At 60.6% G+C, this 237,553-nt stretch overlaps 15 protein-coding genes, 3 long non-coding RNA genes and 3 other non-coding genes across 25 annotated transcripts; 10 read left to right on the forward strand and 11 right to left on the reverse strand.

The window, feature by feature from the left end:
• The first annotated feature begins 211 nt into the window (after positions 1-211).
• LOC115504391 lies at positions 212-5,392 on the forward strand. The gene is made up of 4 exons (XR_003965678.1): positions 212-273; positions 1,449-1,557; positions 4,102-4,195; positions 5,195-5,392. It is a non-coding gene; the product is annotated as an uncharacterized LOC115504391 (long non-coding RNA).
• A 14,519-nt stretch (positions 5,393-19,911) lies between these two features.
• Positions 19,912-35,955, reverse strand: LOC115504209. Its single transcript, XR_003965619.2, has 6 exons — positions 35,667-35,955; positions 30,761-32,120; positions 27,946-28,042; positions 20,395-20,601; positions 20,152-20,239; positions 19,912-20,006 (listed from the first exon to the last, which is right to left on the reverse strand). It is a non-coding gene; the product is annotated as an uncharacterized LOC115504209 (long non-coding RNA).
• An 11,623-nt stretch (positions 35,956-47,578) lies between these two features.
• On the reverse strand, positions 47,579-54,319 carry HS3ST6 (heparan sulfate-glucosamine 3-sulfotransferase 6). Its single transcript, XM_030300715.1, has 2 exons — positions 53,907-54,319; positions 47,579-49,170 (listed from the first exon to the last, which is right to left on the reverse strand). The coding sequence occupies exons 1-2, from the start codon at positions 54,317-54,319 to the stop codon at positions 48,555-48,557; spliced, it is 1,029 nt and encodes a 342-aa protein (XP_030156575.1). The 3' UTR covers positions 47,579-48,554.
• Positions 54,320-63,008: 8,689 nt separating this feature from the next.
• MSRB1 (methionine sulfoxide reductase B1) lies at positions 63,009-67,916 on the reverse strand. Of its 3 annotated transcripts, XR_003965572.2 has the most exons (5): positions 67,789-67,907; positions 65,829-65,977; positions 65,401-65,515; positions 64,397-64,500; positions 63,765-63,852 (listed from the first exon to the last, which is right to left on the reverse strand). XR_003965572.2 is itself a non-coding variant. In XM_030300717.2 (4 exons), exons 1-4 carry the CDS (start codon positions 67,841-67,843, stop codon positions 63,821-63,823), a joined length of 351 nt encoding a protein of 116 aa, XP_030156577.1. In that variant the 5' UTR covers positions 67,844-67,916; the 3' UTR covers positions 63,009-63,820. The 3 variants fall into 3 exon arrangements, 2 of the variants coding, with proteins under 2 accessions (XP_030156577.1, XP_030156576.1); XM_030300717.2 differs by lacking the exon at positions 64,397-64,500 and having other exon boundaries at positions 63,009-63,852; positions 67,789-67,916; XM_030300716.1 differs by lacking the exons at positions 63,765-63,852; positions 64,397-64,500 and adding an exon at positions 64,864-65,051.
• Positions 67,917-68,290: 374 nt separating this feature from the next.
• Positions 68,291-75,315, reverse strand: RPL3L (ribosomal protein L3 like). 2 transcript variants are annotated; one of them, XM_030301506.1, is made up of 10 exons: positions 75,162-75,315; positions 74,562-74,754; positions 72,806-72,974; positions 71,503-71,638; positions 70,104-70,290; positions 69,852-70,012; positions 69,544-69,645; positions 68,991-69,086; positions 68,680-68,799; positions 68,291-68,429 (listed from the first exon to the last, which is right to left on the reverse strand). In XM_030301506.1, the coding sequence occupies exons 1-10, from the start codon at positions 75,210-75,212 to the stop codon at positions 68,373-68,375; spliced, it is 1,272 nt and encodes a 423-aa protein (XP_030157366.1). In that variant the 5' UTR covers positions 75,213-75,315; the 3' UTR covers positions 68,291-68,372. The 2 variants fall into 2 exon arrangements, with proteins under 2 accessions (XP_030157366.1, XP_030157367.1); XM_030301507.1 differs by having other exon boundaries at positions 75,210-75,314.
• Positions 75,316-77,509: 2,194 nt separating this feature from the next.
• On the forward strand, positions 77,510-80,313 carry NDUFB10 (NADH:ubiquinone oxidoreductase subunit B10). Its single transcript, XM_030300576.1, has 4 exons — positions 77,510-77,760; positions 79,438-79,576; positions 79,788-79,927; positions 80,150-80,313. The coding sequence occupies exons 1-4, from the start codon at positions 77,613-77,615 to the stop codon at positions 80,251-80,253; spliced, it is 531 nt and encodes a 176-aa protein (XP_030156436.1). The 5' UTR covers positions 77,510-77,612; the 3' UTR covers positions 80,254-80,313.
• A 110-nt stretch (positions 80,314-80,423) lies between these two features.
• RPS2 (ribosomal protein S2) lies at positions 80,424-82,274 on the reverse strand. Its single transcript, XM_032591553.1, has 7 exons — positions 82,092-82,274; positions 81,918-82,007; positions 81,613-81,720; positions 81,185-81,358; positions 80,942-81,101; positions 80,632-80,723; positions 80,424-80,543 (listed from the first exon to the last, which is right to left on the reverse strand). The coding sequence occupies exons 1-7, from the start codon at positions 82,266-82,268 to the stop codon at positions 80,463-80,465; spliced, it is 882 nt and encodes a 293-aa protein (XP_032447444.1). The 5' UTR covers positions 82,269-82,274; the 3' UTR covers positions 80,424-80,462.
• Positions 80,785-80,915, reverse strand: LOC115504638. Its single transcript, XR_003965742.1, has one exon. It is a non-coding gene; the product is annotated as a small nucleolar RNA SNORA64/SNORA10 family (small nucleolar RNA).
• Positions 81,444-81,577, reverse strand: LOC115504637. The gene has a single exon (XR_003965741.1). It is a non-coding gene; the product is annotated as a small nucleolar RNA SNORA64/SNORA10 family (small nucleolar RNA).
• A 307-nt stretch (positions 82,275-82,581) lies between the features above and the next one.
• Positions 82,582-83,573, forward strand: LOC115503986. The gene is made up of 2 exons (XR_003965543.2): positions 82,582-82,679; positions 82,919-83,573. It is a non-coding gene; the product is annotated as an uncharacterized LOC115503986 (long non-coding RNA).
• LOC115504646 lies at positions 82,726-82,852 on the forward strand. The gene has a single exon (XR_003965750.1). It is a non-coding gene; the product is annotated as a small nucleolar RNA ACA64 (small nucleolar RNA).
• Positions 83,574-84,256: 683 nt separating the features above from the next.
• Positions 84,257-86,373, forward strand: RNF151 (ring finger protein 151). Its single transcript, XM_032591665.1, has 4 exons — positions 84,257-84,325; positions 84,730-84,875; positions 85,179-85,275; positions 85,815-86,373. Exons 1-4 carry the CDS (start codon positions 84,257-84,259, stop codon positions 86,298-86,300), a joined length of 798 nt encoding a protein of 265 aa, XP_032447556.1. The 3' UTR covers positions 86,301-86,373.
• Positions 86,374-87,385: 1,012 nt separating this feature from the next.
• Positions 87,386-93,871, forward strand: TBL3 (transducin beta like 3). The gene is made up of 22 exons (XM_030300571.2): positions 87,386-87,504; positions 88,880-88,931; positions 89,016-89,111; positions 89,195-89,242; positions 89,348-89,489; positions 89,585-89,669; positions 89,754-89,924; positions 90,022-90,097; positions 90,181-90,274; positions 90,358-90,539; positions 90,644-90,785; positions 90,888-90,946; positions 91,032-91,135; positions 91,869-92,016; positions 92,104-92,334; positions 92,419-92,489; positions 92,570-92,726; positions 92,816-92,874; positions 93,134-93,237; positions 93,333-93,404; positions 93,488-93,646; positions 93,731-93,871. The coding sequence occupies exons 1-22, from the start codon at positions 87,464-87,466 to the stop codon at positions 93,838-93,840; spliced, it is 2,403 nt and encodes an 800-aa protein (XP_030156431.1). The 5' UTR covers positions 87,386-87,463; the 3' UTR covers positions 93,841-93,871.
• A 230-nt stretch (positions 93,872-94,101) lies between these two features.
• Positions 94,102-96,205, reverse strand: NOXO1 (NADPH oxidase organizer 1). The gene is made up of 8 exons (XM_030301533.1): positions 96,140-96,205; positions 95,980-96,060; positions 95,727-95,802; positions 95,449-95,626; positions 95,108-95,289; positions 94,908-95,012; positions 94,497-94,614; positions 94,102-94,414 (listed from the first exon to the last, which is right to left on the reverse strand). The coding sequence occupies exons 1-8, from the start codon at positions 96,203-96,205 to the stop codon at positions 94,102-94,104; spliced, it is 1,119 nt and encodes a 372-aa protein (XP_030157393.1).
• Positions 96,206-99,736: 3,531 nt separating this feature from the next.
• GFER (growth factor, augmenter of liver regeneration) lies at positions 99,737-102,321 on the forward strand. Of its 2 annotated transcripts, none has more exons than XM_030300575.1 (3): positions 99,737-100,029; positions 100,416-100,612; positions 100,792-101,609. In XM_030300575.1, the coding sequence occupies exons 1-3, from the start codon at positions 99,766-99,768 to the stop codon at positions 100,943-100,945; spliced, it is 615 nt and encodes a 204-aa protein (XP_030156435.1). In that variant the 5' UTR covers positions 99,737-99,765; the 3' UTR covers positions 100,946-101,609. The 2 variants fall into 2 exon arrangements, with proteins under 2 accessions (XP_030156435.1, XP_030156434.1); XM_030300574.1 differs by having other exon boundaries at positions 99,743-100,029; positions 101,516-102,321.
• Positions 102,322-105,203: 2,882 nt separating this feature from the next.
• SYNGR3 (synaptogyrin 3) lies at positions 105,204-109,867 on the forward strand. The gene is given in 5 exon segments (XM_030300736.1): positions 105,204-105,398; positions 107,848-108,000; positions 108,002-108,089; positions 108,197-108,339; positions 108,418-109,867. Coding segments are annotated over 5 exon segments (693 nt in total). The 5' UTR covers positions 105,204-105,299; the 3' UTR covers positions 108,628-109,867.
• Positions 109,868-112,146: 2,279 nt separating this feature from the next.
• Positions 112,147-122,991, reverse strand: ZNF598 (zinc finger protein 598, E3 ubiquitin ligase). The gene is given in 23 exon segments (XM_030301534.1): positions 112,147-112,816; positions 112,819-112,875; positions 112,878-112,948; positions 112,950-113,031; positions 113,034-113,082; positions 113,175-113,325; positions 113,439-113,598; positions 113,999-114,130; positions 114,133-114,254; positions 114,256-114,770; positions 114,893-114,966; positions 115,136-115,230; positions 115,232-115,366; positions 115,927-116,043; positions 116,175-116,238; positions 116,417-116,605; positions 116,608-116,633; positions 116,730-116,913; positions 116,916-116,940; positions 117,150-117,201; positions 117,203-117,277; positions 117,793-117,905; positions 122,767-122,991. Coding segments are annotated over 23 exon segments (2,793 nt in total). The 3' UTR covers positions 112,147-112,736.
• A 14,594-nt stretch (positions 122,992-137,585) lies between these two features.
• Positions 137,586-148,458, forward strand: SLC9A3R2 (SLC9A3 regulator 2). The gene is given in 8 exon segments (XM_030301278.1): positions 137,586-137,651; positions 137,653-137,799; positions 140,535-140,735; positions 145,877-146,056; positions 146,385-146,538; positions 146,608-146,651; positions 147,203-147,265; positions 147,512-148,458. Coding segments are annotated over 8 exon segments (1,014 nt in total). The 3' UTR covers positions 147,671-148,458.
• Positions 148,459-149,565: 1,107 nt separating this feature from the next.
• NTHL1 (nth like DNA glycosylase 1) lies at positions 149,566-154,997 on the reverse strand. Its single transcript, XM_030301067.1, has 6 exons — positions 154,868-154,997; positions 153,676-153,902; positions 152,779-152,949; positions 151,785-151,944; positions 149,861-149,966; positions 149,566-149,786 (listed from the first exon to the last, which is right to left on the reverse strand). Exons 1-6 carry the CDS (start codon positions 154,980-154,982, stop codon positions 149,663-149,665), a joined length of 903 nt encoding a protein of 300 aa, XP_030156927.1. The 5' UTR covers positions 154,983-154,997; the 3' UTR covers positions 149,566-149,662.
• Positions 154,998-155,161: 164 nt separating this feature from the next.
• TSC2 (TSC complex subunit 2) lies at positions 155,162-190,399 on the forward strand. The gene is given in 43 exon segments (XM_030301140.1): positions 155,162-155,240; positions 155,683-155,849; positions 156,865-156,951; positions 158,380-158,490; positions 159,265-159,409; positions 160,401-160,518; positions 160,978-161,026; positions 161,397-161,522; positions 161,843-161,916; positions 163,200-163,326; positions 164,080-164,223; positions 164,855-164,992; positions 165,647-165,750; positions 166,614-166,695; positions 167,674-167,829; positions 168,240-168,356; positions 171,359-171,481; positions 172,502-172,608; positions 172,802-172,952; positions 174,100-174,222; positions 174,725-174,859; positions 176,180-176,369; positions 177,237-177,330; positions 177,727-177,829; positions 178,020-178,114; positions 179,282-179,410; positions 180,747-180,911; positions 181,104-181,256; positions 181,397-181,509; positions 181,986-182,180; positions 183,388-183,572; positions 183,574-183,592; positions 184,204-184,272; positions 185,598-185,728; positions 186,148-186,647; positions 186,889-186,964; positions 187,198-187,284; positions 187,995-188,181; positions 188,472-188,611; positions 189,625-189,703; positions 189,773-189,864; positions 189,954-190,052; positions 190,173-190,399. Coding segments are annotated over 42 exon segments (5,421 nt in total). The 5' UTR covers positions 155,162-155,240; positions 155,683-155,711; the 3' UTR covers positions 190,338-190,399.
• Positions 190,400-190,432: 33 nt separating this feature from the next.
• Positions 190,433-234,355, reverse strand: PKD1 (polycystin 1, transient receptor potential channel interacting). Its single transcript, XM_030301147.1, is given in 51 exon segments — positions 190,433-191,787; positions 191,789-191,938; positions 192,034-192,339; positions 192,421-192,555; positions 192,665-192,955; positions 193,092-193,266; positions 193,544-193,669; positions 193,824-194,007; positions 194,178-194,214; positions 194,216-194,291; positions 194,928-194,997; positions 195,000-195,063; positions 195,433-195,602; positions 195,605-195,626; positions 195,702-195,724; positions 195,727-195,959; positions 195,961-196,095; positions 198,655-198,748; positions 198,855-199,027; positions 199,215-199,264; positions 199,372-199,488; positions 200,250-200,376; positions 200,477-200,687; positions 200,776-200,919; positions 200,999-201,169; positions 202,191-202,386; positions 202,496-202,748; positions 202,996-203,152; positions 203,453-204,073; positions 204,177-204,321; positions 205,013-205,165; positions 205,490-205,673; positions 205,746-205,959; positions 206,035-206,314; positions 206,438-206,581; positions 207,637-207,786; positions 207,943-211,559; positions 212,107-212,240; positions 212,438-212,613; positions 212,814-212,945; positions 213,750-214,505; positions 214,936-215,183; positions 215,498-215,624; positions 216,042-216,157; positions 216,581-216,801; positions 217,897-218,080; positions 218,175-218,846; positions 219,208-219,377; positions 219,675-219,746; positions 219,853-219,924; positions 234,141-234,355. Coding segments are annotated over 51 exon segments (12,996 nt in total). The 3' UTR covers positions 190,433-191,484.
• Between the last annotated feature and the right edge of the window lie 3,198 nt (positions 234,356-237,553).

The raw sequence follows: 237,553 nt of genomic DNA on the forward strand, positions 1-237,553 counted from the left end.
ACCCTGGCGCGTGCTCCGCCCAGCCCTTCGCTCTGGCCCCGCCCCGCTCCCTCCGCCGCCCGGAGGGCCCCGAGGTCCCGCTCCGACCGCGTCTGGTGAGGGGCGGGGCTCCGGGAGACTAGAGCGTGCGTGGCCCCCGGCTCTGCCGTCCCCGCCGGCCCGGACAGCGGGCAGGGGCGGCTGGGCTGCGGAAGGTCGGGCGCCTGCGCACGCGCGTCGGGCGCCCAGCAGAAGTCCCAGGGTCCCAGGACGCGGCTGGACGAGGCTCTGCAGGTGCGCGTGCCTGTGCCTGAGGGTGCGGCCGCGGGAGGAACCCCCCCTCCCCCGGGGAGGAGGGCGCGGGCGGCCCCGGGGCGCTGTCTCCAGCGTGTCGGGTGGGGGAGGGGCACAGGTGCCAACCGGGTGGGCCACTACGGGTGCCGGCTGTTGGGCTCAGGTGAGCCGGACAAAAATTGCCGGCTCTTCGTGATTTTCATTACCCCCATTTGGAAATCCCTTTAGTGTAATGACTCATAAACGAATTATTGTTACTAGAGTACTAACCAGGGGCAAACGAGTCAAGATCCAGCAGCTAGAGCTATTAAATTTGTCCACGTGTACCATTATTGAAGTTGTTGAGTTTCTCCCTTTAAAAGGAGAAACAACTTTGGTGCTTACTGTACAACCGTGGCTCAGTCTGTCGGGCGTCGGACTTTGGCTCAGGTCATGATCTCACAGTTTGTGGGTTTGAGCCCCGTGTCGGGGCTCTGTGCTGACAGCTCAGAGCCTGGAGCCTGCTTCAGATTGTCTCTCCCCGTCTCCCTCTCTTTGCCCCTCCCCTGCTCATCCTCTCTCTCTCTCAGAAATAAATAAACATTAAAAAAAATAAAAGAAAAAGAAAAATACAACATCAGAGGCAAGTTTATGTTACCATCCCAACATAGCTTTCACTTTTCCTCATTTGTTAGTTTTCAATTTCCCAAATAACAATCAAAAGCCAAATAAAGTACCTACATGCCCAACATATCAAATTGAATAGAGAAAGCTTTTTAAAATTGTCCGTTTTCCTCTCCAGTCTTTGTCTTTAAAAGAACATATCGTGATCTTTCCAAAAGAATGAACTGGCATTTTAAGTCAATTTTAAAGGGAAAAAAAGAAAGTATAAAAACAGTTTGCAAGCATTTTTCACTTGAGCCTCAGTAGGGGAGTCACATTTTTTTTTAACTTTTGTTTGCATATTTCATATCTTAGTAAATTAATTTTCGCTGAAAGCTATCTGAGATTAAGCGAGCATAGTCAGCCTAGGACACAAAAGGCTTTTCATAAGACACGCTGCTTGGAAACACGAGCCTAAAACAGTGGGGTTGTTTGATGTTAATAATCAGATTGGGACCCTCTTGTTGCGAAAAGAATTCGTTTCATCCGTTTTTTATAGCAATTCTGTCAACTTGGTTTGTTCTTAACAATAGAATTGACTTGTCAATGCGTTTTGGATGGATGTGAACAGAAGCAAGGACAAGGAATGCCTAGGCTTGCCACTTGATGGAGAAGTCAAGGGTGAGCGAACAAAGGTCAGAGGTAAGATAGCTTGCGTGTCTGCCTAAAGAAATGGTATGAGGCTGTGCCCGTCGCCTCCCCAGAGCATGCCAGCTGTCAAACCATCTTAGGGGTATGTCACAAAGGAGTGACAGGAAAAATATATAGTAATCAACTTTACACTTACTAATCGGGAGGAAAACCTTGGCAATTATTTTAATGAATTGCAACACCACCTTTAATATACTTAACAAAATAACTTTTCTGAAGTTGATCCTGTAATTACAGCATCCATCCCGGGTGCAGAAATACTGAGTGATCAATCATTAGTGTCACTCCCCACTCCTCTCTCCATCCAGGGACCAGCCAACATTTAAGTAGATTCTAGATGTGCTAACGCTTACAGATATTTGTGTACGTTTTTGCACACGTTTGTCTGGAGAAGAGGAGCAAGGTAGCCCATGAATGGGACAGTAAGAACTATATAGGGTTCAAGGGCAATACAAAGTGATTAGGGGCTACTGGGGCAAACGAGAGGAGAGTGAAAGCACATTTGGGGGAGCAGGACTCGGGAAGGTTTGAAGAAGCATCAGAAGGCAGAGAATTCATGAAAAAAACAAAGCACTAGCAACTCCAGAGTAGTAGCCCAAGCACCAAGAGCCCAAGAACGTTCTGGAAAGTTCTGGGGAAGATCCATACAAACTGCTGAGTCAGAATCCAGGGGGCTATGGGAAGAACAGGTCCCTTCTCAAGTCTGGGTGGCCCAAGCCGGAAAGAACTTGACTTGTTCCACCAGCAGAGAGGAGAAACAGAACAGTAACATCTGACCGGAAGCAGCCGGAATCCAGGTGGAACTCGGAAGGGACTGGAGAACCTATGAGGGCCCCAGGTGCACAATACTCCGTGGTAAAGTGAGCAGTGAGTGGGCTGGGCACCCCGTAGTGCCTGTCGTCCACGCACAGGGACTGCTGCGCCTGGCAGTGTGTCCCTTCTGTGCTCCCCGTGCCTGATGTCCACAGGCGCTGAGGGAGGGGACACCAGGGGAGACCTGACACATTTGGTCCTTGGAGCCCACTCTGGCTGCCCCTCAGTCGATCCCACCAGGAAGTTACTGCCGTGACATCACGAAGGGCGCACCTCTCTGGAGGGCTGTCATGGGCCACTTTATATCACAGTGCACATCAGACACACACAACTTGTTAAAACCGTCCTAGTTCATGGCAACATACCTTTACCAGTGGCATTGCCGTGAACTGTATCACAGACCTCTCACGTTCCAGCCGCACAACAGCAACGTCCCAGGCGCTTGCCCCACCCGAGGGACCAGGGATGTAGAGCTAAAACCAAAGTCAGACGCTCACCCCGGGCCAGCCGCTGGTCTTCCAGTTCTGCGGAGCTCAGAGCCTCAAAGGTAGCCTTGAATCCCGTCTTCTGGGCCGCTTTTCTCTAACCAGGTGGCAGGTTCCGTTTTTCCTGGAATGGCTCTTGAACCTGTCCTTGTCGCCCCATGTTTATGGCAACCACTCTCACTTGGGCTCCAGTGGCATCCTGTCTCATGACTCGGACCTCTCTCTGTTCCAGCCCGTCCTACACCCCCATGCCAGACTGACCACAACACTTCTCTGTTCTGGAACCTTCAATACTGTCCATCATCGAGTGAATCCATATTTTTCTGGAAGGGATCATATGGTCTCTGTTGAAATGACTCCGCTCCACCCTTATAGTGAAAAAAACAAAACAAAACAAAACAAAACTACCCACAGACAATACCTGAACAAATGGGCATGTCTGTGTCCTGGTAAAACTCCATTTACCAAACAGGCAGTGGGCTACGTCTGGCCTGTGAGCCATCATTTGCAGACCCCTGGATTCGAGTCACAATTCCCTAGTTTGGCATTCATCGCTTTCTAGAATTTGGACTCAGTTTAAAACGCTACCCCTCTTTCCCACCATTTCTCTAAAACATGCCCATTTCCCCAAGACTTGCACGTAGGTAATGTATTTATGTTTAGAAATGAATTTCATGGGGCACCTGGGTGGCCCAGTCGGTTGAATATCTGATGCTTGATTTCAGCTCAGATCATGATCTCACGGTTCATGGGATCGAGCCCTGCGTCAGGTTCTGCACTGACAACGTAGAGCCTGCTTGGGATTCTCTCTCTCTCCTTTGCTTTTTCTACCCTTCCCCCACTTGTGCTCATGCTCTCTCTCTCTCTCTCAAAATAAACAAATAAAACAAAAAAAAGATTTAAAGATAATATGACACCTGGTGACCCCGTGAGCACAATGTCTTTACTTCCATTGCCTTCGCTTCATTGTCCATCACGTTCGTCATCGCATTATTACTTCTAGAAAACATTTTCATAAGAGCTCCCTCGAGGGGCACCTGGGTGGCTCAGTCAGTTAAACGTCCGACTTCAGCTCAGGTCATGATCTCATGGTCCGTGAGTTCGAGCCCCGCATCGGGCTCTGTGCTGACAGCTCAGAGCCTGGACCCTGCTTCAGATTCTGCGTCTCCCCCTCTCTCTGCCCCTGCCCCACTCACACCCTGTCCCTCTCTCTCTCAAAAAAAAAAAAAAAAAAAAGATTGTTCAGAGCTCCCTGGAATGAAGGCACCCCACCGCTTTGGATGATAACTCCTGCTCAGTCTACCAATCCCAGAGTCCAAAAGTCCTCCAAGGTAAGAATACAGGTGCTTGGGAAAAGCTGTGCGCAGCACCACCCTTTTCTCATTCTGGGTCCAAATCCCAGGCTTCGCCTTTGTTAGGTTTGTTTACACGTTCAGTAATTTGCTCAGAGCACGATCGTTTATCTCTGTTGTTTGATATTTTGGCACGGGCCAAAGGAAGCACGAGAAAACCCCAATTATGAAAGACGTTTCAAAATTTAAAATCATCACTGAGAAAAGGACGACAGATAGGTCTCGTTGTGCTTAATTTCCATATACACTCATCAGAGCTCTCTTATCGTAGCGGATTCTTTGCGCACACACGTATCTAAAACGAGGAAATACCTGGGGTTTAGGAGTGGCTAGCAGGAATCACAGGAACTAAAAGTCAAGCTGTCTGGTCACATTTCAGCTTTGCCACTCACTAATGAGCGGTGTCGGTCAAGACTCTGCGAGTTTCGTTTTCCTTATCTGTCAAATAAAAGGTTTGGACAGGTCCGGCGAGACACAGATGAACACAAAAGTACAAACCCTGCGGGGAAACACGGTGTGTTTATTTGTGTATGTGTCACGATCTCCTGGACCGAAGCTTTTTGTTTTTGTTTTTATTTTTTTTAATGTTTATTTATTTTTGAGAGAGAGGCAGAGAGAGACACACAGAATCTGAAGCAGGCTCCAGGCTCCCAACTGTCAGCACAGAGCCCAACATGGGGCTCGAACTCACAAACTGTGAGATCATGACCTGAGCCGCATCAGCCTTTACGTTCTGGTGGTTCTGGTGACGACAGGGAGACCAGCAGATTCACATTGTAGGGCTGCTTCTAGCTCTAGCCTGCAGCTGAATTGGGGGCATGATCTACTTTGTGTCAAACGTAAATAAACATGACCCCCCCGGCTTCTTTTTTACACACTTCAGGGCCGTAGTTGGGGTAGTCATCCCTGGGAAATGATGGATGGGAAAATGTGGAAGGAAATCCCGTAACTGGTATTCTTATTGTGTTTATCCCTAAGTGAAAGGTTATTCGAGTTGTACAAGATAAGATGATGTTCTCCATGTCAACTCCATGTTACAAGATCTTTTGATCTGTTTTGAAGAAAATCACCAATGTTTTTTCTCTCACACCGGTTGACGTTAGCTTCAAAAGGCTAATTAATGGTCAAATTCCAAGACCCCTTGGGAATGCAAGCTGGTGCAGCCACTCTGGAAAACAGTATGGAGGTTCCTCAAAAAACTAAAAATAGAACTACCCTATGACCCAGCAATGGCACTGCTAGGCATTTATCCAAGGGATACAGGTGTGCTGTTTCGAAGGGACACATGCACCCCCATGTTTATGGCAGCACTATTGACAAGAGCCGAAGTATGGAAAAAGCCCAAATGTCCACCGATGGATGAATGGATAAAGAAGATGTGGTATAATGTATAATGGAGTATTAGTCGGCAATCAAAAAGAATGAAATCTGGCCATTTGCAGCTACATGGATGGAAGTGGAGGGTATTATGCTAAGTGAAATTAGTCAGAGAAAGACAAATATCCTGGACTTCACTCCTATGAGGACTTTAAGACACAAAACAGATGAACACAAGGGAAGGGAAACAAAAATAATATAAAAACGGGGACAAAACACAAGAGACTCATCAATATGGAGAACTAACTGAGGGTTACGGGAGGGGTGGTGGGAGGGGGGATGGGCTAAATGGGGGAGGGACACTAAGAAATCTACTCCTGAAATCATTGTTGCACTAGATGCTCACTAATCTGGATGTAAATTTTAAAAACAAAATTTTGGGGCGCCTGGGTGGCGCAGTCGGTTAAGCGTCCGACTTCAGCCAGGTCACGATCTTGCGGTCTGTGAGTTCGTGCCCCGCGTCAGGCTCTGGGCTGATGGCTCAGAGCCTGGAGCCTGTTTCCGATTCCGTGTCTCCCTCTCTCTCTGCCCCTCCCCCGTTCATGCTCTGTCTCTCTCCGTCCCAAAAATAAATAAACGTTAAAAACAAAATTTTTTTTTAAAAATTCCAGGACCCCTCACTCTCTCGGGGTCAGTATTCTTAAAAATAAAAGTTGCCTGTGTTTTATTACTTAACGGTAGCTCATGACTTCAGACAGTATTTGTATTGATTTTCCCACTCGGGTTTAGAAAAGCAGCAGTGGGAAGCGGTTCCCTCCATTTTGGCATTCCAGCGAAGAGTGAAATAAGTCAATGGAATCGCTCCTAGATCATAAAAATTTTTTCCTCCTGATCAGTCTTTTTATGACCCCAAGGTCAGAGCTATTGCAAAATTTTATTGTGGCTTGACAAATTCTCCATGTCAAGTCTATATTACAAGATCTTTATTTCTTCAATTAGACAACTGGAAACAGATACCACCTGTGCTCCCATATTTATTGTGTCAATAAAGTCCATTATAATTACGCCATGCTGTTGAAAAATGGCACACAGGGAACTGACAGACTGCCCTGGGGTCACCATTTCACGTGATACCAACCACTGATCGAATTATTTCAAAGGCTTAAAGCTATGGATTAACAGGGGAAAAAAAGACTTTGTATATCACATCCTTTCATTTATATTTTGCTAGGCTCTCTTTTTTTTTAATTTTTTTAAATTTAATGTTTATTTATTTTTGAGAGAGAGACAGAGCCTGAGTGGAGGAGGGGCAGAGAGAGGGGGAGACACAGTATCCGAAGCAGACCCTGGGCTCTGAGCTGTCAGCACAGAGCCTGGCACGGGGCTCGAACCCACGAACCGTGAGATCATGACCGGAGCTGAAGTCGGACGCTTAACCGACTGAGCCACCCAGACGCCCCTGGATAAAGACTTTTTATGTTGTTCACCGCCTTTCCCTTTCCCCCTGTGCATCTGAGTGTACTTCTTCAAGACCTAAATGCGTACTATAGCTAAACAGATAGATTCTTTCTGACCCTGTGATACAGAAGTTGCCCAGCCCCTATGAGATATCTTGGTCACTTTGCCAGATATGATCTGCTGTGTCACAGGAGCCCCCAAAACCACAGCAACAACAACACATCAGAATCCTGTGAGTAGGATAGTCCTTAATAGTTTCATTAAGATAGCACTGTGAAGGTTAGCGCTTTGTTTGAGAAAATTTTATGGGTTCATTTTATGGGTTAATTAGGGCCTTTGTCATTGCAAGTGACAAAATACAATCCAACTGGCTTTCAAGGAAACGGATCGTGGTGCTGTTGGTGGATTTTACTGGTTCTAGTAAAAGTCGGGATAGTTGAGGGGCGCCTGGGTGGCGCAGTCGGTTAAGCGTCCGACTTCAGCCAGGTCACGATCTCGCGGTCCGTGGGTTCGGGCCCCGCATCGGGCTCTGGGCTGATGGCTCAGAGCCTGGAGCCTGTTTCCGATTCTGTGTCTCCCTCTCTCTCTGCCCCTCCCCCGTTCATGCTCTGTCTCTCTCTGTCCCAAAAATAAATAAAAACGTTGAAAGAAAAAGAAGAAGAAAAAAAAAAAAAGTCGGGATAGTTGAGACAAAACTCTTGGGGTGTCTGGGTGGCTTGGTCAGTTGAGTGGCCGACTTGGCTCAGGTCATGATCTCACAGTTTCTGGGTTTGAGCCCCGTGTCAGCTGGCTGCTGTCCGCACAGAGCCCACTTCAGATACTCTGTCTCCCTCTTTCTCTGTCCCTCCTCCTCTCCCACTCGTGCTCTGTCTCTCTCTCTCACTCTTTTTCTCTCAAAAACAAACAAACAAACAAACAACCCAATCCGGAGGCTTAAACCCAAGTCTCAGCTTCTCTGCATCCCCTATGGAGCTCATTGTCCCTACAGATGAAATACAGATTCTGGTCTGACTGTCACTGTCTGGAAATGGGTCACTGTCCCCACCCTGAATCAATCCCTATGACCAGGGAATGGAAAGCATTGATGAGCCTACTTCAAATGCCCAACCCTGGAGCTAGGGTGGGCCCCCTCTCCCCCCCTCCCCCCCCCCCCCACCGTCCCAAACTTTTGAATTTAAAGGAAATTTGCTGTCCTTCTAACAGGCGAATGGACACCAAGGAGCAAAAACAACCCACGTCCCTGACGCTCCGGGCACAAACGATTGATGTTGGAACTTGATCACTAAAAGAATGGCTGTCCAGGAAGTAGAAAGAGAGCAGGCTTCAGAGTCAGGCTGTATTATTGGGGATCAGATCCAGTGGCAAACAGAATCACCTCCACGACTTTCAGGGCCCAGTGCACGATGAAAACACAGAGCCCTTTGTTCCAATATTAATCAGAATTTCAAGATGGCGACAGAGATGGTAAACCAGGTACAGGGCCCTTCCAGGTGGGGAACCCTGGGCCACCACGCAAGAAGCACACCCATGAAGTTGATTCTGACTGCAGATAACAGTAAACAAATACCAGAGACTCAAGCAAGATAGACGTTTCTGTCTCACGTGTAAGTCCAAAGGCAAACGCTCCAGGGTTACTTGGCAAAACTGTCAGGGACCCAGGCTTTTTCCAGCTCACCCATGTGGCCCCATCCTTATGGTCCAAGCTGTCCTATCTGTGTTCAAGGAACTGAGGAATGGCCAGGGTGTCGGCGTGCAGGAAGGAGATGGGGCAAGGAGCCCTGTGCAGGCTCCAGGGAAGGATCCACCTCGCTCCTTCCAACTTTTTGTGTTTTTCCACCATCTTGGGTACTTCTGGGCTTGTAGACTTCTTGTATCTTATCCCTGTATCTTAACATCAACTTCCCTTTGTGCCCAAATTTCCCTTCCTGTAAGGACACCAATCATATTGGATTGGGGGTCACCCCAATGGCCTCATCTTAAGCTGGTTAAATCTGCAAAGATCCTATTTCTAAATAAGGTCACATTCTGAGGTCCTCGGGGTTAGGACTGAAACATAGTTTGGAGACACAATATAACCCATAAGAAGAAGAGTTGGTAAAGATCTGATGTGAGGGGGTGTTTAATGATTGTAGAGTTGAGGACGGTTTCCTCCATTGACATGGAAAAGCCCAGAATGGGCAAATCCCTAGAGACAGAAATCAGAGCAGAGGTTGTCCGAGACTCGGGGTGGGAGTAAACAGGGAGTGGATGCTAATGAACACGGGCGTTCTTTTTTGCACGATAAAAATGCTCTCCAGTTACAGTGTGGTGATGGTTGCACAACTTTGTGAATATACTAGAAACTGCCAAACTGTACGCTTTAAAAGAATTAATGTTACAATATATGAATTATACCTCAATAGTAATAATTTTAAAGGACGCCTGGGGGCTCAGTCAATTAAGCAGCCAACTCTTGACCTCGGCCCAAGTCATGATCTCACTGGTCGTGGGATAGAGCCCCGCATTGGGCTCCGAGCTGACAGCACAGAGCCTGCTTGGGAAAATAAACATTAAAAAAAAATAAAAAATAAAAAAATAAAAATCCCAAAGAATGACACACGGCATTTTTTCAAGTGGACTGTGGACTGAATCTGGCTGCCACCTGTTTTTTGTACGACTTGGTGAGCCATACGATGTTTTCTACGTTTGTTTTTTTTTAATGGTTGAAGAAATCCAAAGAAGACTATTTCACGACATGTGGAAATGATACGAAATTCGAATTTAAGTGTCCATAAAGTGTTAATGGGTCACAACCACGCCCACTGGCACTCGTATAATCTAGAGCTGCTTAGACGTGGTAATGGCAGCCTTGAACAGTTTCTTTTTTTCTTTTTTTAACGTTTATTCATTTTTGAGACAGAGAGAGACAGAGCATGAACAGGGGAGGGTCAGAGAGAGAGGGAGACACAGAATCCGAAATGAGCTCCAGGCTCTGAGCTGTCAGCCCAGAGCCCCACGCGGGGCTCGAACTCACGGACCGCGAGATCGTGACCTGAGCCGAAGTCGGACGCTCAACCGTCTGAGCCACCCAGGCGCCCCAGCCTTGAACAGTTTCAACAGAGACTACATGCCCCACTAAACCGCAAATATTTACTATCTGGCCTTTTATTTGATTTATTTGTTTTTTTTAATGTTTATTTAGTTTTGAATAAATAAATAGTGAGAGAGAGCACGCGAGCAGGGAGGGACAGAGAGAGAAGGAGACACAGAAATCCGAAACAGGCTTCAGGCTCTGAGATGTCAGCACAGAGCCCGACACAGGGCTTGAACTCATGGACTGTGAGATCATGACCTGAGCCCAAGTTGGACGCTTCACTGACTGAGCCACCCAGGAGGCCCAGCCTTTTTGCACATTTTCTTCGATGTTACATATGGCTTGACACCGACCTCACTTGTCACACCGTTAGGGCAGCAAGTTACTGTTTGGTGAAAAAACCCAGGGAGACAAGGGCACCGCTCTGTGCCCGACGGAGGCACCGTCAGTCTGTACCCCTTGGCCCTCGTTCCGGCAGCTCTTGTGTGTAGTTTCTTAGAGCGCTCACAACAGCGGCCAGCGTGCGATCTCGTTTGTGCAAAGGGAAGGCACGAGGAATCTATTGCTCTGTTACAAGCTGCCCCAAAACGGAGCTTGGGACGAGCCCATTTGTCATCACCGTCTCTGTGGCTCAGGCGGTGGGCATGGCTTTGCTGGGTCCTCTGCACGGGGTCTCCCGGGGCCGTCTCAGGGTGTCACCCAGGGCTGGGGTCTCATCTGAAGGGGCTCAGCTGGAAAGAATCTTCTAGGCTCGGGCGGCTGCTGGCAGAACTCAGTAATCTGAGGTCTGTTGGACTGACGGCCTGAGCTGCCGGCCATCACTGGCTCCATCAAAGCCGGAAAGCTGACGAGGAACCGAGTCTGCTAACAAGACACATTCGCGAGGCGCCTGGGTGGCTCCGTCGGTTGAGTAGCCGACTCTTGATTTTGGCTCAGGTCACGATCTCACAGTTCATGGGTTCGAGCCCCACAGCGGGTTCTGCACTGACAGCGTGGAGCCTGCTTGGGATTCTTTCTCTCTCCTCTCTCTGGCCCTCCCCCACTGGTGCTTTCTCCCTCTCTCTCTCAAAATAAACGAATCAACTTAAAAAAAAAAAAAATACAAGGGACCCAGTACGGCCCATGCAATATTTGAGACATATAACACAAAATAAAAAAAAAAGTATTCATTGTGTAGCAGAGATTCAACTTTAACCCAGCGTCCTGTAGTTTCATTTGCTAAATCTGGCCCCCACCCTCAAATATGGCCTGCTCAGTTCCTCCAGCCAACTAAGCTCAGTGACTGTCCCCCAGGGGACACGTGGTGATGTGACAGCCGGTGGGGGGGCGCCTGGTGCATAGAGGACAGGGTGCTCCCACCATCCTACTGTGCATGCGCATCAGACAGCCCCCGCAATAAAGAATCCGACCCCAAGCATCAATGGGGCTGAGGAAGGACACGCTGACATAGGGGTCTCAGCCCTCGTTCCCACAGATTCCTCTTGTTCACTGTCAGCCTCAGCGCCCGGCTGCTGTGCTAAGGTCCAGAAACCAATCTCCAGGTGCAGGAGTGAGGAAGGTCGTTGGAAGGGGGGAGTGAGGGAGGGGGCTGGAGGGGGAGTGAGGGAGGTGGTTGGAAGGGGGGAGTGAGGGAGGGTGGTTGGAGGGGGGAGTGAGGGAGGTGCCTGGAGGGTGGGTGCGGGTTCGTCGGATTCTCTCCACAAACTTCTTAGTTCCTCCAACCCCGCTTGACCCAACCCGGGCAGCCGCCACACTCTTAAATGTTTATTACAAGCTCATGCTTGTCTGTCTTTAACCAGCTCAAGTAAAGATCTGAGTAAATCTCAAGCAGCTTCAAGAATTCATAAGCAGAAAATGATTTAAGGGCCCTGACAGAGAATGTAATTACCTTTTTTCTTTTTTAATTAATTAGGAGATGTTACTAATACCCCTGTCCAGAACATTTCACTGTGGTTAATGTTCCTGGAAAGAATCAATTCAAAATTCACCGATAACACAAATAGGCGGGTCCCAGTAGCATCCAACAACTCACAAAGTCATTTGCTCAAGATTAACACCATTTTCCAATGGGAACTCATATTGCTTTTATCCATACTACATGCAGCGTAGACAAGAATTTCATCCACTTGTTTTCTGCTTCTTAAAAAATCTATCGCACTTGTTTAAGTTCACCCAGGGGGCACCTGGGTGGCTCAGTGGGCGAGGTGTCTGACTTCGGCTCAGGTCACAATCTCACGGTTCACTGGCTTGAGCCCCACATTGGGCTCTCTGCTGACAGCTCGGAGCCTGGAGCCTGCTTCTGATTCTGTGTCTCCCTCTCCCTCTGCCCGTCCTCTGTACATGCTCTCTCTCTCTCTCTCTCTCAAAAATAAATAAACATGAAAAATGTTTTTAAAAAGTTCACCCAGGAAAATGTTACCCTTAAAGGTGTATCGAAATCCCACCTCGAGGCACAAAATATGAAGTTGTATTTATAGCATGTGACGACAGCACCTATGAACTCGTCCTCCGCCGTCAGACCAGGGGCTATAAAAGTCAGAAGCCGTAAAGGTCTTAGTTATTCTTTCCTCCCGCCAGCGGCTGCATGGCTGGGAACACGATGTTAGCAACAGTGATGTTTAAACCACAGAACAATGCCAGTGGTAACGCGAATGTTCGATACACGAGCCATATCCATCTAAATTCTCATTCTGACCCTGTAGTGAGCGACTGTTACTGACTCTGCTGGCTTCTGGTTTAGGATTCATGACTGTAGGCATTATTGAGGTGTCAGAAAGCCTTTTTAAAACTCCAAGCACACATTTCACAAAGAAAATGGTAAGTTAACTTCTCTGTGCCTCAGTGGACTCCACTCTAAAAAGGGGATAATGATAGAAACTAGTCACAGAGCTCTTCGGGCAAATAAACAAGCAAGTTCCCAGCATCTAAGGCAGCGGTCAGTTCCCATTAGTTGCTCACGATTATTTTTATTATTGTTACCTGTGGGTTTGAAAGCAAACAGATCAGCCCAGGGAGAGAAATGGGGTCAGCGTGAGGGAGGGCTCGGGCAGAGGGGTGGGCTTCAGGGGACAAATGGACGATCTGCAGAGGACCTGCTGGGGACCCGTGGAGTTGGCGTAGGGGGGAATGATCTCTGCGTCTTCTCTAACACTGAAGGTCACGGCATTGTTCACGTGAAAACGGTTACTTTTACATTATATGAATTCCACCTCGATACAAAGAAATCTTTGCTGGAAAAAAAAATTACCCAGAACATGTACCTTCCTTGGCTAACCTCCTCCAGAGACTTCCCCAAGCAAACCCAAACCCCCCGGCGCCCACCACCCACAAATGGGGAGACTGTACGTCCCTTACACCTGCTGGTCGGGAGCCCCAGAGAAGGGAAGGAAGAAAGCAGCATGAACGAATTTCAGAGTAAAAGTCTTCTGAGTAGGGGGTGCCTGTGTGGCTCGGCCAGTTGGGCGTCTGACCCTTGGTTTCGTCTCAGGTCATGATCCCAGGGTTTATGGGATCGAGCCCCGCTTTGGGCTCCGCACTGAGCGTAGAGCCTGTGTGGGATTCTCTCTCTCCCTCTCCGCCCTTCCCCTGCTCACACATACTCTCTCTCAAAATAAATAAATAAACATTAAGACAAGAGAAATTCTATTTAAAAAAAAACCACTTAGCATTTTTTCAGTCTTGAGTCATTTGACACAGTTCTTTCAGTTCTCAGAACTAGAGTTGCCAGAGTTAGCCGATAAAAATACCGGACGTCTGTTAAATTTCAGACAAACAATGAATCATTTTTTGATGTGTCCCAAATATCGCACGAGACATGACTATACTACAAACTTTTGTGTCCTGTATTTTATCTGACTCTCCCCCCCAGCTCACCCTGTCAAGGCTTGGGGTGATCGGGCCCTGAAGCCCTTCCTGACCTCCCCTCTTATCCCTTCATCTACAACTCGGCCAAGCCATCAAGCCATGTCCTGAGGGGTTTTCCAGTACTGGGAACAATTTCAGCTCTTTTCTGCCCCAGGGCCTTTGCACTCACCTGCTGTGTTCCTGGAATCCTTCTCCCCAAGCTTGGCTCTTTCTCATCCTTACTAATGAGTCTCACCTTAAATGTCCTGCTTTTTTTTTTTTTTTTTCTTTCTTTCTTTCTTTTAAATGTGCTGCCTTAAAGAGGCCTCTCCCGGCCAATGTGATTCCGTCCTGGGTCGCCCGGTTATTTTGTATCTCAGCACTCTACTCACTTCCTTCTAACACTCATGATATTCGTGACCATTTTGTGTGTTGCCTTTTCATTTCATTTATTTATTTATTATTCATTTAGCCTGTTGCCTCCATTTGGAAAGCAGCAACACTGATTTATCCTGTTCTCCATACTCCGTCCTTCATGCGTTCATTCAAGAAATACACAGTTCTTGGGCACCTGGGTGGCTCCGTCAGTTAAGCGCCCAACTTTGGCTCAGGTCATGAGCCCACAGTTCGTGGGTTCGAGCCCCGCGTCGGGCTCTGTGCTGACAGCTCGGAGCCTGGAGCCTGCTTCGGATTCTGTGTCTCCCTCTGTCTCTGCCCCTCCCCTGCTTGTGCTCAGTCTCTCTCTCTCTCTCAAAAATAAATAAAACATTAAAAAAAAAAGCTTAAAAATTAAAAAAAAAATACACTGTGTCAGGCACTGCTGGAGATGCTGTCAATCAACAAAGCCCCTGCTTGTTCTGAAAATGGTTCTGAAGTCTTGTGCTTGGCCTGGCCTCACTTCCCTCTGCTGTCACTTGTAGCTTTGGCTTGTGCAGAAGGCAGGAAGGGCAAAGGTGTGTCCCCAGGGACACGTCTGGTTGGTGGAGCGGCCCCTGCGGGCACCCTCGTCAGTGTCCTGGGGCTACGGTCACAAACAACCACAAACTCGAAGGCCTCCAACAACAGAAGTTCTGCAGGCCGAAAGTCCTAAATCAAGGTGTGTGCAGGGCCACACTCCCCGCAGAGGCTCTCGGGCAGAGTCCTTGACCTCTTCCAGCTCCGGGGTGCTGCTGGCCGTCCCTGACCTTCCTCGGGTGGTGGCCGCATCCTTCCAGTCTGTTCCTGCTGGCAGGCGGCGCTGTCCCTCAGTGTGCGTCTGCGTCTTGCCTTTTGGTAAGGACACCAGCTGTTAGACTCCAAGCACACCCTAATCCAGTGTGACCTCTCCTAGTTGCACCTGCAAAGTCCCAATTCCCACGTTAGGTCGCATTCTGAGCTTCCCACGGGACGTGAATTTTGTGGCGGGACGGCACTCGACCCAGTACCTTGGTGTGTCCGCTGAGCGAGGACACAGAGGTCCGGGATGCCGTCATTTGTTTCCAGGCCTGTAGCAAATGATAAGGAAGGCATAGGTTCGGGTGCCAAACCTTTGGTCTCGCCGCCCCAGCTCCCCTGCTCTCGAGGGGTGACATGGGGGTCGTGCGCCCGTCCACATTCTGGCTCAGTCAGGCTGTCCTGAGTTCTTGGCTGTGATGCCACTGTCATAACACCGAATGTCACAGCATTGCTGTACTGCCAGGACAGACCTGCTGCCCAAGGTCGAGGGACGGGCCCCAGGACCCTGACACGCCATGTGGCGGCCTTCCCTCGACTTCCTATTTCTGAAAGCATCCCTGCCTTGAGAGGTACGGGACTTATTCCTTCTCATTCTGGTGCCATTAAACAGAGGCCACACTTTGGATACTGGACCCTGGGTTACGTTAACCATTTCTGAGATTACGTTCCATGGCATTCTTAAAAATACATCATGTTCTGGGGCGCCTGGGTGGCTCAGTCGGTTAAGCGTCCGACTTCAGCTCAGGTCATGATCTCGTGGTTTGTGAGTTCGAGCCCCGCGTCAGGCTCTGTGCTGACAGCTCAGAGCCTGGAGCCTGCTTCAGATTCTGTGTCTCTCTCTCTGTCTACCCCTCCCCTGCTCATGCTTTGTCTCTCTCTGTCTCAAAAATTTAAAAAAAAAATGTTTTTTAAGTACATTATGTTCTAATCCTATTTTCTGTTTTTATGTTTATTTATTTCGAGAGAATGAGTGCAGGATTGGGGGAGGGGCAGAGAGAGAGAGAGAGAGAGAGAGAAACCCAAGCAGGCCCTGTGCTGTCAGCTCAGAGCCCCACGCTGGGATCAAACTCACAAACCGTGAGATCATGACCTGAGCCGGAGGCTTAACCCAGTGAGCCCCCCGGGCGCCCCAAACCTATTTTCTGAGACATCCAGAACCTTCCAGCAGGAATCCATTGTGAACACCTGCACAGGTCGTTTCTGGGAGCCCCCTGTTTGCTACAGGCTGTCCCGTAGCAAAGGACATTCTTGGCTTAAAAAGAAAAAGTTTCTTCCCTAATGTGCCCTGAAGCCTTTGTAGAATGACATACATTCCGAGACGGCTTCATTGTGAGAGAAGTTACCTTTATTGTGTGACGGTCAAAGCGCTGCGTGTGAGCACATTGGTGGGCCGGGCTGCCGGGCCACAGGAGAGGAACGGTGGGGTCATCCGTCGAGATCAGGGCTGCTCTGTGGGTCTCGAATCCGAAACTCCCAAGGGCACTCTAGAGACGTATACAGCTGGAGATGCCAACGTGTGTGTGTAATTATACAACTTACATGTAATTTGCATAAACCGCACAGACTGAATTTGGTCTCAGACTTTTATAAATACTGCTTGTTGTTTCCTTTAAATAGCTCCACTTTTTTCCTCGTGCACCCTCATCCCTGCCCCATCCCAAGATCTACAGAAGAGGTATAAAGACACGACAAAGAGGAGAGAGGGAATGGCGCTGACCCCAGAAAAAGTGTCCCACGCCGGCAGCCACACGCATGCACGCACTATAAACGTCGGAAGGGCACCCCATCACCCTTCGATAACACCGGTGTCTCGGCTGGATCACAAAACAATCCCAGTGTGTCGTGAAAGCACCTGGCTTGTGTCTCCCGTTGAGGCTGTGCACAGAACTGGGCCGTTCTGAATATGAGACTCTTATCAGATTTTAGGGTAGTCGACCTTCCGCTCCCCGAGACGTTGGGTTCCAGAGAAATGGCTCGGGAAACTCAATGCACCCCATTCTACTCTAGGGATAAAGACAAGGTGAGTGGCTTGTAGGTTTTTCCTTTCCCCCTTTCCCCTCCGTCTTTTAAAAACGTCTTTTGTCGGAGTGTTTTCCACGAGCAGGGAAACCGACACCCGTGTGGCCAGATCACCTGCGCACATTCATAAGTTCTCTCACGCGTCACATGCTTGCTTTGGGGGCCTTCCACCTGCGGCCGCTGTCCTGATCTTCAAGGGACTCTTGCAGGGAGGGAGGGGGGCATCACCGTGCTGAATTCCTCCCTTCCGGTTCAGAAGCCACAATGGCAGTAGAGCGAAAATGGGGCTTGCCCTGGCGCTGTTTCCCTGATCATCCAGTTTTTCAAAAAAGAACCAACCTTCTAAAATTATTCAGCATTCAGGGGCACCTGGGCGGTTCAGTCGGTGAAGCATCCGACTTCGGCTCAGGTCATGATCTCGCAATTCATGGTTTCGAACCCCGCATCGGGCTCCGTGCTGACAGCTCGGAGCCAGGATCCCGCTTCGGTTTCTGTGTCTCCCTCCCTCTCTGCCCCTCCCCGGCTCGCACTCTGTCTGTCTGTGTCTCTCTCAAAAATAAACACACAAAAAAAGATAATACATACAAGGAAATAATCCAGCATTCACCTTCCAGACTCACTCTCGATGAAAACGTTTCTTTCCCCAGGTAGACAGTCGGTTCTCATTATTCACAGATTCCGTATTTGGGAAACCGCCCACGTGATAAAATGTGCCTGTAACTCCAAACGCCGTGCCTGACACTTTGGCGGTCATTCACGGACACGTTCAGAAGGGCAGACGCCTGGAGTCTCCTGACCCAGCTGAGGTCTGCCACCGCCGTCTCGCCCCAGCTCCCCCGCTGCAGAGAAGTGTGCTTTTCGAATCTGTTCACACCCGCTTTGCTCTCACTTGTGTCTATCTGCTGATGATCTTGCCGCTGGAAAAGACGTTCCCTCTCCCCAGTGCAGGGTGCCGAGATGGGCTCGTGGGCAAAGTACCTTGTCTGTAGGCTTTGTTCAGGCTGGAGTTAGACCACCGGGGGCCGTGAGTTCACCGTGCGTGAACTGACCGTGTATGTTAAATAAGGTGTCTGTGAACACAGCCCGTCATAAAACAGGTTACGTACTGATCTGTCGATGAAAACGGGATCAGAGGCCCATAGGCATTTGGGCCCGCATTTCCCCGGGGAGAGAGTCTTCAGCGTTTGCTCATTCGGGTCCAGCGTGACTTTCTAGACTTTGCAACTGCGAATCACAAGAAACGGCTGCGTCTGCACCGTACCCGGGATGGACAGTTCATCACACTTCTTACCTTGTAGGAAATGAGCCCAGAGGGCAACACCAGAGCCAGGCATGGAAAGAAGCAATTCCTAATGATCAATTAAAAGCTTGATTTCCTTTTTATGCTGATTACCCAGCTCCTCCCAGGAGTCCAAAGCCCACGCGGCACCACATGCCGAGACACAAAGATGAGGAAGAGGTTATTCCTATGAAGGATGAAAGCTGGGGAGATCCAGGGTGCCAGCTCAGTCCTCCTGGACCCCCAAGGCCCCGCCACGCGCATGCCCCTTGCTTGGGCCAGTAAAGTAACGCTCCTGGGACTTGCACACACAGACTTGAAAACCGAGGAGACAAGATCTGCAGATACAATTACTGTGCTGGCTTGCAGAAAACCCCTGGCTAGCCAGAATAGTCCATCCTGTTAAATTTCGGTTCCCGTTTCAGGGCCCCTGGGTGGCTCAGTCGGTCAAGTGTCCGACTTCAGCCGAGGTCATGATCATGTGGTCCATGGGTTCAAGCCCCTGCATCAGGCTCTGTGCTGACAGCTAAGAGACTGGAGTCTGCTTCAGATTCTGTAACTCCCTGTCTCTCTCTGCCCCTCCCCTGCTGGCACTCTCTCTCTGAAAAATGTTACAAAACTAAAAAATAGGGGCGCCTGGGTGGCTCAGTCGGTTAAGTGTCCGACTTCGGCTCAGGTCACGACCTTAATGTTCGTGAATTCGAGCCCCGCGCCAGGCTCTGTGCTGACAGCTCAGAGCCTGGAGCCTGCTTCGGATTCTGTGTCTCCCCCTCTCTCTGCCCCTCCCCTGCTCACACTCTGTGTCTCTCTGTCTCTCAATAATAAATAAATGTTAAAAAATGTTTTTAAAAAGATAAATAAAATAAATCAAAACCAGCATGAAATGATTAGCTTGGAGAGAATTCAACTTTGGCTGAAGAGTCTTTCCGTGGAAGGAGGCGGATCTTAATTTGGTCCAATCAGCACCTCCTCAATGTCCCACCTCACCCACCACCTCCTCCAATCACCTGAAGAGCAATAAATCATCCTCCTCCCTGGACCTATCAAGTCCCACCGTCCAAATCCTTAAATGACCCACCAATGGTGCCACCAAATTACTCAGTTGGGGAGAACCTCTTACACTAGCCTGAAACAATGTTACTTCTCAAATGTACTTTGGATAATTCAGAGGTAACTTCACCTAAGAATATGACTTAGACACTTACATTCAGAGGAAGTCATCACGAAGGTAACATACCTAGATGATTACCATATGCAAAGAAGGTCAGGAGCTGAAGGATGGGGACGTCTTGGCTGACATCAGCACGGGGAAGGAACTGTCACCAATTTGTTGTTGGTTTGTTTTTTTTTTTTTTAATGTTTATTTATTTTTGAGAGAGAGAAACAGAGTGTGAGTTGGGAAGGTGCAGAGAGAGGGAGACACAGAATCCGAAGCAGGCTCCAGGCTCCGAGCCGTCAGCACAGAGCCCGATGAGGGGCTCAAACCCACAAACTTGGAGATCATGACCTGAGCCGAAGTTGGACGCTTAACCGACTGAGCCACCCAGAAGCCCAATTTGTCACCACTTTGACATTTAGCTTCCTCTCTGAAAAGATACAGAAGCTTTTGTCAGAAACGTGATCAGTATACAGAGGACCTCGCCGGTGTCTAAAAACCCCATGCAGAATGACTTTTTCAAGATACTGTTTCCTGCAAAAAACATTTCTGATCAAAATGTCCCTGCGATTCACCGTTATTTAACTGGTGTTTGCATTTTCAATATGCTGAGAGCCCGCGTGCCAGCTTTTTGATCCTTAACAGTTTTCCAAAATAAGCTTTCTATTTTGGAACAATTTTATATTTACAGAGACGTTGCAAAGATAGTACAGCGAGCCCCAAATACCCTTCCCCCACCCCCACCCCCCATAGCGTCTTACATAACCATAGCGTATTTGTCACCACTGGGAGGCTGGGAGTGGCGAGTTACTACTAACCAAATTCCAGGCTTGACCTGGATTTCACCAGTTTTCCCATTAAGGTCTTCTTTCTGTCACTGGAGCCCATCCAGGGGCCACACTGCGTTTGGCCATCAGGCGCCCCGGTCTCCTTCAGTCGTCAGCCGCTCCTTGTGGTCCTGCCAGTCTCGGGGTGGTCGTGCGTCGTGCTCAGTGTCCCCCAACCTGGGTTTGTCTGATGTCTTCCTGAGATTACAGCGGGGTTGTGGGTTTGGGGGAACAACCTCAGAGGTCAGGTGCCCTTCTCACCACATCACGGCTGGGATGCCTCACGTCCACGCAAACCGCTCACCTTGATCACCTGGTCCAAGTGCACCTGCCAGGTTTCTTAGCTGCAGAGTTACTTTTTTTCCCCCTCTCCAGGCCCTTCACTGTGAAATGAGTCAGTAAGTCTAGCCCACCCTGGAGAGGGAAGGGGGTGGAAAGTGTTCCCATCTCCTGGAGCCCCGGGCTGGACACAGCAGACCACAGAGCTCCTGCAGTGGTCACCTGGCTGCCTTTCCTCCTGTTCAACCCAATCTGAATGCATGAAAAGTTCATTTTATTTTGTTATTTTTTTTAATTTTTAACATTTATTCATTTTCGTGAGACAGAGACAGAGCATGAGTGGGGAAGGGGCAGAGAGACAGGGACACACAGAATCTGAAGCAGGCTCCACTCTCTGAGCTGTCAGCACAGAGCCCCATGTGGGGCTTGAACTCATGAGCTGTGAGATCATGACCTGAGCTGAAGGCAGACACTTAACTGACAGAGGCACCCAGGTGCCCCAAAAAGTTCATTTTAAAAAGGGACAGGCGGTGCCTGGGTGGCCCAGTAGGTTAAATGTCTGCTGATTACGGCTCAGATCATGATGTCATAGTCATGAGATCGAGCCCCACATCAGGCTCTATGCTGACAGCTCAGAGCCTGGAGCCTGCTTCCCCTTCTGTGTCTCCCTCTTTCTCTGCCCCTCTCCTGCTCACGCTCTGTCTCTCTCTGTCTCTCAAAAAACAAAACATTAAAAAATTTAAAAAAAAAAAAAGGAAGGAAATTCTGACACCTGCTCCAGCATGGATGGGCACGGAGGCCATGACACTCAGTGGAATAAGCCAGTCACAAAAGGACAGATATCACATGATTCCATTTATATGAGGTCCCTAGAGTCACCAAATTCACAGAGACAGTAAGTAGATGGTGGGCGCCAGGGATGGGGGAGGGGAGGTCCGTGTGTCATAGGGACGGCATTTCAGTTGGGGAAGACAAAGAATTCTGGGATGGAGGGTGGTCGCTGAACGACGGTGCGACGGTGCTTAAAGCCACTGGACTGTGCACTGAAAACGGTTAGAAGAGTAATTTCGATGTTATGTGTAACCTGTTTGCATAGGTTCAAGTGTTTCAAATGCCTTCTGCATGCTTGAAAAGTAAAAGCAAATGAACAAGGATGGGAAGACCAAAGCCCTAAAACTAAAGAAAACCAAAACACGTGAATTCAACTGCATTTTGAATGGCTGTCACTGCCCCCCCGCCCCGGGGAGGCCCTGAGAAGAATCCCACGCATTCACAAATACAGGATTAAAAAATTAAAAAAAAAAAAAAAATACAGGATTTCACTTTGCATACAAGCCACACTCCGTCTCCAAGGGCAGGGGCAGTCAGCACACTAGGAAAACTGCTAGCAATTCCTGGACCCTTTCCCAGATTTGTTGTTTGTGGTAGAAATTGTGAAGCAGTCCTGAAGCTCCTTTAGGTCTATTGTAGGACTGAGCAAATAAAGGTATCGATGGTGGTGGGATGTGGCCTGGAGGATGGGTGGGAAGAAGAGAAATCGGCACAGACACACGACCTCCGAGTAGGCACATGCGTGAATGCGAGCATTTGTGTGCGTGGATATCTGTGTGTGTGCGTGCACACGTGTGTTTACTTTCTAGCTTTGTCTGAGTCTCTAAACAAAGACACCCCAACTCCACCGAGCACACCCAGCACCCAGAACTTGGCCCCTAACACCCTTCCTCACTAACAGGAACCAAGGCTCCCCAGAAAAATGGCTGATTTTTCCAGGACTTGGGGAGAAAAGGCCAAAATGAGCCGGAACTACCTCATTATACCAGAAAGAAAGGAAAAGTTCCCAAAAGTATGACGGGGGTGGGTCTACAGGACCCAGGAGCCCGCTTGACAGGACTCCCACGGATCACGCTTGGGATAATTTGGACACTGAGACAATTAAGAAATTGTCACAGATTTATCTTTAAGAAACATGAGTCCACACCAAAAATAAATACATAAATTAACAAACGGGGCAGAAGTGGGGGCTCTCGCTTCAGGAGAATGCCGACTGGTGTGGGTGGAAGGTTGCTGAATCGGAAAATCACCCTTCTGCACCCATCACAGAGACACTGGTAAAGGCAAGAGTCATTAACAGATGTCACATCTAATGGGGCAAATGGACGAGGAGCAGGGTGTTTGCACGGCATCTGCCCACATACTGCTTAGTGGTCACCAGGGAAAACCAGCAACTCTTACTGAGGCTCTGTCTCAGAACTTCTTGACATGAGTGATTGGAAATCACGTCCCCCATCAGGGGTAGCTGGAGCCGTGACACCCTGCAAAGGCCACTTCCGTGGACTTCTGACTGGGGGCGAATAACTGAATCCAAACGTGAGGAAATATCAGAAACCCCCAAATGAGAAACATTCTATTTCTTCTGGTGGGGCTGGGCTGTCGTCTACGAAAACGTCAACATCACAAAAGACAAGCCAAGCAGAGGAGCTGTTCCAGATTAGAAGGAATTACAGACACGACGACTGAATGCAATATGAGATCACGGACTGGGGGAAAAATGCTATAAAGGACACTGTTGGGTCAAATGACATTTCTGAAATATGTACTGATCGGTCTTCAGAGAGCATTGATGAATGTGCCATGTGTTAACACAAATAATGTCTTCGTGAGATCATGAAATCTGTTTTGATCTCTCAGACCCCCTGACACAGAAACGTGGTCCTAAAAGGACAGCTGGTTTGCTCCAGAATATGAAAGGACAAAACTCGAGAAGTGATTTTTGTTTGCCTTGGTTCATAATACTTGGGTCTGGAAAGAAGCTGTGAAGCGTGATAAAATTTGAGAGAGGTCTGCTCAACTTTCTGGGCTTCCTTCTTAGTTTACTGATTGATGCGCCCTCCGGACACGTGAAAGCGATTCATTCCATTGCCTGAATAGCAGAGATTCTGGGTCTTATCAGAATACGTGTCAGGGGCGCCTGGGTGGCGCAGTCGGTTAAGCGTCCGACTTCAGCTCAGGTCACGATCTCGCGGTCCGGGAGTTCGAGCCCCGCGTCAGGCTCTGGGCTGATGGCTCAGAGCCTGAAGCCTGTTTCCGATTCTGTCTCCCTCTCTCTCTGCCCCTCCCCCGTTCATGCTCTGTCTCTCTCTGTCCCAAAAATAAACGTAAAAAAAAAAAAAAAAAAAAAGAATACGTGTCTGTGCTCAATGTCAACTTTGTCGATTTTTCAAGAGGAGAACCAACCCCCAGAGGTACTGCACCTATAAAAGAGCTAATGTTCTTTATCAGCAGATTGCCTTCTGTGTGTATCATTCAAAATTTTATTTCCACTTTGATTAAATAGGTAACCTAGGACTGGTTCCCAGGCACTCATGACCCTATCTTTTTTTTAAGTTTTTTTTTTTAATGTTTATTGATTTTCAAGAGAGAGAGAGACAGAATGCAAGCGGGTGAGGGACAGAGAGAGAGGGAGACACAGAATCTGAAGCAGGCTCCAGGCTCTGAGCTGTCAGCACAGAGCCCGACGCGGGGCTCGAGCCCACGAACCACGAGATCATGACCTGAGCCAAAGTGGGACGGTTAACCCACTGAGCCACCCAGGCGCCTCACTCGTGACCCTATCTCAGCCAAGTGTCCGAATCTCCGCAGACAACGTTTTCCTTTTTGCATTCCTAGAATGGGGTCCCAAATGCAGAAAAAAATAAATAAATAAAACCCTCTGAATATCTTTTTCACTTAACACCATCTCTACGATTTGCCAGCAGATCCTTCCCAGGGCCACAAAGGTTTGTTCCCTCGCCTTATAAAAGTGGGTGCTAGAAATAGTTGGGTTTGTGCCTGTGTGGGTAGCATGAGGACAACACAGGAAGAGCGGCCAAGTCAGAAGAGGCCCTCAGCCCACCGCCCAGGCATGTTGGTGGACGAAACTGTTATTTACAGAAGTGTCTCCGAAATGCTGGGCTACCTGGGAGTCTCCCCTGGATCCTCTTTAATGGCCTGGCTTCTAAAATAGTTGCTAACATAGGTGAAAATACGGATCAAATCCCTTTATGAAATAATCCCGTCCTAGTTCCTGTACTTATCAGTATCCTGGGGGCACTATGCCTCTGTTTGCCCACAAGGGAATCAAATTACGTCACCCGTTCAGTTACTATTAGAATGGGGTCCTCAACCTTACTTCTTTAATTTAAATGGAACGTTTTCTAGCCCAGAGATTCTCAGTGAGAGATGCACATCAGAGCTACGGGGCGCCTGGGGGGCTTAGCCGGTTGAGCATCGGACTTTGGCTCAGGTCACCATCTCGACAGTTTGTGAGTTCGAGCCCCGCATCGACCTCTGTCCTGACAGCTCAGAGCCTGGAGCCTGCTTCGGATTCTGTGTCTCCCTCTCTTTCTGCCCCTCCCCCACTCTCTCCCCCCATCTCTAAAATAAAGAAACGTTAAAAAAAAAAAAAAGATGTCTACTCCAAAGACTTATTGAATCTCTCTACTTGATATTGTTGGCTTAAAAAAAAGAAAAAAAAAAAGAGGATTATGTCTCAGAATAATTACATGTTCTGTCATGAGATTTTTTTCCTTTATAAAAATTATGTCCGTTCACTGTTATAAATCAGATGTAATATTCAGTGACTGCTTTGAAAACAGGCTTAATCATTAGCCTTAGAGACACTTTGTCTAAAAAAAACTCAGAACGGTTTTATTACCTTGTTTTGTGTGCCCTGGAGAAAACCAGATTCCCTGCGAAGTTACTGCATTCTTATTATGAGCTCTCATCAGACCGTTCGGATCTGAAAACTCGCAGTAATAAAGTAACCAGAGCCACTAAGTCTCGGCAGGCACAGACAGTCACGCTCCCCTATGGGCCCTGCCCTAAGCCCCCTGCCGGCACGTCTCCAACAGCCCCAGCCCCCTGGGAAGGGACTCTTCTGATCAGATTGTTGACACTTGACAGAAGAAACTGCGGAGAACAGACCTCTGAGCCCAGACGGGCTTTTGGACGGCAATGGTTTTCCAAGTCTGGATTTCCAAAACTCTCCTAATTGAGAAGCAGGAGCCTTTCCGAGAGCCGAGCCCCCGGGGAACACAGCTTTGCACGTAGGACTAAAAGATGTGGAGGGAAGGGTCATTGCAGGTACTTGTTTGGGGTATGGTTGATGTCTTTCTAATGTTCTACTTTCTGGGGACACAAGGAAGCCCCGTCCCTTGGTAAGCCATCTGTAGTCCACAGCAATTCAGTAAAACTGCTTTCAGAAGCTGAACCATTTAAAAATGATCTGATTATCACTGAGCCCTGAGAATTCGGAAACTCTTTTCATGGCAAGATATCTATTTGCACGGGTTCAATGAGAATGTTTAATTTTTCACCAGGATGTGTTTGGGTGCATTGATCGTGCGTCCAAGGCTGTACTGGAGGGTCATATTGGAGACCATGGTCACCAAGTCATGTAGGACTAGTCACTTTAAAGGAAAAAAATTGGGAGTTCCCCGGGGTGGCTCAGTCGGTTAAGCATCTGACTCTTGATTTCCGCTCAGGTCATGATCTCATGGTTTGTGATTTCGAGCCCCACATCGGGCTCTGTGCTGTCAGCATGGAGCCTGTTTCAGATCCTCTGCCCCTCCTTGTCTCTCTCTCTCTCTCTCTCTCTCTCTCTCTCAAAAGTGAATAAACATATGGGGCACCTGCGTGGCTCAATCAGTTAAGCATCCGACTTCATATCAGTTCATGATCTCATGGTTCTCGAGTTCGAGCCCCGCGTCGGGCTCTGTGCTGACAGCTCGGAGCCTGGAGCCTGCTTTGGATTCTGTGTCTCCCTCTCTCTCTCTCGAAAATAAATACAAAATTAAAAAAATAAACATAAAGAAAATTGTTTTAAATGACAAGGAAGGGGGACCCTTCTCTTGGTAATTCGAGAAAAGCCACACAGCCCTCCCAGGATTGTTAATCACCCCGCACTGCGAAGCTTCTTTGCCACCAGAAAAGCATGGGAGCACTGAGGGCCGTCTGCCTGGTCCCTCGGGCTTCTAGGGTACCTGTCACCGTGCCGCTGAGGCATGTCAAGTCGTCCACAAAAGGGGCAGGGACCTCACAGCCACATGCCAGGATGCCTCTGTTTACCCTTGCAGGCTGCTGACCCGTTTGAGAGGTCTTTTCCCTAACCCCGATTGCTCCTGGAGAGGAAGCCAGGCCCCGGGACACACAGTGACTCAACCACCAAGGAATCAAGAGAATTTACTCCATGTGACACCTGAGTAGGACCGGCCACACCCCCTGGTGCTGGAACAGACGAACGGAGCAGGGATTTTGTCCTGCTCTTTGACACAGAGTCCCAGGAGGCCCCGCGCAGCGCAGGGCTCGTGTCTCCTCCGGGTCACAGGGTTGTTTTCTGACCTTAGAGCACCGGGGGTTTAGCACTGGACTTACATCATTTCCTAGTTTTTAGAAAACCTTTAACCACCCTGCCTCTGGGGCAGGGAGCTCCCGGTGGCAGCCGGCCTATAGCCGGGCCCACAGCGGGTCTGATCGCCATGACGGTGAGGACAGGGACCCCCATCCGTCCAGTACCAGTGCCAGGAGCGTGCTGTTCAGGCCTTTTGACAATGCAGGGAAGAAAGAACCACCTTCTCCACGTTACAGGCGGATAAACAGAAGCTTTAAAAGGGTAAGTGACTCACGCAAGCTCCCCCCCCGGGGTGAGGAGAACAGCCCCGGTCCCCAAAAGACGGAAGGAGAGAAGGAGAGAGGGAGGCAGGACAATGACGGTAACTTGCCACATGGTTATGTCTCCACCTGAAACAGGGAATGTTTCTTCTGAACTAGAAACCGTTTTCTCTGTGAATTCCTAGGGATTTGGAAACGCACTGGCTGATACAGGGGCCACCAGCCACGTGTGGCCTTTGAAATGTGACTGGTCTGAGGGCACCAGGGTGACTCAGTCAGTCAAGCATCCAACTCTTGATTGCACCTCAGGTCATGAGCTCACGGTTCACGAATTCAAGCCCCACATCGGGCTCTGTGCTGACAGCACAGAGCCTGCTTGGGATTCTCTGTCTCCCTCTGCCCCTCCCGCACCCCTAAATAATTAAAAATAAAAACATTTTGAAACGTGGCTGGTCTGAAATGAGATGTGCCGTAAATGTAAAAGACCCGTCGGACCTCAAAGGCTAAGAACAAAAAACAAGAATGTAAGATAACTTCGTGATAATGTATATTAACCACACGTTAAAGTGCTACTATAGCGAGTTAAATCAAATCTGTCATTAAATTTCCTCTTACCAGTTTCTGTTTTCCTCCTGTGGCTCCGGAACATTCTCGTTCTGTCTTAAATGAGACGTGAACGAAGCCTGTGGTCATCTCGATGTCCTGTTAATGTCTGCAGGAGCGGAGGCACCAGGTACTGAGATTCTGCCTCCTGGCACTGGCCACCGAGCCACCCAGCCACCCAGCAGCGGCTATGCCAAGAGCCTTCTCTGCATGGCATGTCTGGGATGCACCCTCGGGGGCTCGAAACCTCCTGGTGGTGGGTCTTGTCCGCAGAACAATGGCCCCCCAAAGACGGCCACATCCTAACCCCCAAGATGTGACGACGTTAGGTTCCCTGGTAAGAGGGAATTGAGGGTTCTAATCAGCTGCCCTCACAAAATGGTGATGCTGAATTAGCCAGGTGGGCCCAGTGTTGTGCCGGGGGCCCTGATCCATGGAAAAGTCTGGATGCGAGAAGAGGTGACCATGACAGCAGTCCCTTACCAGCACGACCCCCCCCCTTGGTCGACGAGCCCCAGCCAAGCCCGTATTTTGGGGTGCCCTCCCCCGGGACAAGTAGGGTTCTGGATGCTGTAAGTGAACCGACCGGCAGCCCTCAGCCCCTCAATCCCCACTCACCTGACTCACCGGGGAGAATCACAAAGCCACTTCCTTGGACTCTTCCCGGCCCACAGGCAAGGGGCACAGCCGCCCCCCCTCCACCCCAGCAATGACAACTAATTCAAAACAATTCCATCCAGCCCCTCACCTGACAGCCCCTCGAAGCGGGTCTGCGATTCTCTCTTATGACACGCAAGTGTCCTCGGCCCCGAAATAACTCTGAGACTTTCCTCTGAAGTTTGCAGGGGGGGATCCGCACACGCATGTCCAGCCCCGGGGCTTGCGTTTGGGCCACCCGACCACAGGGGAACAGCATCGCCTCCTGTCCCCTCGCTCCCAGCCCGAGCCGAACACTTCATCGACGCAGGACACCGTCAACCGACATCGAGCGCCACACACTCAACATCAAGCGCTGAGCAAACAGGGTGTTCTGTTGGAGGACATTCCGGATGTTCCGGAGGCCCGCGAGGCTTTGGGGGCTTGAGCGCCTCCCCTGATTCACCCGCAGGAAGCTTCGCTGAGCACAGAGCTGGGCTGGGGGTGGGCAGGCCTTGGGCTGGGCTCTGGGGCTGAAAGCTGAACTCAAGATCCCTGCCCCTTGCGGGAGCCTTGTCCTCGGCCCGCGCCGCTGGAGGGAGGAATGCTGGAGCGGCCCATCCGTCCAGCAGTAGGTGGGCCACCTCGGAAAGTTCTGGAGTGAGGGGCCCCTGTCTGTGGCTTGTGCCAGCGACTGGCAGGCCACGCCCACCAGGCCAGGGAGGACGAAGCGTTCCGCCCAGAAGGCCAGTGGCTGAGACCGTGGGAGCCTGGTCTCCGGCAGGTGCACACCAGCCTCCCAGCCTTGGCTGCCCCCGTGACCCCCATCAGTTAATCTCCCCGCTCGGCCTTTCGGGTCTTACTTCTTTATTCTTTTCTCGTACGCTTTCCGTCGCGTACCAGAGAAGAGTCGGAACAAAGCAGCGAGACTATTGGCAGCGAGAAACACCCTCGTGATTCTGTGCACACATACCCCAGGTGCATCGCCAAGCAGAGACCGCGGTGAGCACACTCGCAAAGTGACAGACCGACACAAAGTAGAACAGTCCCGAAGGTGTAAAACCAGGGCTGAGGGCGTGTGTGTCCAAGATGATTGGCATCAGTCAATGGGAGGCCGGATTTGTGCTGTGCTGCTGATACCTGATGTGTTTCTTATAATTGGTTTCCCGTGTATTAATTGCACACACGCCTCTTGACAGAAGTGACACGCTGGTGGCAGCAATGTGGGCTTGAAGACACGGGTGACTTGTGATCGAACTCTAAAAGTCACATGTGCAACCAGAACCTAAGACACGAGCAGAGCCCCTGGGTCATTTCTGTCACAGGAATATCTGGACAGAACGGCTTCTTGGAGCCGCTCACGTAATTGTGTCACCTTGATGTGTGACATGCCTAGTGACAGTTTCCCTGGGTCCGCTAACTCGCAGCGGACTTTACAAGGACTTTGCCTCAAGGCTATTGGCAGCCTGAGTTTGATTCTGCAGAGGAGGGGAGGGAAGGCTGCTCATAGAGCTTCTGGAACTCAAACCAAACGCTCCATGCACCAACAAATGCCAAGAGTAGGGGCGAAAGTTATAATTTTTTTTAATATTTATTTTTGAGAAAGAGAGAGACAGAACGTGAGCAGGGGAGGGGCAGAGCGAGAGGGGGAGACACGGAATCCGAAGCAGGCTCCAGGCTGCGAGCTGTCAGCACAGAGCCCGCCGCGGGGCTCGAACTCATGGACCGCGAGATCATGACCTGAGCCGAAGTCGGCCGCTTAACTGACTGAGCCACCCAGGCGCCCCATCTCCGGGACACTTCTTAAGTCTACAATTTTTTCATAATAAAAAGTTTTCAAATGTCAAAAAAAAAAAAAAAAAAAAAAAAACAAAACAAGAAAAAACTCTGCTCTCCCGCATCTAGCCACCGCACTCCTGGGGTAGGGGGGCGGGGGGCACCCCCAGCGGTCGCTCGAAGCTTCACCTCCGCCGTGAATCATGTATCTGTGGTATTTAATGGTCTCCTGCCTTTGAGCTGTCAGGGGTGTCTTTGTCAGCAGAGCAAAACATTGATTTTCTGCCCGTCCATCTACGGCGAAAACAGACGCGCTGCCTGCAGCCTGCGATCCGAGCCGGAGGGACAGACCCTGGAACCCGCACGGTCCTCCCAGCGCTGACTCCTACCAGGAGCAGACAACGTGCACACTCACTCTTTTCCGGTGAATCACCTTTCGCTGCAGGTTCACTTCCAGGGCAGAAAGGCAAAGCGTTCTTAATCGCCCCTCAGACAGGACCTGTGCGTGTGTGCAGGAGAAAATAGACGCTGAGTGTCCCTGGGAGAGGAAAAGAATTAAACGAGCAGTGAGAGCGAGAGCCTCTCTCCTCCGAAACGCAGCTCCACCCCGGGAGCTGGGCACGCAAACATTTGCACAGGTGAATACAACGTAGAAAAGGAAGTCGACCGAAGCACGTAGGAGTGGGGAGTGGGGAGGAACGGTCCCACCGAGCTCCAGGCCACGGGCATCTCAAGGGAAGCAGTCACGGCCCGTGTTCACACACTGACCCTGCTGGTGACGCCGGGCCTTCCCCAGTGACCCGGCCATGGGACGGCTTCGGCCCCTGCCATGCAGGAGCCCAGGGGCCTTCAGTGGAAGGCCTAGAAGATGTGACATCCTGCCTTGACACCTGAAACCAGGGGGCCTCGAGCGACCGAGCCGGAGGCCTCCCTCCAGCTCCCACGGAGAGGCTCGTCCTTGTCAGACGGAGCACAGCACCTGCTCGGCCCTGAACAGCGGGCTTCAGGTCCCTTGTCAGCCCACGAGATTGTTCACACGGGCCCGTCAGGTGCTCCCACAGGAAGGGGGCACCTCGCCGTCTTGCTACCACAAAGCCTGCTACCCACATCCCCGGCGGGCTCACTCTGTTCCCAAGTGCAACTGCCGTGGCCCTGCGTGGCTGGGCCGTTAGTCCACGTCACTGGTAAGCCGCGACTGGTGTCTTCTGTCCAGTATCGGGTGTTGAGCGTCCACCGTGAACAGGAGGTGGCTAAGACAGGCCTCCCTGTCCCTAAACGCACCCGACGCGGGGGTTCTCAGCTGGGGTGATTTGTCCCGCTGTGGGATGCTCCACGATGTCCGGACATCTTTGGTTGTCACAAGCGGAAAGGGGTGTTAGCAGCAGCACGCAGGACGACCCCCACCACAGACCAGGTCGCCGTGCGAGGTGACGCGAGTGGATGAGCGCACTCGGCACCGCGGATGACCCCCGCCTGCAAAGACGTCCTTCACTTGGGCTCCAGAACAGCATCCTCTCCTGGCTGCCTTCCTGTGTCAGCGGCCACAGCTTCCCCGTCCCAAGGCTGGCTCCCCCTCCGGCCCCTGACTCTAAATGTTGGGGGACCCCAAGGCTTCTCTGTCCCGTCCTCAGCCATCACCCCCGGGCGAGGGAGAACGGTCTCGGGGTTTAGACTCCCCCCTGCACGCTGGCGCTCCCAGATGAACATTCCAGCTGGAGCTTCTCTCCTCCACCTCTTGACATTTGAGTACCCGACTTGTGAGGCAGCCCCCCAGCCTGGAGAACATATTTACACATCATACGTCCAGTAAGAGGCTCATATCTAGACTTTATAAAAAGCTATTACAATTTAAAAAAAAAGCCAGACAATGCATTTTAAAAATGAGCAAATGGGGGCACCTGCGTGGCTCAGCCGGTTGAGCGTCGGACTTCGGCTCAGGTCATGATCTCACGGTTTGTGGGTTCAAGCCCCGCGTCGGGCTCTGTGCTGACAGCTCAGATCCTAGAGCCTGCTTCGGTTTCTGGGTCTCCCCTCCCCTGTTCATGCTCTGTCTCTCTCTGTCTCAAAAGTAAATAAACATTAAAAAAATAATAGTAATAAAATCAAATCAAATCAAAAGGAAGGGGGCACAGACACACCCCGCAGCGTGGATGAACCTTGAGAACATCACCTTCAGTGACAGAAGCCAGTCACAAAAGGCCACCTATTGTATGATTCCACTCATATCAAATGTCTGGAATAAGCAAATCCAGAAAGACAGGAAGTAGACCAGTGGTCGCCAGGGGCCGGGGGGCAGGGAGTGGGGTGTGATCGCTACTGGGTATGAGACTTCTTTTGGGGGCGATGAAAACGTTCTAAAATTCGTTCTAAAATTGAATGTGGCAGTGGCCACTTTAAATGGGTGCATGCAAAGGCAGATATGTGAATCCAGCTGTCTTCCGGAGTCTTCTGTGAGGCCAAATAGTAAAAAGACTTGCAAAAATGTAAAAGCAGATCTTGCTAATTCCTGTGGGGTTTTTTTTAATAAAATTCTTTTTTTGAAATAAAATTATTTTTCATAAAAACATGTTACTTGTAGTTAACCGCTGAGGGATTTATTATTGTTATTTTTATTTGTTTTTTAATTTATTATTATTAGTTTTAAATCAGTTAATAAATATTTTAAATTTTCTCAAGTTTAATTTCTTTTTTTATGTTTTTTTTTAATTTTTTTAAACGTTTATTTTTGAGAGAGACAGACAGAGCACAAGCAAGGGAGGGGGAGAGAGAGAGGGAGACACAGAATGTGAAGCAGGCTCCAGGCTCTGAGCTGTCAGCACAGAGCCTGACGCGGGGCTCGAACCCATGAACCGTGAAATCATGACCTGAGCTAAAGTCGGACACTTAACGGACTGAGCCACCCAGGCGCCCCTGTTCTATTTATATTTTTGAGAGAGACAGAAAGAGAGAGAACAGCAGGGAAGGGGCAGAGAGAGAGGGGGACCGAGGGTCTGAAGCAGGCTCTGTGCCGATAGCAAGGAGCCCGATGCAGGGGTCGAACCCATGAACTGTGAGATCATGACCTGAGCTGAATTCAGATGTTCAACCAACGGAGCCACCCAGGCGCCCCTCTCAAGTTTAACTTCTAATACATACCCAAGGCTAGCTTCATGGGTGTGGCCCTTTGCAATGGCACCACACAGCGCCTCCTCTCAGAAGGACCCCACACTTGGCCTGACGCTCTTCTGTCACTGTCTTAAAACTCTTGCTATCCTTGAGCACGTGTTTTGTAAGTGAAGTCCAACGAGACAAGAAAGCATCCTCAGGCCCTGGACTCCCAGCGTGCAGGGTACCTCCCACCACCTCACCGCCCACCTCGGGCACCCACTCCTCAGCCTTCTCGGGCTTTGGACCTGCCCACAGGGTCGCCAGATATAACACAGGATGCACAGTTAAATTCAGATTTCAGATAAACAAAGAATACATCTTAAATATAAGCATAGGACATGCTCAGGCGAAAGAATTATTGATTTATCCAACATTCAAATTTAACTGGGCATCCTGTATCTTCACTTACTAAATAAAAAAACTCTCCGCACTCTCCCTCCTCTTCCCCACCCTGCAACTATGGCTGCGCTGAGACTAGGTGGCGAGGGAGGGGAGACCAGGGTCCCGGGTCCTCTGCACCCCCAGAGACACCCTGGTCCTGGCAGGTGTGAGCCTCTCACCTACTCCCATCCAGCCAGGTACCCACGTGCCCAGGTGTGGTGGTTTAAAGATCCTTGGGGTGGTCCAGGGATGCCTGGGTGGGCTCAGTCGGTTAAGCGTCCCACTTCAGCTCAGGTCATGATCTCAAGGTTCATGAGTTTGAGCCCCGCATCGGGCTCTATAGTGACAGCTCAGAGCCTGGAGCCTGCTTCGGATTCTGTGTCCCCCTCTCTCTCTGCCCCTCCCCTGCTCATGCTCTCTCTCAAAAATAAACTTTAAAAAAAGACACCTGGGGTGGCCCTGTCACCATGGCTTGGCGCCTGGGCCCACGGGAATGGGGTGCTGGCCTCGGGGTACCCCGGCCAGGGCGTACTCATCGGTCCTGGGCAGACAGGAGGGCCTCTGTCAGGCTGGAGCGTGTGTGCCTTCATGAGTCACCAGGCCCCTGGGTGCCTGTGACGATCCTCAGTCACCCGCAAGTGTCCTTGGCTGGCTCCCTGCCTCTCTTCCTCCTCCCAACCTTCTGACTCTGACCTGCCCGCGTGTGCTCTCTGCGTACAGCTGAATCTCCTCTGCGTCTGCACCCTCGACACAGAGCACGGGGCCCGTCAGACAGGGGACGTGACCCCGTCCCCGACCCGGCCCTGGCCCCCCGGACTGAAGGTGGCCTCTTGCAGCCTGGGGAGCGTGACTACCCTGCTTAGAGGAAGACTGACAAATCTGCTCATTCTTTTTTATTCCAAGTCACCAGAACCTGGAGCTGAAAGAGACCATTAAAACCAAAAAGCAGAGGGAAGGGGGAGGGAGCAAGAGGGAGCCAGGAACGGAGGTGACCCAGAGGGTCTTGGGTTATGATTTTTGGTTTTTTGGTTTTTTTTGAGAGAGAGAGAAAAATAGCCGGGTGGGGGAGGGGCAGAGAGAGAGAGAGAGAGAGAGAGAGAGAGAGAGAGAGAGTCCCAAGCAGGCTCCACACCCAGCACAGAGCCCCACGCGGGACTCAAACTCACAAACCATGAGATCATGACCTGAGCAGAAATCAAGAGCCGGGCACTTAACGGCCTGAGCACCCCCAGGAGCCCGTGGGTTACAACTTACATGCCACCCCTGGTTCTGGCCACGCTTGCCACTTCTTGCCCCTCTCAGGAGCGCGACGTGGCTCTGATTTTTTCCCTAGTCTGGGCGGAAGGGGTTCTGGAGCCTCGAGCCTTCTCTAGTGGTGTATCCTCAGCTGGGGCAGGGACAGACGCACAAACCACCCCAGGACATGATTGCAAGAGGGGGCACAGGCGAATTCCCACCTAGGGCCGGTCGGCCCCGCGGGCCAGCGGCCCCGGGACCCTCTCTGGAGACCAGCCTTCCCCGTCCGACTTCTGCAAAAGCCCCGGCTCCCACCTCCTCCTGGAAACCTTTGCTGCAGCGACCCCGCCTCCACCCTCTGCCTCCTGGATCCCGAGGTGCCCCGTTGGGCCCGAGACACCCCATCAGGATCCTGAGACAGGAAGGGTCTGGGCTCCGGACCAGGCAGATCTGGGCTGAAGGCCCGGCGGGGGCTTTTCTCAGCAGCAAGGGCTTCAGTGAGGTCCTCACAGCCTCCGTCCTCTCCTCTGTAAAATGGGAATAGTGGTTACACTCACCTCTTGAAGTCCATTAAGACCGCCAAGAAACACGGCTTGCACCGCACGGGGATGACGGGCACGCGGCCTCGGTGACGCCGTCCTGGTCAGCACCCCACCGCCAGCTCCAGGTGCTGTTGGCCACGCCAGCTTCCCCCACCCCCGTGTCTCAGGCCGGAAGGGGGCAACCCGCCCAGCCCTGGGAGCTGCAGCCAGGCTTCCCCTGGAGGAGACAGAGACAGAGAGACAGAGACAGAGAGACAGAGAGAGGGAGAGAGGGAGGGAGGGAGAAAAAGGGGGGGAGGGAGGGAGAGAGGGAGAGAGGGGGGAGACACAGAGAGAGAGGGGGGCGGGGGGGAGAGAGAGAGAGAGACAGACAGACAGACAGACAGACAGACAGACAGACAGGCGGGCCAGCAGAGCGAGCTGGAGAAGAGCCAGCGAGGGGTGGGCCGGCACGAGGCCCGTTTCCTGCAGTCCCGGGAGCGTCCCCTCCCCTTCCGGGTTTGCTCACCTCGGAGGAAGCCCCGCCCGGGGGCGGCTCGCAGGGTCTCTGCGCCCGGGGCCCACGGGAAGGGGGCTTCACAGGGCGGCTGCCTGGCTCGCCCGCCGCCGCCCCCCTGCGATCTTGTTCTCCAGGGGCCTCCTGCCAGGCCGCCTGCTTTCCCCTCTTTGGAGGGAGGACGCACAGCCCTGTGCTAGCGTCGGCGGAGCCCTGTCCGGGGCGGGGCCGCCCCACGTCCAGACGGAATGAGCGGGTGCTCGGCCCTCGGGAAGGAGACTCACACACCCCAGGGCTGCGGGTGAAGGGGCTCGAATGAGGAGCGTGACCTGGTATTGAGAGGAGGGCCAAGCCTGCTTCTCTGTGCTGGCTGGGGGAGCACTGGAGGCGGCCAGGGAGCATTGATGGCAGCCGGGGAGCATCGCGGGTGGCTGGGGGAGCATCAGGGGTGGCCAGGGAGTACTGAGGGCGGCCAGAAAGCACTGAGGGGTGGCCAGGGAAGCACTGGGGGCAGCTGGGAAGCATTGAGAGGTGGCCAGGGAGTACTAGGGGCAACCGGGGAGCACTCAGTGGTGGTCGGGGAGCATCACAGGTGGCTGGTGGTGCACTAGGGGTGGCCGGGGAGGACTCAGGGCGGCCAGGGAGCCCTGACGGAAGCCGGGGACCGTTTACGGGTGGTCAGGGAGCACTGCGGGTGGTTGGGGGAGCACCAGAGGGTGGCCGAGGAGCATTGGGGGCAGCTGGGGAGCATTATGCTGTCCGGGGGAGCATTGAGGGCGGCCAGAAAGCACTGAGGGGTGGCAGGGGAAGCACTGGGGGCAGCCGGGAGCACTGCTAGGTGGCCGGGGAGCATTAAGGACAGCAGGGGAACACGGTGGGTGGTCAGGGGAGCACTGGGGCCATCTGGGGAGCACTAGGGGGTGGCCAAGGAACATTGGGGGCAGCTGAGAGCACTATGCTGGCTGGGGGAGCACTACGCTGGCTGGGGGAGCACTACGGGCGGCCGGAAAGCACTGAGGGGTAGCCCGGGAAGCACTGGGGGCAGCCAGGGAGCACTGGGAGGTGGCCGGGGAGTACTAGGGGCAGCTGGGGGGCACTAGGGGCAGCTGGGGAGCACTAGGGGCAGCTGGGGAGCACTGAGAGGTGGCCGGGGAGCATTGAGGGTGGCCGGGGAGCACCACAGGTGGTCAGGAGAGTACTGGGGGCAGCCGGGGAGCACTGGGAGGTGGCTAGGGAGCACTAGGGGCAGTCAGGGAGCATCGAGGGTGGCTGGGGAGCACTGGGGGTGGTGAGGGGAGCATTGAGTGTGGCTGGGGGAGCCCTGAGGGTGGACAAGGCTGCAGCCCCCAGCCTGGCAGCGGAATTATCCGAGAGCTTGTTACGCAGAAACCCATAGCCCCATGGACCTGTGGAGATTCCCCCAGGTGTGTGGTGCAGCCAAGCCTGCAGAGTCTGGGCCATCTTGCTAGACAGCAGCAGGTGACTCAGCCCCAAATGGAGAAAAGCCCAACAAGTGGAAACAGCCAGCCACAGGCTGTGCCACAGGCACAGGCAATGAAGTCACTGTCACCCCCAGACTCTGACGCCTTGGGGCCCCCAAACAAAGGCAGATCCTGGGGTCATTGCTTTGGGGTCTGCGATTGGTAGAATGATGGCCCCCCGAGGTGTCCGCATCCTAATCCCTAGAGCCTGTGAATATGTGCCTTATGTGGCAAAGGAGACTCTGCATCTGGGATTAAGTCAAGGAGCAGATCGTCCTGGGTTATCTGGACAAGCCCAGTGTGTCCTTCCAAGTGTCCTTAAAAGCGTTGACCTTTCCTTGGCAGGTCATGGAGATCAGGAGCACGAGAAAGACTCCTACCCACTGTTTGTGGCTTTGGAGAAGGTGGAGGGGCCGGGAGCCAAGGAGTGGCTGGGCTCCAGAAGCTGGGAGTGGCCCTAAGCTGATAGCCAGCATGCAAAACGGCCTCAGTCCTACAACCGCCAGGAACAGAATTTCACCAACAGCCTGAGCAGCAAACAGAGTCTCCCCAAGGCTTCCAAGGAGGAATGCTGTCCTGCCCACACCTTGATTTTAGCCTAGGGAGACCCTTGCTACGCTTCGACCTCTGGAACTGTGGGAGAGAACATTTGGCAGCCTCAAGAGGCTGAGCTCGAGGTGATTTTTTTCTTTTTAAAGTGTATTTCTGAGAAAGAGACAGCGCGAGCACGGGAGGGGCAGAGAGGGAGAGAGAAAGAATCCCAGGCAGTCTCCTCGATGTCAGCACAGAGCCCAACCCAGGGCTGGAACTCAGAAAACCATGAGATCATGACCTGAGCCGAAACCAAGAGTCAGACACTTAACAGACTGAACCAGCCAAGCACCCCTTGTGGTGCTTTGTTAAGGCAGTGGTGGGAAATGAACCCCAGGCTCCCTCCCTCAACGCAGCCGGCGGGCGACTTCAGGTGGATGGCAGGCCCTCAGACAGAAGTCATGTGTCTGTCCCACAGGCGGGACACACGTGTTACTGAGGTCCTGCTATGTCCCCCGCACACATGGGCCAACCACACCCGGCGCCGACCCGAGTCCAGGACCTTCACAGGGTGGGGGAAGCCCAGACTCTTTTTCCCCAACCCTGGTGAGTGTCCTGGGGCCACCACAACAAAGCACCACAAGCCGCGCAGCTTTAAAAACAGAGATGTAGGGGCGCCTGGGTGGCGCAGTCGGTTAAGCGTCCGACTTCAGCCAGGTCACGATCTCGCGGTCCGTGAGTTCGAGCCCCGCGTCGGGCTCTGGGCTGATGGCTCGGAGCCTGGAGCCTGTTTCCGATTCTGTGTCTCCCTCTCTCTCTGCCCCTCCCCCGTTCATGCTCTGTCTCTCTCTGTCCCAAAAATAAATAAACGTTGAAAAAAAAAAAAAATTTAAAAACAGAGATGTAATGTCTCACAGCCCCAGAGGCCAAAGGATGAAATCAAAGGGTCGCAGGGCTGAGCTCCCCTAAAACACGGAGGCCCCTTCCTGCCTCTTCCAGCTCCTGGAGCTGCCGTCCAGCCTCAGTGTTTCTGCCCCTTCTCTATGCGTCTCTGTGTGGCCACCCCTTCCTAGAAGGACAGCAGTCACTGGAGATAGGGCCCACCCTGATCCAGGATGCTCTCACCTTGAAATCCTTAACTAATTGTATCTGCAAAGACCCTGTTTCAAACAAGGTCGCGGTCACAGGCTCTGGGTAGACACGAATTTGGGGGGGACACGATGCAATTCACCACGGACCCCTGCAGCAGATATGCTTCCGTGGCCTCGCATCCTGTCTGCTGGGGCAGGACCCTCTCCCCCCCACACCGAAGGCCTGAATTCCAGCCTCAGCTTCCAACTCCGCTGGCGGACAAGGCTGGGAGGGGGTCCCTCACAGAGCACAGGACCTCGGGCCCTGAAGAGTCGATCCCGCCTGAATCTCACATCAAGCAGGTCACGGGACTAGAAACGGCCCCGAAAAGCTTCTGGGACAGGGCATGCCCTCTCACAACCCCTACGCGCCGCCTGGACGAGGATGGAGGCTGCGCCTGCCGCTGTCCGCCAGCTCGGGCCTGGAGCGGCCGCACAGCCACCGTCAGGTCTGGTGTGTGCACCCCGGCCCTCCTGTCTTCCAGACCCAAGCTCTGCTGTGCAGACAGGAGCTTCTGGAGGACCACGCGCATCTCCCCAATGGCCTGAGGACCCATGTCTCAAAGCACTCGTGTTTACAGCGAGGCGGGGAGTAAATGTTTGCTTCTGGCGCGGATTAACGCTGAGCTTCTGATACTTAATGAAAACCAGACTGCACCCCCACTGGGTCTCACCCAGAGCGGCGCCAGCCTTCCCAGCCCGCCTGGGGAGAAGTGGCAGCCTAGGTGACCTGGGACAGCCGCCCGCCCACGTGGGCCCACGGGCAGGAACCACTGGTGCAGACAGAGTCACCATGCCTTAGCTTCCGGATCCTTCGCACCTCACGATCCAGAAAGTGAGGGAGGCATGAACCTTTCAGCCTGGCTTCCCAGTTCCGGAACATTCTTCCTAGCTGGCTCACCGTGTTGTATTAGTTTCCGATGCTGTGTAACAAATGAGCACAAATCCAGCTCCCACTGGGGCCTCGCCATCTCCACGAGTCAGGCGTCCCAAGCTTCCCATCAAGGTTGGGCCAGGGTAGGGGGTGTCATCTGGGGTCTGGGGGCTCCTCCCAGCCTCACGCAGCTGTCGGCCGAATCCATTCCCTAGCGCGACTGAGTCCCTGCCTTTCTAGCCCCCATTATGGACCACAGGTGCCCCCAAAACAACATATGTTGAAACCCAAGCCCCCAGGTGATGGCATTAGGGGCAGGACCTTTAGGAGTGATGAGGCCATGAGGGTGGGGCCTCGGGAAGGGGACCAATGCCATCAGAAGAGGCTTGGGAACCGCTTCCTCTCTCTGCTCTCCACCCCTCGAGGCCCGAGCCACAGCCTTCCGCCAGCCAGCAAGCCGGCCCCACCGGACACCGGACCTGTTAGCGCCCTGATCCTGAACTTCCAGCCTCACAACTATGAGCAGTACACGTGTGTTGTTTGAATCCCCCCCGCATCCCCCCCCCATGTGTGCTATTTGCTGCAGTTCATGCTAAGACTCTCCCTTTCTGTTTCTGATTTTTAAGAGGTGAAATTCATAGAACATAAAATTAGCCATTTCAAAGGGAACGATTCAGGGACATTTAGTGCACTCCCAAAGCTGTGCGCCCACCCCTCTGACCTGTTGCACAACATTCATCACCCCCAACCCATTAAACTAGACCCCTTTCCAGGAGCCCCACGGATTAGGTCAGCCTCGCTCCAGCCTCTCTCCCTTATGAAACCCAAAGTCTGCCGATTAGCAACATGCATTGAATTCACAGGTCCCCCACCAAGCTGGGGGGGGGGGCAGTTTATAGACATTCATAGCAAGGGCTGGAAGTCTTGGGAGCCATCTCGGGGTTCCGCCGGCCACCCCTGTCCACCCAGGGTATGGCTGTGAGGGGGCATGCACACGGCCCCCTCCCACTGCAGCTCGGGCACGGAGGCTCAGCCGTGAGCGGATGAAGCAGGCTATGTGTGCCCTGCCAGCTCCTGTAACCCGTGGCCCTCCTCGGCCTCAGTTTACTCATCTGCAAAACAGGGTAATGACACAGCTACCTGATGCGGAACTAAAATAACACTGATTGGGACGCCTGGCTGGCTCTGTCGATTGCGCGACCGGCTTCAGCTCAGGTCATGATCTTGAGGTTCATGAGTCTGAGCCCCGTGTCAGGCTCTGAGCTAACAGCATGGAGCCTGGAGCCTGCTTTGGATTCTGTGTCTCCCTTTCCCTCTGCCCCTCCTCCGCTCGCACTCTGTTTCTCTCAAAAATAAACATAAATAAAATAAAATAAAATAAAATAAAATAAAATAAAATAATAAATAAAATAAAACAAAAATAAATAAATAATAAATAAATAAAATAATAAAAATAAAATAATAAATCAAATAAATAATAAACAAATAATAAAAATAAAATAAATCAAATAACAAATAAAATAAATGAAATAAATAATAAATAAAATGAATAAATAAATAAATAAAATAATAAAAATAAAATAACAAAATAAAAAATAAATAAAATAAATAAAATAAAATAAATGAAATAAAATAATAAATCAAATAACAAATAAAATAAAATAAATAATAAATAAAATGAATAAATAAATAATAAAAAAATAAAAAATAAGTCAAATAACATAAAATAAATAAAATAATAAATAAATAAAATGAATAAATAAATAAAATAACAAAATAAAAATAAATAAAATAAAATAACACTGGTCGAACACCTGCCTCGTCCTGGCACCGTATTGAGAACTTTCATAGGTTCTTCTGCGCCCAGGAAACTCCAGTAGGCTTTATCATCATTGGCGTCTGTCTCCTTTCCTTCTTTCCCGATCTTTCTGACTCCCCAGACTTCTGGGCTCTTTCGGAGCGCATCATGAGGTGCTGAACTCCTTAGGGGCAAAGGAATCCCGGATTTGTTTTTTCTTGCTCTTCTGGGCCTGCCTGTGAGTCTGTACCCCAGCAATGCTCTCTCGTCAGCCTGCGTGTCTCCCCGCTTTGCAGCTGGCAGGACCAGCCAGTGACAGGAGCACTAGTTCCCCTGCACACGTCCTGTATGGGGGGCTCCCCCCCCCCGCCTCCCAACCCAAGTCTAGACAGCGAGACTGGAGGTCAGGCAGTTTCCAGATGCTTCTCCCAAACAAACTGGCGCGGTTGGCACAGGAGTAGCCCGCTGTGCCATCCTCCCCTGGAAGACGGGCTTCCCCTTCCGTGCATGGTCCAAGCGTCCATCTCCAGACAGGCTTTCTCTCACACACCCCGTCCTCGCTCCGGGAAGCTGGAACAGAGGCAGGAGGGTCTGACCGGTGCGTGGCTGTCAGATGCCACGGCGGGGCTGGGAGCAGAGAGGCAGCGAGAACAAGACCCCGTTTTCCTCTTAATCGGAATACTCGAACATGACATCCTCTTGGCAACAGTTTTGCCTTAACTGTCTGGGTTGACTGACCGTTTTCGTACGGCTCTTCCAACAAAAAGCGTAGGCGATGTGGCTCAGATTAAGCAGTATTATTAAAAGAAAAAAAAAAAATTCCCCGGCCTCTTGTCTCAAGGCCCTGGCAACCTGGGAACTGCCTGTGCTGGGGGCCGAGGAACAGGAGTCTCATCATTACCAAAGGCGGGGCTCAAGGAGGGGCCGTCACCTGATGCGGGCTGGCCCACAGGTGCACAGGCATCTGGAGGGTCTCCTTGGCATTGATGGCCTGCCATCTGTGGGGTCTTCCTGGTGGCTGCTATAGGCAGAGTCCCCGTGGCACGGAGCCTCCCGGGCATTCCTGGCCAGGCTGTGCCCACAGTCTGTGTGGAGACGCGGCCCCGGCAGCTTTTGTCCAGAGGGCAGGTCGTGCTCCTGAACCCCAGAAGACGGGCTCCGGGAATCGACACTGGCCTTGCCCGGCACGCCCACCCTCAACCCCGCCTGGGGTTTCAAACAAACCTCTTCTACCCAGGCCAGCCTGCCCAGCATCGACTGTGCCCCAGATGATTCCACAGCTTTGCGCTGGGAGCAGTCCAGGGTCTCTGAGGGGCACGGAGGGAGGGGGGCCAGGGCAAGCCCCTGCCAGCTGGTCTCCCCAAGCTGGTCTCCCTGATGGCCTGCAGGGCTGCCAACACAGCCATCCCCCCGCTGCAGAGCCCAGCCCCTCACCCTTCACCGGAGGAAATCTCTGGCTGTTATGCCCCTGAACCATCGCTCCCTGTAACTTCATCCCGTTACACCTGTGGTAGGCACTTCTCAATGGATCCTTCGTGCCCTTGGGGAATTAATAACCCATCCCCATATGTCAGAGTTTTCTATGGAAGTCTTTTTTTTTTTTTTAATTTTTAACATTTGTATACTTTTGAGAGAGACAGCATGAGTAGGGGAGGGGCGGGGGGGGAGAGAGAGAGAGTGAGAGTGAGTCTCAAGCAGGCTCCACTCCACCAGCACAGAGCCCGACACGGGGCTCGAACTGACGAAACCATGAGATCATGACCTGAGCCCGAACCAAGAGTCAGACGCTTAACTGACTGAACCACCCAGATGCCCCTACGGAAGTCCTTTTTTAAAAAAAATTGAGACGAGGGGCACCTGGGTGGCTCAGTCGGTCAAGCGTCTGACTTCGTCTCAGGTCATGAGCTCATGGCTCATGGGTTCAAGTCCCGGTCTGGCTCCCTGCTGTCAGCACAGAGCCTGTTTCAGATCCTCTGTCCCCCTCTCTCTGACGTCCCCTGCTTTCGCTCTCCCAAAAAATAAGTATTAAAAAAAACCCAAAAAACGGAGAAGTCCCACAATAAAGAGATGTGTAACTTTAAAAACAAAAGGGAGATGAAATTCACGTTGAAGGAAATTCCGTGTTAAAGTGAACGAGTCTGTGGCATTTAGTGCACTCACAGTGTTGTGTGACCGCCCCCTCGACCTAGTTCCCAAACATGTTTATCCCCCGCCAAAAGGACACTCCGTGCCCATTAAACACGCGCCGCCCCCCCCCCAGGCCCCTCCCCCAGCCCCCGGCAACCACCACACTCGGCTTTGGGTCTGTATGGACTTCCCCGTTCTGGACATTTCACATCAATGCAACCGTACGATCGGTGACCTTTTGTGTCCGGCTGCTCTCCTTACCCGGATGTTTCCCAGATTCGTTCACGCTACGGTGTGTATCAGGACTTCTACCCGTCTCGTGGCGGAAGGATAGTCCGTTGCAGGCACAGAGCACGTTTTGTTTATCGATTTGTCTGTTGATGGTCACCCGAGTCGCTTCCATCCTTTGGCTCCTGCGGGCCTGGAGGGCTACGCAGCCCCCAGCCCTGGCGTGTGGCCTCCTGCAGGGTGCAGATCATTTCCCACGGCTGTCCTTGTCACTCCCTGCCCTATCCCCTCATCCACGCATCCTGGTGCCTGCGTGGTTAGTGCTGTGCTTCTCTGGCCCTGTGGAGGGTGGCCACCCTCCTCCGAGAGCACAAGTAAGACAGACGCGAAGGAAATAGAGAAAGCCTGAGTTCAGAACCAGAGAGCCCCGGGGAGGAGCCTGAGGGCTGCGGGCCGCAGGAGGTGGCGGCTTCCCGCAGGAGGGAGGGCGAGGCCCCTGCCACGGCCGCAGCCATGCGAGTGATCCACTGGTCCTGCGGTTCAAAGGGCCGAGGCGGGCCCACGGAGGCACCGGACCCTGAGGCCACAGCCGACTCCTTCCCGGTCCCTCCATCGCAGACTCCCACAGCCCCCAGCGCACCCCCTGGCCTGGGCCTTTGCCCCCAAGGAGTCTTCAGGAGTCAGCCCTTGCCAATTTAAGAGAAAACTTCTAGAAAGGGAGAGTCCCACAGAAATGAACCACTGGGTTCATGATGTCAGCAAATTGCCAGCCCCTTGCTGCGCAGCATCCGAAGGCCCAGAGGGGGTCCGGGGTCCCAGAGGCCGCTGCCACGGCCACCAGAGGAGAGCACCGAGGGTCTGCCCGGTCTTCCTGGCCCCTCCCGGTGCAGATGCAGGAGGAGCTGTTTGGACACCGCAGCCCGGCGGCTTCTTAAGAGGAACGGGGAGCTTCCCAGGAGCGGGGCCGTCTAAACTTCAGGAAGGGCCTCTGGATCTGGCCGAGGGGACAGGTGCCAGAGGTGTCTACCCTGGGACACGGAGACCAGCCATGAGCCCCAGGTGGACCAGGCCCTTCCCCAAAGCACCGCTCCTCGTGGGGTGAAGGGGGCTCACAGGTGCTGCCGAGGACAGTACCTCTCTTTCCAGACTTTTCCCCAGGGCCCAGCCTCCCCTTCCACACCTGGTCCTGCAGCCACTCTTAGGAGCCTGGGAGGGGAGCCAGCAAGGTCAGCCCACCAGACCCCCCAGCCCTGGAGAGAGGTACCCCCTCACAGGAGGACCAGAGTCCGCAGGTGGCTGCAGATGGGGTCCGGGGGTCGCCAGGCTGCGGAGCCTCCTCCAGGGGCTCCGGGGGCTCCAGGGGAGGGAGGCGGCCAGGTCCCATGGACGGCGACTGGCTCCCGACAGGGAGGGCAGATCCGAGTCCCGACCCTCCTGTCTCCAGCCTGGCACAGAGGCCACTCAGGGCAGGGTCTGCTCAGGATCTCCAGGGCCCACATGTGTAAGGCTCAGGGTAAAGAACCCTGTCCTCACCCAGATGCACCTGCCTGTCCTGGGGGTCAGGGAGCCAGGACCCCGTGGGCCCCCAGCCTGTACCAACCATGGCCTGAAGGTCTGAGGCAGGTGCGGTAGAAGCCGCCCCCTCCCCAAGTGTCTCCAGGCCCCTTCCTGGACACCCAAGGCTGTGAGCACCCCCACCCCCCCATCTCATCCCAGTCTGGCTGGCTTGCGAGGAACGGAGAAGGGGTCCCCGGCCTTTTCTCCCCCACTGAGCAGAACAGGAAGAAGGTAATTGGATCAGCACTTTGTGCTCCATCTGGAACATTCCAACATGGAAAACCCACTGAGCAGCTGGGGAAACAATTTGGGGACTTTAATTAAAGGCCGATGACTCTCCCACGGAGACCCACCCCCACGCACAGCCGGGAAGACCCACCGCATCTGCCCTCAGTGTGTTCTGAGGCCCAGCTGGGCACCCGGCTCTGGGCGCTGGCGGGCGGTCGGGCCCAGTTTCCACTGGGAGGGGGATGGGGGAGGACTGGGACCAGCCAGCTCACCCTTTCTCCACACTGTTTCCAGCCTGCCTTCTGGGCACCAGAGCCAGACAAACTGGTGGCTGCCACAGCTCTGCCTCCAAGAAGCTTCCGGAAGGGAAAAGTGGGTCATGTCAGTGGGCTCGGGAAAGGGGCTCTAACTGCAGGGAGGAAAGGAGACCGGTGTGAGGGAACAGCCTCCGCACTCCTAGGCTGTCCCCTCTCAGCCCGCACCTTCTGTGCCTGAAAGGCATTTCAGGCGGAGGGAACAGCGCGCACAAAGGCTACGCAGATCGAGACAGGTGGAAGGAGCTGTGGGGGCAAAAGCGTAGGGGTGAGGGTGGCATGCCGGCTAGGGGTGGGGGCAAGCCGCAGAGGGCCGGAGCTGCTAAAAGTTTGGACAAGGGTGTGTCCAGGAAGAGGGAAGCAGCGGGCATGGCCCGGGCTGGGAACTGCCTTCCCTCCCGCCCTGACACCCGGGGCGGGCTGCCACACGGTCGCTAAGTGGGGCCCCAGCACCGGGAATGGGGACAGAGACGCCAAGCCCAGGCCGTGCCATCCGGCGGGGCCCGGAGGCCCCTGCCTCGTCACCGCTATTGCACGTTGGGCCAGCCCTCCCCTCCTCCCACGGCAGACATCGAGGCGGGGGAGGGGCCTGCAGTTGTGTCTCAGCCGCATCTCCGCCAGGGTGTCTCAGGACCGGCCCCCCGTCCTGCCTCTGGCCTGGCCCCGATGGCAGAGCTTCCTGACAGTGCTGGCCCCTCAGGACAATCCAGACAGGAGTGTCCTCTGGGCCCAGAACCAGCAGGAGCGAGGGGCAGGCTCCGGGCCGCTGAGGAGAGATGCCCCCAACTCCCTCCCCACTTCCTGTCCAGCCTCTTCTCACAGACAATCAGGTGACCCCAGGTGTCTACCACTGGTAACGTCATGTGACAAAGACCGTAGCCACCGTGACTGCTGGGCCCGCTGGCTCACGGTTAGCCAGAAAAGGTGCCTGGAAGGTAAGCGGTCACTCCCCTGGAAATCCTCCCTCATTTCCACCCCGGGGCCCAGGACGGGCAGCTACTCCAAGTAGCCCAGAGCTGGAAAGGCCACAGCAGGGCCGAAGATTTGACATGGACCCAAGGCCTGGGGGTGCAGAGGACGCAGCCAGGTCCTGTGAGGACCCAGCACAGCCGGGGCATGCCAGGCTTGGTTCCAAGGGTCCCCGGAGGTCATTGTCAGGGCGGTTTGTGGGCACCCGGCAAGCAACACTGTGGCCAGGAGCAGGAGACAGTCATTAGGAAGGGGCCCCCACCTTCCCAGGGGCAGAGGGGTGGATAGGGCAGCCTAGCCCACCCGAGCCTGGCCTAAGTCAGGACCTGAGCAGGCAGCTGGGCCCCAGATGGGCATTCACCTCTGCCCATCCCCCAAGGGCGGGAGCCCTTCCTGGAACACAGCAGAACTGGGGCATCCAGGGCCTGGGGGAGTGGGTGGAACCCACTGAGAGGGCAAGTCCCCCCCAGCGGGCAGGGTCTGGAGGGCGGGAGTTGTGGTGGGTGGTGCCACACTGTCCCCAGGGGCTTGGGGACGCTTCAAACCAATACCCCGCTGCTGGTCCTCACGTCACACTCACTCCCTGTAACGCAACCTCACCAGATTCCCAGGAGGGAGCATCCAATGCGCACTAAGACACGAAATCAGCCGCAGTCATGGGTGCAGCCCTGAGTTGGCCAGATCCAACTCTCATCCCCCCCCAGCCCTCACGTGGGCAACCTGGAGCCTCAGTTTCCTCATCTGCCGCACGGGGACAACATTCCAGCATAGCTCAGCATCCCGGGGCGCACAGGAGGGCCTCCAGAGTCTGAGCTGTGCGTCACTGGGCAGGCCCTAAACCTCTCTGAGCCTCAGTTGCTCATGTGTGACATGTGGCCAAGCTCACTGCACACCCCAAGGGATGTCTACGGATTGGGTTTTGGACCACTCCGGGCATACGAACGGTGCCCTGTAGAGACAGGTGGTATGGTTAGCGTTTCCCTGGGCGGTGGCACCTCCAGCCCCCCGTCTGGCCACCTTCCAGATTATGTGGAAGAACACAGACCCAGGCTTTATTCCTTAAATACTTTTCCCTACCCATCATCTGTCTGCAGGCTCCACGGCCCGGCGGCCGGCATAAATCAAGGTGAGCGAGGGTCCCCGGGCCGGGCACGGGCTGGCCCGTCCTCCTCAGTCCCAGCCAAAGTCCTGGCCGGTCATCTGGTAAAACCTGCGGTTGAAGGGCCGGTAGAAGTCCCGAAGGCGCCGGACCACAGCCTCGGGCACGCGGGGGTGGGGCCGGCCCTTGGATTTGCCCAGGCAGCGGGGGCGGCTGCCCCCCTGGGCCTTCTTGAGGCAGGGGAAGCCCTTGGTGGCGTTGAAGTAGAAGTGCTTGTCCGTGACCACGCGTTTGAGGCCCAGGAAGTCCTGCACGCGGCCCACCTCCCCGGCCGGGTCGCTGACCAGGCGCTCCCCGCTGACGAACAGGAAGCGGGACAGGGGAAAGAGCCGCAGCCAGTTGGTCAGGTGCTGGGCGTACAGGCCGATGCGTACGGCGCTCCAGGCCGTGTCCACGGGGCCCAGGCCGTGGCGGAAGGCCAGGGCACGGAAACTGGGCAGGCCCGGGGTCTTGGAGAGCGTCTGGGCGTAGTCGGAGATGGCCCGCGTCACAGGGTTCCGCACCACCACGATCAGCTTCGTGTCCGGGGACATGCCGTGGATGCGGCCGGGGGCCTCCCGAGTCACGAAGTAGCTAGGGGTCTTCTCCAGGGTGATCTGCCCGTCCAGGGTGCGTGGCATGAGGCTCCTGTGGGGCGGGTGGGAGCAGAGGGAGGTGAGGGCGGGGACCGGCCCCCAGGGAGCCAGGGCTGACCTCCCCTTCCTCCGGGGAGCCTCCAGGGCAGGCAAGCCTTCCCCACCAGACCCACCCACCCTAGGTGCTTGGGTGGCCAGATATAGGCTGCTACCCACCCCCCTCCCAGAGCCGGACCGTGCCCACGCCAGACCCCGTCCTCGTGAGGCCAGCGGCCTGGACCTGCTGCCCACACGGCTGAACCAGCCCCCCCCGCCCCCCCCGCAGGCCCCTGCCCCGTAATTACCTCCCGTCACACACACAGCCAGGGGCTGATGGCATCCCTTAAATTAGGCCGTTAATTGTTGACAAGTGTCCCCTCTCGCTCCCTCCCCTGCACAGCCTTCTCCCACCTCTGATGACAGCCCTGCTGACCTGGGCCACACACATCAGAATGGACCAGAATACCAAAAGCCACTAGCGGTGGCTTGAGGACCCGTCCCAAGACCCCAGCCGCCTGGGCCTCCCAGACCTGGCTTGGACCCCAACGTGCAAGGCTGCAGCTGACCAGGGGAGGGGAGCACGGACCCCATCCCGAGGTTCTGGGGAGTCGGCCCCCTGACCACGCCAAGCCCGTCCCGAACCAGAGTCCCACAGCCACACCTGCCAGCCAGGTAGTACAGGGTGCGGTGGGCAGGGCGCGGCCTGGCCAGCTGAGCAAACAGCTCCGAGGGAGGGCTGGGAACTAGGTCAACAGAGGCAGAGGCTCCCGGGATCGGTGGGAGGCAGAGGGAGGGGAGGCCTCCGCCCAGCTAGCCCTGCCTCCCGTCCTCCTGCCCCTCTGACAGCCCCCCCCCCCACGACTGGCCCCAGCCAGGAAGGTGGGGTTCAGGTTGTAGGTTCCAGGGTCTCAAGCCCCTGGGAGTCTCTTCTTCCTGCTCAAACCCCCAAAACACCCAGGTCAGGTGGGCACACAGGTGCACAGACCCACGAGTCGGGGCGCTTAGCTTGGAGGGTGCTGGTGGTGGGACGGGGGGTGCGCACGTGTGAGTCTGGGACATGCCGCCGGCTCCCTGACTCCACCTCGGGGGCCCAGGGGCGTCCGGTGCGCTGAATGGGCTGCTAGCCACGGGAGCCTCCCCACTCGCTCAGAACAAGGCCCTGGGCAGAGCCGGTCTGGGAGGTCATGGGGACAAGTCTGCTTCTCCCATCTCTGTGAGCTGCTCACTGCCCCATTTCATAGGCAGGCACACCGAGGCTCCGAGAGGAAGCAGGAAGTACCAGGGTGGACGTTAGTCCGCAGCCCTGCCCTGCACCTGCCGCTGCCAGAGCCCCTGCACCTCGTGGCCTGCCTCCTGCAGCTGGGAACCCAGGGAGGAGCAGACCCCAGTCCTCCCCGTTCAAAGGGACAAGTTCAAGGAGACCTCGGGTGGTGACAACGCCAAGGGCTGAGGCCCACGGCAACAGGGGTCCCTTTCCATGAGAGGAAACTCATAATAAGGGGTGGGTGTCCCTGCACTGGGCCTCACTGCTGACACCCACAAAGAGACGCAGTGCCACACAGCATCAGAAGTCACCACCCCTCCTTTCATTGTCCTTCTCAGGGAAGGAACCCGCCCCGATTGCTCAGGGAACGCCCCCCACCCAGCTTTGACATCAGCACCTTTCTCCCCAAGGAAGTTAGAGGAGCAGAAGCAGAGCCGCGCCTCCAGACCGCCACGGGGAGGGGTGGAGGTGGGGGGGGGGTGGCGGTGCAGACTTTCCTGGCCCACTCCTGCCGCAAACTGGCTTTGAGCTCCAAGAGCTTTGGGATCACTTACTCTCCCCAGGCCTAGCCAGAGCTCGGAGTAGGGTAGGGATGGGGGCTTTTGTGGGGTGGCAGAGACCGAGGAGGATACGAGGAGCAAGACACTGACCCCCACACGGCAAACATCAGACAAGCTGTTCTATGGACACCCCCTCACACACACACACATACACACACGCACCACCCCCACAGCTCATCTGGTCTGCATTTCCCTGCGGCTTCAATCCAGCCCTGGGCGACTCTCCCTCCTCTGTCTGGGCCTCGCTCTGTGTCCCACACCTCTCCTGGGCCCCATCCAGCCTGCCTGGGACCCAGCAGAAACAAGTTCCAGTTCCAGGTGGAACCCTGCAGTGTTGGGGGCATGGGGGCATTGAGTGCCCTGCCACAGGGGTCTCTGACTCCGGGTGAGCAGGGACAGATAAGTCCCACAGAAGCTGGGGTCCCTCCCCCCACATACTCACACCCCTCCTTCACTGCTCCTGCTTGGGCCCCAGGAGCAAGGGGGGTGTCCCCCACCCCTGCACCCCTCCCCCTCTCCTCCCGCTTTTCCAAAACACTGTGGTCAAAGTATAGCCCCCACTTGCCCCTAGATAGGGCACTCCTCCCTGAACTGAGACTTGGAGGGGTTTGTGTGACTTCAGCACCTGCCAAACAGAGTGAGTGAATAAAGGAACAAATGCTGAGTTGGGGAGCCCTAGAAGGTCGCAGTCCCCAAGATAGAGGACCCTCAGGAGCCTGAGAGATGAACTTCCTAGAGCCCAAGGAGAGGGGACGGTTGGGCCAAAATCAACTTTGAGCAGGTCCTACCTGCCCAGTCCATGGGAAGGACCAAAGTCACTGCCTGGAATGAGATTGGTCACAGCCCCGTGAGCAAGGGGGGGGGGGGTCCCAAAAATTCAACTGGGGGCACTAGCTGCTCCTCCTCTACACACTGCCCCGACTCCCCACCCAGAACAGGGCTCTGCACTGGAGGTCCAAATCAGGGTCCCGAGAGCAGATAACACGGCCAGACCACGCCCAGGGGCTGGCCGACCTCTTTGCACTGGGGGAAACTGAGGCGGGTGGGCATTTTCAGAGGCTCAGTGCATCCTCACAGCCGGTTGAAAGGACAGACAGGTCCAGAGGCACAGGGCCACCGGGGGGAATACCAAGCCCACCTCCACATGTCACTACGCAGCCACAGCCCTTTTGAGGGCACTTGGACACACGTACCTCAGAAGCTCAGCCAGCCTGCATTGGCCAGAGAGGGGTCAGTGCTCGCCAGCCCTGACAGCTCTGGGTTCCTGGAGGCCACTGGAACCTGACCCTCTGCCTCCTCTGCATCCGCCCCTCCCCCCAATGGAGGTGGCTCTAAAAAGGAGGAAGGGCAAAGTCTCTTCTCCACCAGACATGCTCCGGAATCCCCCGGGCCCCACGCCAGGCACCCCAGTGTCCCAGGAGCTCCCTACCCAGAGCTGAGAATCTGCCCCCCTGCCTCTCGGATGCCTCGTCCTCTCCAGAGCGGGAGCACGCACCCAGGGAGGGCCTGCACAGCCCCCCCGGACCCCAGGCTCTTCGAGACCAGCCTCTGCAGCAGCCCCTCCTTAGTCCAGCCCGGTGCCTCCCCACAGCTCCTTGTAGTTACAGCTCATGGGGTCAGTGAGGGGCTCTGAAGTCTGCTATAGCTAACAGTGTGTCCTCCACCCTCCTTCCTGTCCCCTCCCCTCCTTCCCTCCTCCTCCCCCTCCTTCTCTCCTCCTCCTCTTCCTCTCCCTCTGCAGGGCAACAGCATCAACAGCATCCCGGGATTAGGGATGCTTTTGGATGCTGCAGCACCGTCAGAGTGGGGTAGCGTCTCTCCCTGAGCACCAGGCATGCTGGGGGATTCAGCCAACTGGGTCCAAGGATAGCCTCACTTTCCCCTCACCATCTGGCTTCCCTAAGACCCTCGACAGCAGTAATCCTTCAGAGCTCAGGAACCAGGACCCCCGTTCTCAATGGGGCCCCTCCAAACCCGTGAGTGGTTTCAGTGCAAAATGCAAAGATAACAAAGGGGAAGGGGTGGTGGGGGGTTGGTATCTGGGAAGAGGAAACTGGTACATCTGAGAGTCAAAAGCCCGGGTCCTGCCACCCCCCACTCCCCGTTAATTCACCAGGTGACCTTGCGCTGGGTCCTCTCTGCCCCATAGTTCGGGGATGAGGTGAAAGCTGCGGGGAGTGGGGTGACTCACTCTCCATCTGTAAGCCCTCGCTTCCCCGCAGGAAGGGACAGGCAGGCTTGTGCACAGTCGAAGGAGGCAGAGGGCAGGGCCTCACGCTCACTGCCTCAGCGGGGGCCGGAGTGGGGGTGCTCCCCCACATTCTACCACAGCACCCCAAGGCCAGCCAGACAGGCAGCGGGACAGCTACAGAGCCCCTTGAGTGAGGCTGGGGCCCCAATCCCCACCCCTTCCTCCTTTCTAAGTAAAGCCGTGACTCTCTCCGGACCCCCAGGACCACAGAGAAGGACTCCTCTTCTCAGGATTGGGGTTCTGGGGGAGGAAACAGACGCTCTCTAGGAGGCTACAGGGAAAACTCTTGGGGTGATTGGCCGGAGGTCAGACATGCTCTCGCGGATAAGCATAAAGCATTTCTAATGCCCCTCAAACCCCACTGGCTTCAAACTACTGGTGTAGGATGGAAACTCCTCCCCGCCACTCTTGCGGGGACCCCTCAGCAGACCTGAACCAGGGTTTCCCCTGGAGTTTCAAAGTTTCTGGGAGCCCCCGGCCAGTGACCGCTCCTCCTTTCCGTAAAACCCAATGCTGGGGGGCCCGCGTCCGCGGGGTCAAGCTTCGCCCCCCCACACACACACCCGGGCTGGTCTCAGCCCGGATTCCGGACACCTGCCCCCCCCCCGCGCTCCCAGTGAGACCCCCAGGGGCGCGTCCCCCTGTTGTTGGAAGGCACCCGCCAGGGCGCTCACCGGTACCAGGCGAGGCCGCGCTCGTAGCACCTGTCGAAGAAGTGGGGCTCAGAGCCGAGCGCGCGGACGTCGGGGTGCAGCCGCAGGAACTCCAGCAGGGCGCGCGTGCCGCCCTTCTTCACGCCCACGATGAGCGCCTGCGGGAAGCGCCGGCGTCCCGGGCCGCTGGCCACAGGCAGGCCCGGCGCCCCCCGGGGACCGACGGCGCGGAGCGGCTCAGCGGGCGCGGGCGCCGGCACCGGAGCGCGGGCGGCCGGCGGGCAGCGGCCGGGGAGGGCGCAGAGGCAGTAGGCGCCGAGCACCAGCGCGGCGAGAAGCAGCGGCGCACGCGGCACCCGCAGCGCGGCCCCCTGCCCGGCCCCCGCGCCCTGGCCGCCCCCGGCCCCGCCGCCCAGGCCGCCGCTACCTGCCATAGGGTGGTGCTGCGCCCGGACGGTGGAACGCGGGCTACAGGAGCGGGCGCATCCCGGCCCGTGCCGCGCTCAGCCAGCCCGCGCCGGGCTTCTGCTCTGCGCCCCGCCACTCGGCAGGCTCCAAGCCGACGCGGGGCGGGACCCGGAGGCCCCGCCCAGTCCGGAGGCCCCGCCCCCTGGACCACTCCCGGGCCCGGGACTCGCAGGCGCCCGCCGAGGCTGAGGCGTGATTTGGAGCCCCAGAGGTTACCTGTCGCGCCCTCTTGGAGACCTGGGCTCCAGCCTGCGAGGCTTCGGGGTCATCACCATTGCGCGCCTGGATGCTGCGGCGACGGGTCGGGTCTCAGGGCAGTGACAGGACTGAGATGAAGGACCGGCTCTTAGAAGGCGGATCCCAGTCCCTCCCGGACAAGGGCGTAGCAGCAGGTGCGCGGGTGAGTGTGGACCCGGGCCCTACTGCGCCGAGGCGTTCCCGGGAATGCTGAGGGAAGTCTGAGGGGGAGAATGGGGCGCGCTTTCCTGACAGTTGGCTTGCCATTCATCAGGGTCCCAACCCTGGCGGCCGGAGACGGTTGTCCAATACGATTACCATTTTAGGGTCCTGGGAAGCAGGCTCAGGGACGACAGGCGTCTGTCCCAAGGCCCCATTCAGATCTGTCTCCTGACCCTTTCCACCATGTCACACCGTCTGTCTCTGCAACCCAGTCCACCTGGCGTTGCCCTGGGATGTCAGGGACCCATCTCTAATGCTGGCAAAGTGACTCCTGTAGATGAGAAGATTCTGGAGAGGTGGGATGGGAGACCGGAAGGAGGAGCCCGGGTTCTATCTTAGGAGCTCCTGCTGAGTGAGGTGCAGTGACATTCAGGGGCCAGGGGCCACTCACAGTTACGGGACCTGCTGGGCGCTGGACACTCTGTGGGGAGTTTATGCAGCCCCAGGTTCACTGAACCCCCCACACAGCACAAGGAAAGCAGAGAAGGAAAGGGCTCCGGGAGCAACAGTCCCAGGGAGAGACGGAAAAGGAACGGTGTCCTCTCTATGTCTCTGCCCAGGGCTTCCTCACTGAAGCTTGGTGCCCCATGGGCATGGGCTCCTAGGAGAGGCCGACCTCTCACTAGCTGCTCAGAGGCCACTGCCCTGGGTTCTGCTTGTTCCTGGGACCAATGGCATCTGGGCAAGTCCCAGAAACCTGGGGCCTCTCCAAAGGCCAGGGGCCTCTGTGACCCACAGGCATTTCCAGGTCTCCCACCTAGAGGCAGCCCTGAACTCAGGGGGCTCTGCAGAGCCAGTGGCATGAAGGCCGCTGATCAGGGCCCCAGCCCGGATCCCAGACACAGGCCTGCACCTGCTTGTCAGGGCAAGACTCAGCCAGGAGCCCTGTAGGCGGGTCGTTGGCACAGTACTGTGTGGGGTGCATGTTGATACACACAGGGTCACAGGAAGTTCTTCTTCTGGTCTAGCTTAAAAGGGGATCTGTTCCAGATAGACTGGTTCTCCTTAGACCTGTCCTGGGTGGGGCCCTGCTCCACCTGGAGCACCCACTCACAGTCTCAGCAGGCCCCTCTCAGGGCTCCAGATTCCAGCATTCGACCCTGGCGGCCCCTCTGTCTCCCGGCCCTGGCACGGGGAGAGTGGCTTCCTTCTCCCAGCCTTGGCTCATGCTGTTCCTCCTACTGAGAATGGCTTTTCCTCAGCCCCCCAACCCCTGACACACACACCTGCTTGAGGATTTTCCAGAAGCCACTTATCAACGACAGCAGGACATGCTGGGGGCTGGGGAATGGAGTCTGGGGACAAGGATGATTTCCTAGCTGAGCCCCTCCCTCCAGCCACCATCCCTCAAGTGACAGGTGGGGGCAAATCTGGGGACACCCAGGAAGGCAGCCTTGGGACATTTGCTCACTGGGGGGTCCCTAGCACCTAACAGAGACTGGCACCAAATAGGCACTTGACAATGGCCGGCTAGTGGAAGGATGTGAATGGAGGAAGAGGTCAGGGAAGGCTTTCTGGAGGAAGTGATGGTCAGGCAAGCCTCCTCACACATGGGGGTTGCCGCCTTCCCTCCTGCCCAGGATGTCGGAGTGGCCCCTCCGATCTGCCTCCGCCCTACCTTGCCATCAGGGTCCAGCCCCAGCTCTCCACGGGCACCTCTCTGTGTGGTCTAGACACAGTGGATCCCCCGCTCTGAGCCACATGGCAGGAAGTGAGTTGAAAGAAACCAGGCCATGGGAGCACCGGTCCTGTAGCTGTCCCTGCACCCTGAGAGGCTCGCTCACCTCCCGCCCTGTCCGGTCTCACCTCCACTGTGAAGAAGAAATGCATCGGCCGGCTTCTCTGCCAGCTGGATCTCCCGGGAGGGCCCCTTGGCCTTCAGGGTCCAACATGGCTCAATCCCCCCTTGCCCAGACCGGACCCCCTGCCCAGGCAGGATGGCCAGGCAGAGGTCCGTCTGTCCATCCTCCTTAGGCCAGCCATCAGACATTGAGGTAGTCAGGTCTGCTGTGCTAGCTGGCTGGGAGGAGGCAGCACTGGGGAAGAGTGGCCCGAGCTACGGCCCGCTAGTAAACAGCGTCCCTGGAGGAGACGACAGGGAAGGTCAGAGCAGAGGGGGACACAGGGGCGAGTCCAGGGAAGAGGCCTGGGGAGCGAGGTCACGGCAAGAGGAAGTCCCAGCCTGGCCTCACAGACCCATGACCCAGCTGCCCAGCTATATCTGAGTCCCCTCCACTGACTGTAATTACTCCCTTGGGGGGGTGATTTTGGTCCCCATCTGTCTCCACCTCCCCGTGAGCGCGGCAAGGGCGGGGACGGGGTCAGTCTTGACCACGGTGAGCCCTCATGAATGTTTGTCGAGTGACTGAGTGGCCTGGCTGTGTGAGTGAGAGAGTGTGTGAGTGACGGAGTCTATGTGCGCGCCCCGCCCCCGGGCTCCTCTCTTCCTCTTTCGCAGACTGTCCCCTCCCCAGGGCGGGCACCCCCAGCGTGGGCCCCCACAAGCAGGGTGCGTCAGCAGCTGCCCCACTCTGGAAAGTGATCCCTAACACCGTGCGGTCCCTCTCTCCACGGGGGACAGCTGGGGGAGATTTCACACATGCGGGGCTTCCAGAACTCCCTTCGCTAGAACCACACCCTTACCCCCTCGCCCGACTCCCGCAGTCTGCGGGGGTCCTGGAGCCTGCAAGGGGGGCTGAGGGGAGGGGGCTGCGGCCGAGGGCAGGCTCAGCTGTCCTTGATTTGTGTGGGGTTGTTCTGCTTCAGATGCCGGATTTGCCTGCGCACAGAGAGGATGCGGTTTTCTCCTGGAGAGGGACCCCTCAGAGATGTCTACCCACCGAGCCCACCCACCCCCGGACTCCACTGTTCCCAGTTCACCCTGGTAGGCAACGAGGTGGGGCAGGAGCACCTGCCCCCTCCTAGCAGGTGACCTTGGCAGGTAAGGCGTCAAGTCTCTCTGAACCTCACTTTCCTACTTTATCAAACAACGCGGACACTGGCCCCATCCCTCTGGGTGTCTAGTTCCTAGACTCTTTGTGGTGAGGTGGCAGTGGGCATGGGACAGCGTACTCACTATTCATCCTTCTTGGATGAGACTGGAGAGGAAAGACTTTCGGGGGCCTGGCTGGCCAGAACCCAGGGCCTTGTTCCTGGCGACCAGCTCCGCCTGGGGCAACGTGGCACAGAAGGGTTTGCCAGGGCAGACAAGATTCCCAGGGTCCGGAGGGACACATGAAAAGGCTCCCTTGACCGGGAGATTCTCTGTCTCTGTTCCCTTAACCTGCGTGAGATTCTCGGTCTCTATTTCGCTCTGCCCCTCCCCTGCTTGGGCTCTCGCTCTCGCTCCCTCTCAAAATAAATAAACATTAAAAAAAAAAAAAAAAGAAAAGGAAAGGAAACAAAGCTGTTTCTGCCCCACACCATCCCCACGACCTCCAGCTTCACAGCCCCGAGCCAGGCCTCTGGACCCAGAAGCCCCCCAGCAGCATGGGGAGGGCTGGGCCTCATCTAATGGCCCCACAGCAGGGCACTGTGCCCTGGCGGGGCCCCCCGTGGGCCAGAAGGTGGCTGTGAGCACCTTCCATTGGGAGCCAGGAATCTGACGCAGGCTAAGGAACCCCAAGCTCCGCAGAGGCACAGGACCCTGCGGGCTTGTGGGGTGTATGTGTGTGCACGATTGGGGGTTCAGAGGCTCGCCCACCGGTCCCCAGCCTGCATCTCCCCACGCGCCACCCGGAAGCAAGTCCAGCCTGGCCAGTGGACAGGACACCCACAGACAGCCGCCCCCCCAACCCCTCATTTCCAGGGGAAGCACCCCATCACCACAGTTGTCCAGACAGCCGGGCTTGTTGCACTTGGCCTTCAAGGGAGAGTCAGAACCCAGATGCCAGGGCAGAGCATCTTGGGACCGGTGCCTCAAACTCCTCCCCTTTCCCATCTGCCCCCTCCCTAAGCCGCAGACTTTCCTGCTCCTGCTAGAGGACCTTGAAGATTGACCTCCACCCCCTCCTCAGAGAACAGTGACTCTGCCCATGTCACCTCTACCGGCCATTGCTATCTCCCCAACTCCAGCCCTCCCCACCCCCCCACTTCCAGACACACACCAGGAGTTCCCGGCTCAGAGATGGGGGCCCAGCAAAAACCCAGTGTCTAGACTAAGGGAACAAAAAGCCACTGGAGTCAGAGGTGGAGGGGGCAGCCCAGGGCAGCAGGCAGGCTGCACAGTGGGGGTGCAGGGCACCGAGGGCCCTGGCTCCTGTGGGCTCCCGTTCCCCCAGGTTCTGAAGCATGGATAGTCTCTGTGATTTTACAAGGAACAAATTATGCCTGCATACAGGCCTTGGGGGCAGTGAGGAGTAGGGGTGGAGGGAGCCTATCTGCAGGTAACCCTTAGTCCTTCCTCCCACCCACCCCTGTCAGCCACAGGAAGCCCACCCACCCCCGACCCCACCCCCCCCCCATCTTCTCTGTGCTTCCTGCCCCTGAGCTCCTGTAAGCAGAACCCTAGGGCTGGGGTAAGGTGACAGGTGGTCCCGGGGTCCCTGCATCTCCCAGACCACAGACACGCTCACACAGATGTGCGGCTTGGCTCGCTCACCCCTACAGAGTGAGCAGAAGGCAGTGCAATTTGACATACACTCCTCGGCCGCTTCTCCGTGCACTCTCCCATGGGGCTCAGCGTGGGGGAGGGAACACGATGAGGGCACCTTGGACACTGACTTGAAGGAGCTCTCTGACCTGGGGTGAGCTGAGGCCTGCAAGCGGGGACCGCAGGGACCCGGTCTGTGCACACATATAGGAGACCAGCCCGGGACTCCCGCAGCGTGCGGGCAGGAGAGAGCCACTGGGCAGAGCCACTGGGAGAGGCTTCTAGAAGGATTCCGGCACATGGGGAGGGGGTGAGAAAGAAGGAACAGCAAAATATAGAAGGCGGGAACACGGGGGCGTGTTTCAGAGTGGAGTCTGGCTGGCCTAGAGGCCCAGGTGCAAGGGTCTGCGTGCAAGGGGGGCGGTTAACAGGAGCCCGGGAGCTGCGGTAAATAACACTACTCTCATTCACGGAGTGGAAAGGTGGCTGGAGACACGGGATCTGTGGGACCAGAGCCAGCAGGGCCTGTGGGAACCACCGAGGGAAGTTTCTGGTCTTTTTTTTTTTTTTTTTTTGCGGAGATCACACGGGTTGGGGGAGGCTAGCTAGGAGCTGTCACCATTGCGGAGAGAAGTGGGCACAGACGCGAGAAGGTGGTGCCCTCAGAACCTGGTGCCCCAGGTGGGCCAGGATGGCAGCAGGAGCAACTTGAGGACGCTGAAGGGCCGCAGGCTGAAGAGGCAGGGGCATCGGGAGCAGGGGGGTCCCGCGGGGCTGCCCTGGAGAAGGGGCTGGGAGCAACAGGTCACTTTCGCGAAGCCTACCAAATGGGGCCCCTACACCGCCGGCCCTCGCACCGTCGGACGCCAGGAGGCCTCAGTTACCTGTGTTCCGGGTACTGGCAGGCTGGGCCGGCGTGGCCGAGCGGGCTGGAGGACGCCGGCGCTCACCACTGAGCACCGCTGGGTCACGGGGTCCCTGGAGGGGGCTGGATCAGCCCTCGCCGTCGGAGGTGCCGCTGCTGCGCCCCTGGCGGCGCCTCGGGGAACTGCAGGGCCTCTCAGACCGGCCCTGGCGCACGCGCAGCGCGGAGCGAGCGCGCCCCCTGCCCGTGGGTGCTGCACACAGTCCCTGCGCCGCTCGCTAACTGGTGGCCTCCGAAGGGGTTCATCGCGTTACGTCCCCTACCAGGACCTCGTATGAGGGTGGGGACCCGGACGCTGGCTTGGCGGTGACCTCCACCGTCCTCTCTGGGCGCCCCCTCCCACTTGCCTGCCCAGCCCACATTCGTGCACGGAGTCACAGGGTTCCTGGGACCTACGAATCGGCCGCACCCCCACCAAGGTCACGGCTCTCCCTGGCACTTGTCACCCAGAGAAAACGAAAGCCGTGAGTGAGCACAAGTCCCAAGCACGGTTGGGTCACTCACGCACCCTGCCAGCGTCTCCTGAGCAGGGCCGCGGGCCCCTACAGGGGATCAGCGGGATCCCAGACACATACCACTTCCTCCCTTGCCCTGGGTGCCCCCGCGTGCACGGGCCTGCCGGCCGCTGTTGACTGGTGTTGACAGAGCATGGGGAGCCGTCTGCCCCTGAACAGAACACTTGTCTGCAAGGCTGTGCCCTGGAGGGTCCACTTGGCAAGGGAGGGGGCGCTGGAGGGGGAGGGAGGGAGCCGGGTTCTCAAAACGTCTTTTGTTTCTCAGGAGGAAGTAGGGCTGCAGGCCAAAGGTTATGGTGTAACCCAGCAAGAAGAAGGAGGTGGGGGGATCTGTTTCCACAAGAGACAACTCACTCCCACCCCAGCCCCTGGCAGACAGGCCCTGCCCATAGCCATCCTTTTCCAGGCTCCTGATGAAAGGGGACCACCCTTCTTCCTCCACCCCTCCAAGGACCCTGCTTCCAGCCCTTCCCACCCCCAGTGAACCCGTATGGGGCCCGTGGAATGCAGGCAGTCAGGTACTGTCCCTCACAGCGTCCCTACCAGCCTCACCCAGGCTCCGGCAGGCCCTCCAGCCTGTCCTGCTGGAGATCTGGCCCCCGAGAGGCAGCCCCAGGGGCATGTCCTGGACACATCCACCCAACTTGCAGAAGGAGGCCAGCCTGGTCCTGGGCCAAGTTTACTCAGGGACCTGCTGAGCCAGGGGTGCCGGGAGAGGTAAGCAAAGCCCAAGGTCCGCCCTAGCCCTGGGCCTGGAGATTCCCTCTGACCACTCAGCTGGCTGCCTCCCCACTGCTCGGCCCCTTCAACATGCTTGCTGCTTTCAGACTATGCTCAAAAGATGGTCATCATGTTCCCAGGGCCACTGTTCCTCGTTTGGGGCATAGAAAAGAGGAAAGAGACAGTGTGGGCAGAGAGAGCCCGAGGCCTGAGGCAAGTCTCCTGAGTCTCCTGTTCCTGCCCTGCCCCACCAGGGTGAGGAAGATACTCAGGGTGATGTTGCCTATAGAAACACACTGAGCACTCAGTCACTGCTCACCTACCGTGGGCTTGCCCTTGGCCAAGACTGGCCGCTAGCCTCCGAGTGTATGGGTCACAGGCTGTGCTAGGCAGTGCCCCAGGGCCGATGATGATCCCAGGTGACCGGGACAGCCCCAACTAGGGACACCGAGGGGTCCATGCAGGGAGAAGTCCGGCAGAGATAGGACTGAAGTCGTGGGGTGAAGGGCACACCCTGTGCGGTCCCAGGAGGCAGTTTTCTAGCAGGTGCAGTCACTACTGGCCCCCCAGCAGAGCAGAGACGGAGATGTTTTCTAGAGAAGGAGGCTGCCACTCTCCCGAATGGGGTTCTTCAGCACGGTCCTCCCTGGTGCTTTTTGTCAGTGCTGACCCCTCCCATTGCACAACTCCCTCTGCACAGACGACCCAGTGACCAAGCTGGTGTCTGAGATCTAACCCCACAGGGTGACATACACTCAGAACCCACACAGCTGCGACACGCCCTGCCACAGCCCCACCCAGGAGACAGGCTGGGCTCCACAGAGGAAGGTTAAGTGCTCTGCCCAAGGTCACACAGTGAGCCCGCAGCACCTGCACAGGCCAGTGACCCCCCCCCCACCCCCCGCCACCGCCAGAGCAGGGACCCCTAGCCTGTGGCTGGGGATCAGGGAAGGGGCGGAGTCCCATTCCCAAGGAATGAGCAGACCGGACAGACCAGCAGTATCACTGGCCGTCCTTCCCACCGCCCACCCTGCCAGCCATTCTAACCTCATCCCTCATCCACCACCTTTGCCCTTTTGTCCTCACACCTGCGGGCTCCAATCCTTGCAACGTGGGGATGCTCCCAGCTCCTGAGTATGTCTGCTCCAATTATGCATTTGGAACTTGGGAATAACCAGAGGGTTATCGCCCCCCCCCCCACACACACACACAATCGAGCGTCCTTCCTCTGGGGTACATATTCACAGCCCTGATCATCATCTGATGTGAACTTCCTGTCTCCCCAAACACAGGGGAAGGCCCTGAGGGAGGCCCATCTGTCTGTCTGTCTGTCTGTCTGTCTTATCGCCGCCTCCCCAGCAGCAGGCAGCACCACTCCATAAATATTTGTGGAACAAGTAAAGTGCCGTGTCCCCGAATCCCTGTTGTGAACGCAGACAGCGAGCCCGTGTTCCGTTTGTTTACTGATCTCCTGATTACTCGAGACAGGAGTTAAGACGGGAGGGGGCTTCGGCATCACCCACCTTCCCGGACAGCAAGGGCTTCAGAGCGGGTACAGGAAGGCACAGTCACTGCTTCCTGGGAAGGTGCGGGCTGTGGGCCCTGGCCTTGCACAATCCAGGAAACGGAGCAACAGCCACTTTCCTAAGCCCGAGTGAGGCAAGGTTGTGAAACCGGGTTCAGGATCTCTCCTCTCGTAACTGGGAGACCAGAAGTCTGGCCCCCGGCCTGCCCCTCCAGCCGTCACAGATCATCACCACTCTGGCTGCCTGGAAGGCTTTGACCAGAGTGAATCATGTAGTGACCAGGGCCGGAGCAGCCGGCGAGGGCTGCCTCCCTCCGCACCCTGCCTCACGGCCCAGCCTGGGGGAGACGGGAATGAGCTTCGGCGAGGGCCAGAGCCAGGCTCAGAATCGGGTCCCCCGGGGGTGAGTCCAGGCAGACGGGGAGGGGGCAGGGGGCTGCGGAGAAGAGAAGGTGGGGTTGTACCGTCATGCAGAGACCAGCTAGGCTTCCAGCCCACCTCCCTGAGGCTCCCACGTGAGCGGAGCCCTCCGGGCCCACCCCGGGCAGCAGGGCGTGGGCCATCGTGCCAGAGCAGTGCCTTCAGGAGAACCTGTGCAGAGCCGAGATCCTGACGCTTCAGCCAGCCCCCCTCCCCGCCCCGTCTGGATGTCTGGGGTTCCAATTCCGAGGTTGGACGGCCGGAGAGTGGCCACAGCACAGTGTCCGGCGAGAGTAAGTATGTGCTGCCCGCCTACGGCTCCTGAGAGGCAGAAGTTCCTTTGCCTAAAAGGACGGACGGAGAGAAACACAAATCACTGCTAAATTATGCTCCAGACACCATTCCCCGAGCTAGGCGCCCCGCTCCAGCCTGCAGAGCAGGGCAGCTGGGAGCACCCGGGCCCCCGGCTTGGGGGAGCCTGTGTGCCCCATTTTGTTCCCCGACACCTCCAGGAGAGCCCAGTCTCTCCTTCCTCCACGGGACAAAGGCCAGTAACTACAAAAGGACAAAATCACGTCACACCTTACCATCGCCGGCCCTACGGACCCTCTCGCCTAGCCTCACTCCCTCAGGACAGCAGCCAGCATGTGCTGTTAGCAAGCCCATTTTACAGAGGACCAAACTGAGATTAGGGACTGGCCACGGCCCTGCTGGCGGCAAGTGGGGAGCTGGGATTGGAGCTACCAAGTGTGGGCAGGAGTCCAGAGGGGCCGGCGGTGCAGACAGACGTGCTGACTTGTGAGAACCTGTGCGAGCAAGAGGGCCAGGGCCCAGAGGCGACGCTGCGCCCAGATAAAAACCCACAGGAGAGACAGCTGCCGAACAAACCCCAGCACCGGGGCCCTCGTTCCCAAGACGTGGGCCACTTTGCTTTCACGCTTCACGTGCGTTACACAGGCGTTATCTACGTGAATGAGGCAACAGCTTTAATCCTAAGCGATAAAGTATCATAAGTGAAACTCCTCTGGATTTCTGTCAGTTACTGAAAACAGCTACCGATGCACAAGGGCTTTACTAACAAGGAAGTGGCACAAGGCGAACTTCCGGTAACTGGGAGGCACTCCTCTCTGCACATGCTTCTGGCTCATGGAAGGTTTCGTAGGGACACTCCACCTTCAGAGGGTGGAGAAATCTGTTATAAGAACACTGCTGGGGCGGCTCAGTCAGTTGAGCCTCCGACTTCGGCTCAGGTCGTGATCTCGCAGTCCGTGAGTTCGAGCCCCGCGTCGGGCCTCTGTGCTGTCAGCTCGGAGCCTGAAGCTGCTTTGGATTCTGTGTCTCCCTCTCTCTCTGTCCCTCCCCTGCTCACACGATGTGTGTGCGTGTCTCTCTCTCTCAAAAATAAATAAACACTAAAAAAAAAAGGAAGACCTGCCAACAGGAGGACACACGGGAGCGCTTACCGTGTGCCAGGCCCCAGGTGCATCACATCAACACGGCTGTCCTCAAACAGCCCGTGAAGGAGGCTCTGCGATCACACCCACTATGCAGAGCAGGAGGCCAGCTCAGAGAGGCTGAGGAGCAAGGCTGTGGCCACACAGCCCGGCCCTCAGCATCTGCCTGGCCTTGCCTCCCCCTCTAATCTCTGGGAAGGTCCAGGCCCCCACAGAAAGCCCTTCACCACAGATGCCCCTTTTTTGGGGCACACGTGACCCATCGGGACACCTGCCCTTGTCCTTGCCCTGCAGCCACCTTTTTGGGGTGGCCCTGGGCAGCTCCTGGGCAGTGTACTTTAGTGTCCCGATGCTTCGTCACTGCGAGTGGACAAGAACCGTGTGTCCCCCACCCCCGGGCCTCTGAAATGTACAACAGGCCTATGTCCAGCTGCTCACCTTTCGGGATGAACTTCAGCGAGCTGCTAAATATTCAGAAGCGGGACTGTCCCGGCTTGGGGCCATCGTTCAGGAACTCATGTCCCAGCCCATTGCCACACCTGCCACAGGACACCTGGAAAGACCACAAAACAAATGCAGCGATGGCCCCCCTGCCACCAGCAGAGATGGTGTCCTCCCCCCACCCATTTCCCAAAGTAACTGTGGGCAGGAGAGGTCGACCTCCATCCCGGAGCCCGCACGGGAAAGCAGTCCTGTTTCCCCGTCTCCATCAGGACCCCAGGCTCCCCAGGTAGGGTGGCAGAGGCCAGAAGACCGCCACAGACAGACTCTAAGCCCCGAGAGCTGTGGGGGAAGCAGAGAAGGAGCAGCCACCTCGGGCTCTCCCTGGCCAACACCCCTCCCCACCCCCTGGGGCTGCCACCCACCTTTAAGGCTTTAGGCGAATTGTGCTCCGGACGCTTGGCCACACTATCAGCATGAATGGTCTCAGTGAAGGCCGGCCACGGGGACGAGTGTGCATACTTTGAGCGGCTGGAGAAGAGCTCGTAGCCACACTTGGCACACACATAGACACCTGGGGGCAGAAGGAAAGACAAAGGCAGACACATTGGCTCCAGCCTCTCTGGGGTGAGTGCCCAAATCCTCGGGGCGAGAAGACAGCATCGCCCGTCTGCAGGGTGGGCTGCACATTCTACCCACGCTGACACCTGCCACTCCCAGGCCTGGAACACACCACTGAGCTCACGTTCAGTGGTCCTTGGCATGTGCCACGAAGAGCCACTTCTCACACTTATCTCATTGAACTTTATCCACAGTCCTGTGATGTAGACCCTTCCAGTTTAGCTTAGTTTTGTGGTTGCTTTTTTTTTTTTTTCAAGTAGGCTCCGTGCCCAATGTGGGGCTTGAACTCACGAGCCTAAAGGGCCAACGCTCCACCAACTGAGCCAGCCAGGAGCCCCTTTTTCAGTTTTGTTTTGTAAGAGGACCTTTCCGTTTTAGAGCTGCAGTGCCTGAGTGATGCAAAACACAGCTCGAGGGTGTGCAGTCAGGAAGGAGCCCAGACAGTATGATGAGGAGACAGCACTCCCACCCCAGCAGGCCCCAGCCCACCTCCCTTCCAAGTGGCCGTTCCTGATGCCGGGGAGGCCTTGAGCTGGACACCCAGCCACCGGCCTGCTCTCTCTGAGGGAAGAGAATGGTCCCACCAAACAGGTCTCCAGGCCAGACAGGGGGCCCAGGAAGACAGAGACCCAGGGAAGAGAACAGGTTTTAACCCAGCCCCAAAAGATCACTTTGAGGGGGGGAAAAAGGCTACAAAACCGACCTGCGGAACAGGTAACTGCTTGGGGGCCCCCCACAGGGGAACCCCGCACCCAGTGCCCACCCTGAGGACAGCCTACCCCAGAGTCCATGAACTACACAGCCTTTGCCAGCCACTGGAGAAGGAAGCAAGAGGGGGATGCCCAGCGGCTGTGGAAGTGGAGCTTCCTGCCTGGCAGAGCCCCCTGAGGACAACTGGGGGCCTGCCGCCAGAGGGCCTCGGTGGAGGGCTTTGCCTAGAGAGTCCTGTGACACAGCTGACATCCACAGATGCCCAGTGTCACCGCCCAGCCTCCTGGAGAGCTGACACCCAAAGGTTCCCACCGAGGCAGTGCACTGCCCTAGTCTTGCCTGTGGGGCACTTTTTTACCAAATTAGGCCATTACCAGACAGCACGGCCCAGAAGGGGACAACTCGGGGCCTCTCAAAGCCTGGGGCCTGGAGGGACGGTTGTCCACGTCCCAAACACCCCCACCCCCACTCCAGCTGTCTGGTCAAACTTCGCTGGCACTTGGTTGCCCAGCGGCTCTCCTGGTTACCCAACCCCAGGGCCCTGGGCAGATGGGGGGAGGCACCCGGGAAGACACGTTGGGTCCGAAGGGAGCGCTCTGTGCTTGCCAGCTTACCTTGCGGATCCCAGGAACCCGGGAGGGGAAAAGGCAGGGCTATCATCAGGGGGATGCCCTAGGACAAGATCCTCGATCGTGTCCCTCTGAAGTCCAGATCCCAATCCGGATCCCCGCACCGGCGTCACCCCCTCCCTGTACCCTGACCCCACGGATCCCTCCCAGAAACGGCCTTGCTCACGCACTCCTCGAGGTCAGCAACGCCCTCGCTCTAATGTCCCCTCTCCCCCTCAGGAACCTCTACTTTTCAGGCTCCCCAGACCCCCCTACTCCGCGGTCCCCTTTACTCACATGCGCTGCTCCCCGCGCGATCACATTCGCCCCCGGTGGGGTCCGCCCTTCCCGGGGCTCAAGGGTTCCACCACCGCCCGAGAGCAGCGACGCCCACTCTACTACGCGCCCCCTCCCCGCTGCCCTCCCAGGAGGTCACAGAACAGACCTGGCTCAAAGTGGTTCTGGAAAACCTCGCCCCCGAAGAAGCTGCAGAACGACATGGCGCCGACAGTACTGCGGGGCAACCGCTTCCTCGGACAGATCCGAGGCCACTGGCCGACTGCCCCCGGGCCGGCGCCCGGGGCCCGCCCCTCCTCCCGAGGCCCAATCACTGCCCGGATCCGGGACGAGGCCCCGCCCCCCAGAGGACCAATCACGACCCTCCAGGAGGCCCCGCCCCCTCCCCTCCCGCGGACCAATCTCTCCCTGGGGCGAGGACCTGCCCTCCGCAGTTTCCTCACAGGCCCCGCCCCCGACTGCTCCAGGGACGGCTAGGGAGCGGAGTCCCCGACGCCCGCGCTCGGCAGCCCCTCCCGAGCGCCAGGGGGCGCCGCTGAGCTGCGCCGGCTTGGAGCGGCGCCGCGCCGCAAGGGTCCTGCCGCCCGCGGAGCCGCCGGGCCACCCGCGGTCCCCCGCCTTTCCGCGCTCGCAACTCTGAGACACCGTGGGAAGAGTCGCCTTCGCACTTTATTAGAGGGGGCAGGCAGGGGTCGCGCATGCTTCCTTCAGGCTCCCTCCATCCCAAGACGCCTACAGGTCTCTCGAGGTCTCGGACTTTTCCTTCTCAAGATGTTTCTTCTGGGGACCCTGGTTGAGGGGTTGGAGGAGACAGCAGCGCTCGCCACGGAGTTCTAGCCGGGAATACTGCCCCTGGCCAGCCTCTGCTCCGCTTTCTTTCCACGCACGAGTCAGTGCCCGGGACTGGACTCCTATAAGCCCCTCCTCTGGATGAGGGCAGGGGACGCCCCAGCCACCCTCATCTGCTCCAGCTCCCCAACTGTGGCGCAAGAGGGGTGTGGGGTCTGAGCCCCAGAGAACAAGGGGTAGGTGGGCTCACCATGAACACCCTCTTCTCTTGGGCCGTCTGGAAGCGGCCGTGGCCAAACTTGGAGGTGGTGTCGATGAACTTGAGCTCGATGTTCTCCAGGGCCTGGCGGCTGTGGTGCACCAGGAGGGACTGGAGAGGAGCAAGATGCAAGGTCCTCACCCACTGCCTCCCGCCACCCCCAGGCCACACGGGAGGGTCTCACTCACTCGGCTCCTGCCAGAACCCCTCCCTTTTTGCTCTCCCTATTCCCACCCTCTTGGGAGCCAGGTGAAGGACAGGGCAGGCCAGGCCCTCGACCCTCCCACCATGGAGGCACTGACCTTCCTCAGCGTGATGACCCGCTTCTTGGTGCCCGCGATGCAACCCTTCAGCATGACGAAGTCATTGTTGACTTCCCCGTAGTGGGGGAAGCCGCCCTGCGGGGAGGTGGGTCAGGATCCAGGCTCCGAAAGGGGCTGCAGTGTGAGGGGCAGCTGCAAGCCCCGGGAGAGCTCCCCACACATGAGCTGGAGCCAGCCCCTGGCCCCAGGGAAGCACCTGAGCCACATTCTAAGTCCTCATCTCACTGAACACTCTTAGCGAGGGAGACACTGAGGCTCAGAGAAGCAGAATCACTCGTTGAGGCCTTGCAGCTGCTACATAGTGCAGCCGGGACTTGAACCCAGGTGGCCCGAGTCCCAGGCCACGGCTGGAGCTGCCGTGCTCCACACCCATGACGGCGGTCGGAGTGTGAGCTGTGTGCCGAGGGGGCTCAGAGGATGCAGGGACGGCAGGGGTTTGTTCCACCGGGGGGCTGCTCGCTGGGGCCTGAGCTCTGGGGGCAGGGAGGGAGCCCACACACCTGCTCCACACGTGCACACCAGACCCCCTCACCAGTGGCGTGATGGACTTGTCCGTCACATCGTAGCTGGTGGACGCATTGTTCCTGACCACCTTCCCGTCCTCCGTGTGCAGCCCGCGGCCAATGCGGTAGATCTGCAAGGAGAGCAGGGCACGTGGCAGGCAGCACGTGGCCTCTGGAGCCACTGGCAGGTCTATACCCATCAGCACGGGTGCTCAGACCCAGGCACCGGCAGGGGCATTTCAGAGCCTTTGGGGGGCCAGGCAGCGTCCGGGTCAGGCACCCTACCCACTGGGGTCCGGTCACGAGTGTCCCTCTACCACCAGGACTGCGGACGCACCTTCTTGTTGAGCTCCGTGCGGTGGTGATAGCCCTTCTGCCCGGCCCGAGCGATGGAGCAGCCCACACGGGCAGGGTGCCAGGCGCCAATGCAGGCCACCTTGCGCAGTCCCTTGTGGGTCTTCCGTGGCAGCTTCTTGGTATGCCAGCGGCTCGTGACCCCTGCAGGTGGTGGGGGCGGGCTTAGAGGCCAGTCTGGCCCCCACCCCCTCCAGGCAGCCTTCCTGGAGCCACCGTCCCCACCCAGCCCTACCTTTGACCCCCCGGCCCTTGGTGACAGCAATGACATCGATGACCTCGCTCTGGCTGAACACACTGTGCACCGGCACCTGCTTCTCTAGCCGGGCCTGGGCCCAGGCCACCTTCTCAGCCACCGTGCCGCCATTCAGCTGGATCTCCATGATGTGGGCCTTCTTCTGCCGGAAAGGCAGCAGCTTCATCTGCAGGACATGGCCCGGCCAGTCGGTTCCCAGAGGGCTGCACCCCCCAACCGCAGACCTGGCATGACTGGCTGGTGACCCCCAGCAGGCTTTCACGCATACATGCGTTCAGCAGACGTTCCAGTGCTCCAGTCTTTCGATACGCTGTATTCTGTGCCGGGCACTGGGGAGGACTGAATATTCTGATGGAATATTGGGGGCAGCAGGGACAGTTACTGCACGTAAGGCAGTACGTGTCCTCTGAGGGGACACCCCTCAATAACAAGAAGGAGCTGCTGAGTGAAGATCTGAAAGTTTGGGGAGCAGAGGGAACCACCTGTGCAAAGGCCCTGTGGCAGGGAAGATCCTGGGGAGCTGGTGGGCTAGAAAGGAGAGCAGTATGTCTAGACCGTGGTGAGCAAGGAGGAACGTGGTGCAGGATGAAGTCAGAGGTGAGCTGGGCCCTGCCCGGGCCAGTCTTGAAGGGAGAGGTTTGGGCTTTATTCTAAGTGCAGGATGTGGCACAATCTGGTTCGTGTTTTTAGACACCTCTGGCTGCTGCTGTGTGAGGCACGGGCTGCGGGGACACACAGGTGGAAGCAGGGACGCAAGTCACAGCCCAGTGCTCAACACGTACTTATGGAGCCCCTACTGCATACAGGGTTCTCGGTGGCTGGGGTGCTGGGGGCACAGCACTGAACAGGCAGCCACGGCCCTGCCCCCCGTGGAGCTAGTCTGTAAAGGGAAACGGACACGACCAACGACACGTGTAACCAGGAACAGCAAGTGTGGCAGTAACCGAGGCAGGGGAGCAGAGGGGTGCTGCTCCAGGCCTACGCCAAGGACTGTTCCAGAATAAGCCAGAAGGTGTTAGCAACCTGTCAGCCCACTCAAGCCAGGCCCCACGTACGAATGTTGACTCACACACACCTCGTGCCAGGACCCAACGGGAGGTGGCTGGCCCTCTACACTGGACATCGGCAGGCGATCCAGGCCTTGCGGGGCGTGTCAGGGCCTCGGTTGACCACTAGGCGTGGCGGACGGCCCAGAGCCCTCAGAGCACACGGACGCCCACCCCCGGGGCTGCGGGAGGCCAGCACAGCCAGTCCCCCAGCCCTTTGGGGCTGTGCCCCGGCTCGTGGTATTTTTAGGCTGACATTTGCCAGGGCTCCTGGAAGCTGGGCCCAGGGAGTGGACCGGCAGACCGGGTGCGGACGAGGTGGCAGGGCTGACCTGAGTGTGGACAATGACGCGAATGACTTTGCAGTACTTCTTCATGGCGGCAAAGTCTTTCTGCAGCTGCTTTTTGCCCTCGGCGTCACGCCATCTCTTGCAGGCCTTGGTGAAGGCTTTCTTCTTGCTCTTGTGCCTGAGCCACACGCAGGAGACACGTAGAGGGGCCAGCCGGGCGGCTGCCCAGGCCTGCCCAGCCCCCACGTGCCCACAGCCCACCCCACAGGCCCCTCAGGGCAGGGGATGTCCTCTCCTCCCTCCTTCCCTTCCCGGGGAGGCCACCGCGGGGCCCTCCCCCGGGGCTCCCCGTCGTCGTCAAGCACAGACTGCCCCTCCCTCTCCGGGTCTCCGGCTCCTCCTGTACAGAGCGGACGCGCTCCCGCCTCCTGAGGCCTGCGTGTGAGCGTCAGATGTGCCCGAGCCCGAGGGAGGCGCGTGCTGGCCGGCGCCACGGCCACCTGCCTACACCGCTGCGGCCGCAGACCCCGCTTCTAGGGCCAACGGCCAGTACTGGCCAGGCGCCACGCCGCGTCGTTCCCAACCCTCCCCCAAACTCTGGAGGGTGGATGTCCTGTCCCCATTCTACAGAGGAAGAAACGAGAGCTCACAAAAGTCAAAGGCCCTGGATGAGGGCCAGATTGATAACGGTAGAAAGAACAGAAACAAGGCCAGCTGGCACTCGGTGAGCACTTTCTGTGCGCTGAGCACTTGACACACTGCTCATTTAATCCTCACGGCAGCCTCATGACACAGGGATTACTCCATCGGAGGGTGTCTCCATCTGGTGGTGTCTGTGATGGGGGGGATCAATCTAAGAGGCTCTAAGAGGTGAGCCAGCTCGCCTGTGGTCGTACAGCCCGTGCTGGCTCAGAAGCCCGAGCTTATTACCTCCCAGAGAGGGCCAGGACCGGGCTATGCCTCTAACTCCGTAAGGATGGGGGTGTCGGTGAGGTTCCTTGGGCACGTGGGCCTCCCCTTTCAGGACTGAGTGCCCCCAAATGCCTTCCTTTCTGAGGAGAAGAGCTTGTCAGCTAGCTATTTCCCTTTTCACCCTGGCTGCTAGGAAGCTCTGAGCCGACTCTAACATTTCGTCAAATTAGTCCCTTAATTAACCCTGGGGATTAGAACATGCGCTTCCTCTCTTCCTCTATCCCAATTTCCACTCCAGCCCCCTAGTACTTGTCTTTCGTTGAATTGAAGGCAACCTCCCCCACAAACACTTTCCTGCCTCCCATACACTGTTGCCACTTCCCACCCCCCTCGTGCCAGTCCACACGTGGTTCCCCCCGGGGGCAACGCTCACCAGTCCTTGTAGAAGCGGCGACGGCACTCATCACTGAGGTGCTCTGCAAAGATGGTCTTGAAGCTCCGCAGGCCTCGAGGAGTGGCCACGTAGCCCACAACGCCGACCACCACCAGAGGCGGCGTCTCCACAATCGTCACTGCCTCCACTTCCTCCCGCTTCGAAATTTCTGGAGGGGACCCGGAGACAGGGGCATGGAGGAGGGCCTCTGGGACCCACGGGGAAAGGGGATGGAGTGGAAGAGCCAACCACAGCCCCTCCTGCCCGAGGGAGGCTGGAGCACCATGGCCTTAGGGCTCCCACTGATCTCTGGCCCCAGCCTGCACCCTCCCTGCCCCTTCTCTCTGCTCCGTCTGGGGCAAGGAGCAGGTGCTGGGCAGGGTCCTTCGAGTGGTCTCTGCTGGCTCTGACTCTGAGATCTCAGACAATGCCTGACTTGCTCCCTGCCTCAGTTTCCCCATCAGACCCTCTGGAAATGGGCGAGGAGAGCCGACAGCCAGGGCAGCATCCCCCGAAGGGCAGGGTCGGGACTCCTTTAGTGGAGAGCACTTGAGCCGTTGAAATTTTATTTTTAAAAAAATTTTTTTTAACGTTTATTTATTTTTGAGACAGACAGAGACAGAGCATGAACAGGGGAGGGTCAGGGAGAGGGAGACACGGAATCTGAAACAGGCTCCAGGCTCTGAGCTGTCAGCACAGAGCCCGACGCGGGGCTCGAACTCACGGACCGTGAGATCATGACCTGAGCCGAAGTCGGACGCTCAACCAACCAAGCCACCCAGGCGCCCCAAGCCGTTGAAATTTTAACAGTTGTGAATATACGTTGACGAGCTCTAGAAAAATACCTGTATTTTGTCCAAAACCCGTGATTTTATAGATGTTATTACTGACACTAAAACAAAGTAAAAGCAAGTCTAAAAGAAACATATCAGGAGATGGGGAGCCTGCGTGCCTCAGGTGATTAAGCGTCCGACTCCTGATTTCAGCTCAGGTCATGATCTCACGGTTCGTGAGATAAAGCACACCGTCAGTGTGGAGCCTGCTTGGGATTCTCTCTCCCTCTCTCTCTCTCTGCTCCTCCCCCTCTCACACTCCCTCGCTCTCAAAAATATATATATACGTATATACATACACACATATATGAGGTGATGAAAAGAACACATGAGTAGCTGCCAGAAAGTTGGAGGCGTGGTGGCTGATGCTATAAAGGGGCAGCAGGAAGGACTCCCGTGAGGATGGAATGTTCCATGGTACACACATTTACACGTGGCAGAGCCGCATGGAACTAAACACGCACAGGAAACCTGAACACGATGGGTAGGTTGTATCCATGTCGATAACCGGGTGTGACATATTACCGTAGTTTATAAGATGTTTCCGTCGGGAAATTGGGTCACGGGGGCATGGGATTCTACAATGATCTCAAAACAAAAGGTATACCGGGGCACCTGCCTTTGAACTGTAGCTCTCCCACTTACGGACTGGTGATGGGCAAGTTTCATAACTGCTTAATTTCCTCATCTGTAAACCGGGGGCGATGACAGAATACACCTCGAGGGGTGACCAGCGGTCAGGGCTTGGTGACAGTCAGTGTCCTGACTGTGGTTCCTGCGGCATGGCCTCGCCCTTTCTGGGACCGTCTCCCGTCCTGGCGCCCAGTTCAGGCTCCTGGCCTCCGGAAGTCTTTCCAGACCCTCTGACAGTTGGGGATGCTCCACACCCTCCCCCACCCCCGTGTCCCCCCGCAGCCACTCACTGAGCCCCGGCCGGTGCACTTCTCGAAGAGTGTGCGTCATGCCAGCCTTGTAGCCCAGGAAAGCCGTGAGGTGCACCGGCCGGCTGGGGTCGTCCCGAGGCCAAGTCTTCACCTTGCCCCGGTGTCGGCTGCTCCTCTTGTGGGGCAGGAAGCCCAGGTGTCCGTGCCGAGGGGCAGAGAACTTCCGGTGGGACTGGGGGTGGGAGGAGGAGGGGACAGTCAGAGCTGGGGCGTCTCTGGGCCCGGAGAAGTGAGTCAGAGACCCCAGACGGGGCCCTGGTGGTCTTCAGTGCCTCCATCTATCTCTAGGGAAGGGGGGCAGGTCGGCTCAGGGACAGTGTCTTAGGGACAGAGCCAGCACCAAGCTCTCCTCACCCGCAGGCTTCCCGCTTTAGTGGGCTCAGCCTGCTGGGCCCAGGAGGGACAGGCCCACACTGTGGCCGAGGGCTAGAGGGAAAGGGAGACACAGCCATCTGTCTATCTTCTTGCCCATTCCAGGCCTGGCAGCCTGAGCTCTGGCCCCCTGTTGTCCCCTTCAGTCACCTCCTCCCCTACAGGCCCAAGGACCATCCCTGCTGGGAAGAGACTCCAGAAGCCCACCTGCCCCTCCCAGGAAGCTGGCTGGCTCCAGCCCCCTAGCCCACTGACCATGGCAGCCCGTCCCGGCAGGTCGGGAAAGGAAGGGGCCTCCCCGACAGGCGCTGGAGGTCGAATGGCAGGGCCGGAACGCCCGGCAGCCAGGTCCCAGATTTAGCCCCTGGCAGAAGAGCTTGGTCATGTTCCGTGGCGGTCATGGGCTCTGGTGCCAGGAGCAGGCCTGGCCTGGGGCGGAGCGAGAGGGGGCATCCGATGGGCAGGCTGGGGTGGGGATACCTGGAGCCAGGCCTGTCACTGCTTTCCTCAAGGGCCCGGGACTGGGTCACACCACTTCGTTTTCTGCCTTGTGTTGCCCTCCCAAGGCCAGGAACAAGTCGGCCCGGTAAAGAGTCAAGGAGCCCCGGTTGGGGAGAGGGCTTCTCTCAGGCAGCTGCGGTCAGAAGGGTCTGGTCCACTTGGCTGGCTGTTCCTGTCTCGTCCTGAGGGCTGCGAGCAGGGCCTGGCCATACTGCCTGGGGTGCCGGGGGCCGGGGGTGGGAATAGCTGTCATCCAAGAACAAAGGTTCTACGCTTATCAAGTTCTGAACCTATAGATAGAGTCAGTTTTACAGGCCTGGAAATGTCTCTGAGGGCCTGGGGATCTTGCCTTGCTGGCGCTAAGATTTTGTGCTGGTAAAATGTCACAATTCTCTGTCATTGCTGTTGTTAATGACAAAAAAACTTGTAACACTTTGGGCTGAGCCCCACAGGAATTAAATCACTGGGAAGGGGCAACCCTCAGCCCCAGGAGTGGCCCAGGGGGAGAGAGACTACCTGAGCGGAGGAAGCACAGAAGGGACACCTGCAGGGGCGCCTGGGTGGCTCAGTCGGTTAAGCGTCCGACTTGGGCTCAGGTCATGATCTCACAGCTTGTGAGTTCAAACCCCGTGTTGGGCTCTGTGCTGACAGCTCAGGGCCTGGAGCCTGCTTGGGATTCTGTGTCTCCTTCTCTGCCCCTCCCCCGCTCATGCTCTGTCACTCTCTCTCTCAAGAATAAATAATAAAACATAAAAAAAAAAAAAAAAAAAAAAGAAGGGACACCCGCACACTCAGGGCAAAGGGAAGGCCACCCATGCTGAGGCCCTTGAGCACAGCAAGACAGGCAGCTGTGGTAGGATCGGTTCCTGGCACACGGGCCAAGAACCAGGGGGCCGGGCACAGAGCCACAAGCTACTTGGGTTCCTCCCTCTCGTATGTCTTTTCCTGCTTCTGCTACATGATCCCCAAGCCCCTCTGCTACCAAACAGCAGCGGAAAGATGCCACTCCCGTGCTTTGCTTTAATCGAGTTCTCTGCTTTCTCATATTCTTCTGGTGAGCCATAGCGGTGGCATCGGGCCTGGCTCTGTGGGATCCCCTTGTTCACCCCCACGGTACAGGCCAATGTTAAGATTCTTTTGGTCTGACAGTGTGTGTTTCTAAGGGTTCGTGATTTCACGATCTGACATTTCTGTGACCCCAGATCCTGTGCATCCGTACAGTTGATGGCTCCATGTCCCTGACCCCGGCCTCCAGGCATGAAGTGACCAGCACCCTCCGTGGTGCTGGCCGAGGGCCATGCCAGATAAGGAGATCATGGAAGGTGATCAACAGGGCCCTGGTCAGTGGAGCTACCCCAGGGGGCACAACAGTGCTCGGGGCCGGGACAGAAACATCAGTCCCAGACCAGAGCACTCTGCGTCCAGCATAGGAGCCACTTCTCCCTGTGGGTGAGGGCCCCAAGGGCAAGCCCTGCCTCTTGTTCTGCCCCAGAAAGGCCCCCTAAGCTTACTGGCATTGGCCAGTCCATGAGGGGCTCTGGAAGACACAGTGGAGCCCAGAGAAGGCTGCAGGTAAGGGACAATTCAGGAAGGCTTCCTGAAAGAGTGGGGCATTTGGTAGTTTGTTATTTGTTGACTTTGTTGTGTTTTTTGGTTGTTCAACCGGTCTGAGTTCTCCAGAAGGGCCCAGCTCTGTTCGTCTTGCTGCTTACTGCACTTGCCACGTACCTGCACACCAAAGAAACTGAATGAATAGTCTGCTTCTGCCAGTGTTTGTCTCGTCTTACAACGTAAGCAGGGGCCTCTGTTTTCTCCACTGGCGTATTCCAAGCGCCGAGACCAGCGTCTAGCGCACAGCACACAAGCCGCAGCCCCCGCGCTGGGAGGGGTTTCCCGAGCCCACCATTGGGCGGGCCTGCAGAACTACGAGTCCCATGGTGCCTTGCGAGCGCAGGCAGTCCCGCGCAGGCGCAGCTGTCCAAAGCAGCCTCTGCCGCAGGAGAACTATAAGTCCCATGGTGCCTCGCGAGTGCCGGCCGCCGTGCGCCGGCGCAGCCGCCCTAGGGTGTCCTCTGCTGCGGGCGAACTAGGCCGTGGTAACCGGTCAGAGGCCAGGCTCGCTCGTCCGAGAGAAGAGCCCCACCGCACGCCGCCGCCATGCCGGATAGCTGGGATAAGGACGTGTACCCCGAGCCCCCGCGCCGCACACCGGCGCCCTCGCCGCAGACCTCGCTGCCCAACCCCATAACCTATGTGACGAAGGCCTTCGATCTCCTCGTGGACCGGCCTGTGACCCTAGTGAGAGGTACGAACCGCATCCGGGCCTCACCGCTCCCCAGGGCCCCCCGCCGCCCAATCTGGAATACTCCGCCGCACCTAGGGCTTCGCCCCTGTGACCGGTCCCCGTCGTCCCCACCCGGACACCTGGGGTCTCGTCGCCTCCTTGGACCCCCACCCCGTTTCCACTGCACCCTAGGAACACCCCTCGCTTCTGCACCAAGACCCCTCATTGCTTTCCGGCCCTCGCCGCCTGGGGGAACTCTCCACGCACCCCTGGTCTCCAGGCTCGCCCAAATATTAGGGGGTGTGTGCGGATCGCACCCTCGCCTGAGGCTTGTTAAACCGCATTCTCCCTGCACGCTTTGCATCCTGAGTTGTGCACAGTAGGCAGTCAGCAAACGGCTGTTGAAGGGTTCTCTGCTAACCCTCTGCACGCCTACAAAATGACCCGGATAGTCAGGGGATGGCCGAGGTCCCCTCGACCTAGATATGCTGTGACTTGTACTCCGTGTGTGCCCAAGCTTAAGAGCTGTCCAGATACCCCCAACTGTGGTCCAAACCAGGTAGATGTTTAAAACAGCTCTTTGTTGCCCAGTTTGTTGTTCAGCTCACTCCGTAGCACGAGCACACACTGCCCTCAGTCACTAATGCTAAGCAATTCATCCATTAACCAATTCAGGGGTGCCAGGGTGGCTCAGTCGGTTAAGCATCTCACTCTTGATCTCAGTTCAGGTCTTGATCTCAAGGTTGTGAGTTCAAGCCATGTGTTGGACTCCACGCTAGGCATGGAGCCTCCGTTAAAAAAATAATTAACCAATTCATTCCTTCAACAACAAAACATTTGGAGTGAGCGCCATGCCCTGGGGGCTTGTTGGGATAAAGTCAACAAATCAGACCCCCACATCTGGAAAAGGCACGGCAATGGATCCACTCCTCTTTTTTGTAATGATTTTTTAGAAAGTGTTTTTTTTTTTAACGTTTTTATTTATTTTTGAGACAGAGACAGAGCATGAACGGGGGAGGGGCAGAGAGAGAGGGAGACACAGAATCGGAAGCAGGATCCAGGCTCTGAGCCATCAGCCCAGAGCCCGACGTGGGGCTCGAACTCCTGGATCGTGAGACCGTGACCTGAGCTGAAGTCGGACGCTTAACCGACTGAGCCACCCAGGCGACCCTAGAAAGTGTTCTATACATCTGGAGGGATGAGATTGCACCAGTTCCATCTCGTTAGTTTACCGGTGGGGAAGTTGAGGCCAGGTCAGTGGTGGCAAAACCGGCACGGGCCGTCTGCCTACAGGGTGGAGACCTTGTGTGGTGGGCGAGGTTGGCCCACAGAAGGATTTGGAGAAGGGTGTGGGCTTGCAGAGCGGAGAAGGGTGTGGGCTTGCAGAGCGTGGGTTCTGAATCCTGTATCTCTCTGGGCCTCAGTACTGTCTGCACTGAAAAGGACCCACCCCATAGGATTGTTTTGGGGACCGAGTGAGACAACGTGCCTGGCTCCCAGGAACCCTCCATAAGTGGTGGAGGTCAGCATTTGTAGCCCAGGGCTACCAGCCAGGGCTACTTGTTATAGAAACCAAATGGCAGTCTTTGTGAAAGCTGGGAACATTTGGGAAATCTGCTTCTTTGGTTTGTGGGAAGTAACAAAGCTAAGAGCCCAGACTCTGGCCTGTGCAAACGAGTAGGGTTTTTCTCTTTACAGAGTTTATAGAGCGGCAGCATGCGAAGAACAGGTATTACTACTACCATCGGGAGTTCCGTCGTGTGCCAGATATCACCGAGTGCCAGGAAAAGGATGTCTTGTGCATGTTTGAAGCAGAAATGCAATGGAGGAGAGACTAGTATGTCCCTTCTTAAGTCAGGGAATACTGAGCCTTGCACAGTGAGCATCCCTGGCTGGGCCCTTTCCCTGGGGAGACCCTGGGATGGTGGTCGGTTGACAAGAATGCCTCCTGGGCTTGGCCCACATCTTGTGGGTGGAGAGCCCCGACCTATGACCTCTGGGTACAGGTTAGGATTCTTTGTGGACCACTTTCTTGGTTCTTCTTTCAGTAAAGTTGATCAAGAAATCGTCAATATTATCCAGGAAAGGCTGAAGGCGTGTCAGCAGAGGGAAGGCGAGAGCTACAGGGAGAACTGCGCCAAGGAGATGGAGCAGTTTGCCCAGGTGGCCAAGGCCTACCAGGACCGCTGTACGTGCGCCCCCACACTGGCCTCATCCTTCAACCCTCCATTTTCTCCAGTCAGGGTTTTTTACAAACGTTACTGCCCAAGTGTGCTGACTGGTTGGGGGAGGGGTCTGTTTGCTGCCAGGTGTCTGTGCTGCCTTTTCTTTCTCTGCTTCCAGAGAAGACTCCAGTCTATGCCTTTGGTAGATTTGGCCCGTGACTTCCCTCCCCCAATCTCTTCCTCAGATCATGACCTGGGTGCCCATTATTCAGCCAGAAAGTGCCTGGCGAAGCAGAAGCAGCGGATGCTGGCAGAGAGAAAAGCTGCTAAAGAGGCCGCCGCTGCGTGAGGCAGCCCTTTCAGCCCCGCACGGAACTATCGCTGAAATAAAGAGTAATGTCAAATTGGCTTTTGGTCTTTTTCAATCCTCATTTGAGCTACTGGTGAATCTTAATTCATTTCGTTGGCTTCATCACCCTTCAAATCTACCTGCTACTAAACTCGAAATAAAAAACACTATTAACAAGCTCCAATTCACTTTATTTTTCTCATACAAAACTATGTGGTGGCCACAGCTGGAGCCTGGGTCCTCTGCACAGACACTCTGGTGTGGGTCTTTACAAGATGGTCAGTGAATTCCTGGGAAAAACAGAGACTTAAGTTGTACAGATGCCGCCCCACCGTCCACACTTGTCCAGGCTCACGAGGGGGGGTAGGCAGGCAGTACCTGATAGGGAGACTTGGTGAACACAGTCTCCTTCCAAAGATCAGGGGTGAGATAGCTGTAGGTCTTGGAAATGGCATCAAAAGTGGCCTTGGCTGCAAAGGGGAAAACAGAAGTGAGCTGGTGGATTCTTGTGACAAACACCACAGGTACAGACACTGTTGCACTCCTAGGAACAGAGAGGCCACTTGGGGCTGGTCTGCCGTGCATTAGGAGAGCCTTCCTCTCTCTCTCTCTGAAAACACGCCAACCACACACCGAGTATGATTAAGCGGAGCTGAGAGAAGCCACAGTCCCCCTTGGGACCACCTACCGAAGTTGCCCAGGGTGGCAGTGCAGCCCCTAGCTGAGGTGTAGCAGTCATCGATACCAGCCATCATCAGTAGCTTCTTAGGTACAGGGGCTGAGACAATGCCAGTGCCTCTGGGGGCAGGAATGAGGCGCACCAGCACAGAACCACAGCGGCCTGTCACCTGTGAAGGTGGGAGGAGTCAGCAGATGGGTGATCAGGAGTCTGCACCCCTGCAAGCCCCATCGTTGGCTACCCCCGGCCTACCTTGCATGGTACAGTGTGGGGCTTCCCAATCTTGTTCCCCCAGTAGCCTCGCCGCACGGGGACGATGGAAAGCTTGGCCAGGATGATGGCCCCACGGATGGCGGTGGCTACTTCCTTAGAACACTTAACACCCAGACCAACGTGTCCGTTGTAGTCTCCGATGGCAACAAATGCCTATAAAAAACCTGATATGACCCGTGGTCCATTGCCCGAACAGGCCCGCACAGCACCAGCAACTCCCACCAGAACACCCACCAGGACCTGTTGCCCTCCTCAAGGAAAGAGTGGCCACCGCCAGGCCGCTCTGAGGTCCAGAGGAGATCTTTTCTCTCTCTCCCCATTACGAAAGCCACACGTGAGGCAGCAAGCGTGGCTGTGCAGAGCCGAGAGAGCCTCACAAAGCGCCTCGGCAGAAACGGCTCGGCTACCTTGAACCTGGTCCGCTGGCCAGCGCGGGTCTGCTTCTGCACAGGCATAATCTTCAAGACCTCGTCCTTGAGTGACGCCCCCAAGAAAAAGTCAATGATCTCGGACTCCTGAAAGACGTGACGTGGACACAAAAGCGGTTATCACGACACAGAAGCCACCTTTGAGAACCGTCACCCGGACCCCTGGAACCGGTCCCCAAGTTGTCCCGCCACGGACAGAGGTCATCCCCGGAGCCCACATTAAACGAGAAGCCCAGGGGCCGCACCCGCCCACCGGCCCGTCCGCGGGAGGACGCACGCGCTACCTTGATGGGCAGAGAGAAGAGATAGATCTCCTCCAGGGACTTGATCTTCATATCCTTGACCAGGCGGCCCAGCTTGGTGACGGGCATCCACTGGAAAGAAAGCTCAGGTGACTAGGACCGTGCGTCCGGCGCCGCCGCCCATGGGCCCGTCTCACGCGCGCGGCCCGAACCTACCTCCTTGTCCTCGGCCTTGCCTCCGCGAGCTCCGCGGCCGCGGCCCCGGCCTCGACCCCGGCCGCGGCCCCGACCCCGGATGCCGCTGCCGAAGCCTCCGCGGAAGCCGCCGCGGCCTCCCATTCCAGGGCCCCCGGGCCCTCCGGGCCCTCCCGCAGCACCGGCGTCATCCGCCATTTGCTGAAAACAATGACGAGAAGAAGACAGTCAGCGAAGCCCTGGCATTCGCGGTCGCACGAGGCGCCCAGAGCACGACTCCCTCCCGGGAGCGCCAACGCGCCAACCCAGGGCCCCGCCGGCCGTCCGCGAACTCCCACCAACCCGGCCCGGGTACCGCCACCCGCAGCAGAAAGACTCACGTGTATTCCCGGAGAAGAAGAACTAGGCCGCGCGGGAGGGAGCATTTATAGCAAGCCAAGTGCCGCGAGATCGTGGCCGCCCTAGGCGAGACTTTGCCACGGACCAATCAGACAGCTGGTGACGCGCCGCCAGTGTTCCCCCGCCCGCTTTGTGTGCGCTTGCGCGCCTGCGGCGCCGCGGCGCGAACTCTCTGAGTTGCAGTCGTCTTGCTCCTCCTGTTCGCTGCAGGTAGCTCTAGTCCACGCGTCCCGGGGTGGTAGCTGGGGGGGACGGCGTTGGTTGAAAATCACCCGCGGCTTTGGTCGTGGCCGCGGGTGAGATTCGGCGCCCAGAGCCACCGGGGGCCTCAGCTCACCGCCCACTCGTCGGTGTGGGGAGGTGAAACCCAGGCCCCGACAAGCGCGGCCGCCCCGGCCCCGCCGCCCGTGCTCTGGCCTCTGACTCCTGACCCTATGCTCTGTCTGCAGGTCGCCGGCGCCCCGACCCCGAGGCCCAGGACGCCAGGACGGCAGGGAGGCAAGCTCTGCTCTCAGCGCTCAACGAAGCTGGTGGTCTGAGTCGACCGCGTGTGACTGCCCTTGGCCCCCCCAGCCATCAGCCTGGGAGGTGCATCTCTGGGACGCAGGGAGCAAGGTGTTTGTGGAGGGGAGAGACTCTGGGGTACCTCCTCTTCGCGACCAGTCCAACTCTGTGTTGGATGGCGTAGACGGGTACACCGTGGCTCTCGGAGGTTGGCAGGTGACTCGTTAGTCATTCTGTAAGTGGCAGAACTACATTGGAGACCCAGGTGTGCTCCTCCACACCCCATACCTTGTCCAGGAGCAGATAAAGTTTTTTCGAGCTTGGTGGTGAGTTGGGCTGGGGCAGCAAACCACCAGAAAGTGAGAATACAGAGAAACAAGGCTAAAATATGGGGGGGGGGGGGTGAGGAAGGGGGAGCCCTACCGCTCAATATCAATTACAGACCCTATCAGGGAAAGCTGTGTGGATCACTCCTGCGACTCAGCCAGTGAGAAACCGCCATCACCCTGAACTCTTGCTTTTGTCTGGTGGACGTCGGTTCAAAAAAATCTCTCCCGGTTTTTTCTTTCCACAAAATAAAGATTTCCTTTGTTTGTTGGCTTTGGTTGTGGTTTTAGCATAGCTTGCATGTCTTGAATTGCAATTCTCTGTTATTTCTAAAGAATTTCCCTTTGCTAGTAAAATAACTGATTTTTATTTTTGAGGTTGATAGCATCAGTGTAAGATCCCCAGCTCAAAGGCTTGCAGTGGCCCCCTGTTGTTCTCAGGAGGGGGAGAGGGTCTTTAGGATTTGGTGAGCTTAACACTCTGGTAGTGAACCTCCAGTTCTCCGGTAATGTGCCTCGGGTGTGGGAACATCCTGGTTTCCCAGGTTGAGATTGGTCTCCACATGTCTTTCCTCCTAGGCCTGCCCAAATAGAGCCTCCCTGTTCTGGAACACCCTTCCGCATACTAGGCCCCCCGTTACTGTGGTACCACAGGTCGTATGGGAATTTGGTCCTCACATCCCTCATCTGTACTCTGGAGCTAGATGTCTTAGATCCTAAGAGACCTGCTGGTGGGTCAGTGGGAAAAGTCCTGGGCTCTTGGCCGTCTGGCCTGAGCAGCACTATTTGAGGAAGGGTAGGGGAATGATTCCTACTTTCCTGCCGAAGCCTCAGCTTTGGGAAAACAGCACCCAGAAGTTTGGTTCCCGGCCTGGTGCTGCCTGGGGATCAGGCAGAGGCTCAGGACACCTGCCCCCGGTCCACACTGCCTACCTCTCAATTATAAGCAAGGGCTAGATGGTACAGAATACCTACCAGTGGGCCCTGGACCAAGGCTGTGATTGGCCTGAGCTGGACAATGCCACTGTGATGTCGGCCCACTCCTGCTGTGAAATGGAGGCTCCTGATCCCTGGGGGTCAGTGGAGCTGCCGTCCAGACACAGATCATGGTGAGCATGGGACCCTCTTGCCTCTGGCCCTTAAGTTTGTTCCTAACTCAAGAGCTGTCCAGAGCTGGACCCCGTTCCTTATTCTGAGTGTGAACACTGGGTAACAGGTTCCCAAGCGAGACTAGAAAACCAACATTTCCGAGGGCTCTGGTCAGGTCTAACTCCAGGCCGAGGCCAGTTCCAGCCAGGGACTGGTAGTTGTCTTGACCCTCACAGCTGCCCCCTCAAAATGGATGCTGACCCGACCCTCCACTTGGAGTTTCCCTTTGGGTACGTGGTCCGATCCTGGTCCCAGCCAGGCCCTGATTTTGGTCTTTGCAGAGTGGCGGATATGATCTCAACCTCTTCGCCAGCCCTCCCGACTGCAGCTTCCTGTGCTCCGTATGCCACGGGGTTCTCAAGAGGCCAGTGAGGCTGCCATGCAGCCACATCTTCTGCAAGAAATGCATCCTCCGGTGGCTAGCCAGGTGCTAGTGGGTCCCCGAGAGGCTGGGAGGGCAGGAGCAAGGCTGTGGCCTGGAATAGAGAGGAAGACCTGCCGAGCAGTGACTTACAATGGCCGGAAGAGTCCACTGCCAAATCTCCTGGGACATAAAAATACGTGGGCCCCTGCAGCCTGTGGGATCTGCGGCTCCAGCCTCAGAGCCGAGTTCCCTATGAAGCCCTCATGCCTCTTCCAGCTTGAGAAGGGACCTCCTGGGAAGGCATGTTGCTGCCAACTGGTCCTTCCCACTCCCAACACTTCCCCCCCCCCCACTCATGCCTCCTAGACAAAAGACCTGTCCGTGCTGCAGGAAAGAAGTGAAACGGAAAAAGATGGTCCATGTAAATAAACTTCGGAGGACCATTGGCCGCTTGGAAGTCAAGGTAGCTTGAAGCACCCACTCCCACCACCCTTCTGCTCCTGCCAGGGCAGGGGGAGAGCCAGGAGAGGGGTAAGGAGAATCCTATCAGAAAGACCAGAGGGTTTCTGCTCCAGCAGCATACACTGAAGCCTGGGGGTCATCAGTCCTGAGTTTGAGTCACATCTCTGTCCCTTACTTGCTGTGTGACTTTAGGCAAGTTACCTAAGTTTTCTGAGCCCCTGGGGCCTCAGTTGTAAAATGGGGATTCTACAAAATTTTTAGAGAATGAAGTGTCTGCTGTGCTGGCCACTACTCTCCAGCCCCCTATTTTTATAGATGTCTCGGTTCCTCAAGCCTCAGGCCCTGTGCCTCCGAGATCTCGATTCTTCCCACCTCCAAGCATTTGCCCAACGATTTCCCTCTCCTCATCATTGATGCCATTAGGGCTTGGCAGTCTCCCAGTTCAATATGACGGATGGGGGAGTCTGTGGAAGGTAGGCCGCTCGTGAGCTGGCAGTGTCCAAGCTGGCCTGGCTCACATGGTGCTCTCTCTACCCCCAGTGCAAGAACGCAGAAGCTGGCTGCTTAGTGACATGCCCCCTGGCCCATCGCAGGGGGCACCAGGACTCCTGCCCTTTTGAGCTGATGGCTTGTCCCAACGAGGGCTGCCCGGCACGGGTGCTGCGTGGGGCCCTGGCTGAGCACCGGCAGCACTGCCAGCATGGGGCCCAGCAGCACTGTCCACTGGGCTGTGGGGCCACCCTGGGCCCGGTGGAGCGTGCCCACCACAACTGCTACCAGGAGCTGCGTGAGGCCTGGAGCCAGCGGCAGGAGCGCAGCCGGAGCCTGGTGCTGGGTCTCCTGCGGCGCGTGCGCAAGGTGCACCACGCCACCAACTTCATCCGCAGGCAGCTGGCCCAGCTCCGGGACTTCCTGCGGGAGGACGACGCGCTGATCGTGGGCACCCCGCAAGAGGAGACTGAGGCCACCCCAGAAGGCAGCACTGGGGCCGAGGTGTGGGGAGCCCCGGGCCTAGGTACCTTGTAATTAGAGACGTAAATAAACGTGGAGCCCAGGCCTGGCCCCACCCCTGCCACCTCTGTGCTTGCTGGCCTCACAGCTTTATCCCATTTGTCACCCTGCCCCCTTTCCAGGCACTACTGCCTTCACCCCGCAGGGATACGACGACCTTTCTCCCTGGACCTCTTCTTCCCAGAAGGCTCTTCTCCTTGCTCTCCATTTGCCTGGTTTCTTTTCCCTCGGATGTCTCCTCATAGAGGTTTCCCCTGATCCTCTCCCAGGGAAGGGATCTGGTTACTAGCTTCACAGCCAATCACCCAAAGAGCTCAAAACGCTGAACTCATAGAAGTCAACGCCTCACAATGACTCACGAGGAACCCCCATTTGTCTCCGACCTCCTGCCCTTCCATTCTCCTCCCTGCTAGTTCCCTGGAGCCACAAGCACTGTTCCCCCACACAGCCACAGGGGTCCATGCTTACCAACTTCAGGTCTGGCTCAGGTGTCACCTTCTCGATGAATCCTCTCCCACCACCCCATGTGAAAGTGCACCCCCTGCACTCCGCTCCATCCAGCGCACTAATTTCTCGCCCTTCCTTCGCCCACCCTTCTCCCCTGTAGCACCTGAGCTACTTGAAGGCAGGGTTTTGTTTTGTTTTTCCTCCTCTGGTGTCTCCCAAACGTCTGCGCCAGAGCTTTGCACATAGAATGTGTTCAATAAATATTTGAGAGACTCCGAAGTTACGAGGTCTAGTCGTTTACGGGCGTTACATCTCACACCAGACCATGAGCCCCGAGGCCGGACCTAGTTGACCGCACCCGACCGCACTTGCCCCCAAATCCCAGAATGCCGAGGGGGCAGGAGTGTTGGGATCAGTTTAGTAAACATCTTCTACGACACTCTTTTAAAATTTCCACTAAAACGCAAACAGCGTGCAAACCCCGTAACTGCCATCTTTGCCCAACGCCCGCAGCCGCCTCCACGCCGCTCTACCCCCGCCCCTCCAGGCCAGAAACGCACCTTCCGCTTCCTTACGCGGAAGCTGCCCACAGTAAAGATGGCGCCGAGCGCACAGTGCTGATGACGCCATAGTCGTGGGCCGTGACGCCATCTGCAGCGCGCCGGCAGTGAGAAGTGGCGAGCCGGGTTCCCTCACGCGGCGGCGGCGGCGGTGGCGGCGACGACGACGACATGGCGGAGCCCGTGGCGGGAGTGGGTCGCTTCAAGGCCAAGTGAGCCGGGGCGCTGCGGCTGCGGGTGCCGCCCAGGGAGGGAGCGAGGTTCGCAGCAGGAATAGCAAATGCGCCCGCCCTGCACCGGGCGCCCATTCGGGCCTGGGGAGAGCCTGAGGGCGGTGTGCGGACTGCCCCGCAGGGGTCGTGGCGGCTGCGTTATTACAAAGTCGGGGGGCCAGCCTCGGTTATTACATCAGGAGCTGGCTTAGGAGTTGTGGATGAAAAAGTCTAGAGGAGGAAGGGTCGGGCTGAGCACAAGTCGCGGCTGGTCCTGGACGGCAGCGGGACGCCTCGACCCTCAGGTACCGGGAGAAGAACCACTCTGGGGCAGGCGGCCTGGAGGCTTTCACCCGCTGTCCCTCTTCAACACGACTGGAGATGGGCGGGTCCGCCGTGGCCCTGGAGGCCCCGCATCCTGTGCTTATTCATTCCCCAAGATCCCCTGACCATCCTGGTGAACCGGACAGACTCATTCCCTCCGTGGGGGCTCGGTGTGATAGAAGAAACATGTCAAGCACATCGTTTCTGTCACTAGTAGTGACGAGCAACGCCTGGTGCCAAGAACATCTCTGTGGGATAGCCACCTGGGTTCGGGGGTTGGGGGACTCCCATTTCATCTTGGTTGTCAGGCTTCCCCCCAGTGGAGTTAGCCAGGCACCACTGAAGTCCAGGAAGAGAGACCCCAAGCCACACGCAGGGAACATCCTGTGTGACACAGAAAAGGTCAGCAGAGGCTCCTCCAGCCAGGGTCTCGGAAATCTGTAAGGTGGTGACCTAAGCAGGTGTGTTCTGAAAGGCCTTTTTGGCAGCAGCCCTTGAGGTGGGAGATAGGGGCCTGGTGAAAAGGTTGGAGCAGCTGTCCAGATGAGAGTGCAGTGGCCTGGACCAGCATGGAAGCAGCAGCGGGGGGAGGGAGGAGGCGACAGATGAAGGCTACTTGGTGGGTGGGAGGAAGGGGCCAGGCTTGGGGAAGGGGCGGCCTGGGCCTGGGACCGGAGGGCCCTGGGAGATGGCTGTTGCTCCAGGCTGGTACCCTGAGCTGGCCTCCCACGGCCAGCAGGGGGCCCCCAAGGCACAGCCTTCTGGGCTCTGGGGAATCTGGAAAGCCTGGGCTGCCGCCCTCCTGCCTGACACCTGGCGTGAATCACTGCCCAGCTCCGGGTGTCCCGTTCTCTGTGACATGGGGGTAACCAACACCCATCCCCCAGTGCTGCTGAGAGAAGATGACAGAAGAGCCACCTCTGACCTCCCATGCCTGTGCCTGGGATCTCCTCCAGGGCAGGGTCCTGTTGGGAGAGCACCCAGCACAGAGCTGGCACCCGGGACCAAGGGGTGGGTGACTCACCGTCTTCCCCCCCTGTCCTCCCTCTAGCTATGCTGTCGAGCGCAAGATTGAGCCTTTCTACAAGGGCGGGAAGGTGCAGGTACCAGCCCGGGGAGGGGCAGAGTGGGGGGGGGCAGGCAGGGGCTGCAGAGAGCTATCTTGGCTAAGACCCTTCTGTCACCAGCTGGACCAGACTGGGCAGCATCTCTTCTGCGTTTGTGGCAGCAGAGTCAACATCCTGGACGTGGCCTCGGGGGCTGTGCTGCGGAGCCTGGAACAGGTGAGGATGGGGAGAGCCAGGGCAGGGGGCAGGTGTGGGGGCAGCCTGTTCTCACGGTACCGTGTGCCAACTCTCGCCTCTAGGAGGACCAGGAGGACATCACCGCCTTCGATCTCAGCCCAGACGACGAGGTACGTGGCGCAGGGACGGGAGGCGGACTCTGGCACCTCTCGGTCCAACTTTGAGGACCTGTGGCCATGCCTCCACACGCCCAGCTGAACCGCATCCTCCTCCAGGTGCTGGTGACAGCCAGCCGGGCACTGCTTCTGGCTCAGTGGGCCTGGCGTGAGGGCAGCATCACCCGCCTGTGGAAGGCGATACACACGGCCCCTGTGGCCGCCATGGCCTTTGACCCCACCTCCACGCTGCTAGCCACAGGTAGGGCCCTGACTGGGTGGCTGGGCCGGCTGGAGGGCGCACGGTCAGCGGTCTTCGGGCACAGCAGCCCCTTCACTTCAAACACGTTCCCCTAGGCGGCTGCGACGGGGCAGTGCGTGTCTGGGACGTCATGCGGCACTACGGGACGCACCACTTTCGGGGGTCATCGGGGGTCGTACAGTGAGTCGGGGTCCGGCAGGGCGGGCGGGGCGTTAGGCCCAGGGTGGCATAGCTCACCTGCCCCACCCCACCACGTGCCTGCAGCTTGGTGGCCTTCCACCCGGACCCCGCACGCCTGCTGCTTTTCTCCTCGGCTGCGGACGCCACCATCCGCGTGTGGTCTCTACAGGACCAGTCGTGCCTGGCCGCGATGACCGCGCACTACAGTGCCGTCACCTCACTGACCTTCAGCGCGGACGGCCACTCCATGCTGAGGTCAGCAGACAGCCTCTTGGGCCACACGGGAAGTGGAGGGCTACAACTGACACTTGAGAACTGAGGTGGCTGTCACCCCCCCCCCCCCCCCCCCCAGCTCGGGCCGGGACAAAATCTGCGTTTTCTGGGACCTCCGGACCCACCAAGCCACGAAGACTGTGCCAGTGTTTGAGGTGGGGGCTCCGGGGGGCCGGGGCCAGTAAAGGGGGCAGGGAGAGGGTGGGTCTGCCTGTCCGACCTGCTTATTTATCCTCAGAGTGTGGAGGCCGCCGTGCTGTTGCCCGAGGAGCCGGCACCGGAGCTGGGCGTGAAGTCCAAGGGCCTGCACTTCCTGACAGCCGGAGACCAAGGTGTGCGGGGCCAGGCCAGGGTGGGCAGCGGGGGCTGGGGGAGGTCCGTGGACTCGAATCCCAGCACCCCTGCCCCCACGTAGGCCTGCTGCGCATGTGGGAGGCGGCCTCCGGGCAGTGTGTGTACACACAGCGGCAGTTGCCGGGCCCCAAGCAGGAGCTGACCCGCTGCGCTCTGGCCCCTTCCGCCGGCCTGCTGGTCAGCGTCACCGCCGACCACAACCTGCTGCTCTACGAGGCTCGCTCCCTGCAGCTGCGGAAACAGGTGAGCTCTGCCCCTGCCGAGCCCGAGGCCTGCGGGGGCCGGCCCTCCACTCATGCGGGCTCTGGCTTGTGTCCCTCCTGTCCCCCCCCCACCACCACCCCCAGTTTGCCGGCTACAGCGAGGAGGTGTTGGACGTCCGGTTTCTCGGGCCCGAAGACTCCCACATCGTCGTGGCTTCCAACAGCCCCAGCCTGAAAGTGTTTGAGCTCCAGACAATGGCCTGCCAGATTCTCCACGGCCACACCGGTGAGCGAGCCGAGCTGATGCCCCCAGCGCTTCGTCCTGGGCTGGGCTGGGCTGCCCTCCTTTACCGTAATCGATGGCCGTTTTCTCTCTGCTTTCTCCCAGATATTGTCCTGGCCCTGGATGTCTTCCGGAAGGGGCGGCTCTTTGCCAGCTGTGCCAAGGTAAGGCATCTGGAGAGGTGTGGAGGCTTGGGTCCCAGGTGGGAAAGTCCAGCCCAGCCTCTGTCCTCACCCCTTTTGTTCCCAGGATCAGAGCATCTGCATCTGGAGGATGAACAAGGCTGGCAAGGTGGCCTGTGTGGCTCAGGGCTCCGGGCACACGCACAGCGTGGGCACGATCTGCTGCTCTAGGTAGTGGGTCAGGGCTGGAGTCCGTGCTCTTGCAGAACCCTGCTAATGGGGGTCCAGCTCAGGGGGATGTGTGGGGGGAAGGCTTTGGCCTTGATCTTTGAGGCTTAGGACTGGGGATATATCACAACACACCAGGGGCACCCCCGGTTGCCGTTGGAAGTAGAGGCGCCTCAGAAGTGGTCTTGGGGCTGGGTGAATAAAAGCGGGGAGGCTTGGGGCGCCTGGGTGGCTCAGTCGGCTAAACCTCCATCCTTGATTGGGGCTCAGGTCTTGATCTCATAGTTCATGGGATTGAACCCCCTGGTGTGGAGCCTTTTGGGATTCTCTTCCTCTCTTTCCGCCCCTCCCCCTGCTCATGCTGTCTTACTTTCTCTCTCCCTGTTTCTCTGTCTCTCTCTCAGAATAAACTTTACAAACTAGGAAGGGGAGGGAGGTTTCAGGTCAGAAAGAATGACACTGAGCAAGGCTCGGGCAAAGAAAACATTTTCTGCTAGGGGACGGGTGGGGTGTTGTTGTGACAAAGTCACCAACTCCGGTGGACCCAGGGCAGGTGGTGGAGAGTGTGAATTAAGTGGTTCCAGAGGCATGTGGGGGTTGTCCAGAAGCTGTCTGCATTCTGGAACGGTCCCCCTGGTTGGGACCGTGATCCTGCAGACTCAGGCTGTGATACCCTGGTAGACAGGGCTGGCCGTGACTCAGCAGGTGTCTCCCCCTACCCCAAATCTGGTCTCAGGCTGAAGGAGACCTTCCTGGTGACGGGCAGCCAGGACTGCACCGTGAAGCTGTGGCCTATCCCTGAAGTCTTGCTGTCCAAGGGTGCATCCTCGGACAGCGGTCCTGTCCTTCTCCAGGCTCGGGCCACACAGCGCTGCCATGACAAGGTGACAGCACGTGGCACATCGGGGCACGGGTATGACAGGGCCCTTGCCGGGATGGGAGTCTGAGTCGCCACCTGCTCTCGTCCCCAGGATATCAACAGTGTGGCTGTTGCCCCCAACGACAAGCTGTTGGCCACGGGCTCACAGGACCGCACGGCCAAGCTCTGGGCTCTGCCGCAGTGCCGGCTGCTGGGCGTCTTTTCAGGCCACCGGCGCGGCCTCTGGTGTGTCCAGTTCTCGCCCATGGACCAGGTGCTGGCCACCGCGTCCGCTGACGGTACCGTCAAGCTCTGGGCGCTGCAGGACTTCAGCTGCCTCAAGGTAAGCTGTCCCCACCGCAGGCCCGGCCGTCCCCCTCCCTGGTGCCGGCTCACATCCTCCCCCCTCACCCGCCCCATCCCACAGACGTTCGAGGGGCACGACGCTTCTGTGCTGAAGGTGGCCTTCGTAAGCCGCGGTACACAGCTGCTGTCCAGGTGCGGGGGCTGGGGATACGGGTGGCGGTTTGCTGCCGGATGGGCCCCAGGACTGAGCCCCCTCCCAATCCCGACCCCAGCGGCTCTGACGGTCTCGTGAAGCTCTGGACCATCAAGAGCAACGAGTGTGTGAAGACTCTGGACGCCCACGAGGACAAAGTCTGGGGGCTGCACTGCAGCCGGCTGGACGACCGTGCCCTTACCGGTGCTAGCGACTCCTGTGTCATCCTCTGGAAGGTATGTAGGCTTGGGGCAGGGGTCGGGGAGGGGTGGGGGGAGGTGCAGGGCTGCATGCTAGTGCCGGTCCGATCTCGCTCTGACCCTAGGATGTGACCGAAGAGGAGCAAGCCGAAGAGCAGGCCAGGCGGGAGGAGGAGGTGGTCAAGTAAGTGTGGGGTCCTCGCCCCGCTCCCCCGTGAGTGCCACCCCCGTGTCACCCACGTCCCATGTATCGCACCCTTGGAGCGGGGTATACAGGTTTCAGCTATGCTTTATGGCATGGGGAAACTGAGGCCGGAGCAGCAACACAGCTCACCACCAGCAGGTGCTTCGGGCCAGGGTGCTGACCCCTGAGTCAGCCCTCGGATGGCTCCGCTTTCGGTCCCAGCCAGGTCCCCCAGTGACCCTGTTTCCCCCCCCACCAGGCAGCAAGAACTGGACAACCTGCTCCATGAGAGACGGTACCTGCGGGCACTGGGCTTGGCCATCTCCCTGGACCGGCCCCACACTGTGCTGACTGTTATCCAGGGTCAGTGCCGCCTTGGGCCACACAGACGGGGTCTTGGGTCCATCTTGTGCCCCTTCCCTGGGACTCAGTCTCCCCTCTTCCCCTGCCCCCCACAGCCATCCGGAGGGACCCCGAGGCCTGCGAGAAGCTGGGAGCCACAGTGCTGCAGCTGCGGCGAGACCAGAAAGGTCGGGTGGGAGCGCAGGCTGGGCAGTGGCCAGTATGGGCAAGGCAGCCAGCGGGCAGGTCTGACTGTCCTTGTCACCCACAGAGGCCTTGCTGCGCTTCTGTGTCACGTGGAACACCAACTCCAGGCACTGCCACGAGGCCCAGGCTGTGCTGGGTGTGCTCCTGCGGCACGAGGCCCCGGAAGAGCTCCTGGCCTACCAGGGCCTGCAGGCCTCACTCGAGGCCCTGCTACCCTACACCGGTAGGTGGTGGGGGGGGGGAAGGGGGCCGGCGGGACAGGGCGCGGCCCGACCAGACCCCCTGACGTCCCTCTGTCCTCCTCCAGAGCGGCATTTTCAGCGACTCAGCCGGACACTGCAGGCAGCCACCTTCCTGGACTTCCTGTGGCACAACATGAAGTTGCCCCCCCTGCCTGTGGCCCCCTCTGCTCTCTGAAACATGCTGAAAGATTACTTTTCTACCCTGATTCCCTGTGTCTGTCGGGGCTTTGTCTCAGCCCAGGTCCCAGGTCCCACCCCTGTGCCCTGGCCTGGCCAAGACCCCAAAGGCCCTGCCCCTAAGTACAGGCAGACACGAGGTGTGGATCAGTCAGAAGAGCTTTACTCAGGCGACGGAGGAGTATAGCTTCCTGGCCCTTCCCGCCAAGGCTCCCGCCCTCACATGCTCCTCCCCCAGCCCTGATGGTGGTGGCTGGCATCAGTCCTCCCCGGGGTCTGGAGCGTTTGGCTTGCCCTCTGCGCAATTCCATACACCCTCAAGGGGGTCCTTGCGCAGCAGTGCCCTGCGGGTGATGGTGCAGCAGCGGCTCTGAATGGCGCTCAGCGTGGGGCGGGCGGGCACGGTAGGGGGAAGGGTCGCGGCCTGGGAGGTCTCAGGGGAGCCTTGGGCCTCTCCCACTCTAATCTCCTCACCGTTGGCCTCGCGGTTGAGCCCCCGTCTACTCAGGAGAGCGCCCAGGCCCTCTGGTCGCAGCCGCACGGCCGGGAGAAGACCAGAGCGCCTGCCGAACCTGTGAAGAGGGCGGGGTTTGGCCAGCCCTGGATCCTGCCCCGCCCCAAGCTGGGCCCAGCTCCAGCCCCGCCCCCACTCACCTGCACAGCCACCAGCCGCGGTCGGATGTTTCCAGCACGCGCACGCGCGCCCCTGCGGGCACGGACAGTTCATCCTCGTGGCTGCTCTCATAGGCGAGGGCAGTGCAGAATTGGGGCCCTGGGAATGGGCGCTCGGGGTCACTTGCAGGGCCACAGAGGCCGGGGTCCCCACTTTGTGGTCTCCCACAGAATCACCTTAAGGCATCCCCCTGCTAATGGATAGCATGCAAACCCACTGGGGCTCCAGCTCACTGTGGGGACCAAGTACGTGCTATGGGGTCACTGCCACCACCTAGTCGCCCCGTGTCCTCGATCTCCTCCATCTGTTAGGTGTTTCCTGTGACTCAGCTTTGCTGCAGCCTGCCCAGAGATGGCAGGTGGCTTAGGGTGGGGAGGAGGGCACTGGCATACCACCACTCCCTAGGGGTTGTTGCTCTTGGCCCAAGGCTGCTTCCTCCAGGTAAGGAGCAGGAAACCATGCTGTCTGCTGGTCTTCATTTGCCACCAGCCACCAGCCTGTGGGCAAGAGGCGGGCGGGGGGTTCGGGTCCCCAAGCCCGCTGAGGTCCCGGAGGCAGGTGGTCGAGTCTGCACAGTCCTGTCCAGCCCTACCTGAGGGGTGTCGCAGCAGCACGTCTAGGGCCTCCTGGGCCCGTGCTTGGAAAGGCCGGCCCTGCATGTCCTGGGTGCTGAAAGGCTGCAGGCAGCGCAGGCTCTGAGCCTCCAGGCCAGGGACGGTGAGGCTGTCCGGTGGGCGGGGCGGGGGCTCTTCAGGGGCAGGCAGGATCACCAGACTGGGAAGGGCGGTGGGTGCAAGCCAGAGGTCACCCCTCACCAGTCCGCCCAGCCTTAGCTCCTCGTAGGTCCCACCACAGGCCTTTCCCACCACCACCACCACCACCCCCAGCCTCCAAGTTCTTCCACAGGCAGGGAGTTGGGGGCGAGTCAGGCACCTGCCAGGTGGCAGTGTGGGCTCCAGGTCCAGGGGTTGCGGCGCAAAGAAACCGGTGAGCGCCGGGCTCCGGGACACGCGCTCCGCCGCCCCCAGCAGCGCCCGCGAGTAGGTCTCCAGCAGCCGCAGGCGCGCTAGGCCGCGGCCGGTGCGCCCCCCGCGCACCAACAGCGACGCGTCTGCGCGCAAGACAGGAACAGGCTGTGGGACCCCTGCCCCAGGGTTCTCTCTGCCGGGCCGCTGGCGCCCCGCCCCTCCCGGGATCCCTGCCGGCCTCACCGCGAAGCTTGGGGAGAACGCGGTCTGATCTCCGCAGCAGGCCCGCCTCTACCGGGAAGGTTTCCTTGAGGGTCTTCTGAGGGAGAACCGGCGAATCGGTCCCTGAGAGTCCACCGGTTCCCTTGGGGGGGTGGGGTTCCCTTGGGATGGTCGTAGGGGCTGGACGCCCTTGTGGGGGCAAGGGCAAACGCCCAGACAGGGGTCATTGGTGGGTCTTGCTGCCGGGGATTCGGGGTCCCCCAGGCTCACTCACGTGGAGTGTCTTGAACTCATCCCAGCTCCTGCGCACAAAGGTGTCGCTGTCGTCCGACCAGCTCACAGAGAAGGCAAATGTCTGTTGGGAGAAATATTGGAGGGGCTGGGCCAGGAATTCCCTCCTTCCTTGGGGCTGGCAGGTACCCACCCGGCCATACCTGATGCCGCTCTGTCTGCACTAGGGCCAGTGTGCACACCGACACGGGGTGCCGGGGGCCTGCCATCGCTGTGCCTCCCGAGTCACGGACTTGGGCTTCTGGAGCTAGCCAAGGGCGACGACCCACTGCGAGTATCCCTCTGCGACCTTGTTCACAGGGGCGAGGGGGACTCCCCAGCACCCGGAAAACTGATTGGAATTCCCCAGGGACGTCCCAGACCTGCGGGGTCTTTGTAGCACTGCCCTGCCCTCCGTCCTTCCCAGCTTCCTCACAGTGCCCAAAGTAGAAGATCTGGGTGGAGGGACAGCAACACAGGGCTTGGTTGGGGGGGGGGGGGGGGAGCGGGGTTGGCAGGGGTGAGGCAAGGAGGCGGTGGAGGGTGGGGACTGTAGCTGGAGGCCCTCTGGCCTGAGTCTGCCACAGAAAGGAGGAGGAAAAGAAAGCCATCAAAGTGCCGCCAGGTCTGGCCTACCTCTCCCGCTCTTCCACGCCCTGTGCCTGTGCGGCTGGAACTGGGACTAGGGAGGTCCTCCTCCGGGGCGTGCTCCATGACCTGTCTTTGAACTCACCTGGAAAGTCTGGAACCAAGGACCCAGTGCTAAGAGCTTTGTGAACATTGTTTGGCTTAATATTCATATTGGAGAGAGGACCTCTTAATGTTCCCAAATCACAGAGGAGGAAATTTGTATTCAATGGATAGTTAATATCAGTTTTTCTGGATGTGTTGGGGAGGGGTGGGAGTGACTTGGGGCAGGACAAAGAGGGTCCATCTCTGCAGTCACTGGCACTTGGGGGAGGTGGTGACCAGGACGGTTTTGAGAGCTGCCTCTGAATTTCTGATTTATCACAATTTACTGCAAACACAACCTCTGAAATCAGAGGTGACTAACTGAAGTGAAGAGAAGTTAGGCCCCGGAATCCCCGGATGAGGCGTGCTCACGTGCCCCACATCTCTGAGCTGCTTCCTTACAGGGATGATTTCCAGAGGTCCATCCAACCCTAGTATATGGTGGCCTTTCCTGCTGTTGGGGCCACCAGCTCTATGTTGGGACTCCAACCCCATCTGTCCAGGGAGGGGTTAGTCTCTAGGGCAGCCCTCCCTGAAACCACCCTGGCCTTGACAAAGGGCCTTTGTGTATCTGTCCAACCAGCGGCTTTCTCTGAAGCCCTCAAACCTTCCCTGGATTTGGCCCAGGCAATGAACACCTGTGGACACAGGCCTGAACTGCAGGGTGCCTTCAGCCCAGCTGTCACACTCCCCCAAACTCAGTGGGGGCCGTGCTGAGGGCCCAGCTGGCCTGGCAGGGTTCAGGGTGGGGCAGACCCTTCTCCCTTGGAAGACAGAGCAGAAAAGCTGGGGAAGAGTCGGTTTATTCACAGCCAGGGACCCGGAAGACTGCTGAGACCTCTCCCTGCCCCAACTGAAAACCCCTGCTCCGCAGCACCAGCAACCCTGGTTCCTTTCTATCCCCTCTCCTTAGCCCCCACCCTCACCTCTCACTTGGACAACTGCCCCCTCCTCCCATGCCCGTACTCCTCACTAGCTCCCATGAAATCCACTCTCCAGAGGAATCTTTGCAAAATAGAAATGGGGGGTGATGAGGTTTTAGGGTAACGGGGGGGAAGGTCCAGAGCTGACGGCCAAGAAAGAATTCTTAGACGTCTTGGGTGCAAAAAGGCGATTTTATTAAAGCACGGGGACAGGACCCATAGGTAGGAAGAGCTGCACTATAGGTGTGGGGTGACCATTTTATGGAGTTGGGGAGAGGGAGTTACTAGAATGAGATTGTCATATGCTAAAGACTCACAGATTATTGGAGGCCTAGCTATTGTGAAACTAAGGTTGTTTTTTCCTCTAGCAAAGCATTAACGTTAAGACAGTAGTGAGTTCCTGGACTTTAGGCTATTGCAGGATTGCCTTCTTCTGGTAAACTGGTGGAGACTTACCAGTTTAACCATTTTTTTTTCCTTTTTTTTTTTTTGTCCAGAGTGTCCAAGGAATATCACACATACCCCACCTGGGGGTGGGGGTGTGCTAGCTTGTGCCTGGCCCCTCAGTCTGCCTCACGCTCCCTCATCAGGGGGTGCCTGAGTGGATCAGTCCATTGAGCGTCCGACTCTTGATTTTGGCTCAGGTCATGATACCAGGATTGTGAGGTCAAGTCGCGCTTCGGGCTCCGCACTGAGCGAGGAGCCTGCTTCGGATTCTCCCCCACCCCCCACTGCCTCTCCCTTGCTCTCTTTTTCAAATTAGAAACAAACAAACCAACGCAGAAATGGGATCAGGTCGGGGTAGCCCTGCCCCAAATTGTCCAGCACCTTCCTATGGTCCTTAAAATAAATCCCCAGCTCAGAGGGCAGTTGATGAGGCCCTCCCGTGCTCCTGCCTATCTTTGAGTCTCTCCTCCCACCACCTTCCCCAGGTCCTGTCCCACCCACTTTTTGCCCATGTGAGAGGCCAAGACCCTCTCATCTCCAGCCTTGGCCTTGACTGCCCTCCTTAGCCGATTCCTCATCCTTCAGGCCCCTGCCTAAGGGACACCTCCTCAATGAGGCCTCCTTGACTTACCACGCCCTGTTCATGGTCCCCATAATTTGTAAGTGAACATTTGTTAGTGTGACTCCCTTTTTGTTTTGTTTTTACTTTTTCCGTCTTGACCACTGGACAAGGAGCTGAGGAGGTCAGGGACGGATCTTGTGCCCACCCTGACCAGCGCCTAGACCAGTGCTTGGAACAGATTAGGCACTACACAAATATTTGCATAATGAATGAAAGTAAGTATAGAAGCTGAGACGACTCCCCAGGTGGAAATAACCCCTTCGGGCAGGCTGTAGGATCCGGGCTACTCCCGGCCGGGAGGAGCCCAGAGCCGCGCGCCGCCTTCTTTGCAGGCACAGCCCCGCCCCGCGTTGCGAGGCGCCCGTTGTCTTGGCGCCGGTCGCTCGGAGGGATCCGCGGGACCCAGGCCCTAGCGCGCGCCGTTCTCTGTGCGCTCACTGCACCGTCCCTCGTTGCCATGGCGCCGCGCCTCCCGCCGCTGGGCGCGCCCCGGCTGAGGGCACAGAGCCTGGCCGCGGGCACGCGGGGCGGTCAGAGCAGAGCGATGGGGGCGTCACGGGCCGGAACACGGACTTCGCCTCGATCGCAGCAGCCTGAGTCCAGCGCGCGGCCGCGACGCGTTTTCCACAACACGCTGCTCTTCTACTGGAGGAAGCGGGAGCGCCGCCACGGACGACGCAAGCCGGGCTCGGGACGCGGATCGAGGCCCAGCGACGCGGCCAGGACCCGGGCTGCTGGCCCTTCGCCCACGCCGACCCGGACCCAAGCCTCGGGCTCTGCAGCCTCTCGAGCGCGGTCCTCGGCCCACAGCCCTACCTCCCTGCCGGACCCCGCCCCGGCCCCGGGCCCCGCCCCCGCCCCCGCCCCCGCCCCCAGCTCCAGCCCCAGCCCCAGCCCCAGCTCGAGCCCGTCCTCCCAGCCCGCGGCCGAACCCGAGCCTGTGCCCGCGGCGCGCGCGCCCGGGTCCTGTGGCCGCGCCCTGGCGGCGGCGCGCGCGCTGGCCTGGCGGCCGTCTTGGAGGCCCATCTGGAGGCCGAGCTGGCCCGGCAGGCATTGCGCGGGCAATATGGCGGCGCCCGGCGAGCGGGGGCGCTTCTACGGCGGGAACCTCTTCTCGTTTCTGCCCGGCGGCGCGCGCTCCGAGGTGATGGACGACCTAGTGACGGACGCGCGCGGCCGGGGCGCGGGGCGGAGAGATGCCGCTGCCTCGGCCCCGACGCCAGCCCCGCCGCCGACCTCCGATTCTCAGGTCGCCGAGGAGGACACGTCCCGGAGGCGGCCCTGCCGGGCCTGCGTGGACTTCAAGACGTGGATGCGGACGCAGCAGAAGGTGCAGATGCACCCCGGGGCCGCCACCTACCCGCAGAGGCCCGCGAGCCCGGCTGACCCCTAGTCCCGGCCCGCACAAGCACCCGCGCCCTCGGCCCCCACACCTTGCTTGTTCTCGGGCCCCCGCGCTGATCTCCCAAGGCCCAAGCCGAGGGGCCCCACGGGCCCTATGCCTGACAGACATGTGCCCCGCAGGGTAGGCTGCCCCTAAACCTTGCCCCGAGGGAGGGCCGGCCTTTAGGCTTTCAGCCACACGTGTGCCGGATCGGTGGCCTAGGACTTCTGTCTCAAGACAGTGAGCCTCTGTCTTGGGGCGGGGAAAAGGGGAGTCTTGTCGCCTCCTGGTCCAGGGAGGTGAACTGACCCTTGGTCGATCTCCTCCCGCAGCGGGACAGCAAGTTTAGGGAAGATTGCCCTCCCGATCGCGAGGAACTGGGCCGCCACAGCTGGGCTGTCCTCCACACCCTGGCCGCCTACTACCCCGATCTGCCGACCCCAGAACAGCAGCAAGACATGGCTCAGTTCATACATTTATTTTCCAAGTTTTACCCGTGTGAGGAGTGTGCCGAAGACATAAGGAAGAGGTAAGTTGTGTCCGCCTCATCTGGAGGCAGCAGAGCATCGGCCTGGGCTTGGGGCCCCTACCTAATGTCCTAAAGGGGAGCCTGGACAAGTAGGTGCAGAGGTGACAGAGGGTTTCCCGGAGCAGGGAGCACCAGCAGTGGGCTTTGGACGCACTGAGCCTTCTCCTTTCTCCTCAAAGGCCAAGCTGCCCGGGGCTGCTGCTTTCTACAGCCAGAGGCGCCTGGCCAGGCTTCTCTTACAAAGTCCCTTGCTCAGCACTGGAGGCCCCGGGCAGGTTAAGGAGTCCACTTTGCCTGACTTCTGGAGCAGGACTGCTGATCTCGAGACCTTGAGAATCCACTGCTTTTGCTTTCTTAAGAGTTCCTTTTTCCTCAATGGGGGGCCCAAGAGCTGTTGTTTGGCACCCAGGAGGTGTTTCTGGGCTGAATGTGGGGGCCAGGGCAGCCCTGTGAACCCTGGGCAGTTGGGACAGGTCCCTTGCTAAGCTGATGCACTGGAGCCCCAGGTGCTAGAAACAGGTTTGGTTTTCAGTTATGCCTTTGTGCTGGCCCCACCCCTTCCACACACTGCCTGGGGCCAGGGATGCTCGGGGAGACTTCTTGATTGTTATGAGGTTGTAAAGTTGCCTGGTTTGTGCCTTAATGTCTTGCTCTGAGCTGTTGTCAGGGTTTGCCAAGCTCCTCAGGAAGGGGGCCCGAGCTGGCCGAGGAGCCCGTCACTGTTGGACACTGCAGGATCAGCCCTGTTCTGGGAGCTCCTGTGTCTCAGCACAAGGGCACGCTGGGTGTAGCTGACAGCAGCACCCCAGCTTTCCTCCCTGGATGGAGCAGGCAAGGAGCTGGAGGGGCAGGGGCAGCGGGGCCACCGCCCGTCCCCATCCTCTACGTGATTCCGCCACACAGGATATGCAGGAACCAGCCAGACACACGCACCCGGGCGTGCTTCACCCAGTGGCTGTGCCGCCTGCACAATGAAGTGAACCGCAAGCTAGGCAAGCCGGACTTTGACTGCTCGCAAGTGGACGAGCGCTGGCGTGACGGCTGGAAGGATGGGTCCTGCGACTAGACGGTGGCCGGCAGAGCCGTGGGACAGCAGCCTGGGCCTGCGGGCAGCCTGGCTAGAGAGGGGCGGGGCACTCATTAAAGTGCATCGGAGCCACAGCCTGTCGTGTCTCAGTTGGGTGGTCCGCAGACACTGCTCTCGGGGCCCTTTCCCTCTTAGGTCTGGAGTACAAGTGGAGGTGCCTGCCGCAGACGCCCTGCTGGCTCCTCCTCGGCCGAGGCCCCGGGGGCTGCAGGTGAAGGAGGCAGGAGCAGTCCAGGCTGTGCCTTCCATTCAGAATGCAGCCTCCGCACCCTGGGGCCCACTTCCCTGCACGAGAAAGTGAAGGGCCTGCCTGGGCTCCCCGTCCTGCTCCTCGAGGCTGGGCCATGGTCTCCCCACCATGTAGCTAGAGACTGCTGCGGTGACCGCAGCTCCGTAGGCTGAGTGCTGTCAGTAATTCGGGAAAAGAGGCCTGGGGGCTGAGGCCCCCCCGCCCCCCGCCCCCGTTCGGTCCCTGCGGGGAGAGCACAGGCAGGCTTCTCTGAGGCTCCACTAGTGCTGCTGCCCGCCTCCTGTCCAGCACTTACCTGTACCAGGCCTGACGCAGGCGTGTGGGGCCAGCCTCAGCTTGAGACCAAAATAAAATGATGGAGAGGTGACCAAGGGCCTGGCTTCGGTGTGTTCTGTGCTGGGACTTGCGGCAAGGGACAGGGCCTGTCTGCGCCGCCCTGGGCAGCTGCTTCCTTCTGTCCAAGTTCTGCTCAGAGGAGGGCAAGGTCCCGGGGCAAGAGCAGCCCAGGAAGCCCCAGGAACAGCACGGAAGCCGAGTGCTGGAGCTGAGGGCAGGTCAGAGGTGAGTGGGAGGTCAGACGGCACCGAATCTTCAAGGTCCCGGCAAGGACTTTGTTTCAACACCCACCTACCTCCCGTGATGGGGAGGTCTTAGAGGATTTGGAGCCAGGGAATGGCAAGATGAGTTCCCAAAGGTTCCTCTGGCTGTGGATCTGGGCTGAGGCAGGTGTGGGTGAGAGCAGGGAGGGCAGCCATGTGACCGCGGAGAGGCAGGCTTGCCCCAGGGTAGCAGTAGGGCCAAGAGAAAGGAGCCAGAGTGGACCATGGGGTTTGGGCCCCAGCAGCTGGGAGGATGAAGTTGCTCTGGGTATCAGTGCCCTGCAGAAGGCTGTGGCTGGAGCAGGCGTGGGGGCGTCTTCCCGGACCTGCTCCCAGGCGTGGCCTCCAGCCGGAATGGACCAGTAACAAGCAGCCCCATCCCTGGGGTCCTAATGCCCTGGTCATCTCCGTGCTCATGGCATCTTGGCAGAGGCATGGCAGAAGCAGAGCCTGTGGCGTGGCTTCCTCAGCGTCTTCCCCCCAGCCGGCACCGCAGGGGTGCTGGCTTCGGCAGGGCCTCCCCAAAGAGGACAGCGGTGCAAGGGAATCGGAGGCAGGGAGCAGCCGGCAGAGAAGTCGCGCCGCTTTCCTCCTCTGGGTGGACTCTTCCCTGCACGTGGCTTGTTTCTAGCCTCCCAAGTCACCTGCTAGTTGGGGAAGCGGCTGGCCTCTCTAGGGGTGCTGTGGTTGGCTCAGGAACACACCGCCTGGATGTTCCCTTTTCCCATAACTCTGGCTTCCTGGAGGCTCCCCCCCGCCCCCCAATCCAGGCGAAGGCAAGTGGGACTATAGTTCAAGGGGAGGTTCTGGCTCGAGCTGTCACAGCACACAGACCAAGGGAGTGAGCGGAGAGGGAGGAGAAAAGCCCCAGGACCGTGCCCTGGGACCCCCAAGGTTCAAAGGTCACAGGAGGTCACAGGTTGGACAAGAGGAGAGAACCCCAAAAGGGTGATGAGAAAGGGCTCACAAAATAGGAACGTGAGGAGAGGGCGACACCTGGAAGCATGGGGTGGGGACGTCTGAATTGTCCCTGGGACTAAAGGGAGCAATACCAGGGGGCATCCGGACAGGAAGGGGGTCAGGAGTAGAGGTTTGCTTTTCAGGCCCAAGAAAGCAGCCTGTTGGGATGCTGATGCAAATGGTCACACAAAAGGGGCAAACAGGGGCGCCTGGGTGGCGCAGTCGGTTAAGCGTCCGACTTCAGCCAGGTCACGATCTCGCGGTCCGTGAGTTCGAGCCCCGCGTCAGGCTCTGGGCTGATGGCTCGGAGCCTGGAGCCTGTTTCCGATTCTGTGTCTCCCTCTCTCTCTGCCCCTCCCCCGTTCATGCTCTGTCTCTCTCTGTCCCAAAAATAAATAAAAACATTGAAAAAAAATTAAAAAAAAAAAAAAAACATAAGGGGCAAACAGATGGTGCTCAGGACAGACCAGGAGCTGTTGCTGACAGATGAGGGTGACCGACCAGATGCACAGTGGAATGGACCACGAGTCTCACCGGCGACACTTCTGGCCATGCCTGTCCTGGGATGGCTTCCACACTGGGATGGGACCAGGCATCACTGTGCACACGGACAGCACAGCAAGGACCCTCCGCTCGAGCACCAGTCGCTTTCTGATGTGATGAGGGAACTCAACCAGCTGCCTGTGTGTGATCTGAAAAAGGGGGGGGGGGGGGGTGGTGGTCTGATAGTCCCTGCCTCCCACCATTGTGGTGCCACACCTGGCACGGTAAATGATCCAGAAATGCCAACGTTTCCTGTCGATGCCCAAGCCACAAACACAGCAGTCGTCCTGGACCCTGCCAGGCTGGCCAAGAAAAACGGGAGGAGGGGACCCTGTCTAACTTGGGCTCGGGGGTCTGCACAGGAGACCCGGCGGGGACCCCAGCCTGTCCAAACTCCCCATCTCATGTTTCTTCCCACCCTGTGGCCCCAAACTAAACATGTCAGCCTCAAGTGGTTGGGGAGACCCAGGAGTGTGATGGGCTCACTGGGGACCCTTGGAATGACAGCCTCCAGCCACCGAAAAGGAGCAGAAATGTCCCCCAAGCCCCACCCATGCTGGCCTGTGGGCTCTGTCCTCCTGGATAAGTGCCTCTGCGCGGCAGAGGCCGTTCTCTCTCCCTGTCAGGGAGGTTAGGACCTTCCGAAGGAGAAGCTAGGGTGCAACTGTGTGGGTTCATAGGAAGGGCCCAGTAATTTCTCTCTGGTCTGCGGGGAACCAGAGACGGGGAGTCGGGTTCCCCTTCCCTGAGGGCTGGCTGGGGAAGACGCTGGAGCCCTAGCGGGTTACCCTTCGCTCGCCAAAGAGCTCAGCTCAGAGGGGCGGGGTCAGGTTCGTCTGTCCCTTCGCCTGGCTGCGGGAAAGGCTGAGTCCAGCGTCTCCCTCCCCTGCTGACTCCCGACTTCACCCGTGAGGGGCGGCTCGGACCCCTAGCCCCTGCTCCAGACGCGGGCTCGGCGGGCGGTCTGCATCTCAGAGCGGGGTCTAGCAGGTGAAGGTAGGGGGTGGGTCGGTGGGCGGGGCGGAGGGAGGGGCGGGCTCCAGCCCGGCGCGCGGACCAGTTGGCGGGGGGCACCGGCTCGGCCCCGCCCCGCGCGCCCCCGCCGCGGCCGGCGCGCGCTCCCGGGAGGCGGCGGCAGCAGCGGCAGCGCCAGCAGCATCGGCAGCACACCCGGGCGGCCTCGGGCGGGCCGGCTGGACGGACAGACAGACAGAGGGCGCCGGGGGCGCACGTCCTCCTGGGCCAGCCATGGAGGGAGCCTCGTTCGGCGCGGGCCGCGCGGGGGCCGCCCTGGACCCCGTGAGCTTCGCCCGGCGGCCCCAGACCCTACTGCGGGTCGCGTCCTGGGTGAGTGGCCCTCGCCCCGGTCCCCGATCCCGCCTCGCCTCGCCTCGCATCCCTCGTCCTTTCCCCGCTGCCCCTAGCCCCTCGCCCCCATCCTTGTCCCCGCGGGCCCCTCCCCCGCCGGCCGCAGGTTGGGGTGACGTCACCGGGCTGGGCGCGCCACCTGCGGGAGGGGGAGGGGCCGGCGGCAACCGCCGGGGACCTTGAGAGGTCACCGCCCGCCGCCCCCATCCTCCAATTCCTCCTTAGGTCTAACTCTGTCCCCTACCTTAGCCCTCGCTCCGTTTTTCTTGTTCTCACGACCTGGAAGCGGGCACAGGGGCGTGGACGGGATTGGGCTCGAGCGCTCCAATCTCAGCACGAGGAGGGGGCTGTGGGAGCCAAGTGTATCAGCAGAGCTTCCGCCCGCTTCTCCCCCACACACATCCTCCAGCCTCCTTCGAAGGGAACCTGGCCCTTCCCAGCCCCCCAGTTGCAATTGTGAGTGTGGGGGTGCTCTGGGATCCCTCTGGGTGGGGCAGCAAGAAGGGCTCTGCACTAGAAGGACTTCCTGGGGGTGGTGTGGGAGAGGCAGATTTGGGCACAGCCTCGCCCAGTGGGGCATCCCTAGAGGGGGCGTCCTGCTTCCCCCTCGAACGCCTCCAGGCAGGAAAGATGGAGAGGTGGGGTGACTATATGGGTTTTGTGTAGCCGCTGGCACTTGGTGCCAGCTGCACCTGCCCGCTTGTCTTCAAGGAGAGCGATGCCCAGGGTGGGCTGACTTGGGGCAGACCAGGATAGGACCCCTGTATCCTAGTGCCAGCTCTGGTGCGACTTGTGGACCACCTGGGGGCACATATCCATACCCCACACCTGGGTTTCCCTCCGGCCTTCATCTCAAGGAGCTGGCGAAGGAAAGGAGAGAAATGAAGTTGAAACTGAAGGTCTGTTTTTAGAAACACAGCGCTGCCCAGAGCTAAAACAGCAGCATCAGGTTTAAAATGACTGTGGTCCAGGGGTGCCTGGCTGGCTCAGTCGGTAGAGCATGTGACTCAGGGTCGTGAGTTCAAGCCCCACATTGGCTGTGGAACCTACCTTAATAAATAAATAAATAAATAAATAAATAAATAAATAAATAAATAAAGTAAAATGACTATGGTCCGCTGCCACCTGCCTTCCAGCCTTTGTGGGCACGGGATGCTGTGGTGTGACTGAACCCCGAAGGTTAATAGTGTCGACTTTTGAGCCGGAACACTCATGGTGCCAATAATCAGTCACATGGGGCTGTCATCCCTTGGGTGCCCACCAAGTGCAGCACGGCAGGTGGGCATTATTTCTCTGGCCCCAATACTCCATGAGCTGCACCTGTTCCTGTATTTGGCATGTTAAGAAGCAGGGCCACACAGCTCCCGGATGCTGAGGGTGGGTTCTAGGCAGGGCCTGGGTGTCAGCTGTGCAACTGTCCCTCCGCGGCTTCCCTGTGTGGTCTGGCCCCTCTCTTCACACCTGCTTCCCACAGCGCCACCCGCTGGAGCCTGGGAATCACTGATCCAGGTGAAGGCTCCTGTTCCTACAGTCTGGAGTGTAGGGGGCCCTGCGGTGCTGATGACCCAGTTTGAATGTCAGCCCCATCTTTTATCGGCCAAAGTGACTTCACTACTTGGAGCCCCAATTTTCCCATCTATAAAGGAGATAAGAACAATGGCTCCCTTGTGGTTTGCAGGGGAGGATTCTATGAGGAATCCATGTAAAGTCGTGGTTTAAGCATAGTGCCTGAGCATAGTAGATGCTCACTAAATGGTATATGTCCATAATTTCTAAAAATGTTTTTATTATTTTGAGGGAGAGAGAGGGGGGGGGGGGGTGGGGAGGGGAAAAGAGAGAGGGAGACACAGAATCTGAAGCAGGCTCCAGGCGCTTAGCTGTCAGCACACAGCCCGAGGCGGGGCTTGAACCCATGAACTGTGGGATCGTGACCTGAGCTGAGGTCGAGGGTTTAACCGACTGAGCCACCCAGGCGCTCCAATGTCCAAAATTTTTAATATTAAATTTTTTTCAACGTTTATTTATTTTGGGGACAGAGAGAGACAGAGCATGAACGGGGGAGGGGCAGAGAGAGAGGGAGACACAGAATCGGAAACAGGCTCCAGGCTCTGAGCCATCAGCCCAGAGCCTGACGCGGGGCTCGAACCCACGGACCGCGAGATCCTGACCTGGCTGAAGTCGGACGCTTACCGACTAGCGCCACCCAGGCGCCCCATGTCCAAAATTTTTAAATACGTGAGGGAGGTATTAAGGGAAGGGTGCCCGAAGATCCCATCCACAGATGGGCCCTGTGCTGCAGGGAGAGGTAGGGACAGGCCCGGAGGGCGTGAGCAGTCGCGGTGGTGACGGGGACATCCGCCTTGGCTGGGAAGCGGGCGCCACCGCAGGGCCCTGAGTGCCCCTGCCCCCTCCCTCCCGCCGCCCGCAGGTGTTCTCCATCGCCGTCTTCGGGCCCATAGTCAACGAGGGGCTACGTGAAACACCGGACAGCGGCCCCGAGCTGCGCTGCGTCTTCAACGGGAACGCGGGCGCCTGCCGCTTCGGCGTCGCTCTCGGCCTGGGGGCCTTCCTTGCCTGCGCCCGCCTTCCTGCTGCTCGACGTGCTCTTCCAGCAGATCAGCAGCGTCCGCGACCGCCGCCGCGCGGTGCTGCTGGACCTTGGCTTCTCAGGTGGGCGGGGCCGGGCCGCGGGGCGGGGCTTCGTCCGGGGCGGGGGCTTGCCGGCGGTGGGCGGGGCCTCCCGCGCCGGCCTCCCTGACTCGCGCGCCTGCCCGCAGGGCTCTGGTCCTTCCTGTGGTTCGTGGGCTTCTGCTTCCTCACCAACCAGTGGCAGCGCACGGCGCCCGGGCCCGGCACGCTGCAGGCGGGAGACGCGGCGCGGGCCGCCATCGCCTTCAGCTTCTTCTCCATCCTCAGCTGGGTGAGTGCGGCCGGCGGGGGCCGGGCCGGGCCGGGGCGGGGCGGGGTCGGTGCTGGCTGACCCCGGGCTCCCCCTCAGGTGGCGCTCACTGTGAAGGCCCTGCAGCGGTTCCGCCTGGGCACGGACATGTCGCTCTTTGCCACCGAACAGCTGGGCGCCGGGGCGGGTCAGGCCTATCCTGGCTACCCGGTGGGCAGCGGCGTGGAGGGCACCGAGACCTACCAGAGCCCTCCCTTCACCGAGACCCTGGACACCAGCCCCAAAGGGTACCAGGTGCCTGCCTACTAGTGGCCGGCAGGCCCCCGCCAGGGCTCGGAGGCTGCCACCAGGCAGGCAGGGTCCAGGGCGTCCTGGGACCTCCCTCAGGTCCTCCTGGCCCAGCGCCAGGGACAGAGGGGGTGGCCACTGTGGGCCATCTGGGGCCAAGAGAGGGTAGCCCCCAGGGTGCCTAGGCTGCCCCACCCCCCAGGTTCCCCTGTCCCCTTAGGCGCTGGCCCCAGGCCCAAGGTCCTGAGGAGGGGACAGTGCGGTCTTGGACGTGTGTCCTCCAACCTCTGGTGAATCAGCCTGGGAGGGGGCCATTCCTCTCCTGAGTCAGCTAGCCCCCGGCTCACCTGTCCACTCTGGGGTCAGGGGTCCTAGCTGTCCACAGCTAGGTGCAGGGGCTGCCCCTCAGACATGGGCGCTGTTCCCCTCCCATGTCCCTGAGGGTAGTGACGGTCCCTGCTCCTGTTGTGGTGGCTCACCCCATGGGGCTGTGCGTGCGCTCTGTCTGGAGCCTCCACCCACTTGCCCTCACAGGCTCGCTAGAGTAGCCTGGTCCTGTTGAGTTGTGATTGTGGTCAAGTCCTCGGGCTTCACCTCCTAGTTCCCCGCAAGCAGCCTCACTGTCTGTGGCCCCTGCTCCCATCCCACCGGCCTTGGCCCGGGAGCCTGCCCACATGTGGGCATTCTGGGCTAGAAGACACAACACGGCTCTAGGCCTGGCACCTGCCCTCTCCCAACCCTTCAGTAAGACCTTGCCTAAGCGAGGCTTGGGACGCCGCGTGTGCCTGGAGACAACAAGCCCTCACAAGGAGGGAGGCCCAGAGCTCCCCATGCCCACAGTGCCCCGGACACGGCCGATCTGTGCAAACCCCTTTACCTTGGCTTCCCGGACCTCCCCTCAGCAAACTGCCCTGCACCCCCGTGGTTAAAGGCACAGCCCAAGGTCGGGGGCCTCTGCGTAGCTGACCGACTCAGCATTGCTCAAAGCCGCTTTTTACATTATGTCAATACCAAATGCGGCTGCCACATTTCATTCTTACAGACAGACGCCTCCCTCTGGAGTTGCAGTTGAGTGACAGCCCTGTCCGTTGTAGCATAGACCAATTATGTGTGGGTATTTAAGTGAACATGTTTACAATTTTTGTATCTATGGATCTTTCTCTCCCTCTTCCCAAAGAACAATCCCTGATGGTGTATTTTCAGTGTCCCCATGTTTCAACTGCAACTTCTTTACAATAAAGACTGTAAGTGAGTTCCTCGGCACAGTCTCCGAGTCATTTCTACCCCTGCCCCTGCGGGTGCCAGAGGTTGGGATCTGCCCCATCAGCGCCCAGAATCCAGGAAGGGGCAGCAAGGGGAGGTCAGGCTGATGCCCACATTCTGGGGGTCCCTGAGGCCCCCACCGCACGTCCCTCTGGGTGGCTCAAAGCAGGAGACCCCTCTCTCTCTCTCTTTAATCTAAACTGGTTTTTTTGTTTTTTTAACGTTTATATTTGAGAGAGACAGACAAGGATGATTATCCTTTGTGGGTTATCTGTGTTTCCTTTTTGGTAAAATGTATTAGAAGTTGTATTATGTTGAGATGTGGCTTTTTAAAGAATTATCCTGTTCAGTACTTGTGTTATGTGGTGTGTTTTTTAAACAACCATTTACTGATCTCCACACAACTCCAGTGTGGGTTGGAACTCACGACCCGAGATGGAGTCAGTGATCTACCAACAGAGCCATTCAGGTGCACCCCAGTGCTTATTAAGCTATCTTTCTTCAATGCTAAGAAAAGCAGTCATTCTTTCTCTGCCTGTCCCCTTCTCTACACGTCTGCCTTCCGTTCCTGGGACCCCACCGGGTGCTCCGTGCAGCTTCCAGAGCCACATTCCATGGCCAGCTAACTCCATCTCTGGGGATTTTCCCAGCTTGGTCTTGTTTGCTTTTTTTTTTTTTTAATTGTTTTTTAATGTTTATTTATTTTTGACACAGAGAGAGACAGACAGACAGAGCATGAGGGGGGAGGGGCAGAGAGAGAGAGACACAGAATCCGAAGCAGGCTCCAGGCTCCGAGCTGTCAGCACAGAGCCCCACGCAGAGCTCGAACCCATGAACCGTGAGATCATGACCTGAGCCGAAGGTCTGACGCTTCACCGACTCAGCCACCCAGGTGCCCCTCATTCTTAGATTTCTAATTGTTTGATAACCTTCTGGTTGAGAGAAATGGCCTTGAGAACTGTCTCTGGGGCTGGAATGCCAGCTTGGCCACATCTGAGCAGGGCTGTCTCAGGTCTCAAGTCTCTCAGCTCGTCTGTGCCTCGGCCTCCCCTTCTGTAAGAGGGGATAATAATTCTGGTCCCAGGAGCGGGCTGGGGGTCATGCTAAGGCATGTGCAGAGCCCAGAGCAGGGCTTGTCACACGGCAGGCATCACTTAAGTGTTGCCTAATATTAGTATGGTTCTTGCTTCATTAAGAGTAGCTTATTTTAGATACTGTTAACAAGATGCCTTATTATCCAGATTACTCTTCTGTGGGGCTGGTTTTACTCAGGCCTGCAAAGAAGGCATCAGCTGTGAGGGGCTTCCGGTGGGTCCTAGGGAAGGCAGGTGGCCTCTATGCGGCCCAGTGGAGGGTAAAGACGGTGAAGGCTCTCTCCGCTGCTGGGACCCGAGCACGGCCATCACCCATGGGCCTGCTCTGGTCCCAACCACAGGCAGACAGCACCGCCCAGGCCCACAGCGGTCCACACAGGTGGTACCAGTGCAGTTGTGGGGTCCTGGCCTGGCCCCTCATCATCATGGGTACACCTTCCTCATTTAGAAAGACATCTCTGGGGGCACTTGGGTGGCTCATTTGGTTAAGCGTCCAACTTCAGCTCAGGTCATGATCTCCAAGTTCGTGGGTTTGAGCCCGGTGTTGGGCTCTGTGCTGACAGCTCGGAGCCTGGAGCCTGCTTTGGATTGTGTCTCCCTCTCTCTCTGCCCCTCCCCTCCTCACACTCTGTCTCTCAAAAATGAATAAATGTTAAAAAAAAAAAAAAAAAGCTCAGTTCTCATGTAAGGACACTTCCTTTTCTTTATTTGGATGTGGTTGTGTGTTTAGAACTACTGTTTACGTGGTTTAGGGCAGAAAGGGGAGATTTCTCTGGTCCCCTTCTGAGATACTAGATCCGAATAATTCACAAATTATTTTTTCGCAGAATTTCAGACACGCTCTCTTCTGATGTGCTTTTGCGGTTTACCTCAGTAGCTCCTGACCAGTCTGCAGGTGCAACCCTTGGCTCTGTAGGACTCCCATGTTCTGGAAGGATGGTTTTACTGGCTACTTGACTATAGGTCAGACATGTCCTGGTGTATTCCTGGGAGGCCTGGGCAGTGCCAGACGTCCAGGACAGGGCACTGGCTGGTTGCTGCTTCCTGGGAGCACAGCCCAGCCGCCCCAGCTCCACGCACGGGTCGTCCCCACCCCCACCCAGTTGCTCCCTGGCTGACAGCTCTGAGCCCCCCAGCTGCGGGGTGGTCTGGGAGGACAGAGAAGCTCAGAACACAGGCTATGTGCGTTATTGCAAAATAAATTATTTGAAGATACACGGTCTTATAAAAGGTCAGAGGCAATTAGAGATCCCAGATTCAGCTTGTCTCATAAAAAGATACAACTTCAAGTAGCACAATTTCGCGTCTGCTTTTAATCCTGAACGTTCTTGAATCACGAAACAGCCAACTGTTTACACAACACGCTCAACATCTGACTCCAGCACGGGTGGACCCACAGCTTCTGGCTTGGGGGCCGCAGCGCCCTCTGGCTGGGGGGGGCGCCTGGAGAGGGCCACTGTTGCCACCAGCTCGGACAGCACGGACAGGCTACGGCCTCCCAGCCCTTCCCTCCCCTCACAACCTCCAAAAGCATGAAAACAAACCAAAAGCAGCCCGCCACCAAGGCCTTCGGGCTCCCAGGAGGAAACGGGACGGACTCCTATGTGACGGTGTGCTGACGGGGCAGGGTGGGCCTTCCTGGTGACCCCTGGCGGGCTGGCCAGCTGAGGGGCCGAGCAGCGGCCTCACCAGGGCCTCACCCGGCTGCACGGCAGCCAGGAAGGAGGAAGGAGGCTCACGGGTGTGGCGGCTCCTGCCCATGCTGGCGGGGAGCTACGTGAGGATCCTGGCGATGGCTTGCAGGGAGGGAAAGTCGTTGTCCTGGGCGGCGTGGAGTGCCTGGTGGGCTGCTGATCCCCATGTGCGAGCACCTGCTGGCAGGTGGGGCACACGCAGCAGTCCAGGCCCGCCGGCGGGCAGTGGCCTGCCACGCGCTCTTCTTCTTCTTGGCCTTGGTGCCCGGAGGCCTCTCTCGGCCTCGGAAGTGCGTGCGCGGACAGCAGCTCCTGCTGCTTGGCCGTGTCGGGAAGGAGCACCAGCAGCTCGTTGAAGATCTTCTGGAAGTTCTCCCGAGCAGGTCACGGCAGCTCTTGTAATACTGGGCCGCGGAGATCACGCCCTGCCATCCAGAGCCAGACCCAGTCATGTCGCGTGCGGGCCTGAGCCCCAGCAGTGGCTGCACCGGCCCCCCCACACCCCCGCCTGACTCACCTGTCTGAACTCCCCCGATTGGCTCTTGAACTTGCTGAAGCGGGCCTCGTCACTCTGCAGGAAGTCCCTGATGGACTGGATGAGCTGCAGGTTCCTCTCCCGGAAGTTCTCGGGCACCAGGTAGGCCTGTGGTGCAGGTGTCAGCCTCGGTCTGGGGGCCGAGAGATGGGGAGGAGGTGGAGGCTTCAGCCTCTGGGGTGGCCCAAGGTGAGGGCCCTCCCCTGCTCCCGGGGGCACAAGGCTGCATGGCCCACCAACACTTACGCTTTTGTGGCGGTGGCAGTGCTGGGGACGCAGGCCGGGTGTGGGCTGGGCAGGAGGCCGGAGAAGCCAGGCGGCGGCTTGCTGACAGGGGGCACCAGGCGGGGGGGGGGTGGGGGTGGAGCGCCCTTCAGGAGCACCACGGCGTTGAAGCCTGCAGGGGTGGCCCCGCCAGACCCAGAACGTGACCCTGGCTGGCTGGGCTCCAGGGGCCGCTGTGGCTCCCCCTGCCGGCCAGCTCACCAGCTGCGCTCCCTCGGGCAACACTGGCCTCTTGCCTGAAGGTGACTTACTCCCTCCTCTGGAAAGGCCAAGGCCACTAGGCCTGCCCCAGTTTACAGGGAGGGTAAGCAGACTCCTCAGGGGGGTGCCGCCAAGCTTCCGGGGCGGCTGGCCCCTACCTCGCAGGCTTCCCGTCCCTGCTGGCTGGCCGGTGGCTGCCCCCCCCCCCGCCCCCGACACACAGCCCCTCAGGGTGTGCTCCCCCCTCCCCCCGGGCCCAGGGGCTCCAATCTGACCAGATGCCCAGTGGCGGGCCTGAGCCAGGCGCACGTACCTGGGGGGGGGCATCCTGGGTGGGCAGGGGACTCCCAGTGCTGGGAAGTCTTCTTGGGCTGTGGGGCAGGGAAGGGGCCCCAGGGGCCGTGGGAGCCCAGGGGGCTCCTTGGGTGTGCTCCGAGCCGGGGCCGGCCCTCCGTGTGTCCATTGACAATGACGGCAACTGGCCCCTCGGCTCTGCCAGTGGGTGCGCCGGGGGCCCGCTCGGCCCCAGGGGGTCCATCTCTGTCAGGGGGCGGTGGGGCGGCGAGGCGGCACCCGCTTCTCTGAGCCCACCTTCTTTTTCTTGCCAACCTTGGTGAGGGTCTGGGTGGAGGCCAGTGCCAGCAGGGAGGAGACGGCCACCGTGGTGGGCACGCTCCGGAGCTCCTGGGCGGTGAGGCCGGCGCGGCCATCCTCCTCCTCCTCCTCTGAGGGGGGTGGCCCGCCCTTCTTGCTGCCCTTGCCCCCCTTCCCAGCCTTCCTGGGGGGCTGGCTGCTGCCGCCAGCAGCCTGGGCCCCTGTGGTGGGATGCGCCACTTTCTTGCTGCCACTGCTGTTCCAGGCAGAAATGAGGCTGGTGGGGGCGGAGCTGGGCTTCGAGGCGGAGGACACCAGGGCGGGGAAGTCGTCCTCCTGGAAGGTGCTCCTGCCTCTGGCAGGGACATGGTAGGCCAGTGCCAGCCCCGCGGGGCCCAGAGCAGCCGCGGCGGTGGACGAGGAGGAGGCGGAGGAGGAGGTGGAGGCGCAGAGGCTGGGGAAGTCTTCGTCCTTGAGCTTCGAGGTGGGGGCGGGAGGGTGCTGAGCCCAGGAAGGGGAGTGGCGTCAGCGGCCTGCGGGGCCTCCCCTGCCCCGCACCCACCTTCCGCAGGAGCCCCCCTCTCTTACCCCGGTTCTGTGCAAGCGTACCTTGGAAGCATGGCCCCTGCGGCCGGGCCGGCTGCCGGGAGGGACTCCTGGCTTATAGGACCATTGGCTGAGGCCTCCTTGGGGCCTGTGAGACATAAAAGGACCCGAGGTCAGCGCTGAGCAACGTCCAGGGTGTGGGAACAGACCCCCTGGGTGAGCTCCCGGGGGCCCCCGCCAGTCCCAGGCACCGTGCGGGCCTGGAGCCTGCCTCTCACCTCCCAAGTGGCTCCCACGCCAGGGCAGAGTCAACTCACCTGGACCTTCACCCTGAGTCCGGGGCGGGCGCCGGGCACCTCGGAGCTCCTCGAGACCCCGCACCCCTGCCTCCTCCTTCTTGGCCTGCCTCCCCCTCCCGGTCCTCACTCCTGCGTGTCTCCTGCTGCTGCTGCGGCTGCTGCTGTGCTGCTGCTGCTGCTGTGCTGCTGCTGCTGCTGTGCGGCCACTGAGGCCCGGATGGCAGCTGCCACTTCCCGGTCCCTTCTTCCCTGGGAGGGGGAGGCCTTCAGGCTGGGCAAGGCCCAGGACTAGAGCGGTGCGCAGAGCGAGGTGCTGGGGAGGGGCCCCCCACCCCTGACGCATCCGGCCAGCGGGCACAGGCCCACCCTCACTGGCCAGGAGAGGGCGCTGCGGATACGGCACGACTCAGGTGCCAGCCTCAGGCTGGGGCTCCCTGGGCACCAGGGAGCCCAGTGCTCCGGGCTCCACAGATGCCTCCGTCCTGCCCGACACTGGGGGTGGCACCCGGCCTGAGCGTGTGTTTGCATCAACAGCGTTTCACAGCTCAACTGCACGGAGCCAAGTGACACAGGCCCCCGTCACTCACCCCGACCTGTGTTACTGGGGTCTCTGGCTACAGCTAGAGAAAGAGCAGGGCACGTCCGCTTGCTCAGGACACTAAGCAGGCCCACTGCCAGGTACAGGACGCCAGACACCGGAAGGCCAAAGTCCCCCAACCCCTGTGCCTGGTCCCAGCCCAGTTGTCGGCCGCTGCCACCACCGCGGGGCCGGCGCCAGGAGAACGTCAGCGGCACGCAAATCCTCCCACCTCTTGTACCTCCAGCTTCCTCGGCGGCTCTGCTGGGCTCCACGACCACTGGCCCGGCCCACACGGCCTTGGCGGTTGTACCTGTCCACCTCCTCGTAGTCCTCGCCCCGATGACCCCTGCGGCCGGCACACAGCCTGTCACGGGCCCGGGCCGGACCGAGGCAGGTGCTCCAGGACCCCCCCCCGAGGATGGGCTCAGACACCTCCAGGGTCTATGTCAGCCCCAGGCGCTCCTCACTCCACCCCACTGCCCCACCCCGCCCCCCGGGGGCAGATAGAGGACACCAGGAGCCGACTGCTGCAAAGCGCTCCCTGTGGTCACAATGTGCTCAGACGCTCAGGGCTCGTTGAGAGGCGAGGAGGTGCGTGTCTCCCGTCCACTGGCACACGAGGGCTCAGGTCAGGACCTGGGTCTGAGGTCTGCGGGCCCCGGGAGCGCCCGGCTGGAGCCGGAGGGAGCCCCGCTCCTCAGAGGGAAGGCTGTGCTCACCCTCGTTCCGGCGAGAGTGCCGTGGCGTGTAGCTGAACTGCAGGTCGATCTGGCGATTCTGGCGGGCCTCGGCACGGCTGCGGCTGTGGCAGGCCGTCCTGTGGGCCTTGAGGTCAATCTCGGTGCGGAAGGCATGGGTGAACTGCTCGGTGCTGCAGCGACCCTCCTCACACAGGAAGTGCTTCTCCCGAAGTGTTCGCGCAGGTAGGCGTAGTCGCTGGCGGGGGGCCGGGGTGTCAGCCGGAGCCCGTGGGCTCCGCCACCCCGGCCAGGCCCTGCCCAGCCTGCTCGGGTGCCCGGGGCCCGCGCCCACCTGTAGTAGTCTTGGGCCCCGTCCGAGTCACAGAAGTGGCAGAAGTAGTGGTCTCGCCGCAGGTGTTTCAGCAGCTCGTCGTTGTCCAGGTAGCGCTCGTCACAGAACTTGCAGAGCGGGTGCCCGCGGTGGGACGTGTCATCGGGGTCCCCCTGCATGCGGTGCCGCGCCAGGTCCTTGCGGAGTACCATTTGCGCTCGTACGTGAAGATCTGCAGGGAAGAGGGTGCTGGGCGCCGGGGGGGGGCCCTTCCCACAGCCCCGCAACACAGGGGACCCGGTGGTGCTGGTGCCAGCTCTGGGCCCCCAGACGCCAGCAGCCCCTCCCCGCCCGGGCTGCGCGAGGCAGGACAGCTGGGGGGACCCGCATGGCAGCGGGGGGGCTGGGGTGGCGAGCAGGAGAGAGCGGGGTGGGGCGCACCTTGAGGTGCCTGAGGCACAGCTTGCAGCAGAAGAGCTCGTGCTGCCTCCGCATGCTGCTCCAGGTCTCCGAAGAGGCCGAACGGCGGCAGCTCGGGGCACTGTGGGCACTCGTGCTGAAGCAGCTGCCTAGAGACACATCGGGCCCCCCGGGCCGTGCGGGCACTCAGGGCACCGGCCGGAGTGAGCCCTGGCGCCTACTCACAGTCTCTGCGTGCGCTTTGGGAAGAGCCAGGACGACGGGCACCCGGCACGCCCACCAGCGCAGGGGCCCCGCGGTTGAGCCCGGCTGCGGGATGGCCGACCTCTGCGTAGGGCGGGCACGGTGACTACCACACTGGGAGCCAGCCCCTCACCCGCCCCGCGACAGCCGCGCCCTTCATGGGGTTTCCTGCCACGGGCTAAGATCCCAACTCACGCGGGCTTGCGTGCGCCTCACACGCCCCAGAAAGCCGGCACCGCGCTACAACCCAGCGCTTTCCCTAGACTCGCCCCGCCCATCCACCCCTGCTGGGCTGACGCCAGGAAAGCAGGGGGGCCCTGACACGCACGCTGCCCCCTCACCACCGAGGGCCGTGCCCATCCCTGCCACAAGCCCCTCCCCAGACCCAGGCTGGCTGCGGGCCCCTGGGACCCCCGCTCACCTGTACAAGGCAAAAACTTTCCCGTCCGCGAAATAGATGTCATATTTCTTCTCGTGCTGCAACTGGTGGAGGGGGATTGTGGCAAAGGCGGGAAGCTTCTTCCCAAAGACCACCTGGAACCAAGAGTGAGGGACCTGCTGAGAAGGGCTGTGGACCCACTGGAGGACACTGTCCGGCTAAGAAGAAAGGGAGGCACTCAGCCCCTCGTGGGAGGCCCACGTCAGGCCCTGCGGGCAGCAGCCTCTGCTATCCTGGGCCACCCAGGGCCCCCTCTCCACACCTGCCGCGTGCCCACCTGGGGTTGCCCGGATGGAGACGCAATACCCGGCCTGACCACCAGGGGGCGGGAGGCTCTCCCTCATCCACAGCCAAACCAGCTATGCAACAGACCGAGGTCATCCCAGGGGCGGTGACCCCAGGGGGCAGTGACAGGGACGAAGCAAGCCAGGGCTTAATCACATGGGTGTTGAGCACAGGCCAGATGCAGTCTAAGAAGCAGCTATGGAAATAATGTCACCAGGACGAGACAGGCAACCACGAGTCAAGGCCTAGTCATGCTCTGTCCACCCACGATGCCACGGAGGAGTCGGTCATGGCCCCTGACTGCTTCTTGGCCAGGTTCCTGCCTGCCATCCGGTTGTCAGGGGGGTCAGTGCCGAGCTGCGGGCACTCAGCAGGGGCAGGGTGCAGACACTCCTGCAGCCTCTTTCCCAGGGGTCTCCGGCACTCTGAGTACAGCGTGCTCAGCCCCTCCACAGAGCCCAGCCCCAGGACCCTCTCGCAGGCCCAGGCCTCTCCTCCTAGACAACAAAGGCACTGTTCCCTCCAGGCTCCCTCCTCGCTGGCCCCCACTCCCCTCCCTTGGATCCAGACACACCGCTGGTCTCGCCATGCCCCTTCCCACTCCACCACTGTCCCCCTCGCCTGGAGCTGGTCACTCGCCTCAGCTCAGAGTCCTCACCTTGGGCCATGTCAAGGTCATCCCTGTCATGTTTAGACTCAGCTAAGCTCAGCCAGCGGAAGATACCTGGGATCAGAATGGCCATGAACTTGGAAAAGCGCAGTACTGGGTGGGGAGAATGGGTGGTCACAATGTCCCCCAGCAGCAGGACGGTTAAAACTGGTTCCCTGGGGGTCTGGGGCAGAAGCTGGGGACCTCAGTCCACACTTCTGGTGATACACTGTGGGTAGAAGAAGCCGACCCCCCCACCCCATAGGAGCCCAAGGGAAGCATCAGGGTCCAGCCACACCATTGTGGGGGGTGGAGGAGGACGAGCTTGCCCCAACAGGCTTGTCTTCCCCTTGATGTCACGTCTGGCAAGGCTGGGCAGGGTGAACGTGACCACCCACCACTGCCCCTGCCACGCAATGAGTGGGTGCTCATTACAGCTGTGCTCCTGAGGCTCCCCCTCCCCCTGGTTTTTCCCCAGGACTCCGGGTCTCACACTGGCCTCTTCTCAGGGGACCTGCCCCTCTGGGGCAAGCCCCCACCCAGCCCTGCTTTCCGAGCCCAGACCCTAGTCCCTACTGCCTCTTGCCAGGGGACCAGCGCCTGCACACGCAGGGCCCTGAGCTGGTCAGGATGCTGCAGGCCGGCCACAGATCACAAGGCCTGTCGTGCAACTCAGGGTCCTAGCTGTGCTCAGGCAACACGGACAGCAGACTTAGGAGCCCGGCATCTGCCCACAAGGCGGCTCAGCAGCAGCCCGTGAGGGAACCCCCAGCCAAAAGGCATCCAAGTCCAGCAGACTAAACAGAGGAACAACTTCCTTCCGCAGAGGACACCACAGCCGGGTCGCACCGTCACCACTGCCTCCCCCAGCCCCGGCGCCTCCTCTCCGAGGTCTGCCCTGATCCCCCTTGGGAGTGTCTTGCTGCGGGCACCCTCGCTGTGGACAGAGGTAAGGTACAGTCCTCAAGATGGACTGCCAGGCTGTGCTGAGCACACGTGAGCCACGCCAGGAGAAGGGGACACTGGGCTGGCTCGGAAGGGGTGGCAACCCCAGGAAGAGGTCGGGGAAGGGAAAGTGGCTGCGGCACACAGGCTCAAGGCTGGGTCTGTCTGAGAATGAGGGGGAGCAGGTTTGGAGCCAGGGGGTGTGAGTGTGGGGAAATGCTGGTGGCCCCTCCTAGACAGGCTGTGAGATGGGGCCCCCGGAGGCCTGCACCAGATGTCAGGAGAGTGAGGGGCAGGCAGGAAGATGGCAGTGCGGCTTGGCGTGGCCAGTGTCCCTGCCCACAGCACAGGGTGAGCGAGTGGCAGGACCGAGTCGCCAAACAAGATCAGGGCACGGTGGCCCAACCCGGGACACGGAGGAACTGCAGGCATCCCACCAGCATGGCCGAGACCCACCTACCCGAGTGATCACCCTGATGGGAGAGGGTCATGGGTCTGAGGACAGAGGCACACGCCCAGCCTGGACACGTGAGGATGGACCATCCCGGGAAGCCCCTGGGTAGGCCAGGCAGCAGGTGTCAGAGGGGAAAGGGCACCCCTGGGTGGGCCCAGGATGCCAGGCCAATCCCTGAAGAGAGGGAGGAGAGGGAGGAGAGCCCTGCTTGGACCCCCACGAGGTGGAGATGTGTTCCTGCCTGGGGCTTTGCTGCTCCCCACTCCCAGTATGCAGTGGGCGCTCCCTGAGCACGAGTGGAAGAAGGGATGGGTGGCGCTAGCATCGACCACTGGCGAGAGTGAGCCTGATGCTGAAGGTGGGCCCCATCTAGAAGCACAGGCCCCTGAGGAGCCCAGGTGGACCAGGCCAGTGGGGATGGGCCCCAACAACAGAAAAACAAGACCGGTCAGCAGGTCTGGCCTCCTGACTGTCATCAGCAGGTCCCCTCCCACCTCCTGCCTGTGAAATGGAAGGGAGACTAGCTCAGACACATCCCACTTTGTACAGCAGCCCCATCAAACCTCTTGGACGTGCGAGGGGCATCAGGGCCAGGTGGAGCCCAAGACCTGAATCATCTCTCAAAAGAAAACGGCCTGTAGGAGAGATGTGACTGGGGAAGAAGGGTGGATGGGAAGCCTGACGTTGGTCTTGCCGGTGCACCCTGGAAACCATCTGGGGTGGACAGAGACAGACCTGAGAGACAACCTGGGAGCCTGGCCTCGCCTCTACCCTGAGCACCTGCTGGGCAATCTAGATCAGTCTGGCTCCTCGCCTGACCAGCAGCTGCAGGGCTGCTCTGCGTCTGCTCTTTGCAACGCCTGCCCCAGGGGCAGACACAGGGAAGTGCCCGGTCCAGGGGTAGGCCTGTTCCACACAGTCCCTTGGCTCACTTTCCTCCCAAGTTTTTACAAAGACCTAGTCCTGTAAGGAAGGACACAGCAGAGGCAGGGTTCAGGGGCTGGGGGTTGCTGTGGGATTCCCTGGTGGGCATGGCACATTCAGAGGACAGTGTAGGACTCAGCAAGGGAACACAAAGGACCAGGGTGGGGCTGCAAGTTCAAGAGTGGGAGGGAAGCAAGATGAACAGAGAGGATCGTCATCTCACACACTTCCCGGGACACTCTCCTGCTGCCCAGTAATTCAGGGCAGGCCCGAGAGGAAGGCCAGAATCAGCCAAAGGCACCCAGTGCCAAAGCACGCCCCAGCAGGAGCTGCTGACAGCTCATGTCAACACCCCCTTGCCACAGAGCACTGGAAGGGTGTGGGACCTACAAGGAGTGAGAGAGGCCAGATGCCGGCTAGAGTAGCCACACATAGGTGCCTGCTCGCTTCCCGGGCGAGACCTGCAGCCCCGTCCTTCCTGGAAGGAAACTACAGGTGCACTGGGAAAACCTGGCCATCCAAGAGTTACGTCATGCCATGCAAGCACGCAAGAGTGGCAATGCTGGGAGGCGCTCACTAAGCCGCAGGCCCAAGGCTTTCCTGACCACCCCTCCACCCTAGATCTCTCCCAGGGCTATCTCTGTTCACCCCATGATAGACTGGCGGCATCTCCAAGCGTCTCCTAATGGAGCACAGAGTAAGTGCCCATGGAGAGCTCGGGAATTATAGCATCAGACATAATTTCTACTTAAACAAAACAAAACAACCAAAGGAACTACTCCTCAACAATGCCATGTCTGCGTCACTTCTAGGAAGAAGAAAGAAGTCAGATTCCCTGGCAGATGTCACCAGCCCAAGCTTTCCATGAACAAACCACGGAATTTCACAATGCTGGAAGCAAACAGATCTCAAAGCAAATCAAGGGAGCTCCAGCTAGGTGCTCCCAGCCAGCATCTGGCATTATTGGGAGGGTGGGGGGAATCTCCATGGTGTCCTCTGACACCCTCCATGGCTTCCAAGTCTGGAAAGAGTCATAAACATCCCCACCTCCGCTGTGGAGCTGAGCCCCTCCCCCCCACCCTGAATTGGCAAGGAGGAGAAAAACTTCAGAACACTTTTATCCCGATCCACCAAGAGTCCTAAGGAAACCTCGATGGTCCTGCCTTCCCTGTGTGGGCAGACCAAGGGCCACCGCCCCTCCATACATGAAGGCGCCGGTCTATGGAGGGAGGACTTTGCTGGGGTTAACTTGAGGGACCCAAACACACGTCTGGGCTGGAAATACCCACTTTGACCCTCTGCTTCCAGGACAGACTGCCTCTGGAGGTGCTCCCTTGCCCAGTCCCCTCCACCCCAAGTCCTCCGCCTCCAGTGGAGATCCCTGAGGAATAAACTCTCCAGAGCAAGCAGGTTAGGTAGTTCTTGCTCTGATCATGCCTCTTCCTGTGGCCCGGCAGGAATCCCTGGGGCGCAGGACGAACCGTCCCCCCCAGGGACCGCTCCCTCTTCGACCCAGCTGAGGCCACCCCTGCCTGCCGGCCCCACGGCCGGGAGCCAGCCCGGGTGGCCCCGTCAGGCTTGTCTTTCGGAAGCCGGCGCCGCCAGGCCCGCGGCCGGACACCAGGAAGGCAAAGTCCCTTCCGGCCGCGCCCCGCGCCCGCCCCGGCGCCGAACGCGCGGCCCGGCCGGCTCGGCGCACCTGGCGCAGCTCCTCGCGGCACACGGCGCAGTAGCGCTGCTCGCACAACACCCGCATCTTGGTGGAGCAGCGGTAGCACACCGGGTGGTCGCAGCGGCCGAGCGCCGTGGCCTCCAGGTCTCCGCAGCACAGCACGCAGCTCCCGCCGCCCCGCTCGGGCGTCACCGCCGCCGCCGCCTCCAGGGCCGCGCGCCGCCCCTCGGCGCCCGCCACCGCCGCCGCCATGGTCCGGGCTGCGGGCCCCTCCGGCGCGGCGCGGCGCGGCGCGGCGCGGCCTGGCTCCCGGCGGGCCCGCCCTTCCGGGGCGACGTCAGCCCCGCCCAGCAACGGGCCCGCCCGGCGGAAGCGCGCGCCGCGACTTCCGCCCAGCGAGGCGCGCGGGCCAGAGCAAGGCTGCGTGAGGGCTCCGTGGCCAGAGCTCTTCGCGCGGGGACACGCAGCGCCGCCGGACGGGTGCGAGTGTCCGAGCGACCCCGGATGACGCTCAGTGTAAGTGTGCCCCTGCTGTGGATGGGCCGTACTCGCGTGCAAGCGCTCTCCCGTGTCGCTGCGAAATGCAGAGTTAACGCGACGGCCCGTAGTTTATAAGCTAGGCTCTCGTCTCGGGAGCCCAGCATTTCTCTCCAGCCCTCACCGCTTGTGTTTGGAACACACACGGGCCTGCTCGCCAGGCACCGCCACCACCTGCCTGAGTAAGGGTTTCCTGCAAATCCTTATTGGAAAAGACATCCATCTCCGAGCCAGGGACTGTCCCCCCAATCCTTATGGAAAAATCAGGCAGGGAACCACGTGCTCTTGACTGGGCACACCCTGCTGAGCGGGGGGGGGGGGGGGGGGGGCTTGTCGCGGAGAAGCATCAGCGCAGGTTTGTTGAATTGATGGTGGTGAATACCGGGGCTTCCTCCCTGCCCTTGGAGGCCAGGCACACTCCAGACCTCCCTTACGTCATCGAAGGAGGCGAGTCAAATCTGAAACCTTGTATAAAAAAGGCAGTGTGTTGTAGGGAACGAGTCTGGACTTTATTTTTAATTATTTCTCTTTTTTTTTTAATTTTTTTAAATGTTTATTTTTGACAGAGGCAGAGAGAGACAGAGTGCCAGCGGGGGAGGGGCAGAGAGAGAGGGAGACATGGAATCCGAAGCAGGCTCCAGTCTCTGAGCTGCCAGCACAGAGCCGACATGGGGCTGAAACTCACGAACTGTGAGATCATGACCTGAGCTGAAGTCCGTCAGTCGCTTAACCGACTGAGGCACCCAGGCGCCCCACCCCCTTTTTTATGTAGGCTTCATGTCCAACGTGGGGCTTGAACTCACAGCCCTGAGATTGAGAGCCACCCAGATGACCCTCTTTTTATTTATTTATTTTTAAGTAGGTGCCATACATAGCTTGGGGCTGGAACGCACGACCCCGAGATCAAGAGTCATGTGCTCCACCGACTGAACCAGCCAGGCACCCCAAGCCTGGACTTTAGAATCAGACAGAAATGGGCTGGAAACCCCCCTTCAGCCACTTACTTGCTGGCAAACTTGATTGGCTCACCAAACCCTTGGCTTCCTCAGTTGTAAAACAGGGATCATCACACCAAATAAATCTGGTGGACTGGCCACATGCAGTTGCCATCCGACTCTCATGAAAGCCCACTAAATGACAGTAAAGGAATAAAACACTTTCAATCCACAAGTGCAAAGAGAACAGGAAGGGAGGAAACAGCTAGTGAAACACATAAACAAATTTTAGGACAGGAAGATGGAGTGACTTATTTTACAAAACATTCTTAACACCTTTGGGGGGAACCCTGATAAGTTTCACTGCTGGCGAGCTGAGGCGGGGGACTAAAAACTGCAGTGTCTGCAAGTCAGTGCATGAACCCGGGGACCTGGGCCCTCCCACCCTGCCCTGATGACTGTATCCAATCCCTTCCGCCCCACCACATGCTCTCAATAGGAGACTTTCCAGTGGAGAAACTGACCAGCCCCAGAGAAAAGCTTCACTGACCGCAGCATTGCAGAAGGAAAAGCCATTCCTACAGTGAAGCCCATCACTCAGCAAGCCATGCCCCCACACAAAGGGCATCCAGGTCTCACGCATACATGGGGACAGACAGGCAGCCAGATCTCTAGACTTAGAAGGAAGACCTGCAGTGTGAAAGATAGACCAGAATAAGCCAACCCAGAGAGCAAAAGGAAGGTTTTAGAAAGAGCTGTATTTGGGGTGCCCGGCTGGTAGAGCACATGACTCTTGATCTCAGGATCATGGGTTTCAGCCCCATGTTGGGTGTGGAGCCTTCATTCATTCATAAATAAATAAACATACATCATACACACACACACATACATACATACGTACATACGCATGGGTGGCTCAGGTCATGATCTCATGGTTTGTGTGTTTGAGCCCTGGCATCAGGCTCTGCACTGACAAAGCCTACTTGGGATTCTCTGTCTCCCTCTCCTTGTGTCCCTTCCCTGATCTCTCTCTCTTTCAAAATAAATAAGTAAACATTTAAAAAAAAAAAAAAAAAGAGCTCTATTTGATATTTCCAGAAAAGATACCGCTTCCGTGAAATGAGAATAAGATGCCTTGAACAATAACAAGCACCAAACAAATCAGAACAAGAAAGAGCTACTAGAAATTAAAAACATAAGTAAAAATTCAAGAGCAAAACGGGAAGATACGGTTAAAGAAATCTCCTGGCAAGCAGAACAAAAAAACAGATGGAAAATAAAGAGTATGGAAATGTTTTTTTTTTTTTAATAACAGTAGCTGTGACTTCTTTTTTCTTTTTTTTTTTTTTTTTTAACGTTTGTTTATTTTTGAGACAGAGACAGAGCATGAACGGGGGAGGGTCAGAGAGAGAGGGAGACACAGAATCTGAAACAGGTTCCGGGCTCTGAGCCGTCAGCACAGAGCCCGACGCGGGGCTCGAACTCACAGACTGTGAGATCATGACCCGAGCCGAAGTCAGACGCTCAACCGACTGAGCCACCCAGGTGCCCCAAGAGGATGGAAATCTTACTCTAGAAGGTACGATATGTAATTAATAGGAACTTCGGAGAGAACACAGAAAACGGAGAGGGGCAAATTACGAAAGACTAAGGTAACACAGGCCACGGCTCAGGGACACAAGTCTCCATACTGAAAGGACCCAGGCAAAGAAGAAAGGCCGCCGCGAGTGACATCATCAGGCACGGCAGAGGCAAACAGGAGGACTGCAGACAAAGTGAAGATCCCCCCCACCCCCACCCCAGAGCTTGAAGGAGGGGGAGGTGAGGAGGGAGAAGACCCTGGAAGGATGGAGAACCATACTTTACTCCTGGAACACGGGAAGCTGGAAATTCTGTCAAATTTTTGAGGGACTAGGATATCCATGCACACCTTCTATGCCCCAGAAAAATCTTTCCACTAGGCATAAAGCCACTGCCATAAAAGGGACAACGTATTTAGCACACATGAAGCTACCGGAGGGTTCACGTCTCCAAAATGTTAGGGACTATCCGTTGGAAGATGACCTGGCATCCAGAACACGGGTTTCAAGCCAGATGAGAGTGACAGCAAAGTGTGGGATGGTGCCTGTGCGGAGACTCCCGAGTAGGTGTGAGAGGAGAGGGGTATGCAGTCTGGAGCGGGAGGCTGCCACCTCCCACAGGGAGGCCTCCAGAAAACACCGTACTCATCGGGTGCCCTCACGTGCTTGAGAATCCGGAAAAGTTACTGCAAAGAGCTCGACCTATCTCTCAGAGCCTTTGGGGGGAAAATAGCAAAATAAGCATACAGGAAACAAGCAGAAAAAAAAAGTGACAAGCGTTCGGCAAGAAAGGAAACCTAACCATAGTACATTACTTGGTTTAGCAGCGAAACGATTTACACGGCCATAATAATGTGCACGCTGACTGGTGAGTTAGCCAAAAGTTGTGATAAAATCCTAGTAAAAGGATAGAGGGATGAAAAGTGGGCTTATCGGGGTGTAAGAGGGCCGAAGCTTCATCTGAATTTGTAGGAAGGCTTTTGGTGCTGCCTGCAACAGATACTTTGGAAAGCAGCAGTTTATAATCTAAGGGTCTGTGGTTCCCAATTGGGGGCAGTTTTGCCCCCAAAGAGGCATTTGTGGTGGTACAGCAGGGTGGGAACGTTACTGGCATCTCCTGGTTCATTAGTTTCCTGTTGCCACTGTTAAAAATCACCACAAATTTAGCAGCTTAAAACAACACATTCCTTGTCTCACAGTTAAGGAATTCAGAAGTTCTAAATGAGTCTCAACTGGGATAAAACCAAGGTGCAGGTGGGGTCCTCGCCTTCTGATGAGAATCCGTTTCCTCGTTTTTCCAGCCTTAGAGGTGCCCCCCCCCCCCGCCGTGTCTGCAAATTGCGTCATGCCAGCCTCTTGGCGTCGTCCCCACCCCTTCCCTGACCCCTCACTAAAGGACTTCCACACTAAAGGACCCATGTGACGACGCTAGGCCCACGTGGATGATTCAGGACCATCTGCTTATATTAAGGTCAACTGATGAGCCTGCCTAATTTCTAATTTCGTCTGCAAGTTCAGTCCTCTGTCCCCTTATCCAGTAAGAGTGCACGGGTTCCAGGATATGTGGGGTGCAGACGGCTTGGGGAGAGGCTGTTACTGTGCCTGTACAGATGGGTAAAGGCCAGGGATGCTGTTACACGTCCGACAGTGCCCAGGGCAGCCCCCACAGATGCGGGCAGTGCCAAGGGTGAGGAGCCCCGATGTGGCCATCAGTTTTGCTGGGGGCTTTGGTTGGGAGGGGGCGAAGGGAGCTTCCTGGGGAGCTGAAGTCTTTGCTCTCTTGATCTGGGCTGTGGGCACACAGATGTATGCATCCCTAACAAATGCAGTTGTTAGATGTGCACACTGAAAGTATGTTATGCCTCCTTGAAAAGACCACTGGGGGGCCTGGATGGCTCCCTTGATCAAGCGTCTGACTCCCATTTCTGCTCTGCTTGGGATCCCTGAGTCGTGGGATTGAGCCCCACGTTGGGCTCCGTGCTGAGCTAGGAGCCTGCGGGATTCTCTCTCCCCTGCTCGTGTTCTCTTTCTCTCGAGACAAAAAAAAAAAAAACCCACTGATTTTAGAATAGCAGTTAAGTTTACGATTTTTAAATAGGGGGTAAAACTAGAAGAAACACCTGGGGGACTTGTGAGCACTTGCATCTGCAGAGCAGGACTGGGATGTGAACGGGCGGGGCGGTGAGGACGCCTTTAATGTTCCTCTCCTGGTAGCATTAATTTATAACGTAAATTACCTTACTAGAAATTAGTAATTAAAAATAATAAGACAGGGGCACCTGGGTGGCTCAGTTGGTCAAGCGTCTGAGTTCAGCTCAGGTCATGATCTCATGCTTCAAGGTTTTCAGCCCCGCGTCGAGCTCGGTGCAGACAGCTCGGAGTCTGGAGCCTGCTTTGGATTCTGTGTCTCCCTCTCACTGTCCCTCCCCAGTTAACACTCTCTGTCTCTCTCTGAAAATAAATAAATACAACATGAAAAATAAGACGAAACAGAAATTTGCTCCATCACCGCATCCTTAGGCTGGAAGTCCCTGTCGGGGCCAGGCTCTGTGCCCAGTGTTGAGGCTGAGTGTCAGGAAGATGTCCTGGCCCAGGAGGGCTTGGTGCCCATGTGGGAAAGGTGGTGCGGAAACAGGACAAAGCCATGTTCCCTTGGTTTCCAGGAGGCTGTTGGGTGGATGAAGGGAGAGGCAAGCCCCACAGAGGAGAGTCAGTTCTCATGGCCCATGGACCTGTCACCTCCTCCCCTCCTCCCACGTGGAGCTTTGGCTCCAGACCCTTAGTGGGAGAGGGGCAGAGGCCTTTGTCACTGGGTCCCTGGGTTCAGGGCTGGGCAGAGCACCGAGCCCCCCCCCCCCGTACCCTAAATTGGGAGTCCCCAGGACTACTGTGTGCTTTGCTCCCCCCACCTGGCCCTGGGCTCCCTCCCCCAGGCCTTCTGCACACCTGCACCTGATAGGATCCCCGCTTCCTCTCTGCCTTGCCTTCGTCCCTTGTTCCCACCATGACATTTTCCTTCTCGGCTTCACAGATATAAAAAAGAAGGATAAGCGGCTCGGGTTTTAACTTCAGATACCGAACATCATCGTGCAGAGTACTTCCTCTCTTTAAGCTGTCGTTCTTTGGGGATTTGTCTGTGCTGGTACTTGTAGCTGGACTTCAGTGTTCTAACCGCCACGGAGACTGGCATTGCCGCCTAGCCACAGGTGATCCTATGCTGACGCCTCCCTTCGATCCCTGGGGCCCCAGGAGCCCCCAAGTACCCTTAAAAGGGAGGATGTGCAGCGTCAGAGGACCCTGGCAGCCCGCTTCGTGCCGCGGTGCCCGCCCCACCGCACCCTCCAGGCGGCTCTCCAGGCCCCTTATGGTGCCCCTGGGGAGGCTGCTTTCCATGAGGCTCCCTGGTCCCGTGGTCCTCCAGGTGCGCCCACGGCTCCCTCTGCGCCCGCCACCCCAGCAGCGCCTGCCCCGTCACCCCTCCGTGAGAGAGAGAAAGAGACAGAGCACAAGTCGGGGAGGGGTACAGAGAGGGAGACACAGAATCCGAAGCAGGCTCCAGGCTCCGAGCTGTCACACAGAGCCCGACGCGGGGCTTGAACTCATGAACCGTGAGATCATGGCCTGAATTGTAGTCACTCAACTGACTGAGCCACCCAGGCGCCCCTTAAATTTTTAAATGTTTTTATTTATTTTTGATAGAGACAGAACGTGAGCAGGGGAGGGGGAGAGAAGGGGAGACATAGAATCGAAGCAGGACCCAGGCTCCGAGCTGTCAGCACAAAGCCCGATGTGGGGCCCAAACTCATGACCCCGAGACCGTGACCTGAGAGCGAAGTCAGATACTTAGCTGACTGAGCCACCCAGGCTCCCCCTGCACAACCATTTTTTTAGCAGCTACTGTGTGCTAGGCATGGCTCCAACACCCACGCCTGACAGCGAGCTGATGAGGGGCCATTATCATTCCCAGTTTGCAAATGAGCAGACAGGAGAGACTGGGACACACCCCCTTCCCCCACACCCCCCACCACCAAGCACGGCACACATCCCCCCTCCCTGTTCTGCAGGGCCCTGTGGGGAGGGCTGCTGCTGCTTCTGACTGCCCCCCAGAGCTTGCCAGAACCGTTGTCGGCCCCTCCTCCCTTCAGCAGGTGCCATCCTCTGACCCCACAGCCCCACGATGGTCCCTTGACACTGAGACCTGGGAGGAAGGACTGGCCCAGGCTCTGTTCCCTCCAACTCCCAGAATCACCCCTTCCCTTTGCTAAAGAGACAGGCAGAGGGTGAGGGACAGTTTTCCGTCAAGAACTTCAGCTCAAGACCCCCACCTGGGATCTAGGTTGGAGCCCACTCGCCCCACCGTTACCCAGCAGGTGTGATCCAAACAAGTCCATTTTCCTGGTGTCTTAACCTTCCTCACTGGCAAATGGGGTCAATAATTGACCCTCCTCAGCGCGCCTGGCTGGCTCAAGTCACTGGAGCACGTGACTCTTGATCTCAGTGTTGTGTGTTCGAGCCCCACATTGGGTGTAAAGAGTACTTAAAAAAAGTAAAACCTTGGGGCGCCTAGGTGACTCGGTTAAGGCATCTGTCTCCTGATCCCAGCTCAGGTGATCTCAGGGTCTTGAGTTCAAGTCCCGCCTTGGGCTTTACTCTAGGTGCATAGCTCACATAAACAAACTTAAAAGAAATAATCATCCTACTTTCATGGCATTGTTAGGAGATAAAAAATAAGGACATTTCAGGATCCTTGGTGTCTGGAATCTAGAAGGTGTTGGATGAATGTTGTGGTTGCTGGGGGTGCGGTGAAAGTCGGATTGTTTTGAGGGCTGCATCCTTCCTGGGCTGGGGCTCTGGCAAGAACGGGTCGGGCTCTGCCCTCTGGAAGGGGTTGTTAAACCCCTATAGCCAGGAAGGAATACTCGGGGACTATTCACACCAGGGCCATGTAGACGGGATCCTGAGTGATGGCAAGGAAGGGAAGGATGTTCTAGGCACAGGAAGTGCAGATGTGGCAGAATCAACTGGTCGCTGGGTACAGCAGAAAGATGATGGAGACTGGGCCAGAGAAAATGGTCTTGGGTGGGGGGAATCGGGACCAGAAAGCAGGCTAGAGGGCCACAGGGCCTCATCCTGCCCAAGCCAGGGCTGCCGGATGAGAGGGGCTTCCTCTTGATTCTGGAAGCCCTAGGGAACCACTAACCACCTCAGGGAGGGCCCCATGTGGCCAAACTCGTGGTTGCAAGCATCCAGCTGCAGCTGGGAAATGGGTTGGTGGGCAGAAGCGAGGGTGGGAAAGGAGAGGAAGGGGTAGGGGACAGACTGAAGAGCTAACGTAGTGAGGACAAGAGAGCCTCCGGGAAGTAGATCCACAGAGGGTTTCTGAATGATGCACAAGAGGGCTTCGTGCCAGCCTCCGTCTTTCCTCTTCAGGGTACAACCTGCAAAGAGCTTGTGGTTAAGGGGCACGCATTCTCCTTGGGGGGAGGGGGAAGCAGAGCAGCCCCCTGGGGGAGGGGACGCCAATGGCCGCTCCCAGCGGATCGTCAAAGAATGAGCCCTCTGGCTGAAGGCCCCCGCCACTCAGAGAAGGTGCTCTGATAACCCACCCACAGTCCTTGCCCACGGCACCCAGTGCCTCTCTTCTCCTATCCTTTGGGAGCCCGAGCGGGTGACCGCCGGGACAGAGCATGGGCTGGGGCCCGCGAGCGGTTATAAGGTCCGGATCCAAGGCGCTCCGGCTCCCCTACGCCTCCGCAGTCCCCGCAGGGCGCCGAGACCCGGTTGCGTTAGTTCGTGGCCTGCCCCGCCGGGCGCCAGTGCCCTGAGCATCCTGCGCGGGGCACGGGGGTGCGGGGCCCTTCGGCCGGTCGGTGGCTCGCATTGTTGCTGCTGCTGCTGTCGCTGCCCGCTGACGCCTGGTACAAGCACGTGGCGAGTCCCCGCTACCACACGGTGGGCCGCGCCGCGGGCTTGCTCATGGGGCTGCGCCGCTCGCCCTACATGCATCGCCGCGCGCTGCGCCTCGGCTGCCGGACCCGTTGCCTCTGACACCCAGGGCCTGGGCTCGTCCCCGCAGGAGCCATCTGCCAGAGACACCCTCCGTCCGGCGCCCGTCCCCCTAGGTGCTCTTCTGCTGCCCTCTGGGGTTCGGGAACTGTTGGAGACCGGAAGGCACTCGCGCGCAGGGCTCCGGGTCAGTGCGCCTTGGAGCTGGCGCCACCCCGAGCCGCGCGCACCGAACTGGAGCCAGGGCTCTTCCGCGGAGCAGGCCAGGTACGTGGGGAGAAGGGGGCGAGGACGTCTGGGGAGATCTGAGCCCGGTGCGCCCACTCACGTGCCCACGAGGCACCCCACGACTCTCCTGTCCTCCCACTCCTTAGGGAGAAAGGCTTCCCTGGAGTGTCCTAACCCTTTCCAGCCTTGGGGACGTTTTTTGGGGGGGGGAGTAGTGGAGGGCGCACAGCCCTGTCCTTGAGGTCCTGCTCTTCTTTCTAGAGCCTTTGGAGAGTCTCCTGTTCAGCCACGGTCTGCCCAGAGAACCGCGTTCGCCGGACCCCACCTCTCCAGGGCTATCCTGAGCGCAGCCCCTGCTGGCAATGCCCTTTCTCCTGACCCAGGCAGACTAGATTAGTTTCTCTAGGGCTCACAGCGACTGGTCAATAAATTTGCCTGGTTCATGTGTCCCCATGTGTGACCCCTTTCCTCTGTGATGTGTACTTGGCATCTAGCTCTAGGGCACAAACAGCTGCACCCACTCCCTGGCAAATACCAGGAGCCTTCTCTCTGGCCAAGGGATGCCCGCTCCTAACCATCTCCAACTGTAAGTGCTTGGGGAACAGAAGGGGGGACAGAGGCAGAGACATTGCTGGGGCCTAGGTCCCCTTTCCCTTCTCTGCCAGTACTAGCCCCTCCTATTTGGGGGTGGGGTCATCAGACCAGGTCCCAGGGTCCCACAGGAGGGGAGAGGTCTCATGGGAGGTAGGCACGAGTCAGCCCCTGGGTCTGCTGCCGTCCACCAGAAAGGAGAGTATGGCACTCATACCCTACCAGCTGAGAGCGAGAGCCCCCACCTCAGCCTCCCAGGAGCCCTGCAAGTGCCCCCCCCCTCACTGTGGCCCCTGGCCAGGTTCGGGAGCCCTGGCAGCCCACCCAGCCTTTCTCCCATCTCCCGGCTTCATTTCATCCACGATCTCCTTTGTACCCTTCCTCAGGCCACGCTCTCCTCCTAGGGAGGAAAGGCCCCTTGCCTCCCCAGAGACTCTTCCCCCTCTGATCCTCTCACATTTCCAGTTATTGGCTCCAAGCCCCATGTAAATGTGCTCTGCCATCTTGAATAAGGACCTCCCTCCACCTGGGCCCCCTTATAGATCCTGCTCACAGGTGCCCGGGCCCCTCCACCCTTCTGCTCCCTCATTAACCCTCCTCAGTATGGGCTCTGACTCCCACAACTGTTCTGGACCAGACCTCGAAGTGCCCGTCTGCTGTGCCCTGATACTGTCTGCCTCCCGGAGCCCTCCCTTGGCCATTTGGCAAGGTCTTCCCTTGGGGCACCCAGCAAGGACTGGAGGAGGGGTGGTCCCATGCCTGTTGGGCCAGCTAACTTCGACAGGCCCACCTAGAACTGGCCCCCACATTCCCCTTGGCCTCTGGAAGCCCCCGTCTCTCCTTACTGGCAACTCCTCATCTCCTGGATGCATCCTTCTCCCCACGTGGTCCCCTAATGTGGGCGCTCTTTTTTACTCCACCCTCCCAATTCTTACCAACCCCTGGATTTATTTATTTATTATTTATTTTTTAGTGTTTTTTATTTTTGAGGGAGAGAGAGAGAGAGACAGTGAGCAGGGGAGGGGCAGAGAGAGAGGGAGACACAGAATCCCAAGCAGGCTCCAGGCTGTGTGCTGCCAACACAGAGGCCAACGCGGGGCTGGAAGTCACGAGACACGAGATCATGACGTGAGCCGAAGTCAGACGCTTAACCGACTGAGCCACCCGGGCGCCCCGACCAACCCCTAAATTTACTGACTCTGATTCCAGGATCTGCACTGAGGGGAGGGGCGGCCACCTGACTCCTCAGGTCAACACACTCTCTGCACTCCAAGTCCACTCCTGCCAAACTTGGTCTTTCACAACACGCGTGTCCTGTGCACAACACCTCAAGGGCTCTCCACCACTGACGGCACGAAATCCATGTGCCACGTGCACAAAGTCTAGGGCTGCCCTGTCCCGCGGTCTCATTGCTCCCTCCCCTCCCTCACACAGAGAGCAGGAACTCTGGGCAGATTCCAGAACAGCCCCACGGTCCACCCTGAAGAAGGACTCTGGGGCCTCAGGCCATGTTTAAATGCCCTCCTCAAGGCTGTGCCAGTCCTGGGCTTGCCCTTGGATTCTAAGCGATGTTTCCCCAGTGCTCACCAGCGCCTGGTGCCAAGTGGCCCGTAAATGTTTGGTCACAAGTGCCGGAACACTTGGTGAGACGCTAGATTTCACGAGGCCTGGAGGTACCCCAGTCCAGAGAGCTTGGTGCCAGGTCCAAGGTGAAACTCCCCCGATTAGGACTTGGCAGAGGCCCAGCTTCCCTGCCCACCACCTACGTGCACCCCCGTGCCCCTGCAGTACAAGGAGCCCTAGTGCGTCGCTCCCGCTCTAATCTCCACCCAGCCCGGGAGGCCGAACCGAGTCGGAGCCAGAGGGGCGGGGCCTGGCCAGCCCCTCGGAATGAAGCAACAGCCAGCAGGTGGCGCTGCGCGGCTGCTCTCTCGGGCTGCAGTCTCCCTGGGAGCAGGGGCGTGGGCGGGCCCAGAGCGGGTGGGCGGGCTCCTGCGCTGCCTCCCTCGGTGGTCGTCGCGGTTCTCCCCTTCTCTCCCCTTCTCGTCTCCGGGTCTCTCGTTCTCATCACAGTTTCCGTCGCGCTGTCCCCCGCCTGCTCCAGTTTCGAGCTCTGAAGAGAAGCCTGGCGTAGTCCGAGGAGAAGGCCATAAGCGAGGTCCTGTCATCCCGTGGGGCCATTAATGCCCGTTAGGGACGCAGCGCCCGGCCCGGGAAGCTCTGGGCTATTACCGGGGCCTCAGACTAATGGCTCCACCCCCACAGACGGTCCCCCCGACCCTTCCTCTGGCTCGGGACCAGGCCTCAGCCCACTGCCACAGCCCAGAGTCCCCGCCCAGGCCCATGCTCCGCCCATCGCTGGGGGCGTTGCCCCTGGGAGGTAGCCAGAGCTCGGAGGAAAGCCCCCTCCCCACCAGTGGAGCCCCAGGCCAACCCACACCCCAGGTGGACCCTCTGCAGAGGGAATCCCCGGGAAAGGTCTCCGTCGCCGCCTGTCGCAAGGCCTGTGTGGCAAGGTGGCAGAGCGGGATGCGGGCTTCGGGGCGTGGGGATCACCTCCCACCTGACCTCCCCCTGCTGCCAGCCTAGATGATCACTTTCTCTGGCCCATTTCGCGGGAGACCCCGAACAGCTTACAGCCCCTGAACACCTTTCTGTCTGCTCTTCTGAGCCTTTGTCCATGCTGTTCCCTCGGTTTGTTTCTCTGTCTCGCTTGTCTCTCTCAGCCAGAGGCTGGAGGAAGGGCATGGGAGAGTTTGCCCAGGAGAGCAGCTGGGTTGTCTTCCCTGCCTCTGTTGTCGGGCCCCCATTCTTCCCCTGCTCCTCTTCCCCATTCCTGCTCCCCCTTTGGAACTTAACCTGCAGCTCTCCTTTATTCTGGGGTGTTACCTACCTCCCTTATTAACTCTACTTTGTTGCCTTTTGTTATGCTGTGAAGCAGTGTTCCTGGCCCCTGACTATGACCACCCACCCCTGATTCCGCCTCCCTCCAGTGGTGGTCTGTTCCCATCCATCGTCACTCACTGGCTGAGTCCTGGGCTGCGGGAGGCAGCGAGGGCCCGTGGCGGATCCCGGGAGTGTCTGTCCTATGTGTGGGGGTGGGGTGGGGTGGGGGGGAGGAGATGTCCAAGCTTCCCAACCCGGAGGACCAGGGGTTCCTACCTTCTCTGCCCCCAGCCGGGGGGCTCCCATCCAGCCACCTCCCTAGATGCTGGTGTGGCCCCAAGCTACAGCCTGCCAGGTCCTGGCTGGTGCTGGTTGCTATGGGGTGACCCCTAAGCCCCATCAGGAATAGTATATAGTAGGCGGCACTGCCACACCCATCCTCAAAGCCACCGGGAGCAGCAGCACCAGGTCGGGTCCGGAGAGGCCAGTCACAGGCCAGACAGGCAGCCTCTGGACAGAAAAGCAGACAGACGCCTATGGCGGCACCAGCCAGGAACTTAGAGGTGGGGGCGGGGAAGCAGCCATGCAGCTTTGGCCTAAGTGGCTTTTAGGGGCAGCAGCTGGGGTGTGGACACCCAAGGGGCTGCAGCCCAGGAGGCTGCCCAGAGGAGGGCTCTGTGCTTGGGCGGAGGCTGGGAGCCCAGGCTGAGGGCACTGGAGAGGGGAGAAGGAGCGGCAAGCACTAGGCCCAAGCTGAGCCTGCCTCTGTCCCCATGGGGAACTGCCCGGGCTGGTTAAGCCTCAGCCCGGGGAACCAGGTATGTGCAGGGGGCTGGGCAGGCTGAGGGGGAGCCTGCAGCTCAGCTGTCTTCCTGTATCCGAGGCTGGGGAAGCGCTCGGTGGTAAAGTGTGGACTTGGCATCTCACAGCTCTGCCCTAAGAGGAGCCAGGGAAGCTCGCCTGGGTCTCCTTCCTCTTTAGAACTTGGTTCCCTGATCTGCACCCGGGGGTTGTTCCAGATAAAGTGTACTCAGAGCCACAACAAAGCATAAATGGTTTTCTGTTGTCATTTTTGCCTGGTTGGGGGAAGGGGTACTCCTGCTGGGGACGGCTAGATGCTAGGGGAGAAGGACAGAGGGAGGGGAGGGCTGGGGCAGAGATCACAGGGGCCAGCTCCTGGGAACAGCTTCTGTGAGCACTGGTCACCAGCCAGAGGTCAGAGGCCAAAGGCCTCAGTACATTTAATCTCTGCCTGGGATGACCAGGGGCACAAGTGAGAGGCCCAGGCTAAGAGAGGAGTGTGGGGGGTAATGTTTAATGGACGTGCCCAGCACAGGTCCACACAGTCTCCTTGGGAGGGCCAGGGTGCTGCCCAGTCACTAGCCTCCAGAATATAGGGAAGGGCTGCTGCCTTGTCACTTTCAAACTCCTCTTTCTGTCTTCTGGACCATCCTGGGACTCTGTTGGGCCAGGGCAGCTCTGGGTGCAGGAGGGATCCTGACACAGGGACACCGGGGTGTCTGTGTGTGTGTGTGTGTGTGTGTGTGTGTGTGTGTAGCGGGGGAAACTTCCTGAGGATGGTGGGCAGAGCTGTGGCTCTTGTTCTTACCCTCTGGCCGCTGTGTGCGGTTCCTCACCCTGAAGACCCTTTCTCCACTCCTCCCCCCACCTCCACGGCCCGCCTTGGTGCCACGCATACAGTAGGTGCTCAATAAATGCCCCTGGAACAGGAGGCAAAGGCGCTGGCGCCAGGGAGGCTGCCCAGAGTCGGGGCAAGACCGAGGGGGGCGTCCCTAGGCCCCGCAGCCTCCGCCGGGATTGGCGGGGTGCCGAGGCAGGGCCGTGGCCGGGGCGGGGGCGGCCGAACGGAGGAGGCGGGGAAGGGGCGGGCGCGGGGGCGGCGCCGCAGCCGGAGCCGGAGCCCGAGTCCGAGTCGACGAGAGCCGAGCGAGAGCAGCCGAGGGCGCCGCCGGGTCCCCAGCGCCGTCGCTGCCGCCTCCGCGCCGCCCCCGCGCCCCTGCCTGCCCGCGGCAGGCGTCAGCGGCCGTGGCCGCCCGCGGCCGGCCGGTGGGCAGCCGGCGTCATGGCCTCACCGGAGCCGCTGCGGCCGCGCCTGTGCCGCCTGGTCCGCGGCGAGCACGGCTACGGCCTTCCACCTGCACGGCGAGAAGGGCCGCCGCGGGCAGTTCATCCGGCGCGTGGAGCCCGGCTCCCCGGCCGAGGCGGCCGCGCTGCGCGCCGGAGACAGGCTGGTCGAGGTCAACGGCGTCAACGTGGAGGGCGAGACGCATCACCAGGTGGGTGCCCGCGCCCCGCCCCCGGCCCGCTGCCCCGCTGGGCCCCCTCCCCGAGCTGGCGGGGGGGGGGGGGGGAAGGGTGGGGTGCGTCAACGACCGCAGCTGTCGGCATTGCCTGCCCCCAGGCCTCGGCGCCCTGCCCGGGGGCCCGAGGGGGTCGCACGAGGCCCTGCGTGGACTCCGGCTAGGAGGTGGGGGAAGTGGCCACGGAGGCGGCCGGCCTCCTTCCTCGCCTCTGCCCCTCAGGCAGCTCGGTCCTGCACCGCGGAGGGGGCGTCCTGGCAGGGAGGGGCCTGCACTGCGGCTCCTCGCCCTCGGCCCTGACACTTAAGTCTTGTTAGGGCCTCAGCGTGCAATGAATGGAGGCGTCCGTCACCTTGGGGGGCGTCTCCGTGCAACTGGGGGCCCTGAGTGTTTTTCTGTGAGTGTCAACACGTGCGTGTGTACACAGCTGGGTATGTGTGTGTACAGGTCCCTCTGGGGGTCACCCATGTGTGTGCACATCTGCCTGGGTGTACAGAAGGGTGTCACAATAAGGGCACACCTGTATGTGCTTGTATCAGCGAGTGTGTGTGTGTGTGTGTGTGTGCACGTGCGCACGTGTGGACTGTGTGTGTGAATATACGGGTCTGTACCCCTAGGTGTATATGTGTGGACAGATCTGCATGCCGGGATGTGTGTGTGTGAGCTGGGCTCTGTGTGCTGGACAGTGTATGTGTGAACATATAGGCCTGGGTGTGTGTGTGTGTGTGTGTGTGTGTGTGTCCAAGCCTGTGTGTCCACCTGCCTGGATATGTGTAGTTATCGTGTGTGTCCTGGCTGATGGTGTCTCGTTGGAGGCTGCCCAGCCCTGCGGGGGCCACTGCCCCGGCCCTCTGCCTCCTGCAGCTAGAGACGAGGGCCAGAGGGAAGGCAGGGTCTCTCCTCTGCAAGTTCTGCGTCCTGGGGACGATCTATCCCCCCCTTGCCAGGGAGTCACCTGGCTTGAGTCCAGCCTCCCTCCACCCCTTCTGCTCAGGGTTCTCTGTGTCCTCCCCAGCACCTGTGAGTCTGTGACCTGTCTGCGTGGCTAGCCCTGGGGCCTAGAGATTAGTAAATGGCTTCTTGGCTGGACCGGCAGCTGAACTGCTGTGTCTACCCCTGGGGCCCTTGTCTGTCCATCCGTCTGCCTCCGTTCTGTCTTTAACCCAGAGTGTCAGCTGGATAAAGCAGTTTGCTGAAGGAGGGTGGGGGTGTGGGCCAGAGGTCTTGGCTGGACGGAACAAGGGAGGGGCTGGCAGAGCTGGTATCTGGCCTCAGTTTTACAGTCCCTGCCGCCCTTGCCCCAAGGGCACCTGCTTCTCTCAGGCCTCTGGGGGTCCGTCTCTAAGTTTACACGCAGGACCATGCTGTCCCAGGAGGGAAGAGAGGCAGTTACAGTTCCCATTCTACAGATGAGGACACTGATGCTTGAGGACACTGTGTGTCTTGTGTGGGTCCCACAGGCAGGAAGTGCCAGGGTGCTGGGGTCCTCCTGTCGCTCTCACTGAGAGAGCAGGATCAGAGGGGGGCCGGGGGGAAGATGGGCCTGGTTCACACCCTCCTATCTGTTGATGACTTCTGAGCAGCTGACGGGACCCTCTCTGCCCTCCCCCAAGACTTGGGGTGGGGGTGGGGGTTTTGTCCTTCCCACCCCAATGCCCAGTGGTCACTGCTCTGTCTCCCTGCAGGGCACACCCTGGCACGCATGCCCCATGGTCACCCACATGATGTAGACGCTTTGCGGGCACCCACATAGACGCACAGGTGGCCATAGCGTCACAGTTGTCCCACAGGTGGCCTCCGCCTGCTGGGTCTGAACCCTGTTTACCGGGTTGCGTGTGGGTACCCGAGCGAGGGTCTTGCCACAGGAATCCAGGCCTTCCCCTCTCTGCAGGTCCAGCAGGAAAAGGTCCGTGGCCATGGTTCCGAGGCAAATGAAGGCTCAGAGGCAGGGGTTTACTCACTTATTATTTTTAAGTTTATTTATTTTGAGACAGAGGGAGCCAGCGAGCACGAGTGGGGGGAGGGGCAGAGAGGGAGAGAGAATCCCAAGCAGGATCTGCGCTGTTGGCATGAGCCCGTTGAGGGGCTCAAACTCACACAAACCGTGAGATCATGACTCCAGCCGAAACCGAGAGTCGGATGCTTCACCGACTGAGCTCCCCAGGCACCCCAAGGCCGCAGTTTAGACGTCCGTGGTCCACTACTGAAAAGAGCAGCAGTGGGCAGAGACCCCCCCCCCCAAGACTGGCACCTAGGGAGACCCCTTGCTCCCTCAAACTCAGACTGAGAGGCAAACCCTGAGGCAGATGGATGCATGCCTGCACACACGTGCACACACACACGCACGCATGCAACGTGCACACGCGCACACACACTGAAACCCTGAAGCTCAGCCACGCACCACCTTCCAGACCAGCTGCCTCATCCGGCTTCCCGGCCCTTCTCGGACAGGACCCTGGGCTGAGGCGAGTCCCTGCAGTGATCCTGTAGTCCTTGCAGCCTGTGTCGGGCGTCCTGCGTAAAGGGGGAGGGAGCTGCCTGAGCCCCCGGGGGTGGAGGGCGGAGCCGGCGGGCCTCTCGGTCCAGCCGCCCACCGCTGGCAGGCCAGCCGCCTGCCCGTGATCCTGGGCCAGCCCTGGGTGGTGCCACCGTCCATGTGCTGCCCAGAGTGCTGACCGCTGACCTGCTCCCCGCCAACCTGCCCGCCCCAGGTGGTGCAGAGGATCAAGGCTGTGGAAACGCAGACGCGGCTGCTGGTGGTGGACAAGGAGACGGACGAGGAGCTCCGCAGGCGGCAGCTGACCTGCACTGAGGAGATGGCCCACCGAGGGCTTCCGCCCATCCACGACCCCTGGGAGCCAAAGCCGGACTGGGCACGTGCCGGCAGCCTCGGCTCCGAGGCTGGCCAGAAGGTATGGCAGGTTCCGCCGTCTCCGCCTCTTAACGGCAGGCGGTCTCCCCCTCCGCTCACCTCCAGAAGTCTCTGTCTCCATCCCTTCTTCTCCCTCTCCGGGGCCTTGGCGACTACCCTCTCGGCTACGTGGGGCCACTCTTTCTGCCCTCAGCCTGTGTTCTAAGCCAGGTGAGGTCAGGGCAGCCTGGCCCTGTTCCCTGGCCCCCCATCGCCAACCCTCTTCCCCAGGATGCCCATCAGAGCTACCTGACCTAGGAAAGGTCACTCTGTCGAGCCTGGCCGAGGGGCCCGGGGGCCTGGGAGGAGAGGTCCCCCAGGAGGGGGCGTCCCTAGCTCTGTGCTGGCCTCAGGTGTCTGTCTGTCTGAGGAGCCTGCTTGTGCTGGGAAGGCCCTGGGAGGGAGGGGCTGGTCCTTCCCCATGGGCGGTGCATGGTTGGGGACAGCTGAGGATACTCTAAGCTGAGTCTTCAGCTTGGGGTCTACAGCGGTTGGGGTGCTTCTCCTTTCCTGCCTCCACTCCAGGGAAGAGCTGGAATTAACGTGCGTGTGGACCTCCTTCCGGGTGGCAGAACTTGGGGGTGGCCCCCTGGGGGAGGCCGAGAGGAAGAGCCTCATCGTGCTTACTCTGCCCTCTTGAAGCCCCAAGGTTGTTGTCCCTCATGCCCCCTTTGCCTTTTCTTTAAAGAAAACTCTCTCTCTCTCTCTCTCTCTCTCTCTCTCTCTCTTTTAATTAGAGAGAGAGAGAACACATGTGTGTGCAGGGCAGGAGCACAGAAAGAGAAGGAGAGAGAGAATCCCGAGCAGGCTCTGTGCTGTCAGCACAGTGAGACCATGACCCGAGCCAAGACCAAGAGTCCGACGCTTAATGGACTGAGCCGCCCAGGCACCCCTTTTTATGTTTGTCTGTTTGAATTTGAGAGGAGGTGGGGAGAAGAGCAGAGGGAGAGAGAGTGAGAATCTGAGCACGGAGCCCAACGCGGGGCTCGATCCCACGACCCTGGGCTCATGACCCGAGCCAAAATCAAGAGTCGGATGCTCAGCTGACTGAGCCATCCAGGTGCCCCAAGGGAAATGTCTTCAAGGGATCCAATCCCAGGGGTTTCCCCAGATCCCACTTTGAGAACCAGCTGCCCTAGGTGGCGTGAGATCTGAAGTTTCTGTGTGTGCAGGGTTTCTGGGTGCGCATGCCTCCTGTGTGAGCTGGTGGTGCTGGTGACCGGACGCTACGGTGTCTGCCCTGGGGGGCAGATGGCTTTTCAGGTGGGAAGCCAGCATGCGCACAGGTCTGCGCATGAACCCTCGGGGGTGGTCATGGCCCGAGTAGGGGGCATCAGGGTCAGGTATGTGCTTTCAAGGAGGTCCTGGGAGGGGGCGCTGGCTGGCCCGGGCCCCTGGCCTTGCAGGGCCTACAGTTGGAGTAGGGCCTCCTTCGGGCATCTTACCTCCAGGAGGAAGTGCCCTTCCCCCTAGGCGTTTATCCATTGAGTTAGACACAAACGCTGAATTCGCCTTCCTGTGGAAAGATCCGCCCTCGGGCCTTATCTGGAGGGTGGGGTGTCGAGGCACCTTGTCCTTGGGTGGGACCTTCCCCCTCTGCTATTTCAGGCTCTGGGAGCTACAGGAAGCCCTAGGAGGGGGCTTCCTCTGGGTGTATTTTTAGAGGAACAAAGTGGGGCCTGAGTGGCAGGGGCTCTGTGGTGGGGGCTGGCCTGGGGACAGGGAGTCCAGAAGGTCAGGGGAGGCCCAGGGGACAGGGTGTACCCCCACAGCCTCCCGGCCAGAGACCCGGTGTCCGATCAGTTGAGCTCAGAGTGTCAGAAGGAAGAGCCGGGCCCCGGCCGACCTGCACAGGACTAACTAGCTGTCAGGGTGCCTGGGAGGGTGATGCTTACACACGGGGCCACGCTCCGACAGGGCTCCTGTGCAGTGGGGCAGGGGGACCGGGTGGGACTCATACGGTCTGCTTAGGGAGTCATGGCTCCCTTTCCTCCATGCCGGCTGCGGCGTCCACTAATGCGGCCGGCCCCTCCCGTTGGGGTGCTGCGGGGTCCTAGTCGGTGGTGGTGACTCAGCCCCGGCCAGACCAGGCTCGGGTGGCCCTGCAGCTGCAGCGCAGCTGATCCCGACCGTGACGATAGGGGACAGCCCCCCAAACAGACGGGACGGCTCGCAGCACCAGGGCCGTGGAGGTGGTGACAGACCCCGGGCCCCCACCCCCGTTCTGGAGGCCCTTAGGGGCTGTGAGTAAGGGGGAGAGTCCTTCAGGGGGTGGCCCGGCATGGGACCTAGTAACTACCAGAGGGCTCTGTTCTGTCTTCCGTTCTGGCGCCGGGGTCCCCTCCCTTGCCTCCCTGTTCCCCCAGCCTCGGGTCCTGGGAGCAGGGCAGGGCCTTCCAGCAGCTTCCTTCCTTCCTTTCTTGAGACTGAAAGCTAGCCAGTAGGGGGTGCCTAGCTGGGGCCCGAGCATGGGAGGGGGAACCCAGCCACCACCCTGCTCCCCAAAGTGACTCAGTGCCCCTGTCCCCACCCCTCCCTGGGGAGCCGGGGGCCCACAGTGGGAGGTGGATAAATGAGGTGGTGGCCTGGGCTGGCCAGAGAGCTCAGGCCACTCCAGCTGGACGCTCGTTGCCTGCCACTCCGTCCTGCCTCCCATGGCCCGCTCTCGGGATGCCACAGCCGCAGCCCCAGCTCCAGGAGCCCCTCCGCAGAGCCCATCCTGGGGGCTTGTGCAGGTCAGGCTGGGTGGGGGCTGGGTGGGGGCAGCGTGGACCAAGAGGACCCCGGCAACCAGCTTAGCCCATGTCCCCCAGGGTCAGGAGAGGGCACTTGGGGCCCCCTGGTGCGAGCCGGCTGGACCCAGAGCAACAATGGGGGCCCTTCTCTGCCAGGGCTGGTGAGTCACCATGTGGGGGGAGGGGGCACAGCTCAGCTCCGGGGGTGTACCCCCATGCCAGCTTCTTTGTCTGGTCGCGGGCTGGGCTGTGAGACCAGGGCTTGTCCAGCTCTGGGCTGCCCGGCCAGGGGCCCGTGGGAGCCCGTGGGAGCCCGAGGGCCTGGCTGGGAGGCGGCAGGAAGTGCTTGGAGCCAGGACAGGCAGTGAGGAATTTGAGCAATGCGCTAGGGCCTGCCTGCGCCCCCTCCTGACCCGCTGCTTCTCTTCTCTTCTCGGGGCCTCTCCTTGGGCCTCTCCGCTGCCTGGTCCCCCGCGTCCCAGCCTCTCAACTGGAGGGTCCGGTGCCGGGTTTGTGGGTCCCTGGATCCAAGAGGGGAATTTAGGCAAGACCTCAGGAGAAGCCTCTTGGCTGGTGTGGTGAGCTGTGGCCGAGCCGGGTTGAGGCAGGGAGATGGCCAGGATGGTCCCAAACCCGGATGTGACTTCAGCCTGGCGTCGTGGCCCCAGATGCTCCCGCAGTCCTGCTTCCTGTTTGGGGGGGGGGCCTTGAGAGACCTGCCAGGGAGGTCGCTGTGGAGGGCGTGAGAAGAGTCTGTAGCGCCAAGGGGGCTGGGCTGTCCTCGCACGCACGTGTCGCCGGGTAGCGTGTTTGTGAGCCGTGTGTGTTTAGATGTCCCGTCTCTGACCGCGTGCCTCTGCATGTGCACTTGCGAAATGTGCGTAACCCCGGCCCTGGCCCTGCTCCGGACCAGCCAGCCTCAGGGCCTCTCTGCTCTGACAGCCCGCAAGGGACGGGCACTTCCAGGTGTGTCTGGGAGAGCGGATGAGTCTGTGCGACAGGGTCCTGGAGAACTTGGGGGTCTCACGCCCATACGTTCTGCCCATGTTGCCCAGCCCAAGCCCTGGGACCAAGGAACTGTAGCCCTGTTTGAGTTCCTGGGGTCATGGGGCCAGGTAGTGGCCTGCAGTGGGGATCCGGAGGGCATGTCTGGGCAGGCTTTGGGGACCGGGGTCCCAGAGGAGGGGTGCAGGCTGGGCAGGAAGAGGGTGTTTGGGACAAGCGGGGGGGCCCCGGAGCCTGGGCAGGGCACCTGCCCTGTGATAAAAGCTGTACTCGGTCCTCCAGCCGGGCCGACTAGCAGGTTAGGGCACTCACGGTCAGGTTTGAGGCTTGGAACAAGCTCACGGGCCTGGGGTCTGGAGTGGTCAGGGGGTGGCCTGGGCTGCAAGAGGCAGGTGCCCAAAGCCTGGAGATCTTCCCTGAGGGCAAGGGTAGGTGGAGGGTAACGGAGGGGCCCCCGGGAGCACCCCCACCCTGCACACGCTCACCTGCAGGCACACTCGAGTCCCGGGCGTCCTGGGCGTCCCGGGAAACCTGAGCTGCCTGCCCGCCCGCGCACTCCGGCCACCGGCCATGTTTAATTGAGCACCGTCAGCCGCTAGCCACTCGGCACTGCGGTCACTGCCCCAGGCTGTGGCTGGGTGGGGGTCCTGGGGCCCGGCCCCTGCCTGCACGGCCCCTGACCCGGAGCCCTGCTGCAGGATGCCAGAGGTAAAGTGAGGCGAGGCCCTGGGTTTGTCAGAGGCAGGGTGGGGGGACTCTGGGGGCACTAGTGGCCTTCTGTGTTCTGGCTGGGAGGGTAGGAGGGCAGGTCCCACCCTTGGCCTTCTCACTTGGCTTCGGCTGCAGCCCGTGTGCCCTGCCTCTGGGCCCCGTGGGGGTGGGGGTGGCCGCAGCTTGCTCTGGAATGTGAAAGCAAACACATCGTACTGGCCTATGGAGGCCGCTGGGAGAACAGACAACGTCAGCCCGGCACTCGGGGAGGGGCTGGGGAGGGGCTGCACGGGCAGGGCCTCCAGGGACAGTGGCCCCAGGACACTGTCACGAGTGGCAGCTATCTCACCTGGCTTCTACCACCCTCACCTGTGCTCCGCGCTGCCCTTCAGCTGACTCTGTCAGCACCCCTGCAAAGCCCCTGGTCCTGAAGTCGTTTTTGGGTTTGGAAATTGAGGCTTTGCTTAGGACCTGCGGCTGGAGCCCGGTCACAGGCAGCCTAAGGGGGCGGGGGCAGGCACGGGTGCACTGTTTGTCCCTGAGACCTGGGGCCGCTGGGTGTGGGGTTGGGGATCCCTCTGGCCCACCTCCCCTGCAGCTGCATACTGGGGCCCAGAGGCCTTGGGGGCTGGGTCGGTGGCTTCAAGGGGGGTGGGAGAGCAGTGCGGAGCCTGGTCTTTTGTGCCTGCAGGATGTCACTGGACCCCCCAGGGAGCTACGCCCTCGGCTCTGCCACCTGCGAAAGGGCCCCCAAGGCTACGGGTTCAACCTGCACAGTGACAAGTCCCGGCCGGGACAGTATATCCGCTCCGTGGACCCGGGCTCGCCTGCCGCTCACTCCGGCCTCCGCGCCCAGGACCGACTCATCGAGGTACCTGTCACACACACACATACACACACACACACACACACACACACACACACACGTGTGTGTCTATGCCCCTGTCCTCTGAGTGTGTGTCTGGGCCCGCGTCCCCCACCCCGAGTGTGTCTCTGGCCCGTGTCCCCTGCGTGTGTGTCTGGGCAGGGAGGTCCTTGCTGGAGGAGGGAACATGCTGGGAACCTGAGCTGGGATTCCTCTTGCTGCCACGGCTGGTGACAACGTTGATGAATATTTGATGCCACACCTGGCCAGGTGGCTCAGGGGGCCTTTGGGGGCCTGACCTCAGGCAGCGCTGACCCCATGCTGCTGGCGGCAGGTGAACGGGCAGAATGTGGAGGGGCTGCGCCACGCGGAGGTGGTCTCCAGCATCAAGGCGCGAGAGGACGAGGCCCGGCTGCTGGTGGTGGACCCTGAGACGGACGAGCACTTCAGGCGGCTACGGGTTACACCCACCGAGGAGCATGTGGAAGGTGGGCCACTGCCTGGGGACGTGGTAGAGCGTGGGGGGCTGGGCAGCCTCTGACACACTGTCCCCACAGGTCCACTGCCATCACCCGTCACCAACGGGACCAGCCCTGCCCAGGTGAGAGGCCGGGAGTGGACAGGGTGGGCACAGGAGACCCCAGTGGGGGCCTGTGGGGACCCACAGGCTGGACAGGGCCCCCCCCCCCCCGCCCCAGCTCGAGGTCTGCTTGTGTCGGTACGATCGTGGGGCTCACTCTTGCCCAACCCCTCATAGCTTTGACGTCCGCCGTGGGGCCTGTCCTGGGCCAGCCACACCCCGGCTCCGTGGGGCGCCTGGCTGTGCCGTTCCCTCTGCCCACTGCTGGCTGGCGACCTGGAGTCACACTCAGTGTCTCCTTGGGAAGCAGCCCCTGGTTTCACCCCAGGTGATGCTCCTGGGGGTGATTCCTGTCCTGAGCCGGCCAGGTCCGGGCCACCTGCACGCTCACCGCTGGCTGTCCAGCGTCCTGCCCGGGCTGGGCCTGCAGCACAGTAGAGGCTCCGTGCCTACCGCCAAGCGGAAGCATGAGTGCGGCTCTGATGTGCGTGTAGGCACGCGTGCGCGCGCGTGTGTGTGCACGGGCTCCTGGGCAGGGTCCCTGAAGCCACGCCTTGCCCTTGGTTTCCCAGCTCAATGGTGGCTCGGCGTGTTCGTCCCGAAGTGATCTGCCTGGCTTAGACAAGGACACTGAGGTAGCAAGTGCCTGCCCGTCTCCACTGCCGCGATCACACGCTGGGGGGGTCAGAGGCCTTGGGGGTGGGTGTTTGTGGAGCTGTCGGCCTAGGCAGTGGGGTCACCACCTCCAGGAAGCCCTCTTGGGCCTGCTGCCCCGGCCCCGTCGGCAGGCCTCTGGTGTGAGCTCCCTGGGTAGGGTAACCTGACTGAGGGCTCGGGTCCAGGGCTCACTCTGGCCACCTGCCCACTCTGCTTGCCCCCAGGACAGCAGCACCTGGAAACGAGACCCCTTTCAGGAGAGTGGCCTCCACCTGAGCCCCACAGCGGCCGAGGCCAAGGAGAAGGCGAGAGCCACCCGGGTCAACAAGCGGGCACCGCAGATGGACTGGAACCGGAAGCGCGAGATCTTCAGCAACTTCTGAGCCCCCCCCCACCCCGCCCGCCTGTTTGCCGGCGACCCGGCCTCTTCCCCGCACGGGCCCAGCCCCGAGTTCCCCAGGCCTCAGTGGACTGGAGGGGGTGCCTCCTCACCCCCTTGAAGCCGTGCTGGGCCCACCGCTATCCAGGAGCCAATGTGCGCCCCAGTGCGCCCCGTCCTGCCCCCCTACCTGCTGGGTGCTGGAGAGGGGAGAGGGGAGAGGGGAGAGGGCCTCCCGCCCCCCCCCCTGCCCCCGCCTGCCAGATGTGAGAGAGGGAGAGGGAGAGGCAGTGGTGACCGTGGCCCGGCCCTTGCTGCTCTGCCCGGGCCTGCTGACTTAAAGGAATTTTTGTTTTTGCTTTTCTTCCAAAAAAGAAAGGAAAAAAAAAAAACACAGAGCTCCAGCTCCACACATGTTTCCACTTAATACCAGAGTCCCGCCCCCGCCCCCGCCCCCACCCCCTTAGGACGCGCTCTCTAAGTAATTGCAATAAAACAAACCTTTCTCTGCAAACCACGTCCTCCCCACTCCTCAACAGCAGTCCTCTGAACTGGGAGTCCCGGGCACGTTCAGGGACAGAGAGATGGAGGGGGACCGGGCTGTGAGTGTGGGGGCTCCAAGGTGAGGCTGGGAGGCCAGATGTGGCTGTAGGAGCTGCCCCTCTGCCCCCATCCCTGCTGTGGGGGGGGGTCACTAAGCCAGGCCTCCCATGTCCCCGCTGAACTGGTCTAGGGCACAGGGCCTGGGCTCCCAGAGACCTGAGGATAGAGGCCCCGTGTCCCTGAAGAGGGTGGCCTCTGGACAGGCCTCTTGTCCCTGCGCCACAGCCCTGAGGCTGGGGGAAAGCCTGCCTGCCCCCAGGAGACGCCACCCGCTCTCCCTTTCCTCCCTGCTCTGAACCCGACCGATATTGCTGTTTGCCCTGTAAGCCATAGCGCATGCGCGCCCTCGGAATAAACAGGCCTTCCGCAGACCCTTGGCCGCCTCTGTCCTTCCTGAGCCCTTGCTTGCGGGTGGGGGGCTGTGGTCTGGGCAGCGGCCCTGGGGAAACTCGTCTCAGCTGCCGGAAGCGGGGTCCCATTCCTAAGCCTCTTTCCACTGTATCCGCCAGGCGGCCAAGCCTGACCCGTCTCAGCTCCCTGTACCCCCCCCCCCACCTTCACTGGTACACTCTGGGGCTCTTGTCAGCCTCCCCTTTGCCCCTCCCCCAGCAAGTTGCCCTCAGTGCCTCCCAGGTCCTTGACACTCCCTGCGCTCCCTCTGCCCTGGTGCCACCCCTGCAGGTACACACAGGTCGGGTCTCATGCCCTGTGGCTCCCAGCCTGGGCCTATTGGTGTTACTCTGGAGGCTGGGTGGCTCTGTAAACACAGGGCAGGGCCTCCTGGCAGAGGGCTGTCAGAGTGCACAAGTTCAGGAGGGGGGCGTGTGTCCCAGGAGGGAGGAGGCCCAGGTCTCCAGCGGGTTTTCCAGCAGCTGGCTGCAGCTGGCTCCCACGACCCATCTCCTCTGACTCCTGCACATCCGTCATCGCCACCGCTCCCCCAACCCAGTACAGAGCCCGGATTGTCACATCCTCATTCCGGCCTCCCAGGCAGCCCAGTTCAGACACCAGAGCAGAGGCAACACAGCTCCTGCACGTGCTTCCCAGTCTGTCCCCAAACCCCTGGGGGCACCTGGGTGGCACAGTCGGTTAAGCGTCCGACTCTTGACCTCGGCTCGGGTCATGATTTTGCAGTTTGTGAGTTCAATCCCTGCATCAGGCTCTGTGCCAGCAAAGAGCCTGCTTGGGATTCTGTCTCTCCTTCTCTCTGCCTCTCCCCTGCTTGTGCTCTCTCAAGATAAATAAACTTAAAAAAAAAACCCAAAACCAAAACCAAACTCAGACCCCAACTGCAAACAACTCCCAAGCTTTATTACAAACAGGCTGGGGCTCCCCAGCAAAGGCACGCGACGCACTACCCAGAACGGCGTCCGGGGCCGAAGCACCATGGTCCTCAGAGGCCCCGCGCGGCCGGGCACAGCGTCCGGTTGAGGCAGCCCTGGCAGCGTGGGTGGACGGGCAGACAAGTCTGCTGGCCGAAGCCCACCAACAGTCCGTTGATCTCGCCCCACAGCTCCCTGTGGAGGTGGAGGGGGGCGTCAGCAAGGGCGGCTGACTGAGGGGAGCCCTGCCCGCCCCTACCCTGCCGCACCGGGGCAGCCACTCCTCCAGGGCAGCACGAGTCTTCTCCGGGGAACTGGTCGCTGTCTTGGTCCACCCGAGTCTGTTGGCAATTCTGTGCACATGCGTGTCCACCGCTGCTTGCAGACAGGACCTGCTTAGCACAGGGCACGCCTGCCGGCCCCGACGGCCCCAGTCCCTGCCCGGAGCCCCGGGCCCACCTTGGCCCTGGGCTTCCATGCAGGGCCCAGAACTGCACAGAGGGCGGGTCAGCGGCGCGAGCCACAGGGCTTGGGCCCTCCATCTGGGGTGCAGCAGTGCCTCCTGGTCTAGGCACCGGCTGTGGGCGCCAGGCCGGGTGGTCACAGCTGGGTCCAGAGGGTTGGCTCGAGGTCCCGAGCCACAGAGCTTGCACCTGCCACTGCATGGTCGGGACAGAGGGAGTGTGGCCAGGCCACCTGCAGCTGTCATCTACTTGGGCCACAGCCCCTGCTCCACCCCAGGGCTTGGCCTGGGCACCTGCTCACGGGGGCTTCCTCTTTCCTGCCAGCGCCCGTCCCCGCCTTCTCTCTACTTCGCAAAAGAGAAAGTGAGTCTCACATCTGTTTCCTTCCCCCCGGCTACCGATAGTCTGGAAAAAGGCTCAGGCCCTCCCCAGACCCTGACGGAGGGCACCCTGGGAGCACAGGGAGAGCACACAGGCATAGGGGTCGCACTGGTGGGTTACCAACCCTCAGTTTCCTCCTCTGTAACACAGAGGTGACCACATCGCCTGCCACCCAGAGGCCTACCCTTCCCAGTTTCTCCTTACAGGTGGCCATGCCCACAGACAACCAGAAAAGGTGACATCTGACACTTCTTCCTGGTGTGTCTGCTGCTCCCAAAGTCGGGTCGCCTGGGCTGTGGGCCCTTCCCCCAGGAGACTTGCGGGACCCCTCCTGGGACTCAGGCAGCTGAGGACAGCCACTGTCAAGATAAGCTCAAGTATCTGTTGAGAGGCTGGCGGCTGCAGAAGCCTGTGGGGGTAGTGGGGAGCGGGGAGGCTCTGACCTAGCCCCCTGCCTGGCCCAGTGCCAGTCTCTGGGGCTGCCGGGTCTCCAGCCTTAACTTCACAGTCAGGGCCCTCAGCCCTGTGCTGCCCTTCCATCTGGGCGCAGTGCTCAGAAGGGTCCCCACCCCAGGGACCAGGCTTGAGTAGCCGGGGAAGCGCTGGGGAAGTTCTCACCTCCTCCCCAGCTCCTGCAGGAGCTCCAGAGGAGCCAGGGGTGGGGGCACACAGAGAAATCAAGGTCAAGCCCTGGTTTCTGGGCTGGCCAGGCTACCGCTGCCTGGCCTCAGAAGCCCCAACACTCTGGGCAAAGATCTGAAACATTACCAACACCCTAACTGGGGTCTGTCCTCATTCGGAGGGCCACCAATGTCAGGAAATGGATTCCAGGAGGGGCTCCCCCCCCCCCAGCTCCTCCTCCCTGTATCCCCAGCCCTTTCTCCTTCCCCAGGCTCCCCCTGCCTTTACCGTGCCTCCCCTGCCGGTGCCCGTTCTCGAGCCTCCTACCGGTCTTTCTCCCATCTGACGGCTTTGTGGATGTTGTTCCTTCTGCCTGGCCAGCCCCACCTCACTCCTCAGCTCTTGACTGAGTTATCACCGCCTCAGGAAGTCTGCTCAGTTGCCCCAGACTGGGCCAGCTCCGACAATGCCACGCATAGACCTTGAGTCCGTCCCCAGGGCCTCTCAGAGCCCAGCACACAGTAGGTGCTCAGCACACAGGATCTCCTCCCACGAGTACCCATCTACAGGCAAGGCAGGCCCAGCTCAGTGCTGGAAACGTCTTTCTGACCCTTTGGGCTAAGCTGGGGGTGAGGAGACGTGAGCTGGGGTTGCAGATCACAGGACGTGGGGAGCCCCGATGGCAGCTAACCCTGCCCCACCCTCCTTGTGGGTGTATGCCGCTCACCGATGCCCGACACGGTGCCCCAGGCCACCGCCATGGCCAAGTGTGCCATCTTGGGTCCAACGCCTGGCAGTGCCACGAGCTCTGCCACGGAATCTGGGATGTCCCCGCCATAGCGCTGCTGCAGGATGGCACTGGTCTGCTTGATGTACTTTACCTTGCTCTGAAAGGTGGAGGGGGCGGTCAGCCCTGGAAGCGGACAGTGGAGTCCCGAGGCAGAGCCACAGGTGCCCAGAGCTGCCTGTCACCTGTGCCCAAGACACCCTCAGAGGCACCTGTCTGCATCATCCTGCCAGGAGGTGAGAATGAGCCGAGGGAATGAGCCTGTCTGCCTCCCACCCGCCTGGGCCACTGACATGCGTGCGGGGTCTAGCCCAGGTCCCCTGCCCCGTCATTCTCCCAGAAACCAAGAAGGCTAAGCGGGCCGGCCAAGGCTCAGCAGCACCTGGGCCCTCAGGAAGGAAGGCTGGAGCCTGGGGCTCCCCCTCCAGCCGCCAGGCCGGCTGGGTGGTTCCCATTCTGTGCCTGAGTGGAGAGGGCTATTTAAAAACCATCTGACAAAACTGCGGCCCACGCCAGTGCCAAGGGGAAGCGGCCCCACCCGCCTGGCTGCCTTCAACAGATCCGCCCACTCGCCACCCAGTGCTCCATGGCCTGCTGGGGCTCCAGAGAGGAGGGTGACGCGCTCCAGGGAGGCTTGGAGTAAACAAAGGGAGAGGTGGGTAGCCTCAGGGAGGAAAGGAAGCGCCAGTCAGCTGGGTGGGGAGGTGGAGGAAGGAAGGGGTGGGCTGCAAACAGGAAAGGCCAAGGAGGGAGGCCCCACAGCCCTGGGTCCATCTGCTGGTCAGTGGGGCAGGGGCTCCAGCGGGAACTCGCATCCAGGTCCCCGTGGCCTGAGATGCCCCACCTGGCCTCCTGCACCCCCACGGCCTCCCCTCAGCTTCCTGACATCTTTCCCAGGCCGGCTGCACCCCAGCCTCCAGGCCGGTGGGCTCACCCTCCAGAAGCCGACGGGGTAGATGAGCGTGCCCAGCGTGCTGTCATCCGTCTGCAGGATGCTGTCCACTGTCAGGCCCCGAGCCCGCAGCCGCTGCATGGCACCCGCTGTCACCTGGTCTTTGGTTTGGCTGGAGAGCATCAGCGACAGCAGCACCTGGTACCTCCGCACCTGCTTGCACAGTGACAGGGACCAGGGGAGTGGCAGGTCCTGGGCGCTCACTGTGGGCCGGGCCCCAGCCAAACCCTGTACCACCTCCACCTGTGACCCTGGGCCACCCGTAGGGCGTCCACCTTCCACCCACCCTGGCCAACCGAGTGCATGCGGGGTCCGGCCTGGCGTTGTTCTGTTTTCTCACATGTGACGTGGGGACAACCACGGTATCTACCTCACGGGATCATTGGAAGGTGTAAGCGAACGATCGCAGCGCTTAGAATCCCACTTGGCACATGGGTGCTCGACAGCCAACGGCTGCACGTGTGCCTGTGACTGCTTCGTGAGTAACACCATCTGTGTCACACGTGAGCAGATGAAGCCCAGACAACTACGTGCACCCAGGTCCCTGGCAGCAGGGCTGGGATTAGAGGCGAGTTCGTCTAAGGATCAGGCTCCAGGCCATGAAGTGGAAGGAACTCTCAGCAAACACTACCGAGCTGGCCTGCTGCGCCTGGGCCTCTGCTAGCAGGAGACGGAGCAGGAAGCCCCGGGCACAGGTAGTCCTGGCCTGCTGAGCGGCCACCAACGAAGCAGGTGACGCCGGCCCGGCGCTCCAGGTCCTGCAGGTGAGGGCGTCAGCCACGAGCTGCCACGTGTCAGGCTGTGCCCCGCCCGAGGCCTGAGAGGAAGCAGGCGTCTCGTCCAGAAGGGCGTCCCCAGGCGGCTGGGGCCCCGGCCTACCTTTGGGGGTGCGTCGGAGTCGTAGCAGTGCTCAACCCCCAGCCAGTCCACAGGTGCGTCCTTCCCGCTCCTCATGGCGCGGATGTTCAGCAGCTGCTGCCGCCAGTCCCGGGGCTCCCAGCTTGGTGCCCTGGGGGGTTTGGTGTCTTCTTCCTCGCGATCGTAGGCCACGTTCAGTTTTTGTGTCTTCCGCCGATGCCTCGAAGGGCTGGGGCTCTTCCTTCCTTCTGCAAATAGTGCCATTCCGAGCCTTCAGCAGGGGCCACAGGTGAGGGTGGGGTGTGGGCGGTGCCCTACCTGCTACTCACCCAGCATCATTCACTCCACAACCATCTACCGCAGCGGGGGTGCTCTGGCCTCTGCAGGCCACACTTTGACGACTCAGCCCTCCTTACGCCACTGCCTTCCTGACCAAGTCTGCGTTAGCACAGGGGGACTCTACCAACAGCCTCTGCCGTGGTGCCCCCCCCCCCAATCTAGTTTCCACACTGCGCCAGAGAGAAATTTCTGGCCCAAAAACAGATTGCATCACTTCTGTTTAATTCTCCTCATTGCTTTTTCCTTGTACTCGCGGCGAACTCCAAACTCCACCCCAGCATCACAGCTCCTGCCTAGCGGCCATTGTCACAGACTTCTTGCCCCAGTGCTTCCGCCATGCTTGTATCACAGTGGAGCTCCCTGTCTGGACTACCCCTAAGTTCACTGGGTGCCTATGAGAAGCCCCCTCTGGCCGCCCTGCAGGGCACGTTGCAGGGACCTGTGGGTCCTGCTCACCCCACAGTTCCTAGCTCCTTAATGCCTACGAGGATAAACCTAGCGGAGACCACGCCCCCGGGGGGGGGGGCACCCGCTAGCCAGCCGGGAAAGAGCACTTCCGGCTGCACGTGCCCGCGGCACCTGGTCTCTTTGAGAGGGAAGCAGCAATGAGGATAAGGCTGGTCGGCCCACAGCTAGCTTGGCACAAGTGGAATATCTCGGGGCAGGCTTCCAGTTCAGGACGATGATGGGGGAGGTGGGAGCGCCCGGACCCAGTCCCTGGGGACCCCTGCCCCTGTGTCCTAGGAACAGGGCGCAGGGTGGGAGCCAGGGCCGCACGTGGGAGCGACCCCGAATCCCAGCCCCCAGTCCCCAGCCCCTTGCAGGCCCCTTCCCCCGTTTTTCTCCCCAGGCTCCGATCCGGGCGCGGCACTACCTGCAGCCGCCTCTCCCCTCCAGAGCGGCGCGGCCTTCTCCCCACCCCCCCGCGGCCCGGCCCCCGGGCCCCGGCTGCGGCTCCGGGTCACCATCCTCACGCCCGTCGCGTTCATGCTTGAGTCCTGCGGACTACACTTCCCGGCGGCCCCCGTGACCACGTTACGTGACGCTCGCCCCCGCATTTCCGCCACAGAGCGGCCCGGAACTACGACTCCCAGCAAGCTCGGCGGCCGCCTTCGGCCCCCCCGCCCGCCGCCGGAAGTGCAGGTCGAGCTTCCGGCGGCGGCCCGTTTTGGGGCGGGGGGCGGTTGCCGGGGGTGCGCTCCCTTCTCCGCGCCGGGTAGCCTGGCGCGCGGCGGGCTCGGCGCGGGGTGAGTGGCTCGCGGCGTCCCGACCGCAGGCGCCGTCCCGGCCCGCGGTGTGGCCCGACCCCGATGGGGCAGGGGGAGGCGGCCGCACCGGGGGGCCCTGCTCGGCGCTGAGGCGGCGGGGGCGGACCCCGCGGTGTCCCGGGTCCCGGGCTTCGGCAGAGCCCACCGCAGCCGGAGCCTGGAGCCGCGAGCGCTCCTTGGTGTTAAAACAGAGCGGGTGCGAGGGCCTCTCTGCTTCCGGCGCCACCCCCCGACAGGCCGCCCCCACGTGGGGAAGAGAGAGGGGGCGAACGTCGGGGACTCCACCCTGTGCCCCCAGTCGGGCGGCGCGGCAGCCGGCCTGCTGTTGGCCAGGCCTGGGGGTCCTGGGGTCCCGGAGGTCTGCAGCGGGGCAGGTGCAGGGGAGCTGCTCCTGAGATCTCTGCTCGTTTCCTCGGCGCAGAGGCGGCCTCTGGTGCGTCCCTGCCCACCATGGCCAAGCCGACAAGCAAGGATTCAGGCTTGAAGGAGAAGTTCAGGATTCTGTTTGGGCTGGGAACCCCGCGGCCAAACCCCAGGTCTGCAGAGGGCAAGCAGACGGAGTTTATCATCACGGCGGAAATCCTGAGAGTGAGTGAGCTGCCTGCGTCTGTCCTGCCAGCCTGTCGGGAGGTGCGAGGAAGGCTGGGTTTGGTCCCTCACCAGCTTCTGCCAGAGATGGGTTGCTGGCGACTGGCTGCTCAGGGCTGCTGTCCCCAGTAGCGCAGAGGCATATGTCTTTCCTTCGGAGATTCAGGGAGTCAGGGTCCCGGGGACTTGGTCCAGCACACTAGAGGTAGTATTCAGGCGTTAGTGCAGGAAAACCTATCCTACGGACATGGCCTAAATGCCATGGCCGGCTTCCCCTTGTGATCAGGAGGGTAGCCAGGCGTTAACTGGTAATTTGTGAGTTCCTGGGAGGAGCGGGTCTTTGTTTTCCCGTGTGCGTGGTGTGAATCTTTCCACCACACGCCTGGCACCGCGTTTTATAAATGTCGGATTTTTGCCCTTGTGAAGTTTCCCATTCAGAAACAGCCAAAACGTTCATCGGCTGGTGAACGTGTAAAGAAAACATAAAGGGAATGAGGCATTGACCCCTGCCATAACGTGAGTGAACACTGAAAACATGCCGAGTGAGAGAAGCCCGGCACAGAGGCCCCCACATAGCGTGTGATTCCATGTCTGTAAAGTGGGCAGAACAGGTAAATCCATAGAGACAGAAAGTTTGTCGGGGCCCGGGGGACGCGCCATGACTGCTCCCAGGTTTGAGGTGAGGAGAATGTTCTGGAATTAGTGGAGGTGGTTGCGGGCAGCGTGAATGTACTAAAAACTGAATTGTACAGTTTTAAATTCCTCAAATGGCTGATTTTGTTATGTAAATTTCATCTCAACGCAAAGAAACGCAGCCTTGAAAAAGACGAGTGGTCTATGATCACCCCACTGAGACGGAGCAGTAAACTCCGGGCGATTCCTGATTCCAGAAGGACCCGCAGCAAATCTCCAGTGTGGGAGATGCGGTACAGCTCTCGGCGTGGTCTGTGATTGGCGGTTGTGGAGACCTGTCGCCTGAGCGCCAGCCCCTTTGCCTTCTTTCGTGTCTCTCCAGGAGCTGAGCGTTGAATGTGGCCTCAACAATCGTATCCGGGTGATAGGGCAGATCTGTGAAGTTGCAAAAACGAAGAAGTTTGAAGAGGTAAGGTCTGCCTCGGTTGGCTGCTGAATGGCGGGGAGCTGTTGGGAGGGCTTGTTCGGCTCTTTCTGGGAACAGGGTTGGCCGCTAACTGCTAAGCCTAACCTGCATCTTAGTGATGGGGAATCTTCTGGAAACACGTGGAGTATAACTCTTAGGGGTCAGTCACACGTGGAGGGACTGAGGCGTTTCCGGCAGTTCCAAGACAGGGTTTACGGCGATTGAAAACACGTGCTTGCGTGCCCTGTCACGTTTCAGACTTGGGGGCAGGGAAGTAAAGGAACGTCAGCAAAGAGCGTGAGTCAAGGCTTAGCAGTTCTGGTGTGTTCTGGGGAGAGGTGTCTGCTTGTTTCCGGCAGATGTTTGCGGGCTCTCTCCGGGCATCCCGAGGACAGAGTGGGCAGCTGTCAGGAGAGCACGTCAAGAGCTCTGCTGCAGCCTTGTCTCGAGTTTGCGTGAGCGACTTGGGGGGAGACTTGGACTTAGCAGATTGGCATTTGCTAAGGGGGAGGGGAGAGCAACCAAGATGTCCACAGCAGGTCGTCTAAAACTTGCGGGCTACTCGTCAGCCGGAATAAATGTGACAGTAGGCATCTGTGTTGGGAAATTGTGGGTGTGGGCGTGCAGTGGCCCGGCTGCCATCGCCTGAGTAGACAGATAAGCCCGAGAGGCTGGCAGAGTCCACAGGCTCGGTGTCTGCCTGTTGTTGTGGCTTAGGTTGCATCAGTAGGAGTGTTGAGCATGGGACAAAGGAGGAGAAGGTTCCAGAGTATGCTGAAGTAGTCAGGATGTCGATGAGACAACGTCTAAGAGACGTTTTAGTCCCCTCCTAAGAGAAGTGAGCCCAGGAAAGGGTGAGTGGTCAGCAAACCCTGGTCGAAGGGTTAACGTGGAGAAGAGAAGGTGACGTGTGAGAGGCTGACCCTGGGTGGCCGTGGGGAACAGGATCCCTCTCCGTGTGCTGAGTGGGGCTTAGTGAGAGGAGGCAGATTCCAGAAGCCTACACGGAGGTCTTGGCCATGGTGTGGTTCAGGGCGGCCCTCAGCTGGTGTGTGTACACAGGGAAGCCAGAGAAGTGGGGTTTCTGCCTCAGGCTGCAGACTTGGGACCGCCTGGTTCTGAGCCTCCTTCGGCAAGCTCGAAAGGGGGCTCCTGGCTGATCTCTGGGGCAGCCGGGATGACTCCCCTAGCCTGCTGCTCTCCTCCCTTCCCACAGGCTGTGGCCGGGACCGGTGGGGTTAAGTAGCTTGGAGCTACACCTGTGTCAGGTTCAGGGTCATGTGGGCTGTGCCCGGTACACGAGGCATGGGCTTGAGAGGAGTGGGTTCTACGTCCAAAGGACTGTTCGGCTCCGTGCTTTGCTCATGGTACTGTCCCTTGAGTTGAGGGGCCAGCACACCCTAATTGCTGTCCCCTCCCTTCTGGTGGCAGCATGCAGTGGAAGCGCTCTGGAAGGCCGTCGAGGACATGCTGCAGCCAGAGCGGCCACCGGAGGCCCGGCATGCGGTGCTGGCTCTGCTGAAGGCCATCGTGCAGGGGCAGGTAACGGCGGGTGTGTGCGCCGGCGGAGCTGGGACGGGTGGAGGGGGTGTCGTGGGGCGGCCCGCTGACGGCCCCTGCTGTGCTGTGCGTGGACTCTCACCTTTGATGAGGGTGCCGGGCAGGGGGGGTCTGCTTCCCAGGGGCTCCGCAGCAGGACCGCCTGAGTGCGCATCCCCCCTGGCTCTCCTGCAAATGGGGGTGCTCGTTCCTTCCTTCTCAGGAGCGTTTTGGGGTGTCAGTGAGGCGTTTCGTGTAAGTTGTCAGGGGTGTGCCTGCCACGAGGGAACGGTAGTTATGTGCTCTGGCTGCCCCCATCCCCCTGCCCCGGCTACTGTCAGCCTTCCCTAGAACTGCGGGCGGCCTCACCATTCCTGTCTGGAAGGCACCCTTTCCTCTTGGAGTTTTCCTCTGGTCCTCCAGCTGCTTGCAGAGGCCTGTCGCCTCCCAGTGCGGTTACGCTGTATTTGTCATCGTGGGGCACAGACGTGTCTCTTCCCAGCCACTAGCCCCATGAGGGCCTGAACTGTGTTGTCCCCTGCTGTGTGCCACCACCGTGCCCGGAGCTCGCACGCAGTAGGTGCTCTATACGCACACCTATCTGGAGCTGCTCCGATGTGCCCAGTGTGCCCCCTACAGTCCTTTCTGTGGGAAGGAGAAAGGGTCCCGGGGTCAGGAGTCCTGGAGCCCAGTGTACTTCCTGCATGGCCCACAGCTGCTCCGGAACCCCAGCTGGGGGTCCTGGCGGGACTGCTGACCTTGTGGTTTTACCTTCAGGGGGACCGCTTGGGCGTTCTCAGGGCCCTCTTCTTTAAGGTCATCAAGGATTACCCCTCTAATGAAGATCTCCACGAAAGACTGGAAGTTTTCAAGGCCCTCACAGACAATGGGAGACACATCACATATTTGGAAGAAGAACTGGGTGGGTGCCGTGTCGGGTGTGAGGTTTCTCTGGCATTGGGGATCAAATTTGATCCGGGTTGCCGCAAGGCTGCTGAGGCCGAGAGCGAGTGCTGCAGTTTACAGGGATGGCCTGCAGAGGGCGCGGTACCGCGAGGTTCCGCTCACCTGTGTGCAACCTAGATCAGCTGCCCATCTCCCCCGGGGAGCCTGTTAGAGATGCACAGTCCTGGGCTTCACTCCAGCCCCGCTGGCTCAGAATCCCTGGAGAGTGAGGCCTTTTAGCGGGGCAGCAGGTGGTCTGAGTGTTTTGTAGGGAGAGTGTGCTGCTGACCCAGCATCAGTCTGTTTTATCAGAGTGCCCTAATTTCTGGGTTTCTGGGGCGCTGGGGCCATCTCGCCATGTCTCCTTCCTGGTCCTCTGCTCCGGGCCTGACCTCCTAGCCCTCTCCTTGGCTGGCCTTCCTCTCTTGTCCTGATGGGGTGACGTTTCTCTGGGACTCGAGGTTTCTTATCACTGCTGTGGAGAGAAGACGAAGGACAAGTCAGTCTGACTCGGGGCCAGAGATGGGCCTCAGCTGTCAGTTGGTCCCCAGGACAGGTGCTGACTTGAAGCCTGTCCTCAGGTTTTCTGAGGTTATTTGGCCAGTGGTCAAGAGTGGCTTTTTGTCTCTGTTGAGAGGCACTCGGGGAGGGGGAGGGGGCCAGGAATTGGCCTCCTGGATGCGTGCTTGGTGATGCTCACAAGCCCCGCATCCCGGGCTCTGAGCATCAAACGCACAAACTCTGCTACTGCCTCTCAGCCTAGATGCCCTCAGTGCATCGTGGGGGCTGGTAAATTCCTGGGTCCGTGACATGCTGACCTGTTGGGCTCCAGCGAGCCTCTGTCGGCTCCGTGCACGGCGTCTTGTCGCACGGGGGCCAGGGCTGCGGTTGGCTGCAGTGAGAGGGACTGGGGTGTCTTCCCGGGGAGGAGGGGAGTGGGCAGTACATTGTCCTCCCCTTCCCCCCAGCTGGGTTTGTGCTGCAGTGGATGGACATCGGCCTGTCCTCAGAGTTCCTTCTGGTGCTTGTGAACTTGGTCAAATTCAACAGCTGTTACCTGGATGAATACATCGCATCAATGGTCCAGTAAGAACAGTTCCGATAACGTTCCTCCGACCGCAGTCCTGCCGCCTCGGGCTTTTATTTTAGCTCTGTGTTGGGAATAAAGCTGTTGAAGTCAGCAAACGAGGGGAGAGGTTGGAGCAGCCACCCACGGCCACCTTCTACCTCAGTTGATGAAACGATAGCATTTTCTCTTTCATAGACGAGTAACGTTGCCCGATGTTTCTTGACTATAAGTTTTGGCATCATTTCTTTCGAAACACTCTGTGAAATTCGTGAGGGCACGGGTGGGGTCTTGTTGGTCTGTATGCCCAGCCCTGAGCAGTGGCTGGCACAGAGCGGGCACCTGTCAGTGGGTGAGCGGAGCCCTGAGGGGGACGAGTCCTTTCTACAAGGGGGACTTGTAGAGTCACCAGAAAGTGAGACAGAGCCACGCAGCTTCTGGGAAACGTCCCTCCACTGACTTGGCATTTCTTCCAACAGCATGATCTGCCTGCTGTGCGTCCAGACTGTGTCCTCCGTGGACATAGAGGTCAGTAGCTGGTCCTCCCAGGGACGGTTCCTCTCCCTCTCCTTCCGGGCAGGCCAGCTGGCATAGTGCTTGACAGCCTAAGCTCTGGGGTCAAGGCCTGCACTGCCCCTCGCTGGTCGTGTGGCTCTGGGCTGGCTGTAGTAGGAAGCACGACTGGTTGGATGATCTCCGCCGTGGGGGTCATGGTTGAGGGTGGGATGACCCACAGTGACGGGTGACACTCGTCACTCTTGTTCTAAGAAGGCCGCTTTGGCAGTGGGGAGGTGTGATAGTCACTGACTAGACGAGGGCGGGAAGGAGGCTGAGGGTGTCCCCCCTGCAGGTGAGAGGTGGGGCAGGGCCGACGTGACCCCTCTCTCCACCCCGTCAGGTCTCTCTGCAGGTGCTGGACGCCGTCGTCTGCTACAACTGTCTGCCGGCTGAGAGCCTGCCCCTGTTCATCGTCACTCTCTGTCGTACCGTCAACGTCAAGGAGCTCTGTGAGCCTTGCTGGAAGGTGGGGGTCTTAGCTGTTGTTCTGGACAGTTCTTTCCTGGAGGGATAGGACAAGGCCCGTCTCTCCGGTGAATGGCCATCTGAGTCTCAGGTGGCCAGACCGTGCCCTGGGGAGGGGAATCCAGTAGCATTTTCCCAGGCGGTTGAGCTGAGGTCAGGGTTTTGGGGGCATTTTGGAAGCTGCTGCCTCTGCTTGGGAGGCGGTGGTGGAGGGCCCAGCCGGACCTGGGGGGCTCCAGAACAGTGGCTGCGTGAGGCTGGCCCACGGGGCCCGGGGCTCCTATCTGCCAGTCTCTGATGATGGCGTGCTGTGTTTCCCAGCTGATGCGTAATCTTCTGGGCACCCACCTGGGTCACAGTGCCATCTACAACATGTGCCGCATCATGGAGGACAGGCGAGTGTGGGCAGGGCCCCGGGGGGACCGGTGAGGGCGAGGCGGCTTGGTCCGCGGCCACAGAGCCGCCTTGGGGAGGCTGGCTGTGCTGGGTCCTGCCTAGCAGAGGCTCACAGGGAGCTTCCCTGTCCCTCTGGCGCCTGCTCCAGAAGCTTGCACTAAAGCCAGAGCTTGTGTCTCCCGTGCCCGGCCCCTGTCCTCTCTGCTGCTGGAAAGTCAGAGCATCCAGAACCGAACCCGAATCTACCACCCCCCCTTCGGGCCTCCTCGGGGGAGGCCGCCTCACTGCTGATCCTGGTACAAGGCCCTTGCCCTCACCTCCCACAGCCAGGCTGTCACAGGTCTCTCCCCACCTAGGGCCTCCGCCCCTCTGCCCCCCCCCTCCCCACTGGCCTCCTGTACCCTCTCACGACCTCTTCGAGTCCCTTCCTCCGCACAGCAACTCCATGCCCTTTTCCCGGCACCATGGGACAGTGGCACCATTTGCTCGGAGCCAGGGTGGCTCCCACTGCTCTGGGGATAAGAACGAAACCCCCCGTCAAGGGTAGGGCCGGGGTGGCCTGCCTTGCCTCCGCCCGTGGGCCTCTCGCCTGTCCTTGATCTTCTCCCGGCCGCCCGAGGCCTCTGCACATGCCGCCGCCTCTTGCTGGCGTGACCTTGGCCGAGCTTCTGCATGTGTTTTGATGTAGCATGGTCCTTGGTTTCCTGACCGCCTGAGCCAGTTTTGTTCTTTTTTTTTTTTTTTTTTTAATTTTTTTCAACATTTATTCATTTCTGAGAGACAGAGACAGAGTGAGTGGAGGAGGAGTAGGTAGACACAGAATCTGAAGCAGGCTCCAGCACTGAGCTGTCAGCACAGAGCCCGATGCGGGGCTCAAACTCATGGACTGCGAGATCATGACCTGAGCTGATGTCGGATGCTTAACCGGCTGAGCCACCCAGGCGCCCCTGAGCCGGTTTTGTTCTATCCCGTGGCTTCCCCTCTTAGCTGTCATTTGAGCTAGAAACTTGGCGTTTCCTTCTGTGGTTCTCTGGTTCGCACGTGTGCCTCTTACACCTTCGGCAGCCGGAGGCCGGGGACTTTCTCTCACCTTCGTGCCCTGGCGTCTGGCAAGCGTGGGGCGAATGCATCGCTTAGGACGTTGAATCTGGTTGTTGCTACTGGCCCTTGTTCCCTGCCCGCCACCTCTTTGCCAGCTTTGCTGCTGGCCCGTGAGAGCTGGGGCCTCGGGGAGGCCGCCTGGGCTCCGCTGACCTCTGCTCTCTCTGCGGAACGCTTTCAGAGCCTACATGGAAGACGCCCCGCTGCTGAGAGGGGCCGTGTTCTTTGTGGGCATGGCTCTCTGGGGGGCGCACCGACTCTACTCGCTCAAGAACTCCCCGACGTCCGTGCTGCCGTCGTTTTACGAGGTACGGTGGTCTCTGTGCGCAGGGAGCAGGGTCGGGGACTCCACAGTCACAGGCCGGGCACAGGCCCATTCGAGGTGGGTCCTACTGCAGGGGCTGAGGTGCCGTTTGCAGCCTGGGGACGAGATTTAGGACCACTGGAAGGTTTTATCTTCAAGCACACCTTGTATCTTACGAGCTTTATCTTCTGTAAATCGGCATCAGAACCGAGTAAGATTCCCCCCGGTTGGTGGTTTTATGTCGTCAGGCGCTAATCTCACTCTTGCTGTAGCACAAGGCCAGCGAAGTAGCTCGCTGCCACGGTGCTGACAGTGTTCAGAGCGCTTGCCGTGCACGTTGTCACACAGCCGTCACGGCTCCTGGTGAGCTGGGGCCGTCACACCATCCTCTCAGCCGCCGCGTCGTGTCCAGGCTCACGCTCCCTCTCCCGAGCTGCTCTTCCCGCCGTGCCTCTGCCTCCCGCGGCGTGGAAGGTGCGGTCCCTGCACAGCGCCTGTCCCAGGGTGGCTTTCACATTCTGCTAGGCTGGTGAGCCAGTGGCCCAGAATTTGTAGTTAATGGTCTCGCTGAGTCCAGCCCTTTGGAGCCGGTGTAGCAAATGCTTGCAGGCTCCTAAGATCCTCTTTCTGTGGCCGTGACAGAAGTGTGGGGACCGAGTCCCCCTAAAGCCTCTTAAGCTAGGTTTGGAGGGCCGTGTGAAGGGGGGCTCCCTATGCATGAGCAGGCAGAGGCTGACCGCCAGGTCTCTTGTTCCAGGCCATGACCTGTCCGAACGAGGTGGTGTCCTATGAAATCGTCCTGTCTGTCACCAGACTCATCAAGAAGTACCGGAGGGAGCTCCAGGCTGTGACGTGGGATATCCTGCTGGACATCATCGAACGTCTGCTGCAGCAGCTCCAGGTGAGGCGGCGGGATGGCCGGCGGCCCAGGGCGGACCGCGACCGGGCGCTGGCCGGCCACAGGGCCCTTCCCAGCTGGCTGTGGATCCTCGGGTGGGGCAGGCTCACCTCACCGGGGGACGGCCCCCTGTGCGTTTTGCTCCCCTCCCCCCAAGCCTGCTGAGGCCACGCTGATGGTTCTCAGCGGTGTCATGTGGCCGCCCACTGAGGATGGCTGGTTTTGCCAAAGCTGCTCCGTGGTTTGGAGCAGGAATACGCGGGCGAGCAAGGGGGCAGGCTGGTGTTGATCCAGACAGTAACACAGCAGATTCCCTTCATGGCCCGTAAGTGGCTCCCCAGAGCATTCAGCACGCCACCCGTGACTTTAGCGTAGCTTTGGAGGAAGCGTTGGCCGCATCAGGAAGGGGCAATGCTGGCGGCACGGGAGCCGCAGAAGAGACGAGGCTGTGTCCGGTGTGGCCTTAGGGCTGGGTCTCCTGGGGCACTAGGGTGGGTGGTGTGCCGGCAGCCAGGCCGGCGGGCGGGGGACTGGAGCTCGGCAGCGACTGGACTCTCGTCCCTCAGGGCTTGGCTGCTGGGCCAGACCCGTGGAGCGGAAGTCACTTCTGTGTGACTGCACTTTGGCGTTTCAGAGCCTGGACAGCCCGGAGCTCAGAGCCATCGTCCATGACCTGCTGACCACAGTGGAGGAGCTGTGTGACCAGAATGAGTTCCACGGCTCGCACGAGAGATACTTCGAGCTCGTCGAGAGATGTGCAGACCAGAGGCCGGTGAGACCTCTTCTCCCTCAACTGGGCGGGGCCTTGGTGCTTGGGCAGGAGGCTGGTTCAGGTCAGGCTTCTGGGGGAGAAGTGGGACCCCTCAGCTCTGGGGGCCATGGCCCTGCGGGTCTGAAACCAGTTTCCTTGAGTTTGAGATAAAGGGCTAGCAGGCTCCTGCTTTTCTGGGGTCTGTGCTCCAGCAGGGAAGTTTGCTGGGGCATCAGCAAGCCGAGCGAGCGTGGGTCTGTTAGAGTCGGTGCTAGCCTAACCATCAGCTTCCTCCCACCTGTCTGGAGGAAGGTGCTGGCCAGCTCCAGGGACACCTGCTGCTTGGTGCGTCTGCCCCCGGGCCACAGGCTTTGTTGGCACCAGAAACGCACAGCCTGATGCCAAGGCTTTGATGTGGGTTTTTAAATGAATTTTCACTGCTGCCGTTAGAGCCTTTGTCGTGTAGACTTCCCACCTTGGGCCTCTAAGTGGCTGGCGTCCCCGAGGAGATATGCCCCCCCAGGCCAGCAGCACGGGCCATATGTGTGTGTGTGTGTGTGTGTGTGTGTGTGTGTGTGTGTGTGTGTGCGCGCGCGCGCGCGCCCGCCTGCGTGTAGGAAACCCTCCTCGAGGGCAGAGCGGCTCCTTAATGCCAGGTGTTTCTTATTTTGACAGGAGTCCTCCCTCCTAAACTTAATAACCTACAGGGCTCAGTCCATCCATCCGGCAAAGGACGGCTGGATTCACAACCTGCAGTTACTGATGGAGAGATTCTTCCGGTAGGGAGCCTTTGGAGGGCTGTGTCTGTGCTCTGGGCCCAGTCTGGCACATAGGGAGTCAGGGCTTTCCTTTTTCCCTTTTTTCTTTTTTTCATTTCTTAACGTTTATGAGAGACAGCGCGCATGCGCGCGAGTGTAAGTGGAGGGCAGAGAGAGAGACAGAACCCCACGCTGGCTCCATGCTGTCAGCGCAAAGCCCGATACAGGGCTCCAGCTCACAAACCGTGAGGTCGTGACCTGAGCTGAAGTCAAGAGTCTGACGTTGAACTGACTGAACCACCAAGGCGCCCTCCTTTCTCAGTCTTGAAAGGACTAGTTCTCCCTGTGCAGGAAAAGGTTTGTTTTCCAGTAGGACAGAGTCCTCTGAGGCCCCTGCACTTAATTTCTTCCTGTCGAGTGGTTGTGTAAAAAAGACACTCTCTCCAAGGGCTGAGCTCTCTGCCCCTTTGCCCAGTGTTGGGTCTAAATGTCGAGAAGCTGGGCCCTGTGCAGGGTCTACCCTGCTGCAGAGGTGCGTGGTTCTGGGGGCTGGGGCCCAGGGGCAGCCCTCAGACTCAGGCTACAGGTGAGCTAGGGCCTGGTGGAGGCTGAGGCTGGCAGCCGTGCCTCCCCCCACCTCTAGCAGCTGTGTTCCCACCACTGTGTCCAGCAGCCGTGTTCCCCCCCACCCACCTCTAGCAGCCGTGTTCCACCCCCACCTCTAGCAGCCGTGCTCCCCCGCCCCACCCATCTCTAGCAGCCGTTTTCCCCCCCGCCCCCCCCCACCTCTAGCAGCCGTGTTCCCCCCCCATCGCCGCCTCTAGCAGCCGTGCTCCCTCGCCCCCTGCCCACCACCACCTCTAGCCGCTGTGTCCTGCCCCCAGGAATGAATCCCGCAGTGCTGTGCGCATCAAGGTGCTCGACGTCCTGTCCTTTGTGCTGCTCATCAACAGGCAGTTCTATGAGGTACGAGTTCTGGTGGGGGGTGGGACACCGGGATCAGTGGGCTCGAGGTGCGTTTGTGAGCTGTGCGGGCACTGCGAGTCTCCTGGGTGTGCCCTGGACTGTGTAGCAGGCTTTCTTAAGTCCACATTTGCTCCTTTGTTACTTCTTGCGTCCTTCTGTTGTCCGGAGCCCCCTGCCTGGCCTGTGTTGAGCCTAGAGACCAGTGAGGGGCCCTGACTCCATTCCCGCCCGCAGGGATCTCGCCCCAGTAGTCACCTAAAACACAAAGATTCTGGACACAGTCTTGCGTGAGGACGTTTTCTTTTTGCTTCGGTGTCACTCTCTCTAATCCCAGCTTGACCTCGGTGGTTCCAGGCCCTGCCTGTGTCTCCACTGCCAGTTTTTTCCCTCCGGCCCATCACGTACTTGGTCTGTGGCCAGAGTCCATCTGTCCTTCAGAGACATCCGTGTGCCCCTGCCCTTGTTCCCCTGCCTGTGTCCCCTTTCCTCCAGGAGGTGCACTTCAGGCTTTGCCCCTCTCCCTTAGCCAGCCTTCCTGCCATTGCCCGTGTTCCCAGCACCTGTCCGCCCTCTGCCACCCTCTTAGCTTTCCCTTTGTCTGCATCTTTGTCCCTTGGAACCCAGTTCAGTGCTGCCTTTTCCAGGAAGGTCCTCTGGGTTCTCTGCTCCCTCATGTCAGGGTCGGTCTTGTCCTGCTCTCTGTTGCTGTGGTGCTTTGTACCTGCGGCCCTGAAAGCTCTTGTGGCCGGTTATCGCGGACTCTGTGATGTCAGGAACGAGGTCTTCCTACCCCAGTGCTCGCACACGGGGGCCCTCCGCCTAGGAGTGTTCTGAACCGTGACAGTGAATGTCAGGAGTAGCCAGGACGCTCACTGCTGCATCACACCTGGGCCCGGGCCCGGCCACGCAGAGCATCCCTCAGGTGCTGCCACGCCTCTGCTGCACGTGGCTCACATGTGCCCACTTGTGCCGCCACAGGAGGAGCTGATCAGCTCGGTGGTCATCTCTCAGCTCTCCCACATCCCGGAGGACAAAGACCCCCAAGTCCGGAAACTGGCCACCCAGTTGCTGGTGGACCTGGCCGAAGGCTGTCACACCCACCACTTCAACAGCCTGCTGGACATTGTGGAGAAGGTGAGAGCCCCTCCGGCGGGTACCTGGGCCGCCAGAGGGACCCCTCTTTGTGGCAAAGCCCTGCAGGCGGCAGTAGGCTCTGGGCTCTCTGCCCCCATTCTCCCCAGGGCGATCGGTGCGCCTTGCAGGCAGGGCTCCTCCCACGGCAGGGACGGGCAGCGCTGGAGACCTGGCCGGGCCCGCAGCTGGGGCTCCTGGGGGGGCGGCCGGGAAGCAGGCTTCGGCCCAGTACTGCTGCACAGTCAGCGCGTTTTTCTTTTAATGCTGAAATACGCTGCAGTTTCTGAACGGTCGGTCCCTCGGGTGTGTGAAATGCAGCTTTTGAGAAACAGGAGAAAGTATCAGGTCTGATGGTTGCTGCCGGAGGGAGGCCTGAACCGCGAAGGTGAGCACACGTGTTCTCTCTAAAGGTGATGGCCCGCTCCCTTTCCGCACCCCCTGAGCTGGAGGAAAGAGATGTGGTGGCATATTCAGCCTCCTTAGAGGATGTGAAGACTGCCGTCTTGGGGCTCCTGGTGATCCTTCAGGTGGGCCTCTGCTCTTCTGGGAGGTTGCGGCGGCCAGCTGCCTGTCGGGATGCGTCTCCTGGGACCCCGGGCACCCCCTGGGGGCTGCAGAGGGCAAACTGGCAGTGACCCAGACCCCTCCGGTCGTGGGGTGCGGGGCTCCCGAGAGCTGTGGGGAGGGGTGGACAGGGTCGGCCAGAGCAGTCTGTGCGGAGATGCCCCTGAGTCAGTGCCGGGACTGTCCCCTCAGCTCTCACCGCAGGCCCGCCATCGACGCTGGCCCCGTGGGCGCCGGGGTTCTTTGAACAGCTTTGTTGAGATGTAAGTCATAAACCACGTAACTCATCCACTTAAAAGTGTGAGGTTTGGTGGCGTTTTCAGTATCTTCAGAGTTGTGTGGGCATCACTACGGTTTTAGAACATCCTCGTTCCCCAGAAGGAACTCCGCACCCGTTAGCCACCCCCCGCCTCCCCTCAGCACCCCTGCCCCTGGCAGCCTCTGGTTCGCTTTCTGTCCTGTGGGCCTGCCTGTTCTGGACGCTTCGCAGAAATGGAATCCCACACCGCGAGCTCCTGCGGCTCCTCCCCGTGGCGGCAGGCGTCCGTGCCTGCTCCTCTCACGCCCACGGCTCGTAGTCACGTGCCGGTGTGCCTTGCCTGCGTCGTCTTTGTCGCTCGATAGACACGGGTTCTTTCCACCTTTTGAGTCTCGTGAATCACCCTGCCGTGAACACTCCTGTACAAGTTGCCGTGTGGACGTAGGTTTTCGTCTCTCTGGGGCTCCCGCCTAGCAGAGGAGTCCTGGGTCAGACTCTGTGCTTCGTTTGAGGAGCCGCCAGCCTGCCTTCCTCTGGGCTCGCTCCATTAGACCTTCCCGGGAGCGGGTGTGAGGCCCCGCTTCCTCCACATCCTCGCCGGCGCTCCTCTTCGGCTTTTCTTGAGTGTGGCCGTGCGGGTGCCTGGGAAGTGCTACCTTGCTGTGGCTTGACCTGCTTTCCCCCGATGCCTGTGACGAGCGGCCTTTCATGTGCCGATCGGTCACCGGTGTCACTTTGGGCACAAGCGTGTGCACCTCTTCTTGCTGTTTAACTGGGTCTTTGCCTTTTTGTTGAATCGCGAGAGCACTTTGCACGCTGTGAACAGGAGTTGGTTGCCAGTTAGAGGGTCGGCACATACTCTTTCCCTCAGTTGGAGCAGCATGTCCTCGCCCTCCTGTGGCGTGGCTGTCCCCCCGTGTCCCTGAGGGTCGCTGGGGCCGTGGCCTCTCCCCTTCATGCCCCAGACAACCTCCGCCTGGCCTCTGCCGTCCGTCTCAAAGCACCACAGTGTGCGTTGAGGTTACTTGCCGGTGTCAGTATTCCGTGAAGCAGAGTGTTCGAGTCAGTTGCCTCGGAAACTTGCAGTTCATGAGCTGTTCGAGGGCGTGGCAGTTTCCCATAGCGCTTACCCGTGACGACGCTCTGGTGTGCGAGCGTGAACTGGGGGAGGAAAGCCGGGCAGCCCATCCCCGGTGCCCCTTCACGGGGGCCCAGCTCTCTTGACCGCCGTGACGTGTGAGGGAGCATGCTGGGCTGAGGGGCCTGTGGCCTGAGCGCCCCCAGGTCCCTGCCGCAGAGACGTGAGAGAGGCCATCTGTTACCCTCCCCTGGGACCCCAGCCCTGGAGACCTGAGGGTGGGGCCACAGAGCCAAGCTGTTTCCTAGTTGTGGCAAAGTCTGGGGCCAGGCCGGTTTTGTTTTCTTTTTATGTAATTAAAAAGTCATCCATGGGGCGCTTGGGCGGCTCCATCGGTTAAGCGTCCGACTTCGGCTCAGGTCATGATCTCATGGCTTGTGACTTCGGGCCCCATGTCAGGCTCTGTGCTGACAGCTCAGAGCCTGGAGCCTGCTTCGGATTCTGTGTCCGTCTCTTACTCTGCCCCTTCCCCGCTTATGCTCTGTATTTCTCTCTCTCTTAAGAATAAACGGTAAAAGGGGCGCCTGGGTGGCGCAGTCGGTTAAGCGTCCGACTTCAGCCAGGTCACGATCTTGCGGTGCGTGAGTTCGAGCCCCGCGTCAGGCTCTGGGCTGATGGCTCAGAGCCTGGAGCCTGTTTCCGATTCTGTGTCTCCCTCTCTCTCTGCCCCTCCCCCGTTCATGCTCTGTTTCTCTCTGTCCCAAAAATAAATAAACGTTGAAAAAAAAAAGAATAAACGGTAAAAAACAGCTTGATAAGTCATTTATGCGTTCACTTAAACAGTATACACACAGCAGAGAGTTAGATTGTCTCTCTTTCCTGCAGACCGGGCAGGCAGCCGTCCCGTCCTCTTCTGTCCTCTCTGGACCTGCCCCTGTGTTGTCAGCGTTGTGTCCGGCTCCCTCCCTCCCCCCACCTTGTTTTGTTAATGAGTTGTCTTTAAAAAGAATAGCAGTGACACGTGTTTTAAGCCCTCACTGTTCTCTTCAAGAGTACCACGGACCACAGAGGGGTCCCTGCTGCCCCTCGGTGGCCCATGCCACCCCGAAGCCCCCCACACCAAAGTCTCACCTGGCCTCTCCCAGGCTCACCTATCAGGGAGGTGGGGCAGGAAGGGGGCTACAGTGGGATGACAGCCCGGTGGCCGGTGAGTGGGCCCCCTTAACCCTCCTCGAGCACCCCGGGGCCTCACGCCTGGTCTGTCCACTTTCCTGGTGGCAGAGAGAACGTGCTTCCAGCCCACGGGGGTCTTGTCACCCATGTTGCCGAGTGGTGGGCCATTGGACAGATTTTCCTGATTTATTAGGAGAGTTCCCATTGAGGGCGTGAACGTGTCGTTGTTCCTGATTTTTTCCCCATAACTGAGAGTATGCACGTGTGGAGTGTCCATGGGACGAAGTCCCTGGACTGGAATTAGTGGCTTGAAGGGTCTGTGCCTTCCAGGGCATGGCAGACCCCTCCCAGTTACTTGGGGAGGGCTTGTCCTGGTTCCTGGGCACGAGGGTGCTGGCCGCATGGCTGCGTTTCAGCCTGCTGCCTTCCGAGCGAGCGGCGTGCTCTCTCTGCAGACCAAGCTCTACGCCTTGCCTGCCAGCCACGCGGTGCGTGTGTACGAGACCCTCGTCAGCCACCTGCAGCTCCACTACAAGCACGGCTATACCCTGCCCATCGCCAGTAGCATCCGGCTGCAGGTAGGAGGGCCAGCCGGCTGTCGGTGGCCGTAGTGGAGCAAGCTGCGCCTCAGGGCTGCCCACGGTCCCTTCCTGGGGACCTGCTGGTGACATCGGGGACCTCACTCCGGGGAGGTGGCAGGTGGTCCCAGGAGGGGACTTTGGCGGACTGTTCCATCCTTAGCACCAACTGTGGCTGCAGCCTCCCCAGTAGCTGCTGCCCCTCCCTTTGCCTGCAGTGCGTGTGCCTCTGCGTGTGCAAGTCTGAGCCCTCCCGTGGCCTCAGGTGTGAGCAGAGAAAGGGGACTGCACTGTCTTTCAGGGTGGCGCGCAGCCACAGCCTGGTCTCTACTGGGGCTGTGGAGTCTCTGGGGGCGGGGTGCGGGTGGGCTGGGCGGGGCTGTAGGGCGCAGGGGCGGGGCTACAGGTTGGGCTAGGTGGAGGGGCGGGGCTGGGGGGCGGGGCGGGGCGGGGCTACAGGTTGGGCTAGGTGGAGGGGCGGGGCTGGAGGGCGGGGTGGGGCGGGGCCAGGCGTGGAGGGTGGCTGCTGCTGAGAGAGGTGGCAGGACTGACTGCTCTGAGGGCACCGCTGAGCAGAGGCCTCTGGGACAGAAACGCTGGTCCCTTCTAGAGCATCCACGTGTCAGGCAGCCCCGTCATTTGGGCAGCCCAGTTAAGTGACCTGTTGTTCATTGGAGGAAGTGACAGCACCCGAGCAGGGTTCTGGTTTTTTGGCATCCTGGGCTGCGTGGTGCTGCCCAGCCGACGTGTGAGATGCCCTTTCCCTCCGTCGCTGGGGCGGGCCCCGCTGTGCCTGGCATGAGGCCACGGTGTTGTCCCTGCCGTGGGGAGGGCGCACCTCTGCGGGCTCTGAGGGAGAAGGCAAGGACGCCTGCGTCTCGGCCTCGGTGCCTCTTTGTGCACAGTGGAGTTGGGGCGCGTTGGCTGTTAGCGGGAACGGCCCTTTCTGAGAGGTGCCTGGGTGCGAGTGGACGGCCCGGCGTTGTCCCTGCCTTGTTGGACCTTGCTTTCTCTCTGCAGGCCTTTGACTTCCTGCTGCTGCTGAGGGCGGACTCCCTGCACCGCCTCGGCCTGCCCAGCAAGGACGGGGCTGTGAGGTTCAGCCCCTACTGCGTCTGTGACTCCACGTGCGTGTCAGCCCTGCTTCTCCAGTTCCGGGCCGTGGCGTCCACCGCCGTCGGCCCCGGGGTGGCCCTGGGTCTGTGCGAGTGTCCAGAGCCGTCCTGACGACAGTGTGGGGCGGGGCCGGGGGCCAGCACCTGTCCTGACCCCGTGGAGTGGGGGCTGCGGCCTCAGGGCTCCTGCCACTTGTCTCCACAGGGAGCCAGAGAGAGGCTCTGAGAAGAAGGCCGGCGGCCCCCTGTCGCCTCCCACCGGGCCGTCCGGCCCAGCACCTGCCGGTCCCGCTGTGCGGCTTGGCTCCCTGCCCTACTCCCTGCTCTTCCGGGTCCTGCTGCAGTGCTTGAAGCAGGTGGGGTGGCTGGTTCCTCAGCTGAGCCAGGGCACACCGAGCGGTGGTTGGTGCCGCCCACGGGGCATGGTGCCTGTCTCTGTAGCGGCGACCTTGGTAGGTTCACCCCAAGGTCACAGCGGGGAGCATCCGCCGTGCGCAGCCATCACCCGGGGCTGGGCACGGAACCGAGGAGACCTTCCTGCCTCTGGGCGACGGTTGTGGTAGGATGTGGGGGCGGGCAGGCAGATGGCCGGGATCGCGGGACTGGTGTGCCTCAGAAGGAGACTCGGGTGCACTGAGCCCCGTTTGGGGGCACTTGGAGGGGCAGGTGAGAGGTTCCAGTGGCAGGAGTAAGCCGAGCCTGCAGGCAGGGTAGGTGCAGTCCTGGTGGCAGGAGGCAAAGCTGGGGCCGTGACACGGAAGGGGAGGGGCAGAGGCCTATTCCCATACAGGGTCCGGGGAGAGGTGACGTGGCTAGCAGTGTGGCACGGTGGGGCTGGGAAGCCTGCGGGGGCTTCGGTGAGCCCTCGAAGGCCACGGGCAGGGAAGCGGCTTCCCTGGGGCGCTGGGCGTTGGCACTAATGGCTGCCGTCGGACACTTCCTGTGAGAGTCTCGAGGCCTCGGAGTCACAGGTGGGATCTGGGGAGCGGCTCTCTGGTTTGGTGGCCACTGAGCTTACGGATGGCGGCCTCCGGAAGTTGCGGGGGGCTACGACCACGTTTTCCCGTTGCCGTGTGCCCAGGTGGATTTGGGTCCTAGAGAGTGTGTGGGGGCTTGTGGATTGTTCAGGAACGCTTGCCGCCTTCTCTTTGAGCTAGTACACGAGCTTTTTCCTTGCTGCATGTTCACTGTGCTCTGGGTGGGCGTCGGGCAGCCTGTGGGTCACTGTGGGTACACGGGGAGGGGGTCAGGTGTGGGGAGTCCCGGGGCCGGCTCAGAGGGGAGAGGCGGTAGGGGCCGTGCACCGGGCCTCCCGCTCAGCCTGGCCTCGGGAGGGCGGCCGCCGTCATGCCGGGGTGAACTTTCTCGGAGGGGCACGTGCTTCTCGGGCTGCGGGCACAGAGGGCGTCCAGAGGTCACGCAGCTCAGACTGCCCAGCTCAGACTGCGCTTCGGGCCCTGAGACACGTCTTCGGTCCCCGCCGAACGGCCCTTTTTCCTGCAGGAGACGGACTGGAAGGTGCTGAAGCTTGTTCTCGGCAAGCTGCCCGAGTCCCTGCGCTTCAAGGTCCTCATCTTCACGTCCCCGTGCAGCGTCGACCAGCTGTCTTCCGCCCTCTGCTCCATGGTAACGTCACCATCCACATCGGGGCTGCACCCGGTGCCTTCCTCCCAAGGACCGTGAGGCCCCGGGAGGTCAACCGTGGAAGCCCGAGAGGGCGGTCTCCCCCAGAGACAGACCCCTGTGTGCAGCGCACATCGCGTGTGGGGCCCTGTCCTTTCCCAGCTCAGGGGTCGGAAAATCGGAGGCCTCACTGAAGGGCTCGTGAGCCAGATGTGGTATTTGGAGTCCTTCCACCGTCTTCCTCACCCCTCACCGGGGCTCCTGTGACACGCTCATCCCCTCTCCGACTGTCCGTAGCACACCAGCCTGGGCGCCCCCTGCTGCACACTTCTGGGAAAAGGCAGACCCTTGGCCAGAAAAGGAAGTGGGAGAGCCCCCACCCCCGGGGCTCACGAGCCCTCCTCGCACCGGACCTGCATTCTCACGGGCTCCCCCGCACCCTCGGCCCCCTAACGGTCTGCCTGGCTCTCCACCCGGGCCTCACGTGGGGGGCCTTGGTCTTTAGCTTTCAGGTCCCAGAACTCTGGAGCGGCTCCGAGGCACCCCGGAAGGTTTCTCCAGGACCGACCTGCACCTGGCTGTGGTTCCTGTGCTGACGGCGTTAATCTCTTACCATAACTATTTGGACAAAGCCAGACAGGTACCGGGTGGGGGGGGGGGGACAGGTGAGCTCATGGTGCCGGCATTGGAAAGCCTGGGTCCCAGGATGTTTGCTCTAGCCGCACGGGCCGGACGTTTTTCTCATGATCCGGGTGGCTGCTCGGCCGGGAGCTGGCCTTGCTTCCCCCGTGGCCGCCGGACCCCTGCTGGCGCGGCGCTCCCGCGTTCCCTTCCGGGTGGTGTGGGCTTAATGCGGTGTCGACTGTCGACCCCACGTGCAGCAGCATTTTTTCTCTCTGCGGAGCCCCGCCTGCTTGTCCCGCCCTGGCTTCAGGACAAGCGCTGAGCCACTTGGCAGAGCTGGACCTGTTTTGAGAGGCCAGGCAACAGGGTCCGGGACGCCTGACTTCGGTCTGCCTCCACATCTGTCGTCAGGTGCAGAAGCACACGGCAGCGCTCCTCCCCTTTGTTCCCCACTGCTGGGCACAAGGCCCGTGCTGCCATCACATTGGCTATCTCGGTTAAAGTCCCGATGCTTCGCGGTCACTCTGCCTTCGTTGACGAGGGAACTGAAGTCTTAGGTCGGGTGGTCTGCTCACGGTGACAGCTGGCAAGGAGTGGGGCCTCGACTAGCCTCGGGCCGCTCTGAGCCCGCATTCCTGGTCGTGGCAAGGTCGGGAGCTCACGGTCCCCGTCCCCTCCCTCCCTCCCTGACGGCACCGTCTCCTATGTGGCTCGGCCTGGTTCGTCCTGGCTGTGCCCCGTTGGGCAGCAGGCCATGCCGGGGTGAAGGTTTCCCGAGAACCCTTGAGGCCCAGGGTGTTCCTGGCGGATGGGGCTGGCTTCAGGGAAATCGAAATCCTCCACGGGGCCCTGAGCTACCGGCTGGTTTGGCCTGAGGCTGTGGCTTGAGCGGGAGCTGCCTCCTGCTGGGTACTGGCTGCCCGGAGCTGTGTGGGCCTCTGCCCGTCTTGCTGCGTCGGGCGGAACCTCCCCCGTAGTAAGGTTCCGTGACCGGGGGGGCTAACGGGCCCAGCGTGTCCCAGCTCCGGGGTTGGCCGAGGAGCCGGGGCGGGGAGCGTCGCCTGCCGGCGTTGGCCGGTCGGAGGTGCCAGGAAAGGCCTGACCAGAGCTGCCCTGCTGTCCCTTCGCCTCGGGTGGGTCCACCTCCTGGCCCTGTGCTGCTTATGCGCTTAAGGACCTGGGATGAGGCGCTTCACCTTCCTAAGCCTTGGTCTCCCCCTCTGTAGAACATTCTGGAGTGGGGTGAGGGGAGAGAAGCCTGTGTGTGGGCAGGGGCAGGGGTGCGGAGGGCCGGCCTGTGGCGGGCTGGGTCTGAGACCCCCGTGCTGCCCCGCAGCGGGAGATGGTGTACTGCCTGGAGCAAGGCCTGATCTACCGCTGTGCCAGCCAGTGCGTGGTGGCCCTGGCCGTGTGCAGCGTCGAAATGCCCGACATCATCATCAAGGCGCTGCCTGTCTTGGTCGTGAAGCTCACACACATTTCGGCCACAGCCAGCATGGCCATTCCACTCCTCGAATTCCTGTCAAGTAAGCATCCGCCTGCATGCTTGTCGTTGGGGGGGGGGGGGGGGGGCGGGGGGCGCAGTGGACTCTTGGGTTTGGGGCTGCAATGTACCCAGAATAACCTGTGTTGACTTCTCTGAGCTCATTTTGCTATCTCACTTGGGACATAGGTTAGTGCGCGGTCTCCATGGAGCACCTGTGCTGTGTCATGCTCTGTTGCCTCAGGGCCTTTGCACTTCCTACCCCCGAGCCTTAACTGCTTTCCTTCCTGGCCTTCGAGTGGCTGGCTCCATTCTCATCCTCTTAGTTTAAATGGCATTGAAGCCTCTGTGTTGCCCGACATGGGTCCCTGCACTTGGCCTGGCTCTCGACATCCTCTTTATTCTCCTCAGGGCACACACCCTGTGTGTGAGCTCTGCCGAGGGGCTTTGCTGATTCGCCTCTCAGACTGTGACTTCCAGGAGCTCGGGCTGCCTCACTCACCCCTTCGTTCCCAGTACTCTAGCGCTTGTCTGGCCCTCAGCAGGGTGGGGGACGGGAGCAGAGCAGGCCACCAGCACTTCTGTAAAGGGCCACATGTTGGCCTTTGCTGTGCCTTCTTTTGGTTCGTAGCTTTTAAAAACATAAAAGCCGTTTTTAGTTCACAGGTCATGCAGACACAGGCCGCTGGCTGGCTTTGGCCCGGGGACCGTGGGTTTCTGGCCCTTGGAATAGAAAGCTGAGGGTCGAGGGAAGGTCACGCTCAAGGAGGCTGCGAGCTTCACTCCTTTGCAGCCCTCTTCAGTCAGGGTGGCCGCGCCGGCTTTTGGAAGTAGCACAGGACCCTGGGGACACCGGGTGTGGGCCTGCCTTGGCCCAGGCCCCCTCACCGGCCGTGTCCCTGTCCCGCAGCTCTGGCCAGGCTGCCTCACCTCTACAGGAACTTTGCCGCTGAGCAGTACGCGAGTGTGTTCGCCATCTCCCTGCCGTACACCAACCCCTCCAAGTAAGTGCCGGTCATGTCCCTCCCTGTGACCTGGGCCAGCCCGTGGCCACTTGGAGCAGACAGCGTGCTGGTCTTTTTTTTAAAAAAAGTATTTTAAGAGACAGTATGTGCCAGGGAGCAGGGGAGGGGCAGAGAGAGAGGAAGAGAGAGAATCCCAAGCAGGCTCCACGCTGCCAGTGTAGACCGATGCGGGGCTCGAACTCGCGAACTGCGAGTTGACGACCTGAACTGAAATCAAGAGTCGGACGCTTAACCAACTGAGCCACCCAGGTGCCCCTGCGTGCTGTTCTCAGTCCTAGGACGGGCCTGTGGCCTCTGGGCCCCCTTTCTGTGCTCGGCTTGGCACATCAGCCTCGGGGGCCTGGACCGGGCCAAACCGCTTGTCTTCCTCCTCAGGTTTAATCAGTACATCGTGTGCCTGGCCCATCACGTCATAGCCATGTGGTTCATTAGATGCCGTCTGCCTTTTCGGAAGGATTTTGTTCCTTATATCACTAAGGTAGGCCGCAGGAGCTCAAACTCCTTGCAGGGTGGGACCTGCTTTGCTCCTGGCTGCAGTGGGGTGACGGTCAGGGGAGAGGGAGGTGGGTGTCGTCGGGTGCTGTGCTCACCGTGTCCCAGGCCTGCGGAGGGAGGACACATGGGGGTCAGTCCCCCCGGCCTGCAGCTCAGCTCTGTTCCACTGCCAGGGCCTACGCTCCAATGTCCTCCTGTCTTTTGACGACACCCCGGAGAAGGACAGCTTCAGAGCGCGGAGCACCAGTCTCAACGAGAGGCCCAAGAGGTGCGGGCCTGCGGAGGGCGCGCCCAGTGTCTGTGGAGGGCACGGGCCGGGGTGGGTCGGCGAGCGTGGCCTGTGTGACCGGCACGGTGGGGTCTGGGCTGACCTGTTGCCGCTGGGCTGTCTAGCGGAAAGGGAACGTGGCCGAGGGGATGCCCCGTGCGGGCCGTGCTGGGCCCCAGGGGTCCCGGCGTCAGGTAGGGCAGGGCCTGCGATGCTGCTAACGCCCGCATCTAGCTGCAGCGGCCGGCGCCGTGGCCTGCAGCCAGTCCCGGCCACGGAGCACCGAGGTCGGACTTGCCGACGGGCTCAGGGTGCCAGCCATAGGGCGTCTGGGTGGCCCGTCTCCACCCAGTGAGCCGAGGGCTGCGACAGGGCAGCTGTGGCTCCCGGGAAGCCGAGTACCTGGGCCCGGGTGAGGAGGAGCTCCAGGGCCCTGTAGTCAGCCCGGCCTCGGGCCGCGGTCCCCCTTCCCCCTGAGCTTGCTGTCCAGCCTGCTGCCAGTCAGGGGACACGCTCCCCTGTCCCGTCACAGCCGCTTTTGCCAAAGCCGAGAGCCGTGCTAGGCTTTGTCTCGTCTGCACCTCACCGGAACGGCGACTCCTCTTTCTGCCCCCGCCTTCTGCCCCAGCTTTTCAGTTCTCCCCTGGGGGGGTGGGAGGGGGGGAGTACGGCATTTTCCAGAATGACCAGGTCATCGTGACTTAAAGTTAAAAGCTGGCTTCTTAAGCCCGGGTCGCTGGGGGCCCGGGACCTCGAACTAAGAACCGGCCTCTCTGAGTGGTGACCTTTGGGGCCTCAGCGCTCCCTGCTCCCCGAGCTGGGTGGTGCCGGCCGCAGGGCTGAGGCGGGGGGGACGCCTGGTCAGCGCAGCCTGGAATCTGCCGTGCGGAGCACTCCATACACGTTTAATTTGCACTAATGTTCTTTGTTTTGGTACCGTGACTTTTTCTCAGTTATGTTTACAAGATGTATTTTCATGCGTTTTTGTTTTCTGTTTCTTCCCCCTGCTAACTGGCCTCTGGCATGGTTTTTTGTTCATCTCACCCGCGGGCTGTCCATCCTGACCCCGTGGCCTGTGACCTTTCCTTCTCATCCCTCCAATGGCTTGCTCTCCCCTCCCGGGAGCTGGGCTCTCTGGGGCTTGGGCCTTCCTTCCTCACCTGGTAGTTTGAGGATAGCCAGACCCCCCAAACAAGGCTTGAATAACTCCCCACCCGTGAGAGAATTCCAGGAGAGCTCTGCAGCCGACGCCTTCCGGTGCCGCAGCATCAGTGTGTCTGAACATGTGGTCCGCAGGTAGTGGGCTTCTTCGGGTGGGGGGCTCAGACCCTGCAGCTTGGCCCGTGCGGCGGCCCTGCAGGCGGGAGCGCCCGGGTGGCGGTGCATGGGGCGCTTGCATGACCTCGTCGCCTGGCCGGAGCTGGAGGAGCAGGAGACAGAGGCCCGTCCTGCCCAGCCCAGCCCTCGGTCCCGGGGAGCCTGGTGGTGAGGGGTGGGAAGGTTGCATTCTGTCCCCGAGCCTCGTCCCAGCACGGGCTGGCTGCAGGCCTCCTCGGAGGCTGGCCTGGGAGCCCAAAGCAGGGAGGGCGGTAGCTCTGAGGAAGCCAGGCACCCGATGGCAGCTGCCCACAGGCCTGTCCCCGGAGGCGAGGGGCCTCTGCGTATGAAAGCAGCGCCCACGGGGGACAGGAGGGAGCATGCTCCTGGGATTGGCTTTCGCATCCTCTCAGGTGGACTTTGTTCTTGAGCTTTCTCTTAGTAAAGGTCCGCTTTCTGGGGCGGCTGAAAGGGCGCGGGGGCTTTGAGTGGGGCAGCGGGGGTGGGGGCCGGGCTGGTGAGGTCAGAACCCTTGAGGGGCGTGGCCTCGCTCACTTCTCCCTGCTGTGTCTGAGTGCGGGTGTGGGCCCCTGGGGGTCGCTGCTCCGGCCAGGCGCCGGCCGTGCTAGGCTGCGCTGAGCTGCGGGATGGGGGTGGTCTCCTCCCCAGGAAGCCCCTTCGGGCCCAGGAGACCCACTTCCTAGGAGCCTGGCTTGGGCTCCAGCCTCAGGCTGGCCTCTGCTGAGTGTGGTTTGGGGGGCTGGGGGTGGGGCAGCGAGGCTCTCCGCTCTTTTCTAGCACGGTCTCTATCACAAGCAGAACGTGGCAAAGGGGCTTTGAAAAATTGGCATCAGAATTAAGCCCACATAAGCCCCTTCTGGTCACGGGGTGCGTGCGGAGCTGGGGCGGCCTGAGTTCAGGGTGAAGAGCTGCACACGAAGCCCAGACCCTCCCCGTCATCGGGAGGTGGCCCCGTGGGCAGAATGCAATCTTTGTGTGTGTGTGTGTGTGCGTGTGTGTGTGTGTGTGGTCTTCGTGTCTCTGCATGACTAAAGGGCTCTGCCACAAAGCCGTCCCCTAACTCCTGCGCTTCGGTGAGGGGATGTCGGTCTCTCGTGTCTCCCGTGAGGCCTTGCCCTCCTCTCTCTGGGAGGATGTGTCAGCGCGGTCTGCCGAGCCGTGGCTCCACTGGCCGTGCGCCCTGGTGGGGCGTTTGTGGGCGCGGCCCCCCAGCAAATGCATGCCTCCAGCTCTGGCCCCTGGGGGGAGAGGAGGGGCCGGTCGGCACCTGACCTCGCTGGGCCCCTCCCTTCAGCAGGATCCAGACGTCCCTCACGAGTGCCAGCTTGGGGTCTGCGGACGAGAACTCAATGGCCCAGGCTGACGACAACTTGAAAAATCTCCACCTGGAGCTCACGGAGACTTGTCTGGACATGATGGCCAGATACGTGTTCTCCAACTTCACGGCGGTCCCCAAGAGGTACAGGCTGGGAGGGAGGCACAGCACCGCGCTCTCTTCTTCTGTGACCGTAATGGGTCAAAGTGGCGGTGGCGGGTGAGTCGTGCAGGGTTCCTTCCTGCAGGCGGCCCTCAGTCGGAGGCGCCCTTGGAACCACGATGCCTGTCCAGAGCCCGCTGGGCAAGGTGTTGGCCGATGCCCCTCTGCTTTCAGGTCCCCTGTAGGGGAGTTCCTCTTGGCTGGTGGCAGGACCAAGACCTGGCTGGTTGGAAACAAGCTCGTCACTGTGACGACGAGCGTGGGGACCGGAACCCGGTCACTGCTGGGCTTGGACTCAGGAGAGCTGCAGGGCAGCCCAGAGCTGAGGTGACCGCACCTTCCAGCCCCTACCTATCGGGCCGTGACCCTGGCGGTCCCGAGCCCAGGCTGGGGTGGCTCGGTTGCACGCCAGCCTGGAGCCTGTGAGACGTCTCGGTCACGCTCGGCACGGACCCTTCCGTCCTCAGCTCTGACCCCAGTGCGCACGCGAGGCAGACAAAGGAGGCGCCTGCCAAGTTGGAGTCCCAGGCTGGGCAGCAGGTGTGCCGTGGGGCCCGGGACCGCGTCCGCTCCATGTCTGGTGAGCCTGTGCCCCTCCCTGCCTCCTCGGGGCCTCTGTGGGTGCACGCGCTCGCGAACACTGCCGGGATGTTGTCTCCGCGAGCCCTCGTCACAGGGGGTGTGGCAGGCGGTGTGCCTTTTGCGCAACTCTGGCCCGCGGGTCCTTGTCGCCGAGGGTCCGTTTCTCATGGCTTGTGTTTCCTGTGAACCCTCGGCAGTCCTTGTCCTCAGCTCAGCTCACCCCTGTAGCTTTCTCTTGCTGCAGCCAGAACGAGCCACGGTCCAACGGTGGGGGCAGGTGGGGCAGGTGCTGGGGCCCCTTCCTACTGCCCTGGGCCCACCGAGGCCGACACCCAGAGAGGGCTGAGCTGCCTCTGGTTGCTGGCCTGGGGCTCCGTGGCCAGCAGGGCCCTGGGTGGAACAGCCAGTTGTGAGCCGGCGGCTCTGCGTCGGGCAGGTGGGGGTCACCAGCCCTCCTGTCCTCCCCTTCCTCAGGGGGCCACGGCCTTCGTGTTGGTGCCTTGGACGCTCCGGCCACCCACTGCCCAGGCGCACAGACCACACCAGCCAGCACGTCCGAGAGGGCCTCGGCTGCCGCCCAGCTCCCGGCGCAGGAGAAGACGAGCCTGGCGGCCTACGTACCCCTGCTGACCCAGGGCTGGGCGGAGATCTTGGTCCGGAGGCCCACGGGTACTGACGGGTCTGCCCTTGGCACGCCTGGGCCTCGGTCAGCACACACAGTGGCCGCGGGACCATTAGCCACGAGGGTCTTAGGTACACAGGAGGGGCAGGCAGGCTGGGCCGAGGGAGCTTCTGCTCCGTGACGCCCACACGGTGAGCGGTGAGGGGGATCCACAGGGCTGAGTGGGGAGGGCCTGCACTAGTCCACTCGGGCCTCCCTGACAGAGTGCCCCGGAGCGGGCAGCTTCAGCAACAGAAAGGTATTTCCTCCTGCTCCCGGGGGCTGTAAGTCCCAGGTGAGGGTGCCAACCGGGCTGGGTCCTCTTGAGGCCTCTCTTCCCGGGGTGCACCCGCGTGTGTCTTCCCTCGTGTTCTTGCGTGGTCGTCCCTCTGTGCGGGTGTGTGTCCCCTGGTAAGGACTCTGTGGATTAGGGACCACCCGGGAGATTCGCTTTTCCCTTACCGCGGTGCTTTCCGAGGTGCTGGAGGTGAGGACTTCCACACAGGAATTTTGCGACACACGATTCAGCCTGTAATGGGTGTTTGAGGTTAAAGGAAGCCAAGGCCCGGGGCCCGGGGTCCGCTTAGGGCGCAGCGTGGCGAGTGGTGACCGGGGAGGACAAGGCGCCCGGTCCTGGGGACCCTCCTGGGCAGTAAGGCTGTGGGCCCTGGGTCCTCTTGGGGAGCCGGCACGGGGGAGGCCAGAGACTGGATGAGAAGGCCCGGGAAGGGCCGGAGGGGGTGGGTCAGGGTTGAGGGAGATGCTCTCAACGTGAGGACGCTCGGTGTGGAGGGCCGCGTCAAAGCGTTGGCCCGTGGGCCTTGTGGGGAGAGGGAGCCCAGAAAACCCCCGGCTCTGCCCCATCCAAGCTTTTCGGTGGTGTCTGTTCTTTGCGGTGCCTCTGCCGGGCCTGACGTGGGTGTGAGAGCTGACCTGGGGCGGAGAGTGGTATGAGCTGAGGCCCTCCTGTGCGTCTGTGAGGCGGGCGACCACCGGACGGGAGCTACTCCTGACCTGGGGGTCTGGCGGTGTGGGGGTGGAGCGTCGGGGCCAGCCAGGGGCCTGCCTTTGCTAGAGCCTTCCCCCACTTCCCCATCGCTCCCTGGTTGAGCACAGGGAGCTCTGCCCACCCCCGGGCACGTGCCCTCGGGGGTGGGGATGGCCGGTGGCGGTGTCGGGCCCGCGGCCTGAGGGGTGCTGCCTGCCCCTCCGCAGGGAACACCAGCTGGCTGATGAGCCTGGAGAACCCCCTCAGCCCCTTCTCCTCGGACATCAACAACATGCCCCTGCAGGAGCTGTCCAACGCCCTCATGGCCGCCGAGCGCTTCAAGGAGCGTCGTGACACGGCCCTGTACAAGTCACTTTCGGTGCCGGCGGCCGGCTCCGCCAAGCCCCCTCCGCCCCCCGCGTTCTAACACAGGTGGGTACCCGTCCCGCCCGACCTGGCCGTGCTGTCTGGAGGCAGCGTCGCTCCCCTGCGCCGCGGGTCGCGCCCACAGTGGGGGTCCCGGAGCTTTCCTCGCCGCCGCCACAGCCTGACGTGGGAGCAGGGTCCGTTCCCGCTAAAGGGACCCTCTTCCCGAGGCGCGCGGTAGCCGTGCGGGGGCGGGCACGGCAGAGCCCCCGCAAAGCCTTTGCCCCGCGCTCTCCTCGGAGCGCCCGTGGCCGGGGCTCTAGGCGGTAGCCGCGCTTCTGCTCGGGCGTGGGTGTGGATGCGCCGAGCACACAGTCTGCACCTGCCTGCGCTCGTGCCCGTGCCCAGCCTGCTGCTGCGGAGCTTCCGGGCCACCGTCTGGCCTTCCCTGTGGCCGCAGATGGCGCTCAGCGGCCCGGGACCTGTGTTGGCGAGGAGGAGGGCCGCGCTCCCCTTCCGGACGCCGGCTCCGGCAGCTTGGGGAGCCGGGCGCCGCTGGCCCCTCCGCTCTCTCTCTCCAGGCCCGGGCTCTGTGCGGGACTAGTGGTGCCTTTCCTCTGCTCGACTGTGCATAGTCTCCCCTCCTGCTGACTGGCCGCTCGCGGTTTCCCTTGCAGTGGCCTCTTTCTCCTCCCTGTACCAGACCAGTTGCCAAGGAGAGCTGCACAGGAGCATTTCCTGGGCAGGTACTCGTGTGTCTCTTTAAGGGAAGCGGTGTTTGCTCCAGAGCGCCGCTCTGCCTCGTAGGTGCCGTTCTCATCGCCCCTCATCCGCTCATCCCTCCGTGGTCCTGCCAGAGCCGCTCCGGGCCCTCTGGGAGAAGGGCCCCGACTCGCATGAGGACGTCTGTGCAGAATGCCTGCGCTTTGCTGGCGGACCCCCTCTGCCGCATGCCCTTCGTGGCTGAGCTCTGTCCCCACGTCGGGCAGGCCCTTACAGCCACATCTTCGGGCCTCAGGAGGTGACCTTGGGCAGCTGAGCCACAGATGCTGGCAGGGGGCAGTTCTTTGGGGCGAGCCTGGCCCTGGGGCTCAGCCCCACTGACTTTTCCCGGGCTTCTGGTGGTCAGATTGGCTTTGCGAACCCACAGATTGGGCCGTGTCTGCCTCTCGTCGTGGGCTGGCCAGAGGCCCTACAGACCAGCCTCTGGCCCGTTGTTCCCAGGCCCTGGCAGGGGCGGGCTCTGACCTGCATGGCCCTTGGGCACACCTGGGTGCCCACATGTGGACAGGAGCCAGTTAGGAAAGGGCAGCGTGCAGACGGGCTCCGGCAGGCGGCTGACAGGCCGTGCGCGTGTGGGGCTGCGTGTGTGGCGGCCGCGGGCTGCGCTAACCCCCGGTTGCTTCCCCCTCCCCCGCCCCTGCCCCTGCCCCTGCCCCTGCCCTCACATCGGCACAGGAACTGCTGCTTCAGGGCATCGTACCCTCCTTAGCATTCCTCGGCTCGGGGTTGGCTTGGGCTCCGATAGCGCGCCTCGGCTTTCCAGAACGGGCTTCCGAGTCTGTGTGTGCGCACGGGTGTTTGTCCATCAGGCTTCTCCTCAGGTCCCATCACAGAGGGACTCTGGCCTCTCGTCCCGGTTCCTGGGGGCCGGTGTGGGCGCGCCACTCCTTCTGAGCTGGGACCCCGTCTTAGGCGGGGGCTCCTCCCTCGCGGGCTCTTGGGCTCGGGTCCCGCCCCCGGCCGTTTCCCTTGCTGGGGCAGCAGCGGCGGGTGCTGTGGATCCTGGGCTGGGGATTCCAGGAGCCGGATGGCCCCCCACGCCCCTACGTCCGGGAGCCTGTGTTGGAGACTCCCCGTGTCAGGGGTCACATCCAGGCCCCTGAGGGCGCCCTTCTCCAGCTGACTTGATGGGGTGTGGGCAGCTTAGAGCCACAGGCAAGGAAGGCCTTAGGTGAGGCTCTGTTGGGGGGCCGCTGTGCTCTCTTGCCGGGGAGAGGCTGCTACCTCAGGCCACGTGAGCTCCTGGGGGCCGGGCCAGCACCTAGTAGCCTCATCTGTGTCCTCCCAGACTCCGCGGTGGTTCTGGAGGAGGGAAGTCCCAGCGAGACTGATTTGCCAGGCGAGCCCACTGAGCTGGAGGACTTTGAGGCCACCCTGGGCCCAGAGAGGCGCTGTCGGCGCCCTGAAGCCTACAGTAGAGTGAGTACTAGGCGGGGGAGGGCGCTGTGGGAAGAGGGGCGGGGCCTCCGCTCCAGGCTTTGTGGCTCCGGCTGGCTTGCTGTGAACTCACATGAACTCACACGAGGTTTTTCTTCCTCTTTTGTTATCTAAGAACTGGCTAGCTGTCCTTCCAAGTCCCTTCTGCGTGGATGGCCCGGGGCTTCCCGGTGGTCCCCGCAGGGCTAGTGGCTCATTGTCGGCATCCTGTGGCCCTGCTGCTCAGCACGGGCAGGGGTCGTCCTAGGGGAGGGGGCGGGGCCGTGGCCATCCGCTTGCTGCCGAGTGGCTCCTCTGGCCCTGGCTGGGGGGCAGGTGGGGCTTCATCGCCCCCGAGTAGGCCCCTGGGAGGGTTCACTGGCGTCTTCCAACGAAGGCTCTCTGGACTCCTTCCTTTCCAGTCGTCTTCCAGCTCCAGCCAAGAGGAGAAGTCTTTCGCCGCAGAGGAGGTGGCTGCCGGAGGGCTCCCCATCGGGCGGGCCGTGTCTGCCGAGGGAGCCCGGCCCTCTGCGGGGCTCTCCTTCCAGCCCGCCCAGCCCCTCAGCAAGTCTAGCTCCTCGCCGGAGCTGCAGACCCTGCAGGATACACTCGGGGACCCTGGGGACAAGGCCGACGTTGGCCGGCTGAGCCCCGAGGCCAAGGCCCGCTCGCAGTCCGGGACTCTGGACGGGGCAGGTGCCACCTGGTCAACCCCAGGTGAAGAGAGTCAGGGCCGGGGCCCTGCGAGGCCCGAGGGTCCCTTGCCTTCTGGCTGTCCCCGTTCCCCCGGTGGCCTGCGTCCCAGAGGCTACACCATTTCGGATTCAGCCCCGTCACGCAGAGGCAAGAGGGTAGAGCGGGACGCCTTCAAGAGCAGAGCTGGGGCCTCCAATACCGAGAAGGTGCCGGGCATCAACCCCAGGTGAGCCTTGCCCTTTCGGGCTGGAGCTGCCGGACAGTCCCCATGGGGACACGGTGCCTGAGTGGCCCCCGGCCGAACAGACTGGGCTACGGGTCGTGTAGCCTGTGCCCCGTGGCCGGTGGGAGCCAGACAAGAGGGCAGTTCCTTCGGCGCTGGGGCGGAGGTCCGCTTCTTTGTGCCTGGGTCGGCGGTGCCAGCAGTGACCAGGCCCGGCCCGGCCCTCCCGTCTCTGCCCCTGCAGCTTCGTGTTCCTGCAGCTCTACCACTCTCCTTTCTTTGGCGACGAGTCCAACAAGCCGATCCTTCTGCCTAACGAGGTATGTGTGCTTTCTCTCCGGTGCGGGGTCCCCCCGGAGCCTGGGTGGGGGACACCGTGGGGTGCCCACAGCCCAGGCTCGCAGAGACAAAGCCTCAGCTCCCTGTGGCAGCCTATAGCGACCCCTCCCCCAACCTGCCCCCGGGCGAGGAGAGCCCTCCCCGGACAGGCACCTGACGGGCTGGTGGTGGCACGACCTCCGCCCAAGGCTCAGGCGGGGCTCTGTGGCTACAGTCCTTCGAGCGGTCGGTGCAGCTCCTCGACCAGATCCCATCCTACGACACGCACAAGATCGCGGTCCTGTACGTGGGAGAAGGCCAGGTAAGGGTGCTGGGGGCCCGAGCCCAGCCGGATGGCCTCCCTGGCTGGGGCTGGGTTCAGGGCCCGGCCCCTCGTCCGCCACCGAGCTCAGTCACTGCATCAAGAGCCCGTGGGGCCCTGTGCAGGCTGCCGTTCCCGTGCCCGGGATGCGGCGGGAGTGACATCGGAGCGTGTGAGCACACGGTGCCCAGAGGGACGTTGGGGGCTGCAGAGAGGGTGGTGGTGGGTGCGTGGACGCCACAGGTGTGGGCGGGGCACTGCTCACATCAGCGACCCGGGCACGGGGTGGCTGGCGCAGTGCCCGCGGCGCGCACAGGGGGCCGGAGGCAGGATGGGGAAGTAGAGGGGAGGCGTGGACGGCCTCGGGGCTGCGTGTCGTTCCCAGGGAGGTGGGAGGGCCACGAATGGTTCTGAGCCGAGGGTTGGCGGTAACTCGGCCCCAGCCTCCGGAGCATCCTTCTGGCTGCCGCACGAAGAGCCGGTGGAAGCGGGGCGCCCCTCGTCCCCACGAGATGAGCAGGCCTGCGGCGCGGGGCTGGGATGCCGCGGAATGCCAGCCTCTGGGTGTGTTTTTGGTCCGCCTGAGCAAATTGGCTGGTGGACCCGTGCTCTGTGCGAGAGACGGGGTCCAGATGGCGCCCCCGGGTGCGCGCCGGGGCCCCGAGGAGCCGGGCAGGGGCGGGTGCCGCCGAGCTCCTCTCTCCCCACAGAGCAGCAGCGAGCTCGCCATCCTGTCCAACGAGCACGGCTCGTACCGGTACACAGAGTTCCTGACGGGCCTGGGCAAGCTCATCGAGCTCAAGGACTGCCAGCCGGATAAGGTGTACCTGGGCGGTCTGGACGTGTGCGGGGAGGACGGGCAGTTCACCTACTGCTGGCACGATGACATCATGCAGGGTATGCGCCTTCCGCCGGCCCGCACTCGGGGCTGAGGGTGGCCGAGGGTGGCCGAGGGCCTGACTTCCCCCGATGGGGACCGGGGGGGGGGGGGGGTAGCCGTGGGGCTGGCGCCTCTGCGTCCGGAAGCTATGCCCTCGGGGTGAGGAGGCAAGTCTGCTGGCCAGGCACTGGAGGGGGCGGGTCCCGCAGGCCCGAGAGCCTCTGGAGGAACCAAGAGGCGCCCCACGCTGGTGCTCTGCCTGGGGCCATGCCAGGCCCCGCTCAACTTGGCCCCATGCGCCTTGCAGCTGTCTTCCATATCGCCACCCTGATGCCCACCAAGGACGTGGACAAGCACCGCTGTGACAAGAAGCGCCATCTGGGCAACGACTTTGTGTCCATTGTCTATAATGACTCCGGCGAGGACTTTAAACTGGGCACCATTAAAGTGAGTGGGGGCCCTGGAGGCGGGCGCAGGTGGGCACCCCTGGCTCGAGTCTACACCTCTGGGCAAAGTGCTCTCTCTGGTCTGTGTTGAGTGCAGACAGCAGGCACTGTCGGGGTCAGTACGTCAATAAAAGGACCTCCAGTGCCTCCCGCCGCCAGTTGGAGTAGGCACCCCCCCCCCCCCCCCCCCAGCCGGTGTTCTCTGTAATGACAACGACGGGGACAGCGGCCCTCATGGGAGCCAATGAGCCTAGTGGGGGGTCGGGCACAGAGCAGGGATTTGTGTGTCCCTGGGTCTCGGAGTCCCCCTCTCTGACACCTCCCTCGTGTCATCACACAACGCTGGGGTGTGCCCCGTGGCCTCGCCTTCCCTAGATGATGATGCTAGGGCCCAAGGCCCCGGTGGGGGGGGGGGGGGGGGGGGGGGAGGCGGGCTCCACCCAGGAGACTTGGGGTGTGAGGCATGTGGAAGGCAGGGTCGGGGGGCAGGTCTGAAGCTCACAGGTGTTCAGATTCTAAACCCAACAGCAAGCCTCAGAGGGGGTCGCTGAACGCGAACACGCGGCCGCTGGTGAGAGTCCAGTCGCGGGCCACGGTGCCCGAGGGGTGGCACGGAGCTGGGGTGGGTGTGTGTGGTGCACACCCAGAGACGCACAGGGAAGCGGTCCGCCCGTGTAGGCGTCCGGCCTGCTCTCGGGACGACAGGGAGGCAGCTGGCAGCCAGGTGGCAGCAGGAGTCACGGGTAGCACAGGCAGGCGAGGTGGGGGTCATGCGCCTGTTTAGGGTCGTGACTGGACCTGAACTCGGGGGGGATTCGGTTGGTGGGATCTGGATGTGGAGTCGGGCTTTAGGAGGGAAGGCGGCCCGGGGGAGGAGATGAGGGACAGCCCTGCCCCCGGGCTCGGTCGGAAGCGTGTCTACGGGGCTAGTGACCGAAAGGGCAGGTTTGTGGAGTTAGGAGCTGAGCGAGAAAGGGGCAAGGCCCGGGGTGACCTCTGCCCTTGTCTGCACAGGGCCAGTTCAACTTCGTCCACGTGATCATCACCCCCCTGGACTACGAGTGCAACCTGGTGTCGCTGCAGTGCAGGAAGGGTGAGCCCTGGGGCCGGGCGGGGAGGCCCTCGCGGCCCTGAGCCCCTCACGAGCTCTGTGTCTCCTCAGACATGGAGGGCCTCGTGGACACCAGCGTGGCCAAGATCGTGTCTGATCGCAACCTGCCCTTCGTGGCCCGTCAGATGGCTCTGCACGCCAACGTGAGCAGAGGGGTCGGCCCGGGGCAGGGTGGGACGGGCCCAGGGGTGCCGGCCACAAGGGCCTCAGCGCTCCCCGTCTCCCACCCCAGATGGCCTCCCAGGTGCACCACAGCCGCTCCAACCCCACGGATATCTACCCGTCCAAGTGGATCGCCAGGCTCCGTCACATCAAGCGGCTGCGCCACCGGGTAGGGCGGGTGGGCCTCAGATGCCTTGGGGGGAGGGGGGCGTGCACTGGCATCCAGCTCACGGAGGGCAAGTGGCCCCCCTGTCCCCGCTTCTTCCTGAAGCCTCCCCGTCCCCTGCAGATCCGTGAGGAAGCCCACTACTCCAACCCCAGCCTGCCGCTGACGCAGACGCACCCTCCGGGCCACGCCAAGGCCCCGGCCCCGGCCGAGCCCATGCCCACGTACGAGACGGGCCAGCGGAAGCGCCTCATCTCCTCTGTGGATGACTTCACCGAGTTCGTGTGAGCCGGGTCCCGTGCCCCGCTGTTACATGCGCAAATGAAATAAAGCAGTGGTGCAGCCCCGGCCTCCCCATCGTGTCACTCAGAGCCAGACGCGGATGCAGTCAGCGAGCTGGTTTATTTGACTTTGTCGGGTGGGGACGGGATCAAGGCTGTAGCTGTGGCCACACCCACGGAGGTGGTACAGGGCCTGTCGGGCTGCGGTCGGGGGCCACCCTGCCACCACCCACGTGTTCTCCGGTACACAAGACCCTCACCTGCCCCAGCCCCGGGAGCCAGCCCCGGGGCAGGGCTCCTTCCACCCTGGAGTTCTGGCGCCGCCCGCGTCCCTTCTCCCCCAGACCTGACACCCGCAGGTCTGGGCTCTGCCCTCTTGCTGTCACAGCCCAGGCAGAGAGCAAGGCCACGGGGGTGGGGAGGGGGGTGGTGACAGGAAGTGCCGAGGCGATGGCTGGGCCCTTCCAACAAGCCTCCCATCCCAGCCCCAGGCCCAACTTGGATCCAACTCGGGTTAGGTGTCTGGGGAGGGAGGCCAGCTCTGCAGCCCCAGCACCCCTCCCCACAGGAGACGGGGCGGGGCATGGAGCCACTGCAGCCACCAGGTCCCTCGGCCCTAATGAAAGAGAGAGCGACGTACAAAAATACATTTTTAACCCCGTATAAATTACTGACGACAGAGACACTGCGGCTGAAGGTGCGTGCACTCAGCAGGGGCAAGGGAGAGGTAATAACTTAGGGGGAGACGACGGGAGGTGCAGGTTCCCCTCCCCGAAGCCTGGATCCTTAGCAAAGGGGAGATGTCTGCCCAGGAGGTGGGGCCGGGCACAGCCCGCTGTACCTGAGGACTCCGGTAATAAATTAGCATCTCAGAGGCTGGGCACTCAGCCCAATACTGCTGTGTCCTCCCACGGGGAGCCGGGGAGGGGACCCTGGGTCCTGGCTGCCCACGTGGCATCTTTAAAGTGCTGAGACCCACAGAGAGAGAGACGACTGCTCCCTGGGGGCCTTCGTGCAGCTCTTCTGCCTGGCCCGAGACCGTAAGGGTGGCAGAAATTAATACTGAGCGGTGTCTGCTCTGGCTCCCTCTGCAGAGCGGACTGAAGCCAGAGGCCCACCCCAGGGAAGGGGTCCGAGCCCAGGACCCCCCGGGACTAAGTGCTGCCGGGGTGGACCTTGTTCTTAGCCCGCAGGGAAACCCTGCAGGGGCCCGGGGCCAGACCCACGCCACGACTGGCCCGGGCAAGACGGCCAGGCAGGGCTGGCCGCAGGTCTGAGGAGGGGCTGGGGGCACCCGTGCTCCTGCGGCCTTGCAGGCTCTGAAGCCTGCGCTCCAGCTGGTAGACATCCTCCGTGGCCTGGTTGAGTCGGTCGAACTGGGTCAGGAGGGCCTCGAACACGGCTTGGAGGCGAGAGGGCTCGGGCTCCCCACGCGGCCCCAGCCGGCTCAGGCCCCCCGCCGGGGGTGGCCAGCTGGCTGGAGGCCGTGGAGGGCCGGGAGGCGTCTGAGCCCCCGCTGGGGGGGGGTGCGTCCGGGGACGACTTGGAGCCCCTGGAGGAGCGCGAGGGCAGCGGTTCCATCCCTTCAAACCGGACTTTGTGACGGAACTGGGGGCGGCACAGGGGCTCCGTCAGTCCGGCTGCACCCCGGGCTCCCCTGGGCCCAGGGTGCGTCCCTCTCCCCCCCACTGGGCCGTACCCACCTCCTTAACCTTACTGAAGCCCAGCCAGAGGCGCAGCCTGCGCAAGAACAGCTCCACCATCTCGTAGTCCTGCGGCTCCCAGGCCGGCCGGTAGAGCTCCCCACGCAGCGCGTGGTACCGCCACCGCAGGAGGACGGCCCCCAGCCTCAGGGCCCCCCACAGCCGCAGCGCCCAGAGCCCAGTGCACAGCAGCGGGGAGAGGCGCCAGGACTCGGCAGGGCACGGGGCAGGGCCCCCAGACCCGGGACACGGCACCAAGACGGCCCTCAGGGCGCTCCGAAACGAGTCCACGCAGGAAGCGACCAGCTGCAAGGGGAAGGGGCGCGCGTGAGGGGCGCGTCCCGGGCTGAGCCCCCCCCCTCCCCTGACGGCCTCGCCGCCACCTACCAGAATGGCCAGCTGGGCATAAGCCACGGCGAGCACCACCAGGCCCAAGGCCGCGCCCACGAGCTCCGGCAGGGCCCTGTACAGCGTCTTGCCGAAAACCGACCACTGGCGCACGAAGCGCAGCTGCTGGGCGGCCTGGGGGCGAGCGGTGTCAGTCGACCGAACCGCCGCCGGTTCGACCCGGCCCGGCCCGGCCCCGCCCGGCCCGGGCCCCAGCCGACCCCCCGCCGGCGCCAGCCCTCACCTTGACCAGCAGGAGAAAGAGCAGCGAGGCGGCCAGGCCGCGAGCCGCGGAGCTCAGCTGCGCCACCTGCTCGAAGCTGGTGAAGCGGCGCGGGCGGCGGCGCACGAAGCGGGTCCACTGGCGGTCGGCGACACCCAGCTGGGCCAGGCGCACGAGCGCCGCGGCCGCGGTCAGGGCCACCAGCAGCCACCGCGCCCAGGCTCCGGACTGTGCGGCGCGCGTCCGCCCTTCCCGGCGCCACACACGCGCCTCGGCCACCGAGAAGTACAGCGCGAACAGCAGCAGGCTCACCTGCGGGGGCGGGGCAAAGTGAGGGGGGAGGGGCGGGGCGAAGGGAGGGGGGAGGGGCGGGGCGAAGGGAGGGGGCGGGGGCGGGGCGGGACTTGCGCGGGGGCGGGGCGACGGGGCGGGCGCGGCCGGCACCCACCGAGGTGAGCAGCGGCAGCGAGAGGCCGGAACTCAGGCGTCGCAGCGCGAACGGGCGCACGCTGACTGCGGTCACGGCGTGCCCGGCCACCGGGAACTCGAGGCGCAGCGTGACGGCGGCATGTAGCCCCACGGCCGGGCTGTAGCGCGTGAGCTCCACGAACACCGCGCGGCTCCTACCCGGCGAGAGGGGCGGGCAGGGTAAAAAGACTGGGTGTCTTCCCAGAGAAAGGGGCTTGGGCGGCGGGTGACTCGGGGCCCGGGGAGGAGGTGGTGGCTGAGCGGTCAGTGAGGTGTGTGGGGAAAGATGGGGACACGGAAAAGCGGCGGGGTGGGGGAGTGGACCGCGGAGGGCCAGGGCCCCGGAGGAGGGCCGCGTGGGGACCCCGGTGTGCCCGCCGGAAGCGCCGCAGTGGCAGTGCGGAGAGGCGGGGACAGGCCGAGCGCGAGCACCTGTTGTCGATCCAGTTGTGCAGCTGCAGGAAGCCCAGCTGCGCGCGGCTCTCTTCCAGGCTCAGCCCCAGCTCCTGCACGTAGCCCCCGCTGTCGTACACGGCGCAGTGGCCCCAGGACCAGACCCTGCCGGCGAGGGGACGGCGTTAGAGCCAGGCCCCAGCCCTGGAAGAACCTGGGAGGCAAGGCTGGCTGGGGCTAGGGGGCGCCCGTGGAGAACAACCCCCCCTCCCCGCGTCCCGGATCCTCCCGGATCCCGGGGCCCTCCCTCTGTGCTCACCCCAGCAGGTCTGGCGCAGAGTAGGCCCACGTCTCGGAGCCGTTGTGGGCAGCACTGCCCCAGCCGATGCCATAGTCGCCTGTGCTGAAGGAGCCCGCGGCTGCCGCGCACGTGGGCACACCCGGGCGAGCAGGGTCTGGGCAGAGATGCTGAAAGCAGAGGGGGAGATTCTTTGCCAGCTGGGCTCTACGTGATCCCACCAGACCCTCCCTGCAACCCAGAAGGCAGAGGCCACAGTGTCACGGGCGGAGACAGTAAGGGATGCACAGCTAGACAGCTGGAACCAGAATGCAGCCAGGGGTGTCTCTTTGGGAGAGAGCAAGGACGCAGTGCCAGGCCTCCTCCACGGCTCACCTTCCTGCAGCCGCACCTGCCGCAGTCGCGGGGGGCCCCAGCTCTGGGCCGGACTGGTTCCCATGGATGTAGGGGAGCAGGACGTGGGACATCCACGGCCAAAACTCCTCAGACCTGCTCACACAGACAGAGTCCCGTGTTCTACCCGGCAGTGCCCTGCACCCCCGGGGGCGGGGGTGGTCAGAGGCCCACAGAGCACTGCTCCTGCCGCCCCAGCCCAGCCAACAGCAGGCTGCCAGTGCCACGGGACGGGACGAGGTCAAGACCCAGAAGCCTCAAGCTCAGCATACTGACTTTTGGAGCAGGAAGTGTTACGGGGCGGTTCTGGGTACTCTAAGATTATTTACTTATTTGTTTTGAGAGAGACACAGACAGCATGAGCGGGGTAGGGGTAGAGAACGAGGGAGACAGAATCCCAAGTGGGGTCCGCAATGTCAGGACGCAGTCTGACGCGGGGCTTTCACCCCTGACACCGTGGGATCGTGACCTGCACCGAAACCAAGACCCTGCCCGCTCAACTGACCGTGGCACCCCCAGGCGCCCCGGGCCGTTTTGAACAGTGCCTCCGGTCCCAGTGTTGCCAACACCACCTACTCCGTTCCTGACAACCCACGACAATCCAAGACGCTGCCCCCACGTCCCCTGGGGACTGGGTTGCACCAAGGACAAGATCGAGATGGGATCTGGCGGGCATCAGTGCCTCCCCGGCCTGGCAGGTGGACACGCGCATGGGCACGGGGGTGCCTGTACCGGGTGATGGCCAGGAAGGCCTGGCTGCCGAGCTCCTGTTTGATGGCACTCTGCAGGCGGTAGGCATGCTGTGGCAGGAAGCGTCCCCATGGTTGGCCAGCAGCGTCACCAGCAGGAAGAGCATGTATACCAGAAGCTCTGGGGGCAGGGACGGCCCTGGGGTCAGCCAATCCCAGTGTGGCCCACCGTCACGGGCACTGGCCAGCAAACGCCCGTGGCCAAGGTGCCTGGTGCCAGTGGGGCGGCACAGACACCCGCCAGCATCACCGCCAGAGGGGCGGACAGGTGGTCCCTCCAAAGGCAGAGAAGATGGCCCTAGGGCCTGCGAGGCTGCTCATCGAGCCGGGCACGGGAAGAGGCACAGCAGGGCACAGGCACCGGGAGCTGGGGGCGAGGGGGGCGGGGGCGGGGGCGAGAGGGCCACAGGGCGCACAGCGCGGGTCTCCGAGGGAGAACCTGCAAGAAGGTGCGGTTCGGCCAGACACGGGACAGGAGAGCGGCTCACCCTCAGCATCCCGTGCAGCTTCTTGACCTTTCGGGCCTCTTCCTTCGCCAGGAAGAGCGCAAAGCCGTGTGGGGGCCGCACACGGGGCACACGCTCACTCACAGGGGTCACAGCCGGGCTCTCCACCAGGGTGTCATCCTCGTCGGGGTGCAGCCGCTTGGCCACCAGGAGAAGTACAGGGCCTCCAGCAGGACCTGGGCCAAGGGAGGCGTCAGAGGGGCCCACAGGCGCCAGGGGCTGGCAGCCCGGCCCCCCAACGTCCCACTCACCTTGAGCGGCTCCCAGCCGAAGAGGAGGCCAAGAAGCTGGAGCTGCTCGAGAGGAGCCACATCACACCCACACCAGGGGAGAAGCCGGCACCCACCCAGCCGGAGACCCCCACAGCCACAGCCACCAAGAGCAGGCTGAGTCCGTGGGCCAGGGGAGCACACCAGGCTGGCAGCAGCCGCCTCCGCAGACCGTCCGCCAGTCCTGGGGAGGAAGACAGGTGACGGGCAGCCCACGGGGAGGGGCCCGGAGGGGCGTCCTGGGACACGAGAGCACCCTGTCCTGGCGGGCTTTGCTGTCTGGGGCCGCTCCCAGGTCAGACCCGGGCTGGGCAGCCCCCTGTCCCCCAGCCTCTGCAGCATCAGCGTCTCCGTCCTCTCCGCAGGAGCGCTGGACCTGAGGCACAGATGGGGGGGGGGGGGGGGGGGGCGTAGCCCGCGCTCAGCTGTCGGCCCACAGCACGACGTCCCTGACCCCCGTACCCCTGCACCCCGCCCCCGTGTCAGCCGAGAGAAGACATTGCCCCAACCCGGGTAGATACAGCGCTGGGTGCTGAGACCACCCACCCGTGACTTCTGGGAAGGGCCCCCCGTGCCTGCCCTGCCCCTCAGGCCGAAAACCCCACGTCAGCCTCCGCTGCCGTCTCCCCCTCGCCCGCTGCTCCTCCACCCACGGACAGAGTCCTCTCCCATCGTCACCCCCAGCAGCGGTGCTCGCAGCATGGCTGAAGCGGCCCCAAGGCTCCGGGTTCGCGTCGCGACCTTCCGGGGCGCACCCCGCACACCTCGCGTCTTCGCCCCCAACCTCCCCACGCAGACCCACGTTTCACAAAGGGGACCGCGCATGACGCAGCTTTTGTGACCCAAGATGCAACTCTTGAACAAGGAACACCTTTGTCTTCAAAATTCCGACAGTATCTGGGTTCCCGGGGCCGAGAGAATGTGTGTGGCCCACGGCGCCACACCGACCTGGCCGGCTGCACAGCTGCCCCACCAAGAACGGGGCTCCGGGGGCGGGGGGATGTGAAGCAAGGGTGTGACAGGCACTTCCTGAGGGCCAAGCGCGCGCCTGGTGGGGGGCCTGCACAGCTGTGCCCTGACTACACAGAACAGGCCCCCCCTCCCCCGCTCCACAGTGCCTTGCCATGAGCTGCGCTGAACGCGCCTGGGTTTGTGAGCCTTCGACAGAGTAAGAAGTATCGTTTATGCGGGTGGGAAGTCAGGACAGCAAGCAAACTTTTTCTTGAGATGGACCAGAGAACAGGTGCTCCGTATCCTCATTAGGCAGGAGCAGCGGCATTCCTGTTCTTTCTAGGGCTTTCTCCGGACGCCCACGTTCATGTTTTACATGTGGATGTGGTGTCAGGGCAGGTGGCATAGCGGATATGGCCTAAAATACACGCAGCTTCACCAAACACCAAGCCGCAGGAGACCAAAGCCTGCCTGTCACGGGCCAGCACCCCGCGTCCCCGGCCGAGGCCGGCACCGTTCTGGCCCCGAGTGAAAGGAGCCAAGGCCACGCACGCTGCTGGGAAGGAGCGTGCAGTCAAGAAGCCCGGAGGCAGGGAGGACAGAGAGGAGGTCCCCATCACTACGCCCTCATGCATCTGCGGGCAGGAAGGCCCCAGCCGGGGAGCAGCCGCGCCAAGAACGGCAGGAAGGAGACCTGGGGCTCTTGTCTTGGGGAGGATGCCTCTAGGCAGAAGGGGGGCAGAAGACAGCAGAGATGAAGGCAGGAAAGGAGGGAAGCGGTCGACGGAGGCGGCAGGGCCAGCTCACGCAGCTGCTGGAGCGTCGTAAGGCGAGCCGCCTCCGAGGGACACGTCCCCCCTCCCGCCACTTCCGCGGGCAAGGACACAGTGGACTGACAGGGCTGGGTCGTAAAGGACTCTGTGGTTCCTGCTTTGCTTGGGCCACTCGCTCTGAGGTGTCGGCCGTCATGCCTGAGGGCACTCAAGCCAGCCAGGGTGAGGGTCAATGGGGACAACCACCAACCTGCCTGCCGTCTGGCTCCCTTGAAGCACAGAGTTTTGGGATAACCGGTCACACGGCGACAGAGGGCCGGTGCCCTAGGAGAGCAGCGGCAGGGCCTGCCTCGGGGAGCAGGACTCCGCCGAGGGGGACGTTTGGACGGAGGCGCAAGAGCAAAACAGGAGGGTCAGGCTCGTGACCGGACGGGCAGCGGCAGGTGTGCGGGAGGAAGGACGCCAAGAGAGGAGTCGGAGTCAATGAACTTGTGGTGGCCGGAGCGTGCCCGGGCCGGTTCTGAGACCGGGACCGTGGGGCGGGAGGGCGCAGCGTCTCTGGAGGGGGTCCTGGGCCCTTCGGGGCGGGCAGCTCCGTGCAGGCCAGTGAAACGTCCGCGTGGCCCGTTCGCGCTAGTCAGCCCAAGGCCTGAACCTGGACTTGAGGAAGGGCTCTGGCTGGAGCTATCTGGGGCTGCTGTCCCAGGATGTCCCCATAGTATAGACCTTCTGAATCAATTTCCAATTTCTTCGTAACATGCGATCATGCCACGGTTATCTGTGTTTGTAAAACGACTCGAGAGCCCCCCCCCCCACCCCGCCCCGTTCCCTGTGCTCAGGACGGTCCATGTGTGTCATCTTTGGTGCTTGAAAACGACAAGAGTAAAAGGAGCAGAAATGTGATTATTGGAGGAAAAAAAGGAAATAAGAGATAGTTTTATACGAATTGTCCATCTCAGAAGTTGAGAGATTCTTAAAAACATAAAATTGAAACAATCTCAGAAGAAAACAAGCGGGATGTTTGGAAAACCTGGTCCTGAGCACCCCATCACCCCACACCTCCGCCACCTGTTGGGAACGCTTGCCACCCTGTGAGGTCCTTTCAATAGGTAAGGGGCCCAGCCCCGCACAAGACCAGTCCCAGGTGGGGAGCGGGGCTTCTTGGCCTGGGATCCCCGCCGCCCCCCAACCCCCGGGAGCCAGGGACTTACAGGCCAGCGAGCAGATCCGTTTCTACTTGCGCGTCCCGGGCAGGGGCCAGGCTGCCGGCCCCTTCAGCCACGATCCGCCGGATGAGGTCCTCGTCTAGAGGGAAAACACGTCAGCGAGGGCATGGTTTCTCCCACCCCCAGGTTCTTCAGAACCTTCCCGGGGATCGCGTGGGGATACCACCCTCCCCACCCCTGCTCACCCGAAGCTGAGAAGGACTTGGCAGGTGAGGAGGGGCTGACCAGGGAGAGCCCGTCCTCCTCCGGGCCCAGGCGGCCCCGTGCCAGCCGCTGCAGGGTGCTGCCCACGATGGATGGGTCACTCAGCAGGTCCGGCCAATTCAGCGTGCCTTCACTGGACGGCCAGCACACCAGGCTGTAGGTGACACAGGTGAAACAAGGGGGGCCCAGGGGGACACACGTACAACACGGCCCTAGAGCGTGTGTGACGACACTACACGGGGCCAGGGGACAAAACGCATGCAGTGCAGACACCCATAATGCACCACGCACGAGGTGTGGTGGACCCACGCCAAGGCTCACGTCTCTCTGGGGACTCCTACCTTTTGCAATCATCCAAAAATAAGTCACTTTTCATTTGTCCGGCAAAGGCCTGTTGAGAAGCACAGAGAACACCTCAGGTTCTGAGCTGCCCAGAGGCAGCGGGACCCACCCAGCCCGGGCAGGGCCCTGGCGGGGGGGGGGGGGGGGCACACTCGCCTCAGCGCGGAGCCCTGGGAAGGCCAGGAAGGAGCTGTCCAGCACAGACGAGTCCAGGTAGCTGTCGATGTCCAGGACCGGCTGCCCCGCGGGGGTGGGGCTCGGGCCCCCAGTCACCTAGGGGAGAGGCAGGCATTCAGCAGAGGTGTGCCACCTCCGAGCAGGCAGAGCCTAGGCTGGGGCTGTGCTAGAGAATATTCTAGAATCGGACACACGTTCTGTATCTGCACCGTCCATCACGGTAGCCACAGGCCGCTCAAGGCACTGGAATGCAGCTGGCAGAGCTGAGGACTCCAGTTTTATTTGTCATCGACTCGAACCAGCCGTGTTGGTGGCGGATTACCCCACGGGACCCCTGGCGCACACGCCCCCAGGGTATGGCGGTGGGTCCCTCCTGAGGGAAGTGCTCTGTCCTTCCCTCATCTCGTGCAGTCCCCATCAATCGGCGGGAAGCGCCTGCTCCTTGTCTCTCTGAGCCTGTGAGGCACTGGCCCTTCGGCAGGTGCACGGAGCCACCAGGGAGGGCCGTTTGGGCTCTTCCTTGTCAGAGGGTTAAATCGCCACTCTGGCCTCTTGCTAGAGATCTGCTCAGGTTTGCGACATCCTCCCGAGTCTTTCCGGGACCCTGCCCGTCTCCCCTCAGTCACCTGACAGGCTGGTCCGCAGCGGTCACGGGACCCCTCCCCCCCAATCTGCCCTGTGATTTCCGTGGCATCAGAAGTGGGGCCCCGCTGGTTCATTCGTGATCTGGACAATCTGCATCTCTCTGTCTCCCTGGGTCAGTCGTCTCGACCTTCTGCCCCTCCCTCCGGCCACCCTTGGTGGCAGCAACGAGGCCCACGCTCTGTTCTCTGGAAGCTCCCCGGGCCCCAGCCCACCTTGCTCCGGGACATCCGGAAGAGAAACAGAATGACCAGGTAGACGGGATAGACGACCACACTGGACACCAGGCCGACGGCAAGTGTGTCGGCACTCAGCGGGATCAGACCGGACACGGGCCCCGCGCTGTGTGGCAGGAGAGGAGAGAGACCCGGGCTGGGGGAGGCCGTGGGGGGTAGGAGGGGTCGGGCAGGAGGAGATCATCGGGCCCCCCACGGGCACCCACCTGTAGGCGGCGTCTCCCACGACCCCGTACCACACAGCATTGGCGCCCAGGAAGAGGCAGACGAGGAGGACGCAACAGGTGGCCCGCTGGACGCGGGTGAAGCGGCTCCGAGGTGGCCGGTCCCAGAGGGAGAGCCAGAGATGCTTGTCAAAAAAGCCACGCTGCAGCTCGGCCACCAGGAGGCGCCGGAACCGCCGCACAGCCGCGTCGCCTGCAGAAAGGGCACAGCTGGCTTCAGGAGGCCAGCGGCACAGGCCACCCCTCGGCCAGCCCGGGCAGGGACGGGCCCAGGCCCTTACTTGCTGCCAGCACCTCCTTCTCCACGAGGCCGCCATTGGCCTCAGTCTCCACCGACAGCCAGTCGTTGACCAGGAAGAAGGTGCTGCAGGCGGTCTGCAGGTCCCGGACGATGATGTGCTGCAGGAACCAGGCGGGGCTGAGCCCTGCAGGGGAGGGGCGGTGAGTCAGGCTGAAGGGCGCCGGTGGGGTGCCGGAGGGGCAGCCGCGGGCGCCCCCACAGACCTTTGTTGTCGTGCCACACGCGGATCTTCCGCACGCTGCCCAGGCTGTGCGGCGTGGCGATCTGGAACACGTCCAGGCTGTTGCGGCGGAAGGCCCTGTCCCCATCCAGGTGCCGGTGGCCGCTGCGGCCCTCAGCCCCGTACAGCATGATGCCCACGTGTGCCGTGGTTCCTGGAGGATGGACAGAGAGGCAGCGGGGCTGGGTACATGACCCCGGGCGGACCTTCCTTCGCTCAGCAGACAGGCCGCTCTGACAGGTGCCCTCTCGCCCCCCTAAACGTGCCAGACACGCAGCCGCCAACGACACGGCGCAGCAGGCGGGGCGCCAGATTAACCGAGCGACTACGTGAGACCACAGTCGGCCCCCCTCCCTGTGATACCACATGCACGTGATGTTTTACAAAAACGGGGACTGGCCGGTGAGGGTAAGAGCACAGCGAGGAGGAGAAAAGTGGTAACGTGGGAGAGACGTTCAGAACAACGGTCACCAGGCAGGTCGACACTGGCCGAGGCCACACCACCAAACTCGCCAACGTAGGCAGACAGGAACCACGAGAGAAAGAACAAAGATGTCACAGAGCAACCCACGTGAGCGGTCAGAGGGGTGTCACGGAGCAGGAGGGCCAGCGAGGACGTGGGGGGGGGGGGGCAGGGGCAGGAGGACCAATGAGGACACGCCGGGGGGGCGGGGTCACCGAGGAGGGCCAACCAGAACACGCGGGGGGAGGGGGGAGCAAGAGCAGGAGGGCCAACGAAGACACGCTGAGGGGGGAGCGCAGGAAGTGGCCGAGGCATGGAGAACACGCTCACGCGCGTGGCAGCTCCTACAGCCGCACGGCCAGCACTGCCCACGCTGCTCAGCAAGTTTTCCACAAAGAAACCGAACGCTTTTGCCCCCAGCACGTCTAACGTTCAAGACACACTGTCCTCGCTCGGTCAGTCCTGTCTTCCCAGTAACGACTCACCACCACCCCCACTGTCGTCCGCTCGCTCACACAGGCGGGCCCCGCACTCCGATGCCCCGTGTGCCCGGAGAGCACCGTGAGGCCTGATGAGCTCCCGCCCCACGCGGCACCGGGTGAACGGAGCCCTCGTCCCGTCATCTACTAAGATAGTCGCTACCAGAGAAGATAGCCAGAGAGCACACGCAAGGGCAGCCGGGAGACCTGGACCAGACAGCCCCCCGCCTCACCTGAGCCCCGGCCCCAGCCAGTCTTAACCAGGATCTCGTACTTGAAGCGGCCCCCCTTCCCGCAGAAAGGGATCACGCGGACACGGCTGACGTCCAGCTGGTCCAGCTTACGCAGGATCACGGCCATGACCACATAGGTCACCAGGCACACGGAACAGGTCAGCAGGACGACGTAGTTCACGCCTGAGGCCGGTTCCTGGGGAGACAGAGCCATCAGGTCCAGGAGGCACGGCCCTCGCCTCACTTTCTCAGGACGAGAGAAAGGCTGGGGCCTCCGAGCCCCCCAGAAACATGGTGCAACTCACCGGAAAGATGAACCGCACGTGGCTGGGAGGCACGAAGAGGCTGGCCCCGAAGGCAGTGAGGTGGCGGGTGAGGCAGACGGCCTGGCTGGGCGACGTCTCTTCCAAAGGCACAAGGCCCTCTGTCCTCCACATCATGTCCTTCTCGCTGAAGTACTGGCACAGGGATGTGTACAGGCCCACGGTCACTTCCAGTGCCGACCAACGGAAGTGGCTGGTCAAGTTCAGGTAATAAGTCCCGCCTGGGTCTCTGCTCCTAGAAGTTGAGCAAGTGTCACAGCCAGACCCTGCCCAGCCCGAGTCACGGCAGGTCCTGCTCCCAGACCCCTCGGCTGCAGCCACGCCCACCACGGGTGGCCAGGCCTGCCGCCTCCGGTCCTCCTGCCGCCAGACCTACTCCCACAGGAAACCCAGTGACCCTGCTGGCATCCAGCCAGCCGTCAGAGATTAGCCCCCACTGTGGGTCCACGGTGGCCTGCTCCCAGGGCGGGGCGTGGGCTCACCCTGGGGCGATGAAGAAGGTGTAGGGCCTGTGGTCCCTGCCCGCCAGCGCCTCCGGGCCGATCCTCCTGCTGGCTGAGCAGTTGTGCTCGTTGGGCTGCGGCACCGAGTGCAGGTACACAGCCAGGTAGGGCTCGGGCTCCCGGGACAGGTAGTGTTCTAGGGGCACAAGGACAGCATTGGACGGCTGCCCCGCGCAGCTCGCACACCCTGGGGGACGCTCCCGGAGCCCTGTGGCGCCCTCCCTGCAGCCTGGGGCTGGGGGGCTGGAGAGCTCTCTGTTGCCGGCAGCACTCACTGTTGCCTCGTTCCCCGCTGCCCTGGGGCCAGGCCCTGGCCAGCCTATGAAGCAGGAGGCAGACTTTCCTAAAGTCCACGAGTCGGGGGGGGTGGGGCACGAAAGACACCTGCTCACCAAGGGTCCCCCACACAGGCTGGGCCGAGGCCCGCAGCACCCACCGCTAAGCACCGAGTAGGTGAGCTGTAGGTGCAACCCGGCGTCAGGGTTGTTGTCCTCGGGGACGACCACAACGCCGACCGAGGCCTGCGGCTGGACGACGGCAGAGCCGGCAGGGGTGCGGCAGCCCCGTGCAGCCTGGTCTGAGTTGTTGGGTACTTTCACGGTGATGGCGCGCTCCGAGGCCAGCCGGCCAATGGGGATCTGGGCCCCGGCCTGTGTCTGGAAGGCCATGGACGCCACCTTGGTGGAGACAGTATAGTTGCTGATGTAGCCGAAGGGGAAGGGGTTGGAGTCGACGAGGATGATGAGCTGTACCACATCACTGAGGTTGGACAGGGCCCCGCTGAAGGCCTCAGGGATGGAGAAGTGGCAGCCAGGAACCGAGGCGTCGCCCTGGCAGAGCAGGCTCAGCGGGTCTGAGCGCTTGCCCTGCGCCACGATCTCCTCGCCGGCCAGCGTCAGGGGCTCCTCGTTGAGCACACGGGAACGCATGAGGATACACATGAGGGCTGACGACAGGTGGTAGGCCCTGGATGCCACCATCAGCGACGGCGGCTCTGCGCCCAGCTCTGAGGGCTGTGGGCCCTGCATGTCCGCGCTGGCCAAGTGGATGAGGTCACCTGTGGGAGGAGAGGTGGGAGGAGAGGTGGCGGGGAGGGCTCAGAGGGGGGGCAAGCAGGGGGGGGGGCTGGGGAGCACGCGCCTGCCTGGGCCCAGCCGCACCTGTGATATTGAGAATGCTGTCGGCAATGGCCGTGGGCGTGCCGGTGCCCTCGGCGGTCTCAGCCTGCAGGATGTGCATCATGCCCTCGAGCTTGTGCAGCGTCTTCTTCAGACACGAGCGGCACACGAGCTCCCTGCTGGACACCTGCAGGGAAGCCAGACGCCGTAGGCAGCCCTCCTCCGGCCGGGCTGAGCGGGGCCGGCACCCCCCGTGACCCCTCAACCCACTTCAGTTCCGTCACACCGGCCACGTGGCCCAGGCCTCTCCCCAACACCCTTCGCGCCGCGACTGGAGAAACCACCCCAAGCGTGGGTTCCAGCCATGTGCCTCCCTGCCGAGAGCTCTTCCGTGGTTTCTCCCCACCGGCGGGCGAGGAAGGTCCACGGTAAAGCGGTCCTGCCGCTCGCCCTAATCCATGAGCCTGGCCATGAGAGCCACGTGTCACAGGTGACCTCTCCCGCCTGGGAAGGTTCTCTGCTTCCTTCTCTGCTGAAAGCTGTGCAGCAATTTCCCACCACGCAGAGGCACAGCGTGCCCCCGCCCCCATCAAGACTGTGCTCAGCTCAGCTGAGCCTGCTTCTCGAGTCCTGGGCGACAGTGGTGGCTAACTGCTTGGGGCAGCAGAAGCCAGATCAGGTGTGACCATGGGCTGAGTGGGAGGGCACCGGAACAGCCTCTTCACGTGTGCTCTCCTTAGAGCCAAGCCGCTCCTTACCCATAGGCCACCCTGCACAGTGGCACCTGCAGCTCACATGCTAAATGGCCAAGGACAGGCACACAGCCAGGGAGACTTGGCCAGGACAGGGGCTGCCACAGGGCCCGAGGCCCACCCTACCGTGCACTGGGCCAGCGCCGCGGCAATCTGCCGGATGTCATCCACGGTGTTGACCCGCAGGGAGACCAGAATCTCTGTGACGTTTTTGCGTATCTGGGCTTGCAGCTGCCGCCTGGGGTCCGACTCTGCTGACGAGGCCAGCGCCTGCTCGTGCTGAGGGCAGTGAGCACAGGGGAGCCCTCAGGGCAATGGGCAGCTTCACTGGCAGCGACACAAGTTGTCTCAACCACTAGAAAACTCGGGCAGCGGCTCAAACCCTGTTTCTTCAGGGACAAAAGGGGGCTTAGGGGGCTTTCCCAGGACTTCTCACGGGGGTGTGGAGGGCTGGCATCAGGGGAAGGGTCCACAGGCTGGGACTGTGGAGAAGAGGAGTTATTTCAAGGAGACGAGTCAGGGGGCCAACTGCTTGCGAGGCAGCGAAGACTGGCCCGGGCCCACCCTCCCCACCGAGGGCAGATGAGAGGAGGGACTCCTCACCCCTGCGCTGGCCTCGTTGAGCACAGTGATGAGGGCCAGAGAGTACTCGATGACGTGCTGGGGGTCAGCCTGTCTCAGTAGTCTGGGAAGCATGCTCTCCGTGAGGCTGTGCAGCCAAGTCGTGAGGTCCAGGGGGCCACCTGGCAGGTCACTAGGGAGTTCGGGCAGGGTGATGGCCAGAGACCTGCGTGCAGAAGCTCTCGGTGAACAAGTGGCAGTCCCCGCTCCCACCTGCCCAGATCCCGCCCAGGCTCACCTATTGAGAGCAACCACAGCGGCGCCTAGCTGGTCCTGCACAACCACGGCCAAGTCCACCTGGAAGTGTGGTGCAAAACCAGGCGGCAGCACGGCTCCGTAGGCAGAGAGGCTGCCCCTGTAGACGCAGAACTCTTCGCAGTGGCCCTGGCGACAGCGCCGCAGCAACAGGGCGTACACGAGTGGGGCGCCTGCGTCTTCCGCATCCTGCCAGCCTGCGGGCCCCTCAGTGTCAGCGGCGCCCCAGACTCCCTGCGCCGCGCCTCCCTGTCACCTGCAGCTGTACTCACCTGTGCACTCGAAATGCACCTTGGTGGTGAGGGCGCGCACGGCGTCCAGCGGGAAGAGGCGGCAAGAGCCTCCGCGCGGGGGCCGGTTGGCGGAGAGGCGGATGGAGGCACAGCCCTCTTCCTCGCCCGAGCGGCCCAGCACCGTGAGCGTGAACGTGTAACCCTCGCCGTCCCGCAACACGCCGCGCCGTACCACCAGCCGCATGCCTGAGCTGCCTGTCGACGTGGTGGTCTCGTCCAGCACCAGCGTCTCATTGCTGAAAGTACGCGCCGCCCAGCGCTGCAGAGCCAGGGGACAGAGACCAAGGTGCTGAGGACCGGGAGCAGCCCCGCCCCGCCCCGCCGAGGCCCCGCCCCCGCGCGGCCCCGCCCCGCCCCGCCCCCCAGTCCTACATTCGCTCACCCCTCGCTGGGAGCCCCCGCTACAGTTGTCACAACGGCCCTCTAGGTACACATAGGAGCTCCGGCTCACTGCGTACACGGCCTGCGCCTTGCAGGACACACACTCCAAGGACACAAGGGGCACCCGACCCCTACGGATCAACACCTGGAGACAAGAAAAGAAGCCACGACCTGAGCCAGGGCCTCCACTCCTGGGGCCCACACCCTGAGTCTGCACAGGGCAGTCAGCCCCAGCCAGGCTCCCCAGGGGAGCTGGGCCTCTGGCCTCTACCCTGATGCTGTTCTCCTGGCTGGGAAGGCTCCTCTCTGGGCCCTGCCAGCACCTAGTTAACCTGGAGTCCAGCTTCCCAAGGCTCCGTGGGCTCAGCCCTCCTCAAGTACATTCGTTCAGTTTTTGATGTCTCCCAGTCTGGAGGATGGCGGTGGACGCCCAAGAGGGCAGAGTCCACCTCGTGCTTATTTTCCGTAGCACCCAAAGCCCAGCTTGGGCCTAGCACACACGAAGCACTCAGGTACTCACCTGTGAACAGGATGGATGGACGGACGGACGTACCCGCGGAGGAGAAACAGAACGAACGCACGTGTGGGGTGAAGGCGGCCGTGCTCACTACACAGCCCCGTCTGAGGTCGGTCCCACCTCAGCCAATCCAGGCTGGACCCCGCTCCGAGCTCCCCCGTCCCCACACAGCCCGTCCCAGGCACCAGCAGCACCTCGCGCACCTGCCGCCATCGGCAGGCCGCAGCAGCGCCGGCCCCAGGGGCCGCTGGCACCTCGGTCCTGACCTGCCTGGAGGGTGCAGGGGGCAGCAATGTTGAGCACGTGTCCACCCAGGGCTGAGAACAGGCTCTGGGAAGGGGGCCGGTTTCCTCACTGCCTTTGGGGCTGCTGGAACCCCTTACTTCTCACTAATAAATACCTAGAGCACCCGGGACCCCTCTAAGCTCCAGAAGGCCGCAGCACTTCCGGAAGGAAACAAAACTGAAGCCAAACGTTTTGTTAAAGAGAATCTGTATCAATCAAACGTAGTAACTCACTGTGAGAACCAATAGCTTCCAGAACACCAAAACACAGGAAACCTTCACCAAGAGTGTTTGGCGTGAATGGCCCTGTGCGCTCAGCCCTCCCTGGCTGCACCTCGGCCACCCCAGGGCCCGGAACTCCGCCTTGCTGGGCTAAGGACTTGGGCCCCTGGCACCTACCGTCTGGTTTGTGGCCTCCTCCTTCCGGCCTGCCTTCCACACGGTCAGGTTGAAGGTGTACTCCACGCCAGCTTGCAGGCGCTCCCGGGGGACGGTGACCACGCTGCTCCCCCGGGGCCCAAAGGTCAGAGCGCACCCGCCAGTCTCACTCTGTAGCCACAAGGGAAGGGGTCGTGAGACCCTGGACGGCTTCAAAGCAGAGCCCAGCCCCGGGCACGTGTGGAAGACCCCCTGCCCCTCCGAGGCTCATCCGCACAAACGACCAAGGGAGCCAGAGGGGACCTCACGTCCCCTGGTGCACCGGACCTGCGTTGAGGCCACACAGGCCCAGTGGAAGCTGAGGGGCGTCTGGTCGCCGTCCTCCAGGTTGGGATCGTAGGACTTGCTCCCATCTAGCACCAGGTCCTGAGTGTCCGACCACACACGGTACGAGCCTCCCTCGATGATGGGCACCAGGCGCTCAGGGACCACTGTCACGTTGGCTTGGATGCTCCGTGCCAGCGGGGTGTCCCCAAATGACACCAGGAACACAAAGCAGTAGTGGCCCACAGGCAGCGCCAGCCGTGGCACCACCAGCTGGGGCCGGCTCATGTCCACGCCGGGCAGAGCCACGGGGGCCATGCGCACCGGCCGATGGCAGCCAGCGGCACGGTACACCTCCCACCGGTACTCCGTCTGGTAGGTGACGCAGTCACGGAGGTTGACGTGGGCTTCCAGGTAGTTGCGCTGGGAGCGCCGCATCAGCACCTGCGGGGGCAGGGCCACGTCCACCTCGGGCTCCCTACAGGCCAGCACGTGGACGGTGACCGTGGCCTGGGCCACGAAGAAGCTCACCAGGTTGGAAGCGTTCACCTCCACGCGGTAGTCCCCAGGCTGCAGGTAGGAGTGTTCAGCCCAGGGCTCCTCCGTGTCCTCCGCCGGGGCCCCATCCCCGAAGTCCCAGCGATAGGCCACACGCCGGGGGCTAGGGCTCGTGGCGGCCTCGAACCGGGCCGAACGGTTGGTAAAGCAGCGGCCGCTGCGCAGCACCACGTGCTGGATGGTGTCCTGGACCTCGACCACGAGGGTGCGGTTCACGCCACCCAGCTCGTTGAAGGCGCGCACGTGGATTTCCAGCAGCCCCGCGGCCACGGGGGTGTAGGTGACGTCGCGGCCTGACAGAATGACCAGCGAGTCCCCCTGGACCTTTTGCAAGGAGAAGTACCACGCGTAGGCCACGCGGGACCCCCGCTGCACGCGGGCCGTGAAGTTCCTCTCCGTGCCCGTGGGGATGCCTGGCTCACAGCAGTTGGGCACCTGGAGCCCGCCCACCGCCTCTAGCACCAAGATGCGCACCTGCGCCTGGGCCCGGCTCACGTGGTTTTCCGCCTGCACGCTCAGCGTGTAGTCCCCGGCCCGGGGGAAACTGCGGGAGAAGCGGGGCCCGGGCAGTGCCTCCGGGGCGGCCCCGCCGACCTGCAGGTAGAAGCTGACGGCAGAGCCGGCGGCCAGCAGGACCTGCAGGTGGACCGGCTGCCCGGGCGCCACCACCTTGCTGCTGGCCCACAGCACGAGGCCCGCGACGGGCTCCTCCACCGTGAGCTCACGCGTGGCCAGGCCCCAGCTGACGGCATTGGAGGCGTTGAGCCGAACGGAGAAGGCGCCGGCGTCACGGAAGACCACAGAAACGTGCTGGCCGTGCCTGCTGCCACCCGGCACCGCCCAGCACCAGCTCACGTCGGTGCCTGAGTCCAGCTGCCCCCAGAAGGGCACGGCGGAACCCGCCGCCACGAAGCTGCCGCCCAGCTCGCCGGCCCCGATGCTGAGGCCACTTACGGGCACCTGCACAGCCACCTCAGTGGTGGCGTTGGCCGAGCCCAGCTGGTTCCTAGCCGTGACCGTGACCAGGTACAGGCCGGGGGTGGGGAAGGTGTGGGTCGTGGACGGCTCTGGGGTCTCCCAGCTCAGTCCTCCCTCCAGAGACCAGCTATAAATGACGCCGCTGCCCCCGGCCAGCTTGGCACGGAGGGTGACGCTGGCATCAACGGCGGCCGGGTTCGGGGACGCGGCTGCGGCCAGCCACCCCACAGGCTCCACAAAGTCCACCGTGCGATTGGCCAGGGCGCTGCCCAGCATGTTGGCGGCCCGCAGCTGGATGCGGTAGGTGCCGGCCTCGAGCACCGTGAGCGAGAAGGCTCTGCCGCTGCCGGCCAGCGCCGGGCCGCCATCCCGCTGGGCCGTCCAGCTGTAGGAGATGTTGGTGCCGTCCCGGACCACGGCCTGCAGCTGCAGCGTGCGGTTGGTGGGAAAGCAGCAGCCGCCTCCGGCCCCCACCACCTGCAGCCCCTCGATGTGCTGCAGGACGTAGACAAAGATGCTGTCCTGGGCGGCGCCCGCCTCGTTCTCGGCCGTGACGATGATGTTGAAGGTGCCCACGGAGCGGAAGGTGTAGGAGATGGTGGGGCCCCCGGGGATGGGCGTGCAGCGGTCGCAGAGCACCCAGGAGTAGCGCACGTCGCTGCCGGCCTCCAGGGAGGTGGCGAAGCTGACGCTGCCGTTGAGGGGCACCACCGTGCGGCTGGCGTTGACGCTGAGCCCCCGCGCACGCTCCCGCACCGTGACGTTCAGCCGAGCCTCGCCACGGCTCACCTCGTTCCACCCGGTCACGCGGACGGTGAAGTGGCCCGTGCTGTTGTAGGCGTGGGTGACCGCGGAGCCCTCGAGGAGCCCACCGTCCCCCAGCTCCCACAGGTAGGTGGCGGGGCACCCGCGGCCCACGGCGGAGAACAGGTACGGCTGCTGCAGCTCCAGCACGCGAGAACCGTTGACCCGGACACCCGTGAGCTCCACGGGCTCCTGCACCTCCACGAGCGCGGAGTCGTTGGCAGCCGAGATGTTGTTGGATACGGCAACCGTCACCAGGTAGGAGCCAGAGGCCGGGTAGGCAAACGTGGCCTCGGGGCCCCCGACGCGGGCAGGATCCTCAGTGCCAAAGTCCCAGGTGTAACGGTAGAGGAACGGGGGCCAGGCACGAGCCACCCACCGGGCCTCGTCCCCGAGCCGCACGAACTGCCTCTCGGGCCACAGGGTCACGTTGCCCAGCTCGGGCTCCACGCAGACGCTGGTGAAGTAATGGGCCTTGTTCACGTGGCTCGAGAGGACCAGCGTCAAGGGGAACGTGCCGCTCCGTGTGAAGTTGTGCGTCACCGTCGGGTCCCCCGAGACGGTGGTGTTGGAGGAGCCATCCCCGAACGTCCAGTCAAAGATGTAGTGGGTGGGGTCCCCAGTGACGTGGGCCGTGAGCCGGGCGGGGGGCTGCACAGGGATGCAGGCCGCAGGCTCGATCCGCAGCACCTCCAGGACAAACACCTGCAGGGGCAGGCTCAGCGCCAGGCGGCCCGCGGGGCTGGACGCTCCCACAGTCACCGTGCAGTTCCGTGCCCGCAGGTACACGTGCTCCACCGTGGCCTCGGGGCCCGTGAGCACCGTGCCGTCCCCCATGTCGAAAGTCCACGTGACGTTGTCTCCCGACTCCAGGGCGGCACTGACGGTCACAGGCGCGCCCTGCTCCACGGACGGGCTGAGGCTCACGCTCAGGCCCCGAAGCTCCTCAAAGACACGGATGCCGACACATGCCGTCACGCTGCTAACCGTGTTGTTGACCTCCAGACGGACGCGGTACGCGCCCCCTGAGCTGTATGTGTGGTTGACCTCCGGCCGGTGCTGCGTCACAGCTGGGGAGCCATCTCCGAAGTCCCACGTGTACAGGATGCCCCCAGGTGAGGGCAGTGGGCGTGGGGCAAAGGCGACAGACTGGCCAGCCACCAGGACACGGCTTCCCACGGCCACAGCCACGGCAGGCAGGGTGGCGCGCACGCTCACAGACACTTGCCGCGTCAGGTTCTCGAAGGCGTTGGACACCAGCAGGGTCAGGTTGTACTCACCTGGGGGACAGGCCTGAGTGAGAACAGGGCCAGGGCCACCTCCACCACCTGCTTGGCGAAGTCATGACCTAACCCCGTGCTGCTGCGCGCCAGGGCCCCTCGGGAAGATAGAACAGGCCCTCGGTCAAAATGTCAGGGGAGAATGCCCTTGGGCCCTGTCCCGGGAGGTCCTGGCAATGGGGCCAGTACAAGGTGCCACAAGCAGAGGGCAAGACGCGGGGCTGGGGCGTAAATGAGATGGGAGCAGACCTTCCCTGGTGAACAGAGAGGGTCGGTGCAGGGCAAGGGTGGTGGGGTCACCAATGATCACCGTGCATTCTGCGTGTGAAACTTCTGGAATTTTAAAAATAAAAGGTAACTCCCTTCTGAGCCAAAAGTGGGTCTGCGTAGGGGCCAGGAAGGTCCAGTTTCCGCCCAAGAGATTTGAATCATGGGGCTCAGTGGCCCGGACACCACTCTTTCACTCTATTAAGGGCCCCAGGCCACCAACCCAGACTGGGCGGAAGGGGGCTGTCCCCACGGCAGGGTGGCGGGCCCCAGCGCTCACCTGGGATGGCGTAGGCGTGTGTGACATTGTGCTCCACCAGCACTTGGGCGACCGCAGGGTCTGGCACCCGGAAGGACTCATTGTACGGAGGCTTGAACTGGCCAATCACCTGGTCCCCGTCCCCAAAGGTCCACCTGCCGGGCCCCAGGCAGGCAATGAGCAGGCTGGAGTGGGAGCACGCTGGCCCGGCTGCAGCCGCTCCCCTCTCCCAGGGTCCCACGTACCCGCCACCTCCTGGCAGGTGAGGAGGGGCGGGCTGGGGGAGGGCCGGGCCTCAGCCCCACAAGGGCTCGGCTGTGGCTCCACTGCCCGCCAGACCAGGAGCACTCACAGAAAAGCCACCTCCACAGCCGAGTCCACCAGCACGTGGGCAGCCAGTGCCAGCGTGGCATTGGGGGGCAACACGGGTGGCACTGCAGACACCCAGAGGCCCCTCATCCTGTTCATCCGCTCCACGGTGACGTTATAGTTCACGGTGACATTGCTCACGTGGTTGGAGGCCGTCAGCTGTGGGGACAGGTAGCAGTGTGTGGGCTGCCAGCGGGTGGCGAGGAGGCCCAAAGCAGCGCAGGCAGAACCCCACCCTGCACTCACCCGCGGCCAGCCGAGGGGTCCTCGGGAAGCAAAGCGGAACAGAAAGCCAAGATGAGCACGGCAGTCCCAGTCCCGGCCCCGCCCCCGCCCCCGCCCCGCCCCCGCCCACCCACCGAGAGCTTGAAGACAGCAGCGCTCTGGTAGATGACGTTGAAGACCACATTGTGGAAGGTAAGGGACTGCTTGTCGTCTATAGTCCAGCGGAAGACCACGTCTGAGCCGGCCTCCACCATGGGGCTGTACCTCTGCAGGGAGGGCACAGTGTGGGCGGCGCTGGGGCTCTGGAGACCCAACTCTGCCCTAAGCAGAATTCCACCACCTGGACACGCCTCCCCAGGGGGTTTCCCAGGCCAAGACTTCAGACACCAAGGGAGGTGGAGGGCAGGGGGAGGGGGGTGGGGGGCCTGGGGGGCCTAGGGGGCCACGCGTCATAGGATTATGGGCTGACGTGCCCTTTGACGTTTCAGTTCCTCCGGCTTCGTGTCTGGAAAGTGATCTAGCACCAGGGACAGAAAGAGCCCACCATCTGAGTCTCCGTGCACCCTGTCCCTGGGCTCCTGCCCGGGCCCACAGTCTCAGCACAGGCTGCTTGGGAAGGCACGGGAGTCTCAAGAGGCCTCGTGGTTCTGGGTGTTTACCCGAGTCAGCTGACAGAACAGGTGTGAGGAGGGAGCTGAGGTCACAGACGGCCCTTCTGACAGCCCGTGTGCAGGCCGTAGAGCTGGTGGCTGACCTGTGCGTGTGTGGGAGGGCGTGGGGGGACACCCCAAGCAGCAGGTATGGCACTGACAGCAGCAGGGTGACATGAGGACCACCCCCCCGCAAAAGCACTCCCTTCAGCATGATGGGAACACAGCAGCGGCCTTGAAGACACTCAGGCTCCACGAGGGTAGAGCTGCTCAGGGGCCGTGGGAGAGACCGCAGATGCTCAGAGCTGCTGTTTGACAGGTGGTTCCTCACTAACTCGGGAACTACCACCGGTCTGAGGAGCCCAAGAACAGAACCTGCCCAGAAACCAACCCCGGGTCCGCCTTCCCCGCCTCACTCACCACCAGGACGCCTTGCAGCACCCGGGCTTCGGGGCTGGGTGTGGCCCGGAGGCCGCAGATGGGCTCCTCGGCCTTCACCTGCAGGCTGAGGTTGGCCCGGCCGGCGCTGTTCTCCACCACCACCTCCACCGTGTGCTCGCCCTCACGGAGGCCGGGCAGGGCCAGCACCGAGAACAGGGTGGTGTTGGCCTCGAGAGCACAGCTGGGCACCAGGGCAGCCACCGGGGCAGGGCAGGCGGCCTCAAAGGGTGCGCTGACATTGCCCCCAGGCCAGTGGGCCGTGGCCGTGGCGTTGGTGCCCGAGTCTACCCGGAGCACCAAGACCGAGCCGTTGGTGGGCACATAGAGGCGGCCATCGTGGGGGGTGGGATGGGCCACACGCAGGCCAGCCACTGGGGAGAGCACATCAAAGTCGCAGGACAGGTTGTGCGTGGACACGCTGTTGCCCACCGTGGCCCGGACCTCATAGTGCCCAGGCCGCCGCAGCCCCGGGTTGGGCCTCAGGCCGAGCAGAGGGGTGAGGCGCTCTGTGGCGGCGAGCAGCCGCAGGGCGCAGGCGGGGCCAGTCGGGGCCACCTCCAGCTGGGCGGGCAGGTGGGCCAGCCAGGCCGAGGCCACGGCAGACAAGTACGGCGCCTCAGGGCCAGGGGGTCCGAGGGCCGGCGAGCAGTGCAGGAGGGCACCTGGTCCAGCGTCGTGCTGCAAGGTGACGAGGTCACCGGGGAGCAGGGGGCCGTCCTGGCCCTGGAAGGGGACCTGCAGGAAGGAGGCGGGCTGTGTCGGGTCCTCACAGCAGGACGCTGCAGGGCGGGGGGCTACAAGGGAGCACAGGACCAGGGGCTCCAGCAGGCAGGCGGGATCCACCTGGGGTAATCTAGACTCACACCCACAGGGGGCCCGGCTCTCGGGCACTCACTCACTCACTCGCTCACTCCCCCAGGCCCTCATGGAGGGGGCTGACAGGCTCAGAGGGATGGGCCGTGTGCAGGGCAGAGGGCCAGGATGCGGGCCAGGCAGGGGCAGGACAAGCAGAAGGGCCCGGGTGGCAGCTTCTCATGCCGGGGGGTGAGCAAGGACAAGGACAAAGCCGGAGAAAGGCAGGGGCCTGGTGCGCCAAGCGGAAGAGTGTACTGTCTGTGCTTCAGGGAGAGACCCAGGCCTCAGGCAGCAGGGCCAGCACACGTACTGAGTACTGGGTGGGAGGGCCTGCCGGCACGGAGAACAGAAACTCCTTCCAGAGCACACAGGAGGTCCCAGGGGGCCCTGGCCCTGACGTGGACGCGTTGGCACAGGCCCGGGGCCGGCAGAGGGTGTCCGGTGACAGGGGGATACCAGTTTGGGGGCACCAGCGTCCCTCTGGGGTGCACGCGGGCACCGGCCGAGCCTGGCTCTCCAGGGACGCACTCTCAGGCTCCCCGCCATGTCCTGGGGCCCCTGCAAGGAGAGGAGGGGTGTCAGGGACCCCCGCTTGCTAATGGGCCCCAGTCAGGGACACCCCACCCCCAGGGAGACACGAGGTCTTGCCAGGCAGCACGCCAACCCCCACCCCCACCATCCCTCCTCTATTCCTCCTGACACCAGGCCAGCTGACTGACTCAGGCGAGTCCCGGCGACACCGAGCAGGAGTCGGTTTCCGTACAGACCCCACTCCGTGCATCTCAAGGCTGGAGACCAGTCCAATAGCCAAGGAGCCACTACACGTGATGGCACAGACAGGTCCCCACTGCCCCAACGGGACGGAGCCCCACCTGCTCCTCCCTCGGGCCGGAACACCTGCAGCCGCAGCTGGGCGGGTCGGTGGAGCTCCTGAGTGCCGAACTCGGCAGCGATGAGGAAGGCTTCTCTACTCAGGCCCAGGCTGGGGAACACCATCACCTGGGGAAAGGGGGACTGCTCAGCTCCACAGACCCCAGCCCCCGCCACCCCACCCCCCCAGCACCCACTGGGTCAGAGGGGAAGGAGCCCCCAGACAGGGCTTCACATTGTGGCTAACGGTCACTCGAGACAAAAAATCAGGTCAAAACCATCTGTGGGCAGCAGGACCCTGACCTTGTTTTTTAAAAATCCACAAACACCCAGAGAAAACACTGAGGAGCACTCAGAGCTCTCTGAGCTACCCGGGCGGGTACCTCTCCCCTGTGCACGGCAGTGGGCTGCCTACGCGTCTCTCCTCGGCAGGTAGGACGTTAAAGGTCCGGAAAAAAGAGCTTGTTTTTCAGAGACACTCAAAAGCCAGGCCAAGGCTAAGTCTCCAGATCAGGTCGTGGAGGGTCCTGGGGTCAGCCTGCCTACCTCGACGGGCTCCTGGGGGGCTGACAGGGCCTCCTGCTGTGCCAGGGGACTCGAGGGTCCCTGCAGGTCTCCAGGGGGCGCTCCCACGAGGAAGTTCTCCGCATCCCACACAGGACCTGGGACAGCGCGTGTACAGTAAGGTGCTGGTCGCGGGCCAAGGAAGAGGGTGTCCGCGGGCCCCAGGCAGGGCCAGACCCAGGACTGAGCCACTTGTCGGTAGCCCCCCCAGCCCCCTCCCCCTCTGTCTGCTTCATCTGGTGCAGGCTCAGGTTGGGACAACAGGTGCTCAGCAAACACCAAACCGACACTGAGCAGCTAGGAAGGAGCCTGGGTGAGAGACGGGACTGTCCTGGGGCAGCCGGGAAACACTGCGTGGTTGGGGGCTGGGGGAGGGGGGAGGGGGGAGGGGGGAGGGGGGCGGGACAGCCGTGCGGAGGAGCTCCCAGGGCGGCCAGGAGACCTTTCATCGTTTAGGGAGGCAGCTGTCCTGGTCCAGGACACAAGGTGCCCCCTAGCCCCTCCGGGAGCCCCAAGCGCACCTCCGGGCCGGAGCTCACAGACGTAGCTGTGGGGCACCGAGCACAGGTCCGTGTTGCACTGCCCCGCGGGCCCGAGCCGCACGCAGCGCTCGGCCGTGGCAGGGTGCGGCTCCCCGGGCAGCCAGTTCTGGCAGCTCTCCAGGCTGAAGGCCTCACCCCGCACGGCAGGGCCCGCCTCCGCCCCCTCCACAGCCGAGAAGCCGATCCACACGTCCAGGCTCCTGCAGGCAGACGGTGGGGGGAGAGGGCGCTCGGCGGGGGCTCTCCAAAGACACCCCTCCATCTGCCCTGTCTCCCTGGGGGCTTCCTCCTCGTTCCCTACAGCAGCCCCTCAGGTGAGACCTTGTCCCTCCCCCCGCTTTCGAGACGAGGAAAAACGAGGCTCAGGAAAAGGACCTGGCAAGCAAGGCGGCGGCAACGTCCACCCCCACCTGCCCATGGGGCCAGGGGCCCAGCTGAGGGCTCCTTGCCGGGAGAGGCCTCAACGTGGCCAAAGGCTGCACACACCCACGCTTATTCCGTGAGAAGGCTCCAGGTGTTGCATTTGGGGAGCAAGACGCCTGAACACCAGCTCCCCAAACGCTACTCCTCACAGCTCTGACAAGGTAGGAGGGCCCTCCCGGAGACTGGGCTGATAGACACAAGGTCAGGAACGGGGACAAACGATGGCACACGGAGAGGAGTGAGGTGCTACAGTCAGAGCCAGGCACCGGGGCCCGGCTACCGCCAGTTAACCGAGTGACCCTGGGCAAGGGCCCGGACCATTCTGGGCCTCGAGTTCCTCTGGTGGACACTGAGGATGTCCAGGGTGCGATCCACACTGCAATCGACACCTCCCCAAACAGGGACACTGGGAGAAGCAGGCGTCCAGCCTCCATTCCCTTCCCAGCCCTGGCAGGTGCTGAGAGCAGAGGCAGGGGCGAGGCCTGCTATAGGAGAGCACATTTCCTCGCGGGCCTGGGGGGGGACGAAGGCGTCCAAGAGGTTCCTTGTGCGTGGGTGGCCTCCATGGTCACACCAGAACTGTCCCTGCCCCTGCCAGGAGGGGCTCGGCAGGGGACAGCAGGGGGTGGGCAGCACGTGGGACCTGTGATGCATCCCCTACCCTACCCGTACCTCCACATCCGTGTCTGAAACGCTGACGAGATGGTGTCGGATGAGCAGGGCTCCCAGGCCCCACTCAGGCCGGCCGGCCAGCCTTGGCCCCTCCAAGCACCCCCACCTCTCCTGATCCCTCCTCAAGACTTAGGCTCTGTCTCCGACCCAGCATTCCGGGGATCCCACCTCACAGCCTGTCTGGGGGTGGGGGCAGGTACCTGGTGACCTGGGAGACCAGGAAGCGCTGGACGGCAGGACTGTCCACCATGGCCAGGGCGGCCCCGGCCCAGGCCCGGCACTGCTCCTGTGCCTGCAGCCAGGCGGCCTTCTCGGCCACCAGGCGGTAGCAGTGCCCATTACCGGGGAAGATCACGGTGTCCGAGGGGCAGAGCGGATGCACCACTGGGGAGTCAGCAGGCAGGGATGGGGGCATCAGTGTGGGCCCAGCCAGGACTGCCCCACCCATTCCAGCCCCTGGGGGCGAGAAGGCACCCACCTCGACCTGGCTCCTCGCCCAAAGACACAATACTGTAGGTGGCTTCCAGGCCGGAGCCACCACGATTTCGGACGCCAAGCTTGAGGGTCTCATCACTGAGTACCGAGACTGGACACTCGAGCTCCAGGGCAGCGGGGGCCGCCTCCACTTGCACCTTGGCCCCTAGCTGGGCCGAGCCAGCCCCCAGGGCCAGCACGGCTGTCACCTGGTAGTGGCCGGGCAGGGAATAGCGGTGAGTGGTGGCAGGACCAGCAACATCCACCTTAGGGGAGCCGTCACCGAAGTCCCAGTGTGTGGAGCTGACGGGTAGGGAGGCAGTGACATGGAAGGCTGCTGGCTGGCCAGAGGCCAGGGGTCCTGGAGGCCCCACCAGGGCGGCCCCTGGGGAGGCAGGGAAGACGTTCTCAAGGAGGGTGGGGCCCCCGCAGGCAGGGGCGAGGGGCAGCGGGGGGCTGGAGCACAAGGGTAGGCAAGCCGAGGAGGCGTTGGGGGGCTGGGCCGCCCCGCACAGGCACCAGCCCTGGTCCGAGAGGGCCCCGAGGCCCCAGCCAGCCGCAAAGCAGAAGGCGCCGCAGGCCTCGGGTGCCAGCGGGCCCTCGTGGGCAGTGGAGAAGGCCACCGGCACCACGGCACCGGAGCTGTTGTCCGGGAGGCAGGCGATGTACTCCTCACCTGGACAGAGCAGACAGCCTGGTCCTGGGCGGGCCCCGCCCTTGCTGCACCCCTGCCCCCACCCTAGGCTGGTCCCCAGGCAGGCCCCACCCCTACGGTGTCTGTGCCCCATCCTAGACCCCAGATCACGTCGCCGCCCCCCCCCCCCCCCCCGCCTGGCACTCACCACCCTCCCCTCCTCCCACCTGCACTGCTCCCTTGACCCCCGACCTGGTCTGTCTCAGCAGCCACAATTGCTGCCCAGGTGCCTCTGTTCCCAGAGTCCCACCTGCCACCACCCCCCAGGCCGGTGACCCTGGAACACCTACGGGGTCCTAGCCGACAGAGAAGGACCGAGCTGGTCGCATTCAGCCATACTCACCACAGCCGCTGTCTGACAGTGGGACGCCGAGCAGGGGCCGGCCAGCTAGGGGGCCGGGCCCGGCACACGTGGCCGCCTCGGGCCGAACCACGCGAACCCGCTGCTCTTCTACCCAGCGAGGCAGCCACGCCAGACCACAATCACACTCCAGTGGGTTTCCGCTCAGGTTTCTGCAGGAGGCGCAGGGCCGGGCGCTCAGGAGTCGGCAGGGCAGATGAGGGGCCCTCGAGGAAGTCTGCACTGGCCTCGCCCCAGGGAGTGGGGGCCGGGGGCGCCCTGACACACACAGCGTCCCACCACCCCTGTGGCAGCCCGCCGGGCCCTCGGAGGGCTCCAGCAGGTGAGCAAACAGCCCTCTGGGTCTGGTCTCAAATGGGAGTGGGCCCGGAGGCCAGGGCAGGACGGCAGAGAGGGTTACTGGGGGCCTCAGGGTTGGCTACCAACACCCACCAAAAACCACAACTTACATTTCACTTAAATTAAATAAATTAGCAAATAATCCTTCTTCTAAAGTAGAAATCTTGTTGTTACTTATGTCCCTGGAAGAAAAGGGGGATTCAGCAGTGTCTGACGGGAGCCCCCATAACCGAAACGGTGACAGGTAGCCACCACCTGACCCCCCCCCCCCCCAGAGGGGACACTCACAGCTCTGTCAGTGCGGAGAGGTTCGCCAGGAGCCCAGCGTCCAGTGCCCGGAGCAGGTTGTGGGACACATCTCTGAGAAGCAGAGCGGCCACAAATCAGCGCCAGAGCCCCGGACAGGACGTGAGCAGGTGCAGGCCCAGGCCCAGGCCCACCCCCAGAGGCTTCCTCACAGCCACAACTTGCAGCCTCCCACCCCCCACTCACTACACTTGGGGCCAGGATATGGGATCCAAACAAAGGAGCAGGAGAAGGCTGGGAGCCCTGAGCGCGCCATCCACACCCTGCCCCCACCAGTCCCCTGCCCCCTGGCCCAGCATGGCAGCCCAAGGGTCTCCAGGGCCAGGGGCCTAGCTGTTGCCGGCTCCAGGAAGGAGATGGTCTCAAAATGCCCTGAGACACACTGGGGCGCAAAGACCGATAAAAGGAGGAGACCCTGGTGGACAACCCCACAGCACAGCAATGCCAATGGAACGCAGCCAAGCCCAAAGCTAACAGGACCCCAGCAAGAACACGGTAGTACACAGGTTCAACGGGAAGCATCACCGGGCAAGAATCACCACGAAACGTAGGTTTATGCTATGTTACACCGAGCTGCGTGTGCTGGGCCCTCCGGAGACATATTGACCCTGCAAGAGTCCACTCAAGGACACAAGATTAACACAGACAACACTAGCCACCAGGAGTGAGAGACTGACCTCAATAAACCCCAGGAGGTTCAAAATCAAATGTGACAGGGGAACGTCTCAGCAGTGGGGAAAAACAAAAACCAAAACCAAGACCCAAAGTTAAAGGTGACACTCTTCTAGAACCGAACAGACTGAAAGAATACAGGAGGACGCGACAGACTCTTCACAGCACGAAAGGACAGGCAGAAAAAAACATCCGAGCCAGATGATCCAACTACAGAAAAACATGCAACCTCCACACAGAATATCAATAAAATCAGAAAACGAGCTGAGAAGAGCGCTAGCAATTTAGACAAGGGATCAAAGGCCCTAATACCCTTTGCACATACACTGCTAATAAACGGTGAGGACTACAGGGGAAAAAAGACTTAAAGAACATGAAATTAGTGAGAGAAACACAGAGGTCACGGACGGAAAAACTGTTCCCTGTGGGTAACAATTGGAGACACCCCAATGGAAACAGCACGATAGACTTTTATCCAAGTTGTGAACGTTTTCAGAACCGTGACCCCTGGTGCTGGCGACGCTGGCCCCACTCCTCCAGGAGAGTCAAAGCCTTTCAGGCAACACGCTCTGTAGCCAAAGATTCCTGGCTGGCCTGGGGGTGGAGGCCACGGTGGCCCCTGCCCATCCACTTCTTGGGACAGAGACCCACGGACCACCCTGACCTGGTAAACACCTCCGGTCACCTGCTCCACTGCTCCCCTCACCCCTTCTTCAGGCTCACACATGTCTGAGTAGACCCTGGTCACGGCCTCCAAAGTGATGACACCTGGGCCTCCCACCCGCAGAGCCTCTGCCCTTCCAGATGTCACCTCCCGCCCTCTGAGGTCCCCAGAACACCTCTCACCAGCCCTACCCCTGCCCCCAGTGACAACCCAGTTGTGCAGAGGCCAGGGATCCATTGATGCCTCCTCCCAGCCTAACCATTCCTAGGTCCTGCCAACCCAGCTCTTAAAACGCTCAAGACTCCCGCCTACCCCAGCCACAGCCCGGTCCAGACACCCCATCCCCAGACACCTGCCTGGCCCCCACCCAGCTCGCAACAGTCACCCTCTGAAACGGGTCCTGCTCTGCCCGGCCTGCTCCAAATACAGCAGGACCTTAGTCAGAACACGCTGGTGTGAAATCAAGGTCCTCCCAGGAGCCGAGGCACTGAGTGGCAGCTGAGACCAGGCCTCCATACAAACAGGCCCCCAAAAACACAGAGAAAGGGGAGAGTCCCGGGACCTTGCAGGCTGGGATGCCTGGAGCGGTACCCCTGCCTGGCTTGCAATGCCAGGAACCACATCTGGAACCAGGCTGAGGAAATGACCCCCACCACGGCCCCTGACAGCTGCTTCACCGTGGAGACCCGCTGGCCACACAGCATCTCATGGCAACCAACAAGGGCCTAGGAAAGGGCAGGACCAGCTGGAGCCCTCTCACAGGGCAGCAGTGCCGCCCCCCCCCCCCAGGAGCCAGGGGAGCCGCAGAGCCCCTCCTGTCACCTGTGGGGCAAACCAGGCTTTACAGTCGGAGAGCCTGGAGCCGCCGGGCGGGGGCAGCCCCCTCAGGGGCAAGAAAAATCCAGGCGCAAAATGCAGCCCCTCTCTCTGCAACTGGACAAACGGAGATCTAAAGGAAGGGCCGGAAAGGGGTGCACAGTAACAACTCGGTCTTTTTTAAGTTTATTTATTCATCGAGAGAGAGAGAGAGAGAGACAGAGAAAGAAGGGGACAGAGAATCCCAAGCAGGCTCTGCGCTGTCGGCACAGAGCCCGATGCGGGACTCGATCCCACCAACCATGAGATCATGACCTGAGCTGAATGAAGTCAAGAGGCGGGGGCTTAACCCGACCCCGCTACCCAGATGCCCTGGTAACGTCTCAATCTTGGGAGCAGGCAAGTCCCCCCACCCCACCCCCCCGTTTCCCATACTCATTCTGCCCTTGAAAGACAAGAAACGGGGTGTGGAGACTTCCGTGCAGAAAAGGACAGACTGCCCGAGGGGACCTGGGACGGGGGCTTCAGAGGGGAGCAGACACAACGGCGGGTGGCATGGGGGGCCAGGAGCCCCACCGAAGAGCAGGTTGGGTCAGCAAGGCCTCCTCCACCCTGAGGAGGTGAACTGTGACTGACAATGGGCTCAAGGCCAGAGCCCTGCCCGTCCCAGCAAGGTGCCCCAGATGAGGCGCTGGCCTTAGCGAGCCTCTCGGTTTCCCACGGACGGGAGGAGAAAACTGTGTGTGCGCGCGTGCGTACACACACACACAGACACACACACACACACACACACACACACACACACACACACACACCTGCTCGTGTAGGTCCCAGGAACTCCAAGACTGGAGAGGCCTGACCCTGCCAGGTGGTTCCCAGGATGGGCTGGGCAGGCTGGGAGGCCAGGGAGACACAGCCGGCCTCACACCCACTGGTCAACTACGACGTTCTGCAGTGGCAATGGCTGTGCCATGAGAAACTTCATGAGACCTACGGACGGACCCCCGGATGTCTGAACTGAGGCTGGCAGGGGGCCTGGGCCTCTGAGGGACAATTAGGCTGCGGCGCATGAGAACCAACAGTCCCAGGAGAGAGACGATCCAGACAGATGCGACCTAGGGATGGTGGTGCACGGGGTGAGAGTTCCCAGGAGAGCTTCCCAGCTTGGGTCTCAAGCACAAGAGGAAAGAAAGAAGGAAAATCCCTAAAATGTTTTTCCACATCCCGTTTTCTGGAAAATCCATCATGAGTGGCAGCTGCTGGGAGCCGCCTATGGTGCCTGAGAAACCAGGGCAGCGGGTGGGAGGGGCAGGTCGAGCCCGGGGCCCAGGCCACTCAGCCAGCACCCACCCTGGCCTGTCAGGGCACCACTGTCCCTGGCCTCATTGGCCTGTGGCTCCAGGCCATCCTCGGCCCAGTTAAGTCCTCCATCCAGCTCTGCCTGGCCTAGCGCGCCCCACTGAGGCTCCCTTCCCCCACATGCGGAAGGCCCCACCGTCATGGTCACGCAGTCACGGGCACTGGCCACGTGCTCCTTGCCTTCCAGGCCCCAGCTGAGCCCCTTCCCCCACCCCAGCACTCACCTGGGCCAAGCCTGGCCCACAGTGCACAGAAAACACCAGCAGGCTCCCCGGGACCCTGCTGGCCAAGGTCCCATACCCTAAGGGCAGAACCAGGACAGGAGCCAGGTGCCACACCAAAGGTCCTGAGCCCCAGCCCCCAGCCTGCCCAGATGTGGGAGCATCTGCGTGGGGCAGGCCACAATGACAGTATGCACTGGCAGGGATGGGAAGAGCAGAAGGGACCCTGAGGGGGAGCCCTGGGGGGACGCCAGAAGGAGGAAACTGAAAGGAACCCACAGACCCAAGGTCCCAAACAGCCACTTGTCCACATTTCCACCTGTTCTTGCCATCACTGCTCTGGGGGAACACCAAGAAGGCCTCACACCAGCCCTGCTCCAACCCCCCAGCCGCTAGGACTTCCGCTGCAACCCCCAGGTGACATCATCACAGTCTGACACCCTGCCCCTACACCGGGGTCCTGCAATGCAAGGGGGAGACACAGCACGCCCAGGGAGCCTCTGCTGCAGGGGCCCAGCACAGCCAAGCACAGCAGTGTCCGGCCCCTCCTGGGAGGAGGGCCAGTAGCCTGGCCGAACAGCACCCTTAAGAGGTCCTGGGGCAAAGAGGGCCCACCCTCTGGTCCAGCTAGACACTCTCCGGCCCCTCCGAGGCCCACACAAACAACCTCCAGGGACCCCAAGGCCCAGGCTGCAGGGGTCAGGCCAGCTTAGGGAGGAGGTGGGTGACCTGGGGACACACACACCACCAGGGGGCAGGCACACATCCGTGACAGCACAAGACACATTTCACCTCCCCAGGCACCAGGGATCAGGCCGAGAGGCTGGCCTTCCTTCTCCTCCCCCAAAGTCACCCAGCAGTCACCGGGGAGCCCAGTCTGTCCCCCTGTGCCGGGGTGGTCCTGACTCCCCCCGCTTTCCAGACCAAACATTCTCTCGGGCCTTGGGGTTCAGGCATCCAACCGCATGTCCCTGTATGTCTGGGTCTGATCTTTCCTGCTCAAAGCAGAAGCCTAGTGGAGGGATCCCTGCTTCGACTACGGAGCTGGAAGTGCCGGCAACAGCTGCTGAAGGACCCCATCCCATGAGCCACGGCAGCTCCCCTGTGCCGTCTGCACACAAGGCTCAGCACTTACGACCCGCCCCTGCTCACATCCCAGGCCGGGGAGGGCAGGGCGGGGCAGGGAGAGATCAGAAGGGGCTGCACTGGTAAAGTGGAGTGGGTCAGGGTGTGCGAAGGTGGAAGCCTGAGGATAGGATGGCCACAGTCAGCACGTCCTGAGAGTTTCTGAGTCTGGGGGGTCTCCCAGAGCAGTCCTCTTCTAGAGTGGAGGAGCCAGAGGCCCGGAATAAGCTGGGACCCTGTCCCGCAGCCCTGAGCAGCCTCAGTTTCCTCCTCTGCCAAAGAGAGGAGTGGCCCCTGTGCCCGCTCCCCAGTCCAGATGCTGGGCGGGGTCTGGGGGCCAGCCGGAGCCCCCAAGGAAACATCTGCACATTCCAGACGCATGTGGTCAGCGGCGGGGGTGAGTGCCAGGCCCCAGCCTGTCACCCCCACCCCTGCGCTGGCCGCCGCACTGGAAACAGGGCTTGGGGGGGGCGGGGGAATGAGCTCTGGAGGGGCCTCTGCAGAGGTTATGTAACCCACTCCTTGCGAGCCAGCAGCTGCCTCCTCCCTCTGGCAGGACAGGACGGCCTTGCTGGAGGGGGAGAAGGTAACCCACTCCCCATCCAACGCCCAGGGCTCCGTGCTCCTCCCTCCATCCCTCACAGGCCTCCTGGAAACACAGCCTGGGCTGGCCTGTCCTCTCCCCGGAGGCCCCACAGGTCTCATCAGCCCAGCAAGGAAGAACCCCGCATGCCCCCCTCCCGCCCTCAGGAGCCAGGCCCAGGCACAAGGGGAGAGGCCAGAGTGCTGGACCTGGGCCCCCGCCCCCCCCCCCCCCCCCACCGCCTCACTAGCAGCACTGGGGGCAGGCGGCTGGGAGCCCAGCACCCGAGCCAGTTTGAGTGTAATAACCTCATTCTGTTTTCATTCCATCTATTTATGGTGAGCAAGGCTGGCTTCCAGGACCGGAAATGATGATGTTTAAATTAATGAATTCAAGTTTAGGAAGGAGCGGATTTGAAGACAAACATGCCGAGTGGGCCCGCGGGGGAGGGGCAGGGGCAGGCTCTCCGGGGAGAAGGGACAGGGAGGGCCCCTCCGGCCCCAGGGCATCAGCAAGGGGCTATCTCAGCCACCAAGGTGAGGAGGAAAGGCCTGCCGAGGGAACCTTCCAGATCCAGGAAGTGGCCCACATTTCTCAGCATCTTATGGGGCCCCCTCACCCAGGCTCTGCCCTCCCACAAGTGGACCCTCACCAGGACAGGACACGGGTGATGCTGCTGGCCTAGGAAGCCCTGGGACCACAGGCTGGGCTGGGGCATGGGGGTGGGGGCGGGGGCGGGGGGGGCCTCTGACCTGCAGAAAGGAGATGAAGGTATGGGGTGTCCCCCACACTAGGAGGGAAAGACATCCTCTGGAGGAGAGGTGTTCCAAGTTCAATTCACCAGAGGTAGCCACCTTCAGGGCATTAACAAGGCAGGGCTGCCCAGGAGAGGGTCCAGCTTGCCCCTCCATCCACAGCTGGGAATTTGGGCAAGGGGAGGAAAGGACCAGTAAAGTGGGGGGGTGGGGGGGGAAGCAGCCTCCCTCCAGATCTGGCACCGTGCCTGGGTACCACATCCAGACCTGTCACAGCCAGCCAGGAGCACACACCATCCCCTCCCACAGGTGGTAGTGCTGGGGCTCTGGGAGGCCACCCTCCTCACCATCACGCCCACCATCGCCTCCCAGAGTCGGAAGACCGGACAAGAACAGCCGGGCTCCTCCCCATTCTGGCTGGGGAGCTGGCATGTGGCCTCTGGCCTTCCAGGGACACAGACATCACCCACTCAGCTGCTGGGCACAGACGACCGTGCAAACCAGCCTGACAGCAGGGTTACAGAGCAGTGCGAAGGCACCAGAACCTGGAGGCTGCCAGCGCTGTTAGCCTTGCCCTGAGCACTGGCCCTCGTCCCCTGCTTAAACCAGCAGGAAAAGCTGGCTTCTGGCCCTGCCTCAGGACAAAGCCCTTTCCAGGGTGGCCCCCAGCACCCTGGAGCGAGCTCCGTGCCTTCAGGGCCTAGGGGGGGCTGCTAAAGCCGGAGCCACCACACTTGTCCAGGCCGGGGCCCACAGCACCTCAGGGACAGAAAGAGCCCTGCCCACCTTGGCCACAGATGCAGCCCCCTCCCTGGCACGGGCGGCTGGGCACCACCGGGCCCCTTGGCGGAGACGGCTGCCAAGCCACAAAGAACGAGGTGTTCCGGGAAAAAAGGACGTGAGCTGCATTTTCCAGCTGCGTTTTGTTCGGCAGCAAGACTGCAGGCACGCTCGGCCGGCGCCCCCGCTGCACGCGGCCCACCCCGTGGACACAGCCCCGCCTTGGCCGGCTGGAGACACACAGGCACCCAACTCGGAGGGCCAGGCCCCAGTGTGCCCGGGGCCAGACGGCCGCCACCACCCCAGACAGCGGCAGGACACACGGGGTGTTTTCATTCCAGAGTGCTCAGCGGGCTGGGCCCGTCTGGGTTCCCACTGCTGGCGCTGGCCACTGCAGAGTGTTCCGGAAAGGAAAATGTGCATCTCCATCCAAAATGGCTTCCTTACTTGACACCAAAGCCCAGCCAGGGTCTCCCTCGAGAGCCAGGGTCTCAAGAGCCGTGGGGGAAACACAAGTGGTGGGAGAAGTACCCCCCCCCCGGTCCCAGGGGTAGCCCGTGGGGGCATGACCCACGTCCCGCAGGGCCACCCAGCCAGCTGTGATAGGACAGTGGCCAGAGACTCACTGCTCAGGGCCAAGGCAGAGCGAGAGAGAGAGGAGGAGGAGGCCCCTACAGGAGACGACACTCTGGTCTCGGGGGAGAATCACAAGGTGAGCCTGCAGGGAAGCAGGAAAGGGAACCTGAGTCTCACCAACACCGGGCACCTACACTGCTAGCCCAAGGGAGATCACAAGGCTGTGCCATGTGCATGACCACAGGCAAGCAGCAGGAGGGTGCCAAGAGGCTCTCGTGGCCCTGGATCTCAATGGCGCCACATCATCCCAGGTCACAGAACAAGGTGACCACGAGAATTCATTCTGTTTATACCTCCAAGCTTCCAAGTGTCACGAATCTGTACTCGAATGCATCAGAAACACAAACGCATAAAACTGAGATCCACACACCAGAGGAGCGCACCAGGCCTCACGAATCCCCACCGCTGCGCGACCCTGCGTGGAAGGCACCCCCGAGGTCAGACCAGGGGCGGCAGGAAGGCTTCTGGACACCAGGCGTCCCTGCGGTGGGTGCTGAGGGTGTGCAAGGGTCCGCCTGCTGGGGCTCCCTTGTGCCTGCCTCATCGGCCGTGGGGTCTGAGCAATGTGCTCAGATCTGAGTCACCAGCACATGTGCTCCGGGGGTCCTCTCCTCGGGCTTTTGTCTGTCAGCGGGCGGGTCCCAAGGACCCACTTTCCGGCAGCCGGTGCTTGAGGACAAAGTAACAGGATCCAAGAACATGGGGGAATAGAACCGAGGGCCACTTGGGCAACAGTTACGATCACTGTGGCCTCAGCACCGAGCCTTGTGGACGAGCCCACAACCCTAGGAGGGCATCCATTCAAGGTGCCTGCCTTGCAGGTGTGGAGACTACAGCTCAGGAAGGCTGAGTGACTCAGCCAAGGTCACGCAGAAAATGGGGGAGCTGGGGGGCGCCTGGGTGGCTTAGTCGGTTAAGCGTCCGACTTCAGCTCAGGTCATGATCTCGCGGTCTGTGAGTTCAAGCCCCACATCGGGCTCGGTGCTGACAGCTCGGAGCCTGGAGCCTGTTTCGGATTCTGTGTCTCCCTCTCTCTCTGACCCTCCCCCGTTCATGCTCTCTCTCTGTCTCATAAATAAATAAATGTTAAAAAAAAAAAAATTAAAAAAAAAAAGAAAATGGGGGAGCTGGGACGTGACCCAGGTCTGACTCAGGGCCAGAGTCCCGACTCCTGGGTCCCCACGCTTCCCTCCTAGAACCAGGCAGGAAGTCAGCGGGAAGAACCACAGCGTGGATGGCCAAGGGAAGTCCAAGGAGGGAGTTGGGCCCAAGGGCTGCGCAGGGCAGGGCCGAGCAGGCAGCTGAGCCCAGATCCCACCCAGTCCCTCTCAATCCCACTCAAAGATGTCCCCACTGCCACCTCGTCGAACCAGGCCCCCGTGCGCAGCTCCAGGGCTCTGCTCCAGAACGTGCTGACAAAATCACTTCTCTGCCACAACTCACCAGCCATGTGACCTGAGGAAGTGACTCCACCTCGGGAAGCCTCAGTTTCCCAGTCTGTGAAACGCATCAAGTGTGGTTCCAACCCCATAGCACTATGGCAAGGCACTGAGAGATCAAGGACAGAAAAGGCTTAGCAAGGAGCCCAGAACATGGCAACACAGAGGGAGAGGACGAGACAGTGGTGGGGAGTGGGGGTGCGCACCCCCCCCCCCGCTCTTTTCTTCAGAGATTTGTTTTTTAATTCGGATGTAATTCACATGCTCTGAGGTTCACCGTTGTGAAGTACACAATTCAGTGGTTTTTAGCATCTTCTCAGGGTTGTGCAACCATCACCACTGTGTGATTCCACAACATTCTCATCACCCCAAACAGAAACCCCACGCTCCTTGGCCGTCATCTCCAAACCCCATCCCCCACCCCAGCTGGAGAAAACACTAATCTGCTTTCTGGCTCCGTGGATTTGCCTGTTCTGGACATTTCCTACCGGTGAAATCATTCAACACGGGGCCTCTAGTCTGGCTTCCTTCACCGAACATGTTTTCAAGGCGCATCCAGGCTGTTGCAGGTGCCAGCGCTTTGTTCCTTTTGATGGCTGAGTGGTACTCCACCGTGTGGACGGACCGCATTCCGTGGATCTGCTCGTCTGCTGCCAGACACTGGGGCTGTTTCCACGTCTCTGCTACCGTGGGTAGTTTATGGGTAGACACGGGTTTCAGTTCTCTTGAACAGACACCCAGGAGCAGAAATGCTGGCTCCTACCGTGACTCCACATTTAATCTTTCCAGGAGCTGGCAGATGGCTCTCCGATGTGCCGCCCCGTTTTACGCCCGCCCGTGGTGCGTGAGGGTTCCAGCTTCTGCACGTCCTCACCAACACCTGCTATGACCCGTCTTTGGTGACAGACCTCTCACTGCGGTTTGATCTGGGTTTCCTTGAAAGCCGGATGCTGAGCATCTTTTCACGTGCTCACTGGTCACCCGCGTCTTTATCGGAGACAACGTCTGTTCAGATCCTTCACCCATTTTCACTTGGGCCGTGTGTCTCATCAGCATCGACCGTGTGTAAGACGCCCTTCGTTTACGTTCTGGCCGCAGGCGCCCATCACAGAAACGGCCTGCACGTGCTCGCCCCTGCAGGCGGGCCCACCCCCAGAGGCGGCCGCCCTCACGGCTCCCGGGCGCCGCTGGGCTCCCGAGGGTTGGCTGCTGGCGCTGTGGGCGTTCCGGTGTCGGTCCCTTCTCGTACCCAAGTGTGCACACGCAGCCAAGGCCTCCCCACTCGCCCTCCCACCCAGTTGGGGGCCAACCGCACCCAGAAGCTGGCAGGTGCCCTCCTGTCTACAGCTCTGGCAACTCAGCCTTCCGTGTCCCACTGGGAAACCACCGCTACGTGCGTTTCTCTCTGATTTCCAAGTGCAGGCCGGCCACACCGTGCAGCTCGGGGAACGTGAGGGGAGAGCAGCTGGGCACGCGGGAGGCGCCAATCCTCCCGAGACCCATCTCCACGCAGCAGCCAGTGCTCCCTGCCACTTCTATCGGGGACCTTTCAATGCCACCCTCCCCGCCTGCTTCTCCCACACCTCCGTCACCTCGAGCCTCAGAGACCCCTCCAGGCTGTCCCCGTCTGGCACGCATTCCCTCAGACCTTGCAGCGTCACCTACGCCGGGGGTCCGTCCAGGCAGCGCCTCCAAAGCAGCCCACTCCCCGCATCTGTGTCTTCAGTTTAACATGGGCTTGACCGTAATAACCGAGCCTCACAGACTCTAGGCACGGGGCGCAGCACACAGCAGCCAGGCTCTTCGTCTGATGACGAGGGCTCAGGGAGGGGACCCTCTGTGGCCAGGCCAGTCCTCAAGGCGGCAACACACGCGGCACGTACAGCCGGACGCGTTACGCACACACCGGGCCCAACGGCCACAGATGCCACCTCCCCTCACGCCCGTGTGCCACGCAGATGCTGGGGGCCCAGCCTCCCCGGTCTCCCTCGCTCCCTCCTGTCATTTAGGGGTGAGGCCCTAAGTACCCCCAGGTGACAAAAGACCCTAAGGTCCTGATATTTCCCTCCACTAACCAAGTCCCCACCGAGTTCCTGCTCCAAACCTAGTCCTACAGACCACCGACGGAAACCAACAGCACACATCCCGAGAAGGGGGTGGCCGACAACAGCCAGCCACACGTGACACTGATCGACAGACCACAGCTGGAGGAGCACCGTCACATCCAGACCTCTCTCCTGTGACCAACATTCTACCTCCGTGCTGTCCTGTGCCACGCAGTAGCCACTGGCCACAAGCGCCTCCAGGGTACTTGAAATGTGGCTTGCCACACAACACAGCTCTGGACTGTCAAACTACAGGAAACGGAGGGCAGCGGGACAAACCAGATGTTGCCATGGTGATGGCAGAGGTGCAGTTCAAGCCCACACCCCAGTCGGGGCCGCTTTCAACAAGCAGCATGAGGAAGGAAAGAGATGTGGGAAAACGGATACCTCGTCAGAAGACAGAGCACAGTAGTTGCACTGTGTGGACCATATCTGGATCCTAATTCAAAGTACTCAAAAAACAGAGACAATCCAAAACCTAAACCCACTGGACACATACTGAGATCAGGGAATCACCCAGTGTCTTAGGGGAGACCACGGTGTGGCCATCCACTCCAAAATGCTTATACATCAAAGAACGAGAGAGCTGGAATTTGGTTCAAAAACGGAGGTAGGAGTGTGGAGGGCAGGGCAGAGGGCAACCGGTCCGTGAGGTTCAGCACAAAACTTTGCCTACTTCTGTGCATGTTCCAATGGTACACGATAAAGCTTTAAAAACAGCAACCCTTTGCTAGTGACGTCACCTCTCTCAGGCCACCTAACCAGCAGCACCATCTCACCCAGGAAAGGCTCAGTTTCAGAAGCCCAGGCCATCCTGCATGCTGAGGCGCTGAAGCCCCGAGTCCCCTGTGGGCCAGCCTTGGTCCCTATACCCGTCTGGCCCTGGGCACCTCAAGCTATACGAGGAGTCTCATGGAGGGGTGGCCACGGGACTGATGACACAGGTACCAGGCCTGAACCGCTGGCAACACCCAGAAAGCAGGGCTGCTGGGGCCCCTGGGCAACGCACACCCTTACCCAGCAGGCTCCCTACCCTCTCTGAGCTTGGTCCCTCTCCCTTGGAGAGGAGAAGACTCCCCTGTCTCCCTCTCCCTGAGCACAGGGCTTGCAGGGTTGACAGGCTGCTGGGGTAGCCGACAGAGCCCAGATGGTGGTCTGGGGAACCAGTGGGGAGCCCGATCTCCCTCAGTTCCTGGCCCCCAGCCTCCAGAAATCTCCCAGAGGCAGCTTCGGGGTGTAAAGGACAGTGTGGGGTATCCTCTGATCCCCATCTACCTACTTCTCAGGGTCCCATCGCAAGCTCAGCGGGTCCAGCAACCTGGGAATCCTGTCCTGTCGGGCCGGGCCAGCCCGCCAGTTCCCAAGATCAGAGCCTAAGGGGACACACACGAAGCAACAGTCCTGGGGCCCCCCAGTGACCCACCTCTACAGTTGGTTTCCTGCACAGCTCCTGGAGGCCAGCTCAGCACCAGGTGCTGGGGAAGCAGGGGAGCCAGAGAAGAACCAGAAGGAGCCAGGCCTGACCTCAGCAGCGCCCAGCCAACCAGAGATGGGTAACTTCACTCACAGCATCCAGAAGCAGGTGGGCTGCATCGGAAGCGATTATACAGGGGCTGGCGCAGGCGACACGCCCATCTCCCTCCTCAGAGACAGCTGGGATGGCAACTTAGGCTTAGGTGATCAGGTGGCTGAGCGACAGGCTCCCACCTGACCCTGGAGAACCCCCAATTCCACCCGACAAAGCCCCAAGGACATCCCGACCACCCAGGAGAAGTACCCATCCCTACTTCACCCAACCTACCCGCCAACATCCAAACTCATCTGAACACTGGCCACGGGTCCCCTAATTAAAGGGGCCCACACACTGGAGGCGCCCGGGGAATGTCACAGAACAAATTCCAGGACCCATCCCCAGGGTGGGATGGTCTGAGGACACTAAATGCTCCCCAGAGGATTCCAGCATGTGGCCAAAGACAGACGGGACTCCCAGCTCAGGTGCCTGAAAGGGCCCAAGACATCCACACAGGGCCACAGGAATGCAGATCAGCCGGCCCCGAGCCTGTCCCCTAGCCAGGGGACAACGGTCTGCAAATCCTGGTCCCCTGCACCCTCCCCATTCCAACTCCGGGTCCGGAGCACCTCAGGCAAACTGGGCCCTGCCATGTGCTGGCCGCTACTTGTTCTTGGGCAAATCACACCATCTGAGTCCCAGTGGAAACCTGACAATAGCTCTTCAGCATTTTAAACCAGTCCTGGCAACTCCACCTACCCACTGTCCCCAGGATAACATCGGAGCCCTAGACGCGAGGAGCATAAGGTCCATTAAGAGCGCAGCCCACCTCTCGTCCTGCCCCACTCCCTGAAAATGCCCCTGCAGTTGCCACAGTGGGGTGTACCCTACACCCACACATGGCCAAACGCAGCCTCCAAGCCTTGCACACACCGCTCCCTCCTCGCCGCCTCCCGCAGCCTCCAGACTCCTCCTTCAGCATCAGGCCAATTCTTACACATCCTTCAAATCTCTGTCCAGACACCTCTTCCAGGAAGCCTGGCCCGCCATCCCAGACAGAGCTCTCTCCCTCCTGGTTTCCTGCTGCAGAGGTCCCAGGTGCAGAGCGTTCCCCCCAGGCTGCGTTCTATTAGCCTCTAATTAGCGTCTAACAGTTTGCGGGTTCCCTTCAGACGCCTCCCGCGCAGCCCCCGCGCGCTGCCGCGGGTTCCCCCTTAACTCGCGATTGCGGAGCCCCACCAGGCGGGATACTTCTGCTTTCAGAGAAACCGGGATGTTTCTGCTGCGCCCTGGCCCAGGCCAGGGGGGCTGAGGACCGGCCGCGGTCCCGGGTTTTCCTTATTTAGTCGGGCCGACCTCACTGCGTTTGGAGCCTCGCCCTGGGAGAGGCCTGGCCCGCACTGCGTTTCCCCTTCAGAGGCCGGGGACGCGCCCACGCCCTGCGAGGCCCGCCAGGCCGGCGGCCTGCCCGGCCCGGCCTCTCCCCGGAGCCGAGGGTGCAGGCGCGCCGGGGCCGCCCCGCGCCCCGGGCGCCCCCGAGTCCCGGCGCCCGCCCGGCGCCATGGCAACCGCCCGGCCCGCGGCGCAGGGCGGTGGGTTACTCACAGCGCGGTGGCGTCGGCGGGGATGCGCAGCGCGGGTCCGAGCGTCCGCAGTCCGCGGCCGGAGCAGTTGACGCGGCAGGCGGCGCCGGGCGCCGGGCCGCACAGGCAGGGCGGCGCGCACGGCCCGCAGCCGCGCCCGGGGCCCCCCGCCAGCGCCCCGAGCCACAGGCCCAGGCCCAGGGCGAGCGCCAGGCGGGCGGGCGCGGCGGGCGGCATCGTCAGGGCAGCGCGCGCATGGCCCCGGCCCGGCCCCGAGCCCCCGAGCCCGCCCGGCGCCGGCGGCCGCGGCTCAGGCGGGGCCCGCGGACTGCATGGCGGGGCGCGGGGCGGGATCCGACGGCGGCCACGGCCTGTCTGCCTGCGCGACGCCCGCTCGGCGCTCGGGCCCGGCCGCACTCTACGTCCACGGCCGGCCGGTCGCGCGCTCGCGCTGCAGTGCGGGCCCGCCGCCGCTCCTCCTCCAGCTCCTGGCGCGGCGCGGGGCGGGCGGGGGCGGGGCGTCCTCAGGCCCCGCCCTTCGCTCTGCAGGGCGGCCGCGCGCCCGGGGGGTAGGCGGGGCGTCCCGCGGCCGCGCGCACTCCTCCCTCGGGAGCGGCGCGGGTGGGGCCTCGGCGCGGCTGCCCTCGCGCGCCCTCCAGCCTCGGTTCCCCGCCGCCGGGGCGCCCCGCAGCCCTTCGCGGTGGCGAGCGTCGCCGCAGTACGAACACCAGCGGTGGTAACCCCCGCGGCCCGCGACCTTTGAGCGCCCGCTGCGTGCGCTCGCCCACTCCCAGCGCCTCTGTCCCTTTCCGTCTCGGCCGTATTCCAAGCTCCTGGCCCGGGGTAGGCGCTCAGTAAATACGCACCGCGTCCTCTCTTGGCGCTCCTCCAGAGGGCCGGCGACGTGTGGCGGCTAGTCCCCGTTGTCACGGAGGTGACGCCCCAGGTGGGCCTCAGCTGGGCGGGGGAGGCGCAGCGTCCCAGCCGCCGCCCGCCGCCGGGCGGAGGGCAGGAGGCCTCGCTCTGCAGCCGGGGCACCCGCGTCCTACCAAATCTAAAAGAAAAGCGGATTTGTGGCTCTCGGGGCTGGGGAGCCTGGAATGGGGAGTGACTGCTAATGGGTGTGGGGTTTCCTCCTGGGATGAGGAGGACGTTCTCTGGAATTAGGTAGTGGCGATGGTTGCACAGCCTTGTAAACACACTAAAAATCACTGAATTGTGCTCTTAAAAGGATGCATTTTACGTTGTCTCAACTTTCAGTGAAGAAGTAATAAAATTGTTCCACCATCGGGCCATTGTGGATGCCTGACTGTGGGTAGCAGAGCGGTCACAGGGAGAAGTCCCCAGACCCTCACATGGGCGAGGTCCCTGTCCCACTATCCTGAGACCAGGTGCCAGACTGCATCCCAAGGCTTCCGGACTTCCTGGCCTCTGCCCCCCTGCTTAAAATAGCTGGAAACCTCAACCAGATCCACAAGTCTGGGTCTATGTCCTGCTACCTGTCACTGGAAGAGCCCAAGCAAGGTCACCATGGGGCGCACTGCAGCTCTGCTTCCCCTCCCCCCCCAGCATGACGTGGCACCCAAACCCCTCACTCTCCTCATCTGTGTAATGGAAATAGCATTTAGGGCTGTTTCAGGGCTGGGGGAACATCACATCCAGCGCAGAGCCAGCTCTCAGGAAAGATCCCAGGGTGAACAGGTGGGGACCCCATGAGGCAGAGGCCAGGGATGAACAGGGAACAGGTAGTCTGCCATGTCCTGGAGGTCACATGACTCAGGAACAGGCGGAGGATCTCCAGGTGTCCAGGGTGGAGGAAGGCGGCCGATAGTCCAGCTCTGACAGCCGTGGCCCGTTCTCAGGGCTCAACTCTCCAATTTGGAGCCTCTTGGACCAATTCCCCACAGGGTACGGAGAAGGACTTAAGTTAGACAGGAGGGGGAATACGGAGGGACTGTTGAGCCCGCGAGCCTCTTGGGCCTCATGAACACTTTTATACAGAGTCACAGAGGGAGTGCTTGGGAACCCAGTTTGGAAAACACTGATATGAGGGTCTAAGCCAAGGTGGGGTTGATGGGGTGACGCAGGAGCCCTGGGGAGGGAAGGAAGAGGCTCAGGTGGTACCTTATCTGGGGGCTGGGATGGGTGGGCATGACCTCAGGGAGGAGGGATGTGGAGGGAAAGGTGAGGAGTAGGTTCTGGACACGTGGTGCCCTAGGCCACTGGAGAAGGTGCCCAGAGTGCAACTTAAAGGGGGGGGGGTGAGACTGGGAGGGGAGGGTGAGCAGACCTGGGGCAGATGAAAATCCCCAGATGTGGGGAGCCCCACCCTAGAGGAGGAGGGGAAAGAAGGTTTGGAGGGTGTCTGAATGAGAATGCCCCAGAGAAGTAGTGGGAAACAGGTACGGTGTATGGAAGTTGAGAGAAAGGCTACAGGGAGGAAGCCAGCAGGGGCTCGGGCTGCAGGAACAGAGCAAGGGCTGGGGGTGGTGCAGCCACGCATGCCCCCTTGGCCCACCCACACTGCACAGAACCACATGTACCCCCCCCCGGGGCTTCCAGCACTGTCTACAGCCTCCCGCCTCTTAGCCCTTCCCCACGTTGTTCCCTTTGCCTGCAGTGCTTTTCCATCCCACCTCCACGATTATTTACGCTCGCAGAATCAGCAGAGGTACCTCCTCTAAGAAGCTTCCTCGGCCCCTATGTCATGTGCCAATTGGCATCACGCACTCGGGGGACGCGTATTTATGAGGTATCTACTGCGGGCAGAACACTTATCCAGGTGCATGTCAGCGCCCCCAGTCCTGAGGGTCATCCCGTCCCTCGATCCTGCCATGTCGCCTGCCTAAAGCTGAAGGCACTGTATTCACCCATGACCTTTACTGAGGGCGCATGGAGTGGAGGGGTTAGATAGCAAGCCAGATGCCAGCCGGTTGGTGGCAAGTGAGGGAGTACACGTGGCAGTGGCCCGTTGCTCCTAGATGCTTCGATGTCAGAGGAAAGAGAAGGGTACAAGAGTAGCGGTAAAGGGTTTTTCTTCCCGTGAGACAAAGGGGAGGAAACCCACATCCTTCGTTTCTCCACCCTTCCCTCCACAGCCTCCTTCCACGGAGTCCTCACGCCTCCCAGGTGCCCGTCCAACCCAAACTTTTAATTCCAGTCAAATGACAAACTTTAGATAGGAAAAGAGAGGTGAAAAATGAGAAAAGCAGGTGAATCCAGTCTAAGTGACTGTTTGAAGAAGGTGGTGGAGTAAATGCAATTGTTTCAAAAGGACTTCTGAAACAGAAAAGACGTGTTTAAGGAAGAAATTCATTATCTGGAAATGAAATTCTTGACTCTTTCCACAAACAGAAAATAAAATGGGCCAAAGATTTGTTTGATTCAGAGAGGGGGACATTGGAGAATTGGGTTTTTTTTTTTAATGTTTATTTA

Source organism: Lynx canadensis, chromosome E3 (genome assembly GCF_007474595.2).
Source record: "Lynx canadensis isolate LIC74 chromosome E3, mLynCan4.pri.v2, whole genome shotgun sequence".
Lineage (NCBI taxonomy): Eukaryota > Metazoa > Chordata > Mammalia > Carnivora > Felidae > Lynx > Lynx canadensis.

Excerpts from the sequence above, each read along its gene's own strand:
- HS3ST6 (XM_030300715.1), bottom strand. The coding sequence starts at position 54,319 with ATGGCAGGTAGCGGCGGCCTGGGCGGCGGGGCCGGGGGCGGCCAGGGC. Across the intron at positions 49,171-53,906 it reads CGCGGCCTCGCCTGGTACCG|GAGCCTCATGCCACGCACCC; the intron begins GTGAGCGCCCTG and ends CCCGCCCCACAG.
- RNF151 (XM_032591665.1), top strand. The coding sequence starts at position 84,257 with ATGGTACAGAATACCTACCAGTGGGCCCTGGACCAAGGCTGTGATTGG. Across the intron at positions 84,326-84,729 it reads CTGAGCTGGACAATGCCACT|AGTGGCGGATATGATCTCAA; the intron begins GTGATGTCGGCC and ends TGGTCTTTGCAG. Across the intron at positions 85,276-85,814 it reads TTGGCCGCTTGGAAGTCAAG|TGCAAGAACGCAGAAGCTGG; the intron begins GTAGCTTGAAGC and ends CTCTACCCCCAG.
- NTHL1 (XM_030301067.1), bottom strand. The coding sequence starts at position 154,982 with ATGAACGCGACGGGCGTGAGGATGGTGACCCGGAGCCGCAGCCGGGGC. Across the intron at positions 152,950-153,675 it reads ACTCCGACGCACCCCCAAAG|GTGCGGAGGTACCAGGTGCT; the intron begins GTAGGCCGGGGC and ends CTGTGCAAGCAG. Across the intron at positions 151,945-152,778 it reads ACCCCGTCGGCTTCTGGAGG|AGCAAGGTAAAGTACATCAA; the intron begins GTGAGCCCACCG and ends TCCACCTTTCAG.
- NOXO1 (XM_030301533.1), bottom strand. The coding sequence starts at position 96,205 with ATGGCAGGCCCCCGGCACCCCGTGTCGGTGTGCACACTGGCCCTAGTG. Across the intron at positions 95,290-95,448 it reads CCCACACTGCCACCTGGCAG|TCTGGTGATCCTGCCTGCCC; the intron begins GTGCCTGACTCG and ends CGCCCTTCCCAG. Across the intron at positions 94,615-94,907 it reads ACAACCCCTAGGGAGTGGTG|GGCCCCAATTCTGCACTGCC; the intron begins GTATGCCAGTGC and ends GCCCATTCCCAG.
- NDUFB10 (XM_030300576.1), top strand. The coding sequence starts at position 77,613 with ATGCCGGATAGCTGGGATAAGGACGTGTACCCCGAGCCCCCGCGCCGC. Across the intron at positions 77,761-79,437 it reads GCCTGTGACCCTAGTGAGAG|AGTTTATAGAGCGGCAGCAT; the intron begins GTACGAACCGCA and ends TTCTCTTTACAG. Across the intron at positions 79,928-80,149 it reads CAAGGCCTACCAGGACCGCT|ATCATGACCTGGGTGCCCAT; the intron begins GTACGTGCGCCC and ends TCTCTTCCTCAG.
- RPL3L (XM_030301506.1), bottom strand. The coding sequence starts at position 75,212 with ATGGTCAGTGGGCTAGGGGGCTGGAGCCAGCCAGCTTCCTGGGAGGGG. Across the intron at positions 72,975-74,561 it reads AGTGCACCGGCCGGGGCTCA|AAATTTCGAAGCGGGAGGAA; the intron begins GTGAGTGGCTGC and ends GGTCCCCTCCAG. Across the intron at positions 71,639-72,805 it reads CGCCGCTTCTACAAGGACTG|GCACAAGAGCAAGAAGAAAG; the intron begins GTGAGCGTTGCC and ends CGTGTGGCTCAG.
- TBL3 (XM_030300571.2), top strand. The coding sequence starts at position 87,464 with ATGGCGGAGCCCGTGGCGGGAGTGGGTCGCTTCAAGGCCAA. Across the intron at positions 89,490-89,584 it reads CTCCACGCTGCTAGCCACAG|GCGGCTGCGACGGGGCAGTG; the intron begins GTAGGGCCCTGA and ends ACGTTCCCCTAG. Across the intron at positions 92,490-92,569 it reads GGTACACAGCTGCTGTCCAG|CGGCTCTGACGGTCTCGTGA; the intron begins GTGCGGGGGCTG and ends TCCCGACCCCAG.
- GFER (XM_030300574.1), top strand. The coding sequence starts at position 99,766 with ATGGCGGCGCCCGGCGAGCGGGGGCGCTTCTACGGCGGGAACCTCTTC. Across the intron at positions 100,030-100,415 it reads GGATGCGGACGCAGCAGAAG|CGGGACAGCAAGTTTAGGGA; the intron begins GTGCAGATGCAC and ends CTCCTCCCGCAG. Across the intron at positions 100,613-101,515 it reads GCCGAAGACATAAGGAAGAG|GATATGCAGGAACCAGCCAG; the intron begins GTAAGTTGTGTC and ends TCCGCCACACAG.
- RPS2 (XM_032591553.1), bottom strand. The coding sequence starts at position 82,268 with ATGGCGGATGACGCCGGTGCTGCGGGAGGGCCCGGAGGGCCCGGGGGC. Across the intron at positions 80,724-80,941 it reads TGCCACCCTGGGCAACTTCG|CCAAGGCCACTTTTGATGCC; the intron begins GTAGGTGGTCCC and ends TCCCCTTTGCAG. Across the intron at positions 80,544-80,631 it reads TCACCAAGTCTCCCTATCAG|GAATTCACTGACCATCTTGT; the intron begins GTACTGCCTGCC and ends TGTTTTTCCCAG.